The sequence below is a fragment of the Dromiciops gliroides genome, chromosome 1 (genome assembly GCF_019393635.1).
Source record: "Dromiciops gliroides isolate mDroGli1 chromosome 1, mDroGli1.pri, whole genome shotgun sequence".
NCBI lineage: Eukaryota > Metazoa > Chordata > Mammalia > Microbiotheria > Microbiotheriidae > Dromiciops > Dromiciops gliroides.
The window spans coordinates 141,165,163-141,447,008 of record NC_057861.1 but is presented as its reverse complement, the minus strand read 5'-3'; the positions used below and the strand labels follow the sequence as shown (position 1 = coordinate 141,447,008).

The window sequence follows — 281,846 nt, the reverse complement described above, 5'->3', positions numbered from 1 at the left end:
ATCCCAAAGGACTCATGATGAAGCATACTATCCACCTCCAAAGAAAACTGATATTGATAGAACACCAACTGAAACATGCTATTTTACACTTTAATTTTTTCTTTTATTCGTTTTCTTATACAAAATTACTAATATGGCAATGTTTTGAACAATTGCACATATATAACCTATATCTGTTTAGCCCCTCAGGGATGGGGGAGGGGAAGGAGGGAAGGATAACATTTGGAACTCAAAACTTTAAATAAAAGGAGTATTTACTGGGGGAAAAAAAAAGCAAAAAAAAAAAATGTATTAAGTGCCTACTCTGTTCCAGATACTATGTTAAGTTCTGGGAATACAAAAAGAAGCAAAAGACACTGCCTTGCAATCTAATGGAAGCAGCAACAAGCGAATAAATTTACAAGCTATGTACAAGATAAATAGGAACTAATTAAGAGAGGAAGGCATTAGAATTAAGGAGGGTTGGGAAAGGTTTCCTGGAGAAGATTTCATTTTAGTCAGGACTTAAAAGAAGTCAAGGAAGTCAGTAGGTGAGGACAAAAATGGATGGAGGCAGCCAAAGAAAATGCCTGGAGCCAAGAGGTAGTAGAGTGTCTTATTCATGGAATAGGCAGGAAGCCAGTGTCGCTGGATAAATGAACATGTAGCACTAAGTAGGGTATAAGAAGACTGGAGAAGTAGAAGGGGATAGGTTACAAAGGACTTTGAATGCCAAGCAGAAGATTTTGTATTTGATCCTGAAGGCAATAGGAAGTCATTACAGTTCATTGATTGGAGAGGAACATGGTTCAACCTAAGTTTTTGGAAAATCACTTTGGTGGTTATATGGAGGATGGATTAGAATGGGGAGTGATGAGGCAGGTAGACCCCACCAGCTGGCTATTGCAATAATCCAGGTGTGAGACGATGAGGGCCTGCAAAGGCGAATTGGACAGGCCTTACAACAGATTGATTTTGGAGGGTGTGCAATAGTGAGGAATCCAGGATAACTCCTAGGTTGTGAGCCTGAGGAACTAGGAAGATGATACTGCCCTATACGATAACAGGGAAGTTAGGAGGGAGGGAGGGTTTAGGGAGAAGGATGATGAATTTGGTTTTAGATATAGTGAGTTTAAGGTGTCTTCTGGACATCCACGTCAAGATGTCTGACAGGCAGTTGAGATTCAAGACTGGAGGTCATCAGATAGGTAGATTTGAGAGTCATCAGCATAGAGATGGGAGCTGATGAGATCTCCAAGTCAAGTAGTATAAGGAGAGAAAAGGGTCCAAAACAGAGCCCAGTGGACAGCTCCTGTTGAAGGACATGATCTGTATGAGGATCCACTAAAGGATACTGAGATAGAGCAGTCTGATAGGTAGAAGAACCAGGAGAGAGTGGTGTCCTGAAAACCAAGAGAGAAGAGAATCAAGGAAGAGAAGGTGTTCAACAGTGTCAAAGGCTGAAGAGATCAAGGAGAATGAGGAATGAGAAAAGGCCATTGGATTTGGCAATTAAAAGATAATAACTTTGGAGAGTGCTGTTTTGGTGGAATGATGAAGGGGGAAGCCAGGTTGGGTGAGAACCAGGGGTCCTGCCAAGAAAGCATGAGATGACCTTTCTGAGGTTTCTAAGGTCATCTTGGTGTCCCGGAAGTTCATGGACTGCCTTTAAGTCATGTCAATGGACTTGAATGCTACCAGCCAATTAGCTTGGAGCCATGTGGAGACCACCCCTCTTCCTGTTCGACAGGGGTTTCTGGTGGGATTCAGTCTCTTTGGAAGCATGGGCAGGTAGATGAAGGAGCTGTTTCTCTCTCTCTCTCTCTCTCTCTCTCTCTCTCTCTCTCTCTCTCTCTCTCTCTCTCTCTCTCTCTCTGTCTCTCCTAACTTCTAATATACTTTAATAAATGCTTAAAAGCCTAAACTGTTGCTGAATTTATAAGTAGACCCTAACTAGTTTCCTCCCACACTGGGGGGCAGGTAAGGACACACACATTAGATTTCAATCATCACACTTGTAAGGGATTAAGAAAAGAGTGAGGAAGGAGCAGCTAGGTGGCGCAGTCATAAAGCGCTGGCCTTGGATTCAGGAGGACCTGAGTTCAAATCTAGCCTCAGACACTTGACACTAGCTGTGTGACCCTGGGCAAGTCACTTAACCCTCATTGCCTTGCAAAAAAACCCAAAAAACAAAAAAGAGTGAAGGGGGAGAGAGTGGAGACATCTATTGTACCTATTGTCTTTTCAAGGAGTTTAGGACACAAAGGCCATAGCAACACAATAGGCGCTTAATAGATGTTTAATAGAATTAAACTCAGGACCAATGCTGTTTAGCCTCTAGAAACAAGTCTTTAATTAAGCTTTTAAAATATTTTATTATCACTATTTTTTAAAAAACCAAAACGCAACATTGATTTTAAAAAAAATAGTATTTGAGCAGAGTTTACAAGAACATTTTTTTGTTGTTGTTTTTTTGCTAGGCAATGAGGGTTAATTGACTTGCCCAGGGTCACACAGCTAGTAAGTATCAAGTGTCTGAGTCCGATTTTGAACTCAGGTCCTCTTGAATCCAGGGCCAGTGTTTTATCCACTGAGCCACCCCTACAAGAACACATTTAACTACCTTTTGTAAGGCTTTACCAATATCTGGAATTTTCAGCAAGTCACTTGACCTCTCAAGGTTTTGTCTTTGATGAAATGAGTTGGATAATGTGTAAATTCTCTTCCTTTTCCTAAATTCTAAAATTCTGTTCAGTCATCAAGAATTAGTTCTCCAGAACCCAACTACCTCTAGTTGGACCACTCAGGAGACCAAACTGCAATATTACAAAATGGCTTTGTGAGAGTAAAGAGTGGGAACAAGTGAATTAGGAATTTTCTTTAAAGAGACTCACTGACCCCAGGAGCCAGGTGATGCAACTGAAGTTGGCCGGCCCACTTGCTGATTTCATCTCATATACAGTTAAGATAGAGACATAAAGAGAGGGAGAGGTAAAAAGGGTAGAGGAACCCAGCTCTCCCTCATATAACCCAGAAAAATAACAGAAGTAAGTTCCATCCATCAGGCAATACCTGAACAAAAAGTCAGAATCCAAAAGAGGCCGGGAGATAATCTGCATGAGGAAAGTCAGTACAAGCTGCAGAAAATGGACCTGAAGACTGAAAGCACTGAAAAAGAAGCCATGGCAGTCAACAAAGAAAATAACAAATATAATATAGAAAAATTGTGTATGAAGAGAAACTCAAGGGGATCTATGATGAAAAGAGCTGTTGGCTGTAGCAAGTGTAAACTGAGGCAAAGGGGGGGAAACAGGTTGGCCACAACTGCAAGAATGTCTTTAATAAATGAAGCAAGAGATCATTGAAATTAGAGCTCAGGATGGGGAAAATGGGAGAATAAATAACAGAATAGAAGAGGGAAAACTTTACCTAAGTAATGAACTCCATGAAAAAAAACACAATGGGGCAGGGAATGGAACAACAACATTCCAATGACTTCAAGAGGCGAAGCATATTAGAACAAAATCAAATATTTTTTTCTAAATAGAAGAATACATAAGGTTGTGCTTGTAGATGTAAGGTATTTACTTTTGTAGTAGCAGCCAGGTAGGCCTGAGTCCAGTTAGGGATGCTCTGGCCCTGAGGGAGACACTATGGCCAAGGAGAAAAACGGTTGATCAGCTTGCTGGGATCAGTTAAAGATTACTCTTTCCTTGGAGAAGCAAAGTAGTGGTTTAACCAGGTAGTGGTTGGTCAAACAGATAATAAAGTAGACATGTCAGGGACACCCAGAAAGCTGGATGCCTTGAATTTACAACATGAGCTTAGTTGGGAGTCATTCATGTTTGCTATGTGATTAGGACCAGACAATGACGACAATCTCAAGTTAGAAATGTGGAATTTTTATTATTCATATATCCAAATAGCTGACACCATCATTTTCAAACTGCTGTAACTTTTCAGTCTTAGGCCTCTCCCCCCGCCCCCTTCTCGCCTGTATAACATTGTCATCTTCTTTGTTTGGGGAGTTGAAGTCAGGCTTCTTCTCCCAGCCATATCTCTATGACTATCTGATTAAACCTCTCCAGGAGTTGAAGTTAAGCTTCTTCTCCCAGCCATACCTGTATGTGCTGTCTGATTAAGGAACGTGCCATAAATCTGTACCTCCCTGGGAGTTGAAGTTAGACTTCTCCCAGCCATGCCTCTGAGTGCCAAATAATAAAAACCTTTACTTAAATTCTGATTGGATTGTGTGGGTGAGTAATTCTTTGAAAGAGGGATGTTTTCAAGAACCCAGCTAGCAGTAACACTTTCAAAAAACAACTGGCCCAGGGGCAGCTAGGTGGCACAGTGGATAGAGCACCGGCCCTGGAGTCAGGAGGACCTGAGTTCAAATCCGACCTCAGACACTTATCACTTACTAGCTGTGTGACCCTGGGCAAGTCACTTAACCCCAATTGCCTCGCAAATGACAAACAAAAAAGCAAATGAGAAATGTAGAGGGCAAAAATGGACAAAGAAATGAGCTATGATGGTAAGATATGAAAAAGGAACTAAATTAACAGTTTAACAAGAGGTACAATACCTTACCCTAGAATATAACTCCCTTAAAATTAGAAATGACCAAATAGAAGCTAATGATTCCATGAGACATGAAAAAAAATAAAAGTAAACAAAGTAAAGGGACTGAAAAAGAGAAAAGAAAATGCAAAGGTATCTAATAGCAAAAACAACCGACCTGGATTGCATTAAGTCTCCATTTGAATCCATGTCTTCTGATTGTGGTCCCTAAACTGATTACTATTTGTATTTCATTATGGTCTGTTAAGGATGCATTTACTATTTTAATCTTTTAACATTTGTTTGCAAAATCTCCATACCTTAATACATGGTCAAACTATGTAAAAGTCCCACTTAGTGTTGAGAAGAAATACATATATTAATTTCAGTTTCATTTAACAGACACTATAAGCCTTTTAACAGTTTCCCTAGCAATTTTTCAGTTCTATATTTTCCCTTTTTTCTTTTGGTTGCATTTATTCAAAACTGAGAGGGACATTGAAATCTGCCAGTATTGTGTTAGTCTATGTATTCTTGTAGCTCAGTTAATGTTTTGTGAGAATCAGGGTACAATACCTCTTCAGTTATTTTAGCTCTCTTTAAAAATGGTCCTATTCCCATGACTTACTCCCCATCCCCTTCTTCTCCCCCCAATTTGTTACCCCTTTCCCTGGCTTTGGAGTTTTGCCTATTAGTTCCTCTTTCTTGCTTACTTTTATCCAGCAAATACTTTTTCCCCCTTTTTCTTCATTAATTTAAAAAATTTATTTTCCTCGCTCTCTTCATTATTTATCTTACCTTTCTGTCTCTTCTAGACTTTTACTTTTTGGTTTGTTGTCCTTAAACTTGTGGTGCAATAAAGTGTTGGGCCTGAAGTAAGGAAGACCTGAGTTCAAATCCAGCCTGAGACACCAGTTGTATGACCCCCAGCCAATCACTTAACCTCTGTTTGCCTCAGTTTCCTAAACTCAAAATTGGAGATAATAACAGCACCTACATTGCAGGGTTGTTTGAGGATCAAATAAGATAATATTTGTAAAAAACTCTTAGCTGGCACAGCATTAAGTGGTGGTGTGTGTGTGTGTGTGTGTGTGTGTGTGTGTGTGTGTATGTGTATCTTTATCTTTGAGGTACCTATTTTGGGTTCTCGCTTCTAAACGGTTTCTGTTATTGCCTTGTAGAACTTGCCTCCAGCCTGTTGAGCCAAGATGGTGGAGTATAAAAATAGAAAAATACCAATTCCTGCAAGTTATAGAGAAGATATTAGCCAGCTTCCTCTGTCCCTGATTCATTACTGACCTTTGGTCATTTGGGCTCTTTGGCCATTCTCCCCCTCCCGTCCCACTCCCCATTTGCCTCAAAATTTCTTCCCTGGGCTGTCTTCCTGGTGTCAATTGCCTCAAGGAACTCTGATTTCCCTTTTCCTGAGGCAGGATGAATTATCTAAGCATCAAATCTCTGCAGATAATATCTACTATAAGGTTTCCAGTCTCCCTTTCTGGGAGGCTGCAGGGCTTAGTTTCTCTTCTCTGGGAAGTCTTCTCCCACAAAAAACACTGATTTGCCTGTAGGTAGGGGGTTGTGCGGTTTAGTTCATGTTTCTGGCTTCTTTCTCCCTCCATTACTTCCACTTGACTTCTTTCACCTTTGTCTCCTTATGTACATTTAAGATGTTTGGGCACCTCTTAATGGTCTCTCTGCTGTTATTTGTCATCCTTGTTTGCTGTATTTGTTTACTCTGTTCTTGTGTGGTCTGGATTCTTGATATCCTAGACTGTGGAGCTGAAATTGCTTCCTATCTGGCATAATTTCTATTTGGAGAGGTACAAGAGGAGGTTCTCCCTCCTCACCTCAGCCTTAGAGTTTTTTGTTTCCATCAAGTTAGCTCAAGCACCACTTTCTATAGGTCTTTCCTAGTCCACCTACCTGCTAGCCATTTGTCAGAGTTGTGGGCCAATGCCCTTGACGGAGGTTGAGGATCGGAGACAATTAATCATTGACACATCAGTATCACATTATGCGTGAACAACTGTGTGTGCTTTATTACTGGGACAACTCAGTATTTAAAGCAAAAAACCACAAAGTAATCAAATAAAGTCTCTGCAAGAATAATTCTAAGAGAATAAGAGTAATTTTTCAACCTTTCAGCCTTGACATGTCAGAACTTGTCCCAGGCCTAAACAGAGCAGGGTTTGCTCAGCTGAGTCTTTGGACCCTGGGAGACCGGCCAAGCATTGTCTCTGGAAACTCTTGCTGCCTCAGTGACCACAGCTCAAGCATGGGGAGGAGGAACTCAGTCAGAGGGGTGATAGAGAGCCTTCTGAGTTCTCCAGTAGCTATTGACCTTCAAAGTGGCCTCATTACATGGCTACAGAAGTGTACCTTCTATCTCCTTGTTTAACCCTAAGGCTCCTAAGCGGGCAGGTACTCTTTTGCTTTGCATGATACCTGGCACATGTAACTGATACTTGTTGATTTCTAAACCTTATTCCCAGTATAAACTATTCATTCTACATGACATTCTTTCACTAGCTATACCTCTTCATCTGGTGCCTCTGCCAATGTCCAACAGCCTGGATTTCACCCCACCATCACCAGGAAGTCTATCTAAAATTACTGGACTACCAATACCAATGTCTTTCTAATCCTGCACTATCATTCACTTTAGTCCAAAATATTTTAATTTTCACCATAAATAACTACTACCAAGAGAAATTAACAACCATACCAATCTATTACTGACTTCATTAGTAATGTGTAACAGGAATAGTAACACTAGTACCAAAACTTCTAACAAAAAAATATCAATGAACAAAAATTAGTAATCTTCTGATAAAAAGCATGGTCACAATCCCTGAGAAACTTTCCTAATTGCTTATTTCTCTATTATACTCAAGATGTTACAATACCTTCAGTTCAAATCATAAAATGACTCAGAATTATTAGGCTGGACATTAATTATCTAATCAAATCCAAAGGTGAGGCCAAAGGCTGAGTTGCATGGGCCCGTATCTCTTGAGTTAAGGCTAGTGCTATTTCTGGAACACTTCTGCAGAACTGTGAGATACAGTACTTTCTCTGCCTGTCTGTATGATCTTTGGCAAGTCATAGTCACAACCTTAACTATAAAATGAAGTGTTTCTATTATATGATTTCAAAGGTGATTTCCAGCTCTAAATTTACTTTCTTATAAACTACGGTGTTCTGAAACACAGAATTTATCAGGAAGCAGAGACCCGAATATATCTGGAAATATATGAATTGGTCAGCTGGTCACAGTGGAACCTGAAAGGTCATTGTTTCTACAAACCTGTTTTTTCTTCTAGAAAAATGGGAAGAATATTTGCAACACCTGACATAGAGAACTATTATTATCATCTATGTTGACATTTTTTGCTTCAGTCTAAAAGGAGAAAAGATGAAGGGGAAACCTCCTTTGCTATCTATGCCACTAAACAAATCACTAATGGGAATAAAAGGATATGGAATTACTAGAGTGTTTAGAAATAGGGCTGGCATCCTTATATAACAGGAAACTATGTGATGGATGAAATGTCCAGAATCCCCATTGATGTGAAATTCTACCACTACAATTTCATTTGCTTTAACTTAAAAAGCTCTAGTTTTTGGCTATGTTCTGAGCTGTTCCCAATTACACACACCCTACTGTGAATAAATAAGGCTCTAAGAACAGACTATGATGGGAAGAAAGGGAAGAGAATGAAAAATGTTTAATAACACACAACTTAAGTTACCATACATAGGTCATCAACTGTTTATTATCAAGTTAAACTATTCCACAGCCAGTGTGCATGTATTTCATGTTGGAGCATAAGAAAAAACAGGTCAGTACTTCAAGCCTCTGAAACCTGTAAAAAAGAAGAAAGCCATTAGTTAAGACAATGCATGTTAGATTCATGTCAACATTCACTCCTTTTCCTTTTTCTACTGAGCTCAGCCCCTGCCTTTTCACTTGGAGTGATATGTCATAGGACCTCTCTTTCTAATACCCTGGTTCATCATAAAAGCTCATTATTTCAATCTCAGTGTCACCATGTGAGCTCTCAAAATGAGACCCCTCCTCACAAAATGAGCACAGAACAGTAAATCTGCCACTTGATTAAACTTAGATTTCTCATTTTTTAGTTCTTGACATGCCACGAAATCCAGAGTAATTTCTGGTATTTTCTATGTTTAATGTACTGTACAGTTTTAGACTGTGAGAAAACAAGTTAAAAGGAGTTAATTTCATCGGCGCAGATCTTCCTATCAATGTAGACCCCAGTCCAGATGTGTCCCTTAGTAGACAATTTCATGAGTTGTTAGCAGTTAGAAAAAAATCACCTAACCTACAATGTTAAGGTTCTCAGTGAAACATTTCCACACATGGTCTCTCTCATATAACCTAAGCCTTTACTAATAACATAGTCAAAGGCCATATCTCTTGTTGACACCATGTGGTTGTTAAGCTAAAAGGCCAAATCAGCACAAAGCTAGTAACTTGTTTTTAGACTCCACCCCAACCTCCCATTTGCTTTGTTGTTGTGTTCAGTTATGTCTGGCTCTGTGACCCCAAAGGGGTTTTCTTGGTAAAGACACTAGAGTGGTTTGCCATGTCCTTCTCCAGGTCATTTTACAGATAAGAAACTGAGACAAATAGGGTTAAGTATCTTGCCCAGGGTCACAGAACTAGTATCTGAGGCCAGACTTGAACTCGGGAAGATAAATTTTCTTGACTTCAGGTGTAGTAATCTACTACACCACCTAGCTGCTTATTTGCTTAACTTTATTCATAAATAAGGCAATTAGCATCAATCAACACAAGCACCTACTATGTGCCAGGCATATCTTATGGGATGAAGATACAGAAATCCTTTTCTTCAGGATAACATTAAATACATAAAAAATGAATATGACAAAATTTTGGGTGGTGGAGGTGGGAGAAAACGAGCAGCTGGGGTAATCAGGAGAGGCTTCTTTTGGGAGGTGGCATTTGAACGTAGCTTTGAAGGGAGCAAGGGATTCTCAGAGGCTGAGGAGAGAAGGGAGTATATTCCACAAATGAGGCAAGAAAGTAGCAAAGGAGAGCTTTATTAAGGAAAGCAATAGCTTTCGAAAGTTGCCTGCAAAAAAAAACAACAGGAAAAAACCCCTACTACCTTTCTGTAACTAGATGACTATGTTCCTACAGTCCATAAAGATATGGACAAGGTATTTAGACTCATGGCACCACAGAGCAAATAGTATATAACTATTCTAACCAAATAGAACACAGAGGAGAGTCCCAAGGATGTGTGAGGCTCCCAAAAAGGGACTGAGTGTAAACAAACCTCTGCATATCCCGAAATAGCCAGGATGTAACCCAACAAACATCCAAATAACAACACCAGACTTTAGAGTTTTATAATTCCCACTGAAAATGAATCATTACCATTTGTGAGAAACATCTTTTCTAACACTACCAAGTTATAAAATGATCCAAATATAGCAATTTCTTAAAAAATTATTTTTAAAAGCTACCAAGTGCTACTTCCTTTGTACAAACTGACAACCCGTGACACTGTGATTATAGAAAATCTGTCAGATAACAAAACATTTTATTACCTGTATATTTCTTCACTGTTTTCCATAGTCAAAGACACCAGCTTGATACATCTCTTCAAAATCCTTCACAGCATCATACTTTCTATAGAAATTTCTGTATGCTTGTTTCCTAGGTTCAGCCACTCCATACTAAAATATGAAATACCACCAAGTTAGAAATGTAGTATATTTTCAAAATCATTATTTTACTAATCAATATGATTAATTCCTAAAACAATTATAAAAGATATGAGACCTTAGAAGTCATCTAGTTCATATGTCCAAAGGGCTATGGGACTGTGCATACCCTTTGACCCAGTAATTGTGGTAAAAATTAATATTCCCATTTTTAGCTAACTCAATTGGGAGAAGCCACACCTAGCCCACCCCAAGGTTACATATGCTACTGAACTGAGAAGGAGAACTTTCCATAGGCAGTTTTTGAAGGACCTACCCTTTGGGGGAAGAAAAGATTGAACGCTCCCTGAAGGGAGGGGGAGGGCTGCTTGCGGAATGCTAGCCTTCTTCCTGAATGCAAGCTCACTCTAGGGTCTCTATCTGGCGATTTCCCATGAGGTGGCACGTGTTCGTTCTGTCTCAGCATGGTGTGAGCAACTGTAGACTGTCCAGGGTTGGTGAGTTAATTATGGAAAACCCTAAATTCTTTTGAACTAGCCTAACTGGAAATGGTCTGGGGTTGCATAGGTTAAGTTTAGAGTTAAGAGCATTTATCTGTATTTCTTTTTTCCTATTTCCTTATCTTTGATTCTTATTAGTTTCACTTTTGTTGGTTAATTAATTCCCAAGTAATAAAATCTGATCCTTTTGTGAGTTAAAGCTTAAAGGCTCCTTTCTTATTGGCCTGGGAGAAATATCTAAAAAGGGCAGTTCAGAGTGGAGGGAGAACCTAAAAGGTTCCTCATATTTCCGGGACCCCAATATTAAGGCAAGTCACCCAAATAATGCTACATCTATCAAATTTTGGCCCTCACATAATAATAGGTCTGTATCCCAAAGAGATCATAAAAAAGGGCAAAGGACCCACATGTACCAAAATATTTATACCAGCTCTCTTTGTGGTGGCAAAGAATTGGAAACTGAGAGAATGCCCATCAATTGGGGAATGCCTGAACAAATTGTGGTATATGATGTAATGGAATACTATTGTGCTGTAAGAAATGATGAGCAGGCAGATTTCAGAAAAACCTGGAAAGACTTTAGACTGATGCTGAGTGAAGTGAGTAGAACCAAGACAACATCATACACAGTAACAGCAACATTGTGTAATGATCAGCTGTGACAGACTTAGCTCTTCTCAGCAATATAATGATCCAAGACAATTCCAAAGGACTTGTGATGGAAAATGCTCTCATGGGGCAGCTAGGTGGCACAATGGATAGAGCACTGGCCCTGGATTCAGGAGGACCTGAGTTCAAATCCAGCCTCAGACACGTAACACTTACTAGCTGTGTGACCCTAGGCAAGTCACTGAACCCCAACTGCCTCACTAAAAATAAAGAAAAGAAAATGCTCTCCACATCCAGAAAAAGAATTTTGTGATCTGAATGCAGACTGAACCCATACTATTTTTACTTTTTTTCTTTCTTGAGGTTTTCCCCTTTTGTTCTGATTCTTCTATTACAGCATGACTGTGAAAATTCTTAATGTTACTGTACATATATAACCTATATCAGATTATTTGCCATCTTGGGGAGAGAAAAATGTGGAACTCAAAAATCTTATAAAAACAAATGTTGCAAACTATCTTTACATGTAATTGGAAAAAAATAAAATACTACTAAGATTGAAAAAAATAAAAAGAAATATTCAGTATTCAGGAGGGGAAAACAAAGTAATGTGAAATGTCACCAATAAAACAAAACAGCCACTGAAGTGGCTCTGTAGTCTATTTTTTTTTTTTTTTTGGTGAGGCAATTGGGGTTAAATGACTTGCCTAGGGTCACACAGCCAGTAAGTGTTAAGTGTCTGAGGCCAGATTTGAACTCAGGGTAAGGACAGGAAAAGCTATTGTCCTTTATCAAAGGTGCAAAGAGTAAGAACAGTAAAAGATCTAGTATCCAGTCCTTGGGAAATGATTTAACCTATACTTCTAAATTGACAAACTGAAACATACATACCTTATACATAGTGGCACATCCCAAGGACAGAAAAAATGCTGTAATAATATGAAACCGCAAGCGCTTAGCCAAAAGGCCTCGCAGCTGTGGTTTTGCCAAAACAGGAGCAGACATGATGCCAATTCTTCCTGTTAAAAGACAGAATACTAAATGTAAATTCTTCACAGAATTTTATAATTCACTCTGGTGAAATGAATTGCCCAGACCAACCCAGCTACTCTTTCTTTAAAGCTTCATTAGAAGCTTTATTTGCAAAGTGCTTCACAACAACCCCCTGTGGTGAGTAGAGCAAGCATCACTGTTCCATCATACAGATGAGAAGCAAAAGCTCTATTTTTATATCCACCTTCCCCTCCACAGGACCTTCCCATCAATGTTCCTCCCTTATGCCATCAGGAAGACATATCAGCATGACACAGTGAACAGAAACTCTGTCCTTGGAGCCAGAAAGCTCTGAAATATGGTCAAGTAGACAGAACATTAAGACAGGGTAGAGCTCTGGGTTAGGAGGCTGGAAGATCGGTGTTCAAATCAGATCTCAGATATGCGCAAGTCATTTAATTTGTTTGCTTCAGGTTCCTTATCTGTAAAATGGGATAATGACAGTCACCTCTCAGGGTTGCAGTGAGGATACAAGGAGATAACAGCTATAAAGTGCTTAGCACAACACCTGATGAATAGTAAGAACCTCTTGATGAGGATAAATGTCAATGATAATGATCAATGACAGTGATAAAGATCAATGTTAATGACAGCTCGTTATTATTGTGGACTTGGGAGTCAGGAATCTAACCTCAGAGACTAGGGGTGACCCTGAGTAAATCACTTCATCTGTCTACTCCAGTTTCTTTTTGTGTAAAACTGGGATGGACAAATAAAAGCACCAACGACCCAGAGATGTTTGGAGGATCCAGCAAGATAAAAACTGTAAAGGGCTTATTAACACAGCATCTGGCGCAAGGTAAGGGCTTTTTCTTTTTTTTCCCGGGGCAATGAGGGTTAAGTGACTTGCCCAGGGTCAAGTGTCCGAGGGCGGATTTGAACTCAGGTCCTTCTGAATCCAGGGCCGGTGCACTATCCACTTCACCACCCCCATAAGGGCTTTTTCAATGTTTAGTTATTACTATCTATGAAATGGGACTAATAAGAGCACCCTTCTCCCCGGCCTGCTGTGAGGATCCAGTGAGATAATAACTGCAGAGCGCTTAGCATAGAGCCTGGCACACAGCAAGCACTCAATACGTGGGAGCTATTAGTATTAACACCCGTCTGCCTCAGTGTCCCCCTGTATAAACCGGGGATAACAGCACCAACCTCCCGGGGTTGTTAGAGCTATTTCTAAAGCGCTCTGCAAGGCCTGGAGCGCAGGCGTTACTGGCCGTTAGGACGACACCGGGGCGGGATGGGTGACCTTGGGCGCCTCATGTTCCGCCTCGGGGCCTCCGAGAATCCTCCTTCCTGCATGGACGCCGAGGCCAGAGAGGTCAAGAGGATACAATGAGAGCTTTGGAGAGCGCTTTGCAAACCTTCATGCGCTATGCGAATACTAGCTATTGTTATTAATTTTTAAAAGGCCGACAACCCCCGCTCGGGTTTCCCACCCTGTTCCGGCCTCTCTCCCTCCCCGACACCCCCCCCCAGGACAATGCGGGAAGGCCCGGCTGGGCCCGCGGCCTCGGGGCTCACAAACCGCCTTTAAAGGAGGAGGTTGCAGGACATCGGTCTGAGAGGAGGGGAAGGGCCCGCGGAGGAAGAGTGGTCCCAAGAAAGGCCGAGGTCGTAGACTCACCTCAAGACAAACGTCCTTCTCCGGCGCCTGAGAAACGAAGGGCAATATGGAAGCGCGCAGGCGCAGAACCGAAGAAGCAATAAGACGGGAGCCGGGAGGGCTCAAACAATGTTCACGGAGAGGCGGGGCGATGTTCTTTAGCAACCGCTGAGCCCCGAGCTGCTCCTTGCCCCCCCTCCGCCCCTCCCCGTCCCGTCCCTCTACGTAAGAAGACAGCCCGTGAGACTCCCGAGAGCTGGCCCCGCCCCCTCCAAACTGCCGCCTGGAGAGAAAGCAAAACGGCAAAGATTGGGGGGCGGAGCTAAGAGGAGCGAGCTGCTTCCGAGTCTCCCTTCAGGGGCGCTGGTTCAGGCCCCACCCGCCTTTCTTGGCTCGCTGTGTCACCATGGGCCTCAGTTTCCCCCTCCATAAAATGAGGGGTTAGATGGCTAAGCCAAGGTCTCTTTTAGCTCATGTTCAGAAGTACAAATTAAGTGCTAAGAAGCACGCATATCTCATTAGGGTACAACCAAGAAATTTTTATTTTTTACGCAAAACTTTAATCGAAAAATAACAAAATTTAAATTATCAAAAATTAATTTATTAAAATTAATTTATTTTAAATTTCATTAAAATACTCATCCAAAAAAAGAAAATAAAAGTTAATGACTTAATTTTTAAAATAACTATACTTTTTTTTTTAAATGGAGAAGTAAACTTGGTGAAATGAGAGGCAAAGACCTAGGTTCAAATACCACTTCAGATACTTACAGCTGTGTGACCTGGGACAAGTTTCCTGTTTGCTAATCTGCAAAAAGGGAGATTTAGACCTGATTTAGCAAGATTTAGGTTCTGTGGAGGTGTTCTCCACAATGTAGTTTCAAATTTAATCTGGTTTATTAACATCTTCTCCATTTTCTTAAGTCTAGAGTCTAGATTTAGGAGAGATCAGCAAACTATAGCCCAAGGGCCAAATCCAGCCCTTTGCCTATTTTCCTATGGCCAAGCTAAAAAATGGGTTTTGCATTTTTAAACACAATAACACTTTATTTAAAAATGTAAACTCTATTCTTGACTTGTGGTGGGTCATGGGTTGCAGACCCCTGATCTAGATATACAAAAGTACAATAAATCAAGCCCTGATTTGTAGCATTTACTGGTTTCTGAGGGGGATCCTTTTGTGAAGTTTAGTGCCCCTCCCATCAGCTATTATTTATTCTGTATATACTAATATATGTATTAAAGGATCTGGTCCTTGAAAGCCCACAACCTAGTCATAGAAAAGGGCCCAATAATGAAGTGTTAAACTGACTTAAAAATGCTGTCACAACATGACTAATATGGAAATGTTTTGCATGACTACACTTGTATAATATATCAAATTGCTGGTTTTCTCAATGAAGAGGGAGGGGAGAGAGGGAGGGAGAGAATTTGAAAATCAAAATTTTAAAAAATAAATGTTAAAAAGCGTTTTTTACATGTAATTGGGGAAAACACATATATTTTTTAAAAAATTTAAATGCTAGGGGCAGCTAGATGGCACAATGGGTAGAGCACCGGCCCTGGATTCAGGAGGACCTGAGTTCAAATCCGGCCTCAGACACTTAACACTTACTAGCTGTATGACCCTGGGCAAGTCACTTAACCCCAATTGCCTCACTAAAAAAAAATGCTGTTGCTCTATATGATATCTCTCTGTGCCTCAGTTTCCTTATCTATAAAGTGAGCAGGTTGGGCTTAATAGCCTCTAAGATCCCTTCCACCTCTAAATCTATGATGGGGTCCCTTTATATTGGGCAAACGAGTCTCTAAAGTGAATTAGAAATGCAGTAATATCATATGACGAACAATGATAGGCCATTGAGCCTCCCAGAGGTGACCTTTAAAAGTCAGTTCAGGTAAGGCAGAAGTCAGACTAGAAGAGGAACTCTTTTCCTGAGTATAGAAGATGCCCAGAGTTAGTGAAAGGTAAGCAAAATGGAGGTGGGAAGAGATGGAACCCTAAATGGATAGAACTCTAAGTGAAGGCAAAGGAACTGCCACAAAGAAAGAGACCAAAACTCTGAAAGCAAGATTTTTGGGGTGTTTTGAAAGGAGACTGTGAATCCCTAAGGCTGCTAAGTGGTGCGGTGACTAGAACACTGGGCTTGGAGTCAGAAGATCTGAATTCAAGTGTGACTTCAGACACTAGCTGTGTGACCCTGGGCAAGTCACTTAACCCTGTTTGCCTCAGTTTCCTCACTGTAAAATGAACTGGAGAAGGAAATGGCAAACCACTCAAGTATCTTTGCCAAGAAAACCCCAAATGGGGTCACAAAGAGTCAGGCATGACTGAAAATGACTAAACAAAAAAAAAAAGCGAATCTCCAAAGAGGGAGAAATAAATCTAAAACAGAGGTGTTCAACTTGTGTGCTGTATTTGGCTGGGGCTCAAAGTTTAAAAATACAGAAAAAATTATGGATCTTTTTATACAGTTTCTTAGAGCAGAGAAGTAATGTTTATACTGGGAAATGATATGGGCAATGAATAAGCAGTAGGCTGAACAAGTCATTTAAAAAATATATATTTTTTCAGATTGGCTAAAATGATAGAAGGGGAAAATTACAAATGTGGGAGGGGATGTAGAAAAATTAGGACCTAATAAACTGTTGGCACAGACTGTGAAGTGATCCAACCATTTTGGAGAGCAATATGGAATTATGCCCAAACAGTTATAAAACTGTGTATACCCTTCGACCCAGCAATACCACTATGGCTCTATTTCTCAAGGTGATCAGAGAAAAAAGAAAAGAATCTTTATGTTCTAAAATATTTATAGCACTCTCTTTGTGGTGGCAAAGAACTGGAAATCAAGGGGATGCCCATCCATTAGGGAATAGCTGAGCAAGTTGTGGTATATGATTGTGATGGAATACAACTGTGCCTTAAGGAATGAGGAACAGAAAAACGTGGAAAGACTTGTATGAAATGATGAAGAGTGAAATGAGCAGAACCAAGAGAATGTTGTATATGGTAACAACCGTATTGTTAGAAGAATAACTATGAATGATTAAGCTATTCTGAGAATTAGAAATATTCAAGTCAACTACAAAGGACCTATGAAGGAAGACGCTGTCCACTTCCAGAGAAAGAACTGGTGAATAGAAGTATATATAGTATGGTTTTACATACGTGTGTTTGTGTGTGTGTGTGTATGTGTGTGTGTGTGTGTGTGTGTGTGTGTGAAATGGTGGCCTTCTCTAGTATGGGGCAAGGAGGGAGGGAAGGAGATTGTTTAGAATTTAAAATATAACCAAAAAAATTAAATTAAATCAATATTTATTTCATTAAATATTTCTCAATTACATGTAAAAAATTTTTTAACATTCATTAAAAATGTTTTTTTTTTAGTTTCATTTTTTTCTCCCTCCCTCTCCTTCCCCACTCTTTGAGAAGGCAAGCATTATGGTATCAATTATACGTGTGAAGTCATATAAGACATTTCAATATTAGCCATGTTAGAAAAGAAAACACATACATACACAAATAAGAAAAATAAAGAAAGTAAAAAAAGTATGCTTCAATCCTCATTCATCATTTCTCTCTCTGGAAGTGATGCAGATGCCTTTTTTATCATGGGTCCTTTGGAATTGTCTTGGATCCTTGTCTCCATCAAAGTAGCTAAGTATATCACAACTGATGAGCATACAACGTTGCTGTTACTGTGTACAATGTTCTCCTGGTTCTGCACACTTCACTTATAGCATGCCTATAAAATTTTCAGGTGACTTCAAGCTGGGAGGAGTAATTAACACATTGGATAGCAGTGTCAGCAGCCATAAAGATCTCAAGTGGTTAGAATATTGGGCAAAATTGTATAAAATTGTGTAAGATGACATTTAATAGCAATAAAGATAAATATCCAATTTAATAAACATCCATAGTGCTTTCCTCACAGAGTTGTTATAACGCAAAACATAATGTCTTAACGATGATATTGCATCGTGCCCATTTAATAACAGTTAAGGAGTTACCCAGAGGTACATGCTGCATCCTGAGTTTATAGGGTAGCTAGGTGGTGTAGTGGACAGACAGCAGGGCCTGGAGTCAGGAAAATCTGAGTTCTACTCCAATCTCAGACACTTATTAGCTGTGTGACCCTGGGCAAGTTCACTTAACCCTTTTTGCCTCAGTTTCCTCATCTGTAAAATTAACTGGAGAAGGAAATGGCAAACCTTCAATATCTTTGCCAAGACAACCCCAAGTGGAGAGTCAGACAGAACTGAACAACAACATACATAGATACAGAGCAGTTAAGGATTTACCTAGAGGTACACACTGAGTCCAGGGATTAATAGCAGAAAACAGTAAGCACGATTTCATATGAAATTATACGATTACTTTTGTAGCAGGTGACCTTTAACAGTGAGGCTGGCTACGTTTCCCCCTCAGAATTCTTGGGGTACTCTTGAGGGGTTAGGGGGTCTTTTTCTTTTTTTTTTTTTAAGTAAGGCATTTGGGGTTAAGTGACTTTCCCAGGGTCACACAGCTAGTAAGTGTTAAGTGTCTGAGGCCGGATTTGAACGCAGGTACTCCTGACTCCAGGGCCGGTGCTCTATCCTCTGTGCCACATAGCTGCCCCAGGGGGGTCTTTTTCTAATACTTCCATTCTGATGCATTCTCCTCACCCTTAGCAAACAGTGATTAACACCTTAGTTCTACTTAAATTAATATGAATTAGCTTTTACTAAGCAATATTTACTTTGAGGATGTTAGAGTTAGGCCTAAGGCCAGCACCCTATTAGTTCAGATTGGATGTTTGGACAAGATGAGGCACTCACAAATCATTGCATGGCTAACAATAAATTTGTCCTATCACAGCAAGGGTATACAACAAGAATACAATGTAGGTAGTAGCTTCTCTAGAGTTGGCCCCCTTCTTCTTCATATGGAAAGTAGAAACACATGTGGTCAGTAGGGTAGGATATATAGTCATCAAACATCCCCCAAGTTGTCCCACCTACCGTGTTGGTGGGACTTTGTATCCCCTTAGATGACCTTAAGGGAAGCAGATCAAATTCCAGGAACAGCTTTGTTGCCTTTTAGGGAAAACGAATTCCTATTGTAGGGAATAAGAATCTTTGTCCTATCACAGTAGATAAGGCAAGGACAGAAACACAGATATTTCCCCCGCAACTCCTAGGGACACCCTCTCCCCTCTAACACCTCCAGTTAATGCCGTTTCTATAGAGCTGGTCCCTCCAAGTTCATGTACAAATGCGCCAGGTCTGATAGGTCCAAATGTCTGCATCTCTGCTCTTGCTGCTATAGGCAGACTGCAGGACTTTGCTCAGTTACAGAATGGTTGTACATCAGCCACACACTCTGCATATCCTCATAAGGACTGCACTTAGTACACTGTCCTTCATTATACTCCTGCTATGCACTTTTCTTTTTTCTTTTCTTTTCTTTTCTTTTTTTTTTTTTTGCTGGGCAATGAGGGTTAAGTGACTTGTCCAGGGTCACACAGCTAGTAAGTGTCAAGTGTCTGAGGCCAGATTTGAACCCAGGTCCTCCTGAATCCAAGGCCAGTGCTTTATCCACTGCACCGCCTAGCTACCCCCTGCACTTTTCAAAAAGGGATAGAAAGGAGAATCTGGAGGAAAAGAAAATCTTAGATTTACCATCTTCCAGTGACAATGTGGTACTTCTCTACTTACTAATATTATCCCAATTCTTGATTGATTAAATGCCTGTTATATGCCATAGACTGAGGATACAGAGATGAATGAAATATAAGGTCATTATTTGCAAGTGTAGCAAAGGCCTTCTAAGGCCTTCATACAGTCTGGGAACCTTCTGGTTTTGGGGTTCACTTTTGTGTCTGGCTCAAGCTCCACTGCATTGAGCCCATTTTCTTAAAAACCAGTAGATTTAGGGCAGCTAGGTGGCACAGTGGATAGAGCACCGGCCCTAGAGTCAAGAGGACCTGAGTTCAAATTAGGCCTCAGACACTTAACACTTACTAGCTGTGTGACCCTGGGAAAGTCACTTAACCCCAATTGTCTCACACACCCCCTCCCCCCCAAAATAGTATATATATAAAAAAAGATTCCTTTAAAGGAGCAGCTAGGTGGCATAGTGGATAAAGCACTGGCCCTGGATTCAGGAGTACCTGAGTTCAAATCCCATGTCAGACACTTGACACTTAACTAGCTGTGTGACCCTAGGCAAGTCACTTAACCCTCATTGCCGGAAAAACAAACAAACAAAAACCCAATAGATTTAGAGCCATAAGGGACCTTAGAGGTCATCTGGTCCACGCCCCTGATTTTAGAGAAGAGGCTTAGGTAGGGAGATCATATGACAAATGACTTGCCCAGGATCTCACAGTTAGTAAGCAGCACATCAGGGATTTGAAGTCAGGACCTCTGGCTCCATAAACAGTGGGTTTGTTTTTTGTTTTTTCACAGCACCATGTTGCTTCCAAAATGAAATGAAACATGAAATCATCGGGAAAAGTCATTTATTGAAAACAGGGCAGTGTGGCAAATCAAGGATATTAAATTAAGTAGCCACATTTCTTCCCTTCCCCTACCCCCATACCTGTCTCCTGAGGAAATGCTAGTCTTAGCAACCTAGTGATGACTGTCTCTCCAACACAGAAGGAACAACCTTTATCCCATTGCCCACAACAGGATGCTGGCATGGAAAGCAGGAGTAGTGCAGAGTTCTGTGGCTTTCCAGCACAGGAACCAGATGATCTGATTACTGGGAGCTCAGAACCCGACGGACATTTTTTCTTATCTTTCCATGACTAATGCACCCATCCTCTAGCCACTACCTTCCTGAAACAAAAATCCTACCCTTCGATAGCTTTAACCCCACATTCTCCTGGAGAGACTTTGCCCAGTGCCTTTTAAAATTCATAAGACCTCCTCTTCTCCCACCAGTTTCTTCCCGACTCTTCCTCCTTTTCCCTACTCAGAGCTCCCTCTGTCATCAGGCCTCAGGATGTCTAAGAAACAAGAACCCACTCCACCCAATGGTCCGCTCCAACCTAGGAGAAAGGGGTTTAGTGCCAGCTTCTATGCCCTGGGACCATCTCCAGTACCCATAAGTCTCTGGGAACAGTACTTCTATATTCTGCCTTCCAGGGCCTTCTCCGGGGCCAGCAAGACACTCCGGTCTTTCCACCAAGTTCTCCTATTTCCAACCAGCTCCTGCCTGCCCTGAGACGGGCCTCCTAGGATCTCACAGGATCCATACCTGCCACTAGGTTGACCCCCGAAGCAAGAACAATTTAGTCTAACCAAATGATTCCTTGGACAGACTTCCTCTTACTTTTCCAGAATACTCTCTGCATCCCATTGTCACAGCCAGACTTTACTTTATCACCTTGACTAAGCTATACTTCTACTCTTTTCAGGTTCCTGCTACCCAAATCCATCACCTAATCTATATCTTGCTGGCTGCTCTCTATTGACCCCCAGGCCATTCTCTTTCCTTTCTGAAGGGGTACAGTGTCTGGCTCATGGTCTAGCTCCTTGAGGGAAGGGATTATCTTTTGCCTCTATTTGTATTCCCAGTACTTAGTGCAGTGCCTGGCACATAGTAAGTGCTTAATAAATGTTTAGTGAATTGAATTTATCTCCTCCTAATTCTTGTCCTCATATGAATAGGAAAGTCAGCTTATAGATATTGATGCTCCCACAAATGCCTCAAATTTCTCAGTTCTCATGACTCCACATCAGCTACACAAAGACAGAAGATCATACCTTTGATCAAGAGAATAGCTAGGTGGCTTAGTAGATGGAAGGAACACTAGGCTCATCTTCTTGAGGTCAAATCTGTCCTCAGACACTTACTAGCTATGTGACGCTGGGTAAGTCATCTAACCCTCAATTAGTTTGCCTCACTTTCCTCAATCTGTAAAATGATCTGGAGAAGGCATTGGCAAACCACTCCAGTTTGTTTGTCAAGAAAACTCTGATAGTATTGGTGTGCTATGGTCCATGGAATTCCTGCAAAATTCTAGAGTGTATTGTTATTATTATGGTCAACATTTAGAAAAGGAAGCAGCGATCACAAGGAGGCTGTATGATTTCATCGAGAACAATTCATGTCAGACTAAACTCATTCCTTTTTTTTTTTTTTTTTTAGTGAGGCAATTGGGGTTAAGTGACTTGCCCAGGATCACACAGCTAGTAAGTGTTAAGTGTCTGAGGCCGGATTTGAACTCAGGTACTCCTGACTCCAGGGCCGGTGTTCTATCCACTGCGCCACCTAGCTGCCCCAAACTCATTCCTTTTTAAAAGTAATTTTATTTTTCAAGTAACAAGTATTTTTTTGTTTGTTTTTTTAGTGAGGCAATTGGGGTTAAGTGACTTGCCCAGGGTCACACAGTGTTAAGTGTCTGAGGCCGGATTTGAACTCAGGTACTCCTGACTCCAGGGCCAGTGCTCTATCCACTGAACCACCTAGCTGCCCCGTAACAAATATTTTTAAAAAATTAATGTTTCGGGGCGGCTAGGTGGTGCAGTGGATAATGCACCGGCCCTGGAGTCAGGAGTACCTGAGTTCAAATCCGGCCTCAGACACTTGACACTTACTAGCTGTATGACCCTGGGCAAGTCACTTAACCCCCATTGCCCCGCCCCCCCCAAAAAAACCCAAAAATTAATGTTTCAAAATAAAATAATCTGTTTCTTAACTATCCTAAATTGAGCAATTAAAAACAAATCCCAAAAAACAAATCCCTCAATACATAGGCGTATAGTCCAGCAAAACAAATTCCTACATTAAATATATGCCTCTTTCTGCATTTTAAGTTAACTACTTCTCTGTCAGAAGGTGAATGGCATATTTCATCTTCATTTTCTATTGGATTCTTGATTTATTTTTGCATTGATCTGAGTTCTAAGGTCTTTCAAAGTTGTTTTTTCTCTAAAATGTTATCTTTGAATAAAGATAACGTACAGCTCACTCTACTCTGCATCAATCAATGCCTTCCAAACTTTCTCTGAAGTCATGTTTCATCATATCTTATGGAACAATGATATTCCATTACATTCATGTACCACAATTTGGCTAGGCATTCCCCATTTGGACGACACCTCCTGAGTTTCCAATTTTTAACTGCCTAGAAAAGGGTTGCAATAAATGTGTTTGTATGCATATATATATATATATACATATATATATATATATATATTTCACACACATACCCCTTTCCTCCTCTTCTTTGGTTTCTTTGGGGTATTGGCTTAGTAGTGGTATACCTGGGTCAAAGGGTATTGAGAGCTTGGTAACATTTGAAGGATAGTTCACATAGAAAGAGGTGACTTATTATTGCAAACAATTTATATAGTATTGGAATGAATTCTTCATAGAATTCACTTGTAAATCATCTAGTCCTAGAGTTATTTTTTTTCTTCTGAGACTTCATTATGGGTTTCTCAATTTCTTTTTCTGATATTATTTAAATAGTCTATTTCTTTTCTTGTTAATATGGGGATTTTGTATTTTTATAAGTATTCTATATTAACTTTAAGGCACTGATTTGTTAGCATGTAATTGGGCAAAATATTTCCTGATATAAGGTATCCAGACTTTTTTTTCTGATCATAATTTTCAGATAGGCTGATAATTCCTATATGATCTCTCAACCTATTTTACAATTCTCTCTCTCTCAAAAGTTAACTGTGAGAAATGATTATTAATAACCGCTACCTTTGGGAAATTCAAAGCTCCCTTCTTCCAAAGTCCTTCTGATGAGATTGCATTCTCTCCTCATCTAGGTGGGACCCAACCTTGCAAGGAATTTAAGGTGAGGAAGCCCATTATGTTCTATTTAAGCTTAGATGGAGACATCCTTTTGTCTAGATAGCCAGGGGTGGGGAAGGGGAAAGAAGGGTGCTCTGAGTAGAGATAACTCCCTTATGCAAAAGATACTCAGCTCTTCATTTTAATATAGCCCACCTCCAATTATATCAACCAATTAGATTTGATTGCTGTTTGATGGGCCACCTACTGTTTTAAGTGTATATGAATTGTACTCTAAAGCCATGATTATCTTTGGTCTCAGAGAGAAGGCCAAATCACCATCTTTTTATTTTGTTTTGTTTTTATTTTGCAGGGCAATGAGGGTTAAGTGCCTTGCCTAGGGTCACACAGCTAGTAAATGTCAAGTGTCTGAGGCCAGATCCTCCTCAATCCAGGGCCAGTGCTTTATCCACTGTGCCACCTAGCTGCCCCTGTGACCATCCTTTTAATAATAACCTACTGGTATTAATAAAATGATTAAATTACCCAGAAATTATGTCTCTCAAACTTTTTAAACATCACATTAGTCTGGATTACATAGAGAGAAGGTGTATGGTATAATTCCTTGGCAAAAGCCCTGAGGATTTGAATGAATTTTAGCTCAGTATAAGTCAATAGTGTAAATAGAAGGCAAATACAATAACTATTGTGATCTTGGGCTGTATAAGGATTGAGGACTAGAAAAGGAATACTCTGTACTCATCAGACCACAACTAAGTTGAATTCTGTGCCACGTTTTAAAAAGGAAATGGATAAATTGGAGAATGTCCAGGGAAGGGTGACCAGGAAAATCAAAGGCTTTGACTTTCTGCTGTATGAAGTTTGCTCCAAGGAAATGGGGATATTCAGCCCAGAGAATAGATAGGAGGGGACATCATAACTGCCTTCAAATATAGTAGAGGCTGTTACCTGGAAGGGGTATTAGACTTCATCTTGATTCCAAAGGACAGAACTAAAAGCAATAAATAGAAGTTGAAGAAACTTCCTAAAAACTGGACTTTTCCAAAAAGAGAACAGGCTTCCTCAGGAGGTTTCCCCTCACTAACAAAGATTGGCATGTTTTAGAGGGGATTTTCATTGAGGTATGAATAGGACCGAAGGGTCCCTAGGATCTCTTTCTATTTTGAGAGTCTATGAATTCTTATGGTATAGTGGAGGAGACTGGGCACAGGCATATAAAGTATATCCTAAGTATTGAATGGTACAAATAATACATGCTATGAGCACTCAGAGGGTGAAGAGATCTCTGTGTAGGCTGGATTAAGTAGGAAAAGTTTCAGAGAGGAGCCAAGACCAGAGTGAAGACATGATTAGATTTCTGATAAAGGGAGAACTGGAGAGGACAAGCCAGACAGAAAGAGAGGTCATGTCAGAAGTGCTTGAGTGGGATTGCCATGCAGTGTTTGGAGAGCAAGGAGAACATTCTGGAATTGGGGATTTAGGAAGTAGATGGATAGACTGGAGAATGTCCTAAGGAGGGCAACCAGAGCAGCAAAAGATCTTGGGTTTATGTCAAATGAAGATGGGTCAAAAGATCTGAGCAGAGTTAGCCTGATGTAAAGAACAGGGATAAGGAGCGGGAATAATAACTTTGAGTATTTGAAAGGTTTCCCTGCTGAGGAAGGATTATACTTATTCTGTTTGGCCCCAAGGGTCAGAAACTGGAATGAAACTCAGTTAAATTTAGGCTTGATGTCAGGGGAAACTTCCTAATAATTAGAGCTGTCTCCAAAGTGAAGTAGGTCTGCCTCAGTGAATGGCGGGTTCCTTCTCCTTGGAGGTCTTCAAGGAAGGGCTGGATGATTACTTGTCAGGTATGTTAGAGTAGAGATTGTTTTCAGCTATGGGTTGGATTAGGTCCCTTACAATGTTCAAATTGTGTGATTCTTTGATTCTGAGAAGCCATAGGTAGAACGGAGTTGGGAGATGAGGCCAGAGAAGTAAGTTAGGGTTAAGATATAAAGCAGAAATGTCATTTCAGCTTGCAAGGTTATAAAAAAAAAAAGAGACAGATAAAGTGACTAGACTTTCTGATCACTGTACTAAAAGAATATAAATAAATAAGAAACATTTGGCCAGATTCATTAAAAAAAAAATTCTCCCTGCTGTAGTGTTCCAGAGAAGAGGAGTCACATTTTTTGGTTTTGAATTGATCCCTGAGGGCTTACTTGGAGATGTGGAACATTGCTAAACTTGGCTCCTAGGCTCTTTTTTCATTTGATACATTGTCGTTTAAGATCCTAGGTAATCTGCAGGGGCTAGTGGACTTATGCCATACTTTCCTCTTTCTTTTTGTGAATTGTTTATTATAAAATTTTTAAAGAGACATAGGAAGTCACTTTGGCTAAGCAAATGTTCCAAACCCAATAATGGGTGGAAGTTACAAGGAGGCAGATTTAGTTTTAATAAAAAATTTTCTAATATGGATCATTGTCCCACAGTGAAATGGACTGCTGGTTGGGGGGCGTTTAAGTAGAGATTTCTCAATATCTTTGCCATAGAAGATTTGGGCCTGCAAGTTCTCTGAGAGGAATTCAGACATTACACACATGACATGATTTCTCGTCTGAGAGTGGTCCCAGGAGTCTCAAAACGACCTAAGGTGACCTAGGAAAGATCCTGCTATGTAGCTCAAAGCCAGAAAGTCCCTCACTCAGTTTTTAGTTATTAAAAATAATTTCTTAATTCTTTAAAACAGAATGAATACATGGTGTGGGTATAAATGATTTAAGAGAAAGCTCTTCCCTCTTCTTAATCCCTCTTTATTCTTGGGCTTTCCCTCTCTCAGTTATTTCTTTTATCTGTTACATAGCTAGTTTGTTGACATTTGTTTGCTTGTTATCTCCTCCTTTAGATTGTAAGCTTCTTCTGGACTGGGACTGTCTTTTGCCTCTTTTTGCACTTAATGCTGTTGTCTAGCTTGTAGTAGGTACTTTATAAGTGTTTGTTGATTTTTGAGGCTTAGTGTTACAGGGGTAGGGCAATATAGAGACCACAGAATCCCAGAATCTGAGTTAGAAAGGACCTTAGTATCCATCTTTAATCCAATCTTTACATGAACAAGTCTCTACAACATACCAATGACTGTCCTGCCTTTGCTTGGAGACCCCCAATGAGGGAGAGCTCACTCACTTTGAGGTAACTAATTATTGGGAGATTTTTCCTGACATTGACATTTCTCTTTGCAATTTGCCCCTACTGCTGCTGGCTCTGACGCTCTTGGGAAAACACTGCTATTTACAGAGGGCCCACTTAGCTGTTCCAAGCGAGCTGGCATCAGGACTTTCCCATATCTAAATGGAGTTCATTTTGCCTTGTGCCAAACCACAGTCCCTTTGCCAAAATGTCCACTGGCTTTAACACTGGGAAAGTAGAGTAGAAGAAGAAGGTGCTAAGGAAGCCAGGCTTTGTTACTTTAAAGTGTTAGCACAACCCTAGCCTAGGCACTAGGGACTTTTTATTTTATTATTATTTTTTTTAAGTGAGGCAATTGGGGTTAAGTGACTTGCCCAGGGTCACACAGCTAGTAAGTGTTAAGTGTCTGAGGTTGGATTTGAACTCAGGTCCTCCTTAATCCAAGGCTTTATCCACTGCGCCACCTAGCTGCCCCCTTTTTATTTTATTTTTATTTGTTTATTTTTTTTTGTTGAGGCAACTAGGGTTAAGTGACTTGCCCAGGGTCACACAGCTAGTGTTAAGTGTCTGAGGCCGAATTTGAACTCAGGTCCTTCTGAATCCAGGGTTGGTGCTTTATCCACTGGCCACCTAGCTGCCACTTTAGGGACTTTTAAAAAGTTTGAAACCCAGAGTGTAGCCTTCTTTAACTACCTCTTTGAAATGGATCTGCAAAACAAAGGGATAATGGATAGTTTAAAGTGGTAGATACATTTGCATTTACAATCCTCTCTGTTTTAGTTAGTTTAGAATCAGAAAAAGAGGAATAGAATCAAAGACATTTGTGTAGTAGTTCAGTTAGGTTTGCTGACTGATTTACAAGTATCTCATCTGATCCTCACAACAACCCCCTGAGGCAAGTGTTATTATTATCCCCATTTTGCTGATGAGGAAAATGGAGTTTAAGGGACTTGTTGCCCTCTTGTTGTTCAGTTGCTCACTCTTCACCCCTTCCTCCTAAACTGGTTCAGGAGAGGAAAGGGAGGATAACATGGCAGCAATTCCCACCTTCTAATTTGTGGTCTATCTCGGACAGACTCCAGATACTCCCACACCAGCATCCAGAATGTCAGGGAGACTTAGTCTCTGGGACTAGAGCAGCTACTTGAATACTTTGTATTGGGGCTCAGGTCTCCCTTCTCTCAGCTCACAGCACTGATGGGTCTGGGAGAATCTTTGAAGGACATGACTGCTTCTAGAGTCCCCCTAGGTTCACAGTCTGGTTCATGCATTTCAGGAGTCCAAAGATGGATTGAAGATTCTTGGAGTTTTTTGAGGTACAACCTTACATCTTTGGTTAAACCCTTACATCTGCATAGTGTTTTGGAGTTTACAAAACATTTTCCCATACACTATGGTATTTTATCTTCACAATAATCTTGCAAGCTAGACACATAGTATTATTTCCATTTTGCTGGTGAGTTTCTGAGTTGGGAAAGGCTAAGTGATTTGTATAAATTCACATAGATTATTCAGTGGGAGAGCCAGGATCAGAATTGAGGCTTTCTGATGACTAATCCAGGTTTTCTGGATGCTTTCATCAACTCCATAAAAGTATCATAGTACAAAGTAATAGGGCAGCTAGGTGGTGAAGTGGATAGAGCATTGGACTCAAAAAAAAAAAAAAAGAAAAAGATAATTTATAGATGACCTCTGTAGCATGGCCAAGTTTCCTCAGCCTATCCAAACAATTTTAGTGCAATGTCATTTCCAACCAAAAAGACATTTCATACTTTATCTAAGGCCTCTGATTTAAAATGATTGACTGGTATCTTATCATTTACTTTAAGTGGAGTGGAGTTGAATAAATCAATGATACCACCTTTACCACTTGACTTATTGTGTTGCTGATTTTTTTTTAAACTTAAAAAAGTGATAAAGAAACTGTTAATAATGCAGATTAAATTTAACAGCCCTGGTTGTTAAATATTCATCAGTATATCCTTGATTAGACTGCAGCATTTCAAAAAAGAACCAAGGATCTTAAGGAGGCCTCATGGTCTGTATTCTCACTGTGCAGAGGTGACCCCTCTCTGTTCTCCAACAGGACTGAAACAGTGACTCAACTACTTTCAGTCATGTTCCCCATCTTACAGGTTTCCGTTCAGTTGTTTAGTCATTTTTTCAGACATGTCTGACTCTTGGTGAACCCATTTGGAGGTTTCTTGGCAGAGATACTGGAATGATTTGCCATTTCCTTCTCCAGCTCATTTTATGGATAAGAAAACTGAGACAAACAGGGTTAAGTGACCTGCCCAGGGTCACACAGCTAGTAATTGTCTGAGGCCAGACTTTAACCCAGAAAATGAATCTTCCTATTGAGGGGAACTGTGACCTGAATCGGGGGCTAGCTCACCCAAAGAATTGGAGGCTCATAGCAAATCTTGTAAAAGAAAAAATGTTTATTAGCATAGTAGCAGCCTGGTAGGCCTGGGTCCAGTTAGGGATGCTCTGGCCCTGAGGGGGACACTATGACCATGGAGAAATATGGTTGATCAGCTTGCCGGGGTCAGTTAGAGATTACTTTTTCCTTGGAGAAGCAAAGTAGTTGTTTAACCAGGTAGTGGTTGGTTAAACAGATAATAAAGTAGACATGTCATGGACACCCAGAAAACTGGATGCCTTGAATTTACAACATGAGTTTAGTTGAGAGCCATTCATGTTTGCTATGTGATTAGGACCAGGCAATGACGACAATCTCAAGTTAGAAATGTGGAATTTTTATTATTTATATATCCAAATAGCTAACACCATCATTTTCAAATTGCTGTAACTTTTCAGTCTTAGGTCTCTCTCCCCATCCCCTTCTCACCTCTATAAAATTGTCATCTTCTTTGTTTGGGGAGTTGAAGTCAGGCTTCTTCTCCCAGACATACCTGTATGTGCTGCCTGATTAAGGAACATGCCATAAACCTGTACCTTCCTGGGAGTTGAAGTTTAGGTTTCTTCTCCCAGCCATGCCTCTGTGTGCCAAATAATAAAAACTTTTACTTAAATTTTGATTGAATTGTGTGGGCGAGTAATTCTTAGTAAATAGCCTTCTCTAAAAGCTATTAAAATGACTCCACTTATTGTTCCTTTTTGAAGAGGCAGGGAGGAAGCACAATAGTAGTGGCTTGAGCCAATGGCATTAGTTAGCCAGTCAGTCAATAAACATTTATTAAATGTCTACTGTGTGCTAGGTGAACTGAGATGGGAATTGATATGAGACCTTGAGTTCCTCAGAGGCTTCTGTTTTTATGTTTCCTTTTCTAAATATAGATCAGAGACCAGAATCTCTGCATAGCAGACTTGCACATGGCCTAAGGAATAAGATATGGAGAGCAAATTTTCCCAACTTTGAGGGCAAGTCCATGTTTGAGATTTCCTAAGAGATTAAAGGTTCCTAAATTTTGAAGGTTGAAGACCAAAGCCACAGCAGGGTGAGGCAGTAAGAGATCTAGACCTCACTAATTTCATTCTTGCCATGAGATGCTTGGGCAGTGCAGGTCAATGGGAGGGAGAATTTGTTCAACACTCCCCAAAGTGTCCTTGCCTACTGGGGAGAGTATGATGGACTTTTTGGAGCACATTATGTTTCTGTATTCACTTATGAGCTCCTGTGAATCCTTTGCACATTTTCTGGGGTGGGTGGAGTAGGCTATTCTATACTCAATACCCATATTGCATATTGAGTATGGGTTAGGAATCCTATCATCCTCATTTAGAGAAGCTAGAAATGAAACATATCTAAGTTTTATTGAGTATTGCAATGGTTTTACAAATGTTTCATAGAATTTGCTTGTTAATTTATCTGGCTTGGAATATATTCTTTTGGGAGTTCATATATTGTTTCTTGGGGCAGCTGGGTGGCGCAGTGGATAAAGCACCGGCCCTGGAGTCAGGAGTACCTGAGTTCAAATCCGGCCTCAGACACTTGACACTTACTAGCTGTGTGACCCTGGGCAAGTCACTTAACCCCAATTGCCTTACCGAAAAAAAAACCCCAAAAAACATATATTGTTTCTTTTTCTGAGACTGGATTGTTAAATCCTCTATTCCTTGTTCTGTTGATGTGAGTTTTTCATATTTTTGTGAAACCTTAACTCATGTCTATGAGGCAGATTTATAAAATAGGGCCTGAATTCATAGTAATTCTGCCATATGAGGGCAGTTATGAAAAGCTCATGTTTATCCTCCCAATTAGAAAGTAAAACTCTAACAAATGGGGAAGTGATTGAGCTCCCAGCCTGTTACCATGAAAGATCCTTCTCTCCTTCCTGGCTCCCACTGTACCCTCACTGCAAAAAAAGGAACACCCAGTAACAAAAGTACAGGGTCAGTCAGAGATGTTTATAAGAATTAATGTTAAATCTCGCAAATGTATTCTTAAACGGGATAAATTTAAGAATAACACAATGGAAGGAAGGCTGGGGCAGGATAGGGTCTGCCTGTCCCTCTCAGCTGGCTTGGTATCTTTTTTTGCTCCCATACAGTGTCCATTGCCAATGATAAAACATGCAGTCAGACCTACCACATGTCCATTTGGATAGAGGTCATCTTTCATGGTCTCAACACAAAGAATTGCAGATGTGGCCAATGCTAGCTGCTGCCCTGGTCCTGCCACTGTCATGGGACCACTGCTACTTCTCTTCTCATTCTCCCTGAGAGTCGTCCAAAACTGTTGTCCATAGCCATGGTCACTGTGGATGAAAAACCTCCACCCCCATCTTGTCTGAGGGCTGATCTCAAGTTACTCTTTTCCCAAACTAGAAAGAACTATAAATTCCAGGGGACTTTGTACCCAGCCAACCCCCTAAAGGGATTGTTACACTCATAAATATTTATCCATTTAATTTAGTTTGTCAGTTTTGGGGATATAAAACTGGGCAAAATAGTTCCTGATAATTTCTTTGACTCCTTCATTGGTTGTAAATTTAACTTTTTCATTTTTGATATTAGTAATTTTATCTTCTTTTTAAAATATCAAGTTAACTAGTAGTTTATCTATTTTGTTTATCTCTTGATTTTTAGGATTATATTTTGGTGTTTGGGACTTTTAAATTTGTAGGTTTTATAGGTTTCTTTTTGTTGTTGTTGCATGTTCAATTCATCGACCTCTCCTGTCTTTTACTGATGAAAGTATTTAGAAATATAAAATTTCCCCTAAAAACTGCTTGACCGTGTCAGAATCCTCATGCCAAGACCACCCCCCCCCTTTTCTTTTGGGAGGGCAATGAGGGTTAAGTGACTTGCTCAGGGTCACACAGCTAGTAAGTGTCAAGTGTCTGAGGCCAGATTTGAACTCAGGTACTCCTGAATCCAGGGCCGGTGCTTTATCCACTGTGCCACCTAGCTGGCCCCACCCCTTTCTTTTTACTCCTCTCTTTTTATTACACCCTATTTTCCTGAGCTAAGGCCTAGCAAATAAGCTGTTCCTTGAGCTTGGCATAACAACAATCCTTTGCATTCAGCCTCTGGATGAACTCTGCAGCAACTAAATCATAGAACTGATGGTCCTTGAGTTCTGGAAAGCACCAAGAGGCCCAGACACAAAGCCCTGCTATGAATGGACTTTTTTGTCACCAGGCAGTCCTGCCTTGCTGTTGTTGTTATGCCTCACTCACCATTGTTGCTATACCACACTGTTTGATTCTTTGTCTAGCCACAACACATACATACATGCATGTGTATGCATGTTTACATAAACATACATATATAGTACACATACATAATATATATGTGTATACACACATATGCACATACATAATATATATGTGTATACACACATATACACATACATATATACCTATACCTATACCCATACCTATACATAATATGTATGTATGTATGTATCTCAAAGTTTAGCTTCACTGTCTTGGGTCTCCTGCTGGAGAAAACCCTGGCACATGTGTCTAGATTCCCTTCTCCAGTGGAATAAAGAAAGCTTTTTGCTCATAACCACAGTTAGCTCTTTGATTATTTTATTTTATTCTTCAGAGTTAGCCCATGTGAGTGCTTTGTTTTTTTCAGAGTTGCCAGTGGTCATATAACCTCTGTGACTTTTTGGTCATTTGTTTTCAGAGTTGACAAATGCAGCTCCAGAATTTTGGCATGTTGCCTCATGGTTGCCATTATCTTTAATGAATTATTACTATATTTTTTAAAAGATAAAATTAATTCTTTGACCCATCCATTCTTTAGGATTAAATTATTTAGTCTCCAAAATAATTTTTTATCTTTTCTTCAGTAGCCCTTTAATGAATATTAATTTTACTGCATTATAGTTTATAAAAGATGTGTTTAGTATTTCTGCTTTTCTACATTTTTTTGGTGGAGTTTAATGCCCTAGTAAAAGGTTGGTTTTTGTAAAGTTGACCTGTCCAGATGAGAAATAAAATACTCCTTTCTATTATTATTCAATGAACTCCAGAGGTCTATCATGTCTAGCTTTTCTAAAATTCTATTCAAGTCCTTTAACTTTTTTCTTGTTTATTTTTTGGTGAATGCATGATCAATGAAGATGAAATTAAAGCAATTACTAGGAGCTATTTTGCCCAACTTTATGCCAATAAAACTGATGATCTTAATGAAATAGATGAATATTTACAAAATAAAAATTGCCCAAATTAATAGAAAAGGAAATAGAATATTTAAATAACCCTATCTTAGAAAAAGAAATTAAACAGGCCATAAATGAGCTCCCTAAGGAAAAAAAGCAAGACCAGATAGATTATTCCAAACCCTTTCAAACATTTAAAGAATTAATTCCAATATTATAAAAATTATTTGAAAAAATAGGTAAAGAAAGAGTTCTATCAAATTCCTTCTATGACACAAATATGGTTTTGATACCTAACCCAGAGAGAGCAAAAACAGAGAATGAAAACTATGGACCAAATTCCCTAATGAATATTGATGCAAACATTTTAAATAAAACTAACAAGAAGATTATAGCAATATATCACAAAGATCATACACGATTTTTTTTTTTTTTAGTGAGGCAATTGGGGTTAAGTGACTTGCCCAGGGTCACACAGCTAGTAAGTGTCAAGTGTCTGAGGCCGGATTTGAACTCAGGTACTCCTGACTCCAGTGCCGGTGCTCTATTCACTGCGCCATCTAGCTGCCCCCAAGATCATACACTATTACTAAGTTGGATTTATATTTAGAATGCAGGGCTGGTTCAATATTAGAAAAATTATAAATATAATTACCCATATCAATAATGGAAATAACAAAAAGGATATGATTATATGTTGAAAAAGCTTTTGACAAAATACAATACCTATTAAAACACAAGAAAGCATAGGAAAAAATGGAGCTTTAAAAAAAATAATAAATAGTATCTATCTAAAACCAAAAGCAAGTATTATCCACAATGGGGATAAGCTAAAAGCCTTTCCAATAAAATCAGGGGTGAAGCAAGAATGTCCATTATCACAATCGTTATTCAATATTATAGTAGAAATACTAGCTATAGGGGCAGCTAGGTGGCGAAATGAATATGGAACGGCCCTGGATTCAGGAGGACCTGAGTTCAAATCTGGCCTCAGATACTTGACACTTACTAGCTGTGTGACCTTGGGCAAGTCACTTAACCCTCATTGCCCAACCAAACAAATTAAAAAAAAAAGAAATGCTAGATATAGCAATGTCAAGAAAAAGAAATCGAAGGAATAAGCATAGGTAACAAGGAAAAAGCTAATCACTTTTTTCAGATGATAGAGAACTCTCAAAACATTCTTGAGACACAAAGACACGAAGTTAAAATAAGGGGCTGGAGCAGAATCTATTATGCTTCAGTTGAAGTAACAAAAGAAATGCTAACTATAGAAATAAGAGAAGAAAAAGGAATAGGAATAGGAAATGATGAAATAAAACTATCACTTTTGCAGATGATATGATGATTTACTCATGAACCCTAGAGAATCAAAAAACTATTGAAAACACATAACTTCAGCAGACTTGCAGAATATAAAATAACCCTCCTTAATAATCATTAGCATTTCTATAAGTAGCAGATCTCAAACTATATACTACAAAGCAGTAATGAAAACAATTCTGTACTGGATGAGAAATAGTGGTTGATCAATGGAAGAGATTTGGAATGCAATATAAAGAAGTGAAAAAGCAGAGTAACTTAAAATTTAATAAATCCAAATATCTCAGCTAATGGTGTAAAAATTCACCATTTGACAAGATCTGCTGGGAAAACTGGAAAATAGTCTTTGACCTACCCATTCTTTAAAATTAGATTATTTAGGTTCCAATAAATTTTTAATCTCTGCTTCAAAGACCCTTTATTGATTGTAATTTTTATTGTATTATGGTTTGAAAAGTGTACATTTAATATTTCCACTTTTCTGCACTTAGTTGTGAGGTTTTTATGCATACATTTTTATCTATACACAGTTAAGAAATAGGTATAGTCCTTTCTATTACCATTCATTGGTCTTCAGAGAACTAACATATCTAATTTTTCTAAAATTTGATTCATCTCCTTAATTTCTTTCTTGTTTTTTTGCGGGGGGGCAGGGCAATGAGGGTTAAGTGACTTGCCCAGAGTCACACAACTAGTAAGTGTCAAGTGTCTGAAGCTGGATTTGAACTCAGGTCCGCCTGAATCCAGGGCTGGTGCTTTTATCCACTGTGCCACTTAGCTGCCCCCTTGTTGTTGTTTTTTATGGTTAGATTTATCTAGGTCTGAGAGAGGTAAATTGAGGTCTCATACTAGTATAGCTTTACTCTCTTTTTCCTCTTATAATTTATTTAATTTTTCCTTCAATAATTTGGATGCTATGCCATTTGGTGCAGATATGTTCAGTATTAATATGAACTAATCTATGGTACCTTTTTTTTTTTTTTTTTTACAAAGTGAAGTTTCTCTGGATATTTCTTTTAAAAAGATTTTTTTCTTTTGCTTTCTTTGAGATCATGATTGCTAACTCTGCTCTTTTTACTTCAGCTGAAGCTGAATATATTCTGCTCCAGCCCCTCATTTTAACTTTGTGTGTATCTTTCTGTTTGAAGTGTCTCTCATAAAATAACTTATTGTTGGATTCTTGTTTCTAATCCATTCTCTATCCTCTTCAGTTTTGTGGGTGAGTTCATCCCATTCACAATCACAGTTATGATTGATGGCTGTGTATTTCCCTCCATTCTATTCTCTATTTATCCTCTTTTTTACTGTTTTCTCCTCAAAAGTTTGTTTTGCTTTTAGTGAAATTTTTTTTCTGTTTTGTTTTTGATCACTGCTTTTCTTAATCTACCTTCTCTTTTATCACTCTTTCTTCCCCACTTTAGCCCCTTGCCTTCCTCCTTATCTGTTGGATAAGAAGAATTTCTATGCCTGATTGTATGTGTATATATTCTCTTCCTTCTTGAATCAGTTCAGGTGAGAGTGAGGTTTTAAATTTTCTGCTCCCAAGTGAGCTCCCAAACTCATGAGAGAATCTCTCAAAAAAACATCCAAATAACGCCATAGGAAAATGCCCAGAGCAGCAAAACTCACAGAAGAATGTGCTGAAATCATCTTCTAACCAAGAACGGCTTGGAAGGTCAGAAGGAGGGAGCTGCTGTGCTGATACAGGAGTTGAGCCCAACCCCACAGTCACCTGACACAGATCCAGTCTCAGGAAGTCCTCACCAGAGAAGCAGACCCCCAGAGCCTCTGAATCAGCTGAAGCGCCAGTGTTGTCTGGAACTAAGCTCACAGTCTGGTGAGAGGGCTGAGCCCTGGGCAGGGGGGAGACTACAGGGGTCTATGCTGCTGCTAAGGCAGAACTTGGATTTTATACTCCTGCTGAGAACCAGGAGGTAGGCTCGAATAGCAGTGGCCCAGGTTGGGAGGGGCACAGGCTCGTCGGAGCTAACAACCACAATACACAAGGCTGGTTGATTAGCAAGTTGGTCTGGGGTCACCTAAGGACCAAGGAACAGGCCGGGGGAGTGAAGAACCTGATTCTCCTTAAAACATACCACCTGGGACTTCTTAAGCTTGGGATACTGCAGCCTGGAAACAGTGACCCACTTTAAGGAGCTAAAAGTCAAGTAAAAGAAAGGCAAGATGAACCGACAGAGAAAGGTGCGGACCATAGAAAGTTTTTTCAGTAATAAGGAAGACCAAGGGGCACCCTCAGAGGAAGATGTCAACATCAGGGCCTCTATATCTAAAGCTTCTAAGAAAAATTTTCTACTCCCATCCTTAATTATCTCCTCTATTGTAAGAATTCTTCTTTGTGTGCCTCTTATGTAAGACAATTTCCCCCATTCATCCTCTCCCTTCTGCCTGTTCCCAGTCTATCCCTTCGATTCTTCTTTTGAGATCATCCCAGAATAACAGACTTATACCCACGACCTCTCTCTATTAGGAAAAGTAGATTCCTTATTTCCCTAATAATCATAATGTTCTTAGAAGTTACATGTATTATCTTCCAATATCTATGTAAATAGTTTAATCTTGTCAAATCCCTTATGATTTTTCATTCATGTTTTATCTTTTTGTGCTTCTCTTGTTTCTTGGGCTAGAAGAATGACTCACTGTGATTTTTTTCTTCTTGAATTTCATAGATCAGGGCTTGGTCTGGTATATTTTCTAGATCTTTGTGGAATAATTGTGTTGAGGAGCTGGGTTGCATTTCTTCCTTCTACTTCCACCATCTTTGCCCTGCCTCCCCACTCTAGGTTATTCTAGTTTTTCTTCAAAAGGCATTGAAAATGTCTGGAATTTAAATTGCTTCTGTGGAAATTTATTTTGATTTGGGGACCCTACCTTTGGGCTGAGATTAGAAAGCCTTAGGCCCTCAGGGTCTCTTCTGTGTGGGAGGTGCTGATGCCCCTCCCCCTCTGCTTCAGCTGAGCCAAAAAGCTCCTTGGGCTGTACAAGATGCCAGGTCAGACAGCTGGGAGGGGGCCCAAGCTCCCTCTGCCCTGAGTGGATCTATCCGAGAGATTCCGGGCTCATCTAGGCCAGGCTCTGGCATAGCCCGTGCTGAGGTCCCTAGGCGTGCAGCATGGGGCATGGGCCCCTGGAGCCCTGGATATGTTATGCACGAGACACTCGAGTGTCCCCATCCCCCCAGCTGCAGCCCTAGCTGGTGGATTAGCTTGGTGTGTGTGTGGGGGGTGCAAAAAACCCCAAGAATTGAGTGGAGAAAAGAAAAATATATATAGACCTGGGAGTTAGATAGCGAGGGGGATTGACAAGGCTGGCGGACAAGATTAAGGGGGTCTGACGAGATTAAGAGAGCAGAAAGGCTGGAGCACTAAGGGGGGGGGAGGAGAAAAAACTAAGAGCAAGAAGGGAGGGAGGCCGGCAGACAAGAACGGAGAGGAGACTGACAAGATTAGAAGAACAGAGAGGAGGCTGACAAGATTAAGGGAACGAGAAGGACAGAGGAAGGCTAAAGGACTAGGAGCAAGGGAGAGGCCGGAAGGTTAAGAGGTTGGAGAGGAACAGAAAGAAAGGAGGGAACAGAGACTAGAAACTCTGGAAGGAGGCCAGAAGATTAAGAGGAAAGTTAGAAGAAAGTAGTTGAACAGTGAAAGTGGAACGTACTCTAAGGCAAGAGGTGGCTATAGCCCTTATTGTATTAAAAAAGTTCCAGGCCAGCAGATGGAAAGAGATACCTGAACACAGTCAGGTTGTACGTTTTATTTCCCTGTATTCTTTGTTTTTGTTTTTTGTTTTTTGCAGGGCAATGGGGGTTAAGTGACTTGCCCAGGGTCACACAGCTAGTAAGTGTCAAGTGTCTGAAGCCGGATTTGAACTCAGGTACTCCTAAATCCAGGGCCGGTGCTTTATCCACTGTGCCACCTAGCCACCCCTCCCAGTATTCTTAATTTTAAATAGTATCTCATAAATAAACTCTGCTTTGATTATTTAGTTAAGAGGCTTCTTAATCTTTTGCTTATCAATTTTGGGAGTGGAGCAGTGTGGTGGAACTTTATAAACAGTCCATATTAAATTAATAGCAGTCTGATAGCCAGTCAGTCAACAGTCCTAGATTAAGTACCCCAGTCAGATTAGGCCCCCCAAATTAGGCTAGTCATTTAAAATATCCTTATACTTCAGCAGAATACAAAATAATTCGCAAGGAGATCTAGCTGTTTCTGATACTTGACCAACAGCCCACCAAGGGCAATTTTGTTCAGATGAATCAATGTTGTGTGATTGATTAATATCCTTCCCTTCCTATGGCTAAATAAATCTCTTTTTGTTACCTGACAGATCTTCTATGCCTGTTTAATTTCATCCTAATGTTGAACCTGAGATAGCAGACTGGGCTGGTCAGCTCTGGCCTACAACACAAGGATACGCCTCCTTATTCCAATAATCTATGCTTCTCTTAATACAACTCAAGATCAAATTTGTTTCCTGGGAACATCTTTATGACTCAATTGCTATTCTTTTTCCATTGTAACTACTTTCTTTGGTATTGGGTTTGAGGGACCTACAGATATAGTTTTTTCCCTCCTCTATTCTTTTCAGTATAAAACTCTTTTTATTAGATTTTCAAAACACCAGTAAAATACATTCTTACCAGCCATTGTTAGGCATACTCCATCTCCAACAAGGAAGATGTCATTCCTATATTTTAAGTCATGATCCAGAAGTCCAAATCAGACACCACTCCCATGACTAGTTGTTTACTTTCCAAATCGGTTTTTCCCCCTTTTACATCCCTTGTGTACAATGAAAATCAGTGAGGAAAACTCAAGGTTTACACTTATGGTTTTCAGTTTCTTCCCCAACACTACATTGTAATCTTTGGCAAAATATGGAAATTTGGACTTAAATTAATTATCAGAAGAGGGGAGTTTTGATGAGTCCGTTTCGATAAATGTGGGGAGATGCTCTGTTCTTGTGTCTCACAAACACACCCTGGGAACCAGCTACCTCAGTACCCACTATATTACTTCTCCTCTCTGTTTCCTCAGACCTTTCCTGGATGTTCTCACATCTGACACCTTCGGTGGCACTATTATCATTTCTATTCCCTGTTGGGTGTGGTGTCCTTCCTGGGCACATAACTCCTCTAATCTCCTGGTGATTCCTTGGCACACAGTCTCAACTGGGTGTTACTCCCTCTTTAAATTCATCTGCCATCCCAACTCCAGTCTACTGGTATAGACAGGCCAGAAAACCATCCCAAGCTGACAATTTTAAAATTTTCTTTTTGTAATCATAGCCATGGCCAGCCAACAAAAGCCTTATAGAATACCCTTGGGTTAAGATTAAATCTTTTATTTTTTTAACCCAAACTTTGGGTCAGAAGTCAGAGTTCTCTGTCTGAAATTCCTAAGATCTTCTCTGGCCTACCATGAAAAAAAAAATGGACCCCCCCCCCCCAAAAAAAAAAGTTAAGCAAAGGAAACAAAGTTATTTTTCTCTGACCACCTCACTCCCATTTCTGCCCTTATGTATATGTACATACTTCTTCTAACAGACACATTGATTTCTTTAATTGCACACTCCACTTCTTTGTTGGGAGTATTCATTATTTTATGGCCAGAATTTAGCTTTTTGAGTCTCCCTTTTACCTGTCTTGAGCTGGATATACTTGAGAACCTCTAACAATTGAATTGTACTTACTTTCTCCCTAATTGTTTTGAAATCTGATTTCTTCAAGCCTATGTTACATATGTGACAATTCCCAGCATTCCCTTCCTTTTCTATTTCAAACTCCAAGATGACATAGAAACTGTGTTCTAAGGAGCCTATCACATCTATATTATCAGTTTGTTCTTCCTTAATCGATTAGTCAGAGTTAAGTCCAGAATACCAGTTCCATTCACTGTTTATCTTATGAGAGTGCAATTTTTAAGAAGACGAACAAATATTTCTTAGATGGTTTTAGTATACTTTTAAAAATTATTGTTGTTTTTAATGAATTAATGAATATTTTAAAATTTTATCAGTTTTAATATGGTAAATATCAAAAGATTTAAACTCACATAAATATTCTTGAAGGGAGAGGGTCTCAATTTTTAAGAGTGTCCAGGGGTCCTGAGACCAAAAAGTTTGAAAACTTCTGGGCTAGATGATCTCTAAGGTCTTTTATCTCTACATTCTGTCTCTCTATAAAATGTATAAAATTTCAGCCATATTATGGATATAATATGTCTTTGTAGGGTTGTCTATGGTTAGATGCTTTTAGCATACATTTAGTAAAATGAATATTAGTAACTCACATTTGTATAGCACTTTAAAGTTTACAAAGCACTTCACTCACAGAAATCATTTCTGGAACCATATTCAAATAAATCATCTATATCATTTCCCTTGGAAAGCATGTGTCAATATATTTACTGATGATTTCGCTTATCACTATAATTTTTCAAATCAACATATCTCTCCCTGGCCATTCTTCTTCTATATGTATTGTCTCCTCCTATTAGAATGTAAGCTTCTCTGTGGAAAAATTGGAACACTAATGCATTGTTGGTGGAGCTGTGAACTGATCCAACCATTCTGGAGAGCAATTTGGAATTATGCCCAAAGGGCGATAAAGCTGTGCATATCCTGACCTAGCAATACCACTTTTGGATCTTTTGCCCAAAGAAATCATGGAAAGGGGAAAGGGACCCACATGTACAAAAATATTTATAGCTGCTCTTTATGTGGTGGCAAGGAATTGGAAGTTGAGGGGATGCCCATCAATTGGGGAATGGCTGGACAAGTTGTGGTATATGAATACAATGGAATACTATTGTGCTGTAAGAAACGATGAGCAGGAGGAGTTCAGAGAAACCTGGAGGGTCTTGCGTGGGCTGATGATGAGTGAGATGAGCAGAACCAGAAGAACATTGTACACAGTATCATCAACATTGAGTGTTGATCTACTGTGATGGACTATATTCTTCTCACCAATGCAATGGCACAGAAGAGTTCCAGGGAACTCATGATAGAAGAGGATCTCCAAATCCAGGGGAAAAAAAAAGAACTGTGGAGTATAGATGCTGAATGAACCATACTATTTCTTTTGTTTTTTGGTGCTGATGTTTTTATATTTTGAGGTTTTTCATCATTGCTCTGATTTTTCTCTTATGACTAATGGAGAAATATGTTTAATGTTATTATGTGTATATATGTATATATGTGTATGTATGTATGTATATATATATATACATACACACACACACACACATATATATATATATAACCTATATCAGATTACCTGCTGTCTAGGGGAGGGGGGAGGGAGGGGAGGGAGGGAGAAAAATCTGAAATTGGAAAGCTTGTATAAACAAAAGTTGAGAACTATCTTTACATGTAATAGGAAAACAATAATTTATTAATTAAAAAAGAATAATAAAATAATTTGTGACCTTTTGAAAAAAAAAAGAATGTAAGCTTCTTACAGGCAGGCATTGGCTTTGTTTTTGTATATGTATCACCAGTGCTTGGCACATCATAAGTACCTAATAAATGTTTTCTCATTCATTCATGTGAGGTAGTTGATACAAGTACTACACATTTTACAGATGAGGAAACTAAGGCTCAGAAAGTTTGTCCATAAGTTTTGAAAGTTTTGGAACCCAGAGATCTTTTGATTTCATGTCCAAGACTTTTCTCTATACCTCATATATTGTACCTTGTCTCTGAGGGATTTTTATAATTTGTGTTAGGAGAATATTATTTATAATCTCTCTCTAGTCAGTTGTTCTAAAGCAGGGGGTTGACTGTGGCCTAAGGGCCAAATTCATTGAGTTTTCTTATGGCTTGCAGAGAGCTAAGAATGGTCTCTTACAGTTTTAAATATTTGGAAAAACTATTCTTAGTTCCTGAGCTATAGAAAAATAGGTGTGGGCAGTATTTGGCCCTTAGGCCTTAGTTTGCTGACCTCTGTTCTATAATATATTCTCATAACAATATAACTTGTTTTTCTCCCTCTTAATTCTTACCTCAATGCTCTACCATTCTTCCACTTTTAGGCTCATGGATTTCTTATACAAGCATATATGTTCTTTTTTTTCTTTTTCTTTTTTTTCATGGGGCAATGAGGGTTAAGTGTAACATGTAACAAATATTATTTTTAAGATAAAAAAATTAGCCCAACTGATAGTTACATTGAAAAAATTTTTAAAAATATGCAATATGTAATATCTGTGGCCCTCCCATCTCCATGAAAGAATGGGTTGGCGGAGTGTTCTCATATCTCTTCATTTGAGGTATGCTTAATTTTTGTAATTTTGTTAGATTTATATTCTATTTTTTGGTGTGCTTTTGTTCTTTCCATTTACATTACTGTAGCTTTTGTGTATATTCTTTTCTTGGCTCTACTGATTTCACTCTACATTGGTTCATGTAGATCTTTCCATGCTTCTCTGCACTCATCACACACATCATTTCATACAGCCCAGTAAGACTCTATTACATTCATCTACTATGATTTGTTTAGCCATTCTGTAATTGATGGGCATCTGCTTTGTTCCCAATTCTTTCTATCACAAAAGAGTTACTATAAGTTTTTTGTTGGATATGTATGGTGACTTTCTTATTGATGGCTTCCTTGGGGTATTAACCCAGCAATAGAGTCTCTGATTTAAGGTATATGGACATTTTAAACACTTTATTTGCATAATTCCAAATTGCTTTCCATAATGGTTGTATCATTTCACAGCTCCATCAATAATATAATTAGCATGTCTATCACTCTACAACCCCTCCAACATTGACTTTTACCAATTTTTGTCATCTTTGCCAATTTACAGGATGTGAGGTAAAACTTCAGTGTTTTTTTATTTTTAATTTTTTCATTACTAGTGATTTGGAGCATTCTTTTGTGAGAAAATAATGTTTTTTGGGATGCCCAGAAGACCCTGCTTGAGAGGATAATATTGGGATTGATTGGATTGACTTTGCTGATTAATTCACTTAAAGTTGACTTGATTGAAACCACACCTACCTGAGAGCCTCTGGTTCTCTGAACTCTGACCTCAGGCAGTTCTGCTCATGGATCACCCTCAAGTCCAGTGAACCAATGGATTTGAGTGATGCTAGCCAATTAGCTTGAAGCAGTGTGTGAGGACTGCCTCTCCTTTGGACCCAGAGGAAGCTTACACATGCAGACAGGCTCTCGGGATATGCTTATGATAGCTAGATAGGCTTCTTAACTTTCTGAGCCATGTTCTCTCTTTACTAATATTTGGTATGCTTTAATAAATGCAAAAGACTTGTGCTAAAGCTTCTAATTTATAAGTAACAAATATATTAGAAACTAATTTTCCCTAAACTTGGGACAGAAATAAGGCAACCACATATAGCTTTTCTTGCCACACTTTCACGTGGTTGTGAATCTTTTGCAATTCTTCTTTTGAAAATTATTTGTTTTATCATTTGACCACTTACCTATTAGAGAATGAGCACTGGGGCAGCTAGGTGGCGCAGTGGATAGAGCACTGGCCCTGGATTCAGGAAGATCTGAGTTCAAATCCGGCCTCAGACACTTGACACTTACTAGCTGTGTGACCCTGGGCAAGTCACTTAACCCTCATTGCCCAACAAAACAAGCAAACAAACAAACAAACAAACAAACAAAAAGAGAATGAGCACTAGTCTTATATATGTTTATTAATTGTTCATATATATGTATATATAATATATATATTTATCTTGGATGAAAATCTTTTATCAGATACATTTGATATAAAGATTTTTTAAAAGCATTCAACCACCACCTTTCTTATTCTGCATTTTGTCTGTGCATAAGCTTTTCAATTTCATGTAATCAGTTATCTATTTTTCTTATCACTGGATAACAGTTAATTTTTCCAATATGAAAAGAGTTATTGCTTTATAAAATATTAATCTACTGTTTACAGGTAAAGAGTAATTTTAGTTAAGATGTGATTAAGGTAGAAGTCAAAATAACTTTCAGAATTTCCTAAAACCCCATGATTTATGGAAAGAAAATACAGGCATCTAATGATAAGTCCTTTCTAGAGTATTCATGAGCTCTGATAAGTCAGGTATATCATTATTGGCTGGGCAGCTTGGCCTCATGCATAGAGAGTTGACTTCCAGGCCAGGAGGACCTGAGTTCATATCCCATTCCTGACACAGACTGTCTGTGTGACTTTGTGCAAATATCTTCCCTTCTCAGTGTCCCAACAGAAAAGGCTTTAATCTGCATTAGCAGAGGAAGCACCTCCCTGGGAGCTCCCTACACAGATGAACTTATGGATCAGGTCAACATCAGTCATTTCATCAGTTAAAAACCACTTAAGCATGCATGGAAAATCTTTAAAAGGCTCCTTAAAAGCCAAAATCCTATCATTTCCTCTTTGATTCGGAGACCCAAGGAGAAAGAAGAACTTCAAAATCTCACTGTTTCTGCTCTCACCAGTCTGAAACAAACTCATGGTCCATTGGGCTCAAATATTGCTGAATTAAAACTCCTAAACAAATACTACCTACAAAATCATAATCTAAGGGGACTGTGGCTGTTCCTTTTTTTTAAAACAGAGATTAAGAAAAAACCTCTACATTTCAACATAAGGTCAAATACATGACAAGTTTTCAGATGGGAGCAATTTATGAGGTTCTACTTCATCATGTGGGGTGTATGGGGTGTTCAGGAGGACTAACACCTCTAGTGTGGGGGCTGCTCATCAACCTTTAGTGTCTACCTGGCACTCAACTCTCACCTGTGGCATCAAGAAGCTGTAGCATGTGCAGCGGCCCATAAAACCATCTCTTTTTTTTTTTTTTTTTAGTGAGGCAATTGGGGTTAAGTGACTTGCCCAGGGTCACACAGCTAGTGAGTGTTAAGTGTCTTAGGCCGGATTTGAACTCAGGTACTCCTGACTCCAGCCATCTAGTTGCCCCCATAAAACCATCTCTAAGCAGACAGGCTAAACAAGGCTGAGGGTAACTGTCAGGCCTCAAACCCATCGGTGAATTGGGGAGGTGGGGGGCTACTGCAAGTATGTGAAGACTTTCCCCTGTGGAATGGGCTGATAAGAGCACTTTGTTCCAGCACCAATAAAAGTGGTTGAAGCAGGGGCTGAAGGATGCTTAGAGCTTGGTCAGACACCAAAGATGCCAAGGCCATCCACTGCATCCCAGGCCATTGCCAGATGTCTTGACTTTTGTCCTGCCACAGAACTCTAGAAGAGAGAGGCTGCTGACTTTGTACAACTCTGCCTCACTTAAATACAATTCATGCATGAGTCAATACATCACCCAGTGATGTCATTTGTTCTCTTTGAAAATGACAAACAACTTCAACAAACGTGTCAAAGATGAACAGTTGAGGTAATTGTACTTGTGATATTCTTTTTTGTAATAACCCTTTCTTGATGCCTTGCTTTTTATATCATCATAATTATCTCTAATATCCCTCCCTTTCCCTTTTCCCCAGAATCATCTCATAGAACAGATAGTATTTTTAAAAATTTAATTAATTAATTAGTTTGTTTATTTGTTTGTTTGTTTGTTTGTTTGTTTGTTTTGCAGGGCAATGAGGGTTAAGTTACTTGCCCAGGGTCATACAGTTAGTAAGTGTTGTGTCTGAGGCCAGATTTGAACTCAGGTCCTCCTGAATCTAAGGCCAGTACTTTGTTCACTGCGCCACCTAGCTGCTCCCAGATAGTATTTTTTTCTTTTTTTTTTCTTTTTTTCTTTTCTTTTTTTTTTTTAAGTGAGGCAATTGGGGTTAAGTGACTTGCCCAAGGTCACACAGCTAGTAAGTGTTAAGTGTCTGAGGCCGGATTTGAACTCAGGTACTCCTGAATCCAGGGCACTGAGCCACCTAGCTGCCCCCCAGATAGTATTTTTAAAGACAAAAGTTCAGCACAACTGATCAATACATTGAAAAAGTCTGAAAATCTGTGCCTTGTGATACCTGTGGACCTCCCTCATCCACAAAGGGCTAGGCTGGGGGCATGTTCTCCTATCTCTTCATTCTGAGTCATGCTTGATCTATGACATTTTGTCACATTTACTTTTGAATTTTTGTGTGTGATTGATTGTTGTAGTCACTGTGTGTATGTTTTCTTGGGTCTGCTGACCCAAGTTCAGGAAGATCATTCCAGCTTCTAGGGATTTATCACACACACTATTTGTGACAGCACAGTGATATTCCATTAAGTTCATGTATCAAAATTTGTTTAGCCATTCCCCAATGGGCATCTTCAGTATTTTAGTGTCTTTGGGCATTGTCTTCTTATCGATGGCTCCCTTGGAGTATAAGCCCAGTAATGAAGTCTCTGGTTCAAAGAGTATGGACAGTTTGGTTACTTTACCTGAATAATTCCAAATTGTTTTCCAAAATAGTTGTACTATTTCACAGCTCCACCAACAATGAATTAGTGTTCCCATCTTCCCACATCTCCTCCAACATTGATGGATGCCATTTTTTGGTCATCTTTGTCAATATGGATAGCATAAGGTGGAACCTCAGGATTGTTTTGTTTTGAATTTATCTTATTCTTGGTGATTTGGAACATTGTTTCATGTGATTGTGAATACTCTGCAATTCTTCTTTTGAGAACTATTCATTTATATCCTTTGACCACTATTGGGGCTTATAATAATATTCTAATGCTTGTATGATTAGATGAACCATGTATACTATATTACTTTGTTCTGGAACAATGAAGCACAAACATTGCATGAGGGGGATCAAAACAAGATCTAATAATATTTTATGTAATGAATTTTTAGGACAGTCTATGAAGAATCACGTTCTTTGTCAAGGTTGAAACTGCATATTAATAAGCATAGGAGAGAAACCGAATTTTCACACCAATTGGTCTTTTTCCAGAATTTTTTTACTGTTTGCAAACATTAGCTACCACCTCATCATGTATACTATATGGCATAGGTATCTGTATTTCACTATATTTATTTATTTTAAATTTTTTTGCTGATGTCTCTCTTTTTTTATACCATAGTCAATTCCTGATATAAGCCACCATCTCTGGAGCCATCCCTGATGACAAAGAGAAACAGTTAAGCAAGACCAACCAATATTTCCATTAAGAGGCAACATAGCCCATTGGTAAGGATGATAGGCTTATAGTCAGAAGAACCTAGATTTGAATCTTATCTTTGGCATCACACGTGATATAATTCTGGGAAAGTCTCAACCTCTCTGAGCCTCAGTTTTCTAATCTGTAAAAGGGTGATAGCAGCAACTACTTCACAGGGTTGATATGCAAATTAAATTAAATGGATATATGTAAAACATTTGGCAAAACTTAAATATGCTACATGTTACATAAATATTAGTCACCACAATTATTAACACCAAAAGGAGACAATAGAAAAAACATACCATGATAGTATGTAGGTATATATTTAGATATATATATATATATATTTTAAAATTTATTTTATATATATTTCCTGCAGAGTATGTGGGGAGCAAGGAGGTAAGTTATCAGAAGACTGGAAAGGTAGGAGAAGGTCAGGCTGTGAAGGATTCTTAATACCTAAAAGAGGATTTTATATATGGTCCCAGAGGTGATAAGGAGCCATTGGAGTTGGTGAATACTTGTAAGGTTTTTTTAAGATATTTAACTTTTTTTGAGTATGTAGGAATTTATTACTTGAGTCATTAGATATATTTATGTTTGTACTTACATATGTTTATATATTACATATTATATATTGTGCTATGTATTATTTTATATAAATATGTATTTATGTGTATATTTACACATACTTTATACATATTTTCATATTGTCTCCACCATTAGACTGTGAATTCCTTGAGAGTAGGAACTATCTTTTGCCTTTATATCACCAGTGCTTATCAAATTACCTGAAACATAGTAGGTACTTAATAAAGCACTTACTTATTGACTGACTGTTTAACAAAAAAATTCCTATACCTTAATTTGCAATTACTAATACAATTTGCCAGAAGCATGAAATTTAAACTTCATCTAAACATAGGGTCATTTACAGTTCAGAACACAGAGTAGTTTATTTTATATTTTGCTTGAGCTTGTTATTGTCCTTATAATTTTGTAGATAAAATCACTAGCCTTGGGTCAGGCCTTTGGTGGATGGCTGACTTTTCAGATTTAGGAACTTCCCCTACCACCGGTCAGTTTGAGTCCAATGAGACCCACAGACCTTTCAAACACAAGTCACTTCTGTTCCTGGATACAGGCACCATGAGATACTCATTTACCAAAGGAAAAGAAACAATAGACATAAGAGGCAAAGGCAACCAGGAGTCCAAGCAGATGCCTGACAAGTTAAGACAATGCTCTCAGCTTCATGGAGGGTGAATAGGAGATAGTGGTAACTGCCCCTTCCCATACCTGACTCTGGGACACAACTTAAAACAGGACAAATGCTTCACAGCTGGAAAGGGAGTTACAGAGAGGCAGGCTGATCCCTTTTATATATCCCTCGAGTCATTAGGGATGTAAATTCCCAGCTTTTCTGGCTCAGCAGCCAAAAAGGGGATTTTTTTTGGTCATCTCTCCGTAATGAATCCATATAAGTCTGGATGTGAGCCCCACAGCTCCCACTTGACTGACTGGAACCAGGAAGTGCAGCACCCTATTGCCACTGATCCCTGAAATTCCTTTGTATATTTTGTATTTACAAGTATTTATAAGTATATGTTGTTTCCCCAGGAGGAGGTAGTTCAGCCAGTTGGTCAGTAAACATCTATTTAAGCACCTACTAAGTGTCAGGTATTGTGCTAAGTGCTGGGGATATAAAAAGGGAAAAAGATAGTTCCTGCCCTCAAGAAGCTCACAATGTAATGGAAGAGACAATAAGCAAACAAATATGCAAACAAATGCAAACAAGCTCTCTGAAGGCAAGGCTTATTTAAATAAATTAATTCATTAATCAAAAAGCATTTATTAAGTATTTACTTTGTGCCAGGCATTGCTCTAATCAATGGGGATATAAAGATGAAAGCAAGTTTCAATAGAGATGGAATATTCATATACATACAGGGTGTTCTAAAAGTCTTAGTAGTTTTAAGCTTTTATAGCTTAAGTTGTGTATATACATATATACATACATACACACATACATACATATATATATATATATATATATATATATATATATATATATATATAAAATAATAGTGGTAACAATGGACATTCTTGATTTATCCCTGAGTTTAATAGGAAGATCTTTCTTTAGTATCTCTCCATTACAGATGATGCTGTCTTGGTTTTAGATAGGTATGATTTACCAAGTTAGAAAAATGTCAATTTCTCCTATGCTTTAAATTTTTTTTAACATAATAAAGAGATGTTGTTGTTCTTCAGTTGTTTTAGTCATGTCTGGCTCTGTGACCTCATTTGGAATTTTCTTGCCAAAGATATTGGAGTGGTTTGCCATTTACCACTCCAGTTCGTTTTACAGATGAGGAAACTGAGGCAAACAGGGTCAAGTGACTTGCCCAGGATCACACAGTTAGTGTCCGAGGTCAGATTTGAACTCAAGAAGTTGAGTCTTCCTGATTCCAGGACTTGCCCTCTATCTGCTGTATCACCCAAAGAAGTGTTATAATTGGTCAAAAGCCTGTTATGCTTCTTTTACTAGAAACAAGATTTTTATTGCTTTTATTATTATAGTCTGTTGTAATAGCTAACACTTATATAGTATTTCCTATGTGCTGGACACTGTGCCAGATTGAGGCTAGATTTGAACTCAGGTTTTCCTGACTGTAGGCCCAGTGTTCTATCCATTGTGCAACCTAGCTATCTTTCTAGTATGTCTATAGCTTCCTTAATATTGAACCAATTCAGCATTCCTGGTAGAAATCCAATCTGGTTATAGTATATAACCTTTTTAATATATTATAACCTTTTGGGTAACATTTTATTCAATATTTATGCATTGCTATTCATTAGAATTTTTGTTAGTGTCCTTTGTTTTATCTCTCTATGGCTTAAGTATTAGGACCATACTTTTCTCATGGAAGGAGTTTGGCATGATCCCCTTTTCCTTGTTTTTTAAATTTATGTAATATTAAAAGTAATTGTTCTTTGAATGTTTTATAGAATCCATCTGGTCTGGAATTTTTTTCTTTGAGAGCTCCTTTATGGCTTATTAAAATTCTTGGTTTATTAAAAGATATTGGACTATTTAAAATTTGTTTCTTATCCTGTTTATCCAGATATTTTCTATTTTCTATTAACTACTCATCCATTTATCAGTTTGGGTGGCATATAATTTGGTTCAAGATTCTAATGATTTTGTAGTTCTTTAAAGTGTTTTTAGTTTTATCTATGCACATATTATTTATTAGTAGATCTTACTCACAGATATTTTATTTCTTTTGTAGTTAATTTGAATGAAATTTTTCTTTTTATTTCTTCCCGAATCTTATTATTGCTATATAGAAATACTGTTGAATTTAGTGGGTTATTTTGTAACCTTCTCCTTTGTTAAAACTATTGACTCAATTATTTTTCTGATTCTGTGGGGTTTTCTAAGTAAATCATTATGTTGTCAGTAAATAGGGACTTTTCTCCCACTCTGTGTCTATGTTTATATGTTTTAATTTCTTTCATCATTTTTATCACTAGCCTTTCTTCCCCCTAATTGAATATAAGCTCCTTGAGGGCAGGGATTATTTAATTTTTTTTTATTTTTGTGTCCTCTGTGCCCAGCATACTGCTTGGCATGGATTAAGCACTTAATAGATGCTTGTTAAATGATTGATTCTGAACTATGTCACAAATAACTGCCAAAGGGGTATGCTTGATTTATTACTACATTTGTTGAGAAAACTTCTGGTGCTTCCTCATGGATTTTCTATTTCTATATATTTATCTATATGTCATACTAAAGAACCTTCTATGCCTAATTTTAAAAGGTTTTTTAGCATTAATAAGTATTTTGCTCTAGTAAAACAAAAGGGTGAAAAAAAATGCTACTTTCTACCTTGTTTCTAAACCTCCTTAAGGGATATCCAGAGCGGGGTGTAGGCCAGGATATACCAGAGTGTGCAACTTATCCCTCCTCACATTTTCTAAATACCTCTATAAGGCCCAGGAAAGTGACCTCCAGGCTTCTGGAGAGAACATATTATGCCAAGGAAGCAGGGGAGAAACTTCCAGGGTCTTAGAGCCATGCTGTAGCTTGACCTCATGGGTGGATACCCTGGTCCTCACTCTGTGCTCAAGGACTAGGCTTGAGGACCTCCTCTTTTCTCATTTTCCAATTCCCTGCAACACTCTAGCTATGCATTCATAACAGCCTGGATAAATAGGATCCTACAATCAAATTAAATCCATTATCTGACTCCAGATCACCTTAGATCACAGTTCCATATCTCTTGACCGAGGACATGAAGCAAAGGGATTGACACTGAGCATGAATGGATGAATGAATGATCGTCTATTTATTCATTTATTCATTCATGCATATATTTTTGAGGCAATCAGGATTAAGTGACTTGCCCAGGGTCACACAGCTAGTAAGTGTCTGAGGTCAGATTTGAATGCAGGTCCTCCTGATTCCAGGGCTGGTGCTCTATCCACTGCACCACCTAGCTACCCCATGAACACTTAAAATACTTATTATGTGACAGGAACTGTACTCAGACCAAGGGATACAAATATAAAAAGCAAAACAATCCCTGCTCTCAAGGAGTTTATATTCTTATCGACAACACATATAGAGAAATGGTGACCAGGGAAGTTTGTTTTGGTCATGGAAACTACAGGAATACTGAGTGCAGTCACAGAACAAGTAACTGACATGCCCTTTCCAGGACTGGTGGAATTGATCTGATTTCTATTCTAGATCTAGAAGGTTAAAGGGAGGGGGGATGCACCACATCATGAAGATGGCCCAGGAAGGGAGTAGCAGCAATACTGCGGTGAGATGACCAGCTGTTTATGACAGCCATTAACCTGTCAGAAGTCCAGTGCCTCAAGGAGGAGCTGTAATAGAAATGCCAGGTGGGAGGCAGAGTCATCCATTCTGGGGTACCAGAATTCTCCATCCATTTTCTCAAATCTCAGATCCTCTCCTGAGTTTCTGCTCTCCAGTCCTGGGAAATTTCAGCCTAGGCCCTGGGAACTGAGTTATCATATTACTGACCCAGAGGCCTAACCAAACATTCCTTCTTTTCTGGTGCTTGAGTGAGAACTTGGAGTCACTTTCTGTCCTTGCAGATCCTTGAGAGCTGGGTAGGGGGATGTATCAGCAAATATTTCCCAGTCTCTGTGATAGAGTGGATGCAAGAGCAACAGGAGTACTTCAGGCACTTTCTCCTATGCCTCTTCAATACATACATTGATGACCCTCCTCAAACACCCTGGTCTCCAAGTTCATCAGCCTCCCCACCCCTCATCACCTACACCTTGCCAGAAATAGGCACTGTAAGAAATTAGTTGTGATTTGGGGTTTCCATCACCCCATCTTTGCTTCATTATAGTCAGACTGAAAAGATGTAAATCTTGAAAAAGTCTAAGAGAAGATGGGTGTGTACTTGAAGGGATTGTAGAAAAGAACAACTAAGTATCAAAGCCTCCTCTAGCAGTTCCCCACACCCACATGGGCCTGGCCAAATTATAATATAATGGGGACAGCCCAGGGGGTATGTTGAACCAATTGGAAACTCAGCATGGCTAAGAACCTCCCCTTCCTGTGGGAGAGGCAAAAAGGGGGGGGGGGGGAGGAGCTGTGGGAGAGAGGAGCTGTGGGAGAGAGGAGCTGTGGGAGAGAGGAGCTGTGGGAGAGAGGAGCTGTGGGAGAGAGGAGCTGTGGGAGAGAGGAGCTGTGGGAGAGAGGAGCTGTGGGAGAGAGGAGCTGTGGGAGAGAGGAGCTGTGGGAGAGAGGAGCTGTGGGAGAGAGGAGCTGTGGGAGAGAGGAGCTGTGGGAGAGAGGAGCTGTGGGAGAGAGGAGCTGTGGGAGAGAGGAGCTGTGGGAGAGAGTTTCAGAGTCAACCGGAGAGGGACTGCACACCTGACTCTCATTGAAAAACTACAGGTGGTGGTGAGTGGAAGCAAGCTCTTTGAGCTAGCTGAGCAGCAAGCAAGTTTGGAGTTTGAGTCAGTCTGCTCGAGCAAGGGAGTTTATTCATTTTTTCTTCCCCTATTCCTTTCCTTATTGTCCCTGGCTTTATTAACTTCACCTGTGTTGCAAATTTTGTTCCCATTAATAAAACCTTGTTTGTTTGTAGAAAAGAGGCTGTTAATCTCCTTTCTTATTAGTCTGGGAGAAATAATTTAAAAAGGCAGTTTGGAAGGGAGGAAACTTTGGACCTAGAGGTCTGTCATTATTTTCTGAACCCCAATATTACGGCAAGCCGCCCAATTAAAATTTGGCCCTTACAGCACAAATACTTTGATTTTTGCCATGACCCATCAGTGTTGTACCTCCATGATCCAGAACCCTGACGTTCTTCTAGCCTAAAGTGATAGGTGATGAGGGCCTGAACTAGGGTGGTGGCCACATAATTGCAGAGAAAGGGACAAAAGCAAAGAAGTAGAGGTGGAATCAGTAACACTCGGTGACTGGATGTGTGGGGTGAGGGAGAATGGTTAAATCAAGGATGATTTGAAGTTGCAAACTTGGGTGACTGAAAATGATAATCAATAAAACAGGGATATTTGGAAGAATAGTTCTGAGGAAAAGATGAGCTGCTTTGGAAACCCACAGCTTGGGATGTCTCCAGGATTTCCAGCTTAGAAATGTCTAAGAGGCAGTTGGTGATGGAACTTGAGCTAAAGGAGGAGCCTATGGCTGTTATATAGCTCTGAAAGTCATTTACGCAGAGGTGATAGTTAAGTGAATGGAGGCTGATAAGGTAACCAAAATAATGTAGAAGAGAGAAGAGGGCCCAGCACACAGTGTTGGGTGTATTCCAGAGTTAGGTGGGATATAGATGTTTTTTTGGGTTTTTTTTAAGTGAGGCAATTGGGGTTAAGTGACTTGCCTAGGGTCACACATCTAGTAAGTGTTAAATGTCTGAGGCCAGATTTGAACTCAGGTACTCCTGAATCCAGGGCCGGTGCTCTATCCACTGCATCACCTAGCTGCCCTGATATAGATGTTTGATAACAAAAAAAAGTTGAGAGAGGAGCAGACAAGTAGGAAGAGAATCAAAACAGAGCAGGTGTCACAAAAAACAGGTAGGAGAGAGGGGAGGGTGGGCAACTGTGTGAAATGATACAGAAAGTTCGAAAAAAGGTAAAGGTTTATGAAAATGACATTAGGTTTGACAATTGAGAGACCATTGGTAACTTTGGAGAGAATAGTTTTAGTCACTGATGATGCTGAAAGTCAGATTGAAAGGGATTGAGATATAAATGAGAAGAGAGGACATGGAGGCAAGGAATATAGAAAAGTTCTTCTAGTTTGGCTTTGAACAGGAGGAAATAGAGATTGACATTTTGAGAGTATGGTAAAGTCAATGAAGGTTTTAAAATTTTTTATTATTTATTTTTAACATTCATTTAAAATGTTTTGAATTCCAGATTCTCTTCTTTCTCTAGCTCCTCCTCCACCCATTAAGAAGGCAGGCAAGGTGATATCAATTATACGTGCAAAAACATGAAACATTTCCATATTAACCACATTACCAAAAAAGAGAGAAAAATCAAGTGAAAAAATTATACTTCAATTTATACTCTTGGGTTCATCAGTTCTATCTTTGGAGGTGGAGAGCATTTTTCATCCTAAATCCTTCAGAATTGTCTTGAATCATTGTATTGATCAGAATAGCTAAGTTTTTTCCAGTTGATCATCATTACAATATGTAATTACTGTTACTATGTACAATGTCTCTTGGCTTTGCTCACGTCACTTTCCAAATAGGTACTTTACATTCATATGTCACAATATGTAGATTCAATCACAATCATAAAGCACAACTTCAGCCAATCACCAATTAATGGTCATCCCTCAATTTCCAATTCGTTGCCACCACAAAAAGGGATGCTATCAATATTTTTGTACATATAGGTCCTTTTCCTTTTCCTTTGATCTCTTTGGGATACAGATCTAGTAGTGATATTGCTGAGTTAAAGGTATGCACAGTGTTATAGTTCTTTGGGCATAGTTCCAAATCTTTCTTTCTTTCTTTCTTTCGAATGCTTAGACCAGTCCACAACTCCACTAATGGTGTACTTGTGTCCCAATTTTTCCACATCTCTAGCATTTGTCATTTTTCTTTTCTGTCAATGTTAGCCAATCTGATGTGTATGAGTTGGTACTTTAAGAGTTGTTTTAATTTGCATTCCTTTAATCAAGTGATTTAGAGAATTTTTTTCCCCATATAACTATAGCTTGCTTTGATGACTTTATCTGGAAACTTCCTGTTCATATCCTTTGACCTTTTGTCAATTGGGGAATGGTTCTTATTTTTATAAATTTGACTCAATTTCTTATATATATTTGAGAAATGAGGTCTTTATCAGAGAAAACTTGCTATAAATTTTTTTCTCTCAGTGCTTTCCTGTGATTTTGGCTGCATTGGTTTTGTTTGTGCAAAATCTTTTATATTTCATGTAATCAATATTATCCATTATACTTCCCATTATTCTATCTCTTGTTCAATCATAAATTCTTCCCTCAGCCATAGATCTGAGTGATAAAAATTTTTATGCTCCCCTAATTTGCTTATGATATCACCCTTTATGTTCAAATCATGTACCCATTTTTACCTTATCTTCATATATGGTGTGAGATGTCGATCTATGCCTAGCTTCTTCCAAACTGCTTTCCAGTTTCCCCAGCAATTTTTGTCTAATGGTGAACTCTTGCCCCCAAAGCATGGATCTTTGGGTTTATCAAACACTAGATTACTATGGTAATTTACTCCTGTATATTGTGTTCCTAATCCATTTCATTGATCTACTATTCTATTTCTTAGACAGTATGAGATTGATTTGATGATTACTACTTTATAATATAGTTTGAAATTTGGTATTACTAAGCCATCTTGCTTCACATTTTTTCATTGGTTCCATTGATACTCGATGTTTTATTCCTCCAGATTAATTTTATTATTTTTTCTTGCTTTATAAATCTTTGGTAGGTTGATTTGTATGGAATGAAATAAGTAAATTAATTTAGGTTGTATTACATTTTTATTATATTGACTCAATCTACCCATGAGTAATTAATATTTCTCTGGTTGTTTAGATCTATATTTGTATGAAGTGCTTTGTAATTGTGTTCATTTTGTTCTGCATCTTGACAGGTATTCTCGCAAGTATTTTTCATTGTCCATAGTTATTTTAAATGGAATTTATCTTTTTCTGCTGTGTTTTGTTGGTTATAGACACATCAATGATTTTTGTGGGTTTATTTTATATCCTGCTACTTAGCTAAAGTTGTTAATTATTTCAACTAGCATTTTAATTGATTCTCTGGGGGCTTCTAAGTATGCCATAATATGTCTGCAAAGAGTGAAGGCTTTGTTTCCTGATTGCCCATTCTTATTCCTTCAACTTCTTTTTCTTGTCTAATTGCTATAGCTAGGATTGCTAGTGCAATATTGATTAATAGTGGTGATAATGGATATCCTTGCTTTACCCCTGATCTTATTGGGAAAGTTTCTAGTTTATAATGCTTGCTTTTGGTCTTAGGCAGATAATACTTATTATTTTAACAAAATCTCTATTTATTCCTTTGCAGTCTAGTGTTTTTAATAGGACTATAATACAATGTATATATACATATAATAATGTGTTATATTTTGTCAAAAACCTTTTCTACATCTATTGATTTAATTATATGATTTTTGTTGTTTTTGTTATTGATATGGTAAATTATGCTTATAGCTTCTCTAATATTGAACCAGTCCTGCATTCCTGTTATAAATTCTACCTGGTCATAGTCTATGATCTTTGTGATTATATTGCTATAATCTCCCTGCTAATATTTAAAGTTTTTACATCAATATTCATTAGGGAAATTAGTCTATAGTTTTCTTTTTCTGTTTTTGCTCTTTCTGGCTTAACTACCAAACATATTTGTGTTAGAAGGAATTTGATAGGGCTTGTTTACCTACTTTTCTAATAGTTTCTAGAGTACTAGAATTAATTGTTCTTTAAATATTTTGTAGAATTCACTTGTAAATACATCTAGTCCTGGGTATTTTTTTTCTCTGAGGAAGCTCATTTATGTTTTATTCATTTTCTTTTTCTAAGATAGGGTTATTTGAGTATTTTCCTTTCCCTTCTGTTAATCTGGGCAATTTTTGGGCGGTAAATATTCATCCATTTCATCTAGATTGTCAGTTTTATTGGCATAAAGTTGGGCAGAATAGCTCCTAATAATTGCTTTATTTTCTTCTTCATTGGTGGTGCATTCAGCCTTTTCATTTTTGATACTGGTAATTTGGTTTTCATCTTTTTAAAAAAATCAAATGAACCAATTAAAAAAATAAAACTAGCTCCCAATTTTATTAGTTCAATATTTTTAAACTTTTAATTTTTTCAGGCTTTTTTGCTGTTTAATTGGTGATTTTTGGTGATTTTTAATTTATTCTTTTTCTGACTTCTTAATTGTATGGCCAATTCATCGATCTGCTCTCTCTCTCTCTGTCTCTCTCGATGTAAGCATTTAGAAATATACCTTTTGATTGATGTAAGCATTTAGAGATGTAACTTTTCCCTTAAGTACTGCTTTGGCTGCATCCCACAATTTTTGGTATTGTTGTCCCATTATTATTATTATTTTAATGAAATTATTATTTTTATGATTTGCTATTTGACCTACTTTTTCTTTATGATTAAATTATTTCATTTCCAATTAATTTTTAATCTGTGCTTCCAAGGCCCTTTAGTGAATGTAATTTTTATTGCACTGTGGTCTGAAAAGTATGCATGTAATATTTCTGCATTTGTTTGTGAAGTTTTTATGACCCAACATATGGTCAATTTTTGTGAAGGTGCCATGTATAGCTGAGAAAAAGGAATATGTACTCCTTTCTATTCCCATTCAATTTCCAGTAAACGTTTTTTAAGGATGGTAGAGACCTGGGCATATTGGTAAGAATCAGAGAATGAGCCTATAGATAAGAAGAATGGGGAAAGGGTGTAATTGTTGGGTTAGCCTGATAGAGGAACAGGGAGGAGGATAGGATCAAGGACACAAGTAGAAAGTCTGGCCTTGGCCTTGACCATCTCTTCATCTGAGAGAGGAGTAGAGTAGAATGGACTATTAAGAGGTTTGGAGGATAGATATAGATATAGATATAGATATAGATATAGATATAGATATAGATATAGATATAGATATAGATATAGATATAATGAGAAACAAGGAGCTCATAAGCAAATGGCATCTATTTTCTCACTAAACTATGAAGCAGAAGTATAAAGTATGTCTTTTATTTTTTTCCTGAAAGGATGAAGGACATATACTAGCTTTGAGGATAAAGGTTTAAGTGAAGATTTTTAAAAGGTGGGAGGGACTTGAGCATATTTGTAGGTAGTATGGAAGGAACAAGGAGATAGAAATTGAAAATTATAAAAAATTGGGAGATGTTTTGAAGGATAAACTTCTAGCTGACAAATGAAGGGAGGTAATTAAGGGCTTGGCCATGGAAAGGAGAAAGACCTTTTCTTCTCAGGTTGAAGAGGAAAGATATGGGGAAGATGTTGAGTGGATCTGAGGTACAGAAGGGGGAAGAGAAGGGAATTCCTGATGGATTGTGTCAATTTCCATGGTGAAACATAAGGTGAGGTCCTCTGCTGAGAGGAAGCATGTAGTGGGAAAAAAAGAGGTTTGGAACAGATGTTGTGGAGAGGATAGAAGGTCATTCAGGGAAAAGTAAAAGTGTGGGCATGTAGCAGTGAGTACTCAGTTGAGATCAGACAGTATAAATTTGTAGTGGACCAGTCAGTATGATCTTGAGACAACTCCAGTGGTATTTAGAAGCCTGTAACTAGGACTAGAGAGGATGAATGGTGGGAATAATCCAGAAATCAGATTTGGAAAAGGATGATCATTATAGGATAAGGGCTCAAGGGACTTAAGGGTAGATAAGAGGGTAAAATAAAGTTGATCTGGTTAATTATAATGCCAAGATCTTGAAGGGGGTAAAATGAGGCCAGAGCAGGGGGGATGTTCTGGGAAAACAGAGGGATGATGTGCCTACTGGTTGAAGAAGACAAATATGTTTGGGGGTGTGAAGCACAAAAATATGGAAGAACTGGAGGTGGTGGTCATAAAGGAATTTCAGAGTTTTTGCTTTTGAAAGTAGACCTTGGGGCAGCTATATGGCTTAGTGGATAAAGCACTGGCCCTGGATTCAGGAAGACCTGAGTTCAAACTTGACAATTACTAGCTGTGTGACCCTGGGCAAGTCACTTAACCCCCATTGCCTGGCCAAAAAAAGAAAGTAGACTTCAAGTGGGTGATGAGATTAAGGGTATTACCTTCGTTATGTATGACTGGGGTGGGGTGAAGGTGCAGGCACCAGAAGGCTGATGAACTAACTGAGAGGCAGTGTATTTGAGGGTATGTCAACATATTGAAGTCCTCAAGCTTGAAAGCTAAGTCCAGTGGCTTTTTCTCAATCGGGTTGGATCAACCTGTCAATCAATCAACAAGCAAAAATTTAATACTTATTAAGTACTAGGCACTATCCCAAGAGTTGAGGAGGCAAAAATGTGGTTCCTTCCTGCAAGGAGTTCACATTCTGATGGGGGAAGAGATACCAATAAATAGACAAAAAAGAAAGTTCTGAACCCAGATACCAGATGTTTTAAGAAAGGACAGAGAAGGATCAAGATATTGTCATTCATAATTGCTACCAGGGTCTGGATAGGGTGCTAGATTTAGATGGCATTAACTTCAGAAGAGAAGGGATTGCTCGTGCTCAGCAATATGCTATATCCTGTATGAAGCCTTTTCTGATGCCCCCAGGCATCAGTGCTCCTCAGATCATTATGTACATACATACACACACACACACACACACACACATACACACACACATATATGTTTACATCTTGTAAATTCTTCACTGCTCTTCTCTCCCTCATCCCAATTGGGGGGAAAAAAAACTAATGTAAGGCAGGGAGTATTTTTTTTTTTGGTCTTCTTTTTGTATCCTTAAATCTTAGCAGAGTGTCAGTAGTTGCAAGAAACATTTATTAAGCACCTAATATGTTCCAGGTACCATACTAGGTGTTGGGGATACAAATATAAGGAATAAAACAAAGGAAATGCTTCTTGGATTGGTTTAGAAATTTGGTAGAGAGTCATCATAGCATAGTGAGTGGAGCAACAATCTTGGAGTCAGGAAAGCCAGTCCTGCCTTTGATATGCAAGGTTTTTGATCCTAGACAAGTCACTTAATTTCAGTGCTCCAAGGATTTAATTTACATCTGTATATGGTCCAGGCACCCTGGGGTTCCCCAAGATGTTTCTGGGGGGTTTGTGAAGTCAAACTCATTGTCATAATAAGCAATTTGAATTCTAATACAGTATTGCTGCAACCCACATTTTTAAAAAAGGCCTTTGGGGATGGAGAGGTTATTGATAATTTTGAAGAGTATAAAGAGGTCCTAAGATCCAAAAGATTGAGAATTACTGCTATGTGGGAGGTTCTGATTTCCCTCCAGTAACTTTTTCTTTCTTTCTTTTTGAGATCCTTAGGAAAAGGTGATGTACAAAATATTACTACTACTTAAGGACTCTCAGAAGCAGATTTTTACACATGTGCTGCTGCAATGAAAGCGATAACTTCTGAAAATCTAAGTGAGCCAATTTTTCACTGACATGGACAACTAAAATTTCAATTCTTTCAAGGTCTTCATTTTAAACAGTGGCTAATGATGCATGTTGGAGTTGATTCATTGTGTCTCAGTGAAGCAACAGTCTTCTGGACATTTCAATTGTTAATTGTCCTTGCCACAATCCTGCCACTCTCTTAGATGGGAATGTGGCTAAGCCATTTTGATGTTTGGTCCCTTAGCTTCCTCATTTGTAAAATAAGTGTCATACATATAAAAACAACTAAAGGACCATGTAAAAGGATTTTTTAAAAAGTTTAAGTATAAGAAATTCTGAGAGGAACTCTTTTCTAGGGGGAAAGTCCAATAGGACAGATTTTCTATTAAATGTTAGCTCTAGAGTTAAACATTATTAATTTTTTCTAAAAAAAATTATGCTATAAAACTTTAGCTAAGCTATCTATGTATTTTTTGATATGTTATATTTTCCCCTGTTATTTTGGAAACAACCTTCCATTTTTTTGTGTTTATATATTCATATATTAAATGTGTCAGGCAGTGCATAAGGTACATTTATCAAAAAATTATCTTTTTTCTATTTAATCCCATATTCCCAAATGCTTAGAAGTAGAAATACATTGCCTTCAAAACTTCTTATTGTTAACACATACAACTTTGATTTAAATGAAACTGGATAATAAGTTAACTTGTGTCTAGTAAATCTTGGTTTCTCTCAGCACACTGTCAAAAAACTGTCTCCATCTCCTCGGGCATACAAAGTCAGATATTTTAGCCAAGTTCAGCCTCCTGAACAAGGACGGGTTTTAAGTGTAGGTTTTATGGAGTATCGAAGACTCAGAGGATTGGTAGTAATCCATCTTTTCTTATTAGCTAGCTAGACACGAGCCTGTGTTTCTCTTGGAATGTTTTAAATATTGTGCTCAAAGTGTCCCTCAACTTCTTAAAGGGTTTCTAATCCCAGCAAATACTGCGTATTATGTAGGCAGCCACTCAGTGAACTTTTCTGAATTGTATTGAACCCACATTATTCATAAAATACTTATACATACTTAAAATCAAAATACTTAAAAAGTCACTAAAATCATGACACGAATAGGACAGAGAGCTATGATTCTCTCTGAGTTGACAGGTAAATTTACTTCACTTAGGTAGCTACTGGTTTGACTCTAAAAACACTGGTTCAAATTCCAATGGAGCATTACTATGGAGCAGGTAATTTAAGCAAGGAGATTGGAATCTGGCCTCTGATGCTTTCACGTGACACTCTTTGTAGACATGTAAGACCTATATATAGGGACATGAAGCCAATATTTGGTATTTAATTAGCATGTTCATAAAGGAATTACAAAACCCATGGAATCATCAGGTTTTTTAAGCTTCAATATTGTTGGTTTAAGCATTTGTTGAATTTTTGGGGGTCATAAAATGGGCTGTTTTTCTTTCATTGCTTTGTTGCAGGGGGGAATCTAATTAGAAACTAGTAGATTCTCCTGTTTCTTCTGCATGGAAATGTCTGAGTTTTATAATGAATAGTACTGGCAATTGATAACAGTATGAATAATCTTCCTAAAACATATTTTGACTAAGTGAGTTTAGAGTACAGCTTAAGATGCATATGGCTGTGTTCAATATAGTGCTAGACATGGATGGAAAAATAGCAGATATTTTCCAAGCAGGAGGTATGAGGCTGCTAAAATCGACAGTCTCCACCACAGTATTAATTTGTGTGTCTAACCAGGGCTGTAAGATTTGTAAATGAAATTCTAGAAGGGGCATCAAGTAAGAACAGGATATGGAAGCCAAATGGAAAACATGAATCAATAAAAACGGCCGAACTAGCTAGAAGTGTAAGCTCAGTCTTTGAAGTCAATTCAAGTACTGCATGTTTTAATTCTGGTGTAATCTTATGATGGTGGGTACAAACAAGAACTCAGAAACAGCTTTTGTAACTTTTGGACTAATCGCACATGAATCAGGTTTGTTGATGGTTACAATGGTCACACAGCCATCCAGCGGTCTTTGCTGAATTACATTTGAATTAAAACCTTCATTCTCCAGCTGAAATGTAACAACGAAGACATCAACAAAATATCCTCCACAGTATGTTTAAGAGTTAGTACTTTTAGGAGCTTTTGTGCAGCATATTCGTTTTTATTGGTGTAGCTATGGAAATCTTATTGTCTCAATGGCAATAATGCAGGAGATATTGCACACCAGTGCATTTCTTCTGCATGACAACATTTGTTCCTTGTTGGCACAATCATTGTTTCATCTCACATTCCTGTTAGTAAAATGATTGCTTTTCTGTGTGCAAGGATACTTTTCTGGGAAGAGATAATTTTCTTATTTAAAAAACATTTTCTTGCCAAGAAAAGAACTTTAAACACATATGGCACAAAAGGACCTTGCCCATAAGAGTTTTAGTGGATAAAAAAATTCTCCAATTAAAATCATAAATCCATTAAGTGCATTCTCCTTTTTCTGCTGACAGCCTTAAAAACGAATAGTTCACAAAATAAAAAACAAAACATATTTCTTGCTTACAGACACATTTAACAAGATCCATGGATGGAATAATTTTACAAATTTGCATTTTAGACAAATCATCGTTTGAAAATATAGTCCTTCTATTCTTCTGTTGGCAACAAAGACTAAAGTGTGTCCCAGAAAAGATTAATCAAACTCAAAACAAAGGCATAAAATAACTCAGATACTATTAACAGAAATATAAGACAGTATTGAGTCACTTAGGTAAGATGGTGATAGATGTCATCAAATTCCATAGGGAGTAGTGTTATTTTGGGAAGCCCCATAAAACAGAATGTGAAGGGAAAAGTTAACTGTGTGGACAGAAAAACCAGAGAGTTAACTGTCCAAACTAACCTTTCATTTTCTGCTGCATTGACACATCCTAAAAGTTTAATTCTAGGAAAGTAAACATAAATGAAAGAGTATTTTTGTTACATTTTCTGATTTGCAGTTCATGATATTAAACACTTACTCACATATATTCATGACAGCATGTCAAGCAAATAGAACAAAATTCTATAGCTATTTGGCTCACATAAAAAAAAATTTCCACTATTATAATATCAATAGAATCATATAATTTTAGAGGTAGAAAAAATCATCAATTCCAGCCATTTTATTTTATAAAAGAAGGAATAAAAGTCCATTCTGGTTGAATGAATTGGCCCAGGTCACAGAATTAGTTAAGAGTAGAGCTAGAGTATTGTAATTAGAATTTCTTACCACCTAGTCAGGTCTCTGCTACATTTCAGAAAAGCCTTTTCAAAGCAGAAAATTGCCATCATCATAATAAAAACTATGAATAAGAGAGAACATTTTTTTCACAGATTACACAAAACTAAAATAATTTTGACAGCAATTCACAAAGACAGCCAGAGGAAATTTATCAGTTTGGTTAGACTAGCCAAATGAGAAATCTATTAGCCTCATAATAACACACAAGGTTTTAAAATCAAGTACGACAGCAATTGCACCAGATTCTGAATAGGTTCACACATGATGCTTGTCGTTGTGATATGTCTGTATAACCCTTCTGCCCACGTGAAATCCCCCAGAGATGACAAGACACTACAGAGTATGTATAAAAAGCCAGTCATAACAGATGCAAAAGAGCAGCATGTACATACTAAACAGTTTACTTTCAAAAGTTATGAAATATTTTTAAAGCCTTTTCATTCCTTCATGCAAACAATATTTATTAAGCATAGTGACCTATGTGAAACTATTTTGAAAAAGTAACAGTAAAGAAAAAAAATTCAAGGAAATGAAATTTGTACCATTCATAGAGCAAATGATCCATCAATGAACTGATAATGTGATTACATTTTGAAGCAACAAACTGGAACTTAAAGGTACTTGTTTAAGTAAATAGAAATATGCAAAAGTCCATAGTGACAAAATGATCACTCAACTCTTGTTGCTAGGCATTATGATACTGGATTAACATGATTGTTGTCATGTTAAAAGAAATGATTAGATCCAAGATTATACATTTTAGACTTGACAAAAATCACCAAATTATTCATTATCCATAATTACAAAAACAATGCATCTATATCAATGGCACTTTCATGTTAATGTTGTTTTCCATAAATTTAATGGGTAAAGCATTTTATATGAACTTTCTCAGATGAGTAAAGAATTAAGTTCCCTGTAATTTTAAACATCTTTCAACTCAAAAACAAATACTGATAGAAGACAGAAGACAAACATAGTGTGTTGTGACAGATTTGGTCTGCTGAGTCCCGGTGCCTGTATATGTGGGTGAGAGTGAGAGTCTTGTAGTATTACTCTTTGAGCTGCCTGCAAACCACACTACTCAAAATCTACACTGCTAATTAGGGTCACAACTGTTATCGTCAGAGTCACTTGATTCTTTGGCTTAAAATAATTATGTGACACGAGAAGGCAAAAGTCATTAAAGAAAGGCATACTGTTAAGTTTCCAAAATATTCCAAGTCCTGCATTGGCCACTACAGGCCACAGGAAGCATGAAGTAACAAGTGAGATTGGAGGATTCTGTCAGAAGCTACTTTACCAAGTTCACTAATAAAAAGAATTGCTGTTGAAGGGCCAGGGGGTGATTGTGAGATAGGACCATTCTGTGGTGTGTGATTCTCTGAGAAAAGGTCATAAGTACATGGGAAGGATTTTATTTATTTATAATGTAGAAACAATCGTCAATTGTGTAGACATTATAAGTCTGTCAATAAAAAATGACTTAAAGAATACAAACTGACAATATAATTTTAGTGAGATCAAAAGATTTTACAGCATGGAAACTGCCTCTTAGAATGTTATGTTCTAGTTTGGAAACAGACATATTACAATCTTGGGAACAGGCTTCAGTTGAAACCCAGATGATGATGGGGTTTATATTTTGTTAAGAAGTTTCAGAAATGCTATTTCCCAAGATAACCAAGGTTAAAAAAGATCTCCCTAAATGAGGTAAATTCATCTTACACCCTGCCCACCCTAGGTCTTGCCTGGGGCTGTCATTAAAAAGATATGCACTTAGCAAATATTTGTTGTTTGAAAGTGGTGTTATCTTACTATGTACTAATAGCAAAATATTTTAATCTTAAGAAACAAATTAGAGGATTCATCTAGTCATTTATCTTTTGACTCACCTGTAACATGAATACCTATAATTTGAAAAGCATTAAAGCAAAAGAAACCAAATTTTATTTATAATGTAGCCTTGTCTTAGTTCATCCAAATTCATTCAGGCTCCTCATTTCATAGACTAGCTGTACTTCAAGTCTCCCTATGAAAAAGAAAATACTATATTTTACAATATGATAAAGGGCTGAAGGAAAGAGGTATTCAAATTAAATTTAACTCACAATTTTATTTTTTTTTACCTCCAAAGTAAAAAGAAGTGAAACTATGTAAGAAAATTATATTTTTAAAAGCCCTGGACTTCCCAAACAGATAAACAATGATTAGAAAATTATTTACAAAATGATGGTTCACTATACAAACATCTTTTATAATTTCTTTAAATAGCTGGGCTTCATTAGTTCAAATATTTTGATGGGTTTATAATTCCATTGGTGTGGGTATTTCTTTCATCATTATAAATTATAACCTTTTCATTTCTTCTCATTCTGGGTAATTCTTTTTCATTTTTTCAAATAAATTCTCCAGAGAGGGTATCTCTAACACAATGAGACTTTCTTCTTGTTTTAATACCTTTTTAGCATCTGCTGCACCATTCATACAGTCTATCTTTTTGGGGGGGGGAGGGAGGAACTTTTATTTTTTTCCATTAACAATAATTTCTTTTATATCCTTCCCTCCCACCCCACCTTCATTGAAAAAAAAAAAGTCCTCACCTACTCAAAAAAAAAAAAAAGAAACAAGCATAGTCAAGCAAAACAAATACCTATTACTTGCCATGTAAAAAAAATGTGTCTCTTTCTGTATCTCTAATCCACTACACCTTTGTTAGAAGGTGGGTAGTATATTTCATTAATGGTCCTATGAATTAATGTTGGTAAATGCAACAGAGTTCTTAATTCTTTTAAAATTGTTATTTCAGACATTTTGAACTGGATGTCCAGTAGATATCTTAAACTTAATATATTTAATACAGAATTCATTATTTTTTATCCTGAAACCATCTCCCCTCTTCCCATCCCCAACACACCCCTTTGCTATTTCTGTAGAGGGCAACACCATCTTTTCATCCCTCAAGCTTACAACCTAGGAGTTATCCTGGATTCCTCCCTATATCTTCTTCTTTTTTTTTTTTTTTTGCAGGCAATGGGGGTTAAGTGACTTGTCCAGGGTCACACAGCTAGTAAGTGTCAAGTGTCTAAGGCCGGATTTGAACTCAGGTACTCCTGACTCCAGGGCCGGTGCTCTATCCACTGTGCCACCTAGCTGCCCCCTCCTCCCTATATCTTAACCCAACTCCCACCCCCATGTCCAAGCTGTTGCCAAAGCCTATTGATTTCACCAGTCAAGACAACTGGCACTTCTGAGCAAGTCTTCACTGGCAACATGGTCCATCTCATTCATGAAATTCCCCATTGTCCTTTGGATTACTTATAATTCTTTGGAGACTGTGATGTTCCATGGTTTTTAGACATAGAGTATCACTTGTAGAATTTATTAAAAAGATGGGTCTCTGTTCCTGGGAGGAGCTTGGGGGTCATTAAAATCACTGTGTGATTTCTCACATACAAGCCCAAACCCAGAAGATGAGGGAAACTCTGTAAGAAGTACAAATCGGGGGCAGCTAGGTGGCGCAGTGGATAAAGCACTGGCCCTGGATTCAGGAGTACCTGAGTTCAAATCCGAGCTCAGACATACTAGCTGTGTGACCCTGGGCAAGTCACTTAACCCCCATTATCCCATCCCCCCCCCCAAAAAAAGATATAGACCAAAGGAAAAAACCATGAAAAAAAAATAAAGAAGTACAAATCAAGCCTCAGAAAATGAATGGATTGGCTCCAAGGACTCCAAGTATAGATGGAAGAAATGAAGTTTTAAAAAATGGAATTAGAGCTTTTGAGGGGGAAACAAATGGAAGGAAATTAAATAGCTTAGTGCAGAAGGTGGAAAACTTTACACAAGTAATGGACATCCTGAAAAACATAACGGAGCAATGTCCAGAGCAAATAGAACTCAGTGAAACAAGAGATATTAGAATAAAGTCAAGAGTGAAAAATCAGACAATTTTGGAGAGAGCAGTTTCAGTTGGGTGATGAGGTCAGAAGCCAGTTCACAAAGTGTTGAGAAGTAAATGAGATAAAGCACTGGCCTTGGATTCAGGAAGACCTCAGTTCAAATCTGGTCTCAGATACTTAACACTTACTAGCTGTGTGACCCTGAGCAAGTTACTTAACCCTCATTGACCGGCAAAAGAAAGAAAGAAAGGAAGAAAGAAAGAAAGGAAGGAAGAAAGGAAGGAAAGGAAGGGAAAAAAGGAAAGAAAGGAAGGAAGAAAGAAAGGAAAGAAAGAAGAAAGAAAGAAAGGAAAAGAAAAGAAAGAAAGGAAAAGAAAAGAAAAAGAAAGAAAGGAAAAGAAAGAAAGAAAAAAGAGAAGTAAATGAGAGCAGAAGAAGCAGAAGCTTGGAGTGTAGGCAGCTTTTTCTAGGAGTTTGGTCAGGAAAGGAAAGCAAAATATAGGGTGATAGCTACTAGGGGTGGTAGGATGGTGAGGATTTTTAAAAGACTTGATGGACTTGGGTATTTTATTTGCTTGTTTGTTTATCCTGGGTTATTTTTTTATTTGAATTCTGATCTAAATTTTTGTTGTTTTTTTGTGGGGCAATGAAGGTTAAGTGACTTGCCCAGGGTCACACAGCTAGTAAGTGTCAAGTGTCTGAGGCTGGAGTTGAACTAAGGTCCTCCTGAATCCAGGGCCAGTGCTTTATCCACTGCGTCACCTAGCTTCCCCGGTTGTTTGTTTTTAGTGAAGAAGGGAAAATTTTCCCCAACTAGCAAACTATCAATCAGGTGCTGAAAATCTGAATCAATTTCTTTTTTTTTTTTTTATGTGAAAAACACATCTACCTAATACAGACTTCTTAAGCATAAGGGAGATAAATTATTGACATGAATATAAAGAAAAGTACCACATGTATAGTATATATCCTCTTGATAATGAGTTTAAGCAATGTAAATAATTTGGAAATTCATATCAATTGCTGTCATGATAAATGAGAAATTCTAAGAGAAGGCAGAGACATAATGAAAACATTAGAATATGGGACAGTTAGCACCAAAATACTCACCCTTTCTCCTCTTGTAAAAACTTGCATTTTGTTACGTTCATATTCAAAGTTGAGGAAACAAAAGTCTTACCACTAGTTAATGAGGGGCCTGAATAAAAATAATAAGGGAAACAGGAAGAAAAAAAATGAATGTTATTAAGACGTCAAATTATTAATCTCTACTATACAACAGTACAGAAGTTTTAGCTAAAGTAAAAGAGTCTATGAGCAAAAACAGCAAAAAAGGACCTGCTAAGTTGCTCATTGTTATCTTTTTTTCCAGGTCTTCTTGAATTTTAAGCAAGGTTCTTTCCTGCTCCAGAGCTTCTATGTATTTTGAGTAACACCAGGAAGGCTGTAAAACAAGTGTCAAAGTTAAATATATAGCTATTTAGTCCCCCCCCATCAATGAAAAAGATGTGCTGTCTTGCAACTGTTATCAAAATTAATTTATCAACCTATCTTTGCCCATGTGGGTACATTTATGACAAAATAACCATCTTTGGTTTCTCTTTCCAGGCCATTAACTTCAATTCCCTGGTAACGAATGAGCTAACCAAAATTATCTAGATATTTTTATAGCTTTATGGTCATCTTTACATATTTGCTTTGATTTATAATTTATTTAAATGTCTAGGAAAGATCCAGATGGTTTCGGTTGATTAACCACATTTCTTGGAATAATCAATCAGATGTAAATTCAGAATGCTCACATTAAAGAAAAAAGCAACCCAGAGTATCTTGACTTTTTGCTAAATTTTGTACCATTGATGCCCTCTTTATGTGCATGTAAATAAAACTTAGTCCCCAAAGTATTTTTTAAATGATTCTAGTCCATCTGAAATATGTTGCTGTAAATTGTCAAAGCTGATGAACGTGGATTTGAATTGCATTGATCTATAAGCCATTGAGGATGCTTGGTAAATGGGATGTGATAATGAATGAGGGAGAAAAGGCAGAACCTTTCGACTCTTATTTTGAATTTTTTTTGACAAGGAAAATTGTCTTTGGATGTAAAAGGAGAGAATAAAGATGGTTAAACGGGAATTGGAACCCAAGATAAGATAGACAGTGGGTGAGAGGACACTGTGCTGCCCTTGATGAGTTCCACTCTTCAGGCCTGGGTGAACTACACTTCAAAGAGCTGTGAGAATAGAGACAGGCAAAGCTGCTGAACCACTGTCAGCGATTCCTGAGAAATCTTGGAGGATGAGGGAGGTAGAGGGAGTGACGACTCTTCCAATGAGACTGACTTCAATTCTCGGCAAAATTCCCCATCGAGCTTCCTAATTAATTCTCTGTAACTATTTTGGCTTTTACTCATTCCAGCCTGAATGTTTACTTCTAGAGTTTCTTCCTTGGGATTCTCTGTCCTCAGAGGATTTTTTCACTGTCAGAAATTTTTATTTGCTTGCTGGTTTTTTCAGTCTATTGGATTTTTTTTTTGGATGTGGGTCTGCAATCTTTCTCTCTCATTTAGGAACTATCATTTGTTTTGTTTTGTTTTGTTCTTAAGTCTACTTGGTGCACTTCTATCTATTCTGAGGTGTCAAGGTGGACCTAGGCTTATGTTTTGTTTTGTTTTTGTGGGGCAATGAGGGTTAAGTGACTTGCCCAGGGTCACACAGCTAGTAAGTGTAAAGTGCCTGAGGCCGGATTTGAACTCAGGTCCTCCTGAATCCAGGGCCAGTGCTCTATCCACTGAGCCACCCCTATAAGAACATAAGCCCCAGGACCTAGGCTTATGCATAACTTTTTATTCAGTTTCCTCACCAGAATCCTCTTTCCTTCTGTTTTTAACATTAAAGGAACAGGCCTGGTGCTGCTGGGCTCCCCTCTCACTCAAAGCTGCCTTGTTCTCCCTTGAGAACAAGCGCCATCATGAACATGCTGCAGAGAAGTGGGGGGATCTGGATGAATCCCTGAAAGGAAACTGAGGAATAACAGGAGAAGCTTGATGTCGGGCAAAAGTCTACCACAGAAGTGGGAGTCTGCCACACCTACTTAAAACTTTTTTTTCCCTGTTGTTAAATGGTTGCCATGCTGATCCAGGACATGGAACACAAGGAGAGAAAGGAAGGGAATAAAGGAATCAGTATCTATCAAGCATCTACCTATTTCATTTCATCCTCACAACAATCCTGGGAAGCAGGTGTCCCCTATATCCCCATTTTATAGATGAGGAAACTGAGGCAGACAGAGGTTATGTGACTTGCCAAGGGTCCCACAGGTAGAAAATGTCTGAGGTTGGATATGTACTTAGGTCTTCCTGACTCTAAAGTGCAGGAGAGAGATGGTAAGAAAATCTGTGGAGATTTCTTTTATTATCTTATTTCGTGTGGTTTTTGCTATTTTTGAATTGGTGAAGGGGTGGGGGAACGGGCTTAGGTATGATCTTATTCAGCTATCTTCCTGGATGATATTTAATAGAAATCTACGTAAAATCCTACACTTGGTTTCAAAATAGGATCCCAAGTACAAGATAGGGATTATGTGAGTAGAAAACAGTTTGTTTGAAAAAAAAAATCCAAGTGTTCTGGAAGACTGAAAGCTTAATGTGTGTCAGACGCATGCCATGGAAGCCAGCATAGTTTGTTTATGTGGTTATCAGAGTAGAACTGGAAAGGATCCAGTGGCCATCAAGCCTAGCCCCTTCTAAGGCCCTAGGAGGTTGTGGGATTTGCTCAAGGTCATACTGGTAGAACGTTTCAGAGGTGGGATTTGAACTCAGGTCCTCTAAATTCATAGCCAGTGATCTTTCCACTGTTCCACACCACTTTTGTTAGTCAACATTAAGAGAGGCATCCTGATCCCGTGACATGTAGATAGCATGTTGTGTTTAGATGCAGGCACTTTCTGGAGAAAGTTGGAGACAGTATAAAAGTGGGCAACTTCTACAGTGAGAAGGTTCAAGACCATGCGAGAGAACTGAAGGAACTGAAGATGTTTAGCCTGGAGAAAAGGAGAATGGGCAGGAGGATGGAAGGATGGATGAAGGAATGAAAAAGCATTTACTAAGTACTTATTATACGTTAAGCACTGTGCTAAGGGCTTAGGATCCAAATACAAAAGTAAAGACAGTCTCTTTCCTCAAGGAGATTATATTGTAAAGAGGAGAGAAAACACCAGTGAAAGTTGAAGGCACACTGAATTGGTTTGAATAGAAGCTGATGAATTGTGATCAGGTTCTACAAAGAGTAAGTCAGTTTGGGAGTAATTGCAGAGGTGCAAAGAGTGATCTGACTTGGAAAAATACAATTTCAACCAGCTCCAGAATATTTTTTTTGTATATATGCCACAGAAACAAGATAAGAGACCACCACTGGTTGCTCAAATTCAAAGTCAAAAGTTTACAGAAGAATCTTTCCTTAGGACTAGCCTCACCTGTCTCAGCAGAGTTTTGAGTGCTAGGGCCCCTAATTTCCAAATTAGGAAATTTTCAACTTCAGGTACCAATATTTTTGAACAAACAGTTGTCCTCCCTAAGCTAAGACCTGATAGCTAGGTGGCACAGTGGACAGAGTGCTGGGCTTGGAATAGGAAAGACTCCTCTTCCTGAGTTCAAGTCTGGCCTCAGACACTAGCAGTAACCTTGGTCAAGTCACTTAATCCTGTTTGCCTCGGAGTTTCCTCATCTGTAAAATGAGCTGGAGAAGGAAATGGCAAACCACTCCGGTATCTTTGCCAAGAAAACCCCAAATGGGGTCGTGGAGAGTTGGACAGGACTGAAAAACAACTGAACAAAATTCTTCTTATCTAATCCAATTAAACTACTTGTTCAACTAGGAACTTGAATGGGAATGCCTTTAGCACTGCTATTGTTGTTGCTACTATTTGTCCTACATTCCTGAAGAGGACCATGACATCAGGGTGATGTCATGACTTGCACTGAACTGGATTTAAGAGAGGGAGGGCTGTGCAAGGTCACCAACCTCACTCTCTCCTCCAGAGCCATCTGGGTCCAGTGGCAAGATATATATATCAGGATGACTGGAGATGGGCCCAGATGTTTTCAAGGCAATTGGGGTTAAGTGACTTGCCCAGGGTCACACAGCTAATAAATGTCTGAGGTCAAATTTGAAGTCAGGTCCTCTTGATTCCAGGGCAACACTTTATCCACTGTGCCACTTAGCTGCCCCTTCAACACTGCACATTGTCTGGAAAGGAAGATGGGAGTGACAGGTCATGATTGACACATACTCCTAGTTAAGAGGTTGGGGTCATGCATAGCAAGAGCAAGATCAGATGGGAATTTATTTGTATTTATTTTCTTTATATTATAGTTCTTCATTAGAATAATATATATATATATATTTATAGTTCTCTATTAGAACATAAACTCTTTGCAAGTAAAGATTCTTTCTTTCTTTGCGCTTGTATCCCAAGTGTCTGGTACATAGTAGGAACTTCACAAATTCTTCACTGATTGCTTAGCAGCAGTGATTGACAGGCACCTGCTCTCAGGCCCTGTTGAAAGGGCCTAGAAGTACAACTATTATATCTAAACCATGGAAAATAGAAGATTAAGAAAGCCAATCTAATGTTTATGAATATTTTTATCAAATTATATGTTTATTAAAAGAGATGGAAACCATCTTACTATTGAACAAGTCAATAGAACGGGGAATATTTTCATTAAACTTAAGGAAATGGGGGCAGCTAGATGGCGCAGTGGTTAAAGCACCGGCCCTGAATTCAGGAGTACCTGAGTTCAAATCCGGCCTCAGACACTTGACACTTACTAGCTGTGTGACCCTGGGCAAGTCACTTAACCCCCATTGCCTGCAAAAAAAAAAAAAAACCTTAAGGAAATGAATGAGAAATAACTTATGAATTACTTAATTATATATAAAGCTTTGTGCCAAGCACTGGGGATACAAATACAAAAGTGGAGATAGGTTCTGACCCAAAGGAATTTGCATTTTAAGGAGGGAACACAACCCCTATAGGAGAATGGTGGCCAAGGTCTGGAAAATTCTAGGGATGGTAAGTGGAGCTATAGGTGAGCAGACTGACGACCCATTTCCAGGGGATGATGATAGCACTAATTTGATTATGGTTCCAGAACTAGAAAAGGAGGGCTGTGGTTGGGAGCAGAGTAAAAATTAGAGCCGCTGTGGTGAGGCCACTCACCAATCCATACAGTGGGGAAGGAGTAGACTCACTACACAGGTGCTTCAGAGTTGAATAGATTAAGACTTACCAGGCATGACCTCTGTTCTGAGTGGCATGATGGTTAGCTGGAAGATGGCTGGGGAGTAGGGAGTAAAGTGAAAGTGAAACATGGCTGGGGTCTGACTGAGATAGTGGGCTTAATGAGGCACTCACCAATGGGAGATAGGGCTAATAATTGGCTCTCTGGTGCTGAAAGGGTTAAAGTCTCCAGGGTATAGTCTCTGATTTTGGGGGTGGGGAAAGAAAAGCATTGGGGAGAAGAGACCTGGCTAGATGTCTGGGGAATAGGTAAATAATACACCTGTATATAAACTGTTTAACTGAGCAACATGATGGTACAACATAAGTCTTATCATCATTCTAAAGAATAAATCAATTACTACATCAAGATGACAACAAGCTCCGGCAATACACTGGACTCCTTACCTGTCGGTTATATCCCTGGGCATTTAAACCTGTGGCGCTGCCTATTCTTCCTGAACCTGAACCTGAACCACTGGGTGTTCTGGATGCATCCTGTAACTTAAAGTGTAAATGTTATGGCTTAATGGAGAGAATCAAGATGGTCCCATGCTTCTAAAATTCGATCAAACCTTATTCAAAACCCTTTTTTTGGTAAAGTAACATGATAGTTAATATTGTACCAAGGCCTATAACAAGCAAATGTAGTGCAGCCTATGATTTTTTAAAATGATCCTCCCATTGTTCATCTTACATTTTTCTTATTCATCTACAGTCACTGGATTTTCATACCACATTCCCTTATTCTTCCTTTTCAATCTATTTGTGCCAATACCTGGATTTTCCCAAGACTGAACTGAGGATAGAGAGGTTTGACCTTTGTGGGATAAATGGCTACCACTCTAAACACAGTGCATCTTTTCAGAACGTAATTTCTACTACTCTAAATCTCAGGTTTCATATACTCATTATCCAGATATTTCAGTGATTATCTTAATTTTTTTTTTGTTTTGTTTTTTCTTTTTGCAGGGCAATGAGGGTTAAGTGACTTGCCCAGGGTCACACAGCTAGTAAGTGTCAAGTGCCTGAGGCCAGATTTGAGCTCAGGCTCTCCTGAATCCAGGGCCAGTGTTCTATCCACTGCCACTTAGCTGCCCCTGATTATCTTAATTTTGACAGTCAAGTTAAGTAGGGGGCATGACAGTAGACAGAGTATTGGACTGGGACTCAAGAAAGCCTGGCTCAAATCGTACTAGAACGCTTGCGATACTAGCTCTGAGCAAGTCACTTAAATCTCCCTGGACCCTCACTTGCTCATCTGTAAAGTGAGGGGGTTGGACCTCATGGACTCCAAGGTCCCTTCCCAGCTCTAGATCCATAATTCCTGCCACATATTCTTTGAGCCATTATTTCAGCTATACCAGTGTCACGAAAATGTCTAAGTCCGACAAAGAAAAAGAAACAGCCAAGTCTCCAAGCTGTAGGGAAAATAGGTTTATTGAGAGAGGGCCCATCTCACAATAAAGCTGGTCTCAGGTCTGGGACCCAAAACTCTGAGCCTAGTGCGAGGCAGGTATTTATACTCAAATCAGGGCTCAAAAGTATTTCTACACACTGTTTTTAGATAGACTCCTCCCATAAACACCATTTACACTACACAATTCAAGTGGTGCCTGTGCAACAAGTCCACATAGAATGATGGAAACTTCAGTCTTATGCAAAATTATGTAATCCAACTAGTGGATCCACTATGGCGGCAGAAGTATGAAGTGCTTAAATCCATTGATTTCTTTTGATGGCAGCCATTGGAATTTATCACCTTCCATTTGATGATGGCTTTTCTTAAATCCTGATTGGTCCAGGGTAACTCAAGAGTTATTATTTTTGGTACTTGGCCACAGTGGATTTAGCTGATGGTTTTAATTATGTGGTGTCTGCATCAATCTACCATATGGCATGTACAGAAGCTCTTACTCCATTATCATTTGCTTAAGCTACTAAAGAATACCTAAATATGTTAACTCACAATTTTTAGTCTATATACGGATTATTACCATAGCGAAATCACTTATCTCTAAGGGCTGGGGAAAATCTCACTCACCAGAGAAATCATTTGCTTGTGGACACTGTATCTCAATGAACTTCAAATTAAAATTCAACCAATATTTATGGGTAAGGCTTTACCTTACCCAGCTGCTAAGTTTTTTTTCTACCTCTTCTCTCTGCTCACACCACCACCACTCACACCACCACTACCTTAGCTCCAGCCCTGACCATCTCTGGCCTGCCGTTATATGATGAGGACACTGCTTAAGGTAAAAAGCAGAACAGTCCCTGTCCTCTAGGAGTTCTCGCATCCTTCTGGTGGATCATGGCAGGGGCATAAGCAAGTCTCCTGCAGGCTAAGGAGGAAAGCAGGCCCAAGTGACAGGCTGAGTTCCAGGAAGTCCTGAGCAGTGGGGGACGGAAGGTCGTCAGGGTTGTGTTCTGAGAAGAGGTGGCAGGGCAGATGAGACTTGAAGGAAGATTCCCCTTGTTTCCCAGTCTATTAGCATCTATTAGCTTCATTTTGACTCCACCCAGAGATACACTAGGACCTTCCTAGTCTTCATCTCATTATTACCCAATAAATGCTCCAACTCCATAATCCATAACTCTCAGAGTCCTCTGTGTGCCCATCACCTGCACTCTTGCTTTCTTCGGTCCTCTTGTCTGTAGGACATGCTCCCTGCAAACATGGGTCTGCCCCAAGGCTCTGTCCATTCTTTCTGAGCGACCTCATCAGCTCTTTGCATTTATTCACACACATATCTGAGAATACATGTGTGTGTATATCTGGGGATCATTAGTGTAAAGACAGTAAATAAACGCATATGTGTATACATAAATGTTCGTGTACACGAATACAAGTATGTAAACCCACATTTCTGTGTATGTGCATGTGTGTGCATGTGCGTGTATGTATTGTTTGTGTTTGGTACACCTTATTTATTGTTTTTGTTTAAGGACTTTATATTTCTCATTTATTTTATTCAATTTGATCCAATATTCTAATCTAATGTAAGATCTTTTTGCATCCTTGGTTCTGTCACCCAGAGAGGTAGTTTAAGGTCATCTGTACCATTGATAAGCCTGCCTTCTTTGTCTTTATCTAAGATATTTATGAAGATGTTAAATAGCTCAGGGTCTAGCCTGACCCCTGGGGCACTTCACTGGATTCTTATTTACTCTTAAGATCAAATATGTACAAGTGATAGAACACATATGGAGAGCAGAAACATACCTAATGCCTTCCATTGCAATTATAGGAGGTGCTCTGCAAGGAATGGATGCTACCACAGTAATATTAAGCTCTCCATTATCGACCTGAATACACTACTAGCCTTACAATCTCACCCTTAACAATGCAAACTCAACAGCATTGAGATAATCTCTGAGAAACCTGCTGGGCTCTATTGGGCTCACCTTGTTAACAAATAGAGCTTGGTATTTATTTCAAGCTCCTATGAGACATATGAGGTTATCTATAGCTAAGAAGGAAGACCAAGAAAAACATTTTGAGTGAGGAGAAAACTTAGATGATTAATTCTTCCTGAGTCAGACCCCCAGGTTTGCTTAACATTAACATAAATCTCCCATGGGTTTAGATAGACAGCATCTTTTCCCCAACCTCCCTAACAAAGAGCAGTGCTGTGCTACTTAAAATACAGCCAGCCCAACTTCCCATCTCACCCTTCCCAACACACACAAGGAGGAGCCTGCTTGGGGCAAGGGACTGAGATCTGTCTCAGTTGTGTGGCTGCAGCCACTAAGTCATTTTCCTGTAACATGGCTGTGGGATTTGTTGGGTCCAGAGAATTCAGAAAGTTCATTGTGTCTACTCCTGCAGCAGGGAGGGAGACTCTTCACAGAGCACACAAATTAGAGCCCAAAGCATCAACTTCTGTCCTATGAATAGACAAATACATTAGATCTTTCTGCTTGGTCCTAACTCGAGTTGTTTTCTTACTTAAACTTTTCTTTTTACTACTTTTTTTTTACCTTTGTCTTTTTACTGTGTCTTTTTATTATGTCTGTTTACTGTTTTTAGCTTGAACATTTTGACATTTTTCATCTGTGTGCTAACTAAAAGTTTGCTTAATTTTAAAAAATCAAATGTATCTTTTTTTCTTCTTCTTCTTCTTTTTTTCTGGGGAGGCAATTGGGGTTAAGTGACTTGCCCAGGGTCACACAGCTAGTAAGTGTGAGGTGTCTGAGGCCGGATTTGAATTCAGGTCCTCCTGAATCCAGGGCCGGTGCTTTATCCACTGTACCACCTAGCTGCCCCTCAAATGTATCTTAAAAGAAAAAAATTGAAAATTCAATGTTCTCAAAATCATTCCAAAATAAAATTTATGTTTTTCTACTATTAATCAATGTAGACAAACTAATATAAAAGTATTACATACTAAGGGAATTTTCAAATGAATGAGAATATTTCATGTGAGTGCATGATCTGATTCTAGATCTTATTTCCACTAGCTTCATATTGTATGTTTTACTCTGTAAATCTGATCTCTCAACTGAAAAAGTGGGCCTTTACTGCACCAACCAACATCTGAAACTCCTGAAAGAAAAATCTTGAAAACCACTAAAATGCGTATCTTATCTTCCTCCTTGGATCATTGCTGGCCTTGGATCAGAGTGATTGGAAGGTCGGTATCTCAAACAAAGCTCACTCTATACCCCAGACAGCCTGGCCTTCCATCAGCATCTAGCTGCCTGGAATACCAGGCATGACCAGAGACTAGTAACTGTCCTCTCTCCCCCTCCCTTAGACCTCCTCACCACTTTTCTCAGGGAATGAAAATCAGATCAAAGCTGCTGCTTTTTTTCCTAAGATGGGTCTGATAATCTACTTTCCTTATGGCTCTATTTAGAATCTGGTGATTTTGAGTCCTGGGCTGCCGACTGCTCTCTGCTCCCTCACAAACCCCACATCAGTACGATGCCTCCTGTGTGTCACACTCTATCCTATCCTTCCATTATATCATTGGAGCCCCTGCACTCCTGTTAACAAACTTCTGGAAATTATTGCATATATTTTGTATTTAATTTTTCTATGTATATGTTGTTTCTCCCTAACAGAATGTTTCTTTTTAAAAATAGTATCTTTTCCTGATTACATAGAAAGACAATTTGTTTTTTTAATTAAAAAAAAAATTTTTTTAACAGGGCAATGGGGTTAAGTGACTTGCCCAAGGTCACACAGCTAGTAAATGTCAAGTGTCTGAGGCCGGATTTGAACTCAGGAACTCCTGACTCCAGGGCCGGTGCTCTATCCACTGCGCCACCTAGCCGCCCCAGAAAGACAATTTTTAACATTCATTTAAAAATTTTTTTGAGTTCCAAATTTTCTCCCTCTCTCCCCTCCCCCTCCCTAAAACAGTAAGTAATTTGATAGAAGTTAGATATGTGCAATCATGTAAAACATATTTCCACAGAATATAAGTTTCCTGAAGGCTAGGACTGTTTTATGTTTATCTTTGTATCCTTAGGGTCTAGCACAGGATCTGGCACATAGTAGGTGACTAATAAATATCTGTTGATTCACAACTCTGATGTCATCAACTCCTCACTTTTGCTCACATATTTAAATAGTTTCTGCCAGTTTCTACTTCCGTGAGCCTTTCTCTCCACTCACATTGTCCCCACTTTAGTTCAGGACCTCATTACCACTCACCTGGACTAAGCAACAGTCTGCCACTGGTCACCCTGCCTTAAGTCTGTCTCTTCCCACTCTTACGCATCCTAGACATATCCACCAAAGGAACTTCATTACAGTGCAGGTCTGGCTATGCCATTTTGCTCCTACCTTCCCATCTTTACTACACATTACTCCCATCCACATCCTCTGTGATCCAGTCACATTGGCCTTCTTTCTGTTCCTTGTACAAGGCATTCCATCTCTCATTTTGTTCCTTTGTCACCTCATGCCTGGAATGCACTCCCTCCTTACCGCTGCCTCTTGGAATTTCCTTCGAGACTCAGCTCAAGCACCACCTTCTTTCTAGACTGCTAGAGTCTTGAGGATAAGGACCGTTTCCTGTTTATCTTGGTACCCAGAGCTTCTAGCACGGGGCCTTGGCTTGTTAAGTGATTGGGTAGATTCTCTGTATTCTTTTCCCTCCTCTAACCTCTCACATACATATGTCACACGTGCGTTTTGAAGCTCCAGACACAAGACACAGTGAGCTTCATCTTACCTTTCCTTTGCTGTCTTCAGTGGAAGTGGCCTGTTTTTTCTTAAATTCTTTTCTTCTCTCTAAAGTAGTCACAGCTTTCTCATCAGTTAAATTGCTTCGAAACTGACAAAACTGTGGCCAGTATTTAAAAAGAACCCCAAAAATTGTCATCTGGGCAGAAGCAAGAGGGTACTAAAGTTACAATTTTATCCAAATGTCCTGATTTAAAATCTAGTTCACCACAATAATGGATGAACTATTCCTTACTTAGTATCTAGCATGTTTCCTGCAACTTATTGTCCCTAGGCAGCTTAATATAAATTACACACATGCTGATCATCAATTTTTTTTATTACCAATGAGAAGTCTTTGTTTTTAAAAAGGCAGTTAGGAGATACTTTCTTCTTTATATGTCTCATACCAATTGACTGAATGAATAAAAACATTCATTAGGTTTTGGGAGGCTTTCCTTTTTAACAAGGAATTTATGGGTTCTTTTAAAAATTGCCATACACACTGCTATTTTATCCAAATATTCTAAACATTTAGTTCATGAAGAAAACCCCTCCACTTTTTTTCTTTTGGAGAAAGGAAATACCATTTTGCCTCTGGAAAAACTCTTAAACAACAGTGCAGATGTAAGAATAAATCTTGGACAACTTTTAAATGATATAATCTTTCTTTTTATGTGAAAGCAAGAAAAGCAACATTTAAAAAACAGAATGGTACCCTTAACTAATGCCCTCCATTAGGATACTCCACATTAAGTGATCACGATATTTATATAGATAAGAATTGTACTCAAAAGCCTGTGCCAAATTCTTTCATTAGTTCTGCAATGCACACGTGTTATTTCTTGCAGAAACTTAGTACTTGCCACATCAGATCAGACTGTCATCCTAGGAAACTCTACATCTTATTGCTTATTAGCTATGGCTTTTACTTAATGCTGTAAAAAAAAAAAATGAAACATCTCATTAGGCTTTGAGCTGACTATTAGGGAAGGAATAAGCATTTATTGAGCACATACTATGTGTCAGTCACTATGCTGACCACTTCTTGCTTAATAATTATTAGTTTGATAACTATTAAGACAAAAGAAAAAAATTTTTTTATTTTTATTTTTGGTGAGGCAATTGGGGTTGTGACTTGCCTAGGGTCACACAGCTAGTAAGTGTTAAGTGTCTGAGGCCGGATTTGAACTCAGGTCCTCCTGACTCCAGGGCCGGTGCTCTATCCACTGCGCCACCTAGCTGCCCCTAAAAATATTTTTTTTATAAATGCTTTAGTGATCGGTTTATGCCCTGAAGTAAGACATTTGATTTTCCCTATTTTTGCAATTTTTCTATCTAGACTTGTGATTTCATGTCATTTATTTTTTCATCTCTCTGTCTCTGTCTCTCTGTCTCTGTCTTTCTTTCTCTCTCTCTCTGTTTCTCTGTCTCTGTCTCATATCCATTTTTTGTCTGAACCTGTTGGTGGAAGGAACTTCCTGGTGAGGAAATTATAGGAGGTGAAATGGTTTGCTCAGGGTCACATGGCCAGGCTGTGTTCAGAAGAACTTTAAAACACATCCTGACAGGTACTTGTCCAGTCTCTACTTGAAGACCTCTAGTGATTTCCCAAGGTGGCCCACTCCATCTTTAGACAGCTCTAACCCTTCACTGAGTGGCAGAGGAGTGGAGTAGATGGGCCAAGAAGATCTGTGTTCAAGTCATGTCTTTAACCCACACATACTAACTATAGATAAATCACTTAACCCCTCATGGAGCACTCTTCCTGATCTGTATCAGTGGAAGGAATTTTCACATTGGACCTTCACTATGCCAATGAAATCACAGGTCTGGACCAAAAATTACAATAATTCTTAACAAGGTTTTCCTAATATTGAACTTAAATTCCACCTCTTTCATTTCAACTAAATGTATTTTTTCAAACTTACCATGACTGCTGTTCCACCCCCCTCCCTCGCCACCCCATTTTCTCTATTTTTCTTGATGTTCGTAGCATCTGAACATGTTGACTACTTTTGCCTACTGGATAAACTCTCTTCCTGGGTTCCTGGGTCACCACTCCTTGTTTCCTTTGCTAACCTGAGTCCTTGTGATAGAAGTCCTTTTCTAGGCCCTCTCATTTTCTTTCCCTGTATTCTTCTTCTAAGCACTATTACTCAGTCTCATAGCTCCATCCACCACCTCCAGAATCTCTGTCTCTAGTCCTGAACTTGAGCTTTAAGCCCACATTTCCACCTTCTCATAGTGTATCTCTTCTAGGATGTTGTACCATTTTTTTTTTTTGTGGGGCAATGGGGGTTAAGTGACTTGCCCACGGTCACACAGCCAGTAAGTGTCAAGTGTCTGAGGTCGGATTTGAACTCAGGTACTCCTGAATCCAGGGTCGGTGCTTTATCCACTGTACCACCTAGCCGCTCCCTGTTGTACCATTTCACAAACTCAACATATCCAAAACTGAACATATTTTTAACCCTGTGCCTCCTTCTGACTTCACTCTCTGCTAGTGGCATCACTATTCACCTAATCTCCAATAGACAAAAAACTGGGTGTTATATTTGCCTCTCTTCTATCTTTTCTGCTTTAGTTCAGGTGCACACTGTTCCCAACTACAGTCATTATCTTGAGAAATTAAGTTAATAAGAACACAACAACTTTTTGCAAAATACAAACAGTAAAGATATACTCTTATGGGTACACACCCAGATCAATAACAACAACACATGTAGTCAGAAAAGTCCATTAGGAAGAGCAACTCCTCTTGCTATAGATACTCATTTATATAATGTATATTACATATATATATTCTATATCTATACTATTCATATATGTATATATAATATACGTATAGTATTCCCCCAAAAGTGGAACTTAGTACATTTAGCCTTTTGCTATTCCAGATCTCTATGACAAACAGTTACACATATGCTTTAAATCATTAATGCCATGTGGTTTAGTCAGCCCCTCAGGACCCAAAGCCTGAGAAGAACAAATGATTTCTAAGATTCCCAATTTCTTAGTTTTTGTTGTTGTTGTTGTTGTTGTTGTTGTTATTGGTTTTGTTTTTGTTTTTTTGTGGGGGGCAATGAGGGTTAAGTGACTTGCCCAGGGTCACACAGCCAGTAAGTGTCAAGTGTATGAGGCTGGACCCAAACTCAGGTCCTTCTGAATCCAGGGCCGGCGCACCATCCACTGCGCCCCCTAGCTGCCCCCTCTTAGTTTTTTTTTTTTTAAACCATTGGACTATCACTTTTTATACCCTCCACTTTATTTCCACTGATACCCCTTAAAATAAATATCCTTATTACTATCTACCTGGCCTATTATAACACCCTTATAACAGGTCTCCCTACAACCAATGCTTACTCTTTCCAATCCATTTTCTATTCCATTTAAGGTAGTTAGGTGTAGTAATGGAAAACCTATGTCAGATCCTTGCTAGCTGTGTGACCCTGGGGGAGTCACTTAACTCTGTTTGTCTCAGTTTCCTCATCTGTAAAATGAGCCGGAGAAGGAAATGGCCAACCACTCCAGCATCTTTGCCAAGAAAACCCCAGATGGGGTCATGAAGAGTCAGACATGGCTGAAATAACTGAACAACAACAAAGCAGTCATATAAATATTTTGTGGTACTGCTATCAGTTTGAATCTTATCCTCCTCCATTAGACTTAATGTAAATTTTATGAGGTCAGACACTTCAACTCCATGTCTGTGCCAATACCTAACATTTTGCTTTATACCCTGAAGGAGATTGATTTTAAAAAACACCTTTTCAGTGAATTTAATGAAAGGTCTATAAAATCTGGTGCCACTAGACTTTTCCAGATTTCTCTCTGTACTGCATCCTGGCTCTTCTCTTTCCCATTCACCCTCTACACAGCTGCCATAATTAAAATCCCTAAAGCACAGCTCTGAGGAGGCTATGCCCCTATCCAAGAAGCTTCAGCAGCAAGTATGAATGCAGAGGACATGGCTGTTGTGAGGGTGATTATCTCCAGGACCAAATACAAATTCCTCTGTTTGGCATTTGAAATCCTTCAGAAACTGGCTCCTTCCTGCACTTCCTCACCCTTCATAGGACACTGGGTGACCTGCCATTCCTCACACAGGGCTATTCTATCGTTCATCTTCAAGCCTTTGCACTCACTGTCTGTTCTCCATGACTGGACTGTTCTCCCTCTTACTTTCCCTGGTTTCTTTCAAGACTCAGGTCACATCCTACCTTCTGCAGAAATTCCTGTCTACCCCTGCTTGCTAGGGCCTTCCTGAGACTACCTTCTATCTACTCAGTGTATATCACATATGTACACACACATGTATATGTATTAGGTATATGTACATTGTGGTAAAAATTATTTGTGATAAAATTATTATTGCAGTTTTTAGCTGACTCATTTGGGAGGGGCCACACCTGGCCCACCCTGAAGTTTACGTATACTACTGAGGTCAGAAGGAGAGCTCTCCATAGGCAGTTTTTGAAGGACCTCCCCTTTTGGGGGAGGAAAGATTGAACGCTCCCTGAAGGGAAGCGGAGGGTTCTTCTGGAACGTCCTCTCTCTCTCTGGCGTCTGCTGTCCCAGTGGCATGAGCAACTGTAGACTATCCAGGTTTTGGTGAGTTAATTATGGAAAACCCTAAATTCCTTTGAACTAGCTTAATTGGAAACGATCTGAGGATTGCATAGGTTAAGTTTAGAGTTAAGAGTATTTATCGGTATTTCTTTTTTTCCTACTTCCTTGTCTTTGATTTTTATTAGTTTTATCTTTGTTGTTTAATTAATTCCCAAGTAATAAAATCTGATCCTTTTGTGAGTTAAAGCTTAAAGGCTCCTTTCTTATTGGCCTGGGAGAAATATCTAAAAAGGGCAGTTCAGAGGGGAGGGTGAACCTAAAAGGTCCCTCATTATTTCCAAGACTCCCAATATTAAGGTGAGTCACCCAAATAACACTCCGTATATCAAATTTTGGCTCTCACACATGTATATGTAATCTATATGGTTTCTTATGTAACTCCCATAATATATTGCAAGCTCTTTGAAGGCAGGGAGATTTTGTCCTTCTCTAAATGTCCAGCATTTTTACAATACTTACTGAGCGCTTTCAGACTCATTCATTCACTATTGATATCAATATAATTGTATTTTTATTAAAACTTCAAGTTTGTTTTATTAATGTTGTGTACCAACATATAGAAATACCTGTGAGGTTTTAAGTTTTATCCACAGCCCCTTTTTATGTCCTTTGTGTCATGTATATTACTGTCACATCTTCTTCTTTTAGTGACATATCTGTTATTTTCCATTTTTCCAGTAACCAATTTTATAAGTTTATCTAGGGATTTATCTTTATCCTCCTCAATTTTCAATGATCAATTAATTTCTTGCCAAACATTCTTCCCAGTCTTCCTGAAATGGCCTCTCTTCATTAGCCATAGCCTATTAGGATATCATAAATTTTCATCCAGAAAACTGAATTCTATTCTTTATGACTATCTGTGTAACCAGCTGTTTTCAATTTCCATATTCTTTCTCTTTTAAACTAAAAACCTTCCAATGGAAGAATGAAAATGTCCCCCCTTTTTTTGCTCTTAAGTCCCTAAATTTCCAAACCTTGATTTTAAAATCACTAAACCAATGACAGATTTCTTTTGGAGAGCTAGGTAGAGGTTGAGGATTTGGTAGGAGATCTTTGTCTTGGACAGCTGCCCCAGTAAACCAATACACATTTAGTCAAATTCTATAAACTCTATGAATGGTCTTATCCCTTCCCACGTCTTCATCACAAGCCACAGGTAAAATACCACAACAGTAACAAATAATTGTGCTGACTCATATAACAATATTCTACGATTTATTCTATCCCTTCTGATGTTGCTGTTTCTATCACCTAAGTATTCTCTATCACTATTTTCTTGAGATCCCCTCTGTTGAGCTGGTGGAATCCCCCAAATTATGTGCCCTTATTCCCTTAAACTCTAAGTCCTAAGAGTGTGTAAACATACCGAAACTTCATGCTTCAAGCATTTTGGCTAGCAGTACAGGAAAGGAGACAGCTAGGTGGGTCAGTGGGTCATGGAGCCTAGAGTCAGGAAAACCTGAGTTCAAATCCAGCCTCAACATAACTTACTAGCTGTGTGACCAAGGCAAGTCACTTAACCTTAATTCACTGGAGAAGGAAATAGCAAACCACTTTAGTATCTTTGTCATGAAAACTATATGGACAGTATGGTCCACAGGATCACAAAGAGTTGAACTGGACTAAATGACTGAACACTTACTAGAAAGAGGATTCAGTTTAGTAGTGATGCGGGTTCAGCAAATGGAGAATGAATGAGTGACACTGTACCAGATAACAGTGGTGGTACTGGCCTTTGGCAGAAAATTCAAGCTATTTATACTGCATCGCAGACATCTCATGGTAAGCTCTTTTTTTTTTTTTTTGATGAGGCAATCGGGGTTAAGTGACTTGCCCAGGGTCACACAGCTAGTAGTGTTAAGTGTCTTTGGCCAGATTTGAACTCAGGTCCTCCTGACTCCAGGGCTGGTGCTCTATCCACTGAGCCACCTAGCTGCCCTGGTAAGCTCTTTAAAGGCAGAGTATATTTAATTTTTTTCTTTGTATCTCTAGCACCTAACACACTGCCTCAGACTCTGGAAGTGCTTAGTGAATATGTGACTTTCCCCTTTGGTTCTGTGTCAGCCCTGTATTATTATCTCAGACAAGTCATTCTGGACTTTAGTTTCCTGATTTTTTTTTTTTTAAGAAAATTACTAATAGGTTAGACAGGCAGATTTTCCTTTACCAAACTTGTATACTTTATGTAAAGTGGGTATTTTAATCTCACCTCATTTATTTAGTGGGCTACATTAATTGTACTGTCTTCTAAGATAGCTGTCTTTTCGGACCCACATGTTTTGCACATCTTTGTGGGAGCTGATGTTTTATTTTTGTTTTATTTACATTTCCAATATTTTAAATTATTTATATTTATCATATTTCTATTGATGCCTTTAAAAAAAAACCAATTCAGTCACCTCCTGACTTATCCCTGTCCCCCTCAAACTCTTTCTTTTAACAAAGAAAAACTGTTAAGGAAACTGCCCCTCAAAAGTGATTGCTTCAGTAGCAAATATTTAAAAAAAAATAAGGGAAGAGGAGAGGCAAGGAAGAGGAAGCAGAGAGAGGTTTGTAAAAGAGAAATTAAACTTACAAAAATTCAAATATTTAATTTGTTGTATAGGGTAAATCATACTACTCCTGCACTTCAATAGTATACAGAAATATTTGACATTTACATAAAAGTGATCCTAGAACTGAGAATCCAAATGTTTTCCTTGCCAAATAAAGGTATCCATATGAATAATGTAAATGAATAACATATTAGTCAGTTTTAAAAGCTGGTTAGCCACATTTAGCAGACTTTCTTACCTGTGCCTCTCTAAATACATAGGGGCCTAATTCTTTCCTGTGCTCTATTATCTTCTGAGCTTGATCAAATGGAAGGTCAATTTGCAGAGCTGGTGGAATACTGGAATTAATAAAGCAGTTGATGATAGTTGTGATCTTATTCTGAATAACAGCATCCTCACAGTGAGAATGGCACAAGTCCTACACAATGAGAGAAGGAAGAAAGAGTCACATTTTCATATGCTCCCTATCAACTATTGACTAAACCCATACGACTTTTTGCAAATTATTCATACTCTCTGGACCTCAGTTCTGTCATCTGTAAAATTAGGTGTTTGGACAAAATGGCTCTAAGCTCTTGACGAGTATCTTTATTTCAAGATCTAATTCAGGTTATACCTCTTTTAGTTAGTCAATCAAATAAGCATTTATTAGGCACCAACTGTGTGTCAGGCACTATATGCTAAAAGGTATGGAGACAAAAAAGGAAAACAAAGACCTTGCTCTAAGGATCTTGTACTCTAATGAGAGAGACAAGTAGCTAAGTAGGTATATATGAGATACATAGTCATAACAATAGGGAGCATTTATATAAACCGTTCAGGTTTGCAAAGTGCCTTATAAATATCATTCTTCTTAACTGCCTATAATCCAATTTACAACCTCATCATTCCCCTGAAATGCCTCCCCCCAAAACTACCAATGATTGACAAATCCAATAGCATTTTCTCAATCCTTATTTCTCTTGACTTCTCTGCAGCCTTTGGCACTGTTCATCATCCTCTTGGACTTGATGTTCCCTTTTTCTGTGGGTTTTTGGGATACCACTCCCTGCTGGTTCTTCTCCTACCTATCTAGCTTCCCCTTCTCAGTCTCCTTCACTGGATCTTGATGCAGGTCACATCCACTAACCACTGGTATCCCATAGGCTCTATCCTGGGCCTCTTCTCTTCTCCCTCTATACTACTTCACTTGGTGATCTTATCAACTCCCATGGATTTAATGATCATCTCTATGTTGAGGATTCTCTTTTTTTTTTCTTTCCTTTTTTTTTGCGGGGCAATAAGGGTTAAGTGACTTGCCCAGGGTCACACAGCTAGTAAGTGTCAAGTGTCTGAGGTTGGATTTGAACTCAGGTCCTCCTGAATCCAGGCCTTGTGCTTTATCCACTGCGCCACCTAGCTGCCCCTATGTTGAGAATTCTCAAATCTACTTTTTGAGCCCTAATCTCTCGGCTGATCTCCATTCTCACGTCGCCAACTGCCTTTCAGGTATCTGGAACTGGATGTCCTGGAGACATGTTTGGTGCAAAATCCAAAAGCAAACACATTCTCTTTTCCCTAAAATCTTTCCCCTTCCAAACTTCCCTCTTCCTGTAGGAGGCATATCTCCTCAGTTCCCCAGACTCTTCACCTGGTTTCATCCTCAGCTCTTCATCTTTTACCCACCATATGCAATCCATTGCCAAGACAATTCACCTTTGCAACATTTCTCAAATACACCTCCTTCTCTTCTCTGGTATTACCACCACTCTGGTATAGGCTCTTATCATTTTACCCCTGAACTACTGCAGTAGCTTACCTTAGCCTGCCTGCCACAAGTCTCTCCCCACTCCAGTCAATCCTCCATTCAGCTGCCAACTTGATTTTCTTAAAGTGTAGTCTGGCCATGTTATCCTCATCCTCAGTAAGCTCCAGTGACTCCCTATCCCCTTTAGGATGAAATACAATGTCCTTTGCTTGGCATGTCCAGTGTTTTTACATCTTTTTTTTTTTTTTTTTTTTTTGGTGAGGCAATTGGGATTAAGTGACTTGCCCAGGGTCACACAGCTAGTAAGTGTCAAATGTCTGAGGCTGGATTTGAACTCAGGTCCTCCCTGAATCCAGGACCAGTGCTTTATCCACTGCACCACCTAGTTGCCCCTCCAATATCTTTGCTAAAAAAATCCCAACAACAAACAAACCCAAATGGGGTCACAAAGACTTCAACATGACTGAATAACTTCCTATGAAGTACCTGAAGTAAGATTTGACCACAGGTCTTCCTAACTCAGGTCCTCTTTCCAATAACTCACCTAGCTGTTATTAATACCACATAGATGGAAGGTATTCTCAGAGGGGAGGGCACTAGCAGCTAGAGGCACCAGGAATGGCCTCCAATAAATGAGATTTGAGCTGAGCCTAGAAGGAATCCAGGGGAAAGGCAGAAGAGCATGTCCATGGAGGCCATACTCTTGATATTGCTCAGCTGATTTCTATTTGATCAATTTGTGAACCTTCCTCACAGACTGTGAGCTTCCTAAAGGTGACTGACATCTAATATCATCTTTTTGTCCTTACTATCTACTGCAGTGCCCTGAACATAATAGGCATTTAATAGTTACTGAATTGAAAACACCTTCCTTAATGAAGTTACTTTAACCACAAGGGTACCTCAAGTATATCAGAAGACCCAAGAAGCTAGAAAGCGATAATTTAAGTATTCAAGTATTCAAATGAGATGGTGTATATTTTGTAAACACTCAACTGTTGAACAAATGTTAGCAATTTATAATTTCTTAGATTAGAAAATACCTGGAAAAAAAAAGAAAATACCTGGGATGTATCAAGTATTTTTTTTTGTTTGGGTGGGGCAATGAGGGTTAAATGACTTGCCCAGGGTCACACAGCTAGTAAGTAACTGAAGTCAGATTTGAACTCAGGTCCTCCTGAATCCAAGGCCAGTGCTTTATCCACTGTGCCAGCTAGCTGCCCCTCAAGTATTTTTTAAAATAGAAGTCTTGATTTCTCTTGGGACTGGGGAACTCTAGAGAATTAATGTATTCAATTCAACGTCCTTCTAAGCCAATAGTCCTGAAATACCAGGTAGTTTACATAAAAACCTGGGTAAATGGGGAAGATCAAGACTATTTGACAGATAACTTGATACAGGTTTATTCAAGTGTAGAGTGAAAAACCAGACTATTGCAGAAAAATAGGGCAGTTATGGAGGTAGGCCCTGCCCAAAATTTCTCTAGGTACATTGTTTCATTTTCTTCCCCTGCCATATGGTATAGCTTAGCTTACTTGTATAGCTATATAAAATTTATAATTCTACATACATGTGATCAAGTTTATGATAGATACAGTGATGGGATTTTTTTTAAGGGATAAGGTAGGATGGGTTAGAATGATAGAGTAAACTGAAAGAAAAAAGAAATTTAATAGGACTTGGGCTTAAAATTTACATGTTGAACTTGTAGCGAGAGGGTTAGTGAAAACTTCTAGGTATTTCTAGTTCTTTTCCCCTACCATCTCAAAAATAGGAAGAAATAAGCCAAATGAAGCAAAAAGAGAAATCAAAAATGGAGGAAGAAAAGGAAAGAAAACATTCCTGAAAAGTAATCCCCACAACCCTCCACCCAACCCCCCCAAAAAATAAAATACAAGGGGTCCTACTATCAGCTCCCTGCTTTTATTGATTTATTTGTAATCCATGATCTTTGTTATAGCTCCTAAAAATATGAGTTGAAAAAATTTCCTTTTAGTTTCCTTGGTTACACTAGAAAACATTATTTGATGTGGTTTGCCCTTCATTCTCGAAGAGGACCAGGACAGATGTCATGACTTGCAATGAATTGGACTTTAGTGAGGCAGGGCTGTGCAAAGTCACCAGTCTCACTCTCTCTTCCAGAGCCATCTGGGTCCAGTAGAAAGATATATTATCAGGACAACTGGAGATGGCCCCAGATACAGTGGGAGACCTTGGCCTTTTAAGCTAAAGGCCTTTCACAGGTCTCAGTTTGCCTGAGGCAATGCCCATTCAGTGATACTAGAAAACACAGAAATATGGTAGAAAAGTACATGTGTGGTATATTTATAAAATATGCAGAAAGATTTTGTTTTTAAGTATAGTTATAATTACTATAATGGCATATTATTATTATTATTTGCTTTTTTTGCAGGGCAGTGAAGGTTAAGTGACTTGCCCAGGGCCACACAACTAGCGTCAAGTGTTTGAGGCCAGATTTGAACTCAGGTCCTCCTGAATCCAGGGTCAGTGCTTTATCCATTGTGCCCCCTAGCTGCCCCCATAATGGCATATTATTATTATTTTATTTTATTTAGCAACAAACATTTATTTTATTTTTTTATTTTTATTTTTTTAGTGAGGCAGTTGGAGTTAAGTGACTTGCCCAGGGTCACACAGCTAGTAAGTGTTAAGTGTCTGAGGCCAGATTTGAACTCAGGTACTCCTGACTCCAGGGCTGGTGCTCTATCCACTGCGCCATCTAGCGGCCCCTATTTTATTTTTTCCAGTTACATTTTCATAAGATTTAGAGTTCCAAATTTTTCTCCCTCTCTCCTTCCCTTTCCTCCCCCCTCCACAAGATTGCAACCAGGTTATATATGTACAATCCACAAGTGTTCTTTTTATCAGTTCTTTCTATGGGGGTGAATAGTAAGCTTCCTCATTAGTTCCTTGGGATTGTCTTGGATCCATTGCATTGCTGAGAGTAGTTAAGTCATTCACATTTGCTCATTGAACAATACTGCTGTCACTATGCTCAATGTCCTCCCAACTCTGCTCACTTCACTATACATCGATGTTCATTAGTCTTTCCAGGTTTTTCTGGGATCATCCTGTTTGTCATTTCCTGTAGCACAAGACCATTCCACAACAATCATATAGCATAGCTTTTTCCATCATTCCTCAATTGATGGATATTCCTTTGATTCTCAATTCTTAGCCTCCACCAAGAGTTGCTATAAATATTTTTTGTACAATTTTCCCTTTTCTCTTTTTCATGATTACTATTGTTACCTGTTTGCCTTCCATCCTATTCCCTTCCCCATGATATTTATTCTATTATCCATCTTCTTTCATCCTATCACTCTTCAAAAGGGATTTGCTTCTGTCTGTCCCCTCTCCCACTCCACCCTTCCTTCTTTTGTCCCTTTCTCTTTATCCCCTTCCCCTCCTATTTTCCTTCAGGGTTAGAGAGATTACTCCACCCAATTGAATGTGTACATTATTCCCTCCTTGAGCCAATTCTAATGAGATTGAGGTCTTTGAGCCAATTCTGATGAGTGTTAGGCTCATTTACTGCCCAGATTAAATAGATTACTCCACCCAGTTGGGTATACGTTACTCCCTCCAGGAGCCAACTCTGATGAGTTTAAGGTCTTTGAGCCTTTTCTGATTATAAAATTAATTTACTGCCCTGCTCCTCTTTCATCTCTTCCCCCACTCTATAAGCCTTTTCCAGTTTCTTTCATGTAGTATTTCACCTCTGTCCTTCCCCCTCCCCCAGTGCATTCCCCTCACTCCTCAATTTAACCCTAAAGATGTCATCATGGGGCAGCTAGGTGACACAGTGGACAAAGCACCACCACTGGACCCAGGGGGATCAAAGCCAAAACCCAGCCTCAGACACAAGACAGTCACCCACTGTACGACCCCAGGTAGTCCCCCAACTCCAATTTTTTATAGTTCTCTAGGGTCTTGTATTTGAAAGTCAAATTATAATGGCATATTATTAATAGGTCAAATTTTAATTCACCTTAAAATGCACAATTTTCCTTCACAGTTCACTATTATTTCCTACTATTTATTAGCATAAAAGGATCTAGAACATTACCATTTTTGTTATTGTCCAACAGTTGAATAATATGCACTTTAATGTTTATACATATGAGTGGAGAAAGGACCAATGTTTCAAAATTAAATTAATCAAAAACATATCTATCATCTGCACATTTGGTACTCAGTTAAAAATCTGAAATTTCAATGCATTTTTCTTCTTAACATAAATAAATGGCTTATTTCGGTTTATTACAGTACCTTATATTTTTGAACCTCTTGCCAGAAGAGTACTCCATTTCCCAATAAATCTCCTTTCAGTGATACAAATCGTTGAAACAACTTTGCTATTAGAGGGTTCAATAATGCTTTACGGAAAGCAATAATGTCAGCAGATGAAGCTATCCATTTACTGTCCTCAGGCTGTCCATAACAGAGAATACAACAAATGAGCTTTTTTTTTTTTAATTTCCCCAAACCTTCCAATAAAAAAGGCATTAGTTAGGGTAAGTTTTCCAACTCCTATTTCCTAACCCATATTTTTCAAAGTTATGACATAAATATAATAGAGTTTGGCATTTTCCTTCCTCAGTTCTACTATCTACTGTCTTGTCTCTTTGAGGGGCTGGGAAGCAGAGGAGGCAACATTTTCTTAAGGGGTGGAGTGTAGAGAAAATAAATGTAGTATTTAGAATAAATGACTATGTTGTATAATAATGAAAACCGTCCTAAGTTATAAATAATGATCACAAACTACTTTTTATTGTACAATATAAGCTTTGTGCTAAAGGGGAATACACCAATCACTTAGCAAATGCATCAGCTTTTTATTTAAAAATCAATTTAGCCAATCCATCTTAATGTTATTTTTGTTTTGTTTTGTTTTTTTGTGAGGCAGTTGGGGTTAAGTGACTTGCCCAGGGTCACACAGCTAATAAGTGTCAAGTGTCTGAGGCTGGATTTGAACTCAGGGACTCCTGAATCCAGGGCCAGTGCTCTATCCACTGCGCCAACTAGCTTCCCCCTAGCCAATCCATCTTAAAGTATGTCACCATTATCAAAAAAGAGGTTACCAAATGTATTACTCTAGAAAAAGGAAGGGGCAGCTAGATGGTGAAGTGGATAGAGCACCGGCCCTGGAGTCAGGAGTCCCTGAGTTCAAATCCGGCCTCAGACACTTAACACTCACTAGCTGTGTGACCCTGGGCAAGTCACTTAACTCCAATTGCCTCACTAAAAAAAAAAAAAAAACCAAAAAAAGAAAAAGGAAGCAGTAGAGAAGTGAAGTTCAATGTCATCTAATCTATTACCGTTATATTGATGACATCCACTAAAGTCTTACTCTGGCACCTCAGATGCCTGGATTTGGCAGTGACTCAAGAGTCCTCAAAGGGTGTAGTGCATATTGTGGCAAGTCCTATCCCAAGCTGGAAAGGTTTTGAAAATAGGTTTGGTAACACTATGTTTGCCATACAAGAAACAGCCTATGGATGTTGAGAGAGTTTCATTACCACACTGGCTGCAGGATGAGAAATTTCTCAGTCACAAAAACTCTCAAAAACCCAAATTGCTAAATTGCAAAGGATTCTTTGAAACACTGAAATATATTAACAGAAGGAAAATGAAAAAAGGACAAAGCTGAAGAGAGAAATCCACTGCAGTTCTAATGTAAACTATACCATCATTTAAAAGGAAACCTCAGTTTATCCTGCATATTCCCTCTTTTATTTCATAGAAATTCCATTATCCTAGAATCAGAAGGGACCTTGTAGGTTATTTAGTCCAATCTCTAGTTTGGGTTCTTAGGCATGAATTGCCTTTATACCATTCATTTCAGCCGATAGTTATGAAATGCCTATGGTGAACAGAATGACAGAACACTTTTCTAGGTCTTAGGGAAGATGCATGTTTAGAAGAGACAGGGTTTCTTACACTCATGGATTTTATAATTTAGTAGAAACCTTGAGGAGTGGTTAATCTACCTCTGCTGGTAGATCTCCCATGAGAATGAATTTACCACTTCATCAAGCAAGCAAGCATTGATTAAGCTATCTATGTTAGACACTACATTAAGCACAAGGAATACAAAATAAAACATTCACTGCCCTCAGGGAGCTTACATTCTAAGGGGAGGGGCATATACATATGTATGTAAAGAATATATATAAAATGAATACATGTAAAAATGAATATATGTAAAATGAATTTTGTGAAGAAGAGACCAGCAGCTGTGGGGATCAGGAAAAGCTTCTTAGAAGGGGGTGTGTTAGCTGAGTCTTAAAAGGAGACAAAGGGGGCAGCTAGATGGTGCAGTGGATAGAGTACTGGCCCTGGAGTCAGGAGGACCTGAGTTCAAATCCGGCCTCAGACACTTAACACTTACTAGCTGTGTGACCTTGGGCAAGTCACTTAACCCCAATTGCCTCACCCCCCCCACCCCCCAAAAAAGGAAGGAGACAAAGGATGTAGAGGAAGTACACTGCAGGAATAGGGAGCAGCCCTAGCAAAGGGAGAGAGATGGAGTATCATGTTGAAGGAACAGCAAGAAGGGCAGGAGGGGTTAGTAATGTGTAATAAATTTGGAAAGGTAGGTTGGAGCCACGTTGCTAAGGGCTTTAAATGGCAGAGTTTATACTTTGTCCTAGAGGCAATATGGGACCACTGGAGCGGAGGGAGGGGGTGATTTAGGAAGATGACTTTAGTGGCTATGTTGGGGATGGACTGTGGTGGGGAGCCTGTTGAAGCAGGGAGAGCAATTAGGAGGCTCCTGAAATAGAACAGGCAAGAAAGAAGCAACAAAGGCCTCAACTAAAGTGTGAGTGCAAAGAAAAGGATCTATGGGAGAGAAAGAAAGAAAGACATGTTAAGACTTGGCAACCAGTTGGATATGTGGGGCATATGAGATTGAGGAGTCAAGGGTAAGACTTGCGAGACTGGGTGAGTGGAAGGATGATGATACCCCGTGAGAGTAACAGGGAAGTTTGGGTCCATAGTGAGAAGTTCTGTTTTAGACATATTGAGCTTGAGATGTCTATAAAACAATCAGCTGAAAATGTCCAATAGGTAGTTGTTGACGTAGGAGTAGAGCTCAGGAGAGTATGTGGCTGGATATATTCAATTTCATGAAATTCAGTAAACATTAATTAAGTACCTCCTATGTGCTAGAAGCTGTTCTAAGGGCTAGAGATACAATTAAGAAAAATAAAGGTAGTCCCTTTCTCCAAGGAGTTTATTTGAAGGATTAGACTGGAGAAGAAGGATTTGACTTCTCCTGGGCCGCAGTGGGAAGAACTAGGAAGAAAGGAGCAAACATTTCCAAAAGGAAGATTTGGGCCTGAGGCAAGTGAAAAACTACCTAACAATTAGTGTTACCTAGAAAAACAGTGGCCTGCTGGAGAGATAGTGAGGTTCTCTCTTACTAGAAGTCTTTAACAAAAGTGCATGAGCACTGTTGTTCAGGCATACGTGGGGCTAGATGACGCCAATGCCTTTCAGCTCTGAGATTCTGTGAATGTATCCGAGACAAATTATGAGGAATTATGGTATAACGTAGGGAATCAGTACAGGAATCATATTTAATAGTGAGGTGAAGTGAGTTAGTTTACTAAAGCAACACTTTGAAGCTGACACTGATGAAATCATGGAGCAACCCTAAAAAGCTGTTGATTTATGGAAAACGATAGTAACAAGGAAGCTAAGGTAAAGGAGACAAATCAGTTCTGATTAGTCTGACAAAGCATTATGGAGTTTGGGGGGTTAAGAAATAGACATAAATGGCAGCATGTTCTGCAAGATCAACTAGTGTCCAAGGAACCTGAAGGAAAAAAAAAAAAAGAAATCAAGTCAGAGAGTCAGGGGAAGCCTGGGAATGAAATATAGGTGTCAAATACAAGAAAATAGCAGAAACAAAGAGTGCCTGGAAGCTGAGAGTTAAGACACTGTTGGACCTTTAGACGTCAGCGGAAGGAACATGCACATGCATGAAAGTCAGGACAGAGTCAAGAACCAGGGAATACGCAGGGATTAACTGGATCAAAGTAAGATAGGCAATGTCAGAAATCTGGCAAGCAAGCATAATGGCAGAAGGGAGGCACCCTCAATGAAGAGACCCTGAACTCCTACCTCAGACCGGAAGCCTGTTGCATACTTCTTGCTGGAACGGGAGCCAATCCCGAGAGATGGCCTGCGTGAGGCCTGCAGGGTGGAGCAATAAACTATGTTAAGGATATTAGTTCATTTGACTGACCTGTGGGGCTAGAGATAAGGGCAGAACTTGACATATAACTACACGCAACAAGAAAAATGACTTTGCTTGAAGGTTGTTTCTCTGAAATAAATTCTGCTATATTCCATTAAAAAAAAAAGATATGGTTACAAATAGCATACATGAGCACAATCATATGACAAAGGTCTTGTTCACTTATAACCATTCCACAAAAGTAGTAAAGTTGTTACTGCTATTGTCAAATTGTCACATAAATTAAATATACATGAAAGGCAAACACACATACACACATAATGGTGATCAGGTGTTCTCATTATTTACTAAGGACAGAAGAAAAATGTTGTTACTGCAATGGCAATATACACTAGATTTTAAGGAAGTATCCCTGATGATTAGGGTCATTAGTCTTTAGCAGAGATTGTGGTGGGATGTTAAGGAGCAGCTTTGAGGACTTTTTTTTTTTTAAAGATACTTATAGAGCCAAGATGGCAGAGTACAGGTTGGACCCTGATAAACTTTCCTAATATTTCCCTCTAAACAACTTAAATGTAATGCCTCAAGTCAAATTTTGGAGCAGCAGAGCCAACAAATCGTCAGAGGGAGACATTTTTCTGCCTATGGTAACTTAGGAGATCTGTGAAAGAGGTCTGTAATTCTTGTGTGGGTGCAGGCCCCAAATGCTGCAAGAGCACCAGTGGTGGGCCTTAGGGACAGCTGTGACAATAGTAGCAGCTCTTGGCCTAGAGATGACAAATAGTCAGAAAAAGATTACAGGGGACCTTTTGCTTGGCATTGGATACAGCTGATTGGCAACTGTATTGCCCTTAAGCAGTTCTGGGTCACAGTTCCAAGGCAAAGAGGAGAGCTTGAGATCAGTCACAAGGGAGCAGGAGCCTTGGTCACATGGCACCAGGGCCAAGAGGAGTGCTAGCACTTGCAGCTGCAGGAGAGCAAGGGACACAGTTCCAGGGCAAGTAGGAACAATATATTGTATTTGTGACTTCAGGGGAGCCCTTATAGGTAAAAATCAGAGTATGGACCAAGGGAGCAATGACCATATTCTTCCCAGGAAAACACCACCTTGGAAGGATCCCCTGAACTAGCTCTAAAAACTATAGCATGAAAATGCATGGTTTGGTACAGTGCCTCCTCACCCCCAGGAGAGCAGAGCCCAACTTTAACATAAAATTTAAAGTAAAGAAGTAGTGGGAAAATGAGGAAACAACCAAAAAAAAACTTGATCATAAAAAGCCACTACAGTGGCAGGGAAGAGCTAGATACAAACTTGAAGACAACAATGTGAAAACAGCTACAAGCAAAGCCTCGGAGAAAAATGCTGGGCCCAAGGCTAGTAAGAACTCCTGGAAGCATCAAAGAAAGAGATAAGAGTGGTATAGGAAAAACTGGGGAAAGAAGTGACAGTGATACCAAAAAATATATATATGAATAGAGAATTAGCAGGTTGGTAGAAGAGGCACAAAAAACCTGAAGAAAATAACACCTTACAAGACAAGTGGCTTAATGGTAAAAGTCACAAAAAATAGCTAAAGAAAAGAATGCCTTTAAAAGTAGACTTAGCCAAATGTAAAAAGGGGTACAAAAACTCACTGAAGAAAATAATTCCTTAAAAATTAGAATTGGGCAAGGGGAAGAAAAAGGAGCTGCAAAAAGGAGTCATTTCTAGAAACCTCAATAAAACAAAGTCAAAAGAATGAAAAAAATAGAAGAAAATATGAAATATTTCATCAGAAAAACAACTAACCTGGAAAACAGATTGAGGAGAGATAATTTAAGAATTATTGAAACTACCTGAAATCCATGGTCAAAAAAAGAGCCTAGATATTATATTTCAAGAAAGTATAAAGGAAAACTGTCCCAATATCTTACATCCAATAGGGTAAAGTAGAAATTGAAAGAATCTCCTATTTACCTCCTAAAAGAGATCCCAAAATGAAAACTCTCAGGAATATTATAGCCAAATTCTAGCACTCCCAGGTCAAGGAGAAAATACTGGAAGCAGTGAGAAAGAAACAATTCAAATATCATGGCACCACAGTCAGGATCACATACAGGAAAGCTTCTGCATTAAAGGAGCAGAGGACTTGGAATATGATATTGTGGAGGGCAAAGGAGCTAGAATTACAACAAACCTACCCAGTAAAACTGAATATAATCCTTCAGATGGGAAAATTAATATTTAATGAAATTGGGGATTTTCAAGCATTCCTAATGAAAAGACCAGTACTGCTTCACAAGAATACAATGATCTAAGACAATTACAAAAAATTCATGATGGAAAATGCTATCCACATCCAGAGAAAGAACTGATGTTGTCTGAATGCAGATTGAAGCATAATATTTTCACTTTATTTGTTCATAGTTTTTCTTTTTGTTCTGTTTTTTCTTTCACATTATGACTAACATGGAAATGTTTTACATGATTGCAGTTATATAACCTCTATTAAATTGCTTACCATCTTAAAGAGGAGGAAAAGGAGAGGGATGGAGAAAATTTGGAACTGAAAATTTTATTTTAAAAATGAGTGTGTGGGGGGCAGCTAGATGGCGCAGTGGATACAGCACCGGCCCTGGATTCAGGAGTACCTGAGTTCAAATCCGGCCTCAGACACTTAACACTTACTAGCTCTGTGACCCTGGGCAAGTCACTTAACCCCAATTGCCTCACCAAAAAAAGAAAAAAAAAGAAAAAAAATGAGTGTTGGGGCAGCTAGGTGGTGCAGTGGATAAGAAAGACACTGGCCCTGGATTCAGGAGGACCTGAGTTCAAATCTGGCTTCAGACACTTGACACTTACTAGATGTGTGACCCTGGGAAAGTCACTTAACCCTCATTTCCCTGCAATAAAATTTTTTAAAAAAGAATGTTGAAAATTGTCTTTACATGTATTTGGAAAAAAAATACTATTTTTAAAAAGATCAATAAAAATAGAATAGGCAAGGGGAAAAAAAGAGAGAAAAGACTAGAGCTAAATAGAAAATTTGACTTTCAAACAGAAGCATAAAAACTTAAACATGAAAGAGTAAACATGACTTAATGGTGTTTAACGGTTTACATTCCTATATGATAAGAAGATATACTTAACTCTTAAGAACTTTATCATTACTGGAGCAGTTTGAAGGAGTATGCATAGATAGTGCATGGGTGTGAATTGATTATGTTGGGATGATCTAAAAAAAAAAGAATGTAGGGGTGGCAAAGAGGAATGCACTGGGAGAAAGGGGAAGGAAGAGGTAGAACGGAACAAGTTTTCTTACATAAAAGAGGTATGCAAGAAAGAGCTTTTATAGTGGAGGGGAAAATGTTGGTGGGTGGGCTGGTGGTGGCGGGAATCTTGAATCTCACTTTCATCCTAATTTGTTCAAAGAGGGAATTCTCTCTCTCTCTCTCTCTCTCTCTCTCACACACACACACACACAGAGTTGGGTATAGAAATCTATCTTAGCCAATAGTGAGATAGGAGAATGGAATAAGATATGTTTGGTGGGGTGAGGGTGAGAAGTAAAGTTGGAGGGTGATTAAGAGAGGTAGTAGTTAAAAGCAAAATAGACTTTTGAGGAGGTATAGGATGAAAAGAGAAAGAGAGAGAAGAATATGAAATGGAAGGAAAGATACAGTTAGTATTCATAACTGTGAATATAAATGGGATGAACTCACCCATAAAACTGAAGCAAATATCATAATGGATTAGAAACCAGAATCTGCCAATGTTATTTATAAGAAATACACTTGAAACAGAAAGACACACATAGAGTTTAAATGAAAGACTAGAGCAAAGTCTATTATGGTTCAGCTGAAGTAAAAACAGCAGGGGTAGCAATCATGATCTCAGGCAAAGCAAAAGCAAAAATAAAACCTAATTGAAGGTGGTAATCAGGGAAACTACATTTTGCTAAAAGGTACCCTAGATGATGAAATAATATAAAAATTTTTATGGCATGTTTCTCTGATAAAGGCCTCATTTCTCAAATATATAGAGAACTAAGTCAAGTTTATGAAAAGAAGAGCCATTCCCCAATTGATAAATGATCAAAGGATATGAACAGGAAGTTTTCAGAAGCTACCTATAGTCATATGAAAAAAAAGTTCTAAATCACTATTAATTAGATAAAGGCAAAATAAAACAACTCTGAGGTACCATTTCACACCTATTAGAAATGATAAATGCTGGAGAGAATGAGAGAAAATAGATATGTTAATAAATTTTTGGTGGACCAGTTCACTAGTCCAACCAATCTAGAGAACAATCTGGACCTATTCCCAAAGGACTATGAAACAATGTACACCTTTTGATCCAGCAATACCACTACTAGGTCTATTCCATAAAGAGATAGAAGGAAAAGGATGCATATGTACAAAAATATTTATAGCAGCCCTTTTCTTTGTGGTGGCAAAGAATTGGAAACTGATGAGCATTCGCTCATCAATCAGGAAAAAGTTGAACAAGTTGTGGCATATAACTGTGATGGAGTACTATTGGACTTTAAGAAATGAAGATGAGGGGGGTGGTTTCAGAGAAAAAATAACATGGCATAACTTATACAAACTGATACAAAGTGAAGTAAGAACTGGGAGAACCTTGTACATAGTAACAGCAATGTTGTAATGATGATCAACTATAAAAGACTTGGCTACTCTGACCAATACAGTGATTCAAGACAATTCCAAAGGACTCATAATGAAAAAAATGTTATCTACCACTAGAGAAAAAACTGATGAACTCTGAGTGCAAATCAAAGTATAATTTTCTCACTTAAAAAAAATTTTTTTTTCCAATATGGCTTATATGGAAATACATTTTGCATGATTGAAATGAATCTAAGTCCCTTTAATTTTATATCTTTTATCTTGCACTTTCTTTTTCTTTCTTTCTTTTTTTTTTTGCAGGGCAATGAGGGTTAAGTGACTTGCCCAGGATCATACAGCTAGTGTCAAGTATCTGAGGCTGGATTTGAACTCAGGTACTCCTGAATCCAGGGCCGGTGCTTTGTCCACTGTGCCACCTAGCTGCCCCCATGGAGGAAATTTTTTTAAAAATACTTTGTTCTTCCAAAATTTGTATCATCCTTTATAATCAGAATGATCATAAGGTGAATGTTTTTTCTACATTGGTGAGTGCTTTATATTGGTTAACCTTCAATAAGAAACAGGGATAATAAAGATCAATATCTTTACCTTTTATTATTTTCCATATTTTGGGCATCAACAATTCATTTGAATAGTTCAAATTCTAGCTAATTGTAACTGTATACAGTGTCTTCTCATCATCCCCACCCCCCCTTAATTTAGGTTGATTCTGATCTCTGCTATAACTAGCTGATGGTGTAACTACACAGAGACAGATGATTCTGACCTTACTCCTACATCAATAAGCTGTAACTTCCTTCCTGTGAAGAAATAATACATTTCATGTGTACATGTGGTGTTGTTCAATGCTTGCCATGTCCAATGCCTTCAGATTATCTTCTTGAGGAAAGTAATCATAATATAAAGGTATGAGTCTTCCAAGTTGTCTAGAAGCCTTTGTCCTCTTTTGTTATTTAAACCTGAACCATATTTTCCAACCTGGTATTTTTTTCCACTAAACTCTCCTCTGCTCTTCTTTCCACTTAAATCAAAGATTCAAAATATATGTTGACTTGGCTTGGTATATCTTGTCAAGCCCTTCTTCATCCTCTAAAACAGATACTGATGCTTAAGCTGAATTACTTTCATAGTGTTTTATTTTACTTATGTTCATCATGAAAACTTCAAGGTAAAATGAGTTTCTTGTGAAATGTTTCCTGTTGTTCTTCAGTAACAGATGAAGCCAACTCCAACAAAAGCTTTATCTCTCCAAGGAGAACCTGCTAACCATTCATCCCTTTAATTTCAGTCTCCTTTTGTTTTCCTTTTTCATTTAGAGCAAAAATGTCTAAATTCATGTGGTTGGGGTTTTTCCCCCAATAATATGTCATGTCCTTGGCCACTGGGCAATTTCAAGTAATTCAATATTTAAATCAAAAGTCTTAGAAAATTTTAGGAAAAAGCTATCTAGTTAAGAGAATATTAAAATTTGAATACAAAACATACGCTGGAGTTTCAGGATAATTCTATTTTTGTGGTTTATATCACATTACCATCCTATGGTGAGAATCTATTTGAAGTCTTTCTAATTATAAGGATACAGTTCCACCTTCACCTCAATTAATGGAATTACAAGGTGTTAAGAGTAAGAATGGTCACACTTATGATGTTTTAAAATTGTGAACAAGATGGTTTATGCCCTGTGATCTTTTTATGAGGTAAGCATCTCTTTGGTTAGGTCAAGAAGGGATTAGAGGCTAGATAACCAAATAGATGTCCCTGGCTCCAGGGTCTTTAAAGTAGTGGAGGATTTTTCTTCAGTCACTTGGTTCTAGTTCAAATTATTGTAGTGAAACCATTAGAAGGCAGAATATATCAGGGTTCCATGTGTACAAACACACCTACATACAGAAAAAGACTCAGAAGGTGTTGTCAAGGATAGAGCTGTTGCTGAACTTGTGACACTGAGTTCTTTACACCTTGAATCTCAGGTAGCTTGCCGAACAATGTCATATATAGTATTTCTCCAGGGACACACATACAATACAGGAAAAATAGACAGAGACATAGGAAATGTCACAACTCTCCATAACTAAGTGGCTCCATCACAACAAAACTCTCACTTTCATGCTCTCTTATTTCAACACACTGATATGCAAAATTGGCATATCTCAAATGAGATCCCATTATGATTTGAATCATTATCAAAGTGATATTTATCTTAGCTCTGATGATGCTACAATGTAATCCCAATCAAAGTGATTTTGTGAGATAATTCAACCTGTTGATTTGATTATATATTCTACTTTCTCTCAATATATGCTCAATAACCTATAATGGGATAAATAGCTTACTATGATCTCAACACTCCTCAGATACTTTTAGTCAGTAAAGGACAGATGTTGGCAATTTTGGTCTTTGTGGCTAAGAGAGTCATATTTCTAGTAAGAGTCTTCAAAGCATGAGGGTACAGAAAAGTAATGCTCTCATACAAAGAATGGAACTTCTAAGAAAAAAAGTACAACACTTGCCTTCCAGACCCCAATTTTCTCTCCACGTTTCTTGAGTATAAAATCTTCGGCTATATCCTCCATCTGTAACTAAACATAGATTAAACATAGAATTAATTAATTCATTATGGATACTGTGGTGCCATGAGACGTACCAGTCTTCCTGTACCTTATTACCACCTGATTTCTTGCTTACCTACCAAGATGGATCTCAGCTTCCACACAACCTCTTCAGGTTTTAAGATGCTATCTCTTTGCTTACCAAGATCCTCCAAGCTCAGGTCCCTAACAGTTTCTTCTTCTAAGACCCTTCCTACCCTTGATGACATCATACCAAGCTATGATCAAATGTGCTGAAGGATTTTCTATAGTTCTGTGGATATTCTGTGGATATCAGTGCAGCCCTTATACAATGAAGCCATCATCCCTCACTAGTTCCATGACAGAAGCTACTACTGTTCTGGTAATTAAAGTGTGTAGTGATTTTTTATGCCACTTCTAAAAAGCAAATCACAGGATCATCACAGGTAGACGGGATATAGTTAGTGAGACAGTCTGATCCTCTCATTTACAGAGAGGGAAACTGAGACATAATTTCCTGAGATGACATTTGAACCAAGGTCTTCTTGAATATGAAACAGATTCAGCTTTCTTCCACCTACCATGCATCTTTTCCTTTGAATCTCTTGCAATTTGATTCTTCTGAAATCATCATGTTCTGTGAGGCAAAAACCATGCAGAATCACTGGGAAATGCTGCTGCTGCTTCTTCTTCTTCTTCTTCTTCTTCTTCTTCTTCTTCTTCTTCTTCTTCTTTCTTCTTCTTCTTCTTCTTCTTCTTCTCAGAGAATAGTGTTGTTAAATGCATGTGCTTTAGTAGCAACAAGAAGCTGGATATTGATGAAAACACCATGTAATTTATGAAATTTAATGCCTAATCTTCTAGTCAGTTCTAGGCCCAGTTAACTGACCATCTGCAGTGTCTGTCCAAGATCGGTGTAGAGTTGAATTAAATCAATAGATTTCCCATTCAACTACATGCCATGATCTGTGTAATATATGTTCTCTGTCACATTTTTTTTTTCCTGATGTGAATGTCTAGGCTGATCTCTTTTAAGTGACAAGCTCATTCTGAAGGCCTTATGGTGTTCTGGGTTTTAAAGGTACAGGAACATCTGAGGAATCTCATTGTTGACAAGGAATCCCTTTTGGATTGGAATTTTATGCAGGTTATTTTTGATTATAATAGCAAACACTTCTGCTTAACATGTAATTCCCACTTGATGTTACTAGTAACTCAACACATTATTGAAGAAAGTTGACTCTGTGGTTTCAACTGTCATGGGATCTTGTGTGTACTTAGCATAGTGCCCGGCACATTATAGGTACTTATTGAATGCTTATTGTCTTGTTGATTTAACAAATGTTTTAAACCTTGCTTGAGGAATGTCTTTAAGGGTCCATTTTGCTCTACTAAGTCGAGTAAATTTTTGTAACAAAAAAACAACATACACAGGGGGACCTTATCTTGTATAGATACCTCAGTCAATTGTGTGACTATGAAGATGGAATTTGCTGTAGAAGACTGTCTGTTAAAGCTCTGCCTATTCTCCTTATAATTTAATCATCTCTAAAGACCTTTCACACACACAAAAAACCAACCCAACAAATTAAAGGCCTTTCACACAAATATTTTCTAATGATGAGAAAATAGGCCTATGGGGGGTATGTGTATCGATAATAGTTATGCATATAATTGTTTAAAATCTTTTGGAACTTTCTCTTTTTTGGTAAATCTTGAAATTTATTAGTGGTAACCTTGTGATCCCTTTAGCAAACTTCTGTATATGTTTGGTTAGGTTCAGTCACATTTCTGAATTTACCACTTCTTCATATAGTACCCTGTGTACTGAAGTGATGAAGTCCAATGTGGTTCTTCCACTAACCACCACTACCACAACAATTGTTTTTTTAAAAAAATATATAACATACATGTTACATATATGTTATATGTGTGTATATGTACACATTGCTTACCATATGCCACATATTGTGCTAAGTGCTTTGCAGTTGTCTCATTTGATCCTCACAACCCTGGGAGGTAAGTGCTATTATTATTTCTATTTTACAGATGAAGAAATTGAAACAAACAGAGGTGAAGTGACTTGCCCAGAGTCACAGAGCTAGTAGGTGTCTGTCTGGAGCTAGATTTGAACTCAGGACTTTCTGGCTCCAGTCTTGGTGTTCTACCTAATGATGTAACTTAGCTGCCCTCTGTCATCACTGACAAGAGTGGAGAACCCATTGAAAAATGTTTGCAGACTGGTTCCATTTCACATCTCTTTGTTGTGCTCCTTCCAGTCAATGTACAAATGCTCTTGAGAAATTCTGACTTAGAGGTTCTATAAGGTCTCATGTTCTTCTCGATTGCTATTTACTGTTTTGTGAACCAAAATTGCTTGTACTCTTTCATCCTCCTCCTCCTCCATGATGTTTCACAAATGAGTTTGTATTCTAAAATAGTGTTTTCTTGCCTACCATTTCTCTCTTCTTGGAAAAGTCATCAAATGTTTCCTGGCAGGAGGGAGGGGATGTGGTAGAGATTTTTAGGACTCTTCATCATGATGACAGCCTTCTGTAGGAAGTGACAAGTGTGGTGTTCTTTATTTTTGATCATTTTCCCTTTTGAGGAGTTTCTTTGAACAGGCTGATTTGGAATGGCTATAAGTGCATGTCATTTCTTCTTCACATCTTTTTTAAAAGTATAGTTTGGTAATGATTGTGATCTTTGAATTAACCAGAATACAATTCAATTACATATAGACAGTTGAATCTGAAGTAATTTATTTGGTAAAGTCATTTTTTATTTTCTTAAGATACTGTCTTGGGGCAGCTAGGTGGCGCAGTGGATAGAGCACCGGCCCTGGAGTCAGGAGGAACTGAGTTCAAATCCGACCTCAGACACTTAACACTTACTAGCTGTGTGACCCTAGGCAAGTCACTTAACCCCAATTGCCTCACCAAAAATAAAAAATAAAAGATATTGTCTCAATTTCATCTCTTGTGATGTTCCTTGGTGCTTGCCACCTCTAATGCATTCCTTATACTTCTTTTTTCTTAAAAAGCTTGAAGATATGAAGCTTTTGAGTGGTCTACAAGCCTCTGCCCTTTTTAATTTCTTGATTTCAGATGATAATTTCCAATTTTTTCCCTGTATCCAGATTTTCATTGTCACCGAATGTGAAGGCATATATGATGACTTTGTTTAGAGACTCAACTAACCATTAGACTTTCTCTACGTCTTTATACTCTGCAAGATAACAATGAACATTTACACAGTGCTTTAAGGTTTACAAAGTGCTTTCCATATATTATCTCATTTGATTCTCCCAACAAGCCTGTGAGGTAGTTGCTACTATGCCTATTTCACAAATGAGGAAACTAAAAGATTAAGTTACTTGCCAAGGCCACACAGGTGCTAAGTGCCTGTGACAGGATTTAAGCTCAGGTCTAGGACTAATGGGTCCATGTTCCGAGGCATCTCAAACAGCTTCAGGATGAGGGCAACTCCTGGATCAGGTCTGGACTATGACTTACACTGGATAAAAACTGTTCTGGTGTTTGTACAGGGAGGCTTCCTACTTAGGAAGACTAAATTTGGTGGCTGTCCCTGAGGTCACAAACAGAGTTGCTAGCCTAGAATGTTTGAAGTCTTAGAAACTTCCAGATTTGGGTGTGTGGAGGGGATGGAGGGGTCTTGTTCCGAAGAAACAGCAAAGAAGAACAGAGGCAGTACCAGGTAGGTAGAGGAGCTGTTGTTAAGGAACAGACAACCTGAGACACCAAGGTTTTTCTGCAGCACCACTTCAAGTGGGTCATAAAATAATGTGCTTTGCTGCCTTCGAGCACATAATGAAACCCACTTAATATATCTTCTTGACAAGAGCCATCCTTCCGGTTAGCTGTGACTTGTTTATGTCTTCTTTAATTTCATTAAAAACTGTGGATATGTATTTGTTTCAGTTCCTCCAATAATTTATTAATTTATTTGTTGTTGGTCAACGATAATTCAGTAAGTGTATCAACATTTAAGTTAATGTTTATAGTTTAAGAAAGATGTGATTCGGGGGCAGCTAGGTGGCGCAGTGGATAAAGCACTGGCCTTGGATTCAGGACGACTTGAGTTCAAATCCAGCCTCAGACACTTGACACTCAACTAGCTGTGTGACCCCGGGCAAGTCACTTAACCCTCATTGCCCTGCAACAAAAAAAATAAAGATGTGATTCTTATTACCTTCTACCCCTATTTCCCATTACTTTCAATATGGATATAGGCATGTGGCTTCAGGACTTTTTTGTATTTTTGTCCATTTCATAGGTTGCCTTGGCCAAAAATTCAACACATAGGGGCCTTGTTTCTCCATAATGAACTGATCTTTGAAGAGTAGCAGATAAAGTATGTTACTATCACCATACTTGAAGCTTGGAACAACCTATCAGAGTCTGAACAGTTTTCAGGAAGCCGGGATCATATTGATACCAGAATGAGATGCTAGAGGAGAACTTTTATGGAGAACAGTAGTTAGGGGATCACACAATAACATATGAAAAAAGGCTAGATTTACTATTTCCAATTTTTTTTTTACAGTTTAATCATTGTTTTTCACTACCTCTTGGACATCTGCCCATCTACTTCCTGTTGATCATTTTTTAGTGTGGTCTGGACCCTGACATTACCTCAGGTCTACTAGCTCCATACTGATGGAGCTGCTTATCCTGAGTTGTCCTTTATATTCTTTTGGGATCCATGAATCTAGTTCCTCAGCTGGGAGTCTTGCTTAAGGCAGAAATTTCTTTCCCAATTGCCTTCCAACTTGGTCATCTTAGGTCACTTTATCCCTCAACCTACTGGTAAAAGTTCAGGAAAGCCCAGGCTATGTCCCTCCCAACCTGTCCATGAGAAATGATTCTTCCCTGTTTGGATCCCAAAGATACCTCTCCATAGATTTCAGGACAGGGAGCCTCCTTCATCCTATTGAGGATATCTATATGCTCTAGTTGTGTCCATATGATGATAAAGCAACTGGTCAAGCCATAAGACTGGTCATTCCTAAAAAGGACTATTCAAACTGGTTATTTGGTATCAGGAATACACATACAAAGTTAAGAATTTTATAATTTTCAATTGGTCATACTGAAACAACTGAGCACTGGTTTAACTAGGTTTAACCAAAGTCCCTTTTGAGCACCTCTATGGCCTGAGACCAATTCGTATTTTTCTTGGAAGCTTTAGATATAGGGGCCCTGATGTTGACATCTTCCTCTGAGGGTGCCCCTTGGTCTTCCTTGTTACTGAAGAAACTTTCTATGGTCCTCACCTTTCTTTGCTGGCTCATTTTGCCTTTCTTTTACTAGACTTTTATCTCCTTAAAGTGGGGCACTGTTTCCAGGCTGCAGTATCCCAAGCTTAAGAAGTCCCAGGTGGTATGATTTAAGGAGAATCAGGTTCTTCCCTCGCCTGGCCTGTTTCCTGGTCCTAGATGACCCCAGACCAACTTGCCAATCAATCAGCTTTGTGTGTTGTGGTTGTTAGCTCCGATGAGCCTGTGCCCTTCCCCCACCTGGGCCACCTCTACTCGAGCCTACCTCCTGGTTCTCAGCAGGGGTGTAAAATCCAAGTTCTGCCTTAGCACCAGCATAGACGCCTGTAGTCTCCCCCCTGCCCAGGGCTCAGCCCACTCACCAGACTGTGAGCTTAGTTCCAGACAGTACTGGTGCTTCAGCTGATTCAGAGGCTCTGGGGGTCTCCTTCTCTGGTGAGGCCTTCCTGGGACTGAATCTGTGTCAGGGTGACTGTGGTGTTGGGCCCGACTCCTGTATCAGCACAGCAGCTCCCTCCTTCTGACCTTCCAAGCCATTCTTGGTTAGAAGATGATTTCAGCACATTCTTCTGTGAGTTTTGCTGCTCCGGGCATTTTCCTATGGCCTTATTTGGATGTTTTTTGGAGCGATCATGAGTAATGAGTTTGGGCGCTCACTGCCTTTCCTCCACCATCTTGGCTCCGCCCCAGACGTCTCCCATCATTCAAACTTGATAGCTTTCTTCCTCATATTTTTGAGCGATGTCTTAACCAAACAATTCCAATCCTGATACGTGTTGGTTGGTACAAAAATTATTTCTATTTATGTAATAAATATTATATTAATAAACTACATAATGACTGACACTGACATTGTCAATGTTCTTTAATGTTTACAAATCGTGTTTTTTGTACCCATCATTTTGTTTGATCCTCTCAACAACCTTGTGAGATAGATAGGTAGTGAGTTTTATTGTTTCCATTTTACAGTGAGGAAACAGAACCTTGAAGAAGTAAAATCACTCCATGGTCAAACGACTAGTAAGTGACTGAGCTGGGATTCAAACCCACGGTGTTCTGTCGTCTGCTAAGTTGGCAGTTTCCAGTCAACTTCCACCTAAGGGGCAAATCACAGCAAATGTCCAAACTTTGCCAACAGTGTGGAAACAGTGACGGCTAATATGGGAGATCATTTCTAGGCCCTCGTTGTTATTTATGTAATGAGTCACATGAAAATCACCACAGTAAATCTAGTGGAGAAATTAAGTAAATGGTGCTAGAAATTACTTAGGGCAGTGGTGTCAAAAACCAAAGAGCAACAGGAGCCACTAAGTCATATATAAGTATCCCCGAGGGCTTAGAATAGTTTTAGAATATATGGTCTGTATTTTAGTGTGTTTTCTTTTTATTTTGTTCAATAGTTCCCAATTACACTTTAATTTGGCTCAATCTGCATTCAGGAAGGCTGATTGATGTAGGACTGTGTGGTTAACGCTTTTGGCCTACAGGCATTAAAAGAGAGGCTAGGTGGTTGGAGGAATAATTTCATCTTTGGATTGTGAACTAAAACAATTAGAAAGGAGACAACATCATTACTGCCAAGCCTAGCTATTCAGCACAAATTCCCCTTTTAACAGTTAGAGGCAGCTTTAGGGCTCTGTAATTTGAAATTCTAATTTGCCTTCTCTACTTTATTTGATTTCCTTAATTAACTCAGAAAGCCAACCGCACTTCCTGGTAATTGGCTCCAAAATGTTGCATCAGTACTTAGGCAATGGTACTTTGAAGTTCCTACCATTTATTACTGAGTATGATGCAGCTAGGTGGTGAACTGGATAGAGTGCCAGACCTGGAGTCGGGAAGACTCATCATCCTAAATTCAAATCTTACCTCAGACTCTTAATAGCTGTGCAACCCCAGGCAAGTCACTTAACCCTGTTTGCCTCAGTTTCCTCATCTGTAAAATGAGCTAGAATAGGAAATGGCAAACCACTCCAGTATCTCTGCCAAGAAAACCCCAAATGTGGTCACAAAGAGTGGAGTATGATTGAAACACCTGAACAACAAAAATGATGATACATGTGATCTAAACACAGTCATTGCAGAAAAGACCAAAATTAAAAGTTTGAGCCCCTTCTCTTACCTTTATTTTTTGACGTGCTGCATACTGTTCACTTGATAGGAACAAGGGCAACCACATGTTTTCTAGCCTCCTTCGGACACATTTTTGAATTTCCAGAAGAACAGGGGATGCCAGCTGCTCATGAAGAATCATTCCCCAGCCTCCACCCAACTGCATAATCTTTATACAAAAAAGGAAACATCAATAAGGAATGTGGGTACAAGGTATTTCTCAGTCTGTGAATAAAAATAAGTCTCAGTAACTAACTCCCCACCCCATATAAAATTCAGTGAATGTTAATACACACACACACACACACACACACACACACACACACATTCATGCTAGTTTATTTTACGTGGGTTGGAGAAAAAGATTTATTCAGTATGTATATACTGGCCTTCTATAGGTACCTTATTTACATTTATTAAATGTGACATATTTGCTAACTACCCTCAGTATGAATTTTTTTTTTTTTGTGAGGCAATTGGGGTTAAGTGACTTGGCTACCGTCACAAAGCTAGTAATTGTTATGGGTCTGAGGCTGGATTTGAACTCCTCCTGAATCCAGGGCCAGTGCTCTATCCATTGCTCCACCTAGCTGCCCCCTAAACTCACTGTCTTTGTTGGACTGGTGTATCAGAACTCTCAATTGAAGGAGTTTCATTTCCATCACAAAAAGAAGTAGATCATAATGACACCTTCTGTCCTGTGGCTAATGAAGGAGGAGGTAGGATTTAAACAATTAGCAAGAGTGCTGAGATTGTGCCAAGAATAAACAGAACTTGACAACCAGGGCCAAGTACCAAGGCCAAAGGTAAACATTTATAATTTTTAAAACTAAAGATCATTTAGAGACAATGTCACATCATCCAATTAGCAGATCTTTTTGGAAAACAGGAAAATATAGTTTAATATATTATGATTTAGCATATTTATACTTTGGAACCTTCCTAACTTTAACCCAGCATATCACTACCCTGGGGTTGGGGATTGGGAGAAAGTTTGTTAGGAAAAATTAAAAAAAATAAAAACTGGATAGTATCAGTTTTTAAAAATCATTTCCCCAAAGCAATATTAACGAAAATAATCCTATAATATTCCTATTTGTATCACCTTTATTATTAAGGCCAATAATACTTCCTTGGTTCCACCCCTATCCACCACTCTATTTTATGGCTACTGTCTAATTCCTTACACCTATCAGTAAAGACCTTCACATTTATGTTCCACTAAGTAGCCTGAGAGTATGCTGACAACTTTCCCTCTCTGTAGTCTTTAGATGTCGCATGTTATAAAGGTGATGTTCTTGATCCTTGTGGGATCTTGGATGAAGAGACTGACTACATCATATATGAAATTCCCTTCAGTAGGTCAAGAATGAAAGAGATTGAACAATAGTATGATTCATTCAATCCTGATATCATGAAATAAACTACCTGGGACCTATAAACCTAGTTACAAGTTAAGGAAGGAAAGTGAAGTAAACATTGGAACAGGATTGTGCTAATAAATATTTAGCAGGGCAGCTAAGTGACACAGTGGCTAGAGCACTGGCCCTGGAGTCAGGAGGACCTGAGTTCAAATCCAGCCTCAGACACTTGACACTTACTAGCTGTGTGACCCTGGGTAACTTAACCCCAATTGCCTCAGAAAAACAAAACCAAAACAAACAAACAAATAAATAAACATTTAGCAACTGTCAAAAATGTACATATGACACACTTTTAAGCTTAATCTGAATCATTAATATTTTCTTAAATCCAGATAATCAACAAAACAATAAACCACGCCCTGATTTGCATCTTGCCTATTTCCAAGATGTAAATGCTCACATGGAAAATTTAACAAGGCACGGCTGGTTGGAGCTGGCTTCAGAACACTCTTGTATGGGAGTGATAGCCTGAGAAACTACTAAGGCATGGAAGGACTGGAGGTTGAAAAGAAGAGTAGAAAGACAAAAATAAAGTAATCTTTGTCAAAGCAATTGCATGGGGAAAAAACATGAAAGACGCATGTGTGTATATATATATAAAGATGCATGTATATCTCTTACTAGAGAAATATTGACTGGAAAAGGAGGGGAGCTAGCTTTGTAATAAGAGGGAAGGATAAATGAAGGAGAGTTTGATTGCTTAGTCCGCTGGTATTCACAGTGTCAAGACATCTAGACAAAGTGTCCTCCGAAGTTGGGAGGAGCTCCTGTGGAGGGTTTACAAGATGGATAAGGACAAGAAGAGGTCAGGACAAGAAAGCTTAGATGGTTTCAAAGGGCACTGGCAACATGTGAGAAAGGACTCAACAATTTAATGAAAGCTCTTTCAAAGACTGCTACACCAGGTAAATCATTTAGATTTCAGCGAAACATTTGACAAAACATCTCACCCTGTGTGTGGATAAGATGGACAAATAAGTAGAATAAATGTTTGTTGAATATAACTGAAATGGAAACATATGGGTTAGATCAGGTGTCAGATTGGCAGCTCATGGTCGGTCCCTGGATGCAGAACTCTGAATTACACCCTGAATCAAGTCAAAATGTTAATTGAGAAATATTTAATAACATAAATAAAATACAATATAACATGGATAATGTTAATTCGTGGTCTTCTAAGTCAATATGCTGTCTGCTGGGATCTGCTTCTATTACGGTTTGACATGACTAGGTTGGAAGATTGTAGAGTTAGATGGATTTGAAACTATAGGAATGACTGCATACAAACTGATACAACTAGAAGAAAAGATTTGGATTGGGGGAGAAATCACACAGATAGTAATAAGCAAGTCATAGTTCAAACTCTGGTCCTGTGACTCCAAGTTTATCCTTCTTGATACGGTCATGCTGCTTCTTAATCTGAGAAGTTATCAAACCTAAATTCCTTATACAAAGTAGTTATGTGATTGATTTAATTTCCCATTTTTATGAATAATGATTTGAGTATTTGTTTTTGAGTTATATTTTCTCCTGAAGTAATTCTCCTGCAGTGTATATTTTAATTCTGTGTTTGGGACATTTAGACTCCTGTTTGCAAAGATGAACCTGTGTGAATATGAATTGTTCAGTAAAATATGTCAAGATGCACTATTCCTAACGCCCAAAGACCCTAAGTTCATTAGGCTCTTTGAGTACATATAAGAGAAACACATATTCTTAAAGATATGGTAAAATTGAGATTACTGAAAGAGTACAAAACCAGAATGATACTTTCCAAAAGAGTACTGAAACTGCAACGGTGAGTCACTGAACATAGCTTTGGGGGCAAAAAATTGGGGTAAAGGGGTTTTCAGTGACATGGGGTAGAATGGAGGTGAAGCTGACTAGTTGACTCTGTCAGTGGTTTCTTCACAAGCCCAAGGCAAGTGCCCCTGTCATAGTCTAACCTGTATGAAATTTTACTTTCTTCTATAATGACAATGCTTCCTTTTTTGTTTGTTTGTTTGTTTTTGTTTGTTTTGTTTTGTTTTTAGTGAGGCAATTGGGGTTAAGTGACCTGCCCAGGGTCACACAGCTAGTAAGTGTTAAGTGTCTGAGGCCGGACTTGAACCCAGGTACTCCTGACTCCAGGGCCGGTGCTCTATCCACTGCGCCACCTAGCTGCTCCGACAATGCTTCTTTAAACAAGACCCTTTTAAAAAAAAATAGTAATGACTAAACAGCCACAAGAAATATAATCTATCAGAAATGTCTATCATGCAAATAAGAAAAGTAAGAACATTACAGAAAATCTTTGTGTCCAAGTAAAAATAAAAATTTAGCCTGGAAGTTTCTATTTTGAAAGACTGATACCTCATCTTGTTGCTCTTTTGTAGCTGGACTGTTGGGTCCAAAGAAGTATTTTTTGTTAAGATATTTGTTTTTAATATCAATAGATTTTGCTTCTCTTTGTTTTTGATCTTGGTGAAGTATTCTTCTGAACTGCTCGATGTCGGTCCAGCACATAAGGTCCATACTATGAAAGGACATACAAAACACATATGAGTGCCTGAAAAAGCATTTGTTAAGTTCTTAGAGCTTATTCCATTTCTTCTGAACAAGTTATCATTTTGGAAGCATTTAGAAGGCAGATGTCAATGACTAATTCATATAATGTATGCAAATAACAGGGTCGAAATTGTTGAATCTGATCATTAGCCAGAAGGTTAGCAAGGATGACTACGCACCATACTCTAGTTTACTTTGCCTTAAACTAGTTATCTTAGTAACTATTTTGTAAATATGTAACAATGACAAAGAGAACTGGAAGCTATAATACCATTATATTGGAAAAGACATTCAAAGCACTTCTATTTCTACAAAGCTTACTAATGACATCATTTATGATGATAAAAATAATTAACTCACTAACAATTTAACTTACTAATATTATATTGATGGTATTGTTGATATTAACTTATTGCCATTGTATTAATAATGATATTGACATTAACTTATTAATTAAAATCTACTAATGATAAATTATCAAGAAATAATTCTTTTTCTTTACTGGATCATATGAACATAATAAAACAGACTTGTAAACAATGAAACAAAGCATGTTATATTTCATCTATGTGCTAGATTAAGGACAATTCTCACTAGAAAGAAGGGAAATTCTGCCACAACAGAACCATTTGATCAGGTATATGCATAAAAATTAGCATCAGGAACTATCACTGACTGTTAGAGTCAAATTCTATACTCAGAAGTCGTTTTCTCCTAAACATGAATGGACTCATCAGCAAGAGATTATGGCTGAGTCTATACTAAACAAATATATTGAAAGTTCTCAGTTCTTGTGTGAAACTTTAATATTTGTTTTCATTTATATTCAGTTGTACACACAAATGTTGCAGTAAATGTATGAAACATGCCTCATTGTGTGGATATTAAAATAATTTCAATCCTTTTTTTTTAGCTAGTAAGTGTAAAGTGTCTGAGGTTGGATTGAACTCAGGTACTCCTGAATCCAGGGCCAGTGCTCTATCCACTGCGCCACCCAGCTGCCCCAATTTCAATTCTTTAAGAAAAAAAATATGTCATTGAAATGTTAGAATAGGTATACTCATGTGACCAGGTAACTATCTTCCCAGAAATAACAATATCATGGGGGGGCAGCTAGATGTCGCAGTGGTTAAAGCACCAGCCCTGGATTTAGGAGGACCTGAGTTCAATCCAATCTCAGACACTTGACACTTACTAGCTGTGTGACCCTGGCAAAGTCACTTAACCCTCATAGCCCCACCAAAAAAAACAAACAAACAACAAAGTAATATCATACCTACACAACAGAACATAATGCCAAAATAATTTAATTATTGTTTTTTTTGTTCAAATTAGAAGATTTTAAATAATTAATCTTTTTTTTAAAATGTGAAACCCAAATCTGAAACCTAAAATGTATACAGAGCCGTTTCTCATTGTTATGTTCAGCAGTTCTCAGGAATTTAGCATGATGCTTCTGGATTGGGACAAAGGCAAATTTCAGAATCAAAGGATTACTAAAGTATATTCAATTAGAAGCAGATTAGAAAAGAATGGTGGGCCATTTTGCCTCCCAATAAATGAATCTATAAATGGTAAACATTACATACCTAGCAGAATGAGATGCAAGAAACTGGCGGAAATGTTCAAACTCCAGCTTGTTGTTAACCAGATAATTAAAGTTAAGATGTCTAAATTCCTCAGGAACTTTATTCCAAAGTTGTGTTTCTTTAGGAATATAAGGAACTGGTAAGTCAGGTACAGCTTCCTAATGTAATACAAGGAGGTTGTTGTAACATAAAAAGGAACATTTTCTACTAAATGTTGAGCATTTTTATAAATATCTCAGAGCACAAAAATGCTTTCCCATTTTCAAAATATGTCAGTCAACAAACAATTACTTAGTGCTTATGATGTATAAGGCATGGTGCTAGAAATTAAGGATACAACAAATAAAAAAAAAGAAACAATCTCTACCCTCAAGGATAACAAAGAGTCAAAAGTTAATTATTAGCTCAGAACATGTCAGTAGTAGAACTGAGCAGTATGCCAGTTTCACTGCTGGATTAACTATCAGTACTGTCTATTGAGAGCACTTTTTCATTATATCAAGATCACAGCAGAGATCTTCAAATAACAATTTGAAGTTGTATGTTCAGGAGAATGAGGACAGATAAATTTTCTGGAAGTCTGCTGCCCTTGAACTCCTCCCACTACTTCACCTAAAGAAAAGCAACACCATGATAAAAAAACAAACAAACACAGATTAAGTTTTAAACCCAGCTTTCCCTTACCAGGAAGAATAATTTTGAGAGAAATACTTTAAATTCATGGTGTTGATTTGAAGGTTGACACATGCTTCCATAACACTGTTGTTATAGTTTTATGTAACATTTTTCAACACGTTAATTAACATAATTAATTAGAAGCAGTGAGGTGGTATAGAGTGCTGTTCTTAGAGTTAGAAAGAACTGAGTTCAAATCTTTCTTAGCCTCAGGTTCCTCCTCTGTAAAATGGAGATTACAGAAGCACCCACCTCATGTGGCTGTTGTGGGGATCAAACAAGATAACCTATGTAAAGCACTGTGCAAACTTAAAGTGCTGTATGAGTGTTGGCTACTATTATGTAATGTTTTAAATCCAGGGCTTATCTATTAAGATGACTATTGTGAAAGATGCAATTTTATTTAAAAAAACACTAATAATGAAATAATAAACAAATTAAAATATAAAATATAAAAAAATTTTAAATCCAATCATCTTTTTCCCCAAAATAGATACTGTCAATTCCTTGTCACTTTTAAATTCCTTATTACTTTTGTCAACCAAACACTTCCCTTCCCATATGGAAGAATTCTTGATTCCTTCCTGAACTTATAATAAGTAGAAAATTTGACTGTTGTAAAGACTGACCAACAGCATTAAGACAAAACCATTTCTGGATACGAATCTCAGGTGTCTGGTCCCCTCCCAGGGAATTTGAGCTGTAGAGAGACCTAGAACAGATCATCTATTTAATTTTCCTGTTGTGGGGTTAATTATGTCCACAAAACATTAATAGTTATCAATAGCCGTGTGACTGGTAAAGGAAGAGCAGTAAGTCAAAATCTATTGCTCTTGTTTTAGCAAAGCTTGCTTTCACTTTCTTTTACTAATACACAAAGTGCTAAGTCTTGGGGGGGAAAAAGTCTTTTAATAAGGAGGGATGTGTCTTACCTCTTCTTTCTTGGGAACAGTTTCTTTGTGTATAGCCTGCAGCTTTCTAAAGTACAAGGAGTCCAACTGTCGATCTTGTTTCACCAGCTCCACCTAATAAAAATAAGGTCGTTATCTTATGTCATAGATAGAATAGATCACACATTATCTAGGATATCCCAAAAGTCATTGTTTCAAAGCTAAAAGTGACATATCTGAATACTAGCATTATCAATTAAATCAGCTCCTGCTTCAAACTATCACTTCCCAATGACCTATGCCAGCCCCAATAGAACCTTCCCTAGTAACAAAGTAGAGTTATTAGCAAACAAATGAACCCATTGATGGCTTCTAATAAGCTGCATACCATTTCTCTGCTGCAGCACGTTTTTATTAAGAGGCACAGCTGTTTTACCATGGGTTCTTTGGAGCCAAGATTGGAGACAACATTATCAGAGTTCTGGTGTCTTTTCAAACCAATATCCCAGAACAGAATTCATTATCTTTCCCTCCAAACCTACTCCTCTTATGAACTTCCCTAATTCTGTCACAGCTACCATTTGAGCAGTTACTTACATTTGCAATCAGCATTTTCGTGTAGTGTTTATTCTCTCTGACTGTACATTAGCCAAGCTACCTGGCAGTCAAATCTCACCTGTGGCTCTAAGAAGCGGTAACATACATGGTGTCCACATCCCGGTAAAACTGCCTCAGCAGATGGGCTAAACCAGGCTGAGGATAACTACAGGCCTCAAACCTACTGGTGAGTTAGGGGGGTGTCTAACCCAAGCATATGAAGACTTCTCTTGGGGAAATGGGTGGAATGGACATGAAGGTGGCTGAAGCTGACACTATGGAGTGGTTTGAGCTTGGTTAGTCATTGAAGACACCAACATCATAAACTGCATCCCATGCCATCTCTGGTCATCCAGACTTCTGTTTTGCCACTGGACTTGGATGACTCAGGAAGAAAGAGTGAGGCTGATGACTTTGTGCAACTCTGCCTCACTTAAATCCAATTCCATGCACTAGTTAAGACATCACCCCATGATGCCATTGGTCCTCTTAGAAAAGGAAGGACAAATGACAACATATAATCAATCATTTGCTAAATCTTGTTGTTTCTACCTCTTCACATCTTTTATTTCCAAACTCTTCTCACTCAGTCACTAACTTAATGTAAGCCTTCATTAACCTCTTACATAGACATTTTTAAAAATTAAATTTGGGTTTTTTTTTTCAATTAACAAAAAATCTGTTCTCTCTCACTTGCCTCCTGCCTATCCCCATTGAAAAAAGAAAGAAAAGCAAAATTCTTATAACTTTTCTGTTTTGTTGGCACATAATTGGTCTTTTCCTGACAATTGTTATTTTTGACGATTTCCTTATTTCCTCTTCAATGTTGCAGATTAAATTTCTCAATTTTGATGTTGGCAATTTGTTCTTTCTCTCTTTTCTTTCACACTCTCTTCTCTTTTACTCTCTCACCATCTCTTCTCTCTCTGGTTTATGTATTTTACTGATATTTTTAAAATGTCTGAGAAAATAATTTCTTGTAGGGACCCAGAGATCAGTTTCAGCCCTTTCTCTCCCACCTCCCACCCCCAACTCCCACTCCAGAAAGTCCAGTTTTTGAGTAACTTCTGCAAATCTTGTCTGGGACAAACCCAAGGGAACAAAAGAAACTTTAGCTAAGTGAAGAACCACACCCGGATACTGGAATTTGCCCTTCTTTTGCATACTCTTTGAGTTAATTTTTTTTTTTGGTTTATTTTTTGGTTTATTCATTTATTTTTTTGGGTGAGGCAATTGGGGTTAAGTGACTTTCCCAGGGTCTCACAGCTAGTAAGTGTAAAATGTATGCTTTCAGTCTTTCCGGTTTTTCCTTTTTCACCTAGCTGCCCCAGTACTACATATTTTTATTTGGGAGTTTTAATTTGTTGGATTTCTTTTATTTAGCTGCATGTTCAATCCATTATTTTTTTCTTTTGTTTATATAAATATTAGATATCAATTTTCCTCATAAATTTTGGTATATACCTCATAGTTATCCATTTATTCCATATATTTATTTATTATTATTTTTATGTTTTGTTCTTTGATCTTATTTTTTAGCATTGTTATGTAATTTCTCTTTGTCTTAAAAATTCTTCAAATTTCTCTTATTAACTATACTTTTTATTGCTCTGTGTCTGATAAGGATGTAGTTAATATTCCTGCCTTTCTGCATTTGTTTGAGTTCTTTATGCTCTGTATCCTATATATAATTTGTTTGTACATATTTATTTCCTTGTTTCCTTCCTCATTAGATTATGAGCTCCCTGAGGGCTTGAGACAGTCTTTTTCCCTTTTTTGTTTCCCCAGTGCTTAATACATGCTTACTAAGTGACTGACTAGTCCATAGCTCCATCCACAATGCCATAATGTGCTTGTTTATAGTTTTCCTTTTCTGTCAGCTTTGAAAATCTGATGTGAGGTGGCACCTCAGAGTTGATTTAATATGCATTTCTAAAGTTAGAAAGTAGCTAGGTAGCACAGGGATAAAATGCTGGCCCTGGAGTCAGGAAGACTCATCATTCCGAGTTCAAATCTGGCCTCAGACATTTAATAGCTGTGTGACTTGTTTGCCTCAGTTCCTTATCTGTAAAATGAGAAGGAAATGGGAAACCATCTTTGTCAAGGAAACTCCAAAATGGGGTCATGAAGTCAGTCAGACACAACTTAAAACGACTCAACAACGATAACGAAAGTTAGAAATAATTGGAAGTATTTTTTTCATCTTTCAAAAATTGCCTGTTCATATATTTTAACCACTTATCAAAAGGAAAATTGCTCTTATTCTTATACATTTGAAAATAAAATCTTTATCAGAAAAACCTTTTGTAAAGATTTTTTCCCCAGTTAACTGTTTCCCTTCTAATTTTATATACATTGGTTTGGTTTGTGAAAAACCTTTCTATGTAATCAAAATGATCTATTTTATCTTCTGTGATCTTCTTTATCTATTAATTGGCCATAAATTCTTCCCCTATCTATAGATCTGAAATTTCTTCTGTGTTTTTTATGATCTGACCTTATAAATCCATTTGGAGTTAATTTCATTATATGGTCTGAAACATTGGTCTAAATCTAATCTGGGCAAGACTGCTTTCTAATGTTCCCAGAAGTTTTTTTCTCAAATAGTGGGTCCTTACTTAACAGCTAAGGTCTTTTGGTTTATCAAACATCATACTAATGTTTTCATTAGTTTTGTATGTCATGTACCTACTCTTTTTACTAGTACAAAATTGTTTCACTTTGAGATCTGATACCACTTAACAGCCCTCCCCTTTTCCACTTTTTTTCATTATTTGCTTCATTATTTGATCTTTCTCCCCTCCATCTTAATTTCCTTGTTATTTTTTTAGTCCTTTAAAGTCATCTTTTGGTAGTTTGCTTGGTATGATACCGAATAAGTAAATTAATTTGGGTAGTATTGTCATTTTATTATATTGATTCATCCTACTCATAAGCAATTAATATTTCTGTAATTATTTAGGTCTGTCTTCATTTCCATAAAATGTTTTATAATTGCATTAATATGATTCACGTGTGTGTGTCTTGGCAGGTAGACTATCAAATATTTTACACATTCTGTTGTTATTTTAAATGGAATTTCTCTATCTCTTCCTTCAAGGCACTGTGAATACAAAGAAAGCCAAAAGACAGTTCCTGATATCAAGGAGTTCACAGTTTAAGGTGTAACTACATACAAATAAGATCCATGCAAGGAAAACTGGAGATAATCTCAGAGAGAAAGTAATATGTTTAAGAGATAAAACGTATTCAAATCAAGCATTCTGACTTAAACATCTAGCTATGCTTAATGGGAGCATGGCAATCATAGCATCTATTTTTCATAGTTCATGTGGAAAATTGATATTTTCTATGGATCTAATATTTATTATAACTCATGTAACATAAAACTAAATGGGATTAATCAAGTAATCCAAACAGAATATTGCAGTGAAATAGTGAGAAGGGATGAGTTCCATGTATAATAGTTTATTTGTTTAGTACATGAAACCAAAACTCAGCTCTCTGTCTTCTGATGGTGTTTATAAAGAAAACAGAAAACAGTCCAGAATGAAATCTTTTTCTTTTCTTTTCTTTCTTTCTTTCTTTTTTTTTTTTGTGGGGCAATGAGGGTTAAGTGACTTGCCCAGGGTCACACAGCTAGTGTCAAGTATCTGAGGCTACATTTGAACTCAGATCCTCCTGAATCCAGGGCCAGTGCTTTATCCACTGTGCCACCTAGCAGCTCAAATGAAATCTTTTGTTGTGACATAAGCTGTATAATAAATAACCAATGTAGAAACAAGATTTTGAGGGGGATAAAATTTGGTAAATACTTTCCCCTGCCGTCACCAATACCCTCCCCACACCAATTTTAGGCAATGGGCAAATCTTGATTTTCAGTTCCAACAAATGTACTATTCTAAAAGACAATGATTCTGTTACCGATCTACTGAGATCCCGACAACACGGCTTCTTATAAATTTTGCAATAAATAAGTAAAAAGGAAATCCCCAAGACATCCCAAACAACAGTAAAGAGTGTTATGATACCTGTCCATAATTATTTTGATCTGATTTCACCATCTGTATCCAGGGTTCAAGAAGGAGGAGAAGGATGTATTCTTCTGCTGCATCAAAAAGATCTTCAAATGGTGGGTCTATTTTCATATAAATCTCTTTTTTCTTTTTCTTCTCTAAGCCGATATCAAGGGAAGCCGAAGGAGCGACATACATGGCATAAAGATACTAAAGCAAGAGAGGAAGACACCATGATGGTTAAGCATCAGTTCTCTACAAATATGTTTTTCCAGACATTCTCTCCTCAAAAAAAAAAAAAAAAGTGGTAAGACCAAAGAAATATTTCTTGAAAAAAAATATTATAAAACAATTTTGGACAATTTTTTATACATTCATTCATAAGTCTTTCATTTTATTTCTCCGATTTCTGCCTTTGCAACCTGTCACTGGCCCTTGCACAGCAACTTACTTAGTGCTAGGAAGATTATCTGATTTGGATGTTATTTGATTTAAATTTTCTAAGATTGCAAAATTTTCTCAGTATATACTTTGTGGTACCTTGATTGATCAGACCTTCGATTTTCCTTCCTTGTGTAACCATTTTAACATGTGTATCATAACCACTAATTTTAAATGATACAATGGACTCAAGGGAAAGGGATGCATGAAGGCAAGATACACTAGAGCAGGCCTTTATTCCTTAGTCCAAAGGACTTAAGAGCTACCTGGCTCCTCACCACTGCAAAAGTTCATGCATACTAATGTTCATCTGAGTTCTTGAAGACTACTATCTTGGTTTCAGATTTCTGCATCTGCTGACCAATGCTATGGAAGGGAAAATGAGAAGAAAGATATGAAATCTCCAACTTCCTGAATCTCCAACCAGGTACATTTGCTTTCAGTATATGGTTGTCTCTCTTGATCTATGTTATAATTAAGCAAATTTAGTCTTTTAAATCTGTGGTTATTGTATAGTTCTCATTACTGGAATGCCAGGTTATAATGTATAGTATATGATACTAATTAGTTGTATTTCATTTTTTATTCATAGATTTAGGAGCTATTAATCTTTATTAGCAAATCTATGCCAAATAGTTTGACAATTTATACCAGAGAATGTGTGAATTCAAGAAGCCTGAAAATATGGATTTTATTTATATTAAAATACCAACCAACACCAAGTATTAACTTTCTATTGTACATTGCTAAAAACAATATACATCAATAGTTGGTTTTCTAGGTACTGGAAAACAATGTATTTTAGGGATAGAAGTGTGTTAGTTACTCTAAAAAGAAGGAATAATTTATGAAATTTGTTTTTCAAAGGGGATAAAATGGTCTGATTATGCTCAATTTTCAAAAGAAGGAAAACTATACAGGCAGGGAAAGATGTGATACAATATGAAAATATGGTAGGGGCATCTTTATTCTTTTGTTTTTTGGGTTTTTTGCAGGCAATGGGGGTTAAGTGACTTGCCCAGGGTCACACAGCTAGTAAGTGTCAAGTGTCTGAGGCCGGAGTTGAACTCAGGTACTCCTGAATCCAGGGCCGGTGCTTTAACCACTGCGCCATCTAGCTGCCCCCTTTATTCTTAAAGAATCAGGAAAAAAGTCAACAAAAAATTAAGATCATAATTGGACCATTCCATTCTTTTAAATATATTTTCTAAATATTATGTGAAATCCTATGACACAGATTTTACTAAGGTAGGCTTGAACCAATCAAGCAACCAACAAATATTTATTAAGCATCTACTTTGGACCATGCTAGATAATGGTGATGAGATAGTCCCTGGTAACAAGCAGCATTTATTCTATTAGAGGAAACTATATGTATAAATATAAAGAAAGGCAAAATATATACAAAGTCAACACTAGGTAATTTATCTTTCTCCCCAACCCTCAACCTTCCTATTGCCATTGAGTTTCGTCCTAGACTCCTCACTCTTTCTCACCACCCATTATCCAATCTGTTGCCAAGGCTTGTTCATTTTATCTTTGTAACATCTTTCAACTATGCCCCCTTTTGTCCTCTGACACCGCCACCCCCTGCACCTCTGGCCTTCATAGCCCTTCCTAACCAGGCTTTCCCCCATTCCACACTTCTCTCCAGGCTTCTTAAACCTTCTTACATCTCCAACATGTCCTCCTCCATCCAGGGGCAGTGGCCTCCTTGACATTTCTCAAACAAGACACTCTATAGCCTCACTTTGGGAATTTTCTCTAGTTGTCCCTCATGATTGGCATGCTCTCCCTCTTCATTTCCTGCTCCTGACTCCCTTCAAGTAGCACTTAAAACTCTCACCTTTTGTAGGAAGCCATTTGCAATTGCTCTTAATTTTAGTGCTTTCCCTCTGTTGATCATTCTCTATTTATCCTGTCTACAGCTTGTTTGTACATACATAGTTGTTTGTATGTTATTTCCTTGGGAACTCCCTGAAGGAAGAGACTGTCCTTTGCCATTCTCTGCATCCTCAGTGGTTATTAGAGTGCTTGGTACATAGTAAGCACTTAATATTTATTGACCAACATTTTGTTCTATATCAGCTTTGAGGCTAGAGTGATGGGCCACGGGTTATATGTGTAACAAAGCTCTCTGATCCAGTCTTATTTCGTGCTATTCCCTTTAAAAATTCAATGTTCTAGGCAAAGTTCCCCAAATGCAGTGCTCCACCTTGCCTCTGAGGATTTGTACAAACCTTTCTCTCTGCCTGACATACAATCCCTCTTTATCTCCACCACTCAGGAGTCATGTGTTACTTCAAGGCTCAATTGCAGGTGCTGCCTTCTGTGTCAAGCCTTCCTTCATTTTCTCGACATTAGTGCTTCCTCATTCAATTATCCTCAGCCAACACCTCCTCAAGGAAGCCTTTCCTACTCCTCCCAGTTCCTAGTGTCCATCACACTGATGCTGCCTTCCATTTACTCTGTTTTTGTTTTTTAGTGAGGCAATTGGGGTTAAGTGACTTGCCCAGCATCACACAGCTAGTAAGTGTTAAGTGTCTGAGGCCAGATTTGAACTCAGGTCCTCCTGACTCCAGGGCCGGTGCTCTATCCACTGCGCCACCTAGCTGCCCCCTCCATTTACTCTGAATTTCTCTTGCACATGTTAAGTTAGGGATATGTTTTCTTCCTTATTACAATGTAAGTTCATTGAGTGAAGGAACTTTTTCTGCCTTGTATGTGTTGTTGTTCATTCTTCATTCTCGAAGAGAACCATGACATCAAGGGGATGTCATGACTTGCGGTGAATTGGATTTAAGTCAAGGAGGGCTGTGCAAAGTCACCAGCCTCATTCTCACCTCCAGAGCCATCTGGGTCCAGTGGCAAGATATACATCAGGATGACTGGAGGTGGCCCCAGATGTTTAAGGCCAGGGTCACACATCTACTAAGTATCTGAGGTGAGATTTGAACTCAGGTCCTCCCAACCCCAGGGCCAGTGCTCTATACACTTAATGAATACTTATTGATTGATGTTGTATACCCCCAGTAGAATGGAAGTTGCTCGAGGCCAAGGACTGTTTCATTGTTACTCTTGTTTTTTCACATCTAGCATAATACTTTATCATTGTAGGTGCTTAATAAATGTTTATTGAATGAGATTAACATATAGTAATACTATTGTATAGTAATTTTGGATGGAGCAGATTTCTACTACACATCACATTGTGTGTAATTATATATCTATGCAATACTTACCTTGCATGAATTAGAAAGCTTTTTATACAGATTTATATTGCTCAATAAATATGCCATCTTCATCCATGTAGTTTTTTGTTTTTTTTGTTTTTTAGTGAGGCAATTGGGGTTAAGTGACTTGCCCAGGGTCACACAGCTAGTAAGTGTTAAGTGTCTGAGGCCAGATTTGAACTCAGGTACTCCTGACTCCAGGGCCGGTGCTCTATCCACTGTGCCACCTAGCTGCCCCGATGTAGTTTTTAAAAGAAGCACTTGCATAAAAATAATCATTTATCAGAACTATTTTTAAGTAAATTTTAAATTGCACACATGCAAATAATATTATGTAGAGTTAGTTGGAGGATTCTGACTTTCAGAAGTTTAAAAATCTAGGTACAAACTACAGTTACAGGAGAAATGTAAGATATTAATAAATACATGAAGCAAATGCTGTACTCACATCACATTTAAGTCTATAATAAGAAGCTGAGACTGGCTACATGTTAAGTTTTTTCAAAACAACACTTGTCCTATTACAGTGCTCTTCTATTCAAAGATTTCAAAGTGCTTTATTAAGGAAAGTAATAAAACAGAGGTCTCTTCCAGCTCTAACATTCTGCAGTTGTACAGTATAAGTCTGAAGCAACCATTGCTGCTTCTTGCCTCATAGAGCTATTTATAAGCAGGATTTATAGAGAAAACAGAATATGGTGGCTTAGAGGGGTAATACTACAATTTGGAAAGAGTCCTGAAGTAATGGAATAGTGATAAAAAAATAAAACTCCAACAGATGTTACATAGTATAAATAGAGTAGAAAAAAATGATAACTTGGCTTGGTCTTACTTATGGCAATGACAAAGGAATCTGCCTAAAAGTGGCAAACACCGGTTAGTTGAGTTAATTGTTTTCTGGTTGATTTTTAATTGGGATTGAGGAAATGCTCGCTCCCTTAAGTGACAACTAAAAAATTCTCCACATGGTACCAATCTGTCTTTGTGTGGGAGGAAGTTTTACCTACTGGCAAGAGAACTGGGCTTTAAGTCAGGAACATGAAGTTCCTGATCCATCCCTTAAATCACTCTGCAAACTTGCTCAAAGAACATCATTATAAACCTCAGTTTCCTTGCTAGCAAAATAAAGCCAGTGCTGTAACTTATTGAGGTTCTATGACTAGTGATGGTGAAGTTTAGTAATTAATAAAGTCCAGTAGCAAATACTGGACTCTCATCCAACTCCATGCTACCCCAATTTGGCTATAAACAAGACCCAAAAGAGAAAGCCTTTTTCTTTTTTTTTTTAGTGAGGCAATTGGGGTTAAGTGACTTGCCCAGGGTCACACAGCTAGTAAGTGTCAAGTGTCTGAGGCCGGATTTGAACTCAGGTACTCCTGAATCCAGGGCCGGTGCTTTAACCACTGCGCCATCTAGCTGCCCCAGAAAGCCTTTTTCTTGAGCTGAGAAAGTAATTCAAAACCACCATCCCCAAACTGGAGAGAGATTTCTTCCTTTCCTTATATTCTAAAGGATCATATAATTTTACCCTTAGTGGCAGAACAGAGTGATTGATTTTCTCATGACAGAACAATTTCAACCAAATGGATAAAATTGAAATTAAATTTAAAATCTTGTCAAACCTTTAAAGTCAAATGGCAAAATGCTAAATCAAATAAAGATTATATTTTATTCTCAGGCCAAATACTAAAGTTATTTAAAATAAGAGTTCACCTATTTACTATAAAAGTGTAGAAAAATTAGGAACATTGATTAAAAAACATTAGGTGCACTAGCTATGTGACCCTGGGCAAGTCACTTAACCCCCATTGCCTGCAACAAAAACAAAAACAAAACAAACAAACAAACAAAAAAACATTAGGTGCAGGGGCAGCTAGGTGGCTCAGTGGATCAAGCACTGGCCCTGGATTCAGGAGAACCTGAGTTCAAATCTGGCTGGCCTCAGACACTTGACACTAGTTGTGCGACCCTGGGCAAATCACTTAACCCTCATTGCCCTGCAAAAAACTCCCCCAAAACAAAACAAAAAAACAAAAAACAAAAAAAATCAAATGCCTTCTGTTTACAGAAGACTATCATTGTCCTAGTTTAATGGAGGAAAATACAAAATTTATTTCATTCCCAGTCTATCCCCTCATGGAGTTACATTCTAGAAGGAGAATAACACATACTTAGATACTTAATAATACATAATAGATACTTACACTATGTGATATTATATGATAAATGCATGAGCAAGAACAAGACAAAATGATACACAAAGTCCTGGGGGAAGTTGTTACCTACAGGCAGGTAGATTGCATAAAGGGTAGAGCACTGTATCTGGCATCAGATGTTAATTGCAGCTGTCTCTATAGGCTAAAATACCAAGGAGTCAAATGAAGTAACAACCCAATGAATTAATGGCAGAGAAGGCTGATACCTGTTCCTTAATGAGCTCACTCAGCACTCCTTCCCCACAAAATTCTCCCCCATGCTCACCAACTCTGACAGGGACTCAGAGATCCACTCTGAGATCCATTCAGCAATTCCTCGCTACTGCAGTCTCTGCCACGATATCTCAGACTGAACATATTAAGACAGAGGAAAATAAGTTAGCACCTGATAAGGCAGAACACTCTGTGGATTCCCAAGAAAACAAGAAATCAGAGCAGAATAGTTAGGAATAGTTTAAGAGAAAAATAAAAATCATGAAGGTGGAATTTATGGTTTACATAGCAGAAATAATTGTCAAAATAGAAAAACTTAAATCTATAATGGGAAGTTTCTCCAAAGAAGCAAAAGAGAAAACTGACTGTGAAAGTAAATACACAGGGGGCTAGGTGGCACAGTGGATAAAGCACTGGCCCTGGATTCAGGAGGACCTGAGTTCAAATCTGACTTCAGACACTTGACACTTACTACCTGTGTGACCCTGGGCAAGTCACTTAACCCCAATTGACTCACCAAAAAAAAAAAAAAGTATGTTTCTTATAAACAACAAATTATTAGAGTCTGGTTTCTAATCCATTTTGTTATCCTCTTCCATTTTATGGATGAGTTTACCTCATTGGCATTCACAGCTATGACTGTTAATTGTGTATTACCCTGCATCCTATTCTCTTAGTTTTTTTCTCCTTTTTGATTCTGGATCCTTCTTTAAGAGTTTGTTTTTTTCTTAAGATTGGTCCCCCCCATTAATCTATCCTCTCTTTTATCTTCCCCTTTCCCTCCTGACTGTTGAGTGAAATTTATTTGTTCAGATATTGGTAGGGGTGTGTGTGTGCGTGTGTGTGTGTGTGTGTGTGTGTGTGTGTGTGTATTCTTCCTCTTTTAACAGGTTCAAATGAGAGTGAAGTTCAAGTGGCTCCCTGTGACTCCTTCGTTCTTTTGATATAGATTTCTACTGGCACACTCCAATTAGGTGAGATGATTCCCCCCCCCCATCCTTTCTCATCCCAGAATATTTCTCTTCCCTTCCTCTTCATTTCTTCTTTAAGATCATTAAAACATATTAGAACCAGGAGTTTATCAATGAAAGGGAGGAAAGATATGGAAAGATAGTAAGGCAGGATAAAGTAAAGGATTTTTTTGAGGATGTGGAGATATGGGTGTGTTTGTAGGCAACATGGAAGCAGGCAGAAGGGTTTGCCTTGGCAAGGAAAAGAGCCACCTCCTATGAGACAGAAGAAAAGGAGGAAACAGTCAGAACCAAACTACTTGTTATTACAGTTATTTTCTCTAGCACTCTCACTTCATTTATAATATCCTTTTTATGTCTTCCCCAAATTATAATAGGCTATGTGGGCAAGACATAAAGACTTAATGGAGGCTCTGCCCACAGTAGCTGTTAATCTCTGTTTTGGATGTCCCTGGACCCATAAAATTTCTTTATTGTTGATGTCATCATCTGTTCATTCTTATTTCAAACTTTACTTTCTGTATTGGAACTTTTTGTCAGGGCCAAATTTCAGTATTCCCCAGCTCTTAGATGGGATATTGGGCACCTGTTTTGCCCCTATCTATTTTGTTTCTTTTTAAAAATTTTTTAATTTTTGCAGGGCAATGAGGGTTAAGTGACTTGCCCAGGATCACACAGGTAAAAGTGTCAAGTGTCTGAGGCCAGATTTGAACTCAGGTTCTCCTGAATCCAGGGCCAGTGCTTTATCCATTGAGCCACCTAGTTGTCCCCTCCCCTATCTATTTTGAATAGAGTCTTGCCTCTGGCTCTCCTTCTTACTTGTGCCTACTGTACACAAAGTGCTGACAGGCATATTCTTGGTACAGATGGCATTCCAGAGTGGTTCATGTCTACTTGCTGAACTTTCAGGAAGTCTAGAGTATGCAGGCAAATTGTTGCTCTCTTGGTTAGACACTGGTGACTCCTGTCCAGAACTAGAGTTTATAACAACTGCTTCAGTTCTTTGGCTCCAGAATGCAGAACAAAACAATAGGTAGAAATCACAAAGTAGTAAATCTAGACTAGATATCAGGGGAAAAAAAATCTCCTAACAATTAGAGCTCTCTTAAAGTAAAATGGTGGTAGGCTAGGGGTAACCACCCTCCTTGGAGATCACGAAGCAGGATGCCTATTTGTCAGATGTGAGAATGAAAATTCCTTTGATATGTTGGTTGAAATAGATAGCTGGGGTGGCTAGGTGGCCCAGTGGATAGAGCACTGGTCCTGGAGTCAGGAGTACCTGAGTTCAAATCCAGCCTCAGACACTTAACACTTACTAGCTGTGTGACCTTGGGCAAGTCACTTAACCCCAATTGCCTCACTAAAAAATAAATAAATGAAGTAGATAGCTAATCTCAAATTCTGTGACATTCTAGAGGAACCTATTGAACAATGAGGAACTGTAGCAGTTGTCTCTGCATCGATCCATATAAGACTTTACAGGGTTTTCTGAGCCAATTACTTTCATTATTTCCTAAAGCACAACAGTATTCCATTAATTCCATGTCCCATAATGGGTTTATCCATTCTCCAAATGATGGTCATCCCCCCTCAGTTCTTTGTTACTACAAAAAGAATTGTTACAAAGAATTCCATGCTTATGAGTTCTTTTCCTCTTCCCTTGATCTCATTGGGTATATAGGTCCAGTAATGGTATTGCTGGGTCAAAGAGTATGCACAGTTCAGTGACTTTGGGGAATAGTTCCAAACTGCTTTCTAGAATAGATGTACCAATTTACAGCTCCAACAGGACATTAAATATGTGTCCATTTTCTTGCAACTCCTCTAACATCTGTTACTGCCCTTTTATGGTCATTTCTCCATCCATTTGGCAGAACTTTGGCATTGTTTTAATTTGCATTTCTAATTATTAGTCATTTGAAGCATTTTAAAATAAGTTTCTCAAAAGCTTGGATTACTTCCTTTTAGAATTGCTTCTGGGGGGCAGCTAGGTGGCACAGTGGATAAATCACTGGCCTTGGATTCAGGAGGACCTGAGTTCAAATCCAGCCTCAGACACTTGACACTTACTAGCTGTGTGACCCTGGGCAAGTCACTTAACCCTCATTGCGCTGCAAAAAATAAATTAATTAATTAAAAAACACCACCACCACCACCACCACCCCCCCCAAAAAAAAAAGAATTGCCTCTCTTCATATCTTCTGACCATTTATATACTGGGAATGACTCTTGTTCCTATAAATTTGGATGAGTTCCTTATGCATCTCCGCCATGAGCCCTTTAACAGAGAAAATTGTTGTAAAGCATTTCCCCCTGTTCTTCTTCTTAATTTTAAGTACATTGGCTTTGTTTATACAAAAATTTAATCATTTTCTGTAAGCAAATTTGTTGACTTTATCTTCTCCAATCCTCTCTATCCTCTTGTTTGCTTCTGGACTCTTTACCATCCATAAATTCAAAAGGTAAGTTCTTTCCTGTATCTTTAATTTATTATGTCACCCTTTATTTTTAGGTGATGTATCTATTTGGAGCTAACTATTTAGTATATGGTGTAAGTATTGGTTTAAAACTGATTTCTGCCAGACTAATGTATAGTTATTATCAAATACTGAGTCCTCAATCCCAGTTTTTCAGTTTAAGAGTTTATCAGTTTACTGTGGTACCACCATATGATTCTGATGGTCTTTTTGTGTAGTCCTATATTGGAAAGAGGAGTTTATAGATGATTTTTTTTATTTTCTCTGTAATTCTTCCTTCTTATGCATTTTATCAGGATATTTATGAGGAATCTGGGCTCCTTGAAACCCTAATCCACCACCACCTTCCCACAGTGTCAACCATCTTCTTTCTATCTGTCCCATGGCTGTTGTTATTTCAACTCAATTTTTGGATACATAAATATATCTATTTTAAAATATTTTTGCACATAATATTAACATATTTGGTACTATAGAAATCAATTTAAAATGATATAATTTACAATTATTACCTTTCAAGAAAATCTCTCAGACTCTACAAATGATGACTAGTTCTGTGACTTTTGACATTAAAACATTACATTTCCCACTACCAATTAAAATTTTTCCAGTGCTTAAGTACCATTTTTCACTTGAGATTTAAGAAAGTTACTTGTGTTCTTTTTAAAATTAATTTTACATTGTATTATATGTTAATAGTGAAAAAACATTCTTCGACATAGCTGGCATTTACCTTCTTTCATATGCAACACAATTCATCCTAAGATTAGTTTTTCTTACATTACAAATATAATTTTATACTCTGGAATTCATCAGTGTTTTCTTAGTACATGATTGAGCCTAAACAAACAAACCAAAGAAATAAGAAAGATGGGTTATTGAATTTATTCTTCTTTTTGACAGAAGCAAAGGAAGAAAATAAAGGAAACAGTTTTTTCAACAGTTTCTCTTTTGGGTTTCTCTCAATCATAAAGAGTAAAGGATGACATGTGCCATTAGATTATTTTTATAAACTTTTTATTAGTAGTAATATTTAAAATTTATTTATGTAATAAATTACTCACTTCCAATAATCCCCTGCCATTAAGTTTTAATTGTCATTGCATTAGAAGTACTGTATTAAGCCCAGTACTTCCGTTGTGCCAAAGGTAAACACAGAATTAGTAAAAGTATCTTTCACATAAGTAGGGGTTCATTTCATTAGATACAGCTTGACACTCAACTGTGTTCCAATGAAAACAAGAATAAATTTTGTATAGACTTAAAAGGCGAAACCAAGAATAATAACAAATGTTACAGCATGCGTGTTGATCTGTTATGTTACATTTCAGCTGTTAGTTATGTTAATGGAACAGTTTTACATATTTTGTTTTGATATATTTATTTTAACAATCATGTGTACTTATCTTTTTATAATTGCCTAGTAACACAAATTGTATGATGTTTTGCTGTCACCATCTGGCCAGGATTGGAAGTGGGAAAATTAAAATTCTAAATTGTATGACTTAAAATACATACTTGAATAAGGAACAAGTGCTGTAAAAACATGATAAATTGTGAAACATTAACATTAGATCTTCATGTAGCTACAAGTTAAAATAAAAGTATATGACTGACTTCCATCACCAACTTAGTGGTGAAAACTAATCTGCACATAGGCCAGATATGAAGCAAAGGTAATGTGATCTAATAATTTCATGTAGGATAAGTCTTCCTGGTTAAGTAAAAGTATGATGTCTAGAGGGAGGAGAGTAGAAAGGTGGTAATAATGCAAGAACTCGGATAGACACAATGATCAACCACGATTACAGAGGACCACTGATGAAGCATACTACCTATACCTTCTGAAAAAGAAGTAATTCATAATTGCATATATATAACATATATCTGAATGCTTACCACCGTAGGGAGGGGAAAAAGTGAGAAGGGATAGAATTTGGAACTAAAAACTTTAAATAACAGATGTTTATTTAAAATGGATTAATGGACTAAATATACAAAGCGAGAAACCTATTTTTGGACATGACCAATATAGGAATTTGTTTTGCTTGACTATGCTTGTTACAAAAAAATTTTCTTTTTCTTTCCGTTTTTTCTTCTGTGTTTGTGTGTGTGTGTGTGTGTGTGTGTGTGTGTGTGTGTGTGTGTGTGTGTGTAAGTGGAAAGGAGGAAAAGTGCTTGGTAATTTTTAAAAATTATTTTTTAAAGGGGGACTTTAATTTTGAAAGAGCTCTAAACAGAATGTTCTTTCCCTTAAGCCCTTGCTGTCTCTCTTCTTATCTAAAGCTAAAACACTTAACCTTTCCTTTCAGAACAATGTGATCACTGTACGGAAAAATCAAGGAGGAAAAAAAATAGGATACAGCAGTCAATTACAACACTTGATGGGGGCAAAGCCATACCCATAGCACATCAACTTTTAATATAAAGTTCACAAATAAAATTAAATGTTCTAGCAATCTGACTGAAATTCAACTTTTCTGTAGTCAGTGACAAAAATAACTTATCAGAGAAAACTTGCCCTATACAAAAAGAGAAAAGGGATAAAGGAAAGCTTCTTTGAAATGATCTGATTTACATTCAGAATAATGCAGAAATTATATTCTGAAGTGTGAATTTATGAATTTAATTATATGACTTATATGACTTTAAAATGTTAAGGTTTAAATATAGTCCAGTTAAGCAAACAACTTAGTTGCACAAAGTATTTTAGGGAAAAGAAATCTGCTAATTTGTTTTTCTGGGAAAATGAAAGGAACAAAAATGAGAGAAGTATAAACTTTGCTTTGGGACACATAAATTAGACTTAATTGATCTAGACTCAGTGGCAGAGACAAAGTACACCAAAAATATTTCATAAACTCAAAGATGGCAGAAGAAATGTCCACAAAATTGCATAAAATTTATTTATAAACTTGAAAGTGACCTGTGATTTTCTTAAGTGAGATTGATAACACTCCTCTAGACCAGGGTCACCTCTTTCTCAGTCTGTGAAACCTATGACTGTTTCTCAGAATGAGGTCTTTAAATGCATAAAATAAAATACTTATAGTTACAAAGGAAACCAATTCTATTGAAATACAAGTATCAAAGTATTAAAAAAACAAAAAAACAAGTTCACAAACCCTGAGTTAAAAACCCTGCTCTAGATGGAGTTTGTAAATAACAATTTTAGGTAAAACTATGTACAAAGAGCTCATGAAAATGGAGAATGTGAATCCCCAGAGGGATTGAGATATCCAGGTGTAAGATATTTTCTTTGAAATGGCAAAATATGTACCTTAAAAAAAGAGAGGAAAAAGTCTGTATTTATCTAACCTTCATAGGCCCTAATGATTACATTATCATTAAGAGCATATAAAGCATTAAAAAAAAATAACAAGAATATTTAAACAATCCAACTTTTTTTCCCCGACAAAGCAGGAAAAAATGATGATTTTTAATGACCTCTCATCTCCCTCTAAAAGCTCAAAGACATGACTAAGGAAAGATGCCGAAAGGGAATAAATTACAGATGGTGCTTTCCACAAGCAAATTTTCATGAAAATGTTCTCCAATTTTCCAATTAATAATCTAAAAGATGAAATCTAAGGATTGCAACATCTTGATATGGGGGAGGGGGTAGAGGGAACCACTGCAGAGGATTAGTAAAAAAAGGAATTGCATTAAAAAAAGCAGAGTGATGACAACCAAACCAGACGCCTAGGAAAAGCAGAACAGAGTACAAAAGATAATCCAAAAGAACACCAATAAGATGGAAAGAGAAATTAAACTTGAATCATGTTGGAGAGAATTAAAAATAAAACTCAGTAAACTCCATGAGTATGGGAGGGGAGCAGAGGACAGAAATTACATGAAGTCCAGACAAAAATAAAAAGAAAACTCAAAAGATAAAATAGACTAAATGTTAAGATGGATATATATGAATTTATATTGTTTCCAATTGAATATAGGAGATAGCGGATATCATGAAAGTGAAAAAGTGTGAGGTGGAAAGTGTCAATACTGAGTTCAAAATTATATAGGTAAAAGAAAATTTATAGAGAATTTTTCAAGTCTTTAAGAAAATCTTAAAGATAGAAAAAGGAAAGATACACATTTAAACAAGTGTGGAATATTGAATTCCAATAGATCAGGAGAACTCATTAAACTCTTAACTTGGGGTTCATGGTTTTTGGAAAGATTTCAGGGGAAGATGATAGAAAGGAGGCATTTTTACTTGGTCCATCCAGCATACTTCTTCCACAACAGCCTAGAAAATGTGACAGACCAAATACTGATTGGGAAAGCCAAGAATAAGTCATAATGAGTAATTTTTCCAGTTCAAGGCAGCTTAGGGAGACAGACAAAGAGGTCTGCAAAGGTTGGCCAGGAGTGTGTGTGGTGTTGATAGCAGCAACAGTGGAGAGCATTCCAGCACTCACGAATGGAAAGGTAGCCACATCAACCAGAGCAGCGAGCCCTGGGGTATAAAGATCTTCCAAGAGATCCCTAAAATAGTGACAAGTACAAGAATGAGTGTCATTTGGCAGCTCTGTCTCCCAGTACCTGATTCTGAGTCACAGATCTAGAGCAGAGAAGAATGGTTATGAGTAGAGCTCTAGCTATGTACTAAACGAGGAACAAATTCTAGAAATAGCTATGTGGCTCTGAGCCCAGGAGCAGAGAAACAACTCAGTTCTAACTTTTAGCTCCATGCATAAGCCTGGGGAGAAAGAACCAGGGCAAAAGTCTCAGACAGTCACTCTGAACCTGTAGGACCTCCCAGTGGGCTAAAAGAGACTGAGTCCAGTAGCAGTCTATGTAAATTCAATCACACAGGAATTAGCAGACACAAATCTGGGTCAGAAACTTGCAGAGCTCACATCAGGAGAGCAGCGAGCAGATCTCTCCCCAGATCATCCCACTTTGGGAGCACTGAAATTTCACAGCCTCCCTCCTGAGTTGTGGAAGCATCAGAATATAAAATGACAGAAATGAAGGCCAGTCATCACCCCCACAAGTGGACAGAACTCAGCACTTACAAGAAGTCCATAATCAAGAAGTAGGCTAGAAGAATGAGCAAATAAAAAAGAACCTATAAAGAGTTGCTATGGTGATAAGGAAGTGTAAGACACAAACTCAGAAGACCAGTGACTTGGAAACATCTACAAGCAAAGTCTCAATGGGAAAAAACAAAACAAAACAGGTTGGACACAATCACAATAAGTATTTCTAGGAGAGTTAAAGAATTTTTTTAAAAAAGGTCAAAAATGATTTAAATAACCAAATGAAAGTGGCAAGGGAAAAAATGGAAAGCTATGTAAGAAAGTTATTAGAAGAGAATTAATAGATTGGTAAAAGAAGTACAAAACCTTACTGAAGAAAATAACATTGAAAATTAGAACTGGCTAAATGGAAGCTAACGACTCTATAAGATATCAAGAAATAATTTGTTAAAAGTCAAAAGAGTGAAAAAAAGTAGAAGAAAATATGAACTATCTCATTGGGAAAACAACTTACATAGAAAATAGATCTAGGAGAGAAAATTTAGGAATCACTGAATGACCCTCAAGCCATAACCAAAAAAGGATACTAGACATCATATTTCAAGAAGTCATAAAAAAAATTTGCCTAGATATCCTAGAACTAGGAGGAAAAGTAGATATTGGGAAAAAAAATCCACTGGCTACTTCCTGAAATAAAACCCCAAATGAAAATTTTCAAGAATATAACAGCCAAAATTCAGAGCTCCAAGGTCAAATAAAAAATATTGCAAACAGCCAGAAAGAAAGAATTCAAGTACTATGGAGCCATGGGCAGAGGATCACACATGATTTAGCAGCCACATCATAAAGGAATGGAGAGCTTGGCATATGATATTCTAAAAAGCAAAGGATCTAGGATCACAACCAAGAATAATCTAACCCAGCATCACTGAGTATAATTCTAAGTGGCATGGGGTGGGGTGGGGTGAGGTGTGGTGGGCAATGAATCTTTAATGAAATAGAGGACTTTCAAGAATTCTTGATGAAAAGACCAGACCTGAGTAGAGAATATGACTTTCAAACATTGTACTCAAGAGATGTATTAAAAAAAAGGAAACAAGAGTGAGAAATTATAAAGGACTAAAAAAAAGGTTCAATTGTTTTCATTTTTATATGGAGAGATGAGAAATGTAACTTCTCAGAACTTTAACATCAACAGGGGTCTTAGAGAGGTAGTCTAATTAGACAGAAAGCCCGGGCATTATACTATTACATCTGGATGATTTCAGAATAGGAATGGAAGAAGTGTGTGGGAAAGAAAAATGCCGAGGGAGAGGGGGGAAGGGAGAGGAAGAATAGGGAATATTATCTCACATAAATGGGGCACATAAAGAAGAGTTTATAGAATAGATGGGGACAGTGATAGGTTGTAGCTAACAACTGGATCTCACACTCATCTAAACAGGTTAAAGTCAGGAAGAATATACATATGAACACAGTTTGGTGTGGAAATTCAAAATTCTTACCTAAGAGAGAAGTAGGAAAGAAATAGGTTGGGAAAAAAGGTAGGAGTGAGGGGGGAGTAAGAGAGAGGATAGATCAAGGAAGGTGGTGGTCAGGAGCAAAATACATTCTTAAAGTGGGGAAAAGGAGAAGGAAAAGTTTAAGAGAATAGGATAAAGGAAAATACACAGTTATAAATCATAACTGTGAATGTGAATGGGATGAACTCACCTGTATAATGGAAGAAGGCAGCGGAATGGAACAAACACCAGAATCCAACATTATGTTGTTACATGAAACACAATTAAAACAAAACAATACAGTTAAAGGGCTGGAGAAGAATCTAGCTGTAGTCCAAAAGGTATAATCTCAGAAAAATATGTAAAGGGGGCAGCTAGATGGTGCAGTGGATAAAGCACCAGCCCTGGATTCAGAAGGACCTAAGTTCAAATCCAGCCTCAGACACTTGACACTTACTAGCTGTGTGACCCTGGGCAAGTCCCTTAACCCTCACTGCCCCACAAAAAAAATATAAAAGCAAAATCAGATTAATTAGAAATAAATGAGAAAATAAATTTTACTCAAAAGGCACTATAAAAAATACTGAACATATATGAAACAAATGGTAAAAGTATCTAGATTCCTAAAGGAAAATTTAAATGACTCATAAGAGGAAATAAACAGTAAAACTATAATAGTGGGGGAATTTCAATTTACTCTTCTCATATCTAGGTAAATCTAACCATAAAATAAACAAAGAAATTAAGGAGATAAATACAATTTTAGAAAAGTTACAAATGATAGACTTTTGGAGAGCCCCAAATGGGAAGAGAAAGGAACATACTTATTCTCAGCTATTAACAGCACCTTCACAAAAGTTGACCATATATAAGGGAATAAAAAAACTCACAAATTCAGAAAAAGCAAAACTACTAAATGCATATGTTCCTGACCATAATACAATAATACTTTCAATAAAGAGACTCTGCATCAATTAATTATAAAAAAATAACAATCCTAAAGAAAGGATGAGTCCAAGAACAAATCATAGAAACAATCTACAATTTCATTAAAGATAATGAGAACAATGAGAAGAAAACATACCAAAATTTGTGGAATACAGTCAAAGTAGTATTTAGGGGGAAATTTTTATCTCTAAACACTTATGTGAATAAAGAGCAGATTAACAAATTGGGCATGTAACAAAAACAAACTAGAAAACCAACAAATTCAACCCCCTGAATCAAATACTAACATAGAAATCCTAAAATCAAAGGAGAGATGAACAATATTGAAAGCAAAAACAAAAACAAAACCCACTGAGCTAACAAACAAAAGTAGGAGCTGAATTGTTTTTTTTAAATAGGCAAACTATTGGCTAATTTGATTTTTTTAAAAAAGAAAAAACATTACCAATATTCAAAAATGGAAAAGGCGAATTTAGACCAATGAAGAAGAAATAAAAGCAATTATTAGGTAGCTATTTTGTCCAACTATATGTCAATAAAACTGACAATATAAGAGAATTTTATGAATATTTACAAAAATATAAATTGTCTAGATTAACAGGAAATAAAATACTTTAAAAACCCTATCTTAGAAAAAGAAATCGAACATGTCATAAATGAACTCCCAAAAGGAAAAAAAAAACATAGAGAAAGAAAACTAGACCAATTTCCCTAATGAATGTTACAAAGATCATAAACTATGACCAGGTTGGATTTAAACCAAGAATGAAGGTCTCATTCAAAATTAGGGGAAATATAAGCATAATCCACCATATTAATAACAAAACAAAAATACGATTATTCCAATAGATACAGAAAAGGTTTTTTGACAAAGTACAAGATTCATTCCTTTTAAAAACACTGAAAAGTCTAAAAATAAATGTAGCTTATTGTATCTGTTTAAAACCAAGAGAAAGCATCATCTATAATGTGAAGCTAGAACTTTTTTCATTAAGATTAGGTGTGGGGGCAGCTAGGTAGTGCAGTGGATAGAGCACTGGCCCTGGATTAAGGAGGACCTGAGTTCAAATTTGGTCTCAGACACTTAACACTTACTAGCTGTGTGACCCTGGGCAAGTCACTTAACCCCAATTGCCCAGCAAAAAAAAAAAAAAAAAAAGATTAGGTGTTGGGCAGCTAGGTGGCACAGTGGATAAAGCACTGGCCTTGGATTCAGGAGGACCTGAGTTCAAATCCAGCCTCTGACATTTGACACTTAACTAGCTGTGTGACCCTGGGCAAGTCACTTAACCATCATTGCCCTACAAAAACAAAGAAAAAGAAAAGAAAAGAAAAGGAAAAAAAAAGATCAGGTGTGAGACAAGGATGTCCATTATCACTATTCCTATTCAATATTGTACTAGAAATGCAAGCTATAAAATTAAAACAACTCTGAGATACCACCTGACACCTATCAGATTGGCTAATATGACAAAAAAGGAAAATAATAAATGTTGGAGAAGCTGTGGAAAAATTGGAACACTAATGCATTGTTGGTGGAGCTGTGAACTGATCCAACCATTCTGGAGAGCAATTTGGAATTATGCCCAAAGGGCTATAAAGCTGCGCATACCCTTTGACCCAGCAATACCACTTTTGGGGTTTTTTTTCCCAAAGAGATCATAAAAAAGGGAAAAGGACCCACATGTACAAAAATATTTATAGCTGCTCTTTTTGTGGTGGAAAGGAATTGGAAATTGAGAGGCTGCCCATCGTTTGGAGAATGGCTGAACAAGTTGTGGTATATGAATGTAATGGAATTCTATTGTGCTGTAAGAAATGATGAGCAGGCAGATTTCAGAGAAACCTGGAAGGACTTGCATGAACTGATGCTGAGTGAGATGAGCACAGAACGATGAGAACATTGTACTTAGTATCATCAACATTGTGTGTTGATCAACTGTGATAGACTTGATTCTTCTCAGCAATACAATGGTACAAGAAAGTTCCAAAAGGACTCATGATGGAAAAGGCTCTCCAAATCCAGAAATAAAACAAACAAACAAAAAACAACTGTGGAATATGGATGCTGATTGAACCATACTATTTCTTTTGTTTTTGGTGCTGTTGGTTTTTTTTATTTTTTTGAGAATTTTTCCTTTTGCTCTGATTCTTCTCTTATAACATGACTAATGCAGAAATAAGTTTAATGTTATATATGTATATAACCTATATCAGATTACCTGCTGTCTAGGGGACGGGGAGAGAGAAAAATTTGAAATTGGAAATCTTATAAAAACAAATGTTGAAAACTATTTCTACATGTAACTAGAAAATAATACTTTTATTTTAAAAAAAGAAAAAAAGAAATGCAAGTTAGGCAATGAGACAAGAAAAAGATATTGAAGGAATAAGAATAGCAAAGAAGAAACAAAACTATCGCTTTTTCCAAATGAGATGATAGTTTACTTTAAAAAATGCTTGACGATAAACTAAAAAATTAATCAAAGCAATTGATAACTTTAGCAAAGTTGTAGAATATAAAACAAACCTAAACAAATAATTAGCATTTTAGCTAACAAAACCCACCAGGAAGAGAGAGAAATAGAAAGTCCATTTAAAATAACTATATACAGTATAAAATACTCTTGTGTCTACCTGTTAAACACGCATATGAGCTATATGGGCACAATTACAAAGTACTTCACACAAATAAAGACAGAGAAATATTAATTGCTCATGGGTATGCCATACCAGTCAAACACCCAGAGAATTACTCTATACAGCTAGAAAGAAAATAATGTTATCAGGAAGAACAAAAGGTCAAGAATATTAAGGCAATCAATGAAAAAAATTGCGAAGGAAAGGGGCTTGGCAGTACCAGATCTCAAACAATACTACAAAGCTGTAACCATCAAAACAATTTGGTACTAGATAAGAAAAAGTTGTAGATTAATGGAACAGACTAGATATACAATATACAGAAGAAAATAAGCACGGTAACCTAGTGTTTGATAAAGCCAAAGATCTCAGTTATTGGGGCAAGAACTCACTATTTGACAAGAACTGCTAGGAAAACAGGAAATCAGTCTTGCAGAAACTACGCATAAACCAACATCTCATACCATATATCAAGACAGGTTCATAATGAGTACATGATTTAGAGATAAAGGATGACATAATAAGCAAATTAGTGAATCACAGAAGAAATTACCTGCTAGCTATATGGACAAGGTAAGAATTCATGACTAAATAAAAGAAAGCATCACAAGAAATAAAACTTATTTTATTTTGAATTTTGAATGCAAATTTTGATTATAATGTTGATTATGTAAAATTTTAAAATGTTTTATACTAACAAAACCAATGCATCTAAAATGAGAAAGTTTCTCTGATAAAAGTCACATTTCTTTTCTTTCTTTTTTTTTTTACTTTTTTTTTTTTGGTGGGGCAATGAGGGCTAAGTGACTTGCCCAGGGTCACACAGCTACTAAGTGTAAGTGTCTGAGGCCGGATTTTAACTCAGGTCTTCCTGAATCCAGGGCTGGTGCTTTATCTACTGTGCCACCTAGTTGCCCCAAAAGGTCTCATTTCTAAGCTATGAAGAGAATAAGAGGTATTCCCTAACTGATAAATGGTCAGAGGATATGAAAAGGCAGCTTTCAAAGAAAAGAGACCCAAGCTATCAATAGCAATATGAACAATGCTCTAAATAACTAACAATAAGAGAAATGCAAATTAAAGAAACATGTGGTGCCACCTCACATCCATCAGAGTAGTTTGTTCAGCCATTTTCGAGTTGTACCTGACTTTATGACCCCATTTGGGGTTTTCTTGGCAAAGATATTTGTCATTTCCCTCTCCAGCTTATTTTAAGATAAAGAACTGAGGCAAATGGGGTTACATGACATGCCCAGGGCAACACAGCTAGTAAGTGTCTGAGGCCAGAGTAAGAACTCACAAAGATGAGCCTTCCTGACTCCAAGGCCAACATTTTATTCATTGTGCAACCTAGTTATCCTCAGAGTAGCTAAGATAACAAAAAAGGAAAATGACAAATGTGAGGTGGGATTTGAGAAGATAGGAACACTGATGGATGTATTGTTGGTAGGGTTGGGAATTACTCCACCCATTTGAGAAAACAATTTAGAACTATGCCCCCAAAGCTAAGCTATTAAACTGTGCATATCCTTTGAACCAGCAACATCACTACTAGTTACCTAGAGAGCTCCTAAGGACATAAAAAAAGGAAAAAAAACCCATATGTACAAAAATATTTATAGCAGCACTTTATTGGAAACTGAGGAAATGTCCAGAAATTCGGGAATGGCTGAACATGTTACGGTATAAGAATTTGATGAAATGTCATTACAAAGTAAGAAATGATGAAGGAGATGATTTCAGAGAAATCTGGGAAGGTTTATATAAACTGATGCATGGTGAAGTGAACAGAACCAGGAGAACATTGTACACAGTAACAGCAACATTGTGTGATGATCAACTGATAGGTCTTCTCAGCAATACAATGATCCAAGACAATTCCAAAGTACTCATGATGGAAAGTGTTCTTCCACATCCAGAAAAAAGAACTATGGATTCTGAATGCAGATTGAAACATACTATTTCTAGTTTTTTGTATTTTTTTTTCTTTTTTGAGGTTTTTCCCTTGTGTTCTGATTCTTTTTTCACAACATGACTAATGCAGAAATATGTTTAATGTGATCGTACATATATAACCTATATCAGATTGCTTTCTGTCTTGGGGGAGGAGGGAAGGGAGGGAGGGAGAAAAATTTGGAACCAAAAATCTTATGAAAACAAATGTTGAAAACTATCTTTATATGTAACTGGAAAATAATAAAATACTTTTATGATTAAAAAAATATTCATCTGAGAAGGGGTACATAGGCATCATGAGACTTCCAAATGGGTCCACGATATAAAAAAAAAGGTTTATAACATTTCCTTCAATTAAAAGAATTTGAGAAAACCATTCTCATAAAGATTTTATATATGAGAAAGCAAGTACATGAGTCAGTGGGTTGCTAATATGTACTCATTTTACTTTTATTTGATAATCTCTTCTGTAATTCATACTTGATAAATTCAAGTGATTGAACCTAGTTGATCTTGGCACACTTGAGTACTGAAAGAGCTGACAGAAGTGCCTGCTGAGCTATTGTAAATGATCTGAATGATCATGGAAAATGACATAGACTTCATAAGGTCAGGATGCTGGTTTGATTTTCATAAGAAGCAAAAAGAAGAGTCTGCAAACCAGAGGCAAGTGTCCTTGACTTCAGTTCTTGGGGAAATTCTATTGTTCATCACTAAAAGAGAGGGTTTTCAAGGAACTAAAAAGAAAAGCAGTGATAACAAAGAACCAGCATGACCATCTGTTCATCAAGAACAGCATGTTAGACTAACTGCATTTCTTTTTTTAGATTACTAATTAGTAGATGCCAGAAATATTGCAGCTATAGTTAACCTAGATTTTAATAAAGCTTTTGATAAGCTTTGTTGTATATTTGGAGGGAATAGCAAGTTGTACATGGTAGATTTGCAGTTTCATGTGCAATCATATTTTTTTTTTTGGTATTGTGTTATGGAAATGCTTGCTTTGTTCCATGAATTGAAAATAAAAATTTAAAAACCCATCTGGGGATTTCAGAGTCAGTAAGTAGTGTGATGTGGCTGTTAAAAAAGATAACATGATCTTGGGATTCTTTTGGGAGAGACACACCTTCCAGAAAATGAAAAATTAAGGTGCTGTTATGTTCTGACCTCTTTAAATTTCATTTGGAGCATTGTGTCCAGTTCTGAGCACCGTGGTTTATGAAGAACATTGACAGACTGGATGGAGAACTCTGGAGAATGACAATCTGGAAGGTAAAGGGCTTAAACCCGTGTCATTTGAGAATTGGTTGAAGGAAGTGGCCATATTTAACTTGGAGAAGAGAGGACTCGGGGAGGACACAACAACTATCTTCTCCTAATTTGAAGCACATCACTTGGAGGAGGAATTAGATTTGTTCTGCTTGGCACCAGAAGACAGAATCTGGAGAAGTAGGTGGAAGTTGGAAAGAGGCATATTTAGAATAAATGTCAGGAAAAAGTTCCTCACAATGAGGCAATTAGAGCTGTCCAAAAGAGGAATAGGGGGTGAGTTCCCTCTCCTTGGAGAGTTTATTTTATTTTTTTATTTTTTTTATTTTTTAGTGAGGCAATTGGGGTTAAGTGACTTGCCCAGGGTCACACAGCTAGCAAGTGTCAAGTGTCTGAGGCCGGATTTGAACTCAGGTACTCCTGACTCCAGGGCCGGTGCTTTATCCACTGCGCCACCTAGCTGCCCCGGAGAGTTTATTTAAAAAATTTTTTTGTTTTTGTTTTTGTGGGGCAATGAGGGTTAAGTGACTTGCCCAGGGTCACACAGGGCTAAGTGTCTGAGGCCGGATTTGAACTCAGGTCCTCCTGAATCCAGGGCCAGAGCTTTATCCACTGCGCCACCTAGCTGCACCCCTTGGAGAGTTTAAACAGAGGCTGGATAATCACTTGTTTTGTTGTTGTTGTTCAGTTGTTTCAGTTGTGTCCAACTCTTTGTGACCCTACTTGGGTTATTCTTGGGAAAGATACTGGAATGGTTTACCATTTCCTTCTCTGGTTCATTTTACCATTGAGGAAACTGAGGCAAAGAGGGTTAAGTGACTTGCCAAGGGGCACATAGCTAGAACATGTCTGAGGCTATATTTGAACTCAGGTCTCCCTGACTCCAGGCCCAGCACTCCATCCACTGCATCACCTAGCTGCCCCATTCACTTGTTTAGTTTGATATAATGGGAATTCCTTTTCAATTCACAAATTTTACGTTTCTATATCCTTTTTTTTTTTTAAACAACAACTTGGCTTTGAATTTGATCTTTATTATAAATAATTGGTGGTATGATTGTATACAATTGATTCATAAATAACTCCTACATTAATAGCCAGTCATATCATATCTGTTAAAATATTGTCAATTTTGGTTTTTGTATTGTGGTTCAGTTCTCACCATGCCTGGAACCTTGAACATTTAATAGTACTCAACACAAACATTATCAACAACACCCTGTGAGGTAGGTAATACAGATGATATTTTCTCTGTGTTATAGATGAGAAAACCAAGAACATAGAAGTAAACAGCTTATAAATGGCCAAACTGAGTTTCAAACACAGGTCTTCTGTCTTGAAATCTAGAATTTTTTCTACTAGACCTCATTTGCTTTTATATCCAGAGAACAAAGATTACATGGAAGATATGTATTAGCCAGCTTTTAGGATTCAAGGAGAATTTTAGAACAAGGAATCTGAGTTTTTCTGTCTATAAGGATTATTTAGCTATAAAGTATATCATGATAATGTAATGATTGGAATGATGCCACCTGCTGGAGACTTACTGTAGCAAAGCTCCGCCATGAGAAGAAGGCATCTGAGGGCAAGACATCCGGCTCTTTGGCATCAGGAAGTGACATTTGCTTGTGGGAGGAAGAAGGGGCGAGGCTGGCACTCTCACTCTCTTTCATCAGGACTCTGGTTGAGAGTGGAGCGAGAAATGCTCTCTCCCTTTAACAGATAGATGAATCTAGGCCTTTCTCTCTCTCTTTACCAAATTCTTATTCTCCTTAATAAATGCTTAAAAGTCTAACTCTTGGGGCAGCTAGGTGGTGTAGTAGATAGAGCACCAGCCTTGGATTCAGGAGGACCTGAGTTCAAATCCGATCTTAGACACTTAACACTTACTAGCTGTGTGACCCTGGGCAAGTCACTTAACCCCAATTGCCTCACCAAAAAAATTTTTTTAAAAAGTCTAACTCTTGCTAAAACTTATAATTTATTGGCGACCACTCATTAGATATTTTAGACAGTATAGCTAGAATTTTAGCCCCTTACAATAACAATAGCTAACATTTATTTTTGTTTCAGGCACTGTGCTAAGTGCTTTACAATAATCATCTCATTTGATTCTCACAACCCTGGGAGGTGGGTACTATTATTATCCCAATTTTACAGATGGGGAAACTGAGTCAAGCAGTGGTACTGTGACTTGCCCTGGGTCACACAGCTAGCTAGTAAGTGTCTGAGGTTAGATTTGAACTCAGGTTTTCCTGACTTCAGGTCCAGCGATCTATCTACTGTAACACCTAGGTACATAGTATCACTTAAGTAATATTACAGATTCTTGTTCTTTCTGATGTTCCTTTCTCAGTTCTCATCCTCAACCTAATTGCTACATTTGACACTCTCTGGAATATACTCCCTTTCCAAATGCGCTTAGTTTTTGTCTGTAGTTCAGTCCGGGTGCTACTTTTTATAAGAAAACCTTTCCTGGTCAAACTAATTTTGGGGCTCTCTTACTCTCCACAAATCATAGTGCATTTACTTATCCCTTTAAATACTGGATGTCCTCAGTTGAATGACAGCTCTGGAAGATTAGTCAAGCCAACAAGCATTTATTAAATGCCTACTATGTGCTGAGCAATATGCTAAGTGCTGGGAATTGAGTTTCATTTTGTCTTTGTATTTCCAGTTATTACCACAGTGACCTGCAAATAGTAATTGCTTTATAAACTAAAGAAGGTGGGGGTTTAAAGATCTGAATTAAATGAGCCAGACTCAGAAGGCTGCCTTGGAAACATAATAAAGTAGGATGGGTAAAGAGAAGACTGGCAATTTTGTGGACACCTGAATGATTTTTAGTGATTGACAAGCTTCTAGGCTCTGTAGCAACAAAAACAGTCTAGATAAAAACTGACTAACCAGCAACGTAATAAACTAATTCTGAAAAATGAAAATGTAACAAAGCCTTGAAGAATGTAAGGCTTCCTGTACTTAATCACATCCCTAATCTTGCCCACCTCCCACAATCATGTTTAGTCATCGCCTAGGAAAGTTTGTTTCTGGTCTATGCTGCTGGTAATGCTGCTGGTCTACTGGACAATTATGAAATGTGCTCGTGCACCTGAACATACAATGCCAATCCACTGAAAAACACTTAGATTGTGGTACTTGGGTAAAGATGTCAGGACCACCCTGAAATATTTAGTTGGTATAAATATAGAGGAAATAGAAGTGGCAAACTATCAGAGTAATGGATGATTGTGAGCAAAAGAAAAAACAGACTCAGCATCAACAAAGGACCTCCCAACACTAATCATTATATGTCATGAAAACTTTTAAAGCATAATTAGCGATAAACCTTATGGTTGTGGTTATTTAAAGATAGCCTAGACCTCATTATAAAGTTCTTTCAGGAGAAGGCATAACTGGTATGGATGTGTGTATATATGTGTGTGTGTGTGTGTGTATACATATACATATCCTGGTCATATCATTCTCATTTCAAAATTTGTTTCTCTGAGAAAGTAGGAAAAGGAAGAGCCCATCCTTGTGTCATGAAATAGCTGATGAACTGAGGCAAACAGGGTTAAGTGAATTGCCCAGGATCATCCAGCTGATAAGTGTCTAAAGTCAAATTTGAACTCAAATGTGAACTTCCTGGCTTTGGGCTCAGCACTCTAACCACTGTATCACCTAGCAGCTGTCTATAATCATTGCTTTCACTTCCTTTCCTGTCATTCACTTCTCAACCCTCTGAAATCTAGCTTTGTATCTCATCATTCAAGGGCATCTGTTCCCTAAAACTACCAATGGTTGCTCTCCCTGACTCAAGTGTCTACTCATTTCAATCCATTTTCCACACAACTGCCAATGTGAATTTTGTAAGGTGCAGGTTTAACCATGTCACTCTCCTCAATAAACTCCAGTGACTCCCTACTGCTTCTAGGATAAAATATAAACTCTTCTGATTAGTATTTTAAAAAATAAAAATAGAAACATTTTTATTTAAAGTTTTGAGTTCCAAATTCCATCTTTCCCTCCCTCCCTTCTTTCCTCCCTGAGGTGGTAAGCAATCAAATACAGGTTATACAAGTGCAATTATGTAAAATATTACCGTATTAGTCATTTTGTACAAGACTCCTCAAATAAAAGAAAAAAATGAAAGAAAGAAAGTGAAAAATAGCATGTTTCAATCTGTTTTCAATCAATATCAATTCTTTCACGGGAGGTGGATAATATGCTTCATCATTAGTCCTTTGGGATTGTCTTGGATCACTGTATTGCTGAGAATAGTTAAGTCATTCACGGTTCTTCATCAAATAATATTGCTGTCAGTATGCACAATGTTCTCTTGGTTTTGCTCACTTCACTATACATCAGTTCATACAAGTCTTTTCAGGCCTTTCTGAAATCATCCTACTTGTCATTTCTTATAGCACAATAAAATTCCATCACCACCATATACCACAGCTTATTTAGCCATTCCCCAAATTGATGGGCATTCCTTTGATTTCCAATTCTTAGCACAAAAAGAGCTGCTAATAAATATATATATATATATATAATCTCTCAAATGAATATATATCAAATCAAACATATATGCATATGTCAAATCAATATACATAAAATATATACATACACACATATACATGTATGTATGTATTTGCAAATAGTTCCTTTAAGGCATCAGAGAAATTCTGTCTCTAGTCCTGCCAATCATCAGTACAACTGTCATTTTGAAACCAGACATCAGCCCATACTTCACAGTACAATGAATGGGACTCCCCAGACTACTTCTCCTCAGCCCATGGCCTGGAGGTATTAACCCTTTCAGCTCTGGCACCCCCATTCTGGGACTCTGGTTAATTATTGTAACACTTAGCCTATTATATCTAGGCTGGCTCTAGGTATGCTTCACACTATTTCCTATCCTTCATACTTATGTCAGTCCTGTCCTGTTAAGGACAGATATCCTGTAATCTTTCTGAAACCATAATAAAATCAATATTGTCATTACTACTGGAAAGGATGTATTAATCTACTTCCTCCATGGCTCCATTTATAATCCCTGTGTCTTTGCAAATCAAAATATCCCTCCCTGAACATCATTCCCCTACATGTGATAGCTTCTCTATTACAATGTTAAGGTGCTGTATTGCTTTTGTATTCATATCCCTAGTGCTAAATACATAGTACACATTTAATAATATTTTTCACTCACTCACTAACACTGTTGCTTTCTGGTATTACTGTGCCCCATGGAGATTAGGAAAAAGAACCCCAAGACAAACATATAAGCCTGCTTTCATCCTATTCAAGTCCTTCAACACCTCCCCGCTACACACACACACACACACACACACACACACACACACACACAGATGTGAGTTGGCTCCTGTTCCCAAGATCTGATGACTTAGACATCTCATCCTAGAGCCTCACCTCGTTTAAAAACCCTTGAAGTTTTTCCTGGTTCTATCTCAGTATGTGACCTGTGCTTTTCGGCACCCAGGAGCTAGGGACAGTATCCAGCTGTTCTTCCTACTTCATGTTCTGAGGACCTGGAAAGCTCATTCTGAGCTTCTGATGACAAATTCTATTGAGTAAAGCTCAGAGAGCTTCAGAGAAGTCCATTCAAAGTGGTCTTCTTGCTGTTCCTCATATACAGTGGTCCATGTCCCACCTGTGCACCTCTTTCCTGGCTGCTCCTCATCCCTCCAATGAGCTTCCTTTTCACCTTCCATTTCTCAGAATCCTGAGGTTCCCTTAAGGTTTGGAGCACATGCTCTCCTCTACATGTGGCCTTGACTGATCCTCCCAGTTGCTGATGCCTTCCCCTCAAATTACTCCCATCTTGTCTTTCCTGAATATACTGTAAGATTCTTGAGGGCAGAGGCAGTGTTTGCCTTTATCTTTGTATTCCCAGCAGTTAGTTGCTTAATAAATGCTGATGGATTGATTTATTGTAGAGGAAAAGAAAGAGGGCCCTACTCTTTTTCCTCTATCCTGTCAGGAGTGACTCCATCTTAAACTAACCTCCATTTCTGTGTAAAAAGAGCAATTACATCTAACCCTCATGTCTATGTTCCTTCTTTCCCCCTGCTACATTGGCTACAGGGAAAAACAAAATGGCCTTGCTCTCTTTCCCTTGAGGCTAATGAGAAATTAGTAAGCAAATGCCCAACTTGTCAGCTGCAGACCTGAACTTACTCTACTCCATTTTTTTTGCATCCTACACTACCCATAGGTAGGTAATTATGTTCTGAGCTCCCTTGGCTGACAGAGGAATGTTGTCAATCAACTGATTTCTCCCTTCCATTGCTTGTCAAAATAAAGCTTCTCCACCTGACTTTTACTCAAATGATATGTGAATGGTATTTCTTTTACAACTCTGAAGAAGATATGAAAAAAATTGCCTTCCTTCCCCTTATTTGCATAGCTGAGAGTGCTACGGGAGTGGAACATGAGATATGTACTATCAGACTGGGGAGACAGATTGGTTAGTTTTGAAAAACTATTTTCTTTCTTTTTTATTCTTTTTTTTAAAGGGATAGTTTGCTACATAGGGGATGGGAGAAATATCTATTTAGAAATGAACATGACATAAAAACAAAAGATATCAATAAAATTTTTAAATTAAAAAAAGAAGAAACCAGTAACAGTAGCCAATGGTACCATGCCAGAAAGGATTAAGGCAGTAATAAGAAAAAGAAAGAATTATATGTTAAAGACTGACAAGTAAAAAGGCAAGGCTATGCAGTCTCAGGAAGTTATATTATCAAATAGGAGATCCAATTTAATTATTAAAACCATAGTCCCAGTTTTTAGCTCTGTAGAAAGCTAAGCCCTTGGTTTCATGGTAGAAAGTACAAAGATGTACCTGTCAGCTAATTTACAAAGTGTAGTTATTTAAGGGCAGCATTAGGATGGTGGAAATCTTTTCAAACATCCAGCAAAAAACTCAGTAATATTGCAACAAATGTTACCCCTTTTCTTTAGCTCAGTTTCCAAGGAGACCCTCTTGTGAATGGGACTATTACTGAATATACAAAACTACTTGGACAATCAACTGGCATAGAACTGATGAGTAATTTTCTAGGCTTAAAAACCTTCCCTTTTAAAGAACATGAAACAGCATAAAGACAAACAGAATTTATTCTAGTCATATTTTTTCTCCCTTTCTACTTGAAAAAGAGACCTGTTTCTCTGTCTCCTCTTCTTCACCATGCCTTCTCTTCAACCCATCTCCCCCCAAGTCTCTTGGGGGATTTAGAAAAAATCTCTGATACTATATTATACCAGAGTCAGTTTCACATGATTCAGAACACAGAAGCCAATAATAGGCAAACTATTAATATACATCAGGAATTAATCATGAACCTCTTCTTTAAGACAACAGACTCTGGAGACCCGGCCATTAGTTTCCTGTACAAGCTCCATAAAGATCACCTCTAGTCTTATCATTACATACACTCCTAGATACGCTAATGATTCCTTAAAAGAAGCCCATTTTGGCTATGTCCTGGCCACCTAGTTAGAAAAAGTGTAATTTGGAGAAAAGTGGAATGAAATGGAAGGGTGGAATAGATGAGAAAAATCAAAATAGTTAGCACCAGAGAAAAAACATAAAACATACCAAATAAACAAGATAAAACTAAGAAACAATATATCCAATGATAGGATGATAGATTGCTATTTAAGTAATCTCACAGCTACAAATTTAACTACTGACTTTATGCCTATCCTGCTAGATTTCTCATGTAGGGTTGGACAGACCCTTTCTATTTTCAGAGTCCTGAACAAAAATTATTTTCAACTTACTTGTGCCTGCTTGCATACTTTAAAAGGCTGAAGTGTTTCTTGGTAGAATAGTTGATGATAAGCCTGTAGGTCAAACCAAAAGTATGCACTGTTCTTCCAAAGCTACAAATGGAAAAAGTACATAAATGATTACCACCCAATTATGAGGTCTCTTAAAAGTTTTAATTTCTGATGCAAGTAATTGTTTAGTCGCTTAGGGTCATCCTATATCAGGTTCAACTGAAGGTGGTTTTAATCTTCTATCATGTACTGGCAACAGGGCAAACCATTTAGTGGAAGTGTCACTGGTACATTATATTCCTAAAATGTATCCTTGTTGTATAATTGGCCATTAAAATAGTAAAAATCCTAATTAGCATTTGAATAACAACCACATTTTTGTGGAATAAAGCCAAAAACTGAATGTATTTTAATACTTTATGTGCAAAGTTATACCATGTTGAAACCAAATTATATTTTAACAATTGAGGCAGTTAAATGCTTTTTATTTTTCACTTAGGTAAAATTACACTTTATGAAAAGGTTTGGAGCAAAAGAGAAACTTGGGAAGGGGGGAAAGCTTGTAATTTTTTGTTGATCTTGATCAATATTTAAAAGAATTTATTACATTTATAGGACATGTAAAACTCAACAATCTGAATTTAAACAATTCTACTGATACTACTTACAATCCTGAAAAGATATAATACTACAAGAAGACATTGTTTATGGTAAAACTTCAGAAAATTTAAGTCCAAGTAATATCAGACCAATATTCTCAATTCTCTAGGTACTAAAAACTTCTATTTGTGATTAGTTACATAATTGCAAATTAATCTTTATCTAAGTACATTTTTGCTGTTGTGTTTTTAATGTAAGAATAGATAATGGAAAATTGTATGTTTGAATTTTAGCAAAGTAGCATTATTGAACTTCTTAGAATAGGGAGAGGTTTTGACACCAAAGATAGCTTTCCTGATAAGGAGATTTCTGTTTTTATTTTTCCCTTTCCCCCTACTTTACATGGAATAAATTTCCCCCTACTTTACAAGGAATCAATCCTCAGAGATTAAACATATGGTCACATTCTACCTTGTTCCCTGAACATTCACAGAACTTAGTGAAGAAAAATCCAGCTCTACTTTCCACATACAGAGACTGCAGCAAATTTTCCATATCAGATCCAAACAAGGCAGCATTAGCTGTAACTTTTTTAACCTAGAAAATAAAGCATAGGTCTGTTATCCATCTAATAATAACTAGCACTTCTATAGCAATATAAAGTTTTCAAAGGGCTGTATATGTTACCTCATTTGATCTTCACAACAACCCTGGAGGTAGGTGCTTTTAATATCCCTTTTACAGATAAGTTTCCTCACCTACCAAGCATCCTCATGAGTCAGGATACAAACTCAGGTTTTTCTAAGTCCATGTCCAGTGTTCTATCTAGCTTCTATATCACTTAGATGCCTCTGAAAATTCAGTTTTCTTAGAAGGGAGGTAGAGAGCAATGGGATTTCATCAGAACCATTAAACTGTCATTTTCCTCTGGCCCATTTCTCTTTATTTTTGTCCCACTTATGTAACTGATCTGGTACAGCCATATCTGATGGTCATAAGTGGTCCATGGAGCTAACAATGGCAGCAGCCTTTGTTCTATTATGAAAGAATATGATTTTAAACTTCCTGTTGAACCTCAAATACTCGCCTTTCAGGTACAACGATGTATTTTTTTTCCCTTAGGAAGTCTTCCAAGTTTCTGTTGGTGGCCTGCAGAATTACTATTCTCTTTGCCTTGAGGTGCTGCTATTATAGCCATGAGAAGGTAATAAAGAAACCATGTTCAGAACTATTCATTAGCCTGAGGGGAGTCTCTTAAGAGTTCCACACTGGGCTGTGGCCTGCAGCCACATGGTCATGTAAGTCCTCATAAAAATGTTGCTGCTTATGCATTTTTCTGCCAACAAAGCTGGCAATCCTTATGTCACTCTAGAAACATGAAATGCTGGCTCCACTTCCTTCCTTCTCTGAACTGAAGTGAATGTCCAGCATTCATAATAAAGGGACCCAAGAATAATATGAACTGCTTTGTTTGTTTCACAAAGCCTCAACATCTTCTTTGGCATGTGGGATACAAAGCATGATGATTTAAATAAGGCTCTTGTTATCTCTCCCTGTTTTTAGTAAATCCTGACTATGGTATCATAAACCAAACAATAATGGATTCAATAAAAGAAAGTAGGAAAATGGTCCAAATGAGAAGAAAAGAAATGTCCAAAAATAATAATTGCACAAAATTATACCCATACTTTTGGTCTATACCCAGAGGTTGAAGCTTATATAAAAGAGCATGACATCTATGGAATATGAAAATGACGTACAGAATAAGGACATTCAATTCCCTCAAATTAGATAATACTAATCTGGAAATAAAGCATCCTAAACTTTTTCTTTCATCCTTAACTTTTGAAACTCCAAATTCCCAAAGGATATTATCAAGTGTTACCCTATTTTTACATTTCTGTCCAAGACTTCATAAAATCCAAGGTTTCTATCTTACACGAAAAGTATCACACTGAAAAACAGAAAACATAGCTAGTTCTAGAGATAATAATTGTTAATATCTAAAAAAAAATGTCATCTTTTTTGGTACCTTGATACTCTATGCTAGTCTGGCTCCATCAATTTTAATTCATTTTTTTTTTTTTTTTTTTTTTTTTTTTTTTTAGTGAGGCAACTGGGGTTAAGTGACTTGCCCAGAGTCACACAGCTAGTAAGTGTTAAGTGTCTGAGACCGGATTTGAACTCAGGTACTCCTGACTCCAGGGCCGGTGCTCTATCCACTGCGCCATCTAGCTGCCCCCATCAATTTTATAAAGAACAATAAATATGGTATTTTCACTTCAAAAAGAAAATGTGGGGAAAACATCTTAGAAAAGGAAAGTGTATATTACTTTATAAAAAAGCATTCTAAAAAAACACCACTTATGTTATTAAGCTAAAGAATCACAGTATCATAGTGTCATGTGCCCAGTTGGTCATTGTTCAAAATACTTACAGTAGTTTCTTCAGTATAGCTGAATTTTCTATCTAATTGAGGCTTCAGACACTCAGAAATGTCAGTAAAAGATGTTAAACGAATAACTTTGCTGCTTACAGTCATGCACTTTGCACTAAAATAGAGATAAGAAACCCAACAAAGCAAGTCAAATAGATGTTTTTGAGAACCTATTACATGAAAAGGTAGTAAGCCTAGAACTATAAAGGAGATAATGATGGTACAGTATATAAGGAAGGTAAAATATCAGTAATCTGATTAAGGAAAAAAAACACATAAAAGGTCAAAAAGAAAAATAATGCAAGGCAAATTGGTGAGTGCCTAATATGTAGAAGAGACAATCTATGGCTATTTTGAAGTGAGAGTCCTTGTGAGCTTGGGATAGAGATGGGATTTAAGAAGAATGTAGATAAGCAGAAAGGAAAAGGCAGTACAAATCAGGGCACACAGTAGGATCAAAATTAAGGAGGTAAGTAAATACAAGGTTTGATCATGGGACATTTGTTCAGTTTGGCAATAGGGGAGGGTTCATTATTGTGCTATAAGAAATGACAAGCAGGACGATTTCATAAAGGCCTTCAGAAAGACTTCTATGAATTGATGTAGGGAAGTTAGCAGAACCAGGAGAACGTTGTGCACAGTGACAGCAATATTGTTTGAAGAACTGTGAATGACTTAACTATTCTCAACAATACAATGAGCCAAGACAATCCCAAAGGACTAATGATGAAGCACACTATCCACCTCCAAAGAAAAAACTGATAGATTGAACACAGAACGAAGCATGCTATTTTTTACTTTTGTTTTCATTTTTTTCTTTTATTCAAGTTTTCTTGTACAAAATGACTTGATATGGTAATGTTTTACATAATTGCACATGTATAACCTATATCTGATTGTTTGTCATCTCAGGGAAGGGGGAAAGGAGGGAAGGAAGGAGGGATAGAATTTGTAACTCAAAACTTTAAATAAAAATGTTTATTATTATTTTTAAAAAATAAAGTATATAAAGAGAAAAAAGAGTAGAAGGTTCATATGTAAGAGAATTGGTAAATTAAGGTTAAAAAGGTTTCTACTTTTCTGGGTTCAGATTATGGAGGCCTAAGCCAGGCTAGGGAACATACACTTTAGTCTATGGGCTATGGGGAGCTACTAAAAGTTTCTTTTAAGTTGTTTTTTTACTATAATCATTAACATAGACAAATAAGTCTTTCTTGATCCCCCTTAACTCTAGTGTCTTCCCTCTGTTGATAATTTCCAGTTTATCCTGTACATGTCATCATTACAGAATTGTTCTCATGCCTTCTCCTACATTAGACTGTAAGTTCCTTGAGGTTAGGGATTGGTTTTTGCCTTCCTTTGTATACCAGTCATCTAGCACAGTGCCTGACATGTTTAAGGCTTTTAATATATGCTTATTAATTGACTCACATAAAACTATAAGAATTTAACAAATTATACCCCCCAAAATAAGAATGATAGGGACTGAACCTGATACTTCATTGAAAAAGAGAACCTCTTGATGATGAAATTCCTTCTCCTGATATAGATCTACTATATAAAGTTTGAAGAGAGTGGTCTATAGTCCTAAAGGTTATGTAAGTTGCCCAGAGGTACACAGATAGTATGTGTCAGAGGTAGGACTTGAACCCAGGTCTTCCTAGCTTCAAGAGTAGTTTTCTATGTACTAGACATATTTCTCCTTTGTAGGAAACAAGAAGACCTTTTCTCTGTGTATATTTCTAAGTCTATCTGAAATCCAACTATTTTTGACTGTTTTCCCCCCAAAAAATATAATTGTGGTCAGTGTATATACAGTTCTAGTATTTTGACCTGGCTTCACATCATTTCATGTAGGTTTTTATTTTCTAGTGAGATTCATATTAATCACTTTATTTAAATATTATTATTTATTTTAAAATTAAATTTTCATTCTTTCAATGAACAAAAATTTACCTTCTCTCCCTTCTACTTTCTTCCCTGCATGGAGAAAGAAAACCAAAATCCCTGTTACAAACATGTATAGTTAAGCAAAACAAATTCTTGCACTGGCCATTTCTAAAAACAAACAATTTCCCCCCACCAACCCACATGTTTCAATCTTCACTCTGAATCTATTGCCTTTCTATCCAGAGGTAGGGAAACTATTTCATCTTGAGTCCTCTGGAATTGTGGTGAATCATTGCATTGACAAAAGTTCCTAAGTCTTTCAAAGTTGATTATCTCTACAATATTGCTATTATCATACAAATTGCTCTCTTGGTTCTGCTCATTTCACTTTGTATCAGTTGATTAAAATCTTCCCAGATTTTTCCAAAACCATCATCTTCACCATTTCTTGTAGCATAATAGTATTCTATCACATTCATATACCATAACTTGTTCAACCATTCCCCAGTTAATGGTTACCCCCTCAGTTTCTAATTCTTTGCCACTGCAAAAAATTACTATATATATATATATATATATATATGTACATAGGGGTCCTTCTCTTTCTTTAATCATTTCAGATTAATATTGGTTATCACTGGATGGAAGGGTAAATAAAATTGAATAATTTGAGAGCATAGTACCAAATTGCTTTTCAGAATGGCTGGACCAGTTCACAATGACCAACAAAGCAATAAAATACCTCCCCCCAAAGTGATCGCCTCTGGCATTTGTCATTTTTTTGCCAATTTGATGGATATGCATTGCCATTTCTCTAATTATTAGTGATTTAAAGCATTTGTCATGTGGCTAGTGATAGTTTGGATTTCTTCCTTTAAGAATGTCCTATTCATATACTTTGGCCATTTATTAATTAAGGAATATCTCTTATTCTTACAAAATTGAATAGGTTCCCTATATATGTTAGGAATGAGACTTTTATGAGAGAAACTTGCTGCAAAGATTTTTTTCCCATTTACTTGTATCTTTTCTATTTTTCCCTATATTAGTTTTGTGTAAAAATATTTTAATTCTGTGTACTATATCTCTTGAGATGGTAGTCATGAACTCTTCTCTGATAATTTCTTCCTTGCTCCTATAATTTGTTTATGATGTCACCCTGTAGGTCTAAGTCATGTACCCATTTGGAACTTAGTATAATATAGTGAGATGTATTGGTGTATACCTAATTTCAACCAGTTTTCCAGTTTTCCTATCAATTTTTGTTAAATAGGGAATTCTTTTTTTTTTTTTTTTTTTTGCAGGGCAATGAGGGTTAAGTGATTTGCCCAGTGTTACATAGCTAGGAAGCATCAAGTGTTTGAGGTCAGATTTGAACTCAGGTCCTCCTGAATCCGGGGCCAGTGTTCTATCCACTGTGCCACCTAGCTGCCCCACCTAAATAGGGAATTCTTATCCAAATAGCAGTCATCTCTGGATTTATCAAACACTACAGTACTATGCTCATTTGCTTCTGTATAGTAGGCACCAAATCTGCTCCATTGATCAACTTCTCTACTTTTTAAGCAATATCTAGTTGATTTGTAGTATAGTTTGAAATCTGGTATTATTATTAAGTCCCTTTCTTTCCTACCTTTTAAAAAAATTTCCTTGAGATTTTAGAATTTTTGTTGTTTTCTTCCCAGATCTATAAAGTAATCCTTTGGTAGTTTAATTGGTGTGGCCCTGAATAAGTAAATCAATTTGGGTAGTATTGTCCTTTTTGTTATATTGGCCCAGTCTTTGTTGTTGTTCAGTCATTCAGTCCTCTCCAACTCTACATGACCCCACGTGGACTTTGTCCATGTGGTTTTCTTAGCAAAGATACTAGAGTGGTTTGCCATTTCCTATTCCAATGTGTCCTCATTTTACAGATGAGGAATTGAGACAATAGGGGTTAAGTTATTTGCCCAGAGTCACAACTAGTAAGTATCTGAAGCCAGATTTGAACTCAGATCTTCTAGACTCCAGGCCTGGTGCTCTATCCACTGTACTACTTAGCTGCCCCATAGCTAGGAGGCTTAGTCTACCCATGAACAAGTTCTATTTCTCCAGTTACACAGAATGTCCTTATTTGTTTAAAAAGCATTTTGTAATTATAGTCATAAGTTTCTGCATGTGTGTGTCTTGACATGTAGGCTCCCATGTATTTTACATATTCCATGGTTATTTATGGAATACCTCTTTCTATCTCTTGCTGGTGGATTTTGATGGTAATATACAGAAATATTGATGACTTATATGAGTTTATTTTCTATCCTGAAAATTTGCTGAAGTTGTTAACCTGTTTTAAGCAGTCTTTCAGTTAGCTCCCTAGGGTTCTCTAAGTAAGCCACCATATTATCTGCAAAACAATAATTGTGTTGCCTCTTTGTCTTTGTTTTTTCTTGGCTTATTACTTACTGTAAGTAGAATTTATAGCACTAAATTGAATAGTAATGGTGATAGTAGACAGCCTTACTTTATCCCTATAATATTATTGGAAAGGTTTCTAGTGAAGCTCCATTAGAGATTAATTTTGGATCTTGGTTCAAGATAGATTCTACTTATCATATTAAGGAAAGACATTTATTACTATGCTTTCTACTTTTTTGCTTTTTACTTTTTAAATATATTTTTATTGCTTTGGGTTTTGGGTTGTTTGTTTGTTTTGTGTCACCATAGTTTCACCTAGGATCTTTTCATGCTTCTTTCCCAAGAGCTATCTCCTATATGAAAGAAAAGGGGCGGCTTGGTGGTATAGTGGATAGAGCACTGGGTCTGGAGTTAGGAAGAGCCGAGTTCAAATCCAAGATTAGACACTCACCAGCTGTGTGACCCTGGACAAGTCACTTAACCCTGTTTGTTTCCATTTCCTCATCTGTAAAATGAGCCAGAGAAGCAAATGGCAAACCACTCCAGTACCTTTGCCAAGAAAACTCCAAATGGGGTCATAAAGAGTTGAATGCAAGTGAACAACAATTTTTAAAGAAAAAGACAAAAAATAAGAATGAATGATCAAAAAGGAATCTAGGAGGCAGCTAGGTGGCACAGTAGATAAAGCACTTAACCCTCATTGCCCTGCAAAAAAATTAAAATAATGATAGAAATGCAAATCAAAACATCTTTGAGGTTTCGTCTCATACTCTGCAAACTGCACAGCAGGACACAATGAAAACATGACAAAAGATGGCAGTGGTCAATGTTTGAGAGGTTGTTGGTAGAGCTGGGGAATCATTATGACCGTTTTAGAAAGCAATTTGATGTTATACAAATAGAGTGACTAAAACATCTGTACCCTTTGACAAAGTGATTCCATTATTAGGGTTATGGCCCAAGAAGGCCATTGATAAGAACAAAGTTCCCCATTATACTTAAATATTTATAGCAGCACTTTTTTGTGAGAGCAAATAATTAGAAACAAAGAAGACACCTAAAGATTGAGGAATGGCCAGATTGTGTACATGGACAAAATGTCATGTTACTGTGCTGTAAGAAATGACACATGGAATGAATACAGACAAGTATGAACATCTGCATGTATTGCTGCAGAGTGAAGTAAGCAGAACCAAGAAAACTACATGATGACCACAACAATTTAAGTGGAAAGAAACAGACACAAAATCAAAAGTGAATATTAAAAAATAATAGAGAACAAAATGTTTTGGAAGAAGAGACACATAAAGACATTCTTACCCCACCCCTTTGCAGAAGTTGGTAGTCCATAAGTACTGCATATTTGCAGCATTTTTAGATTTATTTGTTTTTGGTGGGGCAATGAGGGTTAAATGACTTGCCCCGGGTCACTCAGCTAGTAAGTGTCAAGTGTCTGAGGCTGTATTTGAACTCAGGTCCTTCTGAATCCAGGGCTATTGCTTTATCCACTGTGCCACCTAGCTGCCCCGATTTCTATCATTATTAGTGTTTTAGAACATTCTTTCATATGATTGTTAACACATTGTAATTCCTCTTTTGAGAACAGTTTGTTCATAATCTTTGACCATTTATCTATTGAGGAATGGTTTTTGGTGTCCTGTATCGGGCCACAGTTTCAGAATTTTTCAGATGTTTGAAGTCAAACATTTATTTGTTTCAAGGACCAACAATTAGATATTTTTTATTGAACAAAATTATTTCTCTAAGCACCAAATCCCTGAAAACCACACCCAGTACAAGGTTCCCATCTTCCTTTACAGAACATCTCTACTTCACTTAGAGGAGAATTCATCAATAGCACCACCATCACCACCACCAAAACAAGACATACCTCATTTGCTCCCTTTCCAATAACTCCCTCTGTAACCTCACTCTCCTGTAGGCTCTTCTCTCCCTGAAAAAACACAGCAGCCACCTTCCCCTCATTGTTAGCCTATGACTTGACTAGTGCACATCACATACTTTTCTCATTCTTCTTCACCCCTTTCATGCACCCTCCCATTCTGTAATTTAGTCTCACAAAAAAAAAAAATGTAAATAGGGTCTAGTGTGGTTCAATCCACTAATTCCTCAGGACTATTTCACTATCATCACCTCTTCCTGACTTCCACCTTCATCCTTGTCTCCTTTTGTATATTTAGAAAGAATTCTCTTAATAGTCTCTCTTTAGTGTCACTCTATTGATGTTGGCTGCTGTATCCATTCAACTCTCTTGAATTTCTGTTATCTGGGGTATTTGAGAAGCAAATTATCTCTTCAGGGTTATTTTTCCTTCAAAGAATATTTCAAATTCCTCTTTATTATTGGGTGTCCTTTTTCATTTATGGTTATGCTCAAATCTACAGGGTAGGTCACCTTAAGGTGCATCTTGAGCTCTACTGCTTTTCAGAACACATTATTCCATTCTCTCCTGCATTTTCTTGTGGGTACAGAATAGTCTTGTTATTTGAATTTCCTTTCCTTTGTATTTGAAGGTCTTTTCCTGGTCACTTGCAGAATCTATCGTTTCTCAATGGAATTGTTAAATTTAAATGTTATGTGTCTTGGAGTTTGCAGCCTCAGGGTGTGTTGGGTGTGGTTTTTTTCTTCTGGAGATGCTCTATGTATCTTTTACATTGGAGCTTTATTGTCTGTGTTCAGTTGTCCCATGCAGTTTTCTTGTAATATTTCTTATATTATGGTATTCAAGTTTTTTGACTTGTTATGTTCTTCTGGGAGACCTATGATCCTTATGTTATCTCCTTGCACTCTATCTTTGAGATCAATATGTTTTATGTGTATGGACAGCATGCTTTCTTTTAAAATGTTATTGCTTGGGGCAGCTAGGTGGCACAGTGGACAGAGCACTGGCCCTGGAGTCAGGAGGACCTGAGTTCAAATCCGGCCTCAGACACTTAACACTTACTAGCTGTGTGACCCTAGGCAAGTCACTTAACTCCAATTGCCTCACAAAAAAACCAAAAACAAACAACAACAAAAACCACAAAAAATGTTATTGCTTTCTGTTTTTCTTCTTCCAGACTGTCCTTCACTTCTTTGTATTTGTAATCCCTATCATTTAGCCTCTCTTTTGTTTCTTCTGTGAGACTTCCCATTGTTAACTTACATCTGTAGATCATATTTCTTTCTAATGTTAATGTCTTTTTGTTTATCTGCTTATACTTAAGGTCTTTGAGTTTTCTTCTTCCTGAAATTTTTGGTAATTTCAATATTTTCCCCCTATTTTCCCTTATTGCTCATTTTCTTATCCTCCTCCTTGCCTCCTGCCATGGTTTGATCATCTCCCTGGTGGATGGATCTCAAAGTATCTCAGTCTCCGCCCCAAAAAGGCAATTCATGATCATCAGTCTAGGTCTCTGTCCTAAGTAACTTTTATGAAGGTAGAATTGGCCCCAGCTGTATGCCAGGCTCTTTTTCTCAGGCTTAGTGGAATGCCACACCACCTCCACATAAATGGTGTCCTCCCTCTCTCTTCATCAGTTCTCTGGCCCAGTGGTACAGAGCACTGCAGTGCTGCTGCTTATCATAGCTACTCTTTTGAATTGGGATCTTTATGGCACTGAGAGAAAGGGTTAAAGATATGGGATTGAGCTCTGCCACAAATCCAGAAAGGTATCTGCCTCTCCTCTCCCTCAACATTCAGTGCAGTTTAGAGTTTGGATTTCTGTGGCACCAGAAAAGGGATGGGGGGTAGGGTGGGGGAGTCAGGGTGTAATGTAATGTTCTCTTGGAAGCCTGTAGGTTGGGTTAGCTAGTGAGCATGATGGGTGGGGGTGGGGAGATGGTGCTAAAGAGCATGAATAACGCTTCTGCTTTCTTTGGTTCTTAGAATCCTAGATTATGTGGACAGCTGAAATTGCTTTCTCTCCGGTGCATCATTTCTATTTTGGAAGTTTTGAGAGGTCATGAGGATCTGAAAACATCTAAATTTCATCTTGCTGGTCATATGACTGTTACTTATTTCTGAATGAACCTCATTAGTCAATCCTGGATCTATGCCCTGAAATTGGGTAGTGAATGACAGAGTTGCCAATGGGCATCAATACCTGATATCCTGAGGCACAGTCCTGGTCTTCTTTCAGATCACGGAATACTCCATGAGGCTGTTCTAGGCTAGATCCAATCTCCAGTGTCCACAGACCTCTCCATCTGTTTCCCTATGCTCAGCTGGACTAGAAAAATGACACTATAATTTTTTCATAAATTTCCCAATTAGGACTCTATCTGGTGCATTTTATAGATCTTTGTAGAGAAGTTGTAGGGAAAGGAGAGGAAGCTCAGATGTACTTCTTGCTACTCCACCATTCTGGCTTTGCTTTTCATCACAGTATTTCCCCCATTCTCAAAAAAAAAAAATCATCATTTGTCCTTACCATTCCCATAAGCTACCTTCCTATGTCTCTTCTCCATTTTATAGCCAAGCTCCTAGAAAAAGCTATCTCCACTCCTTCTTTCTATTTCCTCTCTTTTCACTCACTTTTCAATCTTTTGAACTGATTCTAGTTTCTTATCTTGTCACTGAACTGAAACTTTTCTCTCCAAAGGTAGCAGTGATCTTTTAATTGCTAAATCTGATGTTCTTTACTCAGGTCTCATCCTTCTTGTTATCCCTAGAACATCCCCCTCATCCTCCTGGATACTCTTTCTTCTCTAGATTTTCAGGACACTGCTTTTTCCTGGTTCTTTTCTTACCTGTCTGCCTACTCAGTCTTTTTTGCTGATTCATCATCTGTCTCTTACACCTTAACTGTGGTGTGTCTCAAGGCTCCAGTCTGGACCTTCTTTTTCTCTTTCTCCACATTCTCTCTGTAGATGACTCACAGATCTATAAAGCCCTAGGCTCTGTCTTGATCTCAGGGCCCATTATCACCAACCACCTATTGGACATTTCACCCAGATTCACAACCTTGTAGCCATCTTTGATTCTTCCTTTCCCCTCTCCCCCTAATTCCAATCAGTTACAAGGATATTGTCAACTCTACCTCAATAGCATCTCTCACATCAGTCCCTTTCTCTCCACATCCATCACCATAATTTCAGCCATGATGATGTTTTGCCTGGTCTTAGGCACAACCTCCTAAATGCTCTTCCTGCTTTTAGTCTTTCTTGTCTCCAATTCATCCTCTGCATAACAATTAAAAATTTTTTCCCTAAGGCCCAGGTCTGACCTATCACTTCACTATTCAAATATATTCAGTGACTTCCCTATCTTTAGCATAGCATAGACACTCCTTACCCTGGCACATAAGGGCTTCCACAACTTGACTAACAACTATCTTTTCAATATTATTTATACTACTCTCTTTCACACAGTCATCTAAATGTTTAATTTAAACTTAATTAAATTAAAATTAATAAGCATTTATCATTTGTCTGCTTTATGCCAGACACTGGGGAAACAGAAACAAATACAAAAATCTCTTCCCTCCAGGCACTTACATTCCACTAGGGAGAAACAAAACTGAACTGCTAATCATTCCCCAAACTCAATATTCTGTCTTCTGCTTCCATGCATTCACACAAATAGAATGCAACTTCCTTTAAATCAGGCCCTTTTTTGGTCTTTGATCCTCAGCACTTATAGTACCTTACATGCAGTAGGTACCTTATAATTGTTTGTTGAACTTAATTGAAAATAACAATTCTTAGAAATGATTCACTTATGGTAAAAGATAGGCAAAGGGCAAAATTAAGAAAAAGTTAGATAACACTACTATTTGCTACTTAAGAGCAAGATTCTCTGAGAGTTCTTATGACTTTAGTAAGACATAGGTCTCTAGAACTCAAAAAGATTCCCTCTGACATTGGTAATCTCTAGACCTACCCTTCAGTAGTATACGCTCATATGCAGAAGTAAGAAGTAGGAATATTTACTCCTGAAACATAAGAACCCACATCAAACACCACTCAATTAATTTTCAGTTTCTCTTGAATGTGAAAATTCCTTAAACAAATGAGATTCATGGATGACGGAAACACACTTGTTTCCATTCCAACAACGTCTGAGTGGTAAAACAGAACAGTAATTTCCTTTGTAATTGTACCCACTTCTTTCCAATGATATCCTGCTCTGATGTTTCTTCAGGAGCCTCATTCTTCACAGTTGACTTTCTAGTTGCTGACCCTGCTCTTTCAGATTTCCTGGCAGATTTCCTGGCAGATTTCAAAGATCGTGGTTGGATGAACTCCTCCTTCTAAAAAGTGACAGGATAATGGACAACATGAAAGAATATATGGAAGAAAATATCTCAGCTTTGAACCCTAATCCTCAGATTACTTGAGGATCCACATATCATTCCCTACTCCATGTCCATGCACCAATGTAGTTAAAGGCTTTTCTCCATCCATACCTACTAGATAGCTAACCCACAGAAGCCCAGTATTGGGGCTGAGGTAGAAGAATGCCAAAGAGTGAGTTGTATATCCCTCCTTCCAAAATATTCAACATTACAGAGAAATACTCTTCTTCTCTTATAGTATGTAGGTTAAAAAAATTGCCTTGGACTCTTGGGCTGGAGGAGAAAACATGAACATTTTATTTCTTCTCTCTGAATATTATAACTTCATTATTGTTGTTCTAATTACTAAAAGGTTTGCAACATTTATAAGAATGTTAGCTCCTCTTATAATATAAGCAACTAGAGAACAAAGAACTTATCTATAGGCCAAGAATAGGGTTTGAACAATGTCATCTCAGTGTTTAGAATCACTGGGCTGGCTACATACAATATGATGTATGGCTTAAATACTGCTAATAGATTTTAAAATTGTATAAAGATAATTATTTAAAGATATTTTAGTTTAACCTCCTGGGAATCAAAGGCCACAAATATTAAAACAAAAAATGAAAAAAATAGAAGATAATATATCTTTTTTTTGTTTTTTGTTTTTGATGAGGCAATGAGGGTTAAGTGACTTGCTCAGGGTCACACAGCTAGTAAATGTCAAGTGTCTGAGGCTGGATCTGAACTCAGGTCCTCCTGAATCCAGGGCTGGTGCTTTCCACCTAGCTTCCCCTAAGAGATCTTATATTTTAAAAATGACATGGAAAACAGGTCAAGAAGAATTTAAGCATCACTATACTACCTGAAAACCATGATTTTTTTAAAAAAAGGGCTGAACATTATATTTTATAATTAAATATATAAATCATAAACAAAAACTGCCTAGTTCTACTAGAACCAGAGAGCAAAGTGAAAATAGAAAGAATCCACCAATCAACTCCCTGAAAGTTTGGAACTCCAAAAGGAAAAGCCATAGCTAAGATCCAGAGTTATATCAGTGAAAAAATATTTAAAACATCAAGGAACAAGCAGTTCAAATAAGAGAACCACACAATCGAGATTACACATGACTGGGAAGGCTCTACTAAAAATCAGGGGAGGTTTTAGAATATAATATTTAAAAAGGCAAGAAAAGATAGAACTGGGATTGAGTTGAAGGGATAAGAATAAGGGAGCAGTCAATAGGAGGCTAAGAACAGGGTTTGAACAATGTCACCTGGGTGTTCAGAATCACTGGGCTGGGGAAGGAATGAGAAGATGGGAGTTTATTAATCATTGAGGATGGGTTCAGGTAAGTTATTGTTTTCCATGGAGGTTCAACCAGAGGGTAGAATTGTCCCAGGGTGTCAGGCAACTGTGTATAAAAGAAAAGGGGAGAGGAAGAGAGAGATGTGCAGAGTTGTTCAAGTTGGGGAAAGGCAACTCCTGTAGAGCAGGGATAAAACAAGTGCCTACACCTAATCAAAAAGGAAAGGCATGGTAGCCAGGATAAAATCCAAGGCAGAAGGATAAGACCTGACACTGAAAGCAAAGATCTGACCGACCCTGAAACTAAGGAAGAGGTATGTGCCTAATTTTATATTCTCAAATTATTGTAAACACAAAAAAGAAAGATTCCATTAAAAATGTGGCGGGGGGGGGGGCAGCTAGGTGGTGCAGTGGTTAAAGCACTGGCCCTGGATTCAGGAGGACCTGAGTTCAAATCCAGCCTCAGACACTTAACACTTACTAGCTGTGTGACCCTGGGCAAGTCACTTAACTCCAATTGCCTCACAAAGAAAAACAAAACAAAAACAAATGTGGTGTGGCATTTCATTTTCTTATTTTTGAGTTATTTTAAGATGCACATTATTAAAAGAGTTTTATGATACAACTTTTTGATGAAGACTTACATAAAAACCAAATATAGATTTTTATCACAAACGTCACAATCATGAGCTCAACAGTCCAACCTACCTTTAATGTAGGAATCTGTGGCATGCAAGATTTAGGTCTTAGTGGTAAAAGTGTCGCCATTTGCGGGAAAGGATCAATATCTTTTCTTGGTCGCTCTTGGCGGGAATGCCAGAATTTCAGCTCAGCACTGGCATTTTTTATTTCAAATTTATGTGTTACACAGAATCTAGGTCCCCTGTTGGGAGAAATACAACTTTAAGAAGACCTTGATAAAAGACTCCTATCTCTAGAGGGTCTTTATAAAAACATTTTCAAAAATCTACAAAATTTACAATGTATCAATTTGGCCCAAACTACCAGAGTCGTCCCTAACCCCTTATTTTCTAAGAGGTAGTATACTACAGTAGAAAAAGCAAAGGATTTGGAGTCAAAGGTCCTGAGTTCAAATCCCAGCTCTGCCACTTATTACCTGCATGGTCTTGGGCAAGTCATTTTACTTCTGTAGTTCTCAGTTTACTCATCTTCAAAATGAAGGAAGAGAACAGACTTGATAAATTCTAAGGTTTTTTTTTTCCAGCCCTGAGAATCTATGATCCATTTCTAGTCATCCCTATTTTTTTCTGTTCACCATTATAAGTTGAATAGAAAATACTAGGATCTCACAAGTAGGGTAGAATTTAGTATAAGGCAAATCTGCCTTTACTCCATAAATAACTGATCATGTCCCACCTGGCTGCTCTCCTAGACTTCTTGATTATCTCCAGAAACTCATCTTCCTACAAGAGCACATCAACTATGAAAGCACACTTTTCCCTCAGTACCACTTGCCTGGGGGGGGGGGTGCTTCTCCCTCTCTCTGATTGGAATAGACAGAAGGTGGACATTGGAGAGCCATTCCCAGATCCTCCTTCTAAGGAAAGACCCAGGGCAGTCATATCAGAATTTCCCACCCACCTGCAGGAGTTCATAATGCCCCACCCATGCAGGGTAACCCACCTTTTCAGCTTCTTTTTATGTGTGGTCTTCCCCTATTAGATTGTGAGCTCCTTGAGAACAGGGACTCTCCTTTGCCTTTCTTGGCATCCTCAGCACTTACCACAGTGCCTGGCACATAGTAGGTGCTTAATAAATGTTTACTGGCTGGCTGACTGACTGAAATTAACAAATAAATGAAAAAGCATTTATTAAGTGCTAAGTGCCAAGAGGCACCAGGGATACAAATACAAAATTGAAGATAGTCCCTGCCCTCAAGGAACTTACATTCTAATAGGGGTAGACAAGACACATAAGAGAGTGGTAGCCAGGGAGGAGTATTTTAGTTTGGAAAATTGTAAGTGATGAATGCTGCCACAGAGTAGATTTGCACACCTTTTACTGCTTATGATTCAATTATGGTTCTAGAACTTGAAAGCAAAGTGGGGTGATAGGCCTAGAGAAAAATCAGCAGTCTGAATATCTATAATTAGAGTTGTCAACATCCTGACAAAAACAGCAGAAGCCAATATTTTGGAATCTTTTGTTAATGATCCAAAAAGGTGATGACGCATGTTTACCCAGTATTTCTATGTCAAATCAGGGAGGAGGCAATTGTGTATGAGGAGGTCAGTTAGCACACAGTTCCCATAAAGAGTTCAGACTCCTTAGTCTGGCATTTAAACTGCTCTACAATCTGGTATCACACTGTATTCTAACCTGACCTTTTACCACTGTCTCATGCTTTCCTACCTCAGTGTCTACGCACATTGTTCCCTCTGGTATTTGTTTTATTCACAGAATCAAAGACTTTCAGATTTGAGGGATACCTCAGAGGCCACATAGTCCAACCCAAGCCTAAACAAGAATCCCCTCTATAAGCAAGTTGTCATTGAGTCTTTTCTTAAAGTTCTCAGGTGACAGGAAACCCACTGACTCCTAAAACAGGCCATTCCACTTTGGAATAGTTGTAATTCTTTGAAAAATTTTCCTTATATCAAGCCTAAATGAGCCTTTCTGCAGCTTTCACCCACTATTGCTGGTTTTGCCCACTAGACTCTGGGAGAACAAAGCTAACCCCTATATGAGAGTACTTTAAACCCTATCCTATCTCTGTATGACAGTCCTATATCTCTTTTCAATCAAGCCCTTATTAAAGGCTAGGCAATGGGCAGCTAGGTGGCACAGTGGATAAAGCACAGGCCCTGGATTCAGGAGGACCTGAGTTCAAATCCAACCTCAGACACTTGACACTTACTAGCTGTGTGACCCTGGGCAAGTCAGTTAACCCCAGTTGCCTCACCAAAAAAAAATTAAAGGCTAGGCACCGTGCTAGGAACTGGGGATACCAAAAAAAAAATTTTAACAGTTTTTTCTCAAGGAGCTTATATTCTGTTGGGGAGACAACACACACACACACACACATATATACATATGTAATATATATTATATATATAATATATATAGTGATTCTACACAGAATAAATACAAAATACAAGGTAGTTAATGGGATAGAGCATTAGCAAGTTAAAGGACTTATAAAAATCCCTGTAAAAGATATGGAAGTTAGTGTTTGAACTGTTGTCTTGAAGGAAGTGAAGACTTCTGTGAAGCAAAAGTAGAGGAGTGTATTCCACCTAAAGAAACAGAAATGAGAGTTGGAGTAATAGCTAGCTGTGTGACCCTGGGCAAGTCACTTAACCCCAATTACTTCACAAAAAAAATAAAAATTAAAAAAATAGAAATAGATAAAAAGGAAGGATAGAAACCCAGTTTGGCTGGGCCATAGTGTGATTAAAAGGGAAATAATGTATAATGATGCTATAAAGACAAGTAGGAGCCAAGTTGTGAATGGCTTTAAAACTAAAACAGAAGAATTTCTATCATATATATCCCAGAGGCAACATGGAGCCACTTGAATAGGCAAGTGACATAATCAGATCTGCACTTAGGGAACTCCACTTTGGCAGCTATGTGGAATATGGGAGAAGAGAAAGTTCCAGGTGTGTCTGACTTGGTTTGTAAGAGCTAAAACAATTGAAAGGCTGTTTTGGAATAGGATAGACAGGAAGATATATTTGGGCCATAGCAGTTGAAAGCATAGAAAGAGTAAATAGGTCAGAAGAAAGAGTTAGGGAGGACACTGTATGATTTCTGGTCTACTCTAAGGTCTCAAGTATGGTAAAAACCCAAGGTATCTAAGTAAGCTGCTCATTTGACTTAAAAGGTTGTTAGAATTGGAGCCTTTGCGGGGGAAACTATGATTGTTATTCAAGAAAAAATCTAAATGATGCCATGAGACTTTACTATTTCAAATGTCTATAATCCTTATGTCTGTTAAAAAACAATTTTTGTACACAGTCTAAGAAAAAGAGATTAAGTAACTTTATAATTCAAGCTTCAGTTTTTCCTACCAATATTGAAGTAAGGGTTTCACAACTTCAGACTGAATGCATCTCAAATGTGGTTCATTCCAAAATGATCCATCTATTAGATTAAGTTTTAATAAGACTTCTGGAGTGAGATAGCATTCTCCACTACTCACTAGATAGCATTTTCTCATCTTCTCGAGGTGTCTAAAATAAAAGAAAAAACACAGAACTTACAACTACTATCAAGATTAGTGAAAAACCTATTAATTTACAAACCTCCATACAATCTAGAAATCATCTTAAAATCAAAATTTGATTTAAGGACCTAACCTTTTGTGAGGAAGAATTTAAAAAAAATTTCTTGGAAGCCTTAATATCATGATATTGGGAAAAATGCTGACAAGTTCCTGTGCAATTAGAGGGAAAAGACTCTGAAAGGCACTTCTAGAAATGTCTCTTTCATGTTAGAAATGCTTAGAGGCCTATAGTAGTGTTTGTTCATGATCCATAAGTAAGCACTTTGGAATCACTATTGTATCATTGTTGATTCTTGTGTAAAAAATAGCTCTGTAACCTGTATACCAAAAAAAAAAATCAGTAGAAGAACTTAGTAAATATTTATGCTCAGGCTAGTTATCTCAATAGGAGTTATAGTGTAATCTATCGTCACTCTCCAAAGAATCTGGTTCAGTTATTAGAAGTCTGACTAAGACTAGGGCTCCCTCAATCAGATACAACCTAGCAAGAAGCTTCATATTTCAAGTTCTTATTAGGTCAATACCATAGAGCTAACCCAGTGAAGACTTTAAGACCATTTCAAACTAGACCAAGATTTCCAAGGGACCCTCCAATATAAGGACCAAATAGACATACAAGCACTTGCTGGGATATCATAGCTTTTCCTTCCAGTTACCATGATAATCTTTAATAGCGTATAAAAAATAGCAACATCCTAGTGTGAACAGTAGTCTCCTCAAGACTCCTCAAAATAAAGAATATCAGATAGAGGAGTTCTCATGTGTGGCAAAATAATGATTGTCACCTCAGACAAAACATTTACCTCTCTGTTTCCTCATTTATAAAAGAAGGAAAATAAAACCTTAGCCACAGGAATGTTATAAGGATAAAATAACAAATGTGAAAGTATTTTGAGTTCTCATGGAAAAATATTTTGCAAATTCAGTGAATTAATTTTTTATTGTGTGGTGACTAGGAAAATCAGAAACCTAGAGAAAGCTAATATTAATAATTACCATAATTTCAATTTTAATAATGATTATTTTCCCCCAGAGCACCAATTATTTAAGGGTCAAAAAGATTTGTTGTTGTTTGTCTTTTGTTCTCAAAGAGGACCATGACATTAGGGAGATGTCATGACTAGTAGTGAATTGGATTTAAATGAGGGAAGGCTGTGCAAAGTCATCAGTCTCACTCTCTCCTCTATGGCCATCTGGGTCTAATGTCAAGATATACATCAGGATGACTGGAAATGGCCCCAGATGTTTTTTTTAAGGCAACTGGGGTTAAGTGACTTGCCCAGAATCACACAGTTAATAAGTGTCTGAGGCCAGATTTGAACTCAGGTCCTCCCAACTTTAGGGTCAGTGCTCTATCCACTGTGCCACCTAGTTGCCCCCAAAGGTAAAAAAGATTTATCGAACTAGTGGTAAAACAACCTAAATAAACATTTTTTATTAAAAAAATTTAATAAAAGGAAAAATACCTCTGACGTCTTCCGGGATCCTTAAGAACCTTTAATCTTTCAATATCCATCCAGAGCCACCGATATCTCTCCCCTAGTGTTCCTTTTATAAACTTCTTAAATCTTTCAAACTCTTTCCTGGTGCCAATGTCATAAGTCTTATGGGAAACACACCAATCAGCTCTGGCAAGTGATCCAATGCTGTCAGTTCTTGAACATAAACTCACTAGTTCTAAGTTTTCATCCAACTCTTTCTCTTTGATTTCAGCAGAAAACTCTGAAATTTTCCTTTCTACATCCTCCTTCTGGTCTTGAATCACCACTTGTGCAACATTATTGAAGTTTATATCTTCTTCATTGTCTCTAAATGGCCGTTGAGCAAGTTTTGCCACTGATGATTTCATAATAAAATTTATATAAGCGGATACAAATCCTTCAAATGTTGGGAAAAATACTTCCAAATCCTTAACAGTCTCCTGTTTTCTTTCTAAATAAATTCTCAAAAGAGCATGAGAAGGAGTGTCTCGAACAGATACAGACCCCTCTTGATCCAAAGTTTCTAATGATGATCCAGGAGCAGTACTTGAATCTGTCTTCATAGATTCATCAAAAATGTAATCACCTTTTGGATTAAATCATTAAAGAGACCATTAGATCAAACTTTTATTACAAAGATGATACGGAGGGGTTTTCAAACAATTCTACAAGAACCTCTAAACTTAAGTAGCTTAGGTTGTTGTAGACGTGACAGGAACAGTGTATTAAAATGTTAATCTACCATATTAATGTTTATGACAACTATGTTACACAGCTAAACACAACATATGATTTCATATCCTATGACAGTTGAGAAGTGGCTCACATGGAAAACAAAGTAAATTGTGTTCAGTGGCTGTCAGAATTTAAGTCCACATATGACCGTTTCATAATTTGAAAGGCAGTGTATTATAGTGGGAAAAGAACTGGTTCTGGAGGTAGAAAGGCTGGGTTCAAAACCTTCATTTAAAAAAAATTAGCTTAGGGGCAGCTAGGTGGCGCAGTGGATAGAGCATGGGCCCTGGATTCAGGAGTACCTGAGTTCAAATCCCGCCTCAGACACTTAACACTTACTAGCTGTGTGACCCTGGGCAAGTCACTTAACCCCAATTGCCTCACTCCCCCCCAAAAAATTAGCTTATGTGATACTGATCAAATAACTTGACCTCTCTAGGCATCAATTTACTTATCTCTAAAACTAGGAGTCTGGAACAGATGGCCTCTATGGTCCTTTCCTATGACAAGCTAAGAGAAGAAAATCTAACCACTTCTACCAGAATGAGATTTTTTTTTTTTTTTTAGTGAGGCAATTGGGGTTAAATGACTTGCCCAGGGTCACACAGCTAGTAAGTGTTAAGTGTCTAAGGTCAGATTTGAACTCAGGTACTCCTGACTCCAGGGCCGGTGCTCTTTCCACTGCGCCACCTAGCTGCCCCCTGATGAGATTTTTTAATAACCTTTACAACCTAAGTTATTAAAGTTAATTTTTTTTGAATAGCACAAGACCTGTCCATGAGCTCTCTACACAGGTCACCAGATTTGTGTGAGCTCATCAGTATGGGGTCTCCTTCCAAGAATGCCAATCACAACCTAATCATTCACATCCTGTGCAACATCTTTTGTCCACACCCTCCAATAAAATCTTCACTGGAGGTCCGTCTCACCAGAGTGTGAGACCTTTTAAATGCCTTCAAGGATACCATGGATACCTCATTCTCATTTCAAGACTGACTCCCTTGCTAGATAGGTCTATAAATACACAAACATCCCATTCCCCCCACCCCAAATTCCTTCAAAGTAAAGAATACTATATTTGTGACTAGAACTACCCTCTTATTTCCCCTTCCTTCCTCTCTCAAAGGAGTAAAAGATATATTCCTTATTTTATTCCATACAATATATTTAATTGGTTTCAGAAGTACTTGAGCAAGGTATGGCATGATTCATGTCCTGATCAATCCCACTTTATCATTCAACATATTTCAGTCAAAATGAACTGGAAACATTTCATTTTTATTTTGGCTGAAAAGTAGTGAGTTTAATCCCTAACCCCATGTTAGGAGAATAATCTCTTATAAACCCAATGGATATGTACCTTCTTCATCTTAACACAGGAAGAAAATATTTGGTCAAGTTTTGTTATTACCATTACTAAACTACTAAAATCAAGTACAAACTTAGAATTATAGCATTGAAGAAAGTTATGCTAAGGAGTAACGGTGGTAATTCTGCTTTTTACCCTTTCAACAAATATTTATTAAGGGCTTACTACATGCAAACCCCAGAGATATACAGATACAAATAAAGCAGTCCCTCAATGCCACTGACTTGCTTCTCTGCCCATCACCCCCCCCCCATATTCCCAAATTCAAGGGGTTAAACAATAGAGAAAACCTTGTTTATCCAAGAGTCATAGGAGTTGGCAGGTGAAATTCATAGAATGACATATCTCATGGGCTAGGAGAATCAGTTTTCCCTTAAACCAGGTGTAAGGTTAGTTGTAGGGCAGAGAATACAAAGGAAAATAAACAGTATTGGACAACTGTGGGGTACAGACAACATTTATTAAGATAAAAGTAGTAGAATCAGTAGCTGAGCTCTACCTGTAGTCCTATTTCTGTACCTGCACTTTAATGATACTGCACCTTTCTCCATGTCTCACCCTCAGGACCAGGTGTCTCAATCTTTTTTGCATCATGGATTCCCCTTGGCAGTCTGGGGAAGTTTATGGATCCCTTCTTGGAATGTTTTTTAATGCAGAAAGAACCGAATTGTATTGAATATTTTAGTTTTGACTGAATTTTATGGTTTAGGAAAGTTTCATTACATTCTTTTTTTTTCTTTCAACAAACATTTATTTTATTTTCCATTTACATGTAAGGGTAGTTTTCAACATTCATTTTCATAAGATTTAGAGTTCCAGATTTTTTCCCTCCCTCCCTCCCTTTCCTCCCCTCTCCACAAGATCGCAATCAGGTTATATATGTACAATCCACAAGTGTTCTTTTTATCAGTTCTTTCTATAGGGGTGCATAGTAAGCTTCCTCATTAGTTCCTTGGGATTGTCTTGGATCATTGCACTGCTGAGAGTAGTTAAGTCATTCAGGATTACTCATTGAACAATACTGCTGTCACTATGCACAATGTCCTCTCAACTCTACTCACTTCACTATACATTGATGTTCATTAGTCTTTCAAGGTTTTTCGGGGACCATCTTGTTTGTCATTTCTTGTAGCACAAGTCCATTCCACTACAATCATATAACACAGCTTTTTCTAGCATTCCTCAGTTGATGGACATTCCCTTGATTCTCAATTCTTAGCCTCCACCAAGAGTTGCTATAAATATTTTTTGTACAATTTTTCCCCCTTTTCTCTTTTTCATGATTACTATTGTTAACTGTTTCCTTTCCATCCTATTCCCTTCCCCATGATATTTATTCTATTATCCATCTTTTTTCATCCTATCACTCTTCAAAAGGGATTTGTTTCTGTCTGGCCCCTCCCCCACTCTGCCCTTCCTTCTTTTGCCCCTCTCTCTTTATCCCTTTCCCCTCCTATTTTCCTGCAGGGTTATAGAGATTACTCCACCCAATTGAGTGTGTACATTATTCCCTCCTTGAGCCAATTCTAATGAGATTGAGGTCTTTAAGCCAATTTTGATGAGTGTTAGGCTCATTTACTGCCCAGATTAAATAGATTACTCCACCCAGTTGGGTGTGTCTATTAGTCCCTCCTTGAGGCAACTCTGATGAGTTTAAAATTAATTTACTGCCCTGTTCCTCTCCCATCTCTTCCCCCACTCCATAAGCCTTTTCCTGTTACTTTCATGTAGGATTTCGCTTCTGCCCTTCCCCTTCCCCCAATGAATTTCCTTCACCCCTCAATTTAACCCTAAAGATGTTATCATCTAGCTAAGTGACACAGTGGACAAATCATCACCCTTGGACCCAGGGGGATCCCAGCCAAAACCTGGCTTCAGACACAAGACAGTCGCCCACTGTATGACCCCAGGTATATCCCCCAGCTCCAATTTTTTTTTATGGTTCTCTAGGGTCTTGTATTTGAAAGTAAAATTTTCCATTCAGTTCAGGTCTTTTCATCACAAATATGTGAAAGTCTTCTTTTTCATTAAAGTCCCATTTTTTCCGCTGAAAGACAATGCTGAGTTTTGCTGGGTAGGTGATTCTTGGTTGTAATCCCATTTCCTTTGCCCTTTGGAATATCATATTCCATGCCCTCCGGTCCTTTAATGTAGAAGCTGCTAGATCTTGTGCTATCCACAGTACTTGAATTCTTTCTTTTTGGCAGCTTGCAATATTTTCTGCTTGACCTGAGAGCTCTGGAATTTGGCTATAATATTCCAAGGAGTTTTCTTTTGGGGATCTTTTTCTGGAGGTGATCGGTAGATTCTTTCAATTTCTATTTCAGTTTCTTCTTCTAGAATTTCAGGGCAATTTTCCCTGAGAATATCATGGAAGATGGTGTCTAAGATCTTTCCTTGATCATGGTTTTCAGGTAGACCAATAATTTTCAAATTATCTCTCCTGGACGTATTTTCCAGGTTGGCAGTTTTCCCCAGAAAATATTTCACATTGCCCTCTATTTTTTTATTCATTTGGATTTGCTTTATTGTGTCTTGGTTTCTCATAAAGTCACTGGCTTCCATTTGTTCAATCCTAATTCTTAGGCAATTATTTTCATCAGAGAGCTTTTGTACCTCCTTTTCCATTTGACTTTTCAAGCTGTTGACTTTTTTCTCATATCTTTCCTGCATCACCCTCATTTCTCTTTCCAGTTTTCCCCTCTACCTCTCTAATTTTATCTTCAAAGTCCTTTTTGAGCACCTCTATGGCCTGAGACCAATCATATTTTTCTTGGAAGCTTTAGATTATAGGGGCCCTGATGTTGACATCTTCCTCTGAGGGTGCCCCTTGGTCTTCCTTGTTACTGAAGAAACTTTCTGTGGTCCTCACCTTTCTCTGTCGGTTCATCTTGCCTTTCTTTTACTAGACTTTTAGCTCCTTAAAGTGGGGCACTGTTTCCAGGCTGCAGTATCCCAAGCTTAAGAAGTCCCAGGTGGTATGATTTAAGGAGGATCAGGTTCTTCCTTCGCCTGGACTGTTTCCTGGTCCTAGATGACCCCAGACCAACTTGCCAATCAATCAGCTTTGTGTGCTGTGGTTGTTAGCTCCAACGAGCCTGTGCCCCTCCCTGACCTGGGCCACTTCTACTTGAGCCTACCACCTGGTTCTCAGTAGGGGTGTAAAATCCAAGTTCTGCCTTAGCACCAGCATAGACCCCTGTAGACTCTCCCCTGCCCAGGGCTCAGCCCACTCACCAGACTGTGAGCTTAGTTCCAGACAACACTGGTGCTTCAGCTGATTCAGAGGCTCTGGGGGTCTCCTTCTCTGGTGAGGACTTCCTGAGACTGGATCTGTGTCAGGGTGACTGTGGTGTTGGGCCCGACTCCTGTATCAGCACAGCAGCTCCCTCCTTCTGACCTTCCAAGCCATTCTTGGTTAGAAGATGATTTCAGCACATTCTCCTGTGAGTTTTGCTGCTCCAGGCATTTTCCTATGGCCTTATTTGGATGTTTTTTGGAGCAATCGTGTCATGACTTCGGGAGCTCACTGCCTTTCCTCTGCCATCTTGGCTCTGCCCCAGAAGTCCACCCAATTATATTGAAATAGTTCTTCATAAAAAATGCCATGGGTCCCAGATTATTGACCCCTGCTGTAGAAAGAAGCTTTACCCAGTGGAGATCTGTCCAGCCTCCTGAAAGTCTCATCTTAAAATCAGGGGTTGATTGATTTAGAAGATAAAGAAATATGTTATAATAATATGGAGAGAAGGAAGACTTTGACTTTCCCTTTTTATCTCCACCAACAAAAATCACAAAATGCCATACTGTAACAATAGAACAAGAAATAGTTAAGGCTAAAGAATAATTCACACTTCGATATTTTCATTGTTTTGAAATCTGTCCCTTCTGCTTACCCTCTAAAGCTTTTTCTTGAATCCGAGGGCTGACCAAACAAGTAGGTGATGAGAAGGTTGTCACTGTGTGCTGGCTTTGTTTTGCCATTGTGAACCAATCCCGTGTCTGAGTAACAGTAGCCTAGAAAGTAAAAAGTATATGTTTAATATAATTTTCTTTCACATATGGGCTAGTATGGCTGCCAAAGAAGGCAAAATCTTAAGAGTTGGAAAGGACCTTAAGAGATGACCAAACACAATGCCTGTGTGAGTCATGAATCCCCACAGTGAAATCCCAGACAAACAACATCCTATCTTTATCTAAAGGCCTCCATTGTGTGTGTATGTGTACATGCATGTAGCACAAATATAAAATGAATAAAAATAAATATATACAAAGTAATTAAACATAAGTTTTGGGTTGGTGAGGGAGGATCAAGAAAGATTAAAACAGAAGACAGTGCTTGAGCAGCATTTTAATGAAGAAAGAGACTCCAGGAGGCAGATGGAAAGGCTAGTGCAAAGAAATGACACAAATATTGAGATGTAATATTTTGTGCAAAGATCAGAAAGGATGCCAATTTGGCCGGAATACAGAGTACAGGATGGGAAGTAATATCTAATAAGGCAGAAAAAATAGATTGGGGTGAGACTGTATGGGGCTTGAAAAGCTAAACAAAAGAGTTTATATATTATCCTAAAGACATTAGGAAGCCATTATAGGTGACTGAGTAGGGGACTCACAGTCATTACTGTCTTTAAGGAAAATTATTTTGGCAGTGACATGTAAGACTAGAGGGGGGAGAGATTTGTGTCAGAGAAACCAATTAGGAGGCTGTTGCAATAATGTAGGTGAGAAGTGATGAGGCCCTCAATTAAATGTGTGAATGAAATGGTCAGACTTGAGATGTCAGGATACCAAGACCACTCTTCTCTTTTCATGCCTCTCTTTTCTTATATTAGGAGACACCTTGTTTTCCAGAGCTAAGGTCCAGTAAGCAAGCTGTGCCCTAAGCTTGGCATAACAACATTCTTTTGTGCTCATCCTCTAGATGAAGTCTGTTGCAACTAAATCACAGAATTGGCTCAAACCAGCTCCAGGTGGTCCCTGAGCTTGGACAAGCACCTGCAAGAACAACATTCCCAACAAGAAGCCCTGTTATGAATAGACTTTTTGTCACTAGGCTAACTTGCCTCGTTGCTGTTACATCTCACTGCTACAGTTAAACCTCAGTGGTTGGTTCTTTGCCTAACCACAACTATATGAATCAAGGCTTAGCCTCAATGCCTTGCATCTCTCCTTGGTCTCAGAGAAGACCCTGGCACACATGTCTAGTTTCCCTCCTCCAAAAGAATAAATAAGGCCTTTACCTGTAATCTCTGTTAGCTCTTTGGTATTTTATTTTTCAGAGTTGACAGTTGGTATAAAGCTTTTGCTCTACCTCTCTGGCTCTTTAGTAGGAGCTGATGGTTGGTGTATAACCTCTGTGAGCTCCTTAGTATTTTTAGGGTTAATGGAGAGATGTTAAAGTTAGAAATTGCAATATTTGGCAACTTATTAGATATTGGAAGAGTAAGGAAGAATGAGGTATCCATAGTAATGTTGAAGTTAGGAGACTAGAAGGATGGTAAGATTGTCATAATGATGTCAGTTTTGAACATTCTAAGGTTAGATATCCTAATTAATCCTAAAGTTAATCCGAAGGTTATATATACAGTTTGAAATATCCAATAGACAATTTGTGATGTGGGACTGAAGCACAAGAGGGAGACTAGGAATGGATCTGGAAGTCATCTGCATAGAGATGATAGTTAAATCCATGGGAGCCAATGAAGTTACTACGAGAGTGCCCAAGATGACATCTAGGTTAACAAACTTGATATTCGAACCTCATCCTGACTCACCATAATCCTCTTCTTCCTAACTCCTGCCCTCATTCTAGGGCCCCTCAAATTTCCTAAACCCCCAATCTTCTCCTTCAATCTCATGACCTACTCCTTCACTCCATCTCAGCCACCTATAGGGATAATGACATAATCAATCTTGTCACTACCCATAAATGTGCCATTTTCTTAATTGGAAACTTTGGCATTCCTTTATCTGAACACAACCTCCTATCATTCTGTCTTTTTCTGTTTCACCCCTCCTAAATCTGTTTTAACATTGTCATTGACACCTCCAATTCCGCTATTCCTCAGTACTCTCTCAGCTCATTACTCCTGCTCTGGCTTTACTTTCCTTGATCTCTGATCTCAACCCAATGGTTTAGCTGTTTCAACCCTACACAGAACCCTCTCCTAGCTTATTAATATTATTATTATTATTATTATTGCAGGGCAATGAGAGTTAAGTGACTTGCCCAGGATCACACAGCTAGTAAGTGTTGGGTCTGAGGTTGGATTTGAACTCAAGTCCTCCTAAAACCAGGGCCTGTGCTTTATCCACTGTGCCACCTAGCTGCCCCCGGTAAATAATTTTTTTTTTGGACTGGGCAATGAGGGCTAAGTGACTTGCCTAGGGTCACACAGCTAGTAAGTGTCAAATGTCTGAGTCCAGATTTGAACTCAGGTCCTCCTGAATCCAGGGCCAGTGCTTTATCCATTGCACCACCTAGCTGCCTCCAATAATTTTTTATAAACATTTCCATGAATTTGTGGTAGCCACAAAAAGTGATCACCTGGTGGATGGTCATCTAGATTCTCTATGCTCAGAGAAGCTGATCTTTATACAATAAGCACAAAAGTCTATCATTGGGTCTATAAGAGTTAACGTTTCTATCACACTGTTAAGGTTTTAAAATTGTTTTGTGTACATTTTCTCATTTGATCCTCACAATAATGCTGTGAAGTTGGTGCTCTTATCCCCACTTTACAGATGAGAGAAACTGACTTCCTGAAGCTCACATAGCTAGTAAATGTCAGAAGCAAGATTTGGAGCCATGTTTTTGTCTCCAAACCTAGCACTATTATCTACTGTGCCATGTTGCCATCTGCCTAAAGAGGACCCCATCCATCCTTTATATGCTCAATGGGAATAAAACAACTGGCCATCCTTCACATAAAAGACAGAAATGTGATATCTCAGAATAAACCCAAAAGTATTATGAAAGTATTATTATATTATATATTATATGAAAGTATTAGTATTATATTATATATATATTATTATATATTATAAAAGGTACCTTTAGAACTTTTATCTCTCTTAGCAAAAAATACAAATGAAAGTTACATATACATACAAAGATAAACCTCAATAAATGAAAAGCATGTTTGTTTTTTTTTACCTGGCCAAGCGAAATGTAGTATTTTTTCATAATTAACTCATTTTCATCTTCAACTATAGAAGGTGGTGGGGTTGCTGGCTTTTTAGTTACCCAGGGCCTATAAAGGGAATCTACATTCATATTCATTCCTGATCTGCTCCATCTCACTTGTGATATCAGTTTAGCTAACCTGCATTTTAGAAATGAAACACAAACCATATCTTAGGAGAAGATCAAGAATTCAATTTTATATATTCAAGTCCAGTTATCCCCTCTATGATTTAATTAGAAGTATATATAAAGATTTCCCTGGCCAAAGCCAGTAGCCCGCATTCACTGCTGGGTCTGAATACATTATTCTAGTACCCGTTAAAACAAGAATTCTTAATTTTCTTTGTTTGTTATTATTTAATAAGATTTTACAAACACACATATATCATTATATGTTCAGAAATGACCAAATGCTCAATAGGTTTATATCTTATTATTCAGCTTATATCTGAATCATCTCATATATCTCCTTTATATATGCAAATTTCAAAATTTCAGAGATGTTTGCTTAATTAGTGCCAAAATTAAAACCATTTCCCCAATGTTTCCAGTGCTCTTTAGTTTTTTATTCTTTAAGAAAAATGCAGTCTCCAACATAAAGAATCTCATTCTTTGTGACATACTAGAATTGAGAGAAAACAAAATCCCAGAATAACTCAACCCCATCAGAGTCTCGTCTTCTGTGGCTTTGATCGGTATTTCATGTATTTTTTTTATTAGGGAGAAAAAAGCTTATTCTGAGCAGGGGCCAATATTAAGTAACACAAAAAATTCTGAAACATATTAAGATAAAAAGTCCTGATGTATTTTTAAAGTCAAGGAAAAAAGAAATATGTGATATTCTGGTATGGCCTGGTATCTTTTATCTCCCATCTTAATCCATACATCTAATCATTAATCTGATAAACTATACCAATTCTGTGATCATATGAAATTCCAGTTTATTTCTGCTAGTTTTACAGAATATAGTGCTCAGAATTATAATAAGAAGCATATTTCTTAGATTTGGCTTCCTTAAGATCTTTTTGGAAAGAGCAAAGACTCTCAAGAACTATGATAAGTAAAAGTAAAATGTTGATGTTCTGATGAGAAAATAGCTAATAAATTTTACCTATAAAACACTGAAATTCACATGGGTTAAAAAAGAATTTAAACCTATGAAATCTTTATTAAAATAATGTTTTTAAACACATAAAATAAAATACATAGCATTACAAAGGAAACCAATTATACTGAAAAAAATTTCAAAAATAAAGTTCATGTACCCCAGGATTAAAAGCTAGATATTTAAGGATCTTAAAAAGTAGAGCAGAAGTTATGTTAAAATGAAAATTTTAAGCATTTATCCATGAAAATAGCAATACCTGTATTCAAAGTAACAATCGCTTTCTAGAAATGCTGGAAGTCTCTCTTTTTTAATCCACTGAATACCTTGTTCACGGTTGAGAGACTATTAGAGAGATAGAAAAAGAATTAAAATAATTTTTTTATTCACTATGGGCCTTGACACAAGTAGTCACTGATTGACTATACCAATTTATTAACTATTAGTGTTTGAGTAGGAGCAGAAATGAATTGACTCATCCATTTTAAGCCCCTTCCTACAATCAGGAGAGTTGGTACCCTGGAGGACTATATTAGCTGAACCCCTAACCCTTACTTCTACCTCTTAATTCCATTGAATTCAATTCAATAAATACTTATCTATTAACTAGTGCTAGGCACTATACTAGGTGCTAGGTATACAAAGACATAGGTATATACAAAAAGTGCTAGGTATATAAAAAACAAAATAGTCTGAACTTGAGAAGAGAAATTCTATTGTGAAATTCTACTTTCTAGGTAGAATAAAAGGGCTTCCAGTATTCTACCCCCTACCTTCAATTCATCACACAATCTACACAGCTGTCAAAATAATAATCTATCATCAAGGCCCCAGACACTAGGCTATCTAGTGGGGTAGTAGATGGCATGGTAGATATAGCACAAAGGAAGACCTGAGTTCAAATTCAGCCTCAGACACTTACAAGCTGTGTGACCTCAGGCAAGTCCCTTAACATCTGTTTGCTTGTTTCCTCACCAGTAAAATGGGGATAATAATAGCAACTATCTTCCAGCGTTGTTGTGAGGATCAAATGAGATAAAAATTGTAAACTACGGGGCAGCTAGGTGGCACAATGGATAAAGCACCAGCCCTGGATTCAGGAAGACCTGAGTTCAAATCCAGCCTCAGACACTTGACACTTACTAGCTGTGTGACCCTAGGCAAGTCACTTAACTCTCATTGCTCTGTGCCAACCCATGTAACGATTGGAATAACGCCACCTGCTGGATACTTACTGTAGAAGAGTTCTGCCCATGAAGGGAAGGTCTTTGAGGGCAAGACCAGGAGTCAGGAAGTGACGCGGGCTAGTGGGAGGAGGAAGGAAGAGACTGGGGCTGACTCTGGCTCTTTTTCCTGAGGACGCTGGTGGAGAGTGGAGCTAGAAATGCGTTCTCCCTTTAATAGATAGAAATCTAGGCCTTTTTCTCTCTCTTTACCAAATTCTTATTCTCCTTAATAAATGCTTAAAAGTCTAACTCTTGCTAAAGCTTATAATTTATTGGCGACCACTCATTAGATATTTTAGACAGACTAGCTAGAATTTTAGCCCTTAACAGATGGCTGACCACGAAGAGGAAAGCTAAACCTCAGTCTTCTGATCTTCTGGTTGGGTAAGAAATTTCCCCTCCCTCTCCCTTTAACTGCTAAGTACTGGCGTACTGGCTGTGTTTTCCCTTTAAATTTTTTCGAATGGACCTTTTAAACTCCCTAATTACCCTATTTTTGATTTTAGTCTGTTTAACCAGACAAATGGGAGATAAGATCATGTTAATGCTTTGTTTTTGTGGATTTTCTATTTTTCTTTTTATTTTTGTTAAAAGAGCCAGCAACTTACTCACACAAGGAAATATCTCTCCCTCTCCCAACCATGCTTTTTCAGAGAAACCTGAAGAGATTCCTGCAGTTTTTCCCAGTTCTAACACTAATTGTTGCTCTAATTTTGCATTCCTGGAGGCAATGACCCACCCTCTAGAAGCTTTTAATCCCGTAGTGCCTGGAGGCAAAGTGGGGGAAGAGGAATCCAGGCCTGAGTTCAAAATCAAGTCTGATTCAAATTGCCCTGGTCCCTCCCCTCCTCTCCAAACCCCACCCTCTACTCCTCCCATGGCCAAGCCCATTGCTTCCCCGGCCTGGGAAGTCCAGAGATTTGATGCGCATGCTCAACTTTCTCTAACTACATTTGCAGCTTCAGGCTCAGCCCTTCCCCAGCCTGGCTGTGCTTCTGAGACAACCTTAGAAAACCCTTTAAATTCCAGATATACTCGTTTTGTTCATAATTTTGCTAACCTGCTTTTGTCTTTAATTAGTAATCTTATAAAGCATTTGTATGGTGAAAAGACTGACAGACAATATAGAGGGGTTAAAGAAGAAAAACTTAAGCTGAATAAGAATGACAATCATCACCATAGTTCAAGACTCCGCTTCTTTTGCCATGGAAGGGTATATATTGTACAGAAATGTAGAAGTAAGCAGCAAGGTACTGATATGAGTATTGGGGATTTTAGATATCGGAATCAAGAGTGTTCTGAATTCACTCAGATTATTAATGTCAGTTCAGAGGTTACATAGGATTTCTATGCTATTACATATACATTTTGGAATTAATGGTATAGGCTTATTTTCATAGAGATTTTAATGCTTTTGAGATTGTGTCTTATACTTAGTTTCTAAAACAAGGAGAATATTTGTAAAAGCTTTTTATAGTCATGCGATCAAGTTTATATTTTGTAATACTCTTATTAATATTAAGTTCATATTCATTTAGATTTCCCTAGTTTGAATTTCATTGTCTTTTATTATTCCACGTGTATTTTCTTCTATTCATTCATCTATCTAATTTTGAAACATGGTTTTGATTTCATAATACAATGTTAATTCTAGGAGTATTGTGCTCCCATATTCTGAGTTGTTTGTTTTTGTTATTTTTTCTCAACTGATTATTTGATCAAACTCTTTAAAGCATTTCCCTGGCAAATTGTTTGCCATGGCAAGTGTAAATTGATTCTAGAAGTATTATTTTTGATAAGCATATTCCAAAAAAAAAAAAAAGAGGGGAACATTTGTAAAAGTTTTCTTTGAGATTCTGTTGTGCTTTAACTTGTATTTAAGTATGTTCTGATTTTTCACAAAAGTAATTGTATACTAAGTAAAAAAAAAGGGGTATTTGAAATTGTTGCATAATTATATATTATATTTTGAGTCAAGATGTATTCACATTTTTTGCAATCATTTATTATCCTCAATTTTAAATCCATATGAGACTTGGATTATGGGAACTTATCATTTAAGACATTAATTGCCTTTATTCTGAGTTATCAGATGCCAGTTGGCCAAGATGCCATCCAATCACAAGAGGAATACATGCAAGAACAGACACTGAACTGTCACATGAGGGGAGACATGCATGAAGTCAAGGTATGGCCGAGGGAACGGCTTTTGACAAATGTTGAGGTTGGATTCTCTTGGTTTAATATTTTATTTTATTTTTCCCCACAATATTGTACAGATGGCTGGAAGTATTCATCCCACCCATCTCACTTCTACACCTGGCTTCTATGCTCCCTCCTATATGCCTGATGCCATGGACATCTCAATCCCATGCATCTGATTAAGTCTGACTCAGTTTCCTCCAATATGTTCGGTGGCATGGACATATATTCCATCCACCTATTTTAAGCCTGGCATACTGCATGGACAGTACATATTGCTCAAGTGTGGGAATGCTCATATCCCATCATTTCTCTGTTCTTTTATGGTAACCCCCATAATTATCTCAGGTGTCATGATAAATACAGTGTTGAATTTGGCCTTGACACCTGTTACCAATTATATTAGATTTTAAATTTCTCATAATGGCATGAGGATAATTAGGCAGATGATGCAAAAAGTGATAAAACAAAGATAAAAATTATTTTTATTAATTAATATTGCAGCAATTGTCTTCTCAATTACCCTCCATAAGGGGGGACTATAGTAATATTATAATTTTAAAGAATGTTTCAATTTTTGTTTTATTATATGTTTCATGTGTAACAACTAAGATTCTGAATTCCCTTAGACATGTTTTTGAGAACTTTCATTGTTTGATTTGATTATTGACAAAGCTATTTTAAAGTTGTGTTAAGCTCAATTTTGTAGGAAATTTTCCTGGCTGATTACCAGCATCCACACATCAACCCCTGAAAAGACTTCCATTCCACGACTACACCTAGAGGACATCTGAGAAAAGACTTTCAGAGACTTTAAATGAACAGTTTTGTTTTGTTTTTTTTCTCTTTTCTTTTTCGGTTATAATATACACCATCTGTAATATGTACTCTCTGCAGAGGACCTCCCTTTGCAAGACCAATGTCAAAGCGTCGGTTCATGAGGACAAAAAAATCGCCCCTCTGGACAAAACTTTCCTCTCTTCCTTTTCTATATTGTTGTTCACATATTATTAGTTAGCAATAGTTATTATATTCTTTTTACTGTTCCGTCAAGGAAACATTTTGTTTCTTGAGGAACAACAGGGGGGACTGTAACGATTGGAATAACGCCACCTGCTGGATACTTACTGTAGAAGAGTTCTGCCCATGAAGGGAAGGTCTTTGAGGGCAAGACCAGGAGTCAGGAAGTGACGCGGGCTAGTGGGAGGAGGAAGGAAGAGACTGGGGCTGACTCTGGCTCTTTTTCCTGAGGACGCTGGTGGAGAGTGGAGCTAGAAATGCGTTCTCCCTTTAATAGATAGAAATCTAGGCCTTTTTCTCTCTCTTTACCAAATTCTTATTCTCCTTAATAAATGCTTAAAAGTCTAACTCTTGCTAAAGCTTATAATTTATTGGCGACCACTCATTAGATATTTTAGACAGTTTAGCTAGAATTTTAGCCCTTAACACCCAACCACCCCCCCCCCGCCCCCACCAAGGGGGAAAAATTATAAAGTACTTAGCACAGTGCCTGGCACATAGTAAGAATGATATAAAAGTTAGCCATTATTATCTAGCCATCAAGACTGGATCCACACCACTTAAGAACCATAGGTCTAGAACCTCCTTCCATCCCACCTAGAGGAGAAAATCAAACAGCCATCCTTGCTCAGCCGGTGGCTAGTCCATTGTCCTATAGCTAGAATAGGCACTGTTATTTCCTCCTCTAAGAATCCCTGTAATTCAAGAGCTGTAGGCTGCCTAAATAAAAACGTCCTTTCCCTGATGCCATCCCCACTTACTACTCCTTATCTAACTCAATAATCCTATTCTTCTCTGCCCTCCCCTTCCACCGAATGCTACTCTATTGCTAACAAATTAAACCTGTTCCTTTTATGCTCCTTCCATGTTTTTGCATTCAAGGAGACCTGGCTACCTCAACTGGCCACCTTCTCTGGAACTAGATGCTTCTTCTCTCATGTCCTCAAAAACACTGGGCCAGGAGAAAGGAATAAGTATCCCCTGGGTTCCTAGATACTACTGCCAGACCTTCCCCTTGCTTCAGGCTCAGAGGAAGAGGCAGTCCCTCATTTTTGCAAAGGCTAACTCTTCCACTCATGCCTTTGGGTACATTCTCTCCAGTAGTAACCTGTTTAATCATCCCCCCTTCTCTTTCTAACCTTTGTTCTCTTTATCCATTGGATCATTTGCTACTACCTCAAGAAACATTCCCATATTTTCCCCACCCTTTAAAAATACCATCTTTCACTTGACCCTATATCCTACAGCAATTATTTCATATCTCTCCTCCCTTTCACTGACAAATTCCTAGAAAATGCTATGTGTTCTTTTGTCTTCATTGTCTCACATGCCAGTCTCTTCTCAACCTTTAGCAATCTGGCTTCCAATACAATTAGTTGATTGAAACTGTTCTCTATAAGGTTACTAATTAACTCTTTACTGACTAATCCACTGGATTTTTCAATTCATCAATCAATAAGCAGTTGTTAAGCATCTACCATGTGCCAGGCATTGACAAAGAGAATAAAAATACAAAATTGAGACAGTCCCTACCCTTAAGGAATATTTTCTGGAGTTTGGCTATGAAAGGGAAGAAGAAAGTAGAATCATTTTTTATTATGAAGATTTTTTTTGAAGGGCAATGAGGGTTAAGTGACTTGCCCAGGGTCACACACCTAAGTAAATGTCTTCAGGCTCAGATTTTAACTTCCTGACTTCAAGCTTTTTATAATATCCACTGTACCACTTAGCTGCCCCTTCCCTTAGTCTACTCTCCCTCTTATTACCCCCTCCCTTTTCCTTCCTATTTCTCTATTGACGGAAATGTATTTCTGTAACCCAACTCTGTGTGTGTCTATTATTTCTTCTTCTGACCAATTCAGATAAGAGTGAGGTTCAAGTGTGAACTGTTCCACCCCCATTACCTCCTTGTCTGTATAGATGTCTACTTCTATACCCTATTATATAAGATAATTCTCCTTAACATTACTTTCCTTTCCCTCTCCTCTGGGTATTTCTTTTCCCCTCTTTCCATTCTTTTCCAAAGATCATGAAGACAACAGAATCATTGTCTAATTGGACTTCCTCTTATGAACCCAGATGGGACACATGTAATCATCTCCCCATATTTAAATGTAAGCAGTTTATCCTTGTATAGTCCCCTTTACCATTGTCCATTCATGTTTATTTTTTTATGTTCTTTTCACTTGTGTTTCAATTTCAATGCTTCTCTGCAGCTCTGATCTTTTCATCAAGAATGCTTGAGGGGCAGCTAAGTGGCGCAATGGATAGAGCACTGGCACTGGAATCAGGAGTACCTGAGTTCAAATCCGGCCTCAGACACTTAACACTTACTAGCTGTGTGACCCTGGGCAAGTCACTTAACCCCAATTGCCTCACCGAAAAGAAAAAAAAAGAGAATGCTTGAAAGACCTCTATTTCATTAAAGATCCATTTTTCCCCTGTAAAGGTATCTTTTGCCTTCTGGAATAACATATTCAAATCTTTGTTCCTTTAAATTAGTGGCTGCTAAATCATACATGATCCTGACTGTGGCTCCTTAGTACTTGATTTTTTCTAACTGCTCTTAGTATTTTGTTGTTGTTGTTGTTGACCTCGAAAATCTGGATTTGGGCTATGATTTTCCTAGGAATTTTTATTTGGGGTTTTCTTTCTGGAGGTGACTGGTGGATTCTGTTTCCTCTTTTCCCTCTGGTTCTAAGAAAACTGGGCAATTTTCTTTTGACATTTTAAGGTTTTATTTTTAAGATTTCTTGAAATATGATATCTCGGCTCTTTTGGGGGACATGGTATTCAGATCAATTGTTTTGTTATGAAATACTTTATATTTTCTTCTAATTTTTCAGCCCTTTGACTTTATTTTAATGTTTCTTGTTGCCTCAATAGCCATTGTCTTCTACTAGTCCATTCTAATTTTCAGGAAGTTTGTTACTTAAGCAAAGTTTTATACCTCTTGGGTCATGTTAATTCTCTTTCTTATTTTTCTTTTCATAGTTCTCATTTAATTTCTAATTTTTCTCCAGCACTCTATTTCCTCTAAAAATTTTTTTAACTCTTTTTTTTAAACTTTTAACTTGCTTCATCTCTTCCAGAAAATCTAATTGAATTTAAACCCAAACTGTGTTTCTGAAGCATTGCATGTAGATGTTTTAGAGTTATTCTCTTCTGTGTTTGTTTTATCCTTGCTACCATAATAGCAGTCCATTATGGTGGGGTTCTTTTTTTGTTTGCTTGTTCTTCCAGCCTAACTTCAAACAATGTTAGGCTGGGCTCTGCCATACTTCTAGAAAGTCTGGGCTTGTTCTGGTGTTTCCTTCTTGGGGTAGAGTATTATGTGTAACGATTGGAATGATATCTAATGAGTGGTCGCCAATAAATTATAAGCTTTAGCAAGAGTTAGACTTTTAAGCATTTATTAAGGAGAATAAGAATTTGGTAAAGAGAGAGAGAAAGGCCTAGATTCCTATCTATTAAAGGGAGAGCACATTTCTAGCTCCCTTCTCCGCCAGCGTCCTCAGGAAAGAGCCCGAGGCTGAGCGCCAGTCTCTTCCTTCCTCCTCCCACTAGTCTGCGTCACTTCCTGATGCCTGGTCTTGCCCTCAAAGACCTTCGCTTCATGGGCAGAACTCTTCTACAGTAAGTATCCAGCAGGTGGCGTCATTCCAATCGTTACATATGTTATTTCAGGATATCAAGAACAGACTGGGAACCTGAAAAATTTCAGTGTTGCCAAAATGCTCTGATCCAGGGAAAAGTCTGATTGCTGCCCTGCTGGTCGGAATTTTGCAAGTTCCTGGCCCGTGTTTGGGTGTAAGCAGCAGTAGACTACTGCTGGACTCAATTCCTATCAGCTACATAGAAAGCTCTATTGGTTGAGTGGCAGGATTGTAGGTTATACTTTGATCTGGGATTCCTGTCTTGGTTATTCTTCTGCAGGCTGGGTTAGATGCTAAAAGTCAGATTCTGCTTTACACCTGGGGTCTGAGCCACATTGCTGTTGTTGCTGGCTTCTGAACTTCCTCCTTTTTCCCTAGGGGGAAAGGCCACTGCCCTGAGCAAGTCCCCTTCTCAGGCCACACTGGATCTGTGACCTAGAACTAGATAGTCAAGACAAAGCTGCTAATTCACACCTGTCCCCATTGCAATTTCCTAGTATACCTGAGACTTCTTTTTGCCCTGGTACACAGCCTCTCTGTGGGTGCTAGAGTGCTCTATCCTGTACTTCTGTGTTCCTGACCTGACCCTGACCCTTGTGTTCAAAGACTTCCCTGTCTCCCAATGCCGACTGTACAAATGACTCATTGTAATTTTTTTCTGGATTTTCCCATCAGCGTTCTATCTGGTGCATTTTCTAAATCTGTTTGCAGAATTTGTAGATAGTACCTCAGCTGCACTGCTTTCCTATCACTCCACCATCTTTGGTCATTAGATCTGGCAATCAAGAGATCATTGGTAACTTTGGAGAGAGCAGTTTCAGTGAAATAATGAGGTCAGAAGCCAGACAGCAGAGACGTAAGAAGAAAGGAAGTGGGGTACCTACTGTCAACCTTCTCAAGGATGTTAGCCAGAAAAAAGAGAGGAGATATAGGAAGATAACTAGTGGGGATGGATGGATCAAGTGAGAGTTTTTTTGAAGGAGAGAGAGACTCAAGCATTTTGTAGGCAGTAAGGAAATAGCCAGTAGATAAGGAGACATTGAAGATAAGTAAGAGTGGGTATCATAGCCATAGAAGGTTTGGAAAGGGGTTGAAAAGACTCTGTGGTAAGTGGGATAATGAATCAATTAGGAAAGTGTAAAAGGATTGCCTTCTCACAGGGAAGGCTCTGCTGGGATTAGGTAACATAAATTTGTAGTAGACCCAGTCAACCTGATTTTGTAATTTTCTCCAGCTTTATTCAGTAGCACATAAGTAAGAGTAAAGGCAGTGGATGGTGGTAGCCATCCAAGGCTGAGACTAGGCTGGGCACAATCAGCAATACGATAAGGAAGCAAAAGACTCAAAAGAAGACAATGTAGAGATGAATTGGTCCCTAGCCCTCTTCTCTCGCTCTCTCTAGTTCCAGGTCTGCATCCCCAACTACCTGCTGTATATCTTCCCCGGTTGTCCTATTGACATCTCAAAATCAATGTGTCCAGGATGGAATCCCCATTGTCTTTCCCCTGAAATTTATCCTTCAAACTCCACTATTTCTGTCAAGTGAACCACCATCCTAGCAGTTCAAAACCTAGAAGTCATTCTTGATACTTCATTGTCCCTCATCCCGGCAAAACCTATCAGCTGCTGAGCGTTGTCCATTCGACCTCCCCCATCTCCTCCTCTCTCCACTCACATATCTACTACCCTAAAGCAGGTCCTTATCACCTCTCACCTAGATCCTCACAGTAGCCTTTCGTTGATCTCTCTATATCCAGTCTCTTCATCCCCAATTCATCCTCTCAACTACACATTGATATTCCTAAAGAATAGGTCTGACAATGTCACTGTCCTGCTCAAAAAGGCTAAGTGGTTCCCTATTTAACCTAATATAAAATACAAACTTGATTCTGGCCCCAAATTGTCTACCCAAATTTGTAGGTTGACTATTATTCTGCCTCAATCACTCTATGGTCCAGCCAAATTGTCCTATTTCCTAGTCCCTACACATAACTTTTCATTCCCCTCCTCTGTGCCGTCAAATAGGCTGCCTTCCACGCATAGAAAAAAAGTTCATGGGGGCAGCTAGGTGGCGCAGTGGATAAAGCACCGGCCCTGGATTCAGGAGTACCTGAGTTCAAATCCGGCTTCAGACACTTGACACTTACTAGCTGTGTGACCCTGGGCAAGTCACTTAACCCCTATTGCCCTGCAAAAAACCCAACAAAACAAAACAAAACAAAGAAAGTTCATCCAGCCATCCTGCCAGGCTCTCTTGCCATCTGAAGTATTCCAATGCTCTCCCACTTTTCCCACCCAGACCAGCCCCTTCCCTACTTGGACCTGGACCTCCAAATCCCAGAAGGTAATCCATTTCTCTTTGGAGCTCTAGCCCTAGGGCCAAACTCAGTTCCTTAGAGACTGAATTAGAATGCAAAGCACTTCACTGAGCCTACAACACCTACTTACGAGATGACCCCAGGCCCTAAACCAAGCTTCTCTTTCAGTCATCTGGTCACCTGCCACCACCAAGCCCATAAACTCAGTCATTTTGTGCTCCTATCACAGGATTCAAATCCGTAGTACCATTACTGTTGGAAAGCGTGTATCAACTGACTGTCCTATACACTGACTCCCCATATCCAAATCCTCTTACTTGGCCATCACTCCTGCATATATGCTAATTATTCCCTGTTAGAATAAACTGAATAAGTTCTTCCAGGTCAGAGAATGACTGTCTTTTTTATATTTGTATCTCCAGTTCCTTGTATAGTACCTGAAATGCTTAATACATGCTTATTTCTTTATTTATTTCTTCATCCTATGATCTGGAAGAGTAAACTCTAGACATGAGCTAGAACTCCCAGCTAGTATAGCTCTGGTATACTATAATGCCCAGAATTGTCAAAAGTTTTGAGCTTTGTTCAGTTTTTTTTTTTTCCTTAGAGAACTGCAACTCTGTCTTTATGATAAAAGTTAATGGGGCAAGGGGAATTCACTTTACACAAATTGACTCTATAGAGACCTTTACTAGTAAATAGCTATTCTATAAATTAAATGATATAAATATTGTGCTAATCAATTTAATGGGACATTTTTACACATCCAAAGTAAAAGAAGCTTTTGCAGAACAAAAAGGCATTATCAAGATTTATTTGGGTCTCAGATATGTATAAACAACTGAGAAATCATTAACTACTTAAGCATCAGTACAGTACAATCTATTCGAGTGTACTGTTTCTTTAATGGAAAGGGACCTCAAGGACCCAGAACTTAATTCCAACTAATACTTTATGTAGGCAATTAATTCTAATGCAAATGCAGATTCTTACCATAATATTATAGTTGATCTTTATAGTATCTTCTTTAGTAGAGCCATTTAGTTTGTCAGGTGTTATTCCACATTTTTCTTTCCTTATAACATCATAAATGGGATTTCGAGGTTTCTGTTCATGTAGAATTCGTTTCAGTTGCTTTTCTAGAAGCTGAGGGGCATCATTAACTACTTCAAAAACTCCATAATCCACATTAAATCTAATTGCCTCTGAAAAAGTCTGAAAAAGAAATATTTTAAATGTCATATTTTTTAAAAATAAAAAGCTGGGAAAACTTATTACCTACATACATATGAAAGGAACTTAAAGGATTAAAAAGAAATTTCTAGCACTTCATATTCCTATTTAGAAGGCATACGAAAAGTTTAAAAAGTTATTGGCCTGAAACTAGGGCACCATTATAACCTCATAAATGCAATTAGGCCACCGGATAGAATTAGAAAATACCAAAGCAGTGATTCTCCCGTCTGGCCACCTCACCTAAGCTACATGCATCTCATAAACTTGCACAATTTGGTTTCAATAATACAGCCTTGTTGGAAGGATGAATCACTGAAAAAGGATGAGAGGAAAGGAGATTTTTTATTTCTTCTACCTCTTTCATTCTCCTCTTGCCTGAAAGGATAGAACTGAGCCCAGTGGGTTCTTCATATAAGATGTGACCAAAAGATAGCTCTTTCAAAATACCACAGGATCTCTAGGTTTACTAGCACAATAACTTGCTATAAAGCAGGATTTATTTAATAACTTTTGTTGTGGGAAGTCCGCTTCTAAGTCTACCCTGTGATCCTTACTTGTGAATTTAAATTACATGGATATTATGGTGAAAACATGAAACATGAAAGTCAGACACAGATTAAAAATAAACTATGAGTGATTTTATAATAATAATAGTGATACTACAAGGTTTATATCCCAAAGACATCCCAAAAAAGACAAAAAATATTTATAGCAGCTCTTTTTGTGGTGGCTGAGAATTAGAAATCAAAGGGACGCCTATCATTTGGGGAATTGCTAAACAAGCTGTGGTATATGATCATGATGGACTATTATTGTGCTATAAGAAATGATGAGCAGTGGATAGAGCACCAGCCCTGGCTGAGTTCAAATACCTTTATACTTACTAGCTATGTGACCTTGGGCAAGTCACTTAACCCTCATTGCCCAGCCCGAAAAAGAGAGAGAGAGAGAGAGAGAGAGAGAGAGAGAGAGAGAGAGAGAGAGAGAGAGAGAGAGAGAGAAATGACAAGCAAGATGATTTCAGAAAGGCCTGGAACTTGTATAGTGAAGTGAGCAGAACCAGGAGAACACTGTGCATATATATATATATATATATATATATATATATATATATATATATATATATATATATATATATATATATATATATATAATACATATATATATAATAGTCTAGCATGGTGCACTTAATAAATGCTTGTTAATTAATTTCTGTTTTTTAAACTTTACATTTAAGTAGCTATCATCAGTACTTCTAAGTTACTCAAATACCAGAAGTTTTTATCATCCAATTATATTAGCACTGTCCTAAAAGTATCAGCGATAATGAGGCTGCTTTTATCTGAGTTTGATCAATAAATCAGCAAAGATTTATTAAGTGCTTACTATGTGCCAGACACTAGGCTAAGAGCTAGGTGTACAATAAGAGTAAAATCCTGGTTCTAGCCCTCAAGGAGCTCACATTCTAATGAAAGAGAAACAAGGAGGCCAGTGTAGCTGGACAACAGAGTACGTAAAAGGTAGTCAAGTGGAAAAAGATTAGAAAGGTAAGAAAGAGCCACACTTTAATGGGCTTGAAATGCCCAATAAAGCTTTTTCTATTTGATCCTGGAGATGGATGGGAAACAGCTGGAGTTCAGTGAATAGAGAAGTGACATGATCAGACCACCTGTACTTTAGAATGGTCACTCTGGCATCTGAGTCAAGGACAAATCGGAAGAAAGACTTGAGGCAGGGAGACGGATCAGCAGTCTATTGCAATAGAACAGATATGATGAAGTGATGAGAATCTGCACTGGGTAGCAGTTGTATGAGTGGAAAGAAGGCTACATATGAGAAATGTGATGAAGGTCAAAATGACAACAACTGTCAACAGACTGGATGAGGTGAACGTAAGGAGTCAAGGAGAACATTAAGATTTAACTTGGGTGACTAGAAATATTACTAGTACACTAACAGTAGGAGTAGTAGTAATAAGATCAAATGAAATAATACTTGTAAAACACTTAGCACAGAGCCTGTCACATACTTGATGCTTAAAAAGTGCTTATTCCATTCCATTCCATACTAGGGAAGGAAGAGAGGGGAATTTGGAGGGAAAGATAATGAGTTGGTTTTGGACAAATTGGGTTTGAGAGGCCTATATGACACCCAACCCAAGAAGCAGTTTATTGAAGTCATGCATAAAAATGTTAAACAAGTATAAGGCAGCTTCCTAGGGCATCCTAATATAGATTTCCTTGCCAGCTGACCTCAACCCACTCCACTGGCATTCTGTACTGTACAGAATAATATCAATTATATTAATAATAGCACTTTTCCACAGAATTAGAATTAGAACCCAAATTTCCTGATTCAAGACCAGTGCTTTCTCTCTAATATTCCCTGTCTCTACACAGCCCCTACAGCATCAATTGCCTAGAATTCAATATGTTGGGTCAAACCATCTTGTTGCTTCTCTGTCATGGGTGTCTGGTGCACGTGCTGGAGTGAACATGAAACATCAGAGTTGGGGGCATAAAAAATAGTACAGTAAACATAGTAAGGCAGGAATGAAAGAGATGATTTTTCTATCTATAGAACAAAAGAGGATCTCACATGCCTGCACACCCAAGAAGACATCCTTTCTATAAGTGTACCCTGCTTATTTGCCCTTCTCTTCTCATTTCCCATTCATGATCTTTTACCTTCACACATGATAGAGAAACTAGAAGTTTGGGAAACATGACTACCCATATCCACCCAGAATTATGGAAGAAGGAACAGAGAATGCTAAGAATTGAATCATTTTTTTTTTTGAGGCAACTGGGGCCAAGTGACTTGCCCAGGGTCACACAGCTAGCAAGTGTGTGTTAAGTGTCTGAGGCTGGATCCGAACCCAGGCACCCCTGACTCCAGGGCCGGCACTCCATCCACTGCGCCATCCAGCTGCCCCCAGAATTGAATCATTTTTGACTGTCTACAAACATTATCTTGGCTGCTAGTACCATAAGTGTTAGATTTTTGAGTGATACTGACCAACAAGTTAAAAAACTCCTGCTCTAGAGAAACTAAATTACAATCATGTTGAAATTCTTGCTATGAATGAAACTAGAAGATAAAGAGATGATAGTTAAATGGAAGAGCAGTTCTGAGGTTCTCCCTAGGGAGATAAATAAAGGAGTTGTAGTCACTTGGCTTCAGTATGCATCCAAGGGCAACAAGAAACATTATTTCATAGGATACTTGGTCACTTCACCTTTTCTGGGCTTATAACTCATCATGAACAAACAGACCAAAACGAAGTGCAGAGTATGTGCCAACATCTGTTACAAATATGAAGAGATGAAGAACTATGAAAAACTTGAAAGATATTCCAAACTGAGTCAACATATATATTGATATTTGATGACTTCAAGATGAAGAGCGCAAAAGTGGGTAGCAAAAAAGTATGCTGGAAATATGGTTTAGCATCAAAATATGAAAGAGACCAGTGGTTTATAGACTACCTAGAAAAGGAGTCAAAAATGTTAGAAACAGCAATCAACAAACATCATAACAAAAAGTTAAAGTGACTATAACTATATCTTAACAGACAAGAAATGACTAGTTACTAATGTTGAAGTCATTTCAGAATCAGCTACCAGAGAACAGCCAGACTGTTGAATGGTTGAAGCAAAGGTAAAAAAAAATCAATACTAGATCTATTTTTTAAAGAAAGATAAAGATGAGAAGCTGACATCGAATACAAAGATAACATGTCCATCTAGACCTCTTTATGTGTTCAAGTACATTTTATTCATAGGAACAAAGTGTGACCCAGTGGAAAGAACAATGGGTTAGGGTCATCACTTGAATTCAAATGCCAGCTCTTGTCATCATACTATTTCTGTGACCAAGACATTTTCTTTACTGGGTATCATTTTCCTCATCTGTGAAATGAGGGTGTTAGAATATGCAATCCCTTTCAGCTTTAAAGCTATACTCTTAAGCAACCATTTATACCCACTTAAACATAATTTTATCTTTGAAAAATGGAGACATTTACTATAGATCAGTGGTGTCAAAAAAATCCCTGCAGGACTATATACATTTTTAAAAAATAAACATTTTTATTTATAGTTTTGAGTTCCAAATGTTAGTTCTCCTTCCCTCCCTCTCTCCCCGCCCCCAGGTGGTAAACAATCCAATATGGGTTATATATGTGCAATTATGTAAAACATTACCATATTAATCATTTTGTATAAGAAAACTTGAATAAAAGAAAAAAGAATGAAAGAAAGTGAAAAATAGCATGCTTCAGTCAATCAATTTCAGCTCTTTCTTTGGAGGTGGATAGTATGTTTCATCAATAGTCCTTTGGGTCTTGGATCATTGTATTGCTGAGAACAGTCAAGTCATTCACAGTTCTTCATCAAATAATATTGCTGTCACTGTGTACAAGAGTCTCCTGGTTCTGCTCACTTCATTATACATCAGTTCATACAAGTCTTTTCAGGCCTTTCTGAAATCATCCTGCTTGTCACTTCTTATAGCACAATAGACTACATATTATCTTAGAAACCCATAGATTATCTCACTGTGTATGTTATACTGTATTTTTACTTGTTTTGTTACATAATTCCCCATTACACTTTAATCTGGTTCTGGCCACCCTTTGGAGTTCTATAGCCGAGTTTGATACCTCTACTCTAGATTGTCATTTCTTTTTTCTTTTCTTTTTTTTTTTTTTTAAGAAATCAAGATTTATTTTCTTTCAAGAATCTTTTCCTTCTCTATTAGAGCACCTGGGATAAAATTTAGGACCACTCAGTGGCCTGAGCAGTAGGAGATGAAGACCAGTCCTCAGTAGCAGGCTGAGCACTCCAGTCTTCAGTAGGGAACTGCTGAATGGGCACAGATGGCACCTGCACTCCCTCAGACCAATCAGCCACCTCTGGTTGATCAGCAGTGAATTCTGGGGTAGGGGCAGTCCATTCACCCTGAAATTCCTCCTTTGTCACTGCCTTGATGCCTGATCTTTACTTCTAGAGGGATCCATAGGAGATTGAGAAGGAAGAGCAGGCCGCAGATTGTAATTTCTTAAAGAACTTTACTGATGTGAAACATCACCACAATAGACCAAATACTTGAGCTTCTTGACAAGCAGTGAGATATGAAGCCAAGGGCAACACCAGTTTACACTACAATGTCATTTGCAAAACACCATGGAGGAGGATGGCAGAAGATTAAAAACAGATTTACCATTACTGATAGATAGCTCTTCCATCTACCAACTGCCCTAGTTCTGATAGGGATATGAAAAATTTGAAAAGTTTTTATAGAGCAGTCACAAAGACCAGAAGAATTAGAATATAAGAACTATAGACAAGGTTAAAGGGAATGAGATATTCTCCTTGTAGGAAAACACTTTAAGAATGCATTTAATAACCATCTTTAAATATATAATTTATGTAAATTGGAGACTTTGTCTCTTGAATTATTTCTTATTTCCTAATCTGTACACCTGTTGTAATCACCCAAGTAGAATGTAAGCCCCTTAAGGGAAGGTACTTATTTCTTTTCATCTTTGAATCCCCAGTGCCTAACAAAGTGCCTCATGCACAGTAAGTGCTTAAAAATTCTTGTTGAAAACTATCTTTACATTTAACTGGAAAAAAATACTATTAAGATTAAGATTTTTTAGAAAAAAAAATCTTGTGGAATTGAACTGAATATGAATAATTCTTATATAGGTGATGAAATCAGCTGTCTTCTGAGATGCTTGAGTACAGACATTCAAGAGAGAATAGATTTCAACTAAAGTCTGGGGGTTAGACAAAATGAAGGAATTCCCAACAATGCCTGTTAGACACTAGAATTAATTAATGAGGGAGGTAATTTCTGAAATGGATAAGTGTATCAAATAATCAGGAAAGCAACTGGCCAGAAATACAAAAAAAATTCATAGCACTGAAGAGGAAAAACAAGAAATTGTTTCACTTATTACAATAAACTAATATGTGATTTAGTATCTGTGCGAAAATGTTGGGGGTTTTATGGTAAGAAATGAAATCCAATATATAATAGATGTGTCCTTCAAAGAAATGTGTGGAATTTCTCTCTGAATCATAAGGCATTGCAAATGTTCAGTGCTTAATAAATGTATGTTGAATTTTAAAATAGAATATATTACTCTCTAAGATAATATAAATTCCTGACCAAGGAGAATATCATAAAAAAAATCTCCCTTTTCAGATTCTTATCAGTCTCAGGACTGTAGAATGAGAATATCAACTAATCAATTCAAGGCCTCTACAAGTACACAAGTGCATGGGGTCACATCTCTGTTACCTTGGGCCACTGTGAAATAAACCAAAAGGATAACAGCCTATATTAAAATAGGTAAAATCTGCAAAAGCTGAAAGGCATTATTTCTATTATAGTCTGAATTAGTCAAATTTTTTATTAGAGAATCCTGCACAATCTTGGTCACAACTCAAAAGGGATGTGAAGCTTTGATCCACAGAAAAGCAACAAAAGTGATCAAAGGAATGAGAAATAAGTTATATAGGGAAATTTTAACTTAGGGAAGGAACAAGCTAGGGATCATTTCAGTTAAAAATCAATAAGTATTGGGGTGGCTAGGTGGTGCAGTGGATAAAGCACCAGCCCTGGATTCAGGAGTTCCTGAGTTCAAATCCGACCTCAGACACTTGACACTTACTGGCTGTGTGACCCTGGGCAAGTCACTTAACCCCCATTGCCCCACAAAAAAAAATCAATAAGTATTAATTAATAACCTAATATATGCCAGGAATTGTACTGGATGCTGGGATAAAAACCACAAAAATGTAAATCCCTGCTCTCAAGGAGCTTACATTTAATAGAGGAAGATAGCATGTATATAAAGTCCTTATGTAGAAGGTGATATTGAGCTATGTTTTGAAGCAAGGGAGTGATTCTGTCAAAGCAGTTCAGTAAAGAGAAAAGTTCATTCTAGGCATCAGGGATGGGAAGAGCAAAAGGAGAGAGAGGAGAAGGGTAGAGAGGAGAGGACAGAAGGAGAGAGGGGGAGAGAAAGAAGCCCATTTTGGCTTCAAAGTTCAGCACACTAAGGGGGCAGCTAGGTGGCACAGTGGATAGAGCACCAGCCCTGGAGTCAGGAGGACCTGAGTTCAAATCCGGCCACAGATACTTGACACTTACTAGCTGTGTGACCCTAGGCAAGTCACTTAAACCCAATTGCCTCACACACAAAAAAAAGTTCAGCACACTAAAGTGAGGAATAAGTTATAATGATCTTGAAAATAAGTTGGAGCCAAATTGTGAGGGCCTTTTAAAAAGCCAGACAGAGTTTACATTTTATCCTGAAGACAACAGGGAAGTACTCTAGTTTATCAATCAGGAAAATGACATGGTTAAATTCTCACGTAAGGAAAATTACTTTGGCAGCTGTATGGGGTTAGGGGTAGATTAGAGAAAGACTTGAATAAGGGAGAACAATTAAGAGGCCATTGCAACAGTCTGAATCTGTGGTTCTCAAACTTTTTGGTCTCAGGACCCCCTTTACACTCTTAAAAGTTATTGAGGACCCAAAGAACTTTTGTTTATTTATGTGGGCTATAGCTATCAATATTTACCATATTAGAAATTCAAACTGATGAATTTTCATATTTACTCACTTTAAAATAATAAATCCATTACATATTAACATAAGGAACATTTTTTGAAAAAACATTTTCCAAAACAAGAAAAATTTAGTGAGAACAGTGGCATTGTTCTACATATTTTTGCAAATCTCTTTTATATCAGGCTTAATAGAAGACAGCTGGATTCTCATATCTGATTCTGCATTTAATCTGTTGTGATATGTTGTATATGAAAACAATCTGGCCTCACACAGCTATGTAGGTGGAAAAATTATGTCGTGGTATTATTATGAAACTCGTTTTGACCTTGTGGACCCAATGAAAGAGTCCTGAGGATTCCCAGGAGTCTGCCAAATACTATTTGAAAACCACTGGTCTAGGTAATAGATAAGATCCTGACCTAAGGTAGTGGGCTCTGTGATTAAGAAGAAAGGGTTAAATGCAAGAGATATTATAGAAGTAGATTTGACAAGATTTGGCAACTTATTAGGGATTTAGGGTGAACAGTCAAAGATTATACACCAAGGTGGTGATTGGAAGAATCGTGGTGACCTCAACAGAAAAAGATAACTTCAGAAGGAGGCAGGAGAGTAATTGGAGGGAAAGGTGAAAGGTTATGAAGTCTCTTGAACCAATGTAGTTGTCTGTCAGTAAAGAGAAAGGGTAGGATGCAAGAGACATGAAAGCAGGATTAGGCTACAGATTGTAATGTGCGTTGGAGAAGAACGAGGAATCAGGAATAATGCCAAGGTTACAAACTTGGGAGACTGGAAGGATGATAGTGCCCTCAGCAAGCATAGGGAAATTTGGTCGAGGGGAAGGTTTTAGGGAAAAGGTAATGAATTCTGTCTGGGGCATGTTGAGTTTGAGTTGTCTCTGAGGAATCTAGTTTGAATTGTCTAAATAGGCAGTTGATGAAGTGTGACTGTAGGGCAGGAGACTTGATCTGGGAATGAAAATCTGTGAATCATTTGCACAGAGAAGATAATTAAACAATAAGAGCTGATGAGGTCAACACAAGTGAAAGTATATAGAGAAAAGAGGGCTCAAGCCAGAGCCTGCCACATCCACAGTTCGAGAACATAATATGGATGATCAGCCAAAAAAGAAGTCAGATAGGTAGTAGAAGAACCAAGATAGAGAAAGAGCAATAGTCACTAAAGCCTAGAGAGAAAAAGGTCTAAGAAAACCAGGTGGTTAACAGTGTCCAATAGTTCAGAGATGTAGAGAAGGATGAGAACTAGAAAAAAAATGGAGACTTTTTTTGGTATTTAAGAGATCATTGGTAATTTTTGAGAGAAAAGTTTCAGTTGAGTGATGATGAGGTCAGAAACCAAACTGCCAAAAACTGAAGAGTAAGAAGAGAGAAAGAGAAGACAAATATGTCTACATAGGTTTTTCTAAGTTTGGCTAAGAAAGAAGAGGGATATAAGACAATAGCTTGAGAGAATTAGTAGGCTCTAGTCATGGCTTTTTAAAGATGGGGGGAGATAGGGGCAGCTAGATGGTGCAGTGGATAGAGCACCGGCCCTGGATTCAGGAGGACCTGAGTTCAAATCCGGCCTCAGACACTTAACAATTACTAGCTGTGTGACCCTGAGCAAGTCACTTAACCCTAATTGCCTCACCAAAAAAAATGATGGGGGAGATGGGCATGTTTGAAGTTAATAGAAAAGGAACCCTATAGATAGGGCCTAATTGAAGGCTAGAGGGAAAAGGAAATGAGGTATAATCCATGGAATAAGTTAGGAGGGGATGGGGGGGGGTTAAATATGTCAAGAGCTCCCTTGGCAAAAAGAGCCAGCTCCTATTCAGGTGCTGGAGAAAATAAAGAATGAGGTGGAAATAATGTTGGTTTTGAGATAGAGAAGTAGAAAATAAAGAGCTCACAGTGAATGAGCACTATATTCCCAGGAATTATTCTGTTCATAAATATGAAATGTTTTTATAAAGAGTATGATGAGCACTTGTTCTCCATGTCTACAAAATGTTAAACAAGAAAGAAAATGGGTTTAAATTAAAACTGGTGATAATCAGCTATTCCCAATGGACTTTGGTTGCTATCAAGGAAAACTGTAGGATTTCTAATCCTAAGGGTCTTCAGGAAGAAAACAAGCATATGGCTTAAAACATTCATCTACCTTAAAGGCTGGGACCTGGAACAGATGATTTCTTGAAACCTCCTCTTGTCTAAGATTCTAAGATTTACTACCATTCAATTCATATCATTTCTAGAATTTAAGAGGTAAAGATCATACAGCATATAGATTTTGAGAATTGAGGGGATTTAAGAGGTGATGGCCCACAGAAGTTCCTTTCCAGCTCTCAATCTGTGATCCCTCCCACCCTCACTTTATTTTACAATGAAACTAAAGAATAAAAGGCAATTTACCCAAGTTCACACAGCTATGCAATGTATAGCCCAACTTCCTACAAAGTGAATACCTCTCCTACAGCATCTCTGACAGTGGGTCATCCAGCCTCTACTTAAATACCTTCAATGAAAAGGATCTCATTATCCTCCCAAATAAGGGCAGCCTATTCCACTGGAGGACTGGCCAGTGTATTAGAAAATATTTCCTTATTTTGGGTCTAAATCTACCTCTTATTGGTTCTACTTGGACTTTTTAAGGAACACAGAACAAACGTTCTTTTTTTTTTTTTACTTGACAGTCCTTCAAATGTTTATAGACAACGAATCTATCTCTTCTTGCTCTTTTCTTTTCCAGGCTAAACCCAGGTCAGTCCTCCAAAACTTTCCAGACTCCATTTTGGTTACTTTCATGTAGCTGACCTGCCAGGATCTTCGCAAATACCTATACTTCCCAGGGCCCAGCCATAGGACACAATGCACACGACATACAACTCAACTGGGTCCTCCGTCCCAGAATGGGTAGAAGGATTTGTCTTTTGTCTTCGACCCTAAATTACAATCTTCCCTTCTCTTTGGCCAGCCTTGTCTCCCACTTTCACAATCTCCCTCCCACATGTATCTTTTACCCTCTATATATTGATTTGGGAGTCTTCTAAATCTTATGAGCATTATTCCCAAAGCCAGTCTAGGGCAATGAGAAGGAAAAACTCAACATATCAGGAGTCTTTTCATCAAAAAGCTGAAGAGGAGAGACTTTAGATAACAACTAACCTTTTCTCTTGAATAAACCAAAAAAGCAAAATTTTCAGTTTAAGTAGCAAACCTAGATCCCTCAGCAGGTTGCTAAGACTGATTTTCTTTAATCAAATGTACTATTTTTAAAGGGTATTTATTTTATTCCAAATGTTCTAAAATGAACTGACCTGAAGGTGATGATAGTTAACTTTGTAGTACTAGTCATCCATGTGTGAAAAATATTTTCACAGGAAAATCAAGTGCATGAAAATATATTTGCCATAATAAATTGTTATTTCCAAATTTCTTTAAAAAGGAGGCAAAAAACGCCAACCCCAACCTGGAAGTAATTATTGATTTTGCTTAAACAGCTAACCAGTGAAATTCTCTGAATGCCAAATTATTTAGCTGAACAGTATTTAAATTAAAAACTAATGACTAGATTAATTTACTACATGTTCATCTCTGTTCCAAGTCTATCTCCAGAGCTTCAGAGCTGTACTTTTTAAATACACACAAATCAGTGAATGAAAAACAGCTGACTATTTCCATGTGACAAGCTAATTGCCAATGACAATTTCTTTTCATTTAAACTTAAATTTTGTCATTGTGAATGTCTAATCATAATCTATTAGGACTCATGGAATAATCAGATGGAAGTAAATATAATTTTATCTTTTAGCCTAGAGCTATTTAAACAAAGCTCTTTGTGTCCTGTTTCTAAATATAAACAAGCTTGCAAAAGGACACCCAGCTTTGCCACAGACCTAAATACTTCTATACCAAAGTGTTGCCAACACCTCCAAAGAAGTTAAGTTAACCTTAGAACCTTTAAACTTTGAGAGGGGGAAAAAACCACTGCCATGGTCACTTATACCCTTATCCTCCTACTCTTTTTTTCTTCATCCTCTCTTAACAAAATCATTCTTCCTGCTCCCCCAAAATCCACATAACTCTTTAGAAAAGCTGTAATAAATTATAATAGTTTATAGCTCAAAAATATGCTTAAGATCAGTCAAAAAAAAAGTTATGGTAAAATTCCAAAGGCACATAGCTGAGCACGGTCTGGCAGACATATGACATACCTATCCTTGCAGGGGCATAGAGCAGGCCACCCCTCCAGCTTCTGCAAACCATAAGTGTCCCAAACATTCTAAACCACCCACAAAGGACCAACCTAAGTCTCTATGTGGGCCCATCTACTCAACCCCACAACATCCACTGCACATAAAATACACAAAACAAAAAGAAATGTTCCACACTCCAATATAGAAGAAATCTTAACAAGCAAACACTTGTACATAAAGAGTTGACAGCAAAGAAACCTCCCAGACACCAAATGAAAACAATATCTGAATGTAAGCTTGGCATATGAACAAAAAGAATGAAGTTATGAAAGCGAGAATTTGGAAAGTGCCATAATCATTTATAATAGTGGCAATTGTCCTTGATTCCCCTCATCAAAAAATAACTTGGGGGTGGTTACTAACCATCAGTTCTTGGATCATGCAATAGACCCCTAGGGAAACAGTACAGTGGAAAGAACACTTAACTAATAATTAGAAGATGTAAATCCTAATTCCAAACTCTGCCATTAATAGCTACACAGCTTTGGGCAAGTAATCTAATTTTTCTGAGCCCAAGTTTCTTCATCTGTCAAATGAGAAAATAGTGTAATTTCTAAAAGTCCCTTTTCAGCTTATTTTTAAGGATTGTCTTTTTCCATTAGAATGTAAAGTTCTCGGGGCAGCTAGGTGGCACAGTGGATAAAGCACTGGCCTTTGATTCAGGAGGACCTGAGTTCAAATCCAGCCTCAGACACTTGACACTTAACTAGCTGTGTGTGGGCAAGTCACTTAACCCTCATTGCCCTGAAAAAAAAAAAAGAATGTAAGGTTCTTGAGGACAGGGCCTGTCTTTCTGCTTCTATTTGTATCACTAGTGCCAAGCCCAGCATCTGGCACATAGTAAGTGATTAATAAATTGCTCATTTACCAACTATGTCTGTTTATAACCTCTCCACACTTCTAGGGTTGTTACTTTTGAAACAGGAGTACAGAGAGAAAGTTATACAGATATGCTGCAAGGAAAGTGTGAAAGTCAAAGCAGAGGGTTCTACAAGAGATTTATGTTCAAGAAGCTTATAGTTTAGTTGAGAAGATAAAAGTAATAATGCACATAAAAACAATCATAGAATTCTAGAGCTGGAAGGACCCTCAGAGCAGAAGTTCTGAACCTTTTTTTGTATATTATGGGACACTCTGGCAGGCTCTTCTCAGAGTCTTTTACAATGAAAAACAAGCAAACCAAAAAGGATGACAAAGGAAACTAATTATATTAAAATAGTTATCAAAATATTTTTCTTAAAAAGCTCTAGTTCATGTAGCCCAGGTCAAAAATCCCTGCCTTATCTAGGCTAGTGGTCTCCAAAGTGAGGAGCATGGAATAATTCCCAAGGGGGTATGACTTGCCCCCAAGGATTTCAAGATCAACCAATCAGAGTGCGGGAGGATGGGTCCCATATCACTTCACATTCTATCACTCCTTTCAATACTCTCCCTTACCCACCCATCCATTTTCCCTCCCAGTAGACTGTCCCTGTCGGGAACCTCTAAGGGCAGTCATAGACTAAGATGATTCAAGGACCCTCAACAGTTAATCAGGCAAAAATGACCACCCTATTCCTCCCATAACATCCCCAAGCCTCCCCCATCACTTCATGACTCCCGAACTCATCATTTGTATGCAAATGACTCAGATCTCTCTATCTATCCTGTCCTAGGCTCTCTCCTGAGCACCACGTCTACATCTGCCACTGTATTTTGGACATTTCCAATTTGATATCCCACAGGATCTCAAACTCAATCTGTCCAAAGCAGAATTCATTTCCTTTTCCTTCAAACCACTTCGTCTTCTTAAGTGACTGGTTTCTGTTGAGGGCACCACTCTCCTTACAATCGCTCGCTCAGGCTTGCAGTTTTGGTGTCATCCCTGACTCTTCATCACACCACATACATAATCTGTTCCCAAATCTTGTCTTTTCCTCTTTCACAGCATTTCTCACATGGAGCCATCACTCTGCTCACACAGCCATCACGATAGCTCAGCCCTCATCACATTTCACCTGAGCATATGCTAGCACCCTAATTGGTCTCCCCTGACTCAAGTGTTTCCCCTCTCCAATCCATCTTCCACACAGCTGCCAAAGTGATTTTCCTAAAGCACAGATCCGACTGTGCCACTTCCCCACTCACTAAACCCCAGTGACTCTCTATTGATCACAGAATAAAATATCATTTCAACTTTAGCTCATACTTTTAAATTTTCTATGTTTGTATAAGTTTTATAATATAAATGATTACTAGAGTTGGTAGAGTTGCGAACTAATCCAACCATTCTGGACAACAATTTGGATCTATGCCCAAAGAGCTATAAAACTGTGCATACCCTTTGATCCAGCAATACCACTACTAAGTATGTGGAAAGGAGGGGTCAAATGTGAAAGATATTGTGAAGGTGGAAGGCATAATGATTAGATATCCAAGGTGAGAGAGATAAGGAGTCAACAATAACACCAAGATTACAAATCTAAGATGCTAGAAAGATGGTGGCATATTTGATAGAAACTGGAAGTTTGGAAGTTGGAGACTGTACTCAACAATTCAACAAGCATTTCATAATATTAAGCACCTACTATGTGCCAGGTATTATGCTAGACACTGTTTTCAAAAACAAAAATTAAACAATCCCTGCCTTCTAGGAGCTTACCCATTCCCCTAAAAAATATAATGATAAGTAAAAACAAAATCTATATAAAATAAATACAATTTCATTGGAGAAAGGCAAATGCAAATAACTTAGGGATCCAGTTAAGGCCTATTAACAGAGTTAACACCTAAGCTGAGTCCCAGAAGGAGCTCAGGATTCTAGAAGGTGGAACTAAGGTACAGGAAAATTCTAGGCATGGGGAACATATGCTGTGCAAAGACATGGGAGATGGAGTCTCTTGTCCAGGGAACACTAAGTAGGCCTATGTGCCTAGATCACAGAGTGTACAAAGGGAAGTAATAAGAAATCAGCCTGAAATAACAAATTGGAGACCAATTAAGAATGATTTTAGATGCCAAATTACATGTTATCCTAGGGTTAATGGGGAAACAACAAAGCCACTTGAGAAGGGGAACAGCATGGTCAGATCCATGTTACAGAAAGATAAATTTGTCTTCTGTGTGGAAGAGGGCCTAGAGACAAGAGGACATATGCAAGAAAGAAGATTGGGAGGCTATTGCAATGTCCTAGGTGAGAGAGGTAATGAGGGTGGTGATCATGTGAATGTTAAAAAAAAAAAAGGATGCATGCAAAAGGTGTTCTGGAGGTAGAATTCACAAAACCTGGCAACTGTTTGGCTAAGGAGAGTGATGTGAACAGGAGGCAAATTGCCTTGCACTCACATACCCAACTCCAGTAAAAACCTGAAGTTCATATACCATACTATATAATGATCAAGAAATACAATGAGAAACTATGGTGACTTGTTCCACCAAGTTCAGACATAAACCTGAGGGCAATAGAAAAGGGGGCTGCCAGTAAAGCCAGCACCAGCACAAGACAACCTCTCAGTGTGACCAGACATGGCCTGCAAGGCTCTATGTGCAGAAACACTAAAAGTAAAGGGCTTCATGAAAGCTGCAGGGTTGTCAGAATGCCCTATGGTCAACAAAAAGTCACAAGATATAGGGAAGTTAGACACTCCATAAAGGGGCAATAGAGAACAGGTAGCATGGTACACTTGGACCAGAAGAGCACTAGTACTTGCAGCTATAGGGGAACAAGGGCCTTTCCTGGACAAAGACTAGAACACAGGCCAAAAGAGCAGTGATCACACCTCTTCTGGGATAACCACTTTGGAAATACCAAAAATTTACAGACCCCCACATCTAGCTCTGAAAATAACACCACAAAAAGCCTGAAACTTTGCACAGTGCTTTCCCACCCCAAGTGAACAGAGGCCAGCTTTAACATAAAGTTCAAAGTGAAGAAATAGAAAAATGAGCAAACAACAAAAAAAGAACTTGACCATTAAAAAGCTACTATGGTGACAGCAAAGATCAAAACATAAACTTGGAAGATAACAATGTAAAAACATCTGCAAGCAAAGCCTCAAAAAAAATGCTAATTGGACCCAAGACCAGCAAGAATTCCTGGGAGAGTTAAAGAGAAATGTTGTTGTTTGTCCTTTGTTCTCAAAGAGGACCATGGCATTGGTAGGTGATGTCATATCTTGCAATGAATTGGATTTAAGTGGGGGAGAGCTGTGCAAAGTCACCAACGTCACTGTTTCCAGAGCCATCTGTGTCCAGTGCAAATATACACCAGGATGACTTGAGATGGCCCTGGATGCAGTGAGAGATTTTGACCTTTTTAAGCTAAGATCCTTCCCAGGTAGAGGAAAAATTGGGGAAAGAAATTAAAATTATGCAAGAAAGTTATGAAAAGAGAATTAACAGCTTGGTAAGGGAGGCACACAAAAAATACTGAAGAAAAGAACACCTTAAAAATAGACTAATGGTTAAAAAAAAAAAGCACAAAAATTCACTGAAGAACTCCTTAAAAAGCAGAATTGGCCAAATGGTAAGAAAAAAAGGTACAAAAGTTCACTGAAGAAAATAATTCTTTAAAAATAGAATTGGGCAAGTGGAAGGCAATGGCTCTGTGAGAATTAAAAAAACAATAAAACAAATCCAAAAGAATGAAAAAAAATTTAAGCCTGGAAACTATATTTTAAGAAGTCATAAATGAAAACTGCCTGATTCTATTAGAACCAGAGAACAAAGAGAAGATAGAATCAAACTATCACCTTCTGAAAGGAATCTCAAAAGGAAAAATTCAAGAAAAGTCACAGCCAAAATCCAGAGCTCCCATTTCAAAGAAAAACTGCTACAAGCACACAGAAAGAAGTTCAAATATCAAGGAGCCACTCAGTCAGAAAGACTTTATAGTTTCTATTATAAATGAGAGGAGATTTTGGAATACAATATTCCACAAGGCAAAGACAAAAAGCTTACACCCAAAATATGGTGAAGGGAGTGACAGAAAGTGAAGAGTCAAAGATGACTCCTAGGTTACAAACCTGGTTAACTAGGAAGGATTGTGGGGTCCTTGAAAGAAAGGTAAGTTTGGAACAAGGAAAACCTTGAGCATAAGGGGAAAGATAGTGAGTTCTATTTTGAGTTGATGCCTTTGAGATATCACATAAAGATGTATAGCAAGCGGTTAATGATGGGAAGACTGGAATTCAAGAGACATAAAGGCCATGTACATTTGGTTGTCATCTGGCCACAGATGATAGTTTAACATATAAGAGCTGAACGGGGCAGCTAGGTGGTGCAGTGGACAAAGCACTGGCCTTGGATTCAGGAGGACCTGAGTTCAAATCCAGCATCAGACACTTGACACTTAACTAGCTGTGTGACCCTGGGCAAGTCACTTAACCCTCGATTGCCCTGCAAAAACAAAAAAACAAAAACAAAACAAAACAAAACAAGTAAGAGCTGAAGAGCTCACCAAGAGCAAGAATGTAGAGAGAAAAAAAGGCTCTCATCTCAAGGCCTGGTATATATCCACACTGTGGAATGTGTATGATGATCCTACAAAAGAGACTCAGGAAGAATGGTCACTGAGGTAGGAGAACCAGGAGACAGAGACTTCAGGAATTTATTATTGCCAGATGCTGCTGAGGTCAAGAATCACAGATTTAATGAGTTAGGAGGTAAATTTAAAGGTCATCTAGTTCAATCCCTTTATTTTACAGATAAGGAAAAACTGAGGCCCAGTGAAAAGTAACTTGCCCAAGATCACACAATTTGTAAGTGGGAAAACCCTTTGAATCCAGGTTATCCAACTCCAAAGCCAACCTTTTCCCCACCATACCATGGATACTTCCTCTTCTCCTACAGAAGGACTGAGAAAAAGCTATTAGATTTATCTATGAAGAGATCAACTGAGTAGTAGTTGTGAAAGTAATAATAATTATCAATAACTTTTTCTAGGATTTTGAAAGGAATGAGATATATAGGATGATAGCATAAGGGTGGAATTTGTCACTCAAGCAAATGTACTTTTTGCCTCCAAGATAAAAAACTTAGAGCACATTGGAGCTTTAATGTCAGCCTACTACATTTCCTGGCCAACTTTCCTTGACACCAAAGTGTCTGGAGTGACCAAAGGATTAGCCAGCACTTAATGGGTTACTCCTATGTGCCAGGCACTGAGGACACACAAAGACAAAACACCCTTAACTAACTTATCTATAAATTGGTTTGTTTATCCACGTAATTGGGGGATGTTTGTAGGAAGCAAAGAAAGAGCCAATGGATAAGAAGAGATTGAAAATTAGGGACAAACGGGCGCAGCTAGGTGGCAAAGTGGTAAAGCACCGGCCCTGGACTCAGGAGTACCTGAGTTCAAATCCGGCCTCAGACACTTGACACTTACTAGCTATGTGACCCTGGGCAAATCACTTAACCCCCGTTGCCCCACAAAAAAAAAATAGGGACAAAGAAGGGATGATAGCAAGGGGAATTAGGGAAAATAAGGGATGGAATCAAAAGCACAAATGGATTGGTTTTGGCACAGAGAAGAGAAACCTCTTCTGAAACTAGATCAAAGGAGGGGAGAATGGAGAACAATTTTGAAGGGATCTGAGGTATAAGTTGGGGAGAAAAGTGTGCCCACACAGCAATGAGATCAGTTACATCAAAATACCAAGGCATGAAAGGCATTTAAATCCAAGGAAAGGAACTTATCAATATTCTAATACAAAGAATAATGCATTATTTTCTTCATTCACTAAAACATTTAAGACATTTAAAACTTAAGAACACAATACCAAGGATTTTTTCTATGCGGATTTAAAATATTACCTTCCTTGAACGTTCCACATGTACTTTTAGAAATAGTTCATCAGCTCAAAAAAAGTTTTGTCCACCTCATCCACATTAATAACTACTATTTCTCATGTATTATTAGCCATATCTTTTCCTCAAACTGTTCTGCATATCACTAAGACTAAGTTAAAAACATGAGTTTATATTTGAAATAAATGTATCCATAAATTATTCTTATAAAAAAACAAATTTAAGGAAACATCTAAGAGATAGAAGAATAAGAGCTTAAAACAAAAAAGTGTAGCATCACAGCATTTGGCATGCTAGCTTAAACTTTTATTTTCATTAATTGAGTATTCATGTATTTTCAGAAGGAACAAGTCCCAAGAGTTTCACGTTTTACATTATTTTCTGTATGAAGCTTATCATAATGAATGCCAAGTGCAAAGTAGACATTTAATATATGCTTCTTAAAGGATGACAAAGGGGAAAAATGAGGAAAAATCCTAGTAACTTCACCAAAAACCATGTGAAAGTTATTTGAGTTGATTAACTCTGTGAAGACAGAAATTTTATCTAAAACACTTAGAAAACTGAATTAATTCCTTTCTTTTAATTAATATTTCAAACAAACTTTATCCCTAAACACATTTACATCAGAACTTAGTCATTATTGCCTTGTTTTGATGGGTAAAGATAACCATAATATAATACTTACTGGAAGACTTAAAAATTCATTGAAGTAGTCCACAAGCAAATTATCAGTTGCTAAAGAATCTTCCTGTAATATGAAAACAAATGTTTATACTATTTAAGTAAGAAAACTACAACCATATCATTGTCTGTGTTTTATAAATTACCTAGAATCTATTCAAATCCCCTTCAGTCAATCAATATTTATTAAGCTAATGTCTGAAAGGAAGATGAAAGGAAACCAAGAGCTTCTCTCAAAGAACTTAAAATGTAATTAGAGGGGCTGCTAGATGGCACAGTGGTTAAATCGCCAGCCCTGGATTCAGGAGTACCTGAGTTCAAATCTGACCTCAGACACTTGACATTTACTAGCTGTGTGACCCTGGGCAAGTCACTTAACCCCCATTGCCCTGCCCCCCCAAATGTTTTTAAAGTAATTAGAATTCAAGTGAAAAAATTCAACTTTCTTTTTAAAACCTTTCTTCTATTGTCAAATATTATCACCTCCACTATGAGAGTGCTGAAATATCCTCTACACCGATTTCTTAGAGAATAATATACTGGATCATAAAGAAATAAATCTTGTTACAGAAGAAAAAGAGGCAAAAGTCAAACTTATAGAGAAGGTAGATATATATGTACATATATATATATGCATATACACACACATATATACATATACATATATGTATCAAGGAGCTTAATGAAAGGGGGAGGAGAGAAGAAACTTGCTTTTTTTTTTCTCTTCTGGAGAAGATGCTTTTAGGGGATCCAACTCCCATTTTGCTTTAATGTGTCAGTGCATAATGAAATTTTCTAAATGCAAAGAAAAATGTGTGCATTTATCGTGGAAGTTTTGTTCACCAATATAGCCAGTTCTAAAACTTTTTTAAACTGGAAAAGTTGAAAAACAACTGGCAAGAACAAAGTATATTTTACAAATGATAAAGCATCTTATTTTCATTAGTAATTGTTTCTATTATGTCAAAAGAGCATTATGACATGCTTTGTCATGTAATTTGTACTTATTTTGTTAATGAGAATTACATTTTTAATCTCACAAACACAATATAAAAACTAACAGTATGACACAAATCTTCCATTTCCATGTGTTTGGTTATTTTTCTTGTGTTGGCCAATTTTTTAAAATTTAGAAAGAACATCATTTATACTAATACCTTATTTTAAGTAAATTTAGTATGCATCCATAGATAAAAATCAAATTTAGGGGCAGCTAGGTGGTACAGTGGATAAAACACCGGCCCTGGATTCAGGAGGACCTGAGTTCAAATCCAGCCTCAGACACTTGACACTTACTAGCTGTGTGACCCTGGGCAAGTCGCTTAACCCCCATTGCCCCACAAACAAAACAAAACAAAACAAAACAAAAAAAGAATCAAATTTAGTATGCATCTGTAGATAAAGAATCAAACATAAGTGTAACAAGAAGACCCTACAAAAAATCTCAACTGATTACAAAAAAAAAATAAACTTTCAATGGGCTTGCTTACTTTAGCAATATTCAAAGAGGCAAAGGCCTAGAAAATGGCATTAATCCTTTGAGGAAAATGAATCTGGTAAGAGTATGTTAAATGCATTGGAGGCAAGAGAGGATTAATATATAAAACATGCCTCTTAAACTGGAAGAACAAATAATCCAGTTAGGGTAATAAGACATACATAAATGATAATACAAAAGTAATGATAGTACCATGAATGACAATATAAGAGTATATAAACCAAAGTAGTGACCATGACCTACAATGATATATGGTTTGAGGAGGAAGGGGATGAATTCAGTTTTATATCTCTTCAATTTGAGGTGTTAGCAGGACACCTCAAATTAAAATGCCCTGTATGTCACTGGAGAGGCAGGTCTAGAGTTGGGCAGATAAAGCTTGAGATAGTCATCCTTTAAGAGCTAATTGTATGAGATGATTATGGATTTGAGTCAGATTAAACTCTGAGGATGGGGTCTGGAAGGTACTCAGCCCTGCCCCAGTATAGTTCGTTTAGAAGTTTATTGCTTGTCAAATTCTCACTGTCTCCTTTAAGTTTTATTGCCAATTAACAGTATTTTTACTTCTGCTCAGTCTCCCCACTTGTCAGCTACATATTAGTTTTGTCTGCAATCCATCATGTGTCAGAACCCCAGTCCTTGTTGAGTGGGTCAGGGAGTTTGCCCATCAATTCAATACTCAGGACTCAAGAAGAAAGGACAGGGCTCGGCACAGGATGCAGCAATTGAGTTGAGACCAGATGTTAAGTGACATGTCTCTTTTTCTCAGAGCAGAATCCCCTTGGCCCTGGGGTCCCAACAATGGATTATTCTTTTCTTCTCAACATAGCCGAAGATAAATTTTAACCCTGTCATCCTTCTAGAATTAACACAACTACAGAACAATGCTGAAGCACCTGAGTGACTCTTCCTGTTATTCAGGTTGAATATCTTTAGAGACAGAGGCCGGGAGAGGGGAGTCAGTGGGAACTGTGAGATCTGAAACATCTGACTGTCACTCCCCTGTTTCCTCTTCCTTCGGTTTGACCTTGTTCCGCCTCCCCTTTTCCCCCTTGTTCCTGGAACACGTATGCATGTCTCCATACATTGATCACAAGCTAAACACACACCCTGGGTGAGACAGGATTGGATGTTAGATTGTGAGCTCGCCCTAGTGTGCGTGGGGACTTCCCCTATAAAAGGTCAAGGCATGTATTAGCTAGCGCGGCTCAGGTATTGAGTTTGCCCATTCCCATGGGAATGTAATAAATCTGTCTCTGCTTGACTTGGTGGTCTCCTCGAGTTATTTGGGTAAACTGAGGCAGTTTGCCCCATACATAATGATAATGGAAGACATGGGGATACATATGTAAAGGTGGATGAGATCCCAAAGAAGAGAATATAAAGAGAAGCACAAAAGGCCACAGGCTGAATCTTAGTTGAGATATCAGACAGAGAAAAAAAAGCCAGCAATGGAGACAGAAGAAGCAAATCAGAGAGAAAAAAGGAGAAGGAGAGTATTTTTGTATCATAGAAACTAAAGAATGAGGCTTCAAAAGGAAGGATTAGCTAATAGTGTCAAATACTACAGAGATGTCAAAGAAAAAAAGGACTGACAAATTCTGTATTTAAATGTAAACTTAAAGCATTTAAACATTCTCCCCCCACACACACCAAATACTTATTTTAGTCAACCCAAAACCAGTTATTCAAACAAGAAAGCATCAATTTCCATTGTAGACTGAAATGGAAAAAAAAGTGAAAAATTAGCTAACAAAATAGGTGTTAAAAGGTCAGATGCAAACAACTATCCTCTGATTTTTAATCAGAAGTCTAAACTGTGAACAAAATTAAAACAAAAACATTTGTTAGCTTGTAGTTAACAAATCTTTCATAAATTAATACTTTATCTAATTAATACTCCCTGCATTCAGAGAATACAGAACATACTCCTTTCTTTTTGAAAACTTCTATCAACAATTCCACTTTAGTTTAATAAACATCAATTTTTAAAAATTAAATCATTAAGTGTTTATACCCAATTGTTACCATTATTAACTGATGAGAACACACTTATCACTTGTAGTAATAAAGAAAACATAATAGCTCTTTTTCTTTTCTACCCAATTCTATTTTAAAAAATAGCAAAAAGAAACACTTCAGTCCCTTTAAAATATACTTACAAACCCTTCTTCTGTTAGAACTGGTGGCTCTGAAACAAAATGAAATAATTTTTATCACTCAATCTGATTCATTTTTACAGCCATCAAATGTTGCCATAAAAAACAATGTTCTCCCAAGAATGAAGAGGGGGGATGTCTCTTCACTTGGCATTTTGTCACTACTTAAAGGTAATCATAATCTATATATAGAGAGAAAGGGGCTCTATAGATTTCATTGGTATAGGAAACTCACAGGTGAGGAAACTCCCTATACCAGTGCAGATCTGCATCTTCATTGCAATTTACAATCCTCAGGAGCTACTTGGAGCTCTGAGAATCTAAGTGAATTGACTTGCTCAGGATCACACAATGGGATGTGTCACATTAAGGATTTTAACTCAAGTTCTTCCTGATTTCATGGCCAGCTCTCTATCTCATCAACCCACACCCATAATGCCCTTTAAAGTTAGCAAACAGGTTTTTATAAGTATCATCTATTAACTTTATTGTCACTTTGGATTTAACCTTAATTTTTCTGGGTTTCAATTGCTCTATACAAAAACAACAAAAAAAAGCAGTTACCAGGATAAAAGGAATAGGAACATGGACCCATAAGTAATGTAAATGTCAACAGGGATTTCCCCAAAATCTAATAGGTTAAAAGTGGGGGAAGGTCTATATACATATCTATTATTAATGTGAATAAATGTCAAAATGGACTTCATAAAGCCCAATGGTCTAAAGAAAGGAGGGAGCAGGGTGTCCCTTTCTTAAGAGAAGCAATGCCTAGAGTAGTTCAGTTAGGAGTAAGGAAGACCTTTATGTCTGTAACAATAATAGCTAGCATGTGTGTGTCTGTGTATGTAAGATGGGTACATGTACACACAAACATATATAGTGTTTTTATGTATATGTGCATATATAATGTTTTATGTTTTGCAAAGTGGCTTTACAAATGTCTCATTTGATTCATATATACAGAGATATTTAGGAGCAAGGAAAACCTTGAATCTTCAAATTTTATATATATAAATGAGATATTTGTAAAGTACTTTACAAACCATAAAGCTCTATATATATGTGTGTGTGTATGCATATATACACACATATATGTGTGTACACACATATACACTATATACACAATGTGTGTGCATATATATTGCTATATATATCTTGCTTTAAGGTTTGCAAAGTGCTCTATAAATATCTCATTTGATTCATATATAGATACGTGTATATATAGATATATGTCATTCTCTTCATATATATCCATATCTGTGTTTCATTCAATAATTTTTTAGTTGTGTCCAACTCATCACGACCACATTTGGGATTTTCTTGGCAAAGATACTGGAGTGGTTTGCCATTTTCATCTTCAGCTCATTTTACAGATGAGGAAATTGAGGCAAAACAGGATTAAGTGACTTGCCTAGGGTCACAAAGCTAGTAGGTGTCTGAGACCAGATTTGAACTCAGGAAGATGAGTCTCAATAGTTTCTGGCATGGAACTTTATCTACCGCCCAGGTACATAGATACAGATATAGAGATAGAGATAGATGTACAGATGTGTGTGCATATATGCGTATAAATGTGTGTGTATATATAAATGGATGGATGGAGATAGACAGATGGCTAGACATAGATAGATAGATAGATAGATAGATAGATAGATAGATAGATAGATAGATAGATAGATAGATAGATAGATAGATAGATAGATAGGAGGAAGACCTTGGGCTTTCAAATTATATATAGATATGTAGAAATCAAATGAGATATTGATAAAATACATTGCAAACCTTAAAGCACTATATATACATATATGCCACATGTACCATATAAATGCACAATGTATGAGCATGTACATATATTTTGCCTTATTTGCAAAGTGATTTGATTCATATATACATATACATATGTTTTATAGATAGTTAGGAGGAAGAGCTTCCTTGGGTCTTCAAATTATCTATCATCTAGCTATCTAGCCACACATAAATAAAACAAAATATTTGTAAAGCACTACATATGTATGTATACTTATATACTACATATGCATTATATATCCATAATGAATGTGTTGTAAGGAGCTAAAATTCTAGCTATGCTGTCTAAAATATCTAATGAGTGGTCACCAATAAATTATAAGCTTTAGCAAGAGTTTAGACTTTTAAGCATTTATTAAGGAGAATAAGAATTTGGTGAAGAGAGAGAAAGGCCTAGATTCATCTATTTATCTCGGAGAGCTACAGTTCTCATGCTCCGCTCTCCATGAGAGTCCTGGCGAAAGTGAGCGAGAGAGCCAGCCTTGCCCCTTCTTCCTCCAACAAGCAAACTTCACTTCCTGATGCCAAAGAAAAGCCGCATGGCTTGCCCTCAGATGCCTTCTCCTCATGGCTGAGCTTTCCTACAGTAGCTCTCCAGCAGGTGGCGTCATTCCAATCGTTAAAGTGTATATATGTGTATAATACATTTTGCTTTGAAGTTTGCAAAGTGCTTTACAAATATTAACTCATTAGATTCTCACAATAATCCTGGGAGGTATGTGGTATAATATTATCCTCACTTTTACAGATGAGAAACCTGAGGCAGACAGATGTTAAGGAACTTGTTAAGATGTTAAGGTCACGCAGCTGAAGCTACATTTGAATTCGAGTCTTCTTAACTCCAGCCCCAGGTGCCCTATCCATGACACCACCCAGTCTGTCTTCCAAGTTGCTTGGCCTTTTTTCTGCTTTATTTTTTCTTTTTTCAAAAATGCTCAAGTGTGCAGATGCACAAAGCTGGGAGGCACAACTAACGCACTCTATAATAGTCTCCCAGAGTTGTGAAATTTTCCCGCCTGTTTAGCCTCCCCATGTTTTTTTTTGTTTGTTTTTTTGTGGTTTTTTTTGCGGGGCAATGGGGGTTAAGTGACTTGCCCAGGGTCACACAGCTAGTAAGTGTCAAGTGTCTGAGGCCAGATTTGAACTCAGGTACTCCTGAATCCAGGGCTGGTGCTTTATCCACTGCACCACCTAGCTGCCCCCCTCCCCATGTTTTAAATAGCAAGAGCTAATGATAATAATTATAGCACTCGTCTCACCGGGTTATTGGGAGGGCATCAAAAGACACCCGGAGCTAAATTCGCTTGGTGCAAACCTGAAGGCGCAGCCACACATCAATGTGTGCGCAGCCATCGGTCTTATTTCTGATGGAAGGAGAAGGGAAGGGGCAGGGCCCTGCAGATACGTATAAGTTCCAGGTTTCCTTCCGTCAAGAGAGGTTTCCACCTTGGGACAGGACCCCCTTCCCCCCATAACGGTGCTGGGCTTTTCAGGGGCGGGGCATGAGGCGGGGCCTTGTCAGGGCGGACCAATGGCGGCGAAGCCTATGGCTCCTCCCCCTCGTTCTCTAGCGCTCCTCCGCAGCTTCTACCTACCGGTGGTGAGCCGTTTCTCCCGCATAGCCGTGATGCGGCCTTTCCCCCTCCTCTTTCGGGGAGGTTCCTTCCTCCCTCCCGGCTGCGGTGGTTCAGTGCTCCATTAAGCCGGAGGCCCGTTAGGTCGATGCTGTAGTTGCTGGGGCGGGGGACGGGGGACGGGGGACAGGGACGGGGGAAGAGGGACGGGAGACGGGGGCGGGGGCGAGGGAGTGGTTGTGGTGAGAGTTTCTTGATGCTTTGGCGCGAGCCTACCCGGGGCTAAGCTGAGCGCGCGCTGCGGGGCTGACCGACCTTGCACCGGGGCGGGGGCCCGTTTCCTGCGGAGCTGCTGTTGCTGCTGCAGGCGGAGCGCTCACACTCCGCAAGCCTCTGAACAAACAGAATGAGATACTGGTGGTCACCCCTCGGACAGGGGGCAGGGAGCAGGGGGTGGTCTCTGGGGCTCTGCAGATCCTCGGACGCTTTGCTCTGATGCTGCAGCCCGGAGCGCCTCAAAGCATTGGGGCTCGGGTAGTGCACCGCGCCCGGATTCCTAAGCCAGCCTAGCAACCTCGATTATAATGCAAAGCGTGAAAAGGACGCTTTTAGCTCCTTGGGAACCAAGGTCCCCGCGAAAAGAGAGCTGGGGTGGGGAGTTGGCGTATGAGGAAAGTTTGAGCTTGGATACTCTGAGGGTCCAGAAGTTGCAGAGCTTCAGGAATTCGGCTTTGCCACTGCCCTCCACAGTCTCACGCTACTGCTACTCAAGTCTCCCGTTAGCTGGAAAAAGAAAGGGGTCTGTCCACCTCCCCCCTGGCCCTCACCAGTTACTAGACCTGGCTGGTGAGCAGGCTCCCACTTCAATACGCCAAAGGTTTTGAAAATGTTCGCCCTGTTACAATGGGACCTAAGTGTTGGACATGATCCAGCAAAGTGCTCAATTGTGACGAGACTGAGGATGCTGCCACAGCTCCTTGTGACGGGTTTTCAGCAACTACACCCCTCCATCAAGTCCCTACCCTCACCCTGTCTTGGTCTTGACCGATCTCATTACGGGGCGGGGTACCTATGCAGATTGGCCAAATCATCAAACCCCTTTGGGTCTTAGTTCACTTATCTGGAAAAAGACAAATAGTTGAACTCTGATCTCTGAGGTCACTTTCCAGCTTTAAACGGAATGAACTACCTGTAAATTACTTGTCACTAGAGGTGTTTCAAACAGAAATTGAATAACCATTTGTTGGGAATGTTGTCATAGGGATTTATGCAGTAGTTAAAACATTGGACATCCAAGGAAGTCAGCAGGTCCGCAAATTCCACATTCTTAACTCTAGGATTAATCATAGACTCATAGATGACTGAAGTCATATAGTCCAACCCCTTCATTTTATTTGAGGAGACTGGGTCCCAGAGAGGTTAAGCAACTTACTCGAGGTCACAGAGATAATAAGTAACATAAACATAATTTGAACCCAGGCCCTCTGACTCCAGACCCAGTGAGCTTCCTACTGTGCCATGAAAGGAAGAAAATATGGGTGATGGCACAAAGAACTCCCAACTAGGATTCAGGAGAACTGGAATCAAATCTCAGTTCAGCCACTAGCTAGGTGACCTTGGTCAAGTCAGTTCACTTTTTGGAAACTGATTATCCTCATCTCTAAAACTGAAGGACAAAGAATTAGACTAGATAATCTCTAAGGCCCTTAACTCAGCTTTAGAATTGTATGATTCTGAAATTAATTGGAGCCATTCCAGAAAAGGTAAAGGTTAGTGCATTTTAGGCATGGGGAACAACTGGGGAAAAGGCATGGAGCCAGAAGATAGAATGCCTTGTGTGAGGAATAGAGAGGCTGGTTTGGTTGGACCATGGAGTATGGGAAAGGCTTCAAAGATAAATTGGGGCCAGGTGGTGAAGGGTTTTTGCCTTGAGTAACAACTACCTCCCATAGGCTTGGCTATTTTTCATTATGCAATAGCATGTACAGAAAGTGTCCTAACTCAGCACTTGGACATTCTAGGGCTTTGCCGCCTGGTTATTTCTGGCCGGCTATGTGTGACCCATTACTGAAGGACTTAGGTACTTTGGGGCTCTTTATTAGCCAATAAGCATGAATTACTGACTCAATCTTTAAAAGGGAGTGAACTGCCCAGTGTTGCTCTCTTCCCATCTAAAGATTGGTTCAGGACTATGTAAGTCTGTCCCTGAGGGGTAAAGGGAAGACTTGCTATACTTCCCCTTACTTCTACAACAGCATGGCAGCTGCTCCCACATGGCAGCTAGGGGTGGAAGGCAGGTGGGGGCATTCAAATTTGTACACTTAAACCTTGGCCTGTGGGAGCTTCTTCTGGTTTTTTTTTTGTCTGATTGTAGGTGACTGAACAGTAACCTACATCCTTAGATGGACAACCATCAACCTTAGACAACTGTCCTCAGATGATTAAAACAGTAACCAGTCTCTAGATAGACATACCCAGTCTTGGTGGTCATAAGTTCAAAAGGTTGGTAATCCTGGGACCCTTAGAGCTTCCTGACATCCCTGTGGGTGACAAGGACCTGCTGCTGGAAGAAGACATCCTGTGTTCCCAAATTATTTGTCCTACATTTTCAAAGAGGACCAATGACATCACAGGATGATGTCTTGATTTGTGCATGAATTGGATTTAAGTGAGGCAGAGTTGCACAAAGTTGTCAGCTTCATTCTTCCTTTCCAAGTCATCAAAGTCTAGTGGCAAGACAAAAAGTCAGAAGATGCAGCGGCATCTTCAATGTTTGACCAAGCTCAAAGCCCTCCACGGCCATTGAAATGAATTGTTCTCATCTATCTACCCATTATGCCAGGGGAAGTCTTCACATGCTTGGGGTAGACAGATACCCCTATAATTCACTGATGAATTTGTGGTCAGTTAGTTACCCTCAACCTGGTTTAGCCTGTCTCCCAAGGTTTGACCGGGGTTCGTGTTACAGCTTCTTTTTTTTTCCTTAAGAAGTATTTTAATTTTTTTCCAGTTACATGTAAGGATAGTTTTCAACATTCGTTTTTATAATATTTTGAGTTCTAAATTTTTCTCCCTTTCTCCCTTCCCTCCCCTCCCAAGACAGCAAGCAATTTGATATAGGTTAGATATGTAAAGTCACATTCAACCAATTCCCACATGTTGTGAAAGAATCAGAACAAAATGGAAAAACCTCAAGAAAGGAAAAAAAAGAAAAAGTAAAAATAGTATGGTTTAATCTGCATTCAGATTCTACAGTTCTTGATGTGGAGAGCATTTCCCATCATGAATCCTTTGGAAATGTCTTGGATCATTGTATTGCTGAGAAAAGCAAAGTTTATCACAGCTGATCATCACACAATGTTGTATTGCTGTGTACAGTGTTCTCCTGGTTCTGCTCACTTAACTCATCATCAGTCCATTTAAGTCTTTCCAGGTTTTTCTGAAATCTGCTTGCTCATCATTTCTTATAGCATAATAGTATTCCATTACATTCATATACCACAACTTTTTCAGCCATTCCCCAACTGATGGATGGGCATCCCCTCAATCTCAAATTCTTTGTCACCACAAAAAAGCTGCTATAAATATTTTTGTACATGTGGGTCCTTTTCCTTTTTTATGATCTCTCTGGGATACAGACCTAGAAGTGAAATTACTGGGTCAAAGGGTATGCACAGCCCCAAAGCTCTTTGGGCATAGTTCCAAATTGTTCCCCAGAATGGTTGGATCAGTTCACAACTCTAACAACAGTGCAATAGTGTTCCAATTTTTCTGTATCTCCAAAATTTATTATTTTCCTTTGTTGTCATATTAGCCAATCTGCTAAGTGTGAGGTGGTACCTCAGAGTTGTTTTAATTTGCATTTCTCTAATCAGTAGTGATTTAGAACATTTTTTCATATGGCGATAGCTTTGATTTCTTCATCTGAAACTACCTGTTAATATCTTTTGACCATTTCTCAGTTGGGGAAAGACTTGTATTCTTATAAATTTTATTCAGTTCTCTATATATTTGAGAAATGAGGCCTTTATCAGAAACACTGACTGTAAAAATTGTTTCCCAACTTTCTGTTTTCTTTCTAATCTTGGCTGCACTGCCTGTTTGTTTGTTTGTTTGTTGGTGGGGCAATGGGGGTTAAGTGACTTGCCCAGGGTCACAAGCTAGTAAGTGCCAAGTGTCTGAGGCCGGATTTGAACTCAGGTACTCCTAAATCCAGGGCCAGTGCTTTGTCCACTGTGCCACCTAGCTGCCCCCCTGCACTGCCTATTTATACAAAACTTTTTCTAATTTAATGTAATCAAAATGATCCATTTTTCATTTTATAATATTATCTATCTTTTGTTTGGTTATAAATTCTTCTCCTCTCCGAAGATCTGAGAGGTAAATTATTCCTTCCTCTCCTAATTTGCCTATGGTATCACCCTTTATGTCAAAATCATGTACTCATTTTGACCTTATTTTGGTATGCAGTGTAAGATGTTGATCTATGCCTAGTTTCTGCCATACTATCTTCCAGTTTTCCTAGTAGTTTTGGTCAAATAGTGAGTTCTTATCCCAGAAGCTGGAGTCTTTGAGTTTATCAAACAGTAGATTACTATAGTCCTTTACTATTGTTTTGTGTGCCTAACCTATTCCACTGATCTACCACTCTATTTCTTAGCCAATACTAAATAGTTTTGATGACTGCCACTTTACAGTATAGTTTTGGATTTGGTACGACTAGCCCACCTTCCTGTACATTTTTTTTCATTAGTCCCCTTGATATTCTTGTCCTTTTGTTCTTCCAGATGAATTTTGTTATTTTTTCTAGCTCTATAAAATAATTTTTATGTAGTTTGAATGGCATGGCACTGAATAAGTAAATTAATTTAGGTAGAATTGCGATTTTTATTATATTAGCTTGGCCTAGCCATGAGCAATTAATATTTTTCCAATTATTTAGTTCTCATTTTATTTGTGTGGAAAGTGTTTTGTAATTGTGTTTATACAGTTCCTAGGTTTATCTTGGCAGGTAGACTCCCAAATATTTTATATTGTCTACAGTTATTTTAAATGGAATTTCTCTATCTCTTGCTGCTGGGCTTTGTTGGTCATGCTACAGCTTCTTGGAGCCACAAGTGAGAGATGGTGGCAGGAAGAAAACAAAGGAAGATGAGCAGCCTTGAAAAGGGTTTGGCAAGCCCTCACACCAGAGGTGCTAGTCCTCCCTCATCCCCCCATATACCCCATACCATGTGGGTAGAAGCAGCCTTTTTTCATTAACTTCAAAGTAGAAACAGACTATCTTTAAAATTACCAGACTGGGACAATGTCTCTGTCTCTTTTTGTCTCAAAGGTCTCAATGACTCTCTCTCTCTCTCTCTCTCTCTCTCTCTCTCTCTCTCTCTCTCTCCCTGTCCTCCCCTTCCCCCCTCCCTCCCCGAGCTGCATCCAAAGTGGGTGAAATGGCCACCATAAAATAAACCAGTGTTGAGGAGGGAAGGGCTTACTTTCCACCTTGTCACTTTAGGCCCTATGGCCCAAGAAGTGGGCTTGGGGTTTAAGTCTGTTTCATTTGTTTTGTCCAGATCTAGGCATCAGCAGTGGAGTCCTGGACTGGGAAGCTGGAGCTTCTTAGAGCTCAAAGAATCTTGAATCAAGGAATTTGGGAGCCAAGATTCCAGGCCAAATGTTTTTGCCAGCCCAGCAGGGAAGTCTTTGAGAAGCCAGGGTGCTGGGATGTGAGCCCAGGGGGGTTTTAGACTCAGAATTTTGTGGGGGTTATTCTATTATAAGAATCGGGCTAAACTGTGAACCTAATCCAGCATACCTCCCCAGAGACTGAGGGGGAGAATGTGCTCCACCCCCATTAGGAGGTATGTTTGTCGTGAATATTCCTTGGTGAAAACTAATCAGATTAAGTGTTTAAATGGCACTATGGTTCTGGGGAATCCTTAAAATTGAGGGAACAGTCAGTGGAGTTTTGAGCCAATGGCAGAGACTAGGTCCCGTTCAGGTCCAGAGAACACTGGGGGAGGGATGAAATATAACACAGTGGGCCTTCAGACCATGGGGGCCAGAGTAGTCACTGTAACGTTAAAATGGTTAATACCTGTGTCACTTCTCCCCAGGCTTCCCATCATTTCCACCCCTGAAACAAATTCTTCCTCATTGGTGAGAACCGGGTCTAGAAGGGAAGCTTTTGAAGAATGAAATTACCATTAAAAGTAAAGCAGGAAGTTAACTGCTTTGTTTTGGCCAAGGGAGCACTGGTAAATGTAAAATTCCTCCATCACTGCTTCTTCATGTATCTCTAAGATAAGCTTGTGCAATTTCTTGAACTTCTGATCTATTTCCTTTTTCTGCCCAGACAGTCTGTAGTATATGCTAATAGCAATCTCACTTCTGTTTTTGCCTCCATTGATCTTAATCCAAACATTTCCCCAGTTCCAACTGTGTTTCCTCATAAAACTATCTTCCTCCATGCAATGCTTCTCCATCTTCTACCCAGACTCTTTGCTCTTTAGTCTAACCTGTTCCTTTTGAATAAAGTGTAGGCTGTCCTCCAGAGCCATAGCCTAGTCATCTATTGAGCCTCAGGGATACTTAAAAGGTCAAATATGCCTCCTGGGATTATGCTCTGTAGTGCTCTTTGTTACCTATACCTCCTACATTTGTATATTGCTATCTGAGGCCATGGAGGCAGCTGATGGTGCCTATGAGTAGAGTGCTGGGCCTGGAATCAGAAAGACCTAAATTCAAATCTGGCTTCAGATACTGGCTGGGTGGCCCCGGGAAACGTCATTTAACCTCTGTTTGCCTCAGTTTCCTTAACTGTAAATTGGGGGTGATAATAATAACACTTACCTTGCAGGGTTGTTGTGAGGATCAAATGAGATCATATTTGTAAAAAGCATTTAGCACAGTACCTGACACTGGTAGGTTTATTATATACTTATTCCCTTCCCATGGGTTTTTCTTGGATTTTTTTTTTCTCCTGTGAATATCTGGAATCTTCACTTCTGTTCTTTTTTTTTGGTGAAGCAATTGGGGTTAAGTGACTTGCCCAGGGTCACACAGCTAGTGTCAAGTGTCTGAGGCTGGATTTGGACTCAGGTCCTCCTGAATCCAGGGCCGGTGCTCTATCCACTGCACCACCTAGCTGCCCCACTTCTGTTCTTTCTATATAGTAACTACTCTTTTGGGTATTTAACTTGGTGGATGCACATTAGTAGTTTTTACTTCCCCTTCTTTGTCCATTTAGAGCCCTTTTGATAAGATTTGCAAGACTCAAAGTAAATATATTCTTACCATTTCTTATCAGGAACACTCTCTCCTCAGATAGAAGTCTATTATTCCTATATTTTAAGCCATGGTCCCAAAATCCAAATCCCATTTTCAGATATTACATTCTAAACCAGCTGTCCATTTCCAAAATTGATGACTTAGGGGTAGCTAGGTACAGTGGATAGAGCACCGGCCCTGGAATCAGGAGGTCCTGAGTTAAAATCTGGACTCAAGAAACTTACTGGCTGTGTTAGCCTGGGCAAGTCACTTGACCTTGATTGTCCCCCCAAAACAAAAAACAAAACAATATAGATGACTTCTACATAGGAACCAGGTAAGGCAACATGGCACCATCAATAGTAATTGCTCATGAGGGAAACTAGGCAACTGCACCCCTTTCTACCAAGTTACTGGCAACTGGAGTTAGCCCCATGTACCCTAGATGTAAAACTTACAGAAGTATCCAGCTGAGTACACTAAATTTCTATAGCTCCTTCGCATTACTTGAAATTTCTTTCCAATCTGCCTTATTCTTGTTTCCATGATTTGATATTTTGGGCTTCTGCTCTGATTTTTGCTTCTGCTCCATAGATCCCCTTGCTGTCTCACTACCCAAATACTTTGCCTTGGCCTTCTTAGACTGTCTTTCAACTAACATGTCACCAATTCCTTCTCTGCAGACAAGTCCCAGTTACTGTCCCTTCCCAGACTGGCCACTGATTGAATAGTCCCTGGACCTGTGGTACCTGGATTTAAGATACCTCAGCAGGCACCTTGGGAAAATTTGACCATGCCATGCTTTAAGTTCTGCCATTAGCCCCCTGTTCTGGTCAGAACAAGGGGCTCAAACCTGTGCCATATGAAAGTAGGTTAAAGGAACTGAAAATGTTTTTCTTTAATAGTATTTCATTTTTTTCCAATTACATGTAAAGATAGTTTTCAGCATTCATTTTTGTAAGATTTTGAGTTCCAAATTTTTCTCCCTCTCTACCTTTGCTCTCACCTCTCCAAGACAGCAAGAAATCTGACATAAGTTATACAGTACGATCATGTTAAACATATTTCCACATTAGTCATGTTGTAAAAGAAGAATCAGAACAAAAGGGAAAAACTACAACAAAGAAAAAACAACAAAACAAACAAAAAAGTAAAAATAGTGTGCTTCGATCTGCATTCAGACTCCACAGTTCTTTTTTCTTGATGTAGAGAACATTTTCCATCAAGAGTCTTTTGGAATTGTCTTGGATCATTGTATTGTTGAGAAGAGCTAAGTCTATCATGGTTGATCATCAAATAATGTTGCTGTTACTGTGTATAATGTTCTCCTTCTGCTCACTTCACTCACCATCAGTTCATGTAAGTCTTTCCAGGTTTTTCTGAAATCTTCCTGCTTATCATTTCTTATAGCACAATAGTATTATTCCATAACATTCATATACCACAATTTGTTCAAGCATTCCCCAATTAATGGCCATCCCCTCAATTTCTAATTCTTTGCCACCACAAAAAGAGCTGTTATAAATATTTTTTGTACATGTGGGTCATTTTACCTTTTTTATGATCTCTTTGGGATATAGACCTAGTAGTGGTATTACTTACTGAGTCAAAGGTTATACATAGCCCCAAAGTCCTTTGGGCATAGTCCCAACTTGTTCTCCAGAGTGCTTCAATCAGGAAGTGAAAATTTTTACCCCAGAGAAAGAGTAGACTTTGGGGGACAGTCATAATCACTGCTCTCAAACATTTAAAAGATTATCATATGGAATAGCATTATGTTTTTCATATGGAATAGCATTACATTTTTCATGCCTCTTGACTCTGGAAAACTCTGACCACTGGTTAGAAGCCACAAAGAGACAATTTTAGTTTAAGTAAAACTATTTGCTCACATTTATATGTAATTTTAAAATTTCAGGATCATAGGAGCTAAAGGCATATTGGAGGTCATCAAGTTGAATCCCTCATTTTATGTATGCGAAAACTGGAGCCTGAAGTAATAATATGTACTTTATAAAATGGCATAAACCCATTTTACAGATAACTTTCAATGAGTCCATCACCAGTTGTATAGGGTGGACCTTCTATGGCAGATTAAGGGTAGGACATGGATAAAAGTGGCAAGGATGGAGAGGCGTACATGGATGGCACTCTGCATGGTGTAGGCACCCACATAGAAACTATGAATCCATTTGAACATTGGATTATTTACAGATGAAGCTCAGACAGAGCTTCCTGATCCCAAGGCCAATGTTCTTTCCACTAAATCATCCTCTCAATATAAGGAAAAGCTTCTAGCCAACACTGAATAGGTTATTTTGTGAGGTGGCACGGGGTCTCTTTAAGCAGGGCTCAAGATTTTTCCAGGGCACCTTCTGAGCTATCTTGAGCCAAAGTATTGCAGGTCAAAGAAAGAGTATTATAGAAGGGATTCATATTTCAGGTATGGATTTACCCTCTGAAGTCCCTTCTGATTTTGAGGTTTTATGTTATTTCAGGGAAAATAATAAAACATATTTCGTCTATGATTTCATCAGTGTATTTATACTTTTACATGCCTTAGTAGACTATTGATTGAGTTGTAGCAAACGAACAAATAAGAAGCTATATGAATAAACAGATAATTAAATAAATAGATAAGTAGATAGACAAATGAAGGAGCAAATGAACAAACAAATGGGTATATGGATGGATATGTGAAATCATGTCACAAGCCTTCTGTAAATGAATCTTTCCAAATTCTACTTCAGTCTGTCATCAGGCCTGTAAGTCAAACCCTTTTTTGTTTTTGTTTTTTCCCTTTTCTTTTTTTTTCCTTTTCTTTTTTGCTTGGTATGACCTGCCAGACCTTCTTGGGTTCTGCTGTAGCCTTATAAGAACCCAGAGTCATTTCCCTGCCACAATGAGATGATGGAGTAGGTTCTTGGACAAGTCACTTAACCTATTAAGGGGCCTCAGTTTGTTTCCCCCCCACCCCCCCGTAAATGAAAAGACTGACTTACTGATTTATTTCTCTAACATGATGATTCTTCTATCACATGATAATAATAATTAGACACTGGAGAGCTCTCATGAAATTCAGTATGAGCCCTGTGGGACAAACATCAACACTTCATCAAGCCCTAGAACAAGAGGTTCATAATAAGATGGCGTCACCCAACTTCCAATGAAGCATTTTAGTGTTCCTAGGGGGGCACAAATCTTGTCCAGCATTTTTCATTCTCAACCAAGAATTACAGAACCATCTGATGTGGATTTGCCTGCACCTAATTAGGTTCACTCAAAACTAAAAGAAGCCAATACCTCCAATACCTAAGCCAGACTTAGGACCACCCCTGGGATTGCAACTTTGGCAATGGGTATTAGTAATAATAATAATGTATAACCTCATATTAATATAATGTTTTAGGGTTTGCTGAGCATTTTATGTGCATCTATCTCACTTGATCACGAGGGCCTTCTGAGATGGGTACTATTATTACCCACATTTTCCCAATGAGGAAATTAAGGTGTAGAAAGATTAAGTGACTCACCTATATGATCATGTGGCTTGTGTGTGGTTTTCTGGTATAAAGACCACTTCTTTTTCATAAAAGGCTATAGAACTTTATAAATCTAACATGAGACAAAGAAACAACATACAAAGACATATACACAAAGAAAGCTATGTAGGGGATAAATAGGTAAGATGAAGGGGAAAAAAGGTACTTGTGGACATGGGGAAACTACTTGAAGAAATCAGCCACACTCTTTTTAATCAATCAAAAACATATCTTAAAGGCCTACTATGTGCCAGACACTCTGCTAAATGTTGAGGATACCAAAAGAGGCAAAAGACAGTCTCTGCCTTCAAGGAGTTTACAATCTCATGGGGGGAGGAGATAACATACAAACAAAAATAGATACAAAGCAAGCTATATACAAGATAAACATGAAATAATAAAGGGAAGGCACTGGGATTAAGACTGGTTAAGGAAGGCTTCCTATAGACGTGGAATTTTAGCTGGGATTTACAGGAAGTCAGAGAGGGTCATTAGTTGGAATACAGGAAAGAGAGAGGAGGGTTCCAGGCATGAGAGACAGCTAGAGAGAATGCCCAGAGCCAAAAGTTGGTGTGCTTCATCTGTGGAACAAGTACCTCTTTTTTTCCTTCATTTTACCTATTTGTTCCCATTTTATAGTTGAGGCAGAGATTAAGTGACTTGCCAAGGGTCACACAGCTAGTGTCTGAGGCTGAATCTGAATGAAGATCTTCCTTTCATAAGTCCCATACTCTATTCACTACCCTACCTAGCTACAAGTATGTATTAATGAAGGACAAAGACAATTTTTCAGCAATAATATAGATTGTGTTTTGCTTCTCTTTGGATTCTATTCAAGAGAAGTGTATGGGGGAAAAAAAAGAATGGAAAAAAATACTTTGAGGGGAAAAAAGGAAATAAAATGTAAAAAGGTAGAAGGTAATTTTTAACTTGTGTCAGAAATAGCCAGTCAATAGATGACATCAAGAAAAATGATCTAGAAAGTGATAGAGAACTTCTACTATCCAGACCGTTTGCTGTCACTCTCTACCAATAGTCAAAAAGCTGATAAATCTAAGACTTGGCTTGATGATCATTTCATCTTTTGAGTTAGAGGAAGTTACAAGGGGAACTGTTCTTCTGGACCTGATTCTGACCAACAAGGAGAAGCTGGCTATCAAAATAGAAGTGATGGGGACCTTAAAGACAAGTGACCACTTTATCATAGAATTCATAATAAAGAAAAAGAAATGTGGTGTGTATACTAGATTTGGAAGAAGCAGATTGCAAAGAGTAGAAAGAAGGCATGTAGAATGTGTTATTGGCTCAGACTGTCCATGGGGTTTTCTTGGCAAAAAGTTACTGAAGTGATTTGCCATTTCCTTCTCCAGTGGATTAAGTCAGAGGTTAATTGACTTTCCTGCCTCAGGGTCCCATGGCTAGTAAGTGTCTGAAACTGGATTTGAGTTTAAGTCTTCCTGATTACAGGACCAGTGCTCTATCCACTGAGCCATTTAGCTGCTCCAATATAAAATGTAATAGTCCAACCACATATAGAATGTAGTGGCCTAATATTTTGTAGGAGAGGTTGACCCTAGAGGATGAGAAGAGCAAAAGAGAGAAATTCTTAAGACACAAACAGAAGTGATCCCAGTGAAGAAAAAAAGAGGTAATTATGTGCTTAAACTTAGGGGTTCATTATCTTTTTTGATCCTTGAACTGGCACCTTTGGCAATATGGAAATGTCTATATATTCCCTTCTGAGAATGTTTTTAAATGCACAAAGTAAAACAGGTAGTATTAAACAAAAAATGAACTATTCTAAAATAGAGTTGCAAAAAATTTTCAAAAACAAATTCCTAGAAAAAAAAGAAAAAACAACAACAACAAATTCCTGGACCCCAGGTTAAAAACACCTGGAATATGTAGTTAAAATATCTGTTTGTCTCTTTAAAGAGACTGGAGTAGCTAAAAAGAGATCCCAATGGCAAACTCAGATTTATAAAAAGACATCATCTCTAGAACACCAAAAAGGGAAGAGAGTAAGCATTTATTAAGAGCCTACTCTGTGCCAAACACCATGCTAAGCACTTTAAGCCCTGGGAGGGAGGCGCTAGTATAACCCTATTTTATAGTCGAGGGCATTTTTGGTCAGGTATGCTCAAACTACAAAGCTTCTTGCCTTTTTTTTTTTTTTTTGGTGAGGCAATTAGGGTTAAGTGACTTGCCTAGGGTCACACAGCTAGTAATTGTTAAGTGTCTGAGGTTGGATTTGAACTCAGGTCCTCCTGACTCTGGGGCCAGTGCTCTATCCACTGTGCCACCTAGCTGCCCCTACAAAGCTTCTTAATGTCACTTCAAACTCAGATCCTGTTAAGGAATGACACAGGTCTCTATATTATGCATTAATGAGAATGATTCAAAAACAATCTTTGGTATGGTATTATATAGATCCATGCTAATTATTACTGGGAGAATTCGTTGTCTTCTTATTTGTCTCTTTTTAATATATGCTGAATTATCAATATTATTTTGTACTACAATGTACAATAATTTTCCATACTCTCCATTTTTTCCTTAACTGGAAAAATAGAACCTTTTTTTTCTGTTTGTTAACTTAGCAGCTCATTTTTTAAAAATTGCTTCATTATATTCATTAGACAATTTCTTAAAACATTCAAGAAAGCCACCATCTGGACCTGCTGGTTTAAATTTATTCAAACTGTCAATTTATTCCATTACAGTACTTCTTGCACAAACTGATGAGATAATTTATTTTTTTTAAATTCTTACTGCAAACTTTTTTGTTTCCCCCCCTCAAATGGATAATTTAGATTAAGTTATATTTTTTAGAAAAATTTCAAATTTCTAAAAAAAAATTTCTAAAAACCAAACAAAGGTAAAAAGGCACCAGAAGATTTCCATTAAAAATTTCATTCAAAACAAACAGCCTCCTAATTTGTATATTCTATTTCAGGCATCAACTTTAGAAAGCAGGGGTGACAGCTAGGTAGCGCAGTGGATAAAGCACTGGCCCTGGATTCAGGAGGACCTGAGTTCAAATCCAGCCTTAGACACTTGACACTTACTAGCTGTGTGACCCTGGGCAAGTCACTTAACCCTCATTGCCCTGCAAAAAAAAAGAAAAAGAAAGCAGGGGGGAAAATGCTTTTCATGAATGTGAATTTTCTATCTCTACCCTTTTGAGTCAAATTAACAGAAGGCAGCAACAGAGGCTAAAATTATTGCAAATTAATAGTTGAAAGCAAAGACCCATTGCATCAAAGGTTTAATTGGTATAGTCAGTCAGAATCAAGACAAACTATTCATAAGAGAAATCAGCATCTCCTTGTGCTACAGCCATATTAATAATTTTGTGTATGTCCTTTTAGGTATGGAATTCTATAGACCCTAGAGGAAAATAGAAATTCCAATTCCTTCCTCCAAAAAGTTCATCATTTAGTTGGGAAACATTACATAACACAATTTAAATTTATGAATGCTTGTAAAGCAACATGCACAGGAGCCCACACATGGCAAACAACACATTAAGTAGAGAAAGGACAAAGTATGTAAGTATAGCAGCTGCCACTGGAACCACTAGATGTCCTATACTTACTTACTTGGGTATATGAGAATGGGAAAATAGTTTGGGGGAAAAAATTATTGTGGTTATAGTGTACATCACAAACATCTCCCTGCTTTAGTGATAGAAACAAAGAAGAGGGGGACATAAGGGGCGACAAAACTGCTGCCTCTCCAAAAGTTAGCCTTTAGTCACTTAGCCTTAGAGAGAGGTCAATTTCTATCCTTTAATATTACTGCCTGCTTTACAGAACCGTAGAGTAACTGGTGGTGCAGTTGGTCCTGGAGTCAGGAAGTCTTGAGTTCAATTATGACCTTACACATTTACTAGGTGTGTTGACCCTGGACAAATCACTTAATCTTTGTTTCAGTTTCTTCATCTGTGAAATGAGGATAATAATAGCAACTACTTCCTGGGGTTATTTTGAGGATAAAGTGCGATAATTGGAAAGTGCTTTGTAAATGTTAAACTGCTATATAAATGCTAGCTATTATTATTTGTGCATGTAGTTTACACCATAATTACTATTGGTTATTACTATAATTCTTTCAGGAATAGTATCAGGAAATTTAACAAAAAAAGAATTTTATCCCTGGTTGTTGATGGTTGGTAGCCAATTTAGTGTTGAAAATAAGGATATTTTCTCAAATTGGACCAGATGTTATAAACATCGATATATCAATAATTAAATTCAATATTACATTTCCAGCTAATCAATATTTAGTGCAATACCCTAATTTTTAGAATAGCTATTGACACAATTAATATTGAGAAGTTGATCATTATATAAAGGGTCTTTAAATGAAGTATAAAAGGCTTCTTGCTGAAAATTAGCACAGATTTACTTATGAAACAGTTTGGGGCTGCATCTCCCATGCAAACATTAGCTATTACATTATGCCATATTAGAATGAAATTTTTGATCTCAACAATGTGGTTATCTAGCCAATCAAAACTCATTCTATATGACTTCTGTCCACCTCCTTGAATAAATTTGCCATGGAGGTCCACTCAACATGGCCTTCCTTACATCCTTTTTACATTATGTGGATACTGCTCAAGTATATGAGTAATCAATGAGATATTTCTACACAGCATTTTTTTCTGATCATTAAATCATCATATTACCAATAATAACTCCCCCTGGGAAGTTAGCAATGAGAGGAAGCATAACATAGGAAATAGGAAATTGGCCTTAGAGTTAAGATGAGCACAATTAAAATTCTTCCTCTGATAAGACACAGTGCCTGTGTGAAACTAAGCACATCACCTAACTAATCAGTTTTTTTTTTTAAGTGAGGCAATTGGGGTTAAGTGACTTGCCCAGAGTCACACAGCTAGTAAGTGTTAAGTGTCTGAGGCCAGATTTGAACTCAGGTACTCCTGACTCCAGGGCCGGTGCTCTATCCACTGCGCCACCTAGCTGCCCCAACTAATCAGTTCTTTAAGCTTCTCTGATTAGTTTTATAGGAACTCCTAAATCAGGAAATTCCCTTTACTAATGAAGTCCTAAGTTAGTCCTCTCCCTAAGTTAACCATGCATAAAATCATAAATGTATAACATTAATAAATAGCATGTCACTGTTAGAATGTAGATGCCTCAAGGGAAGGCACTCATTCATTCTTTATATTTGTATCCCTAGCATTTAGCTCAGTGCTTGGCACATAGTAGGTGCTTAATAAATGCTTGCTAACTAACTTATCACAAAGTTTAATGATTTCATATCCAAGTTACAAATTACTATCTCCTGTCCCTTTGTCTGAAATAACTATCAACTAAATATTGCCTTAATATATATTCCATTCTTCTTGACATTGCTACATAAAAATTTAACTAATTACTTATATCTTTTGCTTTTTGTTCTGGCATAGAAAAAATTCATTTGTTGATATTATTGATATGTTGATATTATTGACAAATATTTTACTCCAAATATGCTAAGATATGCCACTCAATCACCAATTAAATGGTTAATTTTCCCCTCTGAAAGCTAATGTGCTTTACTTCTTTCTCAACTATCAATTCTTGAGGATCAAGATTAAGGAGGAGATGTAGAGACAGTGATTTGAAAAATAATTCACAGTTGGCTTTTGAATATTTTCAGGACTCCAGAGTGAAACACTAGTATATCCTCCCTCTGAGGTTGGACTAGATTCACTTGCAGTTGGTGATGTGGCTCTGCAAGGGGGAAAGAGGCTTCCAATTGCTGTGGATAATTTAGAATTTATTGTAACCCTTAACACAAACCTCTTACAATGGCATTTTGGCTAGAGCAAAATAGAGCAACTAACTTGAACAACTGACTCTTGTTTTTCCCCTGGAGAATTAAATATAATTGCTGCTACACAAATACTCTAAGTATATTTAAATAAGTCACAAACTTCAGAGACATCAACAATACTTCTCTATACTTGGAATTTCCTAGCTTTAGCTATAAAATAGAGATTAAGGAAAAAAAATGGCCTTTTATATTACAGGAGTTAAGGACAATGCTGAGCTGAATCTCAGAGTATACTTTATAATATAAACACAATAAAATGTATTTAGATGTTTATTGCAGTGTCCCGTTTCACTCAATTGAGGATCAACAAATTATTTTAAATGGTATTTTCCTTCAGTTTTGTAACTGGTCCTTTATATAACTTAGTTAGCTACAGTTTTAAACTGCTAAGGAAAAAACAGAGTTTGAATGATGAGTAAACATTATCGCCAAGGCTACTGCTTAGCAGGACGGCCAGAAGGAAGCAATTGGTGGGTCTCCTCCCCACCTCCCACTCCCCCTTCACCAGTCACATCACTGTTGCTATTGGCTTTATTTTAGCTCTCGGAAACTAGGATCCAGGAGTCAAGAACCCTGCGCTATTTGGGCACATGACCACCACCAAGACAGAAAACTAAGCTAAGGTGCTCACAACTCAATCTGGTTCACTTTTTTCAACCAAAAAACTGTGATCATCCCACAATCTGATAATCCAATTTTTAAAAATCCAGCTTTAAAATTCACTAGAAAAGTTTACTCCACTTGCATGACAAATAAATAACTAAATATGCAAAAGTCAAATCTTCTTTTGAAATAATCAGAATATTATTAGTCATCCATACAAGCATAATTCTACCATCTATGAATCTCTGCCACCCCCTTGTGGCATCATTAGTAATCACAATTTAGATATTTCTTCAAAAGAAATGATATTTCTCATGTTCACTATATTTTAACATGTTTTCAAGAGAAATCTTAAAATAAAACCATAGAATTAACCACTTCTCTTACCAATTCAGAACCAATACTATGATTTAAAAATGTACTGTGTAGAGATTTGTGGAAAGAGTTAAATTTTTATGACATGCCAAGAAAATATCTTAAATGATACTTTCTGTACTGCTGAAGAGACAGGAACCAATTTTCTTTTTTTCAAATAGCAACTAAAACTTCAAGTCCCTTTAAAGAATATTCCCCAAAGAAGGGCAGCTAGGTGGTGAAGTGGATAAAGCACTGAGTTCAAATCCAGCCTCAGACATTTGACACTTACTAGCTGTGTGACCTTGGATGAGTCACTTAACCCTCATTGTCCTGCCCCCCCAAAATATTCCCGAAAGATCTTATTTGAATTAATTTCAAATAATAAATATTTTCATAAATAGAACAAGTTTTTTAAAGTTCCCTCAAAAGTACTAAATCCCAATTCCAAGAATTCTCATCATTTGCTGTTTTTCTTTCTAATCTTTTTTACATCGCTATGGGAATTCTTTCAGATTCTTCAAATTGATTTTTTCCAACTGTGGAAATCACAGTCAGAAGTCAGCAAGAAACAATATCCATCCTCTCCTGGGATGCAAATGAACTGGGGCAGGAAGAATGTCCTTTGCCTTGTTGTATTGTTAAGGTGGGGGTGGGGGGTGGATTTGTTTGGAAGAATATAGTACTGCTCATTAGGAAGAAGGTAAAAAATTCATTGGTTTTCTTTAGATCTAAAACTTGTTCTTCATATGTCCTGCCTTTTCTTTTTTTCCTTTTTCTTTCTTTTTTCTTTTTCTTTTTTTGGTCAAGAACTATGTCAATGGTGTGAGCAATCCTTGGCGTGGCATCTCCCTCCACTCATGCAAAAACGGAGATGGGCAATTCCTATGATTACTGTTGTATTCCTATGTATTCTCTGTGTCTGGGGCACTGAGAAGATAAGCCCTTTGCTCATGGTCACACAGTTAATATGCCCCCAAAGCCTGGCTTGAACCCATCTCTTCCTGACTCCAAGGTCAGACTGCTCTTCATGTTGCCTTTCTCTGTTCCCCCTTAGAAGTAAACAAAAGCTTAGTTTTACTCCTGTTTTTATAATTCCATCCTTTTCCCTTTCCCTCTTATACAATAACCAAAATTAATATAGGAGGGGAAATAGCAAAAACAGAAAGGATTTTTATCATTACTATTATTTTAAACATTTGACAAAATGTTCAGTGCTCTTGTTTATCTGCCTCATCGCTGAGACTATAAAGTCGCCAAGGACAGGAACAATTAGTTGTCTTCTTTCATACTAAGCATTGTGTCCAAATCTTAGCACACATTTACTTTTATCAAACTGTACCTTTTTAATGATTTAACTCAGAGCCAAACCTCTACTTCATTGGGATTATCCTGTAATTTCCCCCTTCCCAAATGTACTAAGAATTTTTTTTTTCCCAAAATAGCAACATGTTCCTTCATTTTTGAAAAGTGGTCACATTGTGCAAACTGGTGGCCAATAGAGCCAGGTTAAAGCATATATGTGTCCTAGGCAAGGTTTGAAAATTGTATCCCCTTTGTATTAATTGTCCACCAGGCTTTGAGTTTTCACTCTGTGTGACTTTGTAATAACAAAGCAAACCCTCCTGGAAGGCGGCAGAATGAATCTGCTAGCATTAAAAATATGTGCACTTAAAAGAAAGTGTCCCTCTCTATCTTATTTCTGCCTTGCCTTAATTTTAGTTCCAACTTTTTTTTTTTCTTTTGGACACATACATACATACTTGCAAAACTTTTGGTCATAGAAATACCTTCAGAATACATAACCATTTGACATTCCCTTGTTGGGAGGAGATATTAGAAGTGGAGTGGTTTTTTTCAAAGTTCAATTGTTTAGGACTATGGTGTTAATGAGATCAGTCATCCCCACATGTTACTTTGCTTCTTTTGTCCCAAGGTTCATGCTTATTTCCCAAATGCAGAGTTGGTTCTTTGAGACTGTGAATGAGTGATCAGAAACCCACTTCTACTTCTAGAAAAAGAAAATGTACTTCCTTGACCTTTCCATACCATACTGCCCCGATTTGAACCATTCTATTCACCTGCCCACCCACCTCTAACCTGGACTGTGCCCCTGGGTTCTTGGTCTTATATTTCTGGGGCAAAAACCCCATCCCCTTCATCCTTGCTTTCCAGTTCTCCTTTATGTGGCTCCAATCAGTATGTATGCTCCTTGAGGGTAGGGACTGTCTTCCTTGAAGGCACTTTTATCCCCAGTGCTTAGATCAAAGCCTGGAACATAAGCACTTAGTAAATGCTTGCCCTATTTATCTCACTATCTCCACTTATGTCATTAACTTTCTCTTTGCTGTGAATGGTAGTACACTCATACATTATTATATTGCCATGCTTAAATGTTATTTAAGAAAAATTTCTTTTACATAACATTTAGTTTAATAATCTAGGAATTATCAGGATAATTACATAGGAAATTAGACCAACATAGAAAAGTGAAATATTTCAGTAAATGTGCTTTTTTTTAGTCTTTAAATTCATTTGAATCAAATTTTTTAAAGGATATATGTGTGTGTGAAAATTACTGATACACAGAGCTGCTTTTTATTTGGGAATATTGCAAGTCATCAATTATCTGCTTAAATTCTTATTGTCTAGGCTAGAGCCCAATATTTTGTAACTAATAAACATGTCTTTGTTACACAGTCCCTTCCAATCACACATTCCAACATCAAACTTCTTAAAGCAGAACATAAATAAGGTTTTGAATCCCTACTTAGAACTTGATTCTTACATTAATTTTGTTTTGATTTCGGATTGATGAGATTCAAGTAAACTTGTTAACTAGTGGATCAAGCTCTGGGCCTGGAATAAGGAAGACCTAAATTTGAATCCGGCCTCAGACATTAGCAGTATAATACTGGACAAGTCACTTAACCTCCCTCTGCTTCAGTTTTCTTATCTATAAAGCAGGGATAATAATAATATCTACCTAGGACTGTTGTGAGGATCAAATGAAATAATATTTTTAAAAAACACTTAGCCAAGTGGCTGGCATATAGTAGGCATATATAATTGCTTATTTCTTCCCCTCTTCTCTTCCCTAATGACCAACTAAGCGTGAGAAAAATGGGGTTTTGGGAGTCCCAGAGGTCCCCTCTCGAGGACCTAACGCAGAGAGCCTTCCCTGAACTTTTAAAATGGGCCCAGAGTCAGTCAAGTTGTCCTTTGGACTGTGAATACAAGATAATAGAAGTTACCTCATTCGAACCCACACCTACCTGAAGGCTTTTTCCCCTCAGAAGGCTCCATACTCTGACATCAGCATGCACTGCTCTGGACCACCCTCAAATCCAGTAAACCAATAGATTTGAATGATGCTAGCCAAGTAGCTTTAAGCCATATGTAAGGGCCACCTCTGGTCCTGCCCGCAGGAAGCTTACACAGTCATGAGCTCTCTTGGCCCAGGAACTTAGTGAGAGCAGATGCACCCCACTATGGTTCCCATTTATCTCTCCTTAACTTTCTGAGCCATGTGCTCTCTTTATTAATATTTAATTTTGGGGGGCAGCTAGGTGGCACAATGGGTAGAGCACGGGCCCTGGAGTCAGGAGGACCTGAGTTCAAATTTGGCCTCAGATACTTAACACTAGCTGTGTGACCCTGGGCAAGTCACTTAACCCCAATTGCCTCACAAAAAAAAATAAATAATTTGATTTGATTTAATAAATGCTTAATACCCCAAAACTGGTGCAGCAGCCTCTAATTTCTAAGTAACAAATATATGATAAACCTCAGCTAATTTTCTCTAAACTTGGGACAGGAATAGGGTGATCCCAAATAATTTTAATCTCCTCATAAGTTTTGTTGTTTCTTTGTTATCCAAAAAATGTTTATTTGTTCTCCGTATATATTCCCAGCTTTGAGTCTTACTTTTGGCAGGGTGGGGAGGGGAAGGACAAGAGACAGCATGGATCTGTGACTTCATGGGCCTATAAAATTCCAGACATGGAAACTTGTAATCTTATGAAGACTGCCTGAGTCACTCAGAGGTTACTAAGTGACTTCCTCCAGGTGGTATGTGGTAAGCTCCAGCTCTTCTTGCCTCTACAACTCTCTTTTTATAACCCTGTGCTGAATTAATGTTACATCATAATATCATACACCCAGCACAGTAATTAAATCCAAAGTCAAAGACAAAGCTTTTGAGGTAAATCAACCCAATATCTTCTTGAGAAGCAGTGTGGCATATTGGATAGGGAACTGGACTTGGAATCAAGAAGACATGGGTTCAGCTTCCACCTCAACCCCCTTATTGGTTGTGTGATCCTGAACAATTAATTTAACTTTTTGGTGCCTCTACTTCCTCTTTTTTGTTTTGGTGGTGGTTGCTGTTGTTGTTGTTTGGGTGAGGCAATTGGGGTTAAGTGACTTGCACAGGGTCACACAGATAATTAAGTGTCAAGTGTTTGAGGCTGGATTTGAACTCAGGTCCTCCAGACTCCAGGGCCTGTGCTCTGTCAACTGTGCCACCTAGCTGCCCCTCCACTTCTTCTTTTGTAAAACGAGAGGGGTTGGAATTAAGGACCTCTAAGATCCCTTCCAGCTCTAAAGTGATGATGATCCTGTGGTCTTATTTTAATTTACCTACTCTTCCACTGGTTTCAGACCTCTGACACAGGCTGGCTGGGTGACTGAACAAGTCAGAATCTCTAAGTGCCCCAGGAAACTCTCTAAAACTAGAAATTGCTGGGGGCAGCTAGGTGGTGCAGTGGATAAAGCACTGGCCCTGAATTCAGGAATACCTGAGTTCAAATCTGGCCTCAGACACTTGACACTTACTAGCTGTGTCACCCTGGACAAGTCACTTAACCCTCATTGCCCCACTAAAAACAAACAAACAAACAAACCTAGAAATTGCTCAAAAGATGCTGATCTACATTCATAGACAAGTTTGATTGAAAGTTCCTTTCTCTTACTATTTCACCATTCCTTCTAGAAATCAAAGAGAAATTAATAAATAGTAATATGCTGTAGGGAGGAAAGCATGCAGCAGTAGTCATTCTAAAAAATCTAAGTGACAAAATCAAAGTTTATTGCTGGAATAAACTAAGATATAACATACTAAGTAAACTGGTGAAACTATGTTATTTTTAGTATTTTTAGCCACCAGATGGCAATTGTGAGAGTGCAACATTGAAAGAGTACAAGGTAGTTACAGAAAACTGAGAACTTCCCAAATAACTAGAAAGAAAAATCCAAATTAACTCTATTGGGTCACTTGGATTTCCAACAAACTTCAGGTGAAAAAAAGAAAAAAGGAAAATATAAACTGTTTCCCTTTTCACAATTTTATAACTAAGTAACTCATCAGATAATAAAAATACTAAAGAAAAATAAGAAATTAGGAATATGGCCACATTTTTAAACATTAGAAGACAATGCTATAATAATACCTTTGATAGTGTTTTTTAAAAAGATGAAGTAGCATTGTTTCTGTTATTCTAAGAAATAGTTATGTATTGAATGGTACTAAGGAAAGCCACAAATCAATAACATAGACTTGTAATCACTTGTTGGAAAACCTAATGCCTATCACATTGGACAAAAGACTCCTATCTATAGAAAAAGAGGCAAAAATTTGATGGCAAGGGTTAGTATTTTTATTTTGTTTTGTTTTTGTTTTTGGTGAGGCACTTGGGGTTAAGTGACTTGCCCAGGGTCACACAGCCAGTAAGTGTTAAGTGTCTGAGGCTGGATTTGAACTCAGGTCCTCCTGACTCCAGGGCCAGTGCTTTATCCACTGAGCCACCTAGATGCTCCAAGGATTAGTATTTTTAAAAAAATAAACAACTTTGCTTCATAAATTAAGAGACCCAAGACTGGGAATGTCTTCCATGAATAAATAAATGATTTGTTGGGAAAAACATAGAATTTGACTAAAATCTCATCAATCCTGATGTAGAACATCAGAATTTAGTTGGATCAAATTACTCTTAAAGTGTGATGAAAAACATAACAGAGCATTTTAGTCCGTATTTAAATTTTGAATTTTATAGTCATATTTAGTAGTTGATCAAAATTTCATAGGAATTTCTTAATGCTATAAGTTGAAATGTAAAAGACAAAATGTATTTCATGGTTTATACAACTTTGTCTCACACTGAAAGTCTACTTCATTCCAGTCAACTAACATTTGCCAAATACATTAACTGCTAGCTATGGTTTGAACCATTGAAAATTAAAATAGTGTGTTTTTAAAATATTAATTATGGTTTGGTTTCTCTCAATTATCAAAATATTCTAAAATTACCTTCAGAGTATTTTCCTGCTTTTTAACTATTTCTGCTCTGGAATAAAATGTAATGTTCCTGACAGGTTTTATACATGAAACTTTTCATACTTTTCAAACCAATAAAGGTATTCTGATTATTAACAATCATGTCACACTACACAGGTAAGATATCTAATAATGTGTTTTTTCTTCAAACATTTAAAATTCACAACTTAATATAAGTTTTTTGTTTAAGATTTCCCACCAACTACCATTCCAGATAAAGTTAGGGGTTTTTTTACTTTTACTTCTTAATGGCATCAATAATAATAGAAATTTTGCTGCAATAGGGATGACTCCTATCAAGTAGGCTACCTAAGAGATGATTAAGAAATAAAGATTAAAGTTACAATAGAATAAATTCAAAGTAATTTCTTAAAATAATTTATTTATATTTCATTTTATTGACATGTTCATTACCCAAATCTATAGGGCTAATCCTTGCAAGATCAAAATTCAATTATCATTTGGGAAACAATTTTTTGAAATATGATTTGAAGAGGTCATTTAACATGTAAGATTTCATTTTCAACATTAAAATACATATATATGAAAGACAGCACTAAAATACTTTATTATTAAAAACATTGAGTTATTAAACACAAGTGGATAAAAGATGTACAATAAAAGAAATAAATTTTTTCTTAGCATTTACAACCTAACTAAAATCATATAAAGACAAAGAATGAGACTATATGTACATATTATGGAAAAGAAATCATCACCTGTCATTAGGGAGATCTGGGTACTTTCAAAATGTTCATAATTAAAACTTAGATGAAGCAATAGATACCAAAATGGGGGTGGAAGGCCAAAGGGGAAGGAGGAGTACTTCTTTTAAAGTCTTTTTAAGTTGCGCTTGCTCTGAGCACTTCCTGGAAGAGCATCTCTTTTATTTCGTGGCTTTGCAGATCTACTACTACATTCTTCTGCCCCGTGGTATGTACACAGACATAACGCACAAAAGTCAAAACCACAGGCTTCTCGACTGCACAGTCCCCGTTTCTTAATTGGCTGATACTTAGCAGGGGACTGGCACCTTGGACAAGGTTTTAATGCTTCATCAATAAAAAGTGTTTTGGCAACCTGCAGTAGAAGCAGACACACTGAATCCTACAGTTCTGAGTCAAGAATCACTCTATCTCCAGTCCTCTAAGTATTTCCTTTTAATAATGGGTTATAGATACTCACCTTAACATACTCATCCTGTTTGCTAGGTAACCGAGTAACGGAGCAGCATTCTTTGGGCGTTAAAACTTGTCCCCAAGGAGATGGTGTCGAAACCTCGTCTTTTTGAGAACCAGGTGTCCTAGCTTGAGCTTGTACAGATCTCAGAGCTGATCGGTTTAAAAGATTGAGCCTTGTTGCAGCATCCTCAACACATAATATATTCCCCTGTTGGAAGAGGATAAGATGGGCTAATACAATAATTAATGCCTAGGGAGGCCCAGGAGAATAGCTCTTTGCTGCAAAGCACATTTGTCTTTCTTGGTGTTTTTTTATTGGCACTAAGTTTCTCCTTTATGTTCCCACCCCCAAACTATTGCTTTTGTGAGTTATGTATTTTTCTGAATAATATTTTAGTTTTTAAAGCTAAGACAAAAGTTTTTTTTTAATTTAAATATTGTTAAATGAGAACTCTAAGTTAGCATAATTTGTAATCTTCTATCCATTTGAACTTAAAGCCTAAGAAGTAATAAATCTTTATGAAGCTTGCTACCAAATACTTTGGAATTCTTTGAAGACATCTCATTTAGCAACAAGTCATGAGAATAATAGGCCTAGTGAGACCATAAAACTCAATAGCTTAGATTGGCCTTTGCCAATACCTGGTGCTAGTTCATTTTTATACTTCCTGTCAAGTTTTAGAGAGCTTTGATAATGTAAGAGAAAAAAACAGCTTTCATCTGAACTGAAAACCCTTTCACAACTTAAATATGCTGGTGGAAAAATTCTGAAGGAGTAATTTTTATGGACCTTAAGAATTATCAGTTGTTCTGGGAAAATATTAGCAAACTTTTTTACAAACTAATTCATCCTTTTTACAAACTGATCTACCAATTACATTAATCAATTAATAGTCAGCCCAAATAAATTATATTTCCTTCATTGCAAAGAATGTGATGAAAGAGCCACGTGAGACAGAAGTACAGACACATAAATACCATGGTTTAACACTTATCATGCAATTCCACTTGCATAATTTAATGAATCATGAAAGGAAATGCTCGATCTTTAATTTTAATTCATATTTTATATTTCTAAGAATCACAGGTTTTTAGACAATAACACTGTTAAAACTCCAACTATCAGATCCTTTACCAATGACTGAGTGAACATACTACTAGAATATCTGAATCTCATAAATACAAAACAAATTCTAACTATAAATAAAATCTACGTCCAAAAGGGCAGTGATTAGAAGGATGGATCACAGGTTTTCCTTGGAGTGACAGGAGAGTTGTCTTCATCATAAGGCAGGAAGCAAGAAGAAACATATCATCAGATACTAAGTCATCTCGTATTGAAATACTTATGAAAAGCATTGGAAAAAAAGACCCCTCTGAAGATAATTTCAGCTCACACACCAGCATCTGTTGCAGAGAACAAATAAGTGGAGATTTTCAACGAAGAATTCAGTAAGACTCCCCAAATTAAAATGTTTAAATGCCAATATTCCATGACTCTAAGGCAGAAGATAACCATGGGGAAAGGGTCAGGCAATGAAAAAATATTTTGGAAAATACAGCTGAGAAGTAAAACTGGAAGGAAGGCAACAAAGGAAAATGGAAGAGATATGCCATGATTCCTATAACAAACTCTTTTCACCATAAATGACAGAGAAGTCACTACTTTTTGACCCAAATATCATAGTTCATGATGAAGGAATCAGAAGATAGAAATTGCACTAAAAAAAAAAAATCAGGAAGAGTATCTGTACCAGAGGGTAGTTAGGTGGCACAGTAGGAAAACCTGAGTTCAAATTCAGCCTCAGGCACTTATTAGCTATGTGACCCTGGACAAATCACTTAAGCCTGTTTTCCTCAGTCTCCTCATTTGCAAAATGAGCTGGAGAAGGAATTGGCAAACCGGTCCAGTATCTTTGCAAAGAAAATCCCAAATAGGGTGAGGAAGAGTTGGACATGACTGAAATGAGCAACCAACAACAACATCTGGACTGTGACTGAAATCCATGTGGGTCCTGATAAAATTTTGAGGGCATTTAAGGATTTGTTCTTATATTTGAAAGAAGGGAAGTAAGAGTAACAAATGCTTGCAAAAAAAATCATGAACTTTGTTACTGCTCCCCCAAAGAAAAAGAACTGGGAAAATAACTACCAAACCAAATGCTTATGCTCTCATCTCTACAAAATGTTTGTGATCAATCCACACATATATTGAGGTTATTCTTAATGAATATATAAGTAGAGAACAGGCAGAGTTTCACAAATAATTTTCTCTCCAGACCATATCTTTATACACAAAAATGACCAGGAGCCACAGCAAATGCAAGATGCCACTGTGCTTTGTCTGCTGATTCAGCAGAATAAAATACATCCTTTAAAGGCCCTCCCTCCAAAAAGGTATCTCCCTTGCTTAAGTTGATCTCATGTTAAGATCCCTTGAAATACCTACCAGTTAACATATTCAACAATCCTATCAAGTGAGATAAAGCAAGAAAATGCTTTCTCATCAAAGGTGTTTGCCACCAGCTTCAAGGATGTCCAGCACAGAGTTCAAATGAAAGAGGGCTTCCCTGTACATAGTAAAGTCATCTAGGTACTCTTGTTGGTGGATGAAATTGTTCTGATTTCACCAAGTCCCAGAAGATTTCAAGAGCCTCTTAAATGAAATCCATAATTATTCAAAAGCATTTGGTCTGTTGTTATTCATTTAGGATTTTCTTTGCAAAGATACTGGAGCGGTTTTGACAATTCTTTCTCCAACTCCTTTTATAGATGAGGAAACTGAGGCAAACAGGATTAAATGACTTGCCCAAGGTCACACAGGTAGTGTCTGAGGCCACATTTGAACTCAGAAAGATAAGTCTTCCTGCCCAGGCACTCTATTCACTACAATACCTAGCTACTCTTGGTCTAATTATTCACACGGGGTGGGGGGGGGGCGGGAAAGTGGTTGACATATGCCTATTGCCTAGACTATGATATGCAATTATAGGGACAACCCATAAACCTGGGCCATCAGTACATTATCTTAGACAGATGCTGTAAGTATACAATCAACAAAACCTAAAATTAAATAGGAGGGGAAAAGCTGGCCAGATTTCATTTGAAAATATGCATAATGCTTTTAATGATCCCAAACTTCTTGCTGAAACAAAGGTCCACTTTTTAACCCTAATAACTCTTTCTCTAATACTATACGTCTCTGGGCAACTAGGTAGTACAGTGGATAAAGCACCGGCCCTGGATTCAGGAGGACCTGAGTTCAAATCCAGCCAAAGACACTTGACACTTACTAGCTGTGTGACCCTGGGCAAGTCACTTAACCCTCATTGCCATGCAAAAAAAAATAATAATAATAATAAACACCATATGGCTAGGGAACACGGGATTCCATGGTCTTCACAGAATTATATTTAATCTTAGTTGTAATAGAAAGCTATGGAGTTTGAATATGGCAATGACATGGTTAGATCTGCTTTAGGAAAAGGATTTTGGCAGCTGAGTGGCAGATGGATTGCAGTGGGGAGGGAGAAACCACAAGGCTATTGAAATAGTCTAGGCAGGAAGGGAAGATGGCCTTTGCCAAGTGGTGGTGTGTGAACAAAGAAAAAGAGCTGTATATAAGAATGCTGTGAAGGTAAACATGATCAGATTAAACCTAGGTTTAATTAGTTAGATTAAGCTTGGGTGGCTGGGAGGAGGGCCATTTTCCTCCCCAACTTTCTTTTTAGTTTGTTTTTTGTTTTTGAGACTGGGTCTCCCTCTCACCCAGGTTGAAGATGTAAGTGGCTACTCGTGGGCCTCACCGTACCAGTGATCAACATGGGAGTTTTGATCTGCTCAATTTATGACTTGGGGACCCCACTCCTTGGGCTGCCTGGTGGCTGCACACTCCTTAAGAACTCACTATATTTGTGCAAAACTTAGTTTGGAAACCCAATCAACCTTAGCCTACCGCAGACCCTTAATTCTATGAGCAAAGCAGAAATGTATTAGCACAAAAGAAACATGAGATGCACAGATTTAGAGCCATCTCTACCCCAAATATTCATATGGACTATTTGTGCCAGATCTATGGTTAGGACCTTCCAAGCTCATACTGGTTTAACGGGCCACAGTTGGACATACTGTACCTCAACCCCAACATAGTGATGTCATTTTGGTCCTCTTCAAGAACAAAGGACAACAAGAACACTGTGCACAGTGACAGCAATATTGTTTGATGAAGAACTGTGAATGACTTAACCATTCTCAGCAATACAATGATCCAAGTCCCAAAGGACTATTGATGAAACATACTATCCACCTTCAAAGAAAGAACTGATATTGATTGAACACAGACTGAAGCATGCTATTTTCATTTTCTTTCATTCTTTTTTCTTTTATTCAAGTTTGCTTGTACAAAATGACGAATATGATAATGTTTTACATAATTGCCCGTGTATATAACCTATATCTGATTGCTTACCACCTCAGGGAGGAGGGAGGGAAGGAGAGAGAAAATTTGGCACTTTAAATAAAAATTTTTATTATTTTTTTAAAAAGAACAAAGGACAGCAACCAACCAACCAACTGCAGCTCAGAACTCCCAAACTCAGCCTCAGCTTCCCCAGTTGTAGGGGCTTCGGGGGTACTCCCTCCGAAACTCAGCTCTCCAACAGGGATATTATTGTCAAGGAAACTACCTTACCACCAGTCACCTAAGCTGTGATCTTAGTGTCATCCTTGACTCCTCACTCTCCCTCACCCCAAAGATCCAGTCTGTCATTTAATCTTATCATGTGTATCTTCACAACGTTTCTCATATATAGCTCTCTCTCCACTCACACACTACCACCCTGTCAAAAGCCATCTCCACTTCATGCCTAGACTATTGCAATAGCCTTCTGGTTGGTCCTTCTACCTCAAAATGTCTCCCTCCCCACTTCAGTCCATCTGCCACTCAGCTGCCAAAATTACTTTCCTAAAGCAGATCTAATCATGTCATTGCCCTTCTCAATAAACTCCAGTGGCTTCCTAGTACCACTGAGATTAAAACCAAAATGCTACTTGGCATTTAGAGCCATTCACAACCTGGCCCTTTCTGCCTTTCCAATATTCCTACACTTGACTCTCCTCCACAAACTCTACAATCCAGTCACATGGCCTGTTTTTTAATGTAATGCTCCATCTCTGGGCTTCACACTTATTGTTAGCGATGCCTGCAGTCCTCTCCCTCATCTTCTCCACCTGGCTCTCTTGGCTCCTTTTGGTACTCCCCTCAAATCCCACCTTCTGCAGGAGGCTTTCCCTGCTGCCCCAATTGCTAGTGTCTTCCCTCTAAAACCACCTTCAGTTTACACTGTCTAGATCACATATGTGCATCATTAATTTGCCCCTTAAAATGTGAACTCCTGATGGACAGAGACCATGTTTTTGCCTTTCTCTCTATCCCCAGCACTTAGCACAATGCCTGGCATATAATAAGGGCTTAATAAATAGTTGTTGACTGGTTCACAATTTTCCTCTTCACCACAACTCCTGCCCTTACACTAGAGAATATACGGTACCCTATACACTCAAACCTTCCCTTCTATGACCTACTCCTCCACTCCATCTAAGCTACACCCTTGATTTTGCCATCACCCCCATTTCCATAATCAGGAAGGCTGAAGTTCATTTATTCAATCATAACCTCTTAACACTCCATTTCTGCCTATTTTCCACATCACTGTGGGCTTCAATCCCTTCATTAGTCAGTACTTTCCCAACTCATCACCTTTGCCTAATTTCACCAGTCAACAACTATTTATTTATTAAGCACCTACTACAGGCATAGCACTGTACCAATGAGTTCAACTCTTCACTATCCTCTATTCTCAAATCTCTTCCTGTCCTCTTACCACTCACGCCTTGAGAAACTCCAACCCTGAATTCCTCCCACCATCCTTATTCCTGGCTCCTATTCAGGTGTTGCTGAATAGCACCAAAGGAAGTTATCCTGATTGGGTTCACTGCAAAGTTATGTTATCTATTATAAATCTTTACTGACTCCAAGCTTCCCATAACAGTAAAGACACATCTTTTTCATGCAAATTTTTGTTTGTGTTTATAGGAGCAAGACTTGGAACACTGCTGTCTCAGAAGATCTAAAGATGAATACCACACAAAGGGCAAAAGAATGGAAAATGGTGGGGGAAGGGTATGAGCCAAATGCAACGTGTAACTACTGAAGATCTCAGAAGGGCAAGAGTAAAGATGTCTTCAAAGAATTGGAAGACAACAAGAAAAGATGTGCTAGTCCTGTAGTAAAAGCCAGGGATCAAAGCTGGATATTCAGTGTTCCACTGGTACCTTCATTATATTGAGAAAAAATGAGAAAGAACTCCCTTGTGGCCACATTTTGGAAGGACTTAGCTGAAAGCTGCACAGGATGGGCAGGCATGGATGACTTTCAATCTGTGCCATTGAAAGGAACTCCCACATCAGAGAGATCATAGATCTGAGTGATTCCAGTAGGGCCCTCACTAAAGCAAGACAATCTTTTTAATTTTCCCTACTTGATTATCTAGTCTATCATCTACAGTGGCTATCCCAGACTTTTATCTCCTCATGACATCCACACCACCCTTTCTTTTACCCTCACAGTTGACTATTTCACTTCATAGTTTACTAAGAAAATAGATCCCATTTACTGTGAGCTCTCTCTTTTCACCTCTATATCTCACAACCCCTTGACACCCTCTCCCCCAGTTCTTTCCTTCTTTACTCCAGTCTCTGTAGAACAGATGTCCCTTCTCATCACCAAGTCCAATTCTTTTTACCTATAACCCCTGATTCCATATCCTCCCGTTAGATTGTCCTCAACATCATCTCCCCTTTCTTCCTGTAGTTCAGTTAGCTTTTCCTTTAGGCACTTACGTTCTAAGTGGCAAAGCACTCTAGTATCTTTGCCAAGAAAACCTCAAATGGAGTCATAAAGTCAGACATGACTGAAATGACTCAATGATAGTGACTTAGGTTCTGTGCCATGTAATGTATAAGTATATACATATAGATGGATATATATTTAATATTGACATAATTTTGTTACTTTTCATACCTTTAAGCATAACATGGTTTCATTGCTTCTTTTTAAATGATAACTGTTTTTATTGTTGCCTTGTTTGAAATAAAAATTGACACCTGACTTTTTTTTATTCACCCAATAGAGATTAGATTCTATTCCAGTACTATGTTTCATTCTGTGTGAATCTTTATGTTCACAACTTTGGTATTGTTTTGCGCGATCCTGGCTATTATTTCTTGTTACTTGAATGCTTTTTAGCTATTTGTAATATGTTTTTGACATGACAGATCATATCCAAAATGTTTTCAATTGGGGGTTTCTTTCTAGAGTTGACCATTGTAATTTTTAAAAATTTCACTCTGCCAACTGTTTCTAAGTTTGGAGCAGTCTTTCTTTTCTTGAAATATAGCATCCATGGGGGCAGCTAGGTGGCGCAGTGGATAAAGCACTGGCCCTGGATTCAGGAGGACCTGAGTTCAAAGCCAGCCTCAGACACTTAACACTTACTAGCTGTGTGACCCTGGGCAAGTCACTTAACCCCCCATTGCCTCTCAAAAACAAAACAAAACAAAAACAAAAAAGAAATATAGCATCCAGGTATTTTGGTTTATTCATGTCTTGGGGGGAGTCTGATGATTCTTAAATTATCTCTACTCAACCTGTTTTTTAAGGGAATAGTTTTTGATAGCAGATACTTTACATATTCTTCTAATCTTTCAGTCTTTTGATTTTGTTCTACTATTTCTTGTCTCACTGAATCAATGAGTTCTTTTTGTGTCATTCTAGTTTTGGAAGTATCCACTACTTGGGCAGGGTTTCTACCTTCCCTTATAAATTGTTTATTCTTCTTTCAATTTTTTCTTCAAAAACTCTCATTTCACTTTTAAAATTCTGGTGCTTCATTTCTTCCATATACTCTTGGATTCCTTAAGGCCAGACCATTCTTTCTTACCAGGATCTACCTCTACTTGTTGTGGAATTATAGTCATCCTCTTGGCTTACCTCTTGGGCTTCTCTTAACCCATAATATTTTTTCATTGTATTAGGAGTTTTCTTTTGTTTGCTAATGTTTCCAGCCTCAATTCTTAGATGAGGACTTTGTACCAGGACTAATTCTGCCTCCCACCTGGGGTGGGTAGGCCCATATGCTGTACCCACTACAGTCTGGATGCTATTGCTACTGTTCTGCTGCAGTCCTGGATGGGATGATTAAGTATCCTTCTCTGATGTGGGTTGAGGAGCTGGGCCCAGAGTTTAGACCAGGCCCCACCCTTTGCCTTAATCTCTGTCTTCTACCTGTTTCTGGTAGCCTAGCTTATGTGCTGACCTCTTTTCTAACTCTGTATCTCTTTACACAATCCCCTATAGGGTACTGGTCTTGTCTTCTGGTGCAATATTGGAGATCATAGGGGCAGCCAGGTGGCAAAGTGGATAGAGCACCGAACCTGGAGTCAGGAGTGCCTGAGTTCAAATCCGGCCTCAGACACTTAACACTTACTAGCTGTGTGACCCTGGGCAAGTCACTTAACCCCAATTGCCTCACTAAAAATAAAATAAAATAAAATAAAAATATTGGAGATCATATAGGATTAAGGCCTCCTGGAGGACCCCCAGGCACAAACTTCCCAGGGGCCTTAGCACCTCTGACTCCTTGATCAGTCACTTCATGGGAGTTGCCTTTGTCCCTTGGGGTAGGCCTAGGCCTAAGAGCTCACTGGTTCCTTCTATAGCAAATCACACTGGCTTCATTGTACTGTACTTCCTAAAAGACCTGGTAGTGTTGGGCTTAGCCCATCTCTATTTCCTAGCCCAGTCACCTACCATGAGCTCATTTTATCTCTGCTGCAGCTCTGATGGGCGGGGACTCAAGATCCTGCTGACATCCAATGTCCCCGAAGGGCTCTTCATCAAAATGCCCATAAGTTTCCAGTCATCTTCCTGTGAAGTCCTAGACTAGATGGAAGAGCTGACTTATCTTTGCAGGGTTGCTAGCCAAAGGGTTTGGCTAGATCCATTTGTATCACCATTTTTACCAAACATCATAATGGGTCTTTTTTCAATCTTTATCCTTTGTTAAACTCTCTGTAATATGCAATACTGTTGACCATATACCACTAACCACCCTCTCCTCTTAAATACTCTTTTCTCACTAGGATTTCATGATAGTGATCTCTCTTGATTTTTCCCTTACTTGCCTGATCACTCATTCTCAATCACTTTTGCAGGGTTATCAACCACATCATACAACCTAATTATGGGTGAACCCCAAAAATCTGTCCTGGGCCCTCTTTTTAAAAAATCTCTCTATACTGCCTCTTAATCCTTGATGATATATGCCAAAGACCCCTGGGTTTTGCCTTCTGCCCTGTGGGAGTACCCTAAAGACCACTGAGTCTTTCCATTCATTTGATGGTTAGACTTTCTGATATGCATTACTTTCCCCTTTAGAATGTGAGTTCCTTAAGAGCAAGAACTGTCTCCCTTTTCTATTTGCATTCTGAATGTTTATAACAATGCTTATCACCTAGCAAGGACCCATACATCTCCTGAGCTTCAGATGCCCATCTCCAACTGCCTGTTGGACATTTTGAAATTGATGTTGGCATCTCAAGTCAAATATATCCAACACAGAACTCATCCCCTCCCCTCCCCCAACCTCATCCCTATTCCAAACTTCCCTATTTCTCTCTAGCTTTCCAATCACCCTGGCTCACAACCTTGGTGTCCTGTTCGATCCCTCACTTTTCCTTACTCCACATATTCAATTAATTGCCTGGTCATATCATTTCTACCCTATAACATCTGGTTTTCTCATTGTTGCTTATATATAACATCCCATCCACCATTTCAACAGGTTTTCAGGGGTTATTTTCTAACCTACAATGTGTCATCTCACCTCTGCCTCAAGAACCCCTACCCCTTCAAGGCTCACCTCTAATGCCACTTTCTACATGAAGCCTTTGCTGATACCCCCAATTGCTAGTGCTTTCGCTCCAAAATTATCTTGTATCTATTACACATGTGTGCATTGTTTCTCCCAGATAGACTGCAAACTCTTTCAGGACAGGGACTATTTCATTTTTATATTTGCATTTATTTATTTATGTTTTTAACAAATGCATGCTGATGGATTCATTGGCTGGTTAACCCAATGGAAAGACATCCAACTAGCACATCATTGGCACAAAATGCAAATTACTGTAAAAGCACACACAAATCCTCTTTCTGGAAACAAAGGGATTGGTGTTATAGGACAGCTAGGTGGTTCAGGGGATAGAGAGCCAGGCCTGGAGTCAAGAAGACCTGAATTCAGATTTTGCCTCAGACACTTACTAGCTATGTACCCCTGGCCAAGCCACTTAAACCTCAATCTCCTCATCTGTGAAATGAGATGGAAAAGGGAATGGCAAACCACTACAGTATCTCTGTGAAGGTGACCCCAAATGGGGTCACAGAAAGTTGGACATGACTGAAGCAACTGAAGAAAAATTAATTTTACAGAGGCTTCTCTTCTATTTAAGAACCAGGCAGAGGTGTTAGGCAAAATAAATGTAAAAGTCAGCGCTTGATACATCACAAAGACTAACGTTATCAAGGGGGGAAAGCATATATATTACTGTAAAACTTGTATGCCATATATAATTTAAAAATTGGTGAACTAAAGTATGAAAAAGCCATGTTAGGAAAAGCCCCCCCAAAAAAGTATTCCTGGGGGCAGCTAGGTGGTGCAGTGGATAAAACACTGGCTCTGGATTCAGGAGGACCTGAGTTCAAATCTGGCCTCAGACACTTGGCACTTACTAGCTGTGTGACCCTGGGCAAATCACTTAACCCTTATTGCCCCGTTTAAAAAAAAAAAAGCATTACCCTGGAATCTGCCTTCAGTTGTTGTATATAAACTTTCCTCCTTTGATTTGCTTTTTTATCTTGCACAACAATTTCACGCCAATTTTTGCTTACTCTCCAAACACTATAACAAAAAGAGAAATCCTTAAATTATAAGAAGTCCACAAAATTATAATTTAGCTTAAAGTTATTCTAGAATCAATATTTTAGCTGTTTTAGTCTTCTACAGTGCATATTACAAAATTTTATGAAAATAAAGAAATGTTTCATATCATCATAGCAGCTATTATTTTATATATAATGTTTCATGGTTTGCAAAGTTCTTTACATGTACTATCTTATTTGATCCTCACAACCCCATGAAGTACTAGAGATTTTTATCTCCATTTTACAAAAGAAGAAACTAAGTCTCATAGAAACTAAATGACTTGCCCAGGGTCACCCAACGATTAAATATCAGAGGTGGGATTTGACCCTAGGTCTCCCCTCAAAAGGTCCTCACTCTTTTCATTATGCCACTGCCCTGTGAAGGTATATCTATTAGGAAAACAGCATAGCAACACTATATAGACAGACAATACAATTTGGGGTTGCTATTTATAAACCTGACATTTTGTTCAAAATAGTTAATAACAAAAACAAAATAGTTAATAATAGCAGCAGGGACTGCTTTGCTTTACTGGTTGTATCTGCAGTGCTTAGCAATGTGGTTCACGGATAGTCAGCAATTCATAAAAGCTTCTTCGTTCATTCATCCATCCTGTGAGGAAGTAGCTAACAAAGTCTATTGTTTGGACAATGAAGATGGTGTTCGATTGAGCTTGCAGTCATGGTCTTCCAGGCTGAACCTCACAGGGTATCTTTGCCTCCAAGACAGTCGTCAGGGACCAGGAGTGCAAACTCTGACACCCTATTTTTTTTTTAAAAAGTCTACCCAGGTGTTAGCAGGCTCTGGAGATCTGGTTCATACTGGTGAAACTCCCAAAGGAATGATTGACAAAAGAGAATTTCAATTTATTAGTTACTAGAAGAAATAGGTCTTCCAAGTAGAGAACATTTATTGGTGCTTGGTCAACATGTTTTCTTCCTAATAATAGATAGCATTTATGTAGCACTTTACATATATTATCTCATTGGACCCTCACAATGGGACTAGATGGTGGGCATTATTATGATCCCCATTTTCTAGATGAGGAAACTGATACTGAGCCAGGTTGAGGGACTCATCTAGTCTCACACAGCTGGTAAGCAACAAGTTCCTACTTGAAGGATGGTCTTTCTGACATTGAATCTAGAATTCTATCCGTTATCCACCTGTTGCCTAATAGGAAAATTCTATTATTCATCTGAAGAAGATTCTCCACTTGATAGAAATATTTCTTAAGGCAAATTAATAAATTCTGTTTTATAAATTAGTCTCTTGGGAGTTTGGCTAGTATAAAAAGAGATATAGAGCTGGCTTTAGAGTCAGGAAAACATGGGTTTAAAGTATTTGATGCAAACTAATTGTGGAACCATGAGCAAATCGCTTAACCTTTTAGTATCTTTTAGTGTAGGGTACCTCTCTAAAATGATAAATTAAAAAACTCCTGATTGGCATCGATGGAAAGAATTTGCAAAGAAGGAGTTTCTTATACCAATGAAATCACAGGTGCAGAAAATAATAATTTTTTTAAGTCTACTTGGAAAATATCAAATGTCGTCTTCATCATCAAAGTAACATCAGTCAGAAGGTTTTCAGAATATCTTGTGCTGAATTTTTCAAAGATTTAAATTTAGCCATTTTGAACACTTTAAAAAATAACACATCTTTGGAAAGGAAAGATTTTTCTGTTAATGAGGCCTACACTTCATTTAAAAAAATGAAACTTGACATCTTTTGCTTAGTTACTCTCCAAAGATGAGGGGAAGGGGCCACAATATGCTTATGTATAATGAAGTTCATTTCAGTAACAGACTAGTGAGCACACATTTGTATGCTCAAAGAAAATGAGACACAGCTTTTATATTCAGTAAATGGAGAATACCATGGACCAAAAACACCTGGTACAACAGCATTAGCCAGTTTTACAATAAATCTATAAGGACTGAACATGATGGAAAAAAATAATTTTAGAATAGTCAATTGCTTCCTTATTAATAATTTATATTATATGATTTGTCAGAGAGAAAGTCAGAATCATACCAATAATTGTCACATTAGTTCTCACTGACACTACTCTGACCCTTTGGCTCATTTTGTGCCTCCAAATTGGGAGGTCATTTTTTATCTAAGAAGGAATGAAGAGTACAGGAAAGGATTGATTAAGAAAAGCCTTTTCTGTTTGCAAAGTGGTCTCCTTGTGATGTTCTATTTGGCAATATTACTTAAATTTGTCTTCTTCAGTTAATGTGGTAATTTATGTTTAAATCTCAACTCTGTTACTTGCTGCCTATATTACTTGGATAAGTCACAACCATTCTGTGACTCAGTTTCCTTAGCTGTAAAATGAAGGGTTGGACTATGTGGTCTTTAAGGTCCATTTCAATTCTTTGTCTATGAATCTAACATTATACTTCAGTAAAGCAAAGAATATATACCTCACGATGAACAGGAGTGGTAAGGGGTCAATGTGAGTGTCACCATGGCTATTTCAACAGTGTCAATTCAAGTTCTAAGTACCAGAGGGAACAAACCTCTAGATGTAGACAACTGGAGATATGTCACACGCTGGGGAATCACATCATTGGAAAAGGAATGACTAGAAATTGGTTTAAAAAAAAAAGTAGATGCCAGACTCCTTTCTAGCCCTTACCTAAATACCTTGGCACAGGAAAATAGGAACTTTTTCTTTTTACCACCCCCTTAATTATCTTTATCGGTAATTTAGTCTCTCCACATTTTGTGGCTTAAAAATATAGGCAAATGGAGTAGCTAGGTGGCACAGTGGATAAAGCACCGGCCCTGAATTCAGGAGTACTTGAGTTCAAATCTGGCCTCAGCCACTTGACACTTACTAGCTGTGTGACCCTGGGCAAGTCACTTAACCCCTCATTGCTTTGCAAAAAGTTAATTAATTAATTAATTAATTAATATATACATATAGAGGCAAATAAGGAAGGGTGGTACTTAATTATGCAATGTTGTTCAGTCATTTTTTAGTCATGTTCGATTCTTGGTGATCCCATTTGGGGTTTTCTTGGCAGAGATACTGGGGTGGTTTGCTATTTCTTTCTCTAGCTCATTTTACAGATGAGGAAACTGAGGTGTAAACAGGATTAAGTGACTTGCCCAGAGTCATACAGCTAGTACGTGTCAGAGGCCAGATTTGAATTTAGGAAGATGAGTTTTCCTTACTCCAAGTCCTGCACTCTATCCACTGCACCACCTAGCTGCTTTCAATTAAACATAGCACATCAAGAGATTTATCCCCTTTTTCTCCTTTCCTGATACAATTAATAACAATTACAACTAATATTCATACAGTCTTTTAAGGTTTGCAATGCACTTCATATACATCATCTCACTGGATTTTCATAACAACCCTGTGATTTAGGGTATCACAAGTATTATTATTCCTATTTTACAGATAAAGAACTGAGACTGGGTGGGGGAGGTGTTAAGGTGATAATTACACAGCTCCTTAGTATCAAAGGGAAGATCTGAACCCAGATCTACCTGCTTCCAAGTCCAGATCTCTCTCTACTCTCTCTTCCCCACCCCCTCTTAAGTTTTAAGACTTAAAAGGAGAGAAGGGTAAGCTCTACGTGATAGAGACCTGCCATTTCATCTACAATCCTCTTTTTTGGATCTACTATGCATATGCAAATTTCCATTCTATTTGGTGTGTAAATTCAGAAAAAAACACCAGTAAGACTGAAAAGGAAACATATTAAAAAGAACACTAGTCTGGGAGTTAGGATATCTGTATTCTAGTTCTGCCTCTGCCATTTATTAGAGAAGTGACTGTTTTAACTACTCTGATCTCACTGGTGAAATATGGCTAATACATCCATGAACTACCATGTAGGCTGTTGTGAGGCTCAAATGAGAAAGCACTGCTATAAATGTCATCTACTATTGTTATTCTATTATGAAGAGAAGTTAGTATCATCTGTCCCTAGGAATTCCCATGGCCAAGGCAGAGAGAAATCTTAGTTTGTAGGGAAGAGAAATATGACATAGTTTACTCATTAGTGGCAATTTTTGTGGGGTTGGGGAGTGGTTATAATAACCGTTTGAAAAACAGACCCGACCTTTGAGAATGAGGTAGCCCATAATGTCTGTAAGGCAGAGGTTAGGAGATGTGGGAAAGCCACTGAACCCTCTTTCTTATCAAGATAGAATTTTTTTCCTAGTATACACACTATTCCTATAAGAAATGTGACTTCTACTGCTATATGAGAAAAACATTTATTAATAACAAATGATTTGGGGAGATCCAGAGTTCTCCCTCTTTCTCTAACATCCTCATTTCAAGGCTCAGCCTCTAAAGGACAGACTGATGATAGATAGGATCAACATTCTCCTCAGTCTGGGTATTGCTACCCTACTCTACCTTACAAGGAATTTAAACTAAAGTGACACCCCCCCCCCCAGCCTACTGTGTTCTGCTCAGGCTTGAATGGGGGATATAGATCCTTTGTCTAGATTTCCCCTAAGCTGGGAGTGACATGATCAAAGTCACATTCCCCTAGCCCACCTCTCATTATAGTATTCATTCTTTTATTAATTGTTAACCAATCAGAGTTGATTGACATTCTCAGGAACATCCACTCTTCCAAGAGCGTATAAACAGTGAGCCCACTACTATGATTCGACTTTGTTCTAAGAGAGATGTCCAAATGACCATTCCTTTTATTAATAGCATGCTAGCATTATTAATAAAATGATTAATTACTATGTCTCTTGAACTTTTAAAATGTCACATCCTACTATTCTTTTTCGATTCTTTGAAATCCTAAGATGCTGATTAAATAATACTGTTGTTGGTGAACAATAGAAAAATTATTTCCTCAGTCATTGAACATTTAATTAAGAAAACCTTTTCTAAGTACAAAGTAACCTAGTCATAGGACAACAGATTCAGAGTTGCAAGGGACCTTAAAAGGTCACACTGGTCCAACCTCTGCATTTCACCAATAAGGAAGTTTTTAGATGACCTATTTCCTATCACATACCTCACATTTTCACATTTAGCAGCACGTTGCCTTCTCTCTATAACCTGATAGCCTGATTTACATTATTTGAGAAGTAATGATCAAATATGGTCATATTTAATGTTGGAGAAAGACAATTTGATAACAGTACATGTACTATAAAAGATAATACATTAACAACTAAACAGCTATATTGGAACAAAATTCTCTATGTTGAAAATTCCAAGTTTAAATTCTAGGAAGTCTCTTTCCAACTGATCATACTGTTGAAGGAGATATACTTACCATCTGAATAGTCTCTTTTGGCCTATTTCAAAAGTAGTTCTGCCTAGTAGATCTACTAACAAGCTCCAAAGAGACCCTTGTCCAAAATGTTTGGATGACTCAAGTTTAAAATCTCAAAAGTTGAGATGATACAAAATATGGAAAAAATAGAAAACCTCATCTCATTTACACAAATTAATTACAAATGACAATGAAAGGGCAGTAATATGGGATAATCTATTTCATTTCTTACCTGCATAGATTTTCCACTGTCAAGGCATCTAATACCATAGAAATAATATGTTTTAAGTTTCTAAATTTTAATTCTGTTAAGATGTCCAGTTTTTCCAGGCCCATCTTCTTGCCAATAAGTCCTGCAAGCACATATTCCAGTAGGGATACCTCTCCCCCCTCAACATCCTTTAGATGGCTTTGTGCACCAGTTTGCTGAAATTTTTTCCTTTTGCTTTTCATGATGACCTCATGAACCAGTTGTAAAGCAGGCGTTTTGGATAAATCCTTAAGACCTAAAATTGAAACTTCACTATCACCATCAACCTGTTCATTTGGAGAAATGCCAGAAGCTGCGGCTGTTTTTGCTTTAAGGCCAGAATTCACAAAAGGCTTGTCTTCTTCTGTTTCAGATTGTGAACTGCGTTCCCGAAGTGTAGACAGCCTTCTCACTCTCCCTATATTTCTTGGCTTTCTCTTGGTGCCCAAAGTCCTTCCAGTGCCCTGGGGTTTCTGAAATAGTTCTTGAAAGGAACCCTCATGGTCAGAGAAGGAATCTTGTGACTTATCCAGACCCAGTGAATTAAAACCACTGTCTTCAGGTGTAGAAATATTGTCTATCACCTCGGCTGGGCTATAACCACAAAACTTAATGTTGGCTACGAGGTTACTGATCGGGGTTATGAATATGTCCTCATTTGTCTCACAGAGTGCTTCACAAGAAGATGAGCCCAGCAGCTCAGGGCCTGGAGTTTCTCCATTAATACTTAAAACACTATCCCCAAAGTCACTGGGGAGAGCATCTGTACAGCCGCTTCCCTGAATTGGAGATAGACACTCAACTTCAAACAGTCTACATTCATTTTTGGAATCGTCAATTGTGGAAGTTTTGTGCTGAGAAAAAGAAAGTCTCAATTTTTGACTGTTGGAAGTAGCTTCATCTGCTTTTAAAGTACTAGTGACTACAGGAGTGAAAATGGTTTGTTTTGGGGACCCCAAAGCCCTTTTTGACACTCTTCCTTCAAAACCGAGGAGTTGGCTCACTGGTGGTGTTTTTGCACAGCTTCCTAAAGAACAGTTTTGCGTATCAGGATGTTCTATGTCCTCTCTTGAAACAATATTTGTTATATTTAATCTTCTACGGAAAAATGTTTTCTTCTTAGTTACTTTTGGAGTTTCACAAAACTCTGTGACTTCATTTGCCTCCTTCCTCAAAAAAGAGCTAGAATTTTTATTTTCGGTGGGAGAGTCTACAGAATAGGTAAAACCCAGACTAGAATTTTCAGAGTATTCCTGTGTGGATGATAAGCCTTTTGTGTTTTTTCCTGTGTTTTCCACATCAGTATAGTCAAAGCTGGAAGTCTTCAGGGAGTCGCTATAGCCGCTATCTTGAAATGAAGATGTGGATGAGAAGCCTCCAAAGCTGGAGAACTTGAAACTGACATTAGGGGATTCCACCTCATTTCTTAAAGTGACACTAGTTTCCACAGAGGGACTGTCTGACATCTTCAGAATCTTGATTTCTGTAAATTCAAAACAAAATTTACCTCCAAAATCACTGACCAAAGGCTTTCTATACATTTCTTGTACAAATCAAAACGGCATTAAGTCAAAAAGGAAGGGGTGGGGGCAGGGAGAAGGAATGGGAATAGTTTACATATATCCTGCAAAATGGATACCAAAAAGAATATTTAAAATGTAGAATGAACAAGTAAAGGTGTCCAGAAACTTACAGGAGAAAAAATACAAGAAAGGACACAGCAATAAAACCTCAGGTGTCTAAAAATTTCCAAAGTAGAGGTAACAAGCAACGGAAATTAGAGATGCTAACTCTAGGAGGAGAACTCCATGACTTCATAGGCATAACTGGGGTTTGGAGGGATAGGATCTATGGATAGAAGATGATTCTAAAAAGAGTATATCTTATCCAAGCAAAGCAAGACAGGTAAAAAGTGGAGAATTGGGGAAACAGAGGAAAGGTATTATGAAGATTAAGAAGATATGCAAGGGAGGAAATCCAAGACACACGAGTAGGAAAGAACATTTAGATGAAGCATTAAAGGAGGCAGAATCAGATACTCCGTCAGAGTTCACTACCTGGAGAAAATAGGGAATAAAGGAGTTTGGAAAATAGAACCCAAGCCTAACAAGGGTTAAAATTATTATAGTATTATTATAGCACAGATAGAAGTTTCAGTCATCTTGAGATCTGCTAGAGTATGCAAAAAACCAAACCACAACAAACAAACAAAACAGTGGTGAGTTAATATCTGCAATTGCAAAGAGTTTTTATGGCTTCATCAAAACAAGATATATGGAATTAACCTCATTTCTTTTTTTGACAGGGTTATGAAATGGGTAGAGATCAGGAGAATGCTGTAGTGATAGCTTACTTATTTACCTAGCTACTAAGTGTCAAGTGTCTGAGGCTGGATTTGAACTCAGGTCCTCCTGAATTCAGGGACAGTGTTTATCCACTGTACCACCTAGATGCCCCCTGTTACTTATATTTTAGCAAAGCATTTGACAAAGTTCTTCATGCTGGTCTTAGAGAGACATGGACTAGATGAGTTCACACTTTGGCACAATCTCAACTAGTTAATTAGGAGACCCAGAGAGTGGCCAATAATAATTTCAAAGAGGTCTCTAGAAGAGTGTTTGAAAGATAAGGACTTGGCTCAATGCTTTTAGACATTTTTATCGATGATGTAGAGAAATGTGTAGGGGGCATGTTTATAAAATGTGCTGATAGGGGCAGCTAGGTGGCTCAGTGAATGAAGCACCAGCCCTGGATTCAGGAGGAACTGAGTTCAAATACAGCCTCAGACACTTGACACTTACTAGTTGTGTGACCCTGGGCAAGTCACTTAACTCTCATTGCCCTGCCAAAGAAAGAAACAAACAAACAAACAAACAAACAAACAAAAAAACAAACAAAAATGTGCTGATGGCATAAAACTGAGAGGGATAGACAACACACTAGATAATAGTCAGGATGTTTTTAAAAATCTCAAAGGTTAGAACATTGGGTTGAATTTAATACTAGAGTCAGTAGTCAATAAATTATTAAGCACCTACATTAGTATGCTAGACACTATGGTAAATGCTGGGTTCTGTAACGATTGGAATGACGCCACCTGCTGGAGAGCTACTATAGGAAAGCTCAACCACAAGGAGAAGGCATCTGAGGGCAAGCCATGTAGTCAAGGTCCTTGGTGTCAGGAAGTGATGTTTGCTCATGGGTACTGTCTATCAAGGCTACCAGCCAATCAATTTGAGGAGCCTCCCATTTCTGGGAGGAGGACACGAAATAGGAAGTGAACTCTGGCAGAGGGCTTTTTCCTCTTTTGGTTTCTGACCTCGCCATGGCTGGTCGGATGATGTGGTCTCTTAGAAATAGTTAGATTTTTACCTTTATCTCTGATCCTAATGCTCTTTAATAAATACTTAAACACTTAAATACTCTTTCTAAAGCTTATAATTTATTGGTGACCACTCATTATATTTTAGATAGTGGAGCTAGAATTTTAGCCCCTTACAATTCACTTCACAAGTATAAGATGGAAAGTATTTTATCAGGAAAAAAAAGATTGTATTTTGTCTAAATGATGTCCCGTATATGTAATATACATGTATTATACTCAAATATAAATATACACATATACATATATATATACATACACACACACACACACACACACACACACATATATATATATACATACATACAAACACACTCTTCTCCTGGCCAAATTAATCTTCAATATTGTGCTCCATCCTAAATTCCATGTTTTAGGAAGGACATTGATAAGCTGGAAAGCATGAAGAGGAGGGCAACCAGTAAGTAGGGTGAAAGACCTTGAAATTATTCTATATGAGGATTGCTCGAAGGAATTGAATGTGAAAAAGAAGAGTTAGGGACAACACAATGGCTGTCCTCAAGCATTTAAAGGGGTGTCAAATGAAAGAGGTATTAGCCTGGTTCTGTTTGGCCCCAGAAGAAAGAACTAGATGAATTAAAGAAGAAGGTTTAGGCATCATGTGAAGAAAAATTTCTTAACAATTAGAACCATCAAAAAAATGGAATGGGCTGCTTCCATGGGCAGTGAGGTCTCCCCCACTAGAGATCTTCCACTGAGGCTAGAGGACCATGTTGGGGGAGTTGTGGAGAATTTTCTTCCTTATGTATGGGCTAGAGAAGATGGCCTCCAAGGGTAATTCCAACTTGGAGATCCTGGAATACTTACTACCTGTATGATCTTGGGCAAATCACTTCTGTTCTTGGGGCTTCAGTTTCTTGACCTGTAAAATGAGAGGGATGAGCTACATCAGGGACTCCACTTGGGGTCTACAAATTTTGGGGGGTTCATACTGTGGTAATTGTATTTCAATATATTTTATTTCCTTCATAACCTTATGTGCTTTATTTTACATATTTGACTACATTATTCTGAGAAGGGGTGCATTGGTCTCACCAGACACACAAAAAATGAGCCTCCAAAACTAGATAATCTAAGATCTAAGCTTCTAACTCTACGATCTAGTGAACTAGATTATCTAACAGATGATATATAAATATTTGCTAAGGACATACTCTCTGTTACTAATTTTTAACAGCAAATTCAATAAAGGATTTAAAGAAGAAATTGGATCTAATAATATTCAGCAAGACCGAAAAGAAACCATTGTTTCTAATTTTCACCCAGAATATCAGTATATTTCTTCAATATTTATCTGACTCAATGACAGAAAGATAAAATAATTTTCCCTCATTCTTTTGCATTTGTATTCATTTAGGCTCTAGGCTATAGAATCTAGAATAATTGAGGAAGGACAGCTAGAATAGAGTACTGGACTTGAGTCAGGAAGACTGGAGTTCAAATCCAGCCTCAAGCACTTACTAGCTATGTGACTCTGGACAAGTCACTTAACCTCACCCAGATTCAGTTTCCTCATCTGTAAAATGGGGGCAATAATAGCACCTACTTCACAAAGTTGTTGTGAAGCACAAATAAGATGATATCTGCAGAGCACTTTGCAAACCATAATTCATTATATAGGATGTCCCAAAAGTATTAGAGTAGTTTTAAAACTACTAAAGTTTATAACTGTACTAAGATCTTTAGGAGACCCAATATTATTAGTTATTACCCCAGAAACACAGATAAGGGAAAAACTATCATTTAAAGCTGTTCAATCTCATACAAATTGCCTTGGCAGGTCATGAGTTTCCCATCACCGTAGGGATTCAAGTTGAGGCTTTATGCCCACAAGTCAGGCATGCTAAATAATAGATTATCCATGAGGGTTATAGATCATAGATATAGATAGAGCTGAAAAGGGGCTAAGAAATCATCTACACCAATTTTCCTTATTTTACAGATAAGGTAAGTGGGAGTCAGAGAAAGGGAATGGCTTGCCTATGATCACCTCACTCACCTGAAATACTTTGGGATGTCTCTGACTTTTGCACCATGCCCCAGTAAATTCGTTATTGGGATAACCTCATCATCCTGTAAGATCTCACGAGCCTTGGTACTATACCTCACCTCTACCTTCTGCCTCTTGGAATTATGAATTACAAGCCTCCATTCATGGAGAGAGCTCAGCTCAGACATCTCCTCATTTCTCACCTATCTATACTACTTTGGGTTATTTCTGATTGACTTTCACTATACTGTCAAATGAGATACCTTCTCCTCTTTCCCCCCCTCCTTCCTCTCCCCCCGACTTTTCAGCTTCCTCTTGTGTACTGTCTTCCCCCATTAGATTGTGAGCTCCTTGAAGGCAGGTTTTTTTTTTCATATTTGTATCCCCAGTGCTTGGCACAGTGCCTGGTACAAAGTAAATGCTCAGTAAATGCTTATTGATTACATGGGCAGTAAGAAGAAAAGGAAGGGTTTGAACCCTGGTCATCTGACACCAAATTTAGAACTCATTACACCATATAATTCTACCTATGACAAAGAAAGGGACATTGGCTTAGGTGCCCTCTGAGATCCGTTCCTAAATTAATGATCTTCTATAAAGAAGCTTCTAGACAAGAAAGCTAGTTGTGTTTTCTCCACAGCAAATGTTTTATTTCCTTTATCTTTAGAAATTTTGTAGATTACAAGTTCCTTGAGGGCAGGCATAGTGTTTTGACTCTTTTCTTTTGTGGGGGGAAGGCAATCAGGGACTTGCCCAGGGTCACACAGCTAGTAAGTGTCTGAGGTCAACCTTGAACTCAGGTCCTCCTGATTCCAGGGCCAGTGTTCTATCCACTGCTACACCTAGCTGCCCCCTTTTGACTCTTTTCATATCCTCAGAACTTAGCAGAGTGCCTGCATATAGCAAGCATTTCATAAATATTTATTGACTGGCTGACTAGTCAGGAATTTCATTTATGTAAATATTGTATATGTTATTTGTAAATTGAGGCAATGGAGCTGAATCAATTCACATGTGGTTGGTGGGAAATTTACATATTACAGTATATATTATTAGGAGATAATATTTTGGGGACCTATTTTTTTTTTTTTAGTGAGGCAATTGGGGTTAAGTGACTTGCCCAGGGTCACACAGTTAGTAAGTGTGTGTTAAGTGTCTGAGGCCGGATTTGAACTCAGGTACTCCTGACTCCAGGGCCGGTGCTCTATCCACTGCGCCACCTAGCTGCCCCTGGGGACCTATTTTTGAAGTATTCATTAAGTCACAATTGTTACTAAAGTCACTTAGTCATATCATACAATTGTTGTATATATTAAAAATGGAACTAGGAAACAACTAACTTTTCAGGAACTTCACCACTAGATGTCTCAAGAGCTTTTCTGAGACCAGAATTGAATAGCAATGAGACAAAAGAGTATGTTGAATTCCACTTGTTTTTACAGAAAGGAAAAATACACAAACAGAAACAAAATATTAAGAGGACAATATTTCCACAAAGCCCTAACATTACCCAAGTTCAAAGATTTCTAAACTCTTCTTTTTTTCAATAGGGGTTCATAGGCTTCAGCAGACTGCCAGAGGGGTTGATAAACCAAAAAGAGGTGAAAGGGCCACCCCCCTGTAGTGTTTATACTCTCACTTAACACTTTCTTTTTACTCTATTTGGTTTTCATGTATTAATTTCAGCCCTGTGCAACACAATTTGAAAATGTTATTTTCTTGGAATAATCACACTGATATATTTGAAAATGAACTCTGTAGTTCCAGCTCTAAACTAATGAAATTAAGAAACTACACATTTAGGTAGTAACAGGTTCCTAATAAATCAGTTGATATCACTACAGTAATTATCCAGACCCCTCCAGTAAAGGAAAACACAAAAACAAACAAAAACAAGCCACAGTCTTCTATTCTAAGGAGGTGTTTAGTAGATACTTTAATTGAAATGAAAGAAATAGTTTAACTACTGAAACCAAATTCCCTCTATTTGGAAGACTATAATACCATCAGATAAACTTTGAAATCCTTAGGTCACATGACTTTTTTAAACGCAGAAAAAAAATCGAATTAAACCATAAACAAGTATCCTTTTCAATGACTTGCTGAGGCAGAGGAAACCTCAACACCACAGTGTGGACCAAATTAGAGGAGGGCGAAAAAACCCAACAAACTTTGTTTGGGATGAACTGCAAAACAGTCAATAAACATGCTTACTGAGCCAGACCCTGTGCTTAGCATAATCATAAGGCTCTCCAGTGCTAAGATCTGAAGGGTGTGGAATAGAAATGCTGTGATCCAAGTCTAAATTTATGAACTTAGGATCATTACATTTTTTAAAAAGTATTTTGGAACGTTCTTCACCCTTTCATACAACAGAAGTCTTCATCTTCTTTCCCCTCGTTTACACTGCTGAATGTTGGGAATAAGCTCCTTAATTGGGTTTCTCAAGAGGAGGAGGGCTGCCAGAGTTCTATAAATTCCCTGCCCTTGGAGGCAGGTAAGTGTTGGTGGGGACAGGTGATACCTGAGCTCTTCCTGAACCATCACTAGTTTTCTTCTTCCTCCTGTCCCTCCCTGCCCAGTTTGGAAAGTTTAGGTTGGATTTCCAGCCACTAAGTCGAAGTAACCCCCCCCCCTCCCCCAGACCCTGGAAGGCCGGGAGGCACAGGGAGGGAGGGAGATACAAGCAATTATGAGGGTATAGTCACCTGCAGTGGAGGGAGATAAGAGGAGGCAGGAGGCAGCAGGTAACTTCAACGCATCTCACCCTTTGCCAGCACCTGGAAAACAAACTGGGGCGGGGAAGGGGGACTCCCAGGAATTCTGCTTCCCTGCAGCAGCAGCAGCAGCCCCAGCAGCCTGGGGTCCCCCGCCCCCGTCCAACTAGAGACCACAAAGCCCAGAGCAGACTCCTCCTGCCTCCTCTGGGCAGGATGAATGGCAGCAGCTGAAGCTGCTGAGCTTGGGGAGGAGGCAGGAGGGAAAAGGCGAAGGGGGCGGGAGGAGGGGAGTGGTGGGGAAGGGGCAGAGCCACCCGCTCCGGCCGCAGGGATGCTCCGGCTATGGCAACCCCCAATCCCAGGTAGCGTGGGGCCGCCACGGCTTTCCCTCTCTTGGGTTTGAACTGCCCGCCCTGAATAACCGATGGCTGCGGCCCCTCCCCCTCCCCTTCTCCTCCTTACTCTTCCCTTCTCTTCCCCTCCCCTCCCCTCTGTTTCCTTCCCTGCCTTGCCCTCCGCCCGGTCCCCCCAGTCCAGTCCCGCTCCCCTCTTCTGCGCTGCCCTCTGGCCGTCCCAGGAACCTGCCCCGCTCCAGACGTTAGGGACCGTTTTGGGGAGGAACATGGAATGGAAACCACCCCCCCCACCCTCCCCCACCCCTTGGTCACGGTCTTTCCCCATCCCAGTCCTGTGCTAGTGGGCACAAATCAAGAAGCTAATTTGGAGGAGTTTCTTATTCCTCTTTCAGCTTTCCACATCTTCGTTGAAAGAATAAGTTTAGAAAGATAATTGTGTGCATTTATTTGCACCAAATATCAGTTTTTAATGTACCCAATCCTACTGCTCTCCACCCCCATTGTTGTACCTTCACCCCACACAGTGCTTTGCTTTTCTACATTTCCTCACCTGGGGACTCCCATACCATGTTTTGTCTATTCATTCCTTTGATGCTCCCTGTGTGGTACCAGTCTCCCCAACTGGAACTTCATGCCTCATATGCCCGGTGCCTAGCACAGTACCTTGCACACCAGTGGTGCTCAATAAGTGTTGCTGTATTGTGTAAGTGAGATAGCAATATATGGTGGAAAGAACCCTAATTTAGGGTCTGAAGTCCTGGGTTTGAGTCCTAATTCTGCCAATTATCAGGACCTGTGTGACAGAGCAAGTCACTTCTCTGGGATTCAGGGTATAGTTCAGTGGAAGGAGTTCTGAATTTGGAGTTAGAGTCTGGCTTAAAGACCTGGCTTTGCTACCAAATTACTTCAGATCTCTGAGCCTCAACTATAACATGAGGATTTGGACAAAATTACCTTAAAGATCCCTTCCACATCCAGATCTATCATCCTCTGGTACTCAAGGATGGTTTTGGACCAGATGCTTTCTTAGGTCATTTCCAGATCTAAAACTAAGATCTCCCTTAATCCCAGGGTCCTGTGGTAGAGGCATCCCCTACCCTTTTGCTACAGCCTCTTTATTTTTAACCCTGGCCCTCTTCTCTCTGGGGTTTTCGCGACACTTTTCTCTTCTGGTTTTCATCCTAACTGATGGACCTCTCTTCACTACCCTTTGTTGCATCTTCATGCAAAGTCTCCCCCAAGGCCTGTCCTAAGACCTCTTTTCCCACTAAACTATTTCCATTGGTCATCAGCCCTCTTAGATTCAATTATCATCTCTCTGTAGCTGATTCTCAGATTTATCTATCCAGCCCTAATAAAAACCTAACTGGGGCAGCTAGGTCATGCAGTGGGTAAAGCACCGGCCCTGGAGTCAGGAGGACCTGAGTTCAAATCCAGCCTGAGACACTTGACCCGTACTAGCTGTGTGACCCTGGACAAGCCACTTAACCTCAATTGCCTCACCAAAAAACAAAAAACCCTAACCTATTCCCTCTTCCTAACTTTTCTATTGTTGTTGCTTTGCCTTTGTTTTCAAAAAGAACCAATGACATCATAGAGTGATGTCTTGATTTGAGCTTGAACTGGATTTAAGTGAGGCAGAGTCAGCCTCGCTCTCTCCCAGATTCATCAAAGTCTAGTGGCAAGACAAAAGTCAAGATGACTGGTGATGGTCTGGGGTGCAGTGGATGATCTTGGTACCTTCAAAGTTTGATCAAACTCTTAGTGCTCCACAGCATCTGTTTTAATCACTCACTTTCACGGCTGTCGGAACAAATTGTTCTCATCCATTCATTCTTCTAGTGGGCGTCTTCACATGTTTGGGGTTGACATCCCCCTAACTCACCAACGTGTTTGAAGTCTATCAGTTACCCTCAACTAAGATGGTTTTACCAGAGTGTGGCTAGTGGGCATGATACAGCTTTTTGGAGCCACCGGAGTGAGTTGATGGCCAGGTAGACACCCAAAGTGGATGAGCAGCCCTAAAAAGGGCTTGTCTGTTACTATTGAAAGCATTACCATCCTCCCAGTCGCCCAAACCTCCTAACCTAAGGTCTCTTCTTCATTCTTTCTCACATCTCATTGCCAATCAGTTGGCAAGTTCTATTATTTTTACCTTTGCCACATCTCTCATACATACCCCCTCTCTCCTGACATTCCCACCCACCCCGGGGCAGGCTCTCACCAACGCATGTCTGGAGCACCGCTGCTGGTTGGTCTCCCTGCCTCAAATCTTTCTCCACTTCAGTCTACCCTCCACTCAAATGTCAGATTCATCTTGCTGAAGCACCGGTCACCCCTCTCTCTATTCATTAACTCTACTGACTCCCTATTACCCTTCAGGGTTAAATACAAAAGCCTCTGTTTTGCTTTTAAAGCCCTTCACAAACCTGCCCTAGTCTTCTTACACCTTATTCCCCTCTGAGTAGGCCAAGATCCAGACACTGGCCCTGCAGCTGTCCTAGTCACATGACAGCCAATCTCCCCGATTCTGGGACTTTTCACATGACTCCCCCCCACCCCCATCTCCACTTCCTAGCTTCAGGTCTTAACTGAAGTCCCATCTTCTGCCCAGAAAGCCTTTCCCAACTCTCTTCTATCCTAGTGCTGGCCTCTGAAATTATCTCCAATATAGCCTCTCTCTATCTTGTTTGTACATAACTGTTTTCATGGATTCTCCTTCCAGATTGTGAACTCCTTGATCAAGGACTGGGGTTTTTTGTTTGTTTGTTTGTTTTAGCCTTTCTCTCTATCCCTAGAGGTTAGGGCTTTGGGGCTAGGTGGCATAATGGGTAGAGTACTGGCCCTGAAGTTGGGAAGACCTGAGTTCAAATCTCACCTCAGAGGCTTACTAGCTTTGTGACCCTGGGCAAGTAGCCTAACCCCAGTTGCCTTTAAACACCCAGGGCCTTCTCTAGTCATCTGGATGTATATCTTGCCATGTCTCTGGAGGGTAAGATTGGTGACTTTGCACAGCTCTCCCTCACTTAAATCCAATTCACCCAAGTCATGACATCACCTGGTGTCCAAGGAAGGACAGACAACAACAAGTGCTTAACACGGTTCCTGACACTTGATAGGTGTTTAAAAAACTGGCTCTATTGCAATCCTCAGTAATACCTCCATCCTGTCTGTGGGGAAACTTTTATGAATCTGTCAGAAATAAAGCCAGATGCTTCTGGAGCACCAGAACCTGTGTGAAATTTCAGGATTGTTCTTTTCCCAAATTAATCAAGTTCTGAATTGGGCTGCAATCAGCAAGCCAGGGAAGTTTAATAAGAGCAATATTGATTTAGGTGGAGGGCATAGCAGGGTTAGGCTGCTTGGAGTTCTCCTCCCTACCACCCACCTCCCAGAACTAGTAAAACCCAGCTGCTTAGTCTTCTTTCTCCTCACTCCCACTCTGGTACTTCAAGGAGAAGCCGAGGAATCAAGGCAGAGTATCTACCTCTGACACTGAGTTTTCAGAGCATTACATAGTGGCCTCTGCCCAGAATGAATCCTTTTTACTAACAAGCCCCACCCCCTTTTCCTGGCTGCCTAAGTGTAAGCCACAGTCTTCCCTGACCTCCCTTCACATTCTCTCATCTTCATGCACTTCTATCCTACCCCACCTTTTCAGGGCTGCTCATCTACCTTTGGTGTCTGCCTGATACTCAACTCTCACCTGTGCCTCCAAAACTATCTCAGCAGACAGGCTAAAGCAGGTTGGGGATAGCCTATGGGTCTGTGATCCTCAAAAGGACCTCAAACCCACTGGTGAGAGGCAGCTAGGTGGCGCAGTGGATAAAGCACCGGCCTTGGATTCAAGAGGACCTGAGTTCAAATCCGACCTCAGACACTTGACACTTACTAGCTGTGTGACCTTGGGCAAGTCACTTAACCCTCATTGCCCTGCAAAACAAATAAAAAACTGTGAAAGAAAAATAACATGTCTCACTCTGTACGAAGCATGTATTTACCAACCATTAGTCCTGGAAGGGGAGTCAGAATTGTCCTTGCTCCCTATTGCCTCTTCCACCCATTCCCTTTGTCTCCATCTTTCAGCAATCTCTCCTCTGAGGTTCACTCCATTCAAATTTATCAACCAACCTGGATCTAGTATTAGTTAGTCATTGGTTCTCAGGACATTCTACTTCCTTTCTCAAAGAATTCAGTAGTTGGGTCATAGTATTTCTATCTTCCTCATGTCCCGCCTTTATATTAAGGCAATTCAACATACACAAACTATCCTCTCAAACATCCTATACTTCCAATTCCTAATCCTCTCACTTTCCATGATCTACTCCTCCCCTCTACCTGTGCAGAGGGATGATCACACTTTTGATCTTGCCATCACTTTCAAGTGTTCTACTTCTGCAATTTTTTTAAACCTCCAAAATCCCTTTATCAGATCATAAACTTCTATCAGTCCTTCTCTCCCTATGCCTTCCTTCCCATCTCTCTGTACTCTCCAAAGCCATCTCCTCTGCTCTAATCTCATTTTCCTCCCTTCCGATCTGTTGGGTTTTTTGTTTGTTTGTTTGTTTTTAGTGAGGCAATTGGGGTTAAGTGACTTGCCCAGGGTCACACAGCTAGTGAGTGTCAAGTGTCTGAGATCAGATTTGAACTCAGGTCCTCCTGAATACAGGGCTGGTGCTCTATCCACTGCGCCACCTAGCTGCCCCCTCCCTTCCGATCTGAACCCTATAATTAACCTGTTTCACTCTATACTGTCTTCCACCCTTGGCCTCCTTTCTTTCAACTCATGCCCTACTAAACAAAACTGAAAGAGGTCACACAAAGAGCCACAGAACTGACTGGGTCTACTACAAATAATTATTTAATTTCAACAAAGCATGACCATCCTTTCACTCCTCCCTAATTGTTGCTCTATCCATTGCCCACGGAAGCTATTCTTTCTCTCCTCACACCAGTATAGGGGTTTTAATAAATGTCTGTTGATTAGTTAAATCTGCCAAGTAGTATGTTTTTCATATGATAAATTTTGTTACTTGTTCTTCTAGGTGGCAAAGTGGATAGAGTACTGGACTTGGAGTCAATATAACTTGAGTTCAAATCCTGTCTCAGACACTTGTTATTCATCCTTTGTTTTTGAAGAGCACCAATAGCAACACAAGACTTGCATGTGAACTGGATTTAGGTGAGACAGAATTACACAAAACTGTCAACCTCATTTTCTCTTCCTGAGTCATCTTGGTCCAGTGGCAAGATAAAAGTCAAGATGACTACTCATGGCCCAGGATGCAGTTGATGACTTTGGCTTTTTAGATGCTTGACCAAACTCTAGGCATTCCACAATGTCTGCTTCAGCCGACATAATGGCTGTTGGAACAAAATATTCCCCACAAATGGGTAGTTGTTGTTGTCAACTGCCCATTCTACACAAAGAAGTCTTCATATGCTTGGGGGTAGTGATCCCCCTAACTCATTATGGTTTTGAGGCCTGTTGGTTACCCTCAACCTGGTTTATCCCATCTCCCAAGAGGGTTTTGCCAAGGTGTAGCCTCTGTGCATGCTATAGCTTCCAGGAGCCACAGGATAGTTAAGTAATAGGTAGAGAGCAAAGGTGGATGAGCAGCCCTGGAAAGGGTTTGGGAAGCCCTCACACCAGAAGTGATAGTCCTCCCTGAACACCCCAGACACTTATTATAGGGGTGTTACCTGAGCCTTCCTATTTTCAGTTTCCTCACCTATAAAATTATACATTATAAAACTAGGATAATAATATAACTACCTGTCAGGGTTGTTGTGAAGATCAAATGAGATAACATGTAAAGTGCTTTGCAAACTTTGAAATGCCATATAAATGTTAGCTATTATTATCATTCCTGGTACAAACCCATTTTGTCATAGTAAATAATTTTTTAAAACATGTTGTTTTTCTGTGGCAGAGTCCCCCATGCCTCAACTGGTCTCTCTCTCTCCAGTTATCTATGCCCCTTGGCTTCCCTGAGGTCCCAGCTAATATATTCTACCTTCCAAGGGAAGCCTTTCCTGACACCTCCCCTCCACCCTCTCCCACCCTTAATTCTAGTGCCTTTCTTTTGAGATGATGTCTAATTTACCCTGTGTATATTTTGTGGGTTTATATGTTGTTTGCATGTTGTTCCACCCTCCATTAGACTGTGAGCTCCTTGAGATCAGGGGCTGTCTTCTGTCTTTCTTTATATCCCCTGGGCTTAGCACAGTGTCTGGCACATAGCAGGAACTTAATTAATGATTATTGACTTTGACAATTGGATTTTCAGCATTGTTCTTCCGTTCCTTTCTCCCTTTCATTTGCAGCTGCCGCGAAATGAGTAAAATGCATTCAAGTTCAAACGGCACCCCCAAAACAAACGTTTTGGGCCGACTGCTTAAATATAAACGAGCTCCCCCAATTAACTTGTTCTGAGGGGCTGGGAATAGTTCCCAAATGAATTTTGTGAGATGGTGGGAGAGAATGTATAAGGAAACAAAAACAAAAACCCAGGTGGGAGGAAGAGGAAGCAGGGATTATTTTCGAGTTTTTTCCGGTGTCCTCTTTTATGAAACCTGCAAGTGTAAAAAGGTACACTCAGGAGGGTGTTCTCTAAGCCTTGAACAATAGTAAGGGCTTAATTCGTGCATACTGAATTGGATATAGGTGCTTTGTTTAAGTCATTTTTACCTTGTGTTCGACTCTTTATGACCCCTCTGGGGTTTTCTTGTCAGGGATAACTGGAGTGGTTTGACATTTAAACCTTCCTCCAGCTCATTTTATTGATGAGGAAACTGAGGCAAACAGGGTTAAATGACTTGTCCAGGGTCACACAGCTAGTAAGTGTCTGAAGTCGGATTTGAACTCAGAGAAGAGGAGTCTTCCTGATTCCAGGCTCCGCACTCTATCTCCACCGCACCATCCGGATTTTGGGTGGGAGGCTAGATTTCTTTGGGGGGAAGAAGAGTCATAAAATGAAAAAGGGGAGGATGTAAGCGTAGTAGTACTTAATTAATTGGGGGGGGGCGGGACAATGAGGGTTAAGTGATTTGCCTAGGGTTCCACAGCTAGCAAGTGTCAAGTGTCTGAGGCCGAATTTGAACTCAGGTCCTCCTGAATCCAGGGCGGGTGCTTTATCCACTGCATGACCTAGCTGCCCCCGTAGTAGTAC

General features: G+C 38.2%; 3 protein-coding genes across 4 annotated transcripts; all 3 read right to left on the bottom strand.

The window, feature by feature from the left end:
* Nucleotides 1-8,300: 8,300 nt before the first annotated feature.
* LOC122729071 (cytochrome c oxidase subunit 6C) lies at nt 8,301-14,206 on the bottom strand. 2 transcript variants are annotated; one of them, XM_043968145.1, is made up of 4 exons: nt 14,050-14,206; nt 12,261-12,388; nt 10,144-10,272; nt 8,301-8,408 (listed from the first exon to the last, which is right to left on the bottom strand). In XM_043968145.1, the coding sequence occupies exons 2-3, from the start codon at nt 12,372-12,374 to the stop codon at nt 10,156-10,158; spliced, it is 231 nt and encodes a 76-aa protein (XP_043824080.1). In that variant the 5' UTR covers nt 12,375-12,388; nt 14,050-14,206; the 3' UTR covers nt 8,301-8,408; nt 10,144-10,155. The 2 variants fall into 2 exon arrangements, with proteins under 2 accessions (XP_043824080.1, XP_043824835.1); XM_043968900.1 differs by lacking the exon at nt 14,050-14,206 and adding an exon at nt 13,951-13,970.
* Nucleotides 14,207-69,923: 55,717 nt separating this feature from the next.
* Nucleotides 69,924-224,651, bottom strand: RGS22 (regulator of G protein signaling 22). The gene is made up of 27 exons (XM_043976316.1): nt 224,538-224,651; nt 221,140-221,168; nt 217,484-217,546; nt 197,918-198,139; nt 186,762-186,847; nt 185,368-185,536; nt 182,102-182,222; nt 176,087-176,687; nt 174,406-174,567; nt 171,080-171,254; nt 168,888-169,033; nt 158,496-158,610; nt 156,530-156,655; nt 155,459-155,560; nt 124,811-125,005; nt 120,225-120,317; nt 118,618-118,775; nt 116,834-116,996; nt 113,068-113,226; nt 105,587-105,655; nt 98,369-98,440; nt 94,508-94,669; nt 88,706-88,885; nt 81,288-81,437; nt 75,508-75,603; nt 70,156-70,261; nt 69,924-70,015 (listed from the first exon to the last, which is right to left on the bottom strand). The coding sequence occupies exons 1-27, from the start codon at nt 224,560-224,562 to the stop codon at nt 69,924-69,926; spliced, it is 3,837 nt and encodes a 1,278-aa protein (XP_043832251.1). The 5' UTR covers nt 224,563-224,651.
* A 24,639-nt stretch (nt 224,652-249,290) lies between these two features.
* FBXO43 (F-box protein 43) lies at nt 249,291-267,674 on the bottom strand. Its single transcript, XM_043976941.1, has 4 exons — nt 266,191-267,674; nt 260,556-260,658; nt 249,645-249,848; nt 249,291-249,539 (listed from the first exon to the last, which is right to left on the bottom strand). Exons 1-4 carry the CDS (start codon nt 267,672-267,674, stop codon nt 249,291-249,293), a joined length of 2,040 nt encoding a protein of 679 aa, XP_043832876.1.
* Between the last annotated feature and the right edge of the window lie 14,172 nt (nt 267,675-281,846).

Excerpts from the sequence above, each read along its gene's own strand:
- RGS22 (XM_043976316.1), bottom strand. The coding sequence starts at position 224,562 with ATGCGGGAGAAACGGCTCACCACCG. Across the intron at positions 186,848-197,917 it reads AGATCAACTATAATATTATG|TCTCTCAACCGTGAACAAGG; the intron begins GTAAGAATCTGC and ends TCTCTCTAATAG. Across the intron at positions 75,604-81,287 it reads CTGAAGACAGCAAAGGAAAG|TTACAGGATGCATCCAGAAC; the intron begins GTAAGATGAAGC and ends TTACACTTTAAG.
- LOC122729071 (XM_043968145.1), bottom strand. The coding sequence starts at position 12,374 with ATGTCTGCTCCTGTTTTGGCAAAACCACAGCTGCGAGGCCTTTTGGCT. Across the intron at positions 10,273-12,260 it reads GATGTGCCACTATGTATAAG|TATGGAGTGGCTGAACCTAG; the intron begins GTATGTATGTTT and ends TTCATATTTTAG.
- FBXO43 (XM_043976941.1), bottom strand. The coding sequence starts at position 267,674 with ATGTCAGACAGTCCCTCTGTGGAAACTAGTGTCACTTTAAGAAATGAG. Across the intron at positions 260,659-266,190 it reads ACAGTGGAAAATCTATGCAG|TGTTTGGAGAGTAAGCAAAA; the intron begins GTAAGAAATGAA and ends TTTTTGTTATAG. Across the intron at positions 249,849-260,555 it reads AACTGAAGGCAGATTCCAGG|GGGAATATATTATGTGTTGA; the intron begins GTAATGCTTTTT and ends CTCTTCCAACAG.